This window comes from Corythoichthys intestinalis, unplaced genomic scaffold, assembly GCF_030265065.1.
Source record: "Corythoichthys intestinalis isolate RoL2023-P3 unplaced genomic scaffold, ASM3026506v1 HiC_scaffold_24, whole genome shotgun sequence".
NCBI lineage: Eukaryota > Metazoa > Chordata > Actinopteri > Syngnathiformes > Syngnathidae > Corythoichthys > Corythoichthys intestinalis.
Genome location: NW_026651593.1, coordinates 4,412,138 through 4,700,495, shown reverse-complemented (window position 1 = coordinate 4,700,495; position 288,358 = coordinate 4,412,138). Strand labels below are relative to the sequence as shown.

Sequence of the window (288,358 nt, the reverse complement as noted above, 5' to 3'; positions counted from 1 at the left end):
ATAGTGTATTGTATCACAATCTAGTAGTTACATTTGGAAATTTGGTTCTAGGACATTTGGTTTGAGCGCAATCCTCAAACTTAATTAAAAAAAGTCATTTAAGCCTTTTGACAGTGAGATCTACTCAATTCGGCCGAGAAATGTAATTTTGATGTTAACTCCCAAACCGCTGCGCAGGAGTCAACCAAACTTCACCCAATAGTGTATTGTATCACAATCTAGTAGTTACATTTGGAAATTTGGTTCTAGGACATTTGGTTTGAGCGCAATCCTCAAACTTAATTTAAAAAAAGTCATTTAAGCCTTTTGACAGTTAGATCTACGCAATTTGGCCGAGAAATGTAATTTTGATGTTAACTCCCAAACCGCTGCGCAGAAGTAAACCAAACTTCACCCAATAGTGTATTGTATCACAATCTAGTAGTTACATTTGGAAATTTGGTTCTAGGACATTTGGTTTGAGCGCAATCCTCAAACTTAGTTCAAAAAGTCATTTAAGCCTTTTGACAGTGAGATCTACGCAATTCGGCCGAAAAATGTAATTTTAATGTTAACTCCAAAACCGCTGCGCAGAAGTCAACCAAACTTCACCCAATAGTGTATTGTATCACAATCTAGTAGTTACATTTGGAAATTTGGTTCTACGACATTTAGTTTGAGCGCAATCCTCAAACTTAGTTCAAAAAAGCCATTTACGCCATTTGACAGTGATATCTACGCAATTTGGCCGAGAAAGGTAATTTTGATGTTAACTCCCAAACCGCTGCGCAGAAGTCAACCAAACTTCACCCAATAGTGTATTGTATCACAATCTAGTAGTTACATTTGGAAATTTGGTTCTAGGACATTTGGTTTGAGCGCAATCCTCAAACTTAATTAAAAAAGTCATTTAAGCCTTTTGACAGTGAGATCTACGCAATTCGGCCGAGAAATGTAATTTTGATGTTAACTCCCAAACCGCTACGCAGAAGTCAACCAAACTTCACCCAATAGTGTATTGTATCACAAACTAGTACTTACATTTGGCAATTTGGTTCTAGGACATTTGGTTTGAGCGCAATTCTCAAACTTAGTTCAAAAAAGTCATTTAAGCCTTTTGACAGTGAGATCTACGCAATTCGGCCGAGAAAAGTAATTTAGATGTTAACTCCCAAACCGCTGCGCAGGAGTGAACCAAACTTCACCCAATAGTGTAATGTATCACAATCTAGTAGTTACATTTGGAAATTTTGTTCTAGGACATTTAGTTTGAGCGCAATCCTCAAACTTAGTTCAAAAAAGCCATTCACGCCATTTGACAGTGATATCTACGCAATTCGGCCGAGAAATGTAATTTTAATGTTAACTCCCAAACCGCTGCGCAGAAGTCAACCAAACTTCACCCAATAGTGTATTGTATCACAATCTAGTAGTTACATTTGGAAATTTGGTTCTAGGACATTTGGTTTGAGCGCAATCCTCAAACTTAATTAAAAAAGTCATTTAAGCCTTTTGACAGTGAGATCTACGCAATTCGGCCGAGAAAAGTAATTTTGATGTTAACTCCCAAACCGCTACGCAGAAGTCAACCAAACTTCACCCAATAGTGTATTGTATCACAAACTAGTAGTTACATTTGGCAATTTGGTTCTAGAACATTTAGTTTGAGCGCAATCCTCAAACTTAGTTCAAAAATGCCATTCACGCCATTTGACAGTGATATCTACGCAATTTGGCCGAGAAATGTAATTTTGATGTTAACTCCGAAACCGCTGCGCAGAAGTCAACCAAACTTCACCCAATAGTGTATAGTATCACAATCTAGTAGTTACATTTGGAAATTTTGTTCTAGGACATTTGGTTTGAGCACAATCCTCAAACTTAGTTCAAAAAAGCCATTTAAGCCTTTTGACAATGAGATCTACTCAACTCGGCCGAGAAATGTAATTTTGATGTTAACTCCCAAACCGCTGCGCAGAAGTCAACCAAACTTCACCCAATACTGTATTGTATCACAAACTAGTACTTACATTTGGCAATTTGGTTCTAGGACATTTGGTTTGAGCGCAATCCTCAAACTTAGTTCAAAAAAGTCATTTAAGCCTTTTGACAGTGAGATCTACGCAATTCGGCCGAGAAATGTAATTTTGATGTTAACTCCCAAACCGCTGCGCAGGAGTGAACCAAACTTCACCCAATAGTGTATTGTATCACAATCTAGTAGTTACATTTGGAAATTTGGTTCTAGGACATTTAGTTTGAGCGCAATCCTCAAACTTAGTTAAAAAAAGCCATTCACGCCATTTGACAGTGATATCTACGCAATTTGGCCGAGAAATGTAATTTTGATGTTAACTCCGAAACCACTGCGCAGAAGTGAACCAAACTTCACCCAATAGTGTATTGTATCACAATCTAGTAGTTACATATGGAAATTTGGTTCTAGAACATTTGGTTTATTCGCAATCCTCAAACTTAGTTCAAAAAAGTCATTTAAGCCTTTTGACAGTGAGATCTACGCAATTTGGCCGAGAAATGTAATTGTGATGTTAACTCCCAAACGGCTGCGCAGAAGTGAACCAAACTTCACCCAATAGTGTATTGTATCACAATGTAGTAGTTCCATTTGGAAATTTGGTTCTAGGACATTTGGTTTGTGCGCAATCCTCAAACTTAGTTCAAAAAAGCTATTTAAGCCTTTTGACAGTGAGATCTACTCAATTCGGCCGAGAAATGTAATTTTGATGTTAACTCCCAAACCGCTGAGCAGGAGTGAACCAAACTTCACCCAATAGTGTATTGTATCACAATCTAGTAGTTACATTTGGAAATTTGGTTCTAGGACATTTGGTTTGAGCGCAATCCTCAAACTTAATTAAAAAAAAGTCATTTAAGCCTTTTGACAGTGAGATCTACTCAATTCGGCCGAGAAATGTAATTTTGATGTTAACTCCCAAACCGCTGCGCAGGAGTCAACCAAACTTCACCCAATAGTGTATTGTATCACAATCTAGTAGTTACATTTGGAAATTTGGTTCTAGGACATTTGGTTTGAGCGCGATCCTCAAACTTAGTTCAAAAAAGTCATTTAAGCCTTTTGACAATGAGATCTACGCAATTTGGCCGAGAAATGTAATTTTGATGTTAACTCTCAAACTGCTGCGCAGAAGTGTACCAAACTTCACCCAATAGTGTATTGTATCACAATGTAGTAGTTCCATTTGGAAATTTGGTTCTAGGACATTTGGTTTGAGCGCAATCCTCAAACTTAGTTCAAAAAAGCTATTTAAGCCTTTTGACAGTGAGATCTACTCAATTCGGCCGAGAAATGTAATTTTGATGTTAACTCCCAAACCGCTGCGCAGAAGTCAACCAAATTTCACCCAATAGTGTATTGTATCACAAACTAGTAGTTACATTTGGAAATTTGGTTCTAGGACATTTGGTTTGAGCGCAATCCTCAAACTTAGTTCAAAAAAGTCATTTAAGCCTTTTGACAGTGAGATCTACGCAATTTGGCCGAGAAATGTGATTTTGATGTTAACTCTCAAACTGCTGCACAGAAGTGTACCAAACTTCACCCAATAGTGTATTGTATCACAATCTAGTAGTTACATTTGGAAATTGGGTTCTAGGACATTTGGTTTGAGCGCAATCCTCAAACTAAATTAAAAAAAGTCATTTAAGCCTTTTGACAGTGAGATCTACTCAATTCGGCCGAGAAATGTAATTTTGATGTTAACTCCCAAACCGCTGAGCAGGAGTGAACCAAACTTCACCCAATAGTGTATTGTATCACAATCTAGTAGTTACATTTGGAAATTTGGTTCTAGGACATTTGGTTTGAGCGCAATCCTCAAACTTAATTTAAAAAAAGTCATTTAAGCCTTTTGACAGTTAGATCTACGCAATTTGGCCGAGAAATGTAATTTTGATGTTAACTCCCAAACCGCTGCGCAGAAGTAAACCAAACTTCACCCAATAGTGTATTGTATCACAATCTAGTAGTTACATTTGGAAATTTGGTTCTAGGACATTTGGTTTGAGCGCAATCCTCAAACTTAGTTCAAAAAGTCATTTAAGCCTTTTGACAGTGAGATCTACGCAATTCGGCCGAAAAATGTAATTTTAATGTTAACTCCCAAACCGCTGCGCAGAAGTCAACCAAACTTCACCCAATAGTGTATTGTATCACAATCTAGTAGTTACATTTGGAAATTTGGTTCTAGGACATTTAGTTTGAGCGCAATCCTCAAACTTAGTTCAAAAAAGCCATTTACGCCATTTGACAGTGATATCTACGCAATTTGGCCGAGAAAGGTAATTTTGATGTTAACTCCCAAACCGCTGCGCAGAAGTCAACCAAACTTCACCCAATAGTGTATTGTATCACAATCTAGTAGTTACATTTGGAAATTTGGTTCTAGGACATTTGGTTTGAGCGCAATCCTCAAACTTAATTAAAAAAGTCATTTAAGCCTTTTGACAGTGAGATCTACGCAATTCGGCCGAGAAATGTAATTTTGATGTTAACTCCCAAACCGCTACGCAGAAGTCAACCAAACTTCACCCAATAGTGTATTGTATCACAAACTAGTACTTACATTTGGCAATTTGGTTCTAGGACATTTGGTTTGAGCGCAATCCTCAAACTTAGTTCAAAAAAGTCATTTAAGCCTTTTGACAGTGAGATCTACGCAATTCGGCCGAGAAAAGTAATTTAGATGTTAACTCCCAAACCGCTGCGCAGGAGTGAACCAAACTTCACCCAATAGTGTAATGTATCACAATCTAGTAGTTACATTTGGAAATTTTGTTCTAGGACATTTAGTTTGAGCGCAATCCTCAAACTTAGTTCAAAAAAGCCATTCACGCCATTTGACAGTGATATCTACGCAATTTGGCCGAGAAATGTAATTTTGATGTTAACTCCGAAACCACTGAGCAGAAGTGAACCAAACTTCACTCAATAGTGTATTGTATCACAATCTAGTAGTTACATTTGGAAATTTGGTTCTAGAACATTTGGTTTGAGCGCAATCCTCAAACTTAGTTCAAATAAGCCATTTAAGCCTTTTGACAGTGAGATCTACTCAATTCGGCCGAGAAATGTAATTTTGATGTTAACTCTTAAACCGCTGCGCAGAAGTCAACCAAACTTCACCCAATAGTGTATTGTATCACAATCTAGTAGTTACATTTGGAAATTTGGTTCTAGGACATTTGGTTTGAGCGCAATCCTCAAACTTAGTTCAAAAAAGTCATTTAAGCCTTTTGACAGTGAGATCTACTCAATTCGGCCGAGAAATGTAATTTTAATGTTCACTCCCAAACCGCTGCGCAGAAGTCAACCAAATTTCACCCAATAGTGTATTGTATCACAAACTAGTAGTTACATTTGGAAATTTGGTTCTAGGACATTTGGTTTGAGCGCAATCCTCAAACTTAGTTCAAAAAAGTCATTTAAGCCTTTTGACAGTGAGATCTACGCAATTCGGCCGAGAAATGTAATTTTGATGTTAACTCTCAAACTGCTGCACAGAAGTGTACCAAACTTCACCCAATAGTGTATTGTATCACAATCTAGTAGTTACATTTGGAAATTGGGTTCTAGGACATTTGGTTTGAGCGCAATCCTCAAACTAAATTAAAAAAAGTCATTTAAGCCTTTTGACAGTGAGATCTACTCAATTCGGCCGAGAAATGTAATTTTGATGTTAACTCCCAAACCGCTGAGCAGGAGTGAACCAAACTTCACCCAATAGTGTATTGTATCACAATCTAGTAGTTACATTTGGAAATTTGGTTCTAGGACATTTGGTTTGAGCGCAATCCTCAAACTTAATTTAAAAAAAGTCATTTAAGCCTTTTGACAGTTAGATCTACGCAATTTGGCCGAGAAATGTAATTTTGATGTTAACTCCCAAACCGCTGCGCAGAAGTAAACCAAACTTCACCCAATAGTGTATTGTATCACAATCTAGTAGTTACATTTGGAAATTTGGTTCTAGGACATTTGGTTTGAGCGCAATCCTCAAACTTAGTTCAAAAAGTCATTTAAGCCTTTTGACAGTGAGATCTACGCAATTCGGCCGAAAAATGTAATTTTAATGTTAACTCCCAAACCGCTGCGCAGAAGTCAACCAAACTTCACCCAATAGTGTATTGTATCACAATCTAGTAGTTACATTTGGAAATTTGGTTCTAGGACATTTAGTTTGAGCGCAATCCTCAAACTTAGTTCAAAAAAGCCATTTACGCCATTTGACAGTGATATCTACGCAATTTGGCCGAGAAAGGTAATTTTGATGTTAACTCCCAAACCGCTGCGCAGAAGTCAACCAAACTTCACCCAATAGTGTATTGTATCACAATCTAGTAATTACATTTGGAAATTTGGTTCTAGGACATTTGGTTTGAGCGCAATCCTCAAACTTAATTAAAAAAGTCATTTAAGCCTTTTGACAGTGAGATCTACGCAATTCGGCCGAGAAATGTAATTTTGATGTTAACTCCCAAACCGCTACGCAGAAGTCAACCAAACTTCACCCAATAGTGTATTGTATCACAAACTAGTACTTACATTTGGCAATTTGGTTCTAGGACATTTGGTTTGAGCGCAATCCTCAAACTTAGTTCAAAAAAGTCATTTAAGCCTTTTGACAGTGAGATCTACGCAATTCGGCCGAGAAAAGTAATTTAGATGTTAACTCCCAAACCGCTGCGCAGGAGTGAACCAAACTTCACCCAATAGTGTAATGTATCACAATCTAGTAGTTACATTTGGAAATTTTGTTCTAGGACATTTAGTTTGAGCGCAATCCTCAAACTTAGTTCAAAAAAGCCATTCACGCCATTTGACAGTGATATCTACGCAATTTGGCCGAGAAATGTAATTTTGATGTTAACTCCGAAACCACTGAGCAGAAGTGAACCAAACTTCACTCAATAGTGTATTGTATCACAATCTAGTAGTTACATTTGGAAATTTGGTTCTAGAACATTTGGTTTGAGCGCAATCCTCAAACTTAGTTCAAATAAACCTTTTAAGCCTTTTGACAGTGAGATCTACTCAATTCGGCCGAGAAATGTAATTTTGATGTTAACTCTTAAACCGCTGCGCAGAAGTCAACCAAACTTCACCCAATAGTGTATTGTATCACAATCTAGTAGTTACATTTGGAAATTTGGTTCTAGGACATTTGGTTTGAGCGCAATCCTCAAACTTAGTTCAAAAAGTCATTTAAGCCTTTTGACAGTGAGATCTACGCAATTCGGCCGAGAAATGTAATTTTAATGTTCACTCCAAAACCGCTGCGCAGAAGTCAACCAAACTTCACCCAATAGTGTATTGTATCACAATCTAGTAGTTACATTTGGAAATTTGGTTCTAGGACATTTGGTTTGAGCGCAATCCTCAAACTTAGTTCAAAAAAGTCATTTAAGCCTTTTGACAGTGAGATCTACGCAATTCGGCCGAGAAATGTACTTTTGATGTTAACTCCCAAACCGCTGCGCAGAAGTCAACCAAACTTCACCCAATAGTGTATTGTATCACAATCTAGTAGTTACATTTGGAAATTTGGTTCTAGGACATTTGGTTTGAGCGCAATCCTCAAACTTAGTTCAAAAAGTCATTTAAGCCTTTTGACAGTGAGATCTACGCAATTCGGCCGAGAAATTTAATTTTGATGTTAACTCCCAAACCGCTGCGCAGAAGTCAACCAAACTTCACCCAATAGTGTATTGTATCACAATCTAGTAGTTACATTTGGAAATTTGGTTCTAGGACATTTAGTTTGAGCGCAATCCTCAAACTTAGTTCAAAAAAGCCATTTACGCCATTTGACAGTGATATCTACGCAATTTGGCCGAGAAATGTAATTTTGATGTTAACTCCCAAACCGCTGCGCAGAAGTCAACCAAACTTCACCCAATAGTGTATTGTATCACAATCTAGTAGTTACATTTGGAAATTTGGTTCTAGGACATTTGGTTTGAGCGCAATCCTCAAACTTAATTAAAAAAGTCATTTAAGCCTTTTGACAGTGAGATCTACGCAATTCGGCCGAAAAATGTAATTTTAATGTTAACTCCCAAACCGCTGCGCAGAAGTCAACCAAACTTCACCCAATAGTGTATTGTATCACAATCTAGTAGTTACATTTGGAAATTTGGTTCTAGGACATTTAGTTTGAGCGCAATCCTCAAACTTAGTTCAAAAAAGCCATTTACGCCATTTGACAGTGATATCTACGCAATTTGGCCGAGAAAGGTAATTTTGATGTTAACTCCCAAACCGCTGCGCAGAAGTCAACCAAACTTCACCCAATAGTGTATTGTATCACAATCTAGTAATTACATTTGGAAATTTGGTTCTAGGACATTTGGTTTGAGCGCAATCCTCAAACTTAATTAAAAAAGTCATTTAAGCCTTTTGACAGTGAGATCTACGCAATTCGGCCGAGAAATGTAATTTTGATGTTAACTCCCAAACCGCTACGCAGAAGTCAACCAAACTTCACCCAATAGTGTATTGTATCACAAACTAGTACTTACATTTGGCAATTTGGTTCTAGGACATTTGGTTTGAGCGCAATCCTCAAACTTAGTTCAAAAAAGTCATTTAAGCCTTTTGACAGTGAGATCTACGCAATTCGGCCGAGAAAAGTAATTTAGATGTTAACTCCCAAACCGCTGCGCAGGAGTGAACCAAACTTCACCCAATAGTGTAATGTATCACAATCTAGTAGTTACATTTGGAAATTTTGTTCTAGGACATTTAGTTTGAGCGCAATCCTCAAACTTAGTTCAAAAAAGCCATTCACGCCATTTGACAGTGATATCTACGCAATTTGGCCGAGAAATGTAATTTTGATGTTAACTCCGAAACCACTGAGCAGAAGTGAACCAAACTTCACTCAATAGTGTATTGTATCACAATCTAGTAGTTACATTTGGAAATTTGGTTCTAGAACATTTGGTTTGAGCGCAATCCTCAAACTTAGTTCAAATAAACCTTTTAAGCCTTTTGACAGTGAGATCTACTCAATTCGGCCGAGAAATGTAATTTTGATGTTAACTCTTAAACCGCTGCGCAGAAGTCAACCAAACTTCACCCAATAGTGTATTGTATCACAATCTAGTAGTTACATTTGGAAATTTGGTTCTAGGACATTTGGTTTGAGCGCAATCCTCAAACTTAGTTCAAAAAGTCATTTAAGCCTTTTGACAGTGAGATCTACGCAATTCGGCCGAGAAATGTAATTTTAATGTTCACTCCCAAACCGCTGCGCAGAAGTCAACCAAACTTCACCCAATAGTGTATTGTATCACAATCTAGTAGTTACATTTGGAAATTTGGTTCTAGGACATTTGGTTTGAGCGCAATCCTCAAACTTAGTTCAAAAAAGTCATTTAAGCCTTTTGACAGTGAGATCTACGCAATTCGGCCGAGAAATGTACTTTTGATGTTAACTCCCAAACCGCTGCGCAGAAGTCAACCAAACTTCACCCAATAGTGTATTGTATCACAATCTAGTAGTTACATTTGGAAATTTGGTTCTAGGACATTTGGTTTGAGCGCAATCCTCAAACTTAGTTCAAAAAGTCATTTAAGCCTTTTGACAGTGAGATCTACGCAATTCGGCCGAGAAATTTAATTTTGATGTTAACTCCCAAACCGCTGCGCAGAAGTCAACCAAACTTCACCCAATAGTGTATTGTATCACAATCTAGTAGTTACATTTGGAAATTTGGTTCTAGGACATTTAGTTTGAGCGCAATCCTCAAACTTAGTTCAAAAAAGCCATTTACGCCATTTGACAGTGATATCTACGCAATTTGGCCGAGAAATGTAATTTTGATGTTAACTCCCAAACCGCTGCGCAGAAGTCAACCAAACTTCACCCAATAGTGTATTGTATCACAATCTAGTAGTTACATTTGGAAATTTGGTTCTAGGACATTTGGTTTGAGCGCAATCCTCAAACTTAATTAAAAAAGTCATTTAAGCCTTTTGACAGTGAGATCTACGCAATTCGGCCGAGAAAAGTAATTTTGATGTTAACTCCCAAACCGCTACGCAGAAGTCAACCAAACTTCACCCAATAGTGTATTGTATCACAAACTAGTAGTTACATTTGGCAATTTGGTTCTAGAACATTTAGTTTGAGCGCAATCCTCAAACTTAGTTCAAAAATGCCATTCACGCCATTTGACAGTGATATCTACGCAATTTGGCCGAGAAATGTAATTTTGATGTTAACTCCGAAACCGCTGCGCAGAAGTGAACCAAACTTCACCCAATAGTGTATAGTATCACAATCTAGTAGTTACATTTGGAAATTTTGTTCTAGGACATTTGGTTTGAGCACAATCCTCAAACTTAGTTCAAAAAAGCCATTTAAGCCTTTTGACAATGAGATCTACTCAATTCGGCCGAGAAATGTAATTTTGATGTTAACTCCCAAACCGCTGCGCAGAAGTCAACCAAACTTCACCCAATACTGTATTGTATCACAAACTAGTACTTACATTTGGCAATTTGGTTCTAGGACATTTGGTTTGAGCGCAATCCTCAAACTTAGTTCAAAAAAGTCATTTAAGCCTTTTGACAGTGAGATCTACGCAATTCGGCCGAGAAATGTAATTTTGATGTTAACTCCCAAACCGCTGCGCAGGAGTGAACCAAACTTCACCCAATAGTGTATTGTATCACAATCTAGTAGTTACATTTGGAAATTTTGTTCTAGGACATTTAGTTTGAGCGCAATCCTCAAACTTAGTTAAAAAAAGCCATTCACGCCATTTGACAGTGATATCTACGCAATTTGGCCGAGAAATGTAATTTTGATGTTAACTCCGAAACCACTGCGCAGAAGTGAACCAAACTTCACCCAATAGTGTATTGTATCACAATCTAGTAGTTACATATGGAAATTTGGTTCTAGGACATTTAGTTTGAGCGCAATCCTCAAACTTAGTTCAAAAAAGCCATTTACGCCATTTGACAGTGATATCTACGCAATTTGGCCGAGAAATGTAATTTTGATGTTAACTCCCAAACCGCTGCGCAGAAGTCAACCAAACTTCACCCAATAGTGTATTGTATCACAATCTAGTAGTTACATTTGGAAATTTGGTTCTAGGACATTTGGTTTGAGCGCAATCCTCAAACTTAATTTAAAAAAAGTCATTTAAGCCTTTTGACAGTTAGATCTACGCAATTTGGCCGAGAAATGTAATTTTGATGTTAACTCCCAAACCGCTGCGCAGAAGTAAACCAAACTTCACCCAATAGTGTATTGTATCACAATCTATTAGTTACATTTGGAAATTTGGTTCTAGGACATTTGGTTTGAGCGCAATCCTCAAACTTAGTTCAAAAAGTCATTTAAGCCTTTTGACAGTGAGATCTACGCAATTCGGCCGAAAAATGTAATTTTAATGTTAACTCCCAAACCGCTGCGCAGAAGTCAACCAAACTTCACCCAATAGTGTATTGTATCACAATCTAGTAGTTACATTTGGAAATTTGGTTCTAGGACATTTAGTTTGAGCGCAATCCTCAAACTTAGTTCAAAAAAGCCATTTACGCCATTTGACAGTGATATCTACGCAATTTGGCCGAGAAAGGTAATTTTGATGTTAACTCCCAAACCGCTGCGCAGAAGTCAACCAAACTTCACCCAATAGTGTATTGTATCACAATCTAGTAGTTACATTTGGAAATTTGGTTCTAGGACATTTGGTTTGAGCGCAATCCTCAAACTTAATTAAAAAGTCATTTAAGCCTTTTGACAGTGAGATCTACGCAATTCGGCCGAGAAATTTAATTTTGATGTTAACTCCCAAAACGCTACGCAGAAGTCAACCAAACTTCACCCAATAGTATATTGTATCACAAACTAGTACTTACATTTGGCAATTTGGTTCTAGGACATTTGGTTTGAGCCCAATCCTCAAACTTAGTTCAAAAAAGTCATTTAAGCCTTTTGACAGTGAGATCTACTCAATTCGGCCGAGAAATGTAATTTTGATGTTAACTCCCAAACCGCTGCGCAGGAGTCAACCAAATTTCACCCAATAGTGTACTGTATCACATTCTAGTAGTTACATTTGGAAATTTTGTTCTAGGACATTTGATTTGAGCGCAATCCTCAAACTTAGTTCAAAAAAGTCATTTAAGCCTTTTGACAGTGAGATCTACTCAATTCGGCCGAGAAATGTAATTTTGATGTTAACTCCCAAACCGCTGAGCAGGAGTGAACCAAACTTCACCCAATAGTGTATTGTATCACAATCTAGTAGTTACATATGGAAATTTGGTTCTAGGACATTTGGTTTGAGCGCAATCCTCAAACTTAATTTAAAAAAAGTCATTTAAGCCTTTTGACAGTTAGATCTACGCAATTTGGCCGAGAAATGTAATTTTGATGTTAACTCCCAAAACGCTGCGCAGAAGTAAACCAAACTTCACCCAATAGTGTATTGTATCACAATCTAGTAGTTACATTTGGAAATTTGGTTCTAGGACATTTGGTTTGAGCGCAATCCTCAAACTTAGTTCCAAAAGTCATTTAAGCCTTTTGACAGTGAGATCTACGCAATTCGGCCGAAAAATGTAATTTTAATGTTAAATCCCAAACCGCTGCGCAGAAGTCAACCAAACTTCACCCAATAGTGTATTGTATCACAATCTAGTAGTTACATTTGGAAATTTGGTTCTAGGACATTTGGTTTGAGCGCAATCCTCAAACTTAGTTAAAAAAAAGTCATTTAAGCCTTTTGACAGTGAGATCTACGCAATTCGGCCGAGAAATGTAATTTTGATGTTAACTCCCAAACCGCTGCGCAGAAGTCAACCAAACTTCACCCAATAGTGTATTGTATCACAATCTAGTAGTTACATTTGGAAATTTGGTTCTAGGACATTTGGTTTGAGCGCAATCGTCAAACTTAATTAAAAAGTCATTTAAGCCTTTTGACAGTGAGATCTACGCAATTCGGCCGAGAAATTTAATTTTGATGTTAACTCCCAAAACGCTACGCAGAAGTCAACCAAACTTCACCCAATAGTATATTGTATCACAAACTAGTACTTACATTTGGCAATTTGGTTCTAGGACATTTGGTTTGAGCCCAATCCTCAAACTTAGTTCAAAAAAGTCATTTAAGCCTTTTGACAGTGAGATCTACGCAATTCGGCCGAGAAAAGTAATTTTGATGTTAACTCCCAAACCGCTACGCATAAGTCAACCAAACTTCACCCAATAGTGTATTGTATCACAATCTAGTAGTTACATTTGGAAATTTGGTTCTAGAACATTTAGTTTGAGCGCAATCCTCAAACTTAGTTCAAAAAAGCCATTCACGCCTTTTGACAGTGAGATCTACTCAATTCGGCCGAGAAATGTAATTTTGATGTTAACTCCCAAACCGCTGCGCAGAAGTCAACCAAACTTCACCCAATAGTGTATTGTATCACAATCTAGTAGTTACATTTGGAAATTTGGTTCTAGGACATTTGGTTTGAACGCAATCCTTAAACTTAGTTCAAAAAAGTCATTTAAGCCTTTTGACAGTGATATCTACGCAATTTGGCCGAGAAATGTAATTTAATGTTAACTCCCAAACCGCTGTGCAGAAGTCAACCAAACTTCACCCAATAGTGTATTGTATCACAATCTAGTAGTTACATTTGGAAATTTGGTTCTAGGACATTTGGTTTGAGCGCAATCCTCAAACTTAGTTAAAAAAAGCCATTTAAGCCTTTTGACAGAGAGATGTACGCAATTCGGCCGAGAAATGTAATTTTGATGTTAACTCCCAAACCGCTACGCAGAAGTCAACCAAACTTCACCTAATAGTGTATTGTATCACAAACTAGTACTTACATTTGGCAATTTGGTTCTATGACATTTGGTTTGAGCGCAATCCTCAAACTTAGTTCAAAAAAGTCATTTAAGCCTTTTGACAGTGAGATCTACGCAATTCGGCCGAGAAATGTAATTTTGATGTTAACTCCCAAACCGCTGCGCAGGAGTGAACCAAACTTCACCCAATAGTGTATTGTATCACAATCTAGTAGTTACATTTGGAAATTTAGTTCTAGGACATTTAGTTTGAGCGCAATCCTCAAACTTAGTTCAAAAAAGCCATTCACGCCATTTGACAGTGATATCTACGCAATTTGGCCGAGAAATGTAATTTTGATGTTAACTCCGAAACCACTGCGCAGAAGTGAACCAAACTTCACCCAATAGTGTATTGTATCACAATCTAGTAGTTACATTTGGAAATTTGGTTCTAGGACATTTGGTTTGAGCGCAATCCTCAAACTTAATTAAAAAAAGTCATTTAAGCCTTTTGACAGTGAGATCTACGCAATTCGGCCGAGAAATGTAATTTTGATGTTAACTCCCAAACCGCTACGCAGAAGTCAACCAAACTTCACCCAATAGTGTATTGTATCACAAACTAGTACTTACATTTGGCAATTTGGTTCTAGGACATTTGGTTTGAGCGCAATCCTCAAACTTAGTTCAAAAAAGTCATTTAAGCCTTTTGACAGTGAGATATACGCAATTCGGCCGAGAAAAGTAATTTTGATGTTAACTCCCAAACCGCTGCGCAGGAGTGAACCAAACTTCACCCAATAGTGTATTGTATCACAATCTAGTAGTTACATTTGGAAATTTTGTTCTAGGACATTTGGTTTGAGCGCAATCCTCAAACTTAGTTCAAAAAAGCCATTTAAGCCTTTTGACAGTGAGATCTACTCAATTCGGCCGAGAAATGTAATTTTGATGTTAACTCTCAAACTGCTGCACAGAAGTGTACCAAACTTCACCCAATAGTGTATTGTATCACAATCTAGTAGTTACATTTGGAAATTGGGTTCTAGGACATTTGGTTTGAGCGCAATCCTCAAACTAAATTAAAAAAAGTCATTTAAGCCTTTTGACAGTGAGATCTACTCAATTCGGCCGAGAAATGTAATTTTGATGTTAACTCCCAAACCGCTGAGCAGGAGTGAACCAAACTTCACCCAATAGTGTATTGTATCACAATCTAGTAGTTACATTTGGAAATTTGGTTCTAGGACATTTGGTTTGAGCGCAATCCTCAAACTTAATTTAAAAAAAGTCATTTAAGCCTTTTGACAGTTAGATCTACGCAATTTGGCCGAGAAATGTAATTTTGATGTTAACTCCCAAACCGCTGCGCAGAAGTAAACCAAACTTCACCCAATAGTGTATTGTATCACAATCTATTAGTTACATTTGGAAATTTGGTTCTAGGACATTTGGTTTGAGCGCAATCCTCAAACTTAGTTCAAAAAGTCATTTAAGCCTTTTGACAGTGAGATCTACGCAATTCGGCCGAAAAATGTAATTTTAATGTTAACTCCCAAACCGCTGCGCAGAAGTCAACCAAACTTCACCCAATAGTGTATTGTATCACAATCTAGTAGTTACATTTGGAAATTTGGTTCTAGGACATTTAGTTTGAGCGCAATCCTCAAACTTAGTTCAAAAAAGCCATTTACGCCATTTGACAGTGATATCTACGCAATTTGGCCGAGAAAGGTAATTTTGATGTTAACTCCCAAACCGCTGCGCAGAAGTCAACCAAACTTCACCCAATAGTGTATTGTATCACAATCTAGTAGTTACATTTGGAAATTTGGTTCTAGGACATTTGGTTTGAGCGCAATCCTCAAACTTAATTAAAAAGTCATTTAAGCCTTTTGACAGTGAGATCTACGCAATTCGGCCGAGAAATTTAATTTTGATGTTAACTCCCAAAACGCTACGCAGAAGTCAACCAAACTTCACCCAATAGTATATTGTATCACAAACTAGTACTTACATTTGGCAATTTGGTTCTAGGACATTTGGTTTGAGCCCAATCCTCAAACTTAGTTCAAAAAAGTCATTTAAGCCTTTTGACAGTGAGATCTACTCAATTCGGCCGAGAAATGTAATTTTGATGTTAACTCCCAAACCGCTGCGCAGGAGTCAACCAAATTTCACCCAATAGTGTACTGTATCACATTCTAGTAGTTACATTTGGAAATTTTGTTCTAGGACATTTGATTTGAGCGCAATCCTCAAACTTAGTTCAAAAAAGTCATTTAAGCCTTTTGACAGTGAGATCTACTCAATTCGGCCGAGAAATGTAATTTTGATGTTAACTCCCAAACCGCTGAGCAGGAGTGAACCAAACTTCACCCAATAGTGTATTGTATCACAATCTAGTAGTTACATATGGAAATTTGGTTCTAGGACATTTGGTTTGAGCGCAATCCTCAAACTTAATTTAAAAAAAGTCATTTAAGCCTTTTGACAGTTAGATCTACGCAATTTGGCCGAGAAATGTAATTTTGATGTTAACTCCCAAAACGCTGCGCAGAAGTAAACCAAACTTCACCCAATAGTGTATTGTATCACAATCTAGTAGTTACATTTGGAAATTTGGTTCTAGGACATTTGGTTTGAGCGCAATCCTCAAACTTAGTTCCAAAAGTCATTTAAGCCTTTTGACAGTGAGATCTACGCAATTCGGCCGAAAAATGTAATTTTAATGTTAAATCCCAAACCGCTGCGCAGAAGTCAACCAAACTTCACCCAATAGTGTATTGTATCACAATCTAGTAGTTACATTTGGAAATTTGGTTCTAGGACATTTGGTTTGAGCGCAATCCTCAAACTTAGTTAAAAAAAAGTCATTTAAGCCTTTTGACAGTGAGATCTACGCAATTCGGCCGAGAAATGTAATTTTGATGTTAACTCCCAAACCGCTGCGCAGAAGTCAACCAAACTTCACCCAATAGTGTATTGTATCACAATCTAGTAGTTACATTTGGAAATTTGGTTCTAGGACATTTGGTTTGAGCGCAATCGTCAAACTTAATTAAAAAGTCATTTAAGCCTTTTGACAGTGAGATCTACGCAATTCGGCCGAGAAATTTAATTTTGATGTTAACTCCCAAAACGCTACGCAGAAGTCAACCAAACTTCACCCAATAGTATATTGTATCACAAACTAGTACTTACATTTGGCAATTTGGTTCTAGGACATTTGGTTTGAGCCCAATCCTCAAACTTAGTTCAAAAAAGTCATTTAAGCCTTTTGACAGTGAGATCTACGCAATTCGGCCGAGAAAAGTAATTTTGATGTTAACTCCCAAACCGCTACGCATAAGTCAACCAAACTTCACCCAATAGTGTATTGTATCACAATCTAGTAGTTACATTTGGAAATTTGGTTCTAGAACATTTAGTTTGAGCGCAATCCTCAAACTTAGTTCAAAAAAGCCATTCACGCCATTTGACAGTGATATCTACGCAATTTGGCCGAGAAATGTAACTTTGATGTTAACTCCCAAACCGCTGCGCAGAAGTGAACCAAACTTCACCCAATAGTGTATTGTATCACAATCTAGTAGTTACATTTGGAAATTTTGTTCTAGGACATTTGGTTTGAGCGTTATCCTCAAACTTAGTTCAAAAAAGCCATTTAAGCCTTTTGACAGTGAGATCTACTCAATTCGGCCGAGAAATGTAATTTTGATGTTAACTCCCAAACCGCTGCGCAGAAGTCAACCAAACTTCACCCAATAGTGTATTGTATCACAATCTAGTAGTTACATTTGGAAATTTGGTTCTAGGACATTTGGTTTGAACGCAATCCTTAAACTTAGTTCAAAAAAGTCATTTAAGCCTTTTGACAGTGATATCTACGCAATTTGGCCGAGAAATGTAATTTAATGTTAACTCCCAAACCGCTGTGCAGAAGTCAACCAAACTTCACCCAATAGTGTATTGTATCACAATCTAGTAGTTACATTTGGAAATTTGGTTCTAGGACATTTGGTTTGAGCGCAATCCTCAAACTTAGTTAAAAAAAGCCATTTAAGCCTTTTGACAGAGAGATGTACGCAATTCGGCCGAGAAATGTAATTTTGATGTTAACTCCCAAACCGCTACGCAGAAGTCAACCAAACTTCACCTAATAGTGTATTGTATCACAAACTAGTACTTACATTTGGCAATTTGGTTCTATGACATTTGGTTTGAGCGCAATCCTCAAACTTAGTTCAAAAAAGTCATTTAAGCCTTTTGACAGTGAGATCTACGCAATTCGGCCGAGAAATGTAATTTTGATGTTAACTCCCAAACCGCTGCGCAGGAGTGAACCAAACTTCACCCAATAGTGTATTGTATCACAATCTAGTAGTTACATTTGGAAATTTAGTTCTAGGACATTTAGTTTGAGCGCAATCCTCAAACTTAGTTCAAAAAAGCCATTCACGCCATTTGACAGTGATATCTACGCAATTTGGCCGAGAAATGTAATTTTGATGTTAACTCCGAAACCACTGCGCAGAAGTGAACCAAACTTCACCCAATAGTGTATTGTATCACAATCTAGTAGTTACATTTGGAAATTTGGTTCTAGGACATTTGGTTTGAGCGCAATCCTCAAACTTAATTAAAAAAAGTCATTTAAGCCTTTTGACAGTGAGATCTACGCAATTCGGCCGAGAAATGTAATTTTGATGTTAACTCCCAAACCGCTACGCAGAAGTCAACCAAACTTCACCCAATAGTGTATTGTATCACAAACTAGTACTTACATTTGGCAATTTGGTTCTAGGACATTTGGTTTGAGCGCAATCCTCAAACTTAGTTCAAAAAAGTCATTTAAGCCTTTTGACAGTGAGATATACGCAATTCGGCCGAGAAAAGTAATTTTGATGTTAACTCCCAAACCGCTGCGCAGGAGTGAACCAAACTTCACCCAATAGTGTATTGTATCACAATCTAGTAGTTACATTTGGAAATTTTGTTCTAGGACATTTGGTTTGAGCGCAATCCTCAAACTTAGTTCAAAAAAGCCATTTAAGCCTTTTGACAGTGAGATCTACTCAATTCGGCCGAGAAATGTAATTTTGATGTTGACTCCCAAACCGCTGCGCAGAAGTCAACCAAACTTCACCCAATAGTGTATTGTATCACAATCTAGTAGTTACATTTGGAAATTTGGTTCTAGGACATTTGGTTTGAACGCAATCCTCAAACTTAGTTCAAAAAAGCCATTTACGCCATTTGACAGTGATATCTACGCAATTTGGCCGAGAAATGTAATTTTGATGTTAACTCCAAAACCGCTGCGCAGAAGTCAACCAAACTTCACCCAATAGTGTATTGTATCACAATCTAGTAGTTACATTTGGAAATTTGGTTCTAGGACATTTGGTTTGAGCGCAATCCTCAAACTTAGTTCAAAAAGTCATTTAAGCCTTTTGACAGTGAGATCTACGCAATTCGGCCGAGAAATGTAATTTTAATGTTAACTCCCAAACCGCTGCGCAGAAGTCAACCAAACTTCACCCAATAGTGTATTGTATCACAATCTAGTAGTTACATTTGGAAATTTGGTTCTAGGACATTTAGTTTGAGCGCAATCCTCAAACTTAGTTCAAAAAAGCCATTTACGCCATTTGACAGTGATATCTACGCAATTTGGCCGAGAAATGTAATTTTGATGTTAACTCCCAAACCGCTGAGCAGGAGTGAACCAAACTTCACCCAATAGTGTATTGTATCACAATCTAGTAGTTACATTTGGAAATTTGGTTCTAGGACATTTGGTTTGAGCGCAATCCTCAAACTTAGTTCAAAAAGTCATTTAAGCCTTTTGACAGTGAGATCTACGCAATTCGGCCGAGAAATGTAATTTTAATGTTAACTCCCAAACCGCTGCGCAGAAGTCAACCAAACTTTACCCAATAGTGTATTGTATCACAATCTAGTAGTTACATTTGGAAATTTGGTTCTAGGACATTTAGTTTGAGCGCAATCCTCAAAGTTAGTTCAAAAAAGCCATTTACGCCATTTGACAGTGATATCTACGCAATTTGGCCGAGAAATGTAATTTTGATGTTAACTCCCAAACCGCTGAGCAGGAGTGAACCAAACTTCACCCAATAGTGTATTGTATCACAAACTAGTAGTTACATTTGGAAATTTGGTTCTAGGACATTTGATTTGAGCGCAATCGTCAAACTTAATTAAAAAGTCATTTAAGCCTTTTGACAGTGAGATCCACGCAATTCGGCCGAGAAATGTAATTTTGATGTTAACTCCCAAACCGCTGCGCAGAAGTGAACCAAACTTCACCTATTGGTGAATTGTGTCATATTCTAGTAATTACATTTGGAAATTTGGTTCTAGGACATTTGATTTGTGCGCAATCCTCAAACTTAGTTCAAAAAAGTCATTTAAGCCTTTTGACAGTGAGATCTACGCAATTCGGCCGAGAAAAGTAATTTTGATGTTAACTCCCAAACCGCTACGCATAAGTCAACCAAACTTCACCCAATAGTGTATTGTATCACAATCTAGTAGTTACATTTGGAAATTTGGTTCTAGAACATTTAGTTTGAGCGCAATCCTCAAACTTAGTTCAAAAAAGCCATTCACGCCATTTGACAGTGATATCTACGCAATTTGGCCGAGAAATGTAACTTTGATGTTAACTCCCAAACCGCTGCGCAGAAGTGAACCAAACTTCACCCAATAGTGTATTGTATCACAATCTAGTAGTTACATTTGGAAATTTTGTTCTAGGACATTTGGTTTGAGCGTTATCCTCAAACTTAGTTCAAAAAAGCCATTTAAGCCTTTTGACAGTGAGATCTACTCAATTCGGCCGAGAAATGTAATTTTGATGTTAACTCCCAAACCGCTGCGCAGAAGTCAACCAAACTTCACCCAATAGTGTATTGTATCACAATCTAGTAGTTACATTTGGAAATTTGGTTCTAGGACATTTGGTTTGAACGCAATCCTTAAACTTAGTTCAAAAAAGTCATTTAAGCCTTTTGACAGTGATATCTACGCAATTTGGCCGAGAAATGTAATTTAATGTTAACTCCCAAACCGCTGTGCAGAAGTCAACCAAACTTCACCCAATAGTGTATTGTATCACAATCTAGTAGTTACATTTGGAAATTTGGTTCTAGGACATTTGGTTTGAGCGCAATCCTCAAACTTAGTTAAAAAAAGCCATTTAAGCCTTTTGACAGAGAGATGTACGCAATTCGGCCGAGAAATGTAATTTTGATGTTAACTCCCAAACCGCTACGCAGAAGTCAACCAAACTTCACCTAATAGTGTATTGTATCACAAACTAGTACTTACATTTGGCAATTTGGTTCTATGACATTTGGTTTGAGCGCAATCCTCAAACTTAGTTCAAAAAAGTCATTTAAGCCTTTTGACAGTGAGATCTACGCAATTCGGCCGAGAAATGTAATTTTGATGTTAACTCCCAAACCGCTGCGCAGGAGTGAACCAAACTTCACCCAATAGTGTATTGTATCACAATCTAGTAGTTACATTTGGAAATTTAGTTCTAGGACATTTAGTTTGAGCGCAATCCTCAAACTTAGTTCAAAAAAGCCATTCACGCCATTTGACAGTGATATCTACGCAATTTGGCCGAGAAATGTAATTTTGATGTTAACTCCGAAACCACTGCGCAGAAGTGAACCAAACTTCACCCAATAGTGTATTGTATCACAATCTAGTAGTTACATTTGGAAATTTGGTTCTAGGACATTTGGTTTGAGCGCAATCCTCAAACTTAATTAAAAAAAGTCATTTAAGCCTTTTGACAGTGAGATCTACGCAATTCGGCCGAGAAATGTAATTTTGATGTTAACTCCCAAACCGCTACGCAGAAGTCAACCAAACTTCACCCAATAGTGTATTGTATCACAAACTAGTACTTACATTTGGCAATTTGGTTCTAGGACATTTGGTTTGAGCGCAATCCTCAAACTTAGTTCAAAAAAGTCATTTAAGCCTTTTGACAGTGAGATCTACGCAATTCGGCCGAGAAAAGTAATTTTGATGTTAACTCCCAAACCGCTGCGCAGGAGTGAACCAAACTTCACCCAATAGTGTATTGTATCACAATCTAGTAGTTACATTTGGAAATTTTGTTCTAGGACATTTGGTTTGAGCGCAATCCTCAAACTTAGTTCAAAAAAGCCATTTAAGCCTTTTGACAGTGAGATCTACTCAATTCGGCCGAGAAATGTAATTTTGATGTTGACTCCCAAACCGCTGCGCAGAAGTCAACCAAACTTCACCCAATAGTGTATTGTATCACAATCTAGTAGTTACATTTGGAAATTTGGTTCTAGTACATTTGGTTTGAACGCAATCCTCAAACTTAGTTCAAAAAAGCCATTTACGCCATTTGACAGTGATATCTACGCAATTTGGCCGAGAAATGTAATTTTGATGTTAACTCCAAAACCGCTGCGCAGAAGTCAACCAAACTTCACCCAATAGTGTATTGTATCACAATCTAGTAGTTACATTTGGAAATTTGGTTCTAGGACATTTGGTTTGAGCGCAATCCTCAAACTTAGTTCAAAAAGTCATTTAAGCCTTTTGACAGTGAGATCTACGCAATTCGGCCGAGAAATGTAATTTTAATGTTAACTCCCAAACCGCTGCGCAGAAGTCAACCAAACTTCACCCAATAGTGTATTGTATCACAATCTAGTAGTTACATTTGGAAATTTGGTTCTAGGACATTTAGTTTGAGCGCAATCCTCAAACTTAGTTCAAAAAAGCCATTTACGCCATTTGACAGTGATATCTACGCAATTTGGCCGAGAAATGTAATTTTGATGTTAACTCCCAAACCGCTGAGCAGGAGTGAACCAAACTTCACCCAATAGTGTATTGTATCACAATCTAGTAGTTACATTTGGAAATTTTGTTCTAGGACATTTGGTTTGAGCGTTATCCTCAAACTTAGTTCAAAAAAGCCATTTAAGCCTTTTGACAGTGAGATCTACTCAATTCGGCCGAGAAATGTAATTTTGATGTTAACTCCCAAACCGCTGCGCAGAAGTCAACCAAACTTCACCCAATAGTGTATTGTATCACAATCTAGTAGTTACATTTGGAAATTTGGTTCTAGGACATTTGGTTTGAACGCAATCCTTAAACTTAGTTCAAAAAAGTCATTTAAGCCTTTTGACAGTGATATCTACGCAATTTGGCCGAGAAATGTAATTTAATGTTAACTCCCAAACCGCTGTGCAGAAGTCAACCAAACTTCACCCAATAGTGTATTGTATCACAATCTAGTAGTTACATTTGGAAATTTGGTTCTAGGACATTTGGTTTGAGCGCAATCCTCAAACTTAGTTAAAAAAAGCCATTTAAGCCTTTTGACAGAGAGATGTACGCAATTCGGCCGAGAAATGTAATTTTGATGTTAACTCCCAAACCGCTACGCAGAAGTCAACCAAACTTCACCTAATAGTGTATTGTATCACAAACTAGTACTTACATTTGGCAATTTGGTTCTATGACATTTGGTTTGAGCGCAATCCTCAAACTTAGTTCAAAAAAGTCATTTAAGCCTTTTGACAGTGAGATCTACGCAATTCGGCCGAGAAATGTAATTTTGATGTTAACTCCCAAACCGCTGCGCAGGAGTGAACCAAACTTCACCCAATAGTGTATTGTATCACAATCTAGTAGTTACATTTGGAAATTTAGTTCTAGGACATTTAGTTTGAGCGCAATCCTCAAACTTAGTTCAAAAAAGCCATTCACGCCATTTGACAGTGATATCTACGCAATTTGGCCGAGAAATGTAATTTTGATGTTAACTCCGAAACCACTGCGCAGAAGTGAACCAAACTTCACCCAATAGTGTATTGTATCACAATCTAGTAGTTACATTTGGAAATTTGGTTCTAGGACATTTGGTTTGAGCGCAATCCTCAAACTTAATTAAAAAAAGTCATTTAAGCCTTTTGACAGTGAGATCTACGCAATTCGGCCGAGAAATGTAATTTTGATGTTAACTCCCAAACCGCTACGCAGAAGTCAACCAAACTTCACCCAATAGTGTATTGTATCACAAACTAGTACTTACATTTGGCAATTTGGTTCTAGGACATTTGGTTTGAGCGCAATCCTCAAACTTAGTTCAAAAAAGTCATTTAAGCCTTTTGACAGTGAGATCTACGCAATTCGGCCGAGAAAAGTAATTTTGATGTTAACTCCCAAACCGCTGCGCAGGAGTGAACCAAACTTCACCCAATAGTGTATTGTATCACAATCTAGTAGTTACATTTGGAAATTTTGTTCTAGGACATTTGGTTTGAGCGCAATCCTCAAACTTAGTTCAAAAAAGCCATTTAAGCCTTTTGACAGTGAGATCTACTCAATTCGGCCGAGAAATGTAATTTTGATGTTGACTCCCAAACCGCTGCGCAGAAGTCAACCAAACTTCACCCAATAGTGTATTGTATCACAATCTAGTAGTTACATTTGGAAATTTGGTTCTAGGACATTTGGTTTGAACGCAATCCTCAAACTTAGTTCAAAAAAGCCATTTACGCCATTTGACAGTGATATCTACGCAATTTGGCCGAGAAATGTAATTTTGATGTTAACTCCAAAACCGCTGCGCAGAAGTCAACCAAACTTCACCCAATAGTGTATTGTATCACAATCTAGTAGTTACATTTGGAAATTTGGTTCTAGGACATTTGGTTTGAGCGCAATCCTCAAACTTAGTTCAAAAAGTCATTTAAGCCTTTTGACAGTGAGATCTACGCAATTCGGCCGAGAAATGTAATTTTAATGTTAACTCCCAAACCGCTGCGCAGAAGTCAACCAAACTTCACCCAATAGTGTATTGTATCACAATCTAGTAGTTACATTTGGAAATTTGGTTCTAGGACATTTAGTTTGAGCGCAATCCTCAAACTTAGTTCAAAAAAGCCATTTACGCCATTTGACAGTGATATCTACGCAATTTGGCCGAGAAATGTAATTTTGATGTTAACTCCCAAACCGCTGAGCAGGAGTGAACCAAACTTCACCCAATAGTGTATTGTATCACAATCTAGTAGTTACATTTGGAAATTTGGTTCTAGGACATTTGGTTTGAGCGCAATCCTCAAACTTAGTTCAAAAAGTCATTTAAGCCTTTTGACAGTGAGATCTACGCAATTCGGCCGAGAAATGTAATTTTAATGTTAACTCCCAAACCGCTGCGCAGAAGTCAACCAAACTTTACCCAATAGTGTATTGTATCACAATCTAGTAGTTACATTTGGAAATTTGGTTCTAGGACATTTAGTTTGAGCGCAATCCTCAAACTTAGTTCAAAAAAGCCATTTACGCCATTTGACAGTGATATCTACGCAATTTGGCCGAGAAATGTAATTTTGATGTTAACTCCCAAACCGCTGAGCAGGAGTGAACCAAACTTCACCCAATAGTGTATTGTATCACAAACTAGTAGTTACATGTGGAAATTTGGTTCTAGGACATTTGATTTGAGCGCAATCCTCAAACTTAGTTCAAAAAAGTCATTTAAGCCTTTTGACAGTGAGATCCACGCAATTCGGCCGAGAAATGTAATTTTGATGTTAACTCCCAAACCGCTGCGCAGAAGTGAACCAAACTTCACCTATTGGTGAATTGTGTCATATTCTAGTAATTACATTTGGAAATTTGGTTCTAGGACATTTGATTTGTGCGCAATCCTCAAACTGATTCAAAAATTATCACCCATTACCACCTTTTGAGCGCGAGATCTAATCACATTGGCAGAGGAATCTAATATTGATAATAACTCCCAAACCGCTGCGCAGAAGTTAACCAAACTTCACTCAATTGGTGAATTGTGTCATATTCTTGTAATTACATTTAGAAATTTAGTTGTAGTTGTAGTTTTCTCTGGTCCTCTGCCTAATTTGGTCAATGATGTACTAGATGTACTCTAGATTCTCATCATTTAACCGCTGGTTGTCTAGATGGTGCCCAGAAAACGATATAGTCTTTATTGATAACTGGCACGCGTTTTGGGGCAAGTCCGGGCTCAAGCGCCGAGACGGCATTCATCCGACTTGGGACGGTGCTGCTCTCTTAACCCGAAATTTGGCTGCCGAACTTAGCCTCCCAAAGTGATACTTCAGAGTGGGGGCCCGGGCGCAGTGTTGTAGTGTAAAACACAACTCTGTTAGTAGTGATCACTCGCCTCCTTCCGAGCTGTCACAAATCCAACATTCAGAACAGAAGATAGAGACCATGTCCGTGCCTCGTATAGTGAACAGGAGAAAACAGAGTACTATAGGAACGAGACCAAAGAATTTAATACATATAGCCCCTGATAGCAGTGAAAATAAAATAACTCTTAATAAATATATAAAATGCGGATTATTAAACATCAGGTCAATCTCGCCCAAATCTCTGTTAGTTAATAACTTAATTGGGGATTATAATATTCATATTTTGGCCCTGACTGAAACTTGGCTTCAGCAGGATGACTTTGTTAGACTTAATGAATCCACACCCCCAAGTCACGTGAATTTTCATACAGCTAGAAGCACGGGCCGTGGAGGGGGGGTGGCAGTAATGTCACACTCTTGTTTAGGTATGAGCCCAAAAAGTAAAGCTAATTACATTTATAACTCATTTGAAAGTCTAGCATTATCAATTATAGATGCTAACTGGAAGAGCCAAAAACCAGTTCTTTTCATCGTGGTTTACCGTCCCCCTGGTCCCTACTCACAGTTTTTGTTAGATTTCTCTGACTTTTTATACAGTATTTTGCTAACCTGGGATAGAATTATAATTGTAGGGGATTTTAATATACATGTTGATGATGAAGGTGACTCCCTTGGTAAGGCGTTTAATGACCTACTAGATGGGACTGGCTTCATTCAAAATGTAAATAAACCAACTCATAGTCACAAGCACACCCTGGACTTGATTTTAACCTACGGTACGGAGATTAATGATCTTAGTGTCCAACCCCATAACCCCTGTACTGTCTGATCATTTTCTAATTACCTTTCAGTTTGTGCTTCAAGATAATCCGCCACTAGTGACTAGAACTCAGATGAAAAGGACATTATGTGATCGCTCTGTTTCAGAGTATAAACAGATAATTCAGCCTATATTTGCCTCCATGTCATCTAATTATGAAGGAATAATGTCTGGCCTTGCTGTTAATGACGGGTTTGTTGATCGTGTTATGTTTACGCATCGTACTTACCCTCAATGTCGTCGCTCCCCCCAAATTAAAGTTTGTCAAGCAGAGACGAGCCTCTCCCTGGTATAATGCTGAAACACGCTCTCTTAAACAATCAACACGTAAATTAGAAAGACTTTGGCGCCGTTCCAACACAGAGCACACTCTCTCTGCCTGGAAGCACAGTTTAATGACATATAAGCAGGCCTTGCGTACGACTAAAACCAGATATTACTCATCCTTAATAGATGAAAACAAAAATAATCCTAGGTTTCTGTTCAGCACTGTAGCAAGGCTGACAAACAGTCACAGCTCAATAGAACCTTATATCCCAACCTCCCTTAGCTGTGATGACTTCCTAAAATGTTTTAACAATAAATTCGCAACTATTAGAAATAAATGAATGAATCACTTCCAGTTATTAGGTCTGATAAAGTGCAGACAAAGAATTCAGAATCTCCCATAAACCCCTCTAAAATATTAAATAACTTTACCACTGTAGACCAAATCGATGTAATTTCAATTATAATGTCCTCCAAACCATCAACGTGCCTCCTAGACCCAATCCCAACCAAACTTTTTAAAGAGACCCTGCCTCTAACTATTGACATTATCTTAAATATAATAAATACCTCATTAGTTACTGGCTACGTGCCGCAGTCCTTTAAATATGCAGTTATTAAACTGCTCTTGAAAAAACCTACTCTTGATCCTGATATTTTGGCCAATTATAGACCTATTTCTAACTTACCATTTCTCTCCAAAGTCCTTGAAAGAGTGGTAATTAAACAGCTCTGTCAGCACCTACAGGACAATAGTTTATTTGAACATTTCCAGTCTGGCTTTCGAGCTCATCATAGCACTGAAACTGCATTAGTTAAAGTAACTAACGACTTGTTACTTGCCGCTGACGTTGGATTAGTCTCGATCCTGGTTCTGTTGGACCTGAGTGCAGCCTTTGACACAATCGACCATAATATCTTATTGCAGAGACTAGAATGTGACATAGGCATTAGAGGAGCAGCCCTCTGCTGGTTTAAATCATATTTATCTAATAGGTACCAGTTTGTCAATGTAAACCAGCAATCATCATCGTACTCTAGAGTTAGTTATGGTGTGCCGCAAGGATCGGTCCTCGGGCCCATCTTGTTTACGCTGTATATGCTTCCTCTAGGTAATATCATCAGAAAACATAGCATTAACTTTCATTGTTACGCTGACGACTGTATTTATCAATTATGTTAGGTTTTGTGTTTGGTTTCTCCTTGTGTGACTTGTCCCTGTGATTACCCATTGCTCTCACCTGTGTGTGTTTTCCAAGTGTATCCTGCAATCTGCATCCACCTGTGTTACCCAGCTGTTCCTCGTCTCATTACCCCTTGTCTGCGTATTTAATGACCCAGTTTCTTGTCACTCCTTGTTGCGTCATTGTCTATGTCCGTCTTTGCCAAAGTCAAGTCCGTTCCACGCCCTCGTGTACCAGTCCCTCTGTTTAAGTAAGTTTTGGTTTGAACCTTGCCTTTTGATCCCTAGTCTTTTTGTTTGTACTTTGTGCTTTTGTTAGTTATAATTAAAACAATTTTTTGAGTTCTCTGCCACCTGCTTTGCTGCTTTTGTTTTCCTGCGTTTGGGTCCTCACACACCTGCCCACCCAGCAATCCCTGACAGAATGACGCAACCAATTGTGGACCCAGCGGGAAAAATTCATTTTCGGCAGGCACGCCGACAGCCATCAACCCGAACCCGACCACAGCACATTTTGTTAGACTCTGATTTTTCTGATTTTGAGGAGGATCATAATTTATACGATCTCCTATTTTCTGATTCTGACTCTGACCCGGATTTTGATTTCACAGCCTCTGTTTCTTCTGATCGTTTTTCTTTCTACCCCCCTACCACTGTGTCCCGTTCGGAGCTCCTGGCCAGAGACTCCTACCTGGGGTCCCGTTGGGCCATCTATCGGGGACCCCCCCGGGGTGGTCTGCGGGGTCGCCCTGGGACAAGGCGGCCTAATGAGGCTGTTCTGCCGCCCCTGCCACCTGAAGGCGCTCACCAAAGGCCTCGGCGTGGTCATCAACGCCGACGGCGTGCGGCGGTTCCTCCCGCGTCGACTCCCCGCAGTCAAGTTCTTCCCGCGCCGGCTCCCCGCAGTTAAGTTCTTCCCGCACCGGCTCCCCGCAGTCAAGTTCTTCCCGCGCCGACTCCCCGCGGTCAAGTGGCTCCCGCGCCGACTCCCCGCGGTCGTGTGCTCCCGCCAGCAGACTCCTGCGACTCCGCTGCTGTTCCGCCAGCAGACTCCTGCGACTCCGCTGCTGTTCCGCCAGCAGTCTCCTGCGACTCCGCTGCTGTTCCGCCAGCAGTCTCCTGCGACTCCGCTGCTGTTCCGCCAGCAGTCTCCTGCGACTCCGCTGCTGTCCCGCCAGCAGACTCCTGCGACTCCGCTGCTGTCCCGCCAGCAGACGACGACGACTCCGCTGCTGTCCCGCCAGCAGTCTCCTGCGACTCCGCTGCTGTCCCGCCAGCAGTCTCCTGCGACTCCGCTGCTGTCCCGCCAGCAGACTCCTGCGACTCCGCTGCTGTCCCGCCAGCAGACTCCTGCGACTCCGCTGCTGTCCCGCCAGCAGTCTCCTGCGACTCCGCTGCTGTCCCGCCAGCAGTCTCCTGCGACTCCGCGGCTGTCCCGCCAGCAGACTCCTGCGACTCCGCGGCTGTCCCGCCAGCAGACTCCTGCGACTCTGCTGCTGTCCCGCCAGCAGACTCCTGCGACTCCGCTGCTGTCCCGCCAGCAGACTCCTGCGACTCCGCTGCTGTCCCGCCAGCAGACGACGACGACTCCGCTGCTGTCACGCCAGCAGACGACGACGACTCCGTTGCTGTCACGCCAGCAGACGACGACGACTCCGCTGCTGTCACGCCAGCAGATGACGACGACCCAGACGCTGTCACGCCAGCAGATGACGACGACCCAGACGCTGTCCCTCCAGCAGACGACCCAGACGCTGTCCCGCCAGCAGACGACCCAGACGCTGTCCCGCCAGCAGACGACCCAAAAGCTGTTCCGCCAGCAGACGACCCAAAAGCTGTTCCGCCAGCAGACGACCCAAAAGCTGTTCCTGGTCCGAACGACGACTCCGACTCCGTTCCTGGTCCGCACGACGACTCAGACTCTGTTCCTGACCCTCGCCCCGACGATGCTGCTCCCCATTTCCTGCCACAACGTGGTGGTATGGACGACCGAGCACTACCTCGTCTGGGACGCCCGCCTGAACTGCCCGTGCGGTCACCCAATGTCGACCCGTGCGATCGGCCCACGTCTGGCGTCCTGGACGCCCGCCTGACTGGCCGTGACGGGCTGGTGTTGCTCCCTCCTCCGAGCAACCTTCTGACTTTTTGTTTCCTCGGGACGTCTGGGATCCGTCCCTTGGGGGGGGGTACTGTTAGGTTTTGTGTTTGGTTTCTCCTTGTGTGACTTGTCCCTGTGATTACCCATTGCTCTCACCTGTGTGTGTTTTCCCAGTGTATCCTGCAATCTGCATCCACCTGTGTTACCCAGCTGTTCCTCGTCTCGTTACCCCTTGTCTGCGTATTTAATGACCCAGTTTCTTGTCAGTCCTTGTTGCGTCATTGTCTATGTCCGTCTTTGCCAAAGTCGAGTCCGTTCCACATCCTCGTGTACCAGTCCCTCTGTTTAAGTAAGTTTTGGTTTGAACCTTGCCTTTTGATCCCTAGTCTTTTTGTTTGTACTTTGTGCTTTTGTTAGTTATAATTAAAACCATTTTTTGAGTTCTCTGCCACCTGCTTTGCTGCTTTTGTTTTCCTGCGTTTGGGTCCTCACACACCTGCCCACCCAGCAATCCCTGACAAATTAAACCTGAGCAGGTCAGGCAAGTGGAAAAACTAAGCACCTGCGTCCGAGATATAAATACCTGGAAGAGCACTAACTATCTTCTACTTAACCCTGAAAAGACAGAAGTCCTTGTAATAGGCCCGAAAAGTGTGAGAGACTCTTTAGCTGCCCAGATAGTCACTCTGGACAATGTAAGTGTAGCCTCCAGCACCACAGTTAAAAACCTAGGAGTTTTATTTGACCCTGACTTATCATTTAAAGCACACATTAAACAAACCTGTAGAACGGCTTTCTTTCACCTGCGCAACATCGCCAAAATTAGAAATATTTTATCTAAAAGCGATGCAGAAAAATTAATTCATGCGTTCGTTACATAGAGATTGGATTACTGTAACTCCCTACTTGCAGCTAGTCCAAAACGCAGCAGCAAGACTTTTAACAGGAACCAATAGAAGAGATCACATCACCCCTGTGCTCCAGGCACTTCACTGGCTTCCAGTCGAGTTTAGAATTAAATTTAAAATACTCCTTCTTACATTTAAGCAGTGTTGTTAATCTTACTGAAAAAAAGTAATTAATTATAGTTACAAATTACTTCTCCCAAAAAGTAATTGCGTTACTAACTCAATTACCTGAATGTAAGAGTAATTAGTTACTTGGCAAAGTAATTGGTGATAATTACTTTTTTTTTTTTTTCCTCAAAAAAAAAAAAAAAAAACATTGCCCATACTATGTGAAGTTTTACCCTAATTTACCCTTTACCCTGAATCAACTGTTAAAAGTTGTTAAAATTGTTCCCATTATTGCATTAGTTCCCTTCTCTCTACTTTCGACATATGAAAGTTTTAAAACTGTTTCATCATTTAAAGATAGATTCAAATCAAAATTTTGCCGATTTAGAAGTATTTTAGATAAAAAGTTATTTAGGTTCGCGAGGAAGGTTCTCTACAACAGAGCTGTCCTAAAAAGCCTACTGCTTTAAGATGGCGGCTGTCATTTTGCATCTAGTTATATCTATATACAGTACATGTGATATCTACCATGTATACCATATCTACCATAACATGCGGGCGTAGTTTGTCGGCTATCGGCTACAACATGAATTATTGGAGCTACTGTACCTAGCATCGCGTTTGCTCGGCGTCACAACTTTCTTGCCTCCTCCCCGCTCCTGCTCTGCTCTTTCGTCTCGGTGAGTCCGTCTCCCTCAGACTTTTCGACCAATATAGTAACGCATAGTAACGCATGCCTTTCCGTCCTCAGTAACGGTAACAGCGTTGCCAAGATGAGAAAAGTAATGAATTAGATTACCCACTACTGAAAAAAATAACGCCGTTAGTAACGCCGTTATATTGTAACGCCGTTATTAACAACACTGCATTTAAGACCATTAATGGGTTGGGGCCATCTTATATCACCGATGCTCTGGTTCCATACCGCCCCAACAGAACACTCCGATCTCAGAATGCAGGTCTACTGGTAGTTCCCAGGGTTTCTAAAAGTACTGTCGGAGCTAGAGCCTTTAGCCACCAAGCCCCTGTTTTATGGAATCAGCTTCCAGCTAGTATTAAAGAAGCCGAGACAGTCTGCACATTTAAGATTAGATTAAAAACGTTCCTATTCGACAAAGCTTATGGTTAGGCTAGTTGAAGTCGGAGTAGACTCACAGTTTAGTCTAAGCTGCACTAGAAGCTATAATGCTGGGGGAAGTACAGCCGCTGAGTTCTATCTCCTTTTCTTTCTCTACCTACCACTTGTCTTACTTTATTTCTATTTTCCAATATTAATATCTAGTTGTCTAGTCTCTTCATCACTAGTCACCCGGTGTCCCCTTTCCCCCCTCCCCTCTGGGGAGGGGCTATTTTTTAGCTGCAGCCTCCTGACTGTCCGGACCCCTGGCTGGATAGACGTCCTCGCTGCTTCCCCCGTCTCATCTGGCTAGATGGACCTCTTTTTGCTCCTTTATTCCACTGTATTTTTACAGACTGTAACTTCGCCTGCTAATTTCCACTAGCAGTTCTGGGGTTCCTGTCTATCCGTCCTGGGAGTGGATCTCTCCTGACTGTGGTACTCCCCGAGGTTTCTCATTTTTCTCCCAATTGACTCTGGAGTTTTTGGAGATTTTCCTTGCCGGCATGGAGGGTCTTAAGGATAGGGGATACCCAGGACTTGAACTGTATCTATTCATTTTTGTTGCTTCATTTCTGTAAAGCCCTTTGAGACATTGTAGTTGTGATTTAGGGCTATACAAATAAAATTGAATTGAATTGAATTGAATTGTAGGACATTTGTTTTTTGCGCAATCCTCAAAATGAGTTCAAAAAAGCCATTATCACCTTTTGAGCACGAGATCTAATCATTTTGGCAGAGAAATGTAATATTGATAACTCCCAAACCGCTGCGCAGAAGTGAACCAAACTTCACCCAATGGTGAATTGTGTCACGTGCTAGTCTTTACATTTGGAAATTTGGTTCTAGGACACTTGGTTTGTGCGCAATCCTCAAAATGAGTTCAAAAAAGCCATTCTCACCTTTTGAGCGCGAGATATAATCACTTTGGCAGAGAAATGTAATCATGATAACTCCCAAACCGCTGCGCAGAAGTGAACCAAACTTCACCTATTGGTGAATTGTGTCATATTCTAGTAATTACATTTGGAAATTTGTTCCTAGGACATTTGGTTTGTGCGCAATCCTCAAAATGAGTTCAAAAAAGAAATTTAATATTGATGATAATTCCCAAACTGCTGCGCAGAAATGAGCCAAACTTTACCCAATGGTGAATTGTCTCATATTCTAGTAATTACATTGCGAAATTTGGTTGTAGGACATTTGGTTTGTGCGCAATCGTTAAAATGAGTTCAAAAAAGCCATTCTCACTTTTTGAGCGCGAGATCTACGCACTTTGGCAGAGAAATCTAATATTGATGATAACTCCCAAACCGCTGCGCAGAAGTGAACCAAACTTCACCCAATGGTGAATTGTGACATATTCTAGTAATTACATTTTGAAATTTGGTTCTAGGACATTTGGTTTGTGCGCAATCCTCAAACTGAGTTCAAAAAAGCCATTATCACCTTTTGAGCGCGAGATCTAATCACTTTGGCAGAGGAATCTAATATTGATAATTACTCCCAAACCGCTGCGCAGAAGTAAACCAAACTTCACTCAATTGGTGAATTGTGTCACATGCTCGTCATTACATTTGGAAATTTGGTTCTAGGACATTTGGTTTGTGCGCAATCCTCAAAATATTTTCAAAAAAGCCATTCTCACCTTTTGAGCGTGAGATCCACGCACTTTGGCAGAGAAATCTAATATTAATGATAACACCCAAACCGCTGCGCAGAAGTGAACCAAACTTCACCCAATGGTGAATTGTGTCATATTCTAATAATTACATTTGGAAATTTGGTTCTAGGACACTTGGTTTGTGCGCAATCCTCAAAATGAGTTCAAAAAAGCCATTCTCACCTTTTGAGCGCGAGATCTACGCACTTTGGCAGAGAAATGTAATATTGATGATAACTCCCAAACCGCTGCGCAAAAGTGAACCAAACTTCACCTTATGGTGAACTCTGTCATAGTCTAGTAATTACATTTAGAAATTTGGTTCTAGGACATTTGGTTTGTGCGCAATCCTCAAAGTGAGTTCAAAATAGCCAATCTCACCTTTGGAGTGCCAGATATACGCACGTTGTCAAAGAAATGTAATATTGATGATAATTCCCAAACCGCTGCGCAGAAGTGAACCAAACTTCACCCAATGGTGAATTGTGTCATATTCTAGTAATTACATATGGAAATTTTGTTCTAGGACACTTGGTTTGAGCGCAATCCTCAAAATGAGTTCAAAAAAGCCATTCTCGCCTTTTGAGCGCGAGATCTAATCACTTTGGCCGAGAAATCTAATATTGATGATAACTCCTCAACCGCCGCGCAGAAGTGAACCAAACTTCACCTAATGACGAATTTTGTCATATTCTAGTAATTACATTTGAAAATTGCGAACCACCTCACATTAGAGGTTAGATCTTGTGCCCGAACCCGAACCCGACCCGTTGGTCGGGCCCAAAATGTTAAGCATTCACGTTTGGGTCGGGTCGGGCCACCGTGCCGGACTAATAAATTATTTTTAAAAATTTTTTTAAATTGGAGAGCAGGCTCTCTGTATTGCGCTTTTGCTTGTGCACGCACGCACATGAACGCCGTGGCGCCGCCCGCTTTTTCTTCTTGTCCTCCCGCTGTAGCACTTGCGCACGGTCGAGGCACCACCCTCTTTTTCATTTTCTCCTGTTTTGGCGCTTTGCGCATGTACACAACTCCACAACTCCTCATCCTCGTGGTACTTATTTTTCAATGTGGAGCAGCGAGAAGTTAAAAACAAACTGAAGACGGGGGAATGGAAGAGGCAAGAATGCACCAGTAGGAGTGAGGTGTGGAAAGAATTTCAATTGATCGTGGAAGATGGAACAAAAAACTGTGTCGGCTTCGTCGAATGCAACGAATATATACCCAAAACTTTCCAAGTTGGCAAGAAAAAGTGTTGTGCATCCCTGCAAGCAGCCCCAGCAGCTGCGAGAGAGTTTTCAGCGCTGCAGGCCGCACAATAGATCAGCGGAGAACATCACTGAAACTTGCCAGTGGACGCAATCTTATTCCTGCACGACGACGACCCAAAAAATATAAACACTGTAAGTAAGCCATAATATCCTGCTGTTCAAATCGCCATTTTTAGTCCGAGCCGGTCTAGTTATTTCCCTTATTTCCCAGGAATAAAGAGCAGGACATGAGGCCGCAAGTTGCAGACTGCAGTCAAGGCCAGCCCGCAGTTTAAAAGCTTTTGTCACGTATTAATGTTTCAGCCATTAATTTTTCATCTTCTTGTATGTGTAATGTTTCAGCTAGTAATTTCAGCTAGTAATGTTTCATCATATTGCTTCACACTCATGCATCACAAAGCCCTTTATTATGTCATAAAGAATAACTGAGTTCCGACCTCCCTTCTCTAACTATATAAGCCTCGAGCAGACAACATCCAGTGTCAGGTCGTCAGCGGTTCAACATATGTCTGCCTGTCAACTTGCCATTATCGCTTGACCTGATAGTTTTCCCTTGCCTGTCAACATCAATAAAATCCTGTGTCTGCGATACGCAACTGGGTCCTCCGTCTCGTACATGACAGTACGACCTGACCAGAATGGAACCAGCGTATCAACCCTCTGTTCTGGACCGTCTTCACCAAACGGAAAAGAGGGTCTCCCGGATGTCTGGTGACCTCGCATCGTTAATCCAGATCGGCCACGAACACCAGCAGCAACTCCAGCAACAGCAAGAACAACTGATCCAAACTCTCACCAAACTGGCAACTCCATCGCCATCACAATCCCATGATCTGGTTCCAGAAGCCTCGGCTCCGGTGAACCCAGCCTTGGCTATTGACGCTCCCGAGCCCAAGATTGGAGACCCCGAACGTTTTAATGGCGACCCAACTCAGGTACGAGCGTTTCTGACAAGCTGCAAAGTCCAATTTTCCCTGCAACCCCAGACCTTTTCAACCGAAGGGGCTAAGGTTGGATACGTCATCACCCACTTGACTGGTCGGGCTCGGCTTTGGGGAACAGCGGAATTTGAGAGACAAACACCAGCTTGTAACAACTTCAATGCCTTTGCCGATGAAATGCTAACACTGAGACATCCTGCGCCCTTATGACCATCCGTCAAGGCAGTCAGTCAGTGTCGGAGTATTCGATTGAATTCCGAACTCTGGTGAGGCAAAGTGATTGGAACATGGAAGCTGTGATCGACGCATTCTATCACAGCCTGGCGGACTACATCAAAGATGAGCTCGTCTCCTATGATTTACCCAGAACCCTTGATGAAGCCATTGCCCTTGTAAACCGCATTGACCGTCGGATTCAGACCCGACGGCGAGAGAAGGGAGGTCGGAACGCACCCGCTGCCTCTCAGCCTGTTCCAGTTGCTACTCCCACTCATTTAAACCAGCCTGTGCCCATGGAGATCGGCCGTGCTGCCCTAACTCCTGAAGAGCGCCAGCGACGTTTCACCTCTAACCTGTGTCTGTACTGCGGAGGTGAGGGTCATCGAATCGCAACCTGCCCCGCAAAAGCCAGAGCTCACCAGACGTCGGGGAGATTCGGGTGAGCTCAACGTGTCTTCTGTCTCCCCCCATTCGTAAACCCCTTCTCCAAATTCGCCTCCTGCTGACTGACACTACCCATCACTTGACCGCTCTCATCGACTCTGGAGCGGAGGCCAACATCATGGATGTGGATCTGGCCCAGCAGCTCGCCATTCGGCGTCACCAACTTTCCCCATCCGTTCCTGCACGAGCTCTGGATGGACATCTACTCGGCACAATGATCCACATTTCAGCCCCGGTGACCATGCTTCTGTCCGGAAACCACCACGAGTCCATTCAGTTCCATCTGCTCCCCTCACCAGGTCAGCCTCTCATCCTTGGGTATCCGTGGCTACGCCAGCACAACCCTAACATAGATTGGAAAACTGGAGTGGTACGAGAATGGGGCAGTAGATGCCACCAGACCTGCCTGAGGGAGGCGATCATACCCACCAACCCTGAATCTGTCAGTCCTGTTAACCCGGAATCCTGCCTAGTTTCTACGCTTACCTGGGACATTGAGGAGCAGGTTAAAGAAGCCATCCGGGATCAGCCTGGCCCCAGCGCCTGCCCCACTGATCGCCTCTTTGTTCCTGATAATCTGAGGTCCCAGGTGATCCAGTGGGGCCACAACTCCCACCTGGCTTGCCACCCTGGGGTCACACACACCATCCACCTGCTCTCCCAGCGATTCTGGTGGCCATCGTTGAGAACAGATGTCCAAGACTTCGTGAAGGCCTGCACCACCTGTCGCCAGAACAAGACCCCCAGCCGTCCCCCAGCCGGCTTGCTCCAACCCCTGCCAGTCCCCAAACGCCCTTGGTCCCATATATCAATGGACTTTGTAACTGGACTCCCTCCTTCAGAAGGAAACACTGTCATTCTCACGGTTGTGGACAGGTTCAGCAAGACGGCCCACTTCATCCCGCTGCCAAGATTGCCCACTGCTAAGAAGACGGCACAGGTGGTTATGCAGCAGGTGTTCCGAATTCACGGACTACCGAGGGATGTCGTATCTGACCGGGGTCCGCAGATGGCATCCTCTTTCTGGAAGGAGTTCTGCCGCCTCCTGGGAGCCACAGCGAGCCTCACGTCAGGCTATCACCCCCAGTCAAACGGCCAGTCCGAAAGGCTCAACCAAGAGCTTGAGACATCCCTCCGCTGCATGGTTTCACGAAACCCCCATTCCTGGATGCAACATCTGCTGTGGGTGGAATACGCTCACAACTCCCTTCCCAGCTCTGCCACCGGCCTGTCTCCCTTTCACACGGTCTTCGGCTATCAAACGCCCCTGTTCGCCAGCCAGGAAGGTGACGCTTCCTGTCCTTCCGCCCAAGCCTGCGTACAGAGATGTCGTTGAATCTGGTCTCAAGCTCGTACCGCTCTTTTAAAGTCTGTTTCTGGTTATGCCATCAGAGCCAACCGACGACGGATCGCAGCCCCTGCTTACCAAGTGGGCCAGAAGGTATGGCTTTCTTCCCGGGATCTGCCACTCCAAGTGGAGTCACGTAAACTGGCACCCAGGTTCGTTGGTCCGTTTCCCATCGAGAAGATCATCAGCCCATCAGCTATCCGACTCAAACTACCCAGGTCTATGAGGGTTCACCCTGTCTCTAAACTAAAGCCAGTCCATGAAAGCCCCCTGGTCCCCTGATCCCCAATGCGGCACCACCTCCCCCTCCTCGCCTGGTGGAAGGCGGTCCTGTCTACACAGTTCGCCGCCTGCTCAAGTCATATCGTCGGGGCCTCCAATATCTGGTGGACTGGGAAGGATATGGCCCTGAGGAGAGGATGTCGGTTCCAGCTGGGCGGATTGTAGATCGGACCCTCATATCAGACTTCCACCGCCTCCATCCGGACCAACCGTCCATCCGGCGGGGTCGACCTAGAGCAGCTTGCTCTCAGCCCATGCCTACATCTGACTCTGACTCTGAACCCGAGCCTGTGCCATCGGTAGTTGACTCCTCCACTGGCGAAGAGGAGATTGAGCCAATGCCCTCGGTGGATGAGGCCATGGATTCTGAGATTGAACCAATGCCCTCAGAGGATGAGGCCATGGACTCTGATTAGTAGCCCTCGGTGGGCTCAATCCTTGGGACTTCTGGAGCCGTCCGTTGAGAGGGGGGTTCTGTCACGTATTAATGTTTCAGCCATTAATGTTTCATCTTCTTCCATGTGTAATGTTTCAGCTAGTAATTTCAGCTAGTAATGTTTCATCATATTGCTTCACACTCATGAATCACAAAGCCCTTTATTATGTCATAAAGAATAACTGAGAACACTATATAAGCCTCGAGCAGACAACATCCAGTGTCAGGTCGTCAGCGATTCAACATCTGTCTGCATGTCAACTTGCCATTATCGCTTGACCTGATAGTTACTTGCCTGTCAACATCAATAAAATCCTGTGTCTGCGATACGCAACTGGGTCCTCCGTCTCGTACATGACACTTTTATTTCATTTGTATTTTTTTTTTATAATTTATTTTTGGTATCGTTGTCATTACAATAAAGAATGTTATTTCAAAGCATTTGTAGTTTTTTTTTTTTTTTTGCTGCTGTTCCCTCTCCTTGTCAGAGAGGTGCGTCCATGTGAGAGCAATATCCCACACACTCAAATATATTTAACAAACTTTCCCAGCGTTATTTCGTTGTGTAAATGCTTTTATAATTCTCATAAAAATGTGTGGACTATTTAGATATTGAGTAAACTTGCATTTTTTTCTGACAACTGTGAATTCGTTACGAAAGACACTTATTTATGCACACAAAGGCAACACAAATGTGATCCTTTTGAATCTTCTCCTCTGTGTGTCTCAAAACTGCATTTTTTTTTTTTTTATATTAAACTTTCCCAGCATTATTTCGTTGTGTAAATGTTTTATATAATGATCATAAAAATATGTAGACTATTTAAACATTAAGAAAACTTTAAAATTTAAAAAATTTAAAAAATCGGGTTTTTCGGGCTCGGGCTTGCAAATCTAGTTAATTGATTGGGTTCGGGCTGGGTCGGGCCTCAATACCAGCGGGCCGTGTCGGGTCGGACTGGATTTTTTAGGCCCGAACTAGGCTCTACCTCACATCAAGTATCAGTTGGAGATCATGAAACATCAAAAGAAGAAGTGAGTGAATTGAGGATGCTTAAAGCCCAGTGGGAACAATTGCGCTCACAGATGGCTGTCACACACACTGCACCCCCCAGTAATATCCAGTGGAATTCTTCAGGGGTGAGTGAAGTTGAAGAGTTGAAAAGACAAGTTGTTGACGTTCAAGCCCAAGTCGCCAAGACAAGAATATTTAACCCCAAAGTCCAGCAGGATAACCCGTAAATGTTGTAATGTGGTTGCACAAGTACATGACCGGCCTAAGCTGTATTATCTCTTCTGCTGTGGAGAAGACTGGCATTTAGCAAAGGGGTGTGAATGGAGACCAAACTCTCTTTTCGTTGAAGAAAAACGACAGATCTTAAGAGAAAAACAGCGATGTTGGGATCTGGCGCATGAGGTTTTGAATACTCAGTAGTTAAACTAGAAGTTCTGTTACTGGGCGGACAGAGGCTACTAAGATGATTGGGAGGGAAAATCCTCGGCAGCCCATGGATGTGGTCTATGATCAATCAAACACCACCAAGCAGGTTCCCCGATTGCTTTCTAGTCTAGTTGGAACTAAATGCACAGCCCAGGTTTGCATTGACGGCCATTATATTGATTGCCTTATGGACACTGGTTCACAGGTGACTACCATCCCCCAGTCAATGTACCAGAGCAGTTTGTCTCACCTCACCTTACATTGCCTAAACGAATTGCTTGATTTTGAGTTGTAGGTAGAAGGAGTTAATGGGCAAGCAGTACCTTATTTGGGGTATATAGATTTAACAATAGGGTTCCCTGAAGAATTTATTGGTGCTGAAGTCGAAGTTTCCACATTGGCACTAGTGGTTCCCAATATGAATAAGATCCCTCAACTCCTCATTGGTACCAACACGTTAGATGTTCTGTACTTTAAGTATATGGATGGACACAAATTTCCTCCTCAGTCTTCTCGGTCTGGCTATGGAGTTGTTTTGAAACTTCTGGAAATGAGACATAGGTGATTATGTGCTTGTGAAGAATGTTCGCCTTAGAGGCAAGCACAAGTTGGCTGACAAGTAGGAGCCTGGTGTTTATGAGATTGTTAAAAGGACCAATGACCTCCCTGTGTATACAGTCTGTCTCGAAGGAAAGAAGGGGCCTCTGAGAACTCTTCACAGAGATTTGTTATTACCTTGCGGATTTCTTCCAACAAAATCAAGTGAGGAACTGGAACCAGCTGCTTGTAGGCCTAGGACTAGAGCAATGACAAAAAAATGATTCTTTGGAAGAGGAATCTGGAGACGACTCCGATTTGGATGATTCAAGCAGTTATTACTACATGCCTGGAAAACCCAGTCATGAGTTGAGTGATGTAATAACGTTGACCCGGCCAGAACCAGTTTCCATAGAATAAAAGTCCTTTGAAAAGAATTGTAGAACTATTATGCGGCAAAGCCCTGCTCACCCAGTTTTAATGCCTGGGCACACGAGTGAATACAAAGTTGTGCCAAATCAAGAATTTCAACAACAGTCAGTAGATACTTGCCCCACTGAAGCTCTCTCAACGAACAAAGAATGTACACCTGTGTCAAGTGGAAGTCCAATTGAAATTGGAAGCCAACGGGATCAGATGCCCCCACTGATAGAAGTGCCTTTGTCACTTAGTGTTATGAATGACAGATTTGAAATGATTCCTGATCGACTGAGAAAAATGGATAGATGTCAAGATTGGAGTGCTTTGGACATAGATAGAGAAACAGTCTTAGATTTCCCTGGACAGGCACTGACTAGCAGTAATAGGCACTTGGAAGAAGAGCAACCTTGGAAGAAGAGCAACCTTTGAACGATGTCTTTCAACCTCCTGTACCAGTTCTAGGAGTCTCACCTTTCCCAAGGCGTTCTCAGAGATCTAGGGTGCCACCTGAGAGACTGCAGTATGCACAGTTAGGAAATCCCTCCCTTTGTTCTAGTCAGTCTTTTAACATGGGCCAACGAATGGTTGATAGACTGGGTGGGTGTTACGGACGTACACACCTACAAGGGGGGAGGGTGTAACCCACGTTACTATGATAGAGAACATTGAACATGATTCATATGGAAATTTTGTGAGCTAGGAATTATAATAATAAATATCAACTCAAACAAAAGTTGTTGACATAAAATTAGTGAAGGAAAAATAGGTTATTAGAAAAAAAATATCTTTTAAATTAATTACTTTTTAAAAGGCCAACAAGTCAATGGGAAATCGCGATATTACTCGCCCTTAACCAATGAGCGAGCACGTTCTAGGCCAATGGTAGGATGACAAGAGCGAACCGGTCTTGCCTCTTTTTTTTTTCCTTCTCATCGTGAGTGAGTGAAACCGCAGCTTCTTTGGGTTTTCAGACACTTACAAACATACTGTGAAAAAAAACCTGGATTCAACTGCAGTCTTGGTCTTGTGAGTCCTTGGAATTGTAAGTAAAATCGATTGTATCGCCACTAATTTAGTGGGGTCATATTACTGTTAATTTACTTTTTGCTACGTCATCGCCGCAAACGGCCGTTAGGAGGGCAGCTCGTGACAGCGCAGCTTGGCCAACCGTTAACTGCGTGCCGCTATCACCTTGTTAGTGTTGTATCAGTCGTGAACGATTTGTTCTTTTTGAACGAATTGTTTGGGTGAACGAGACCCAACTAATCACCTTCTGCACTGATTCGTTCTATGAAGTTGGGGCTTGTTAGCTGCATGGGAGGGCGTTGAGCAAGCGGCAGTGTCTTCTGACATCGCACACAACCAATCAGACGCCAGCCTCACCGCGGGCAGGGGAGGGAGCGGAAACAGAATTAGGGCGTCTGTCATTCACGTGTGGCCAATAAGCAGCCAGCGTGCATGCAGGGGGCAAGACTGAGTTATGTCACTTCCCGTTCACTTACTTGGTCCTCCGGCTCCTCACCGAGCTTGTGGCTAACTAGTTTCCAGTCATGCTGTGAACAAGTCAAAAAATGAAAGGAAATGACTTTGTCACATATTTGTTAAAATGAAGCGTATCATATGCTGCTCAGACAAAAACGCCACACAAACCCAGCGAGCATGGTTTAGTGTACTACTTTTCTCAACAGACTCGGGACTACATATGACGACATACTATCAAATTTACAGTAGTTTAACACTAGAAAACCCAGCAAAGGCCGACTCGGCCCTTCCCCAAGACAAATATTCCTAATATTCCCAAGCAATGGCCGATTTGGCCTCTCTTCCTAAAAAACCCAGAGGTGGCCCAAATGACCCAAGTGCATTTGAATTAGCAAGTCGTTGTCCGACAGACAGCAACCATTCATATGTAAATGCAACCATTAAACATACATTGTGTTAGAATGCGGCCCAACGGAGGGGAACACACCACGGTTGCACACTTCATGTGATAGTTTTTGTCAGTTCAAGTCAAGCTACATTTATTAATTTAAATTTATTTATGGAGTTTTACGCTTTTTACAAACTTTTAACTTACTTCTCCTATACTCCACACAGAAAAACAGAAAAAAATGGCCCAAATGTGTACATTGTTTTTGAAAAAAAAAAAAAAAAACACGTTTTAGAACAGCAATTTGAGTTTAAAGCAAGATCATGTATATAGTTTAGAATGACTGGATCTAATGGAGCATGAATTGTGGCCATTTTGTCTGAAGTTAGTACGAGAAAACGTGTGAAAACCTTTGAGAAAAACAGAAACAGAATTTGTGTCATGAGAACGTGGAAGGGAGCGGCCCTGAACAGTTTCTTTAAACACACTGAAATAATGACTGAATGTCCTAATAGTCCTAATTATTATGAAGGGAATATGTACTGCACAGTGTTGTCAATCTTACTTCAAAAAGTAATTAGTTACAAGTTACTAACTAAATTACGTTTTGGGAGAAGTAACTCAGTTACCTCATTGTAAGAGTAATTTGTTACTCAGCAAAGTTACTTTTCATGTTCTACACGTTATTACAAATATACAATATAAAACAATTCACATCAAAGATGTTTATGTTAACTGATTGAATAGATTTTTTCATTCCTCCCCCAAAAAACGTAGGTCATTTTTTACTTTTTTTTTTTAATTCACCTATATGAGAGTTAGCGGTATACAATCTCATTGGGCTGTCATGATAAATGGTAAAAAAAAAAATCATAGGGACCTTGATTACTTGCCATTGAAAATAAATGGGAAATTTGTTTTTATATGTATTTGTTTAAATTCCGATACAGGACATACCATCTTCATAAGTGGGACTCAAGACTCGAAAAAGGCTCAAGTCAGGCTACTTTAGCTGAGTGGGGGGTTGGGCGAAACCTTGCTGAGTGAGGCCGCTTTCTCTTTCGCCCAACCCCCTCCTCAGCCAAAGTAGCCTGACTTCTTGTCAGGCTACTTCAGACACTTATTTCTTACTTGCCTACTGTAGGTTGATAAATTTGTAGGTAGATTTGTGTATGTCTTAGTCAATCCAAAAAAAAGGTTCCTTCAATCAAAGTATATATTTTCAATCGAAAACAAAAGTCACTTGAATGAAAGCAAAATGTGCTTGAATTCAAAAGTTGCCTGAATGATAGCTTGTTTCTGAACCAAGAGTGGTATTTACTAGTTGTTGGGTCTAAACTTACTACTGTACTAAGAAAAATAATAAAAGACCTGAGGGAGGACGGAGAGAGGATCAGAACGGAGACAGGGATCAGGTTTTACGCTCTCAGGAGAAAAAGGTTGATGGGAGCTCGTGGCTCCCAGCAAGCTTCTCTGATTTTCATCCTGAGGAGCACAGCTTTTATTGACAAGTGAGAAAGTTTCAACATACATGTGTGAGTTTCACATCTTGAGAAATAGCTGTTATCTTGAGAAAAGAATGCGGGCAGTTATTTGTCTTGTCTCATTGTGTTGAAACTTTATGGTCAGCAATAGAAACCTAAAACAGGAAATCTACCTCTCTGGGTCAAGCTGGGCATCTGTCCTTCAGTTGAATGTGACCTTCCGTGACACATTCTTTCTTTTGTAAGGCCTTAAGACTTTTAAATAAGACTGTAGCTATAACTATTAGTTTTAAACACACATTATTAACCTTAGCATGCAAAAGTATTAGAGCACATCTTACATTTCCCTCCTGTTGTGGGTTTAAAACTTTTCAGCTTTCATCAAAGTTAGACATTCCCGAGAGTGGGGTTTGTGTCTGACTCATCATTTATCCATTAGCAGGAGTTATAAAATGCCACAATAGGGGCAAAGAAAAAAAACCTTAACATTAAGAACAAAATTCCCCTATTCCCTCCCCATTTACACTAGGGATGAGAGCATCTTCATGCCATGGCTCCATGAAAAACACACAATTCAACACAACATTTGGTAAATGTAGGTACAATCTGAGACTCTTTTTTCCCGATTTTGCGCAATAAACGGTCAACTAATTACGCAACGAACGGTCAGCTATTTACAAACAATTCCCTCACTTATCGACGTTCGTCTCACACGCCCAAAACTTTCTCAACCCTACTTTCTCAGCTCCTTCTTGTCACTCTGGACATCCACCAAACAACCAAACACATTCGCCACCCATCTTTACTTAGACTTACGGTTACCTCTGTCCTCAATACAACTTACTCAAACCTTCAACATCACAATTCACCAATTATCACTATGGACATGACTAGTGCACTTCCTCTTTGCTCCGCACACACTCCCTGCTCTGTGCGTGGGGCAGGACGTGTTGTTTCCTCATCTGGCTGTATTTTAATTGTAGCCAGAGTTGACTTTTCTTCATTCTTTCGCACTTCTTTTTTCTTTCTCTTCTCTTCAACTTGCTGTAGCCTTTTCTTGCTTTGTTTTTCCCACACTGAAAGGACTTTTAGCTGGTCCTCTATGCCTTCTTTGCTCTTCCCCTTCGCTTTCTCTTTTTTCACTTGCAGTTTCTCCTTCGATTTTTTTACATTCTCCCCTTTTTTGAGTGTCAGATCAAAATGGTGTTGACTGACCCATGTTTCTAAATAACAACAACTTCCTGGAAATTGTTCCTGCATGAACACTACATCAGGGTGTTCTTTTATTTGTTTGCTTTGTTCTTTTCCCATTTTTACTTTTGGTTTTTATCAGTTTTCACACGTAACGCTTTTATGTTTTATTTACGTCGCCTATTTAATCTCTTAGTTGTTTTGTGTTAAGGTTTTGGTCGCCTGTATTTTATTGCCGTGCACGGACTTTTCACTTTTGCTTTTTATCACGCTATTACGTTTGCTTTACCTTGTCCCTGACTCCGGGTTCGGACGTTTTATTAACTTTTTATGGCTCGGTACTTCGGCCCGCTTTCCGCAATATTTTGTCTTTACTTCGCAAAATATCGCCTGTGTGTTAGTCCTCAGTACTTCGAGGATTACTGTTTACGTAACGTTTATAGACCCTTTAAACGCACGCAATTCGTCACACAATAGTTCAGTACTTCGAACTAGGATGGTTTAAGTTTCAACGGTTTACTTAACGGATGTTCCGTACTTCGAACAATTATGAGTCAGTACTTCGACTTCACAATTCAATCCGCCCCGTATTTAAACCCGAAAGCGTCAACAACTTAATTAAACTTTATCCTACCTCACTCCGTCCTGCCCTGGTTCGTCTGGGACCTGTCACCGGCAATCCGGGTCGTCGCAGGAACAAAGGCGCAGCCGACCGCTCATGAGAAAAAGGTCGTAAATATCCCGGCGGCGTCCGTTGGCCCCGCGGCGGTCCGGAAGAATGCGGATTTTTAGGTCCCGGCTTTCGGCACCAAGAAATGTTGGGTCTAAACTTACTACTGTACTAAGAAAAATAATAAAAGACCTGAGGGAGGACGGAGAGAGGATCAGAACGGAGACAGGGATCAGGTTTTACGCTCTCAGGAGAAAAAGGTTGATGGGAGCTCGTGGCTCCCAGCAAGCTTCTCTGATTTTCATCCTGAGGAGCACAGCTTTTATTGACAAGTGAGAAAGTTTCAACATACATGTGTGAGTTTCACATCTTGAGAAATAGCTGTTATCTTGAGAAAAGAATGCGGGCAGTTATTTGTCTTGTCTCATTGTGTTGAAACTTTATGGTCAGCAATAGAAACCTAAAACAGGAAATCTACCTCTCTGGGTCAAGCTGGGCATCTGTCCTTCAGTTGAATGTGACCTTCCGTGACACATTCTTTCTTTTGTAAGGCCTTAAGACTTTTAAATAAGACTGTAGCTATAACTATTAGTTTTAAACACACATTATTAACCTTAGCATGCAAAAGTATTAGAGCACATCTTACACTAGTCTTGCATATTTTTTTTCCAGCCATTTCATGTGAGGTGTTTTTCTTGTTACCACTGTTGTTTGGTGTGCTTAGTTGTAGTATTTCTGAATATCTATGTATATCAATGTATATCGACAGCAAATTGTTAACTGATCTTTTCAAAAATGTTTTTTTAACATGTAGAGGGTATTCAAACAAATACATCCGAATAAATTAGAATTATTAAAATACTGTCAAAATATCCTCAAAAGTTTAGCAGTTTATTGTCAAGTAAAAAGTGTCTGAAAGTAGCCTGATGCCCAACCCCTTTCCACAGATGATGGCGGAAAAATGTCCCCCAACCTCCCTTCCACAGCTAATGGCTGGTTGCAAGTAAAGAAACAGCAGCCTGACTTGTTTACGTTTGCATTCAAACACATTTTGCTTTCATTCAAGTTACTTTTTTTTTTCTCAATTGAAAATATATATTTTGATTGAAAGAACTTTTTTGTCTTGACCAAGAAATAAACAAATCTAGCTACAAATCTATCAACCTACAGTGGGCTCTCAAAGCTGTGATTGATTCTCATAAAATTTTGTCTGTCTTTATTTGGAGGCAATTTTTGCATTCAAACACATTTTGCTTTCATTCAAGTGACTTTTGTTTTCGATTGAAAATATTACTTTGATTGAAGGAACCTTTTTTTTTTTTTTGATTGACTAAGACATATACAAATCTACCTACAAATTTGACAACCTACAGTAGGCTTTCAAAGCTGTGACTGATTCTAACAAAATATAAAAACATATCAAAAGCAAAATAAATATACCAACACAAGAATTTTTTTGTCTGTCTTTATTTTGAGGCAACTTTTGCATTCAAACACATTTTGCTTTCATTCAAGTGACTTTTGTTTTTGATTGAAAATATATACTTTGATTAAAGGAACCTTTTTTTTGGGGGGGATTGACTAAGACATACACAAATCTACCTACAAATTTATCAACCTGCAGTAGGCAAGTAAGAAAGAAGTGTCTGAAAGTAGCCTGACTAGTAGTCAGGCTACTTTAGCTAAGGAGGGGGTTGGGCAAAAAAGGCTCAAGTCAGGCTACTTTAGCTGAGGAGGGGGTCGGGCGAAAGAGAAAGCAGCCTCACTCAGCAAGGTTTCGCTCCTGCCATGTAGTTCTAGGCTGAGCCCTCACTTTTCCCATCATGAGTGATGCCCCACGAGGAGAGATTTTACATGGAGCCCCAGTCCAAGGTAGATTATCAGTCATGTTTAGCCTTTTCCATTTTCTAACAATTGCTGCAACTGTTGATTTATTCTCACCAAGCCGCTTTCCAATTGTCCCGTAGCCTTTTCCAGCTTTGTGGAGCTAATCAATTTTTTAATCTGGTGCCTTTCGAAATCTCTCTGGTATTGCCCATGGTAGCGGGTGGATTATAACTAACTGTGGGGTGCACAGGTGACAATGATGAGCTCAAACGGGTGGGGTAAAGGTGGACTTTATTTAAGGTAGAATGACAACTCTTTGAGTGTCATAATTATTGCTGATTCTCAGGTGCACAAATACTTGAACTGAACCCCAGTAGATAAAAATATATAACAAATAAATTTTAAAAATCATACAATGTGATTTCTGGATTTTTTTAGATTGTCTCTATGAGTGGAAATGCATCTATGATTTAAATTTCAGACCTCCACTTCTTTTCAAAGTGAGTGAACTTGCAAAATCACAAGGAGTGCAAATAATTGCTCCTCATTGTATACCAAGTAGTCCCAGGAAAACAAAAAAATCTTGATAACCTTTCAACAAGTCCAGTATAGAGGATAGAGGGTGTATAAGAGGTACATTTATGTGTGTTTTCTATAGTATTTCATCGTTTTGACATGATAGTTTTGATTTACTGTGATTACTCTTGTTTGAATCCTGTGCATCAATAAATACCAGGAAGAAAAGACAAAAATTAACTTCGTCAGACTCTTATTTCAGTATTACATTTGATACTGATTCAATGTTCTATTTTCTGCAGGCATCACAAATATACTGTTATAACAAATATTGCTAGCATATAAAGGCCGCACAAATACACTCTCAGAGATATTTTTTTCCGACAATAAAATCGTAAAACAATACACATTATTAAAATGTGCAAAACCCCATAAATGTAGCTTGACTTGAACTGACACATAATATGACATGAATAGTACTACTGTTGTGTGTTCCCCTCCATTTGGGACGCATACCAACACAAGTGGTTGCATTTCCATATGAACGGCTGTTGTCTGTCGGACAACGACTTGCTAATTCAAGAGCACTTGGGTCATTTAGGCCACCTCTGTGTTTTTTCGGAGGAGAGGCCAAATTGGCCATTGCTTGGAACTGTTAGTAGTAGCACAATTCTCTGGGACTTCTAGTGTTAAAACATTTTCATGGGTAGCTACGAAGCAAGCAAAAGCTGAGCTGCGGTCGCGTGACGGCAGTGCAGAGGGGAGAGAACTGTCATTGTATGGAAGCTTCATGGCAGCGATATTTACCTCATACAGTGGGGAGAACAAGTATTTGATACACTGCCAATGGGTTTTCCCATTGAAAGCGTATCAAATACTTGTTTTCCCCACTGTATGTGCACAGAAAAAGGATATTTAGTGTTGAGATAATTATCGGGGTTTGATTTATTAAATATTTGCTTGGTTGGTTGATTGAATATTTGCTTGTGCTCATATATACCATAAATAATACATATTGCCATATTTTTCTTACGTATATAACCAGTAAATGATTATTGCTTGCTATACCAGATTGTAGTATAATGCTTAAGTGTTACAAAGGGTAAAAGAGGGTCGGGGTGGCTTCATGGCCGCGTCGTTGCGTAACTAGACCTTCCAGGCATCCTCAGCACCTGGGGTTTGGACTTTCGCCTAGCCCTTCGAGGACAATTTTCCATCCGAGGACATCTTCCAGGGCCACAGCGGTGCATAACTGGAAGTGTTTGGACTATTTTGCTGATTGTTTAACGTTGCATAACTAAAAGTGTCTGCATTATTTTGACTGTTTATTTATTATTTTGACTGTTTATATGATTGTTTTGATTGTTTACATAAGCTCTTGCTCCACACACGTGTATCACTTAATTCCACCTACATGCACACACATATCCAATAAAAACCCACATGGGTGTCGCCAGCTTGCTCTCCCTTCCCTGAGGGCGGCCCCAATCTTGTTTAGGGAAAACCCCTAAATAAAATACCAAGGAGGTTTTTTGTCCTTTAGATCAATCTTGGTGGCTCACGAGTCACATGTTTGACCTCCTTGGCCAAGAAAACTGAGTGTCTTCTCTCCTTATTTTTGGGTAATTTTACAATGTCTACCTAAGGATCTATTTTTGAACTTGACATTTATTATGATCACCATACTGATTTGCAATGAAACTCTATATACGTGACCATTTTCCCGAGTGTTTTATTTTTTTTGGTGCCAGAGCGTGTCGGGTCTTGGTTGGTTTGACAAATTATGTCCATCTATCCATCATGTGCTACTCAAGCGCCCAAAAACAATGCACGCGGGCACGGGAGATGTCGCAATATGTCTACATTTTTCTTAACAGACTAATGAGAGTAGAAAGGCGACATCGTAAAGAGCAAACAATTATTTCTCGTCAGCATTTGACGATCTGAGATAAGGGGACGACAGGGGAGCTGACCGGATTATTTTATTTATTAATACCAGCGATTTGCAATGAAACCGTCTAATATCAAAATGTAGAATTTTCATTTCAGAGCAACACATTTGACAACTAGCTATTTACACTTTAGTTTTAACAGTAGTTACAAAAAATAATAGTGATGAGCATAAAAACAAAAACACAACAGAGCGTGAGGTAAGTATGATGTGTTTGTCGTTCCATATTAAGAAATTAAACTTTCGATTTATTTTTATTTTCGTGACAGCAAGCATGCCGCTTTGGCTGGTAGCAGCAGCATTGTATATGTGATCAAGATCATGCTAACGAAAGTCCGTGCTCCCCTGACCCCAAACCCCCACAAAAGGAAAATGTTTAACGGTGTCCTAAATCGAAATGCAAGCATGAGCCATGACTTTGATCCCATAGAAATACGACAGACGACGCAGAAGTTCTCCCTCGCTTTTGCAGCAGCGGGAGGGAGACGAGGCTGGGAAGGCAGAATGATATCGTCTGTCACTCATTTCTGAAACTACAACGAGCAGTCAATGAGGAGCCTGTGTGCAAGAGAGGGAGGGACCAAGCAATGTCACTTCCCGTTCAGTTATACTGCGAAGCGGTCTTTGGTGATTCGTTCGGCAACGTCACTTCCCGTTCACTAATCGAACGATTCATTTGGGCGGGAGGTGGGTGAAGGGGGCGAACCATTCGTTGAACGATTTGTTTGAACGAGTCTTTTTACTGAATGAACTGGAATCGATTCATTTCCTCAAGTGAATGACAGATCCCGTCACTACACCTTGTTCAAGTGTTTTATATGACATGCTATAAAGCAAAAGGATGAATATTAATGTTGATTTAATGTTTGCTGTGTCATCGACTTCCGGTTAGGCCAGCGCCTTGTAAAGCTTGTGGGACGAGCTCCCACTGGAATCCTTCACTTTTGACTCAAAGGATTAATCTATGATCACCAACATAAAATAGCCCCTCAATCTCGCATAAAAGAATTCTTTGAACACTTCTCACCGAATCGTGGGCATAATGGCACCGAAAAAGCCTAACACGAGAAGTGAACAAGATTCGAGAGACGGCAGCCTCGACGCTAGCTTAGCCAGCCATTCCACTGTGTACCCAACGGAAAGAATTCCAGGGGATCGACAAATCTTGGAGGCAATAAACGAACTCAAGCGAGAGTTACTGGACAAACTGGAGGAGAAAGCAGCCGAAACTCAAGCAGAGGTGCGCAGCGCTATTGCCCTAATCAATTGCCACGTTTAAATGGAGCCAAATATTCCAATTACAATCGGTTTAGATGTTCAAACCGAATAAATGTGTTCCATATAAACACCTCATTCGGAATGAACAGGCCCAAACCGAATGGAATTTCATTCCGATTCACAGGGGTGGAATATTCCTTTTCCCAAACCGATTAGAAGTAAAATTATATCATGTAAACAGGGAAGCGGAATGGTGTCTGGTTGCGTTCTTTCTGCACATGCTCCGTACTGACGTAGTGACGTCACTTGGTGACGTAAGTAACGTCACTTGCAACATGGCTTCCAAGCACACGCACAGCGCACCTAATTGGAGTCCGGCGGAAAGTTTATATCCATGAATCCCTCCACCAGTCCACACAACTTTTTAAATGGACGGCGTGTCATTCTGAAGTGTTGTTTCCACTCGAAAAGTTAAAACAGCAGCTGATCTGACAATCGATCTCCATGTTTTGCAACGTGACGCTTTGTTTTGATTAATCTGCGCATGTCGGACGGCAGTTGTCAAACGTCCTTTCGGAATAAAGGCAGACACATGTAAACGCTGGATCGGAATAGATGAAGTGACATGTAAACAGCTGATCTGAAATTTTCATTCGGAATTATTTGAATCGGTATGAATAAAAGTCAGCATGTAAACGTGGCTAATGAGAGGCTGGATACGTCCGAAACCCGTACATCAGCGCTGGAAACCGGTGTCAACGCGCATTCTGACGCGATCGCTGCGCTGGAGTCCAACGTCTCTCTCCTGAAGAAGGAGCTGGCTCTACTGAAAGAGAAATGCGATGACTTAGAGGGGCAGTTCCACCGCTGCAATGTGAGAATAACCGGAATAAAAGAAGGAAGAGAAAACGGACAACCACCCTCTCAGTATGTGGCTAACATGCTAAAGACGCGCTGGGTTTGGAGAAGCCGCCACGTTTGGACAGTGCGCATAGGACCCTTCGCTCGAAACCACAAGATGACATGCCACATCTTTAATTGCTGGGGATACGCCGATGTGAGTAAACACGATAATCCTGTTTCAAGTGTCATTTTGGGTCATTTTTGCTACAATCCTCTTAATAACTTGATTTAACTGACACTGTTGAGTTAAGTATATAGATGTTCTACAGAGATTCTGGCTGGGAGCTTACATGGTAAGCAATGAAGACTAGGAGGTATGTGCAAATCTTTTTGAGACCAGTTTTGGTTTATTTTTTCAGTTGTTTTTTTGTCTCTTTTTGTGGAGTGCATGAACAGTTTAGGTGCTTTGTTTGTCTTGTCCTATCTTGTCTGGGTACGATCTATTTAATACTACGGGCTTTACACCCGCCAATACAATCATTATCATGCTTTATATATGCCACTTTCTAACAGAGGTGTTAAACCCAACTTATTGGTGAGCTGGAACGTACGGGGGCTGAATAACCCTATTAAGCGTAATAAAATATTTTCACATTTATCTAAATTGCAATGTCATATTGCCTACTTACAAGAAACTAAATTACTCAATAAAGACCACGCAAGACTGCTTAGATGTGGTTTCACACAATGTTTCCATTCAGATTTTCACAGCAAGTGTAGAGGGGTGGCTATTCCTATACACAAATGTGCAATTTAAGGAAATGAAAACAATAGGGGACAAAAATGGTCGCTTTGTCATTACTCAAGGTAAACTATTCAATAGACTGGTGGTCCTAGCAAATGTCTACGGCCCTAATTGGGATGATGTCACATTTTTCACATCTTTCTTTTCTACGCTATTAGATCTTGACTGCTATGATCTAATATTGGCAGGCGACCTGAATTGCACTTTGAATCCTGCTCTTGACCGATCTAGCTCTAAACTCATAACACCGAGTAAATCTGCCATATGTATCAATGAATTTCTTGATGCATATGGAGTAATGAACCCTTGGAGATTCAGGCATCCCACATCTAAACAATTAAACAATCGAGTCCCGCTTTTGTTCAAGGTCTTTAAAGAGGCTGTCGATAAAAAACCACCGGCAACTATAACACAAGCAACAATTTCACTCTTATTAAAAAAGGATAGAGACCCATTGCTTTGTGAGTCATACCACGCAATTAGTCTCCTAAATTGTGACTATAAAATAATATCAAAAGTGCTAGCAAGTAGACTAGAAAAAGTACTAACAAAACTAATACACCCTGACCAGAAGGGATTTATGACTGGAAGGCAAATGTCCAATAATCTGTGTCGTGTCCTTAATGTCATTTATCAGCAAAATGATGCCTTACCGGAAGTCGTGATCTCCCTTGATGCACAAAAAGCGTTCGACAGAGTTGAATACAACTTTCTATTTGCTGCACATGAAATTTTTGGATTTGGCCCAGTATTTCAGTCATGGATTAGTATTTTATATATGCAACACCACAGGCATCAATACGAACTAATAAAACTACATCGGATTTTTTTCCACTTTCTCGTGGGACAAGCCAGGGCTGCCCCTTAAGTCCCCTGCTTTTCAATATCGCCATCGAACCCTTGGCGATTAAGCTGAGAGAAACTGTCCAGTTGACTGGAATACAAAGAGTAGGACAAATAAACAAACTATCCCTATATGCAGACGATCTCCTCCTCTTTCTTTCTGACCCACACAACACTATCCCTGTGGCCTTGGCAGTTATCCCTAAATACGGACTTGTGTCCGGCTATAAATTAAATCTGTCTAAAAGCGTACTATTTCCAATTAATGAAAAAGCTCAATAGTTGAACTTCCAAGGCTTCCCATTTACAATGGTTAAAGACCATTTCATCTACTTAGGCGTGGAGATCACTTATAACTATAATAGCTTATTCAAGAAAAATTTCACCAAAGCACTAAATAAGGCTAAACAGGAAATAAAAAGATGGTCAAAGTTGCCTCTGTCCCTTGTGGGAAGGATTAATTTAGTAAAAATGTATATACTGCCCAAATTTCTTTATTCGTTTAAAATGATCCCAGTTTTCATTTCTAAATCCTATTTCAAAGAATCGGATGAAAACCTGTCAATGTTCATCTGGAACAGAACCACTCCTCGAATTAGAAAAGAGTTTCTGGAGAGAAAAAGAGAACATGGGGGCCTTGCGCTACCAAATTTCCGCTACTACTATTGGGCTGCATATATTCATATGTTCCTATTCTGGCCTGATGTTCCGGAGCCTGATTTTCCACCTTGGGTTCTCATGGAAAAATATTCCAGCGAGCCAATCTCTCTTGGCTCCCTAATATGTAGTTCTTTGCCATTGAGTAAAAATCATTGGACAAACAATGAAGTTGTACGTGGTTCTTTAAAAATTTGGTTTCAGTTTAGAAGACATTTTCAATTCAGGTCCGCCTTACCTGCAACTCCTATCAATTCCAATGTACATTTTGCCCCATCACTTATCGATCCATCTTTCCAGCGATGACAAAGGGGGGGTTTGTCATGTGTAAAAGATATCTTTAGAAACGGGAAATTTGCCTCTTTCAACCAGCTAACAGAGGATTTTAGCCTGTTGCAATCAGATTTTTTCCAAATATGTTCAAGCTCGCAGTTTTGTGAAGGAGAAATTCTCACTTATCTTGCTACCTAAAACTTGGCTTGACAATTGCTTGGAATTGGACCCCACCATCAGAGGCATCGTTTCAACTCTGTATGACAGGATTCAAAGTGCTGCATCTTTAACCCATTTGAAACAAAAATGGGAGGAAGAGCTGGGTGAGGAGCTCACTGATCACACTTGGCAAACTATCAATCCATTCATCATCTATTTGTATAAGACATGGACTAATACAATTTAAGATTCTCCACAGATAACACAGATAACACTGGCCACCAGGTAAAATTTCGAAACTATCCAGGTGCTAGCCCAGCATGCCCAAGATGTGGTCTCACCCGGGCCAACTTAAGCCACATGTTTTAGGTGTGCCCAAGGCTGTATATATTCTGGAGAGAAAATTTCACAACACCGTCATCTCTATGTAAGAAGGACATTGCGCCAAACTGTATAACCGCACTGTTTGGGAATGTACCATCAACCATATTAGTTTCCTCACACCAGAACAGGGCAATAGCTTTTATTACCCTACTTGCGAGGCGCATTATTTTACTGAATTGGAAAAAAACTGAGCCTCCATCTTTTGAGCGCCAGATGGAAGAAGTCATGTCCAATTTAAAACTGGAGCACCTAAGACATGTTGTGAACGGCTCTCTCCAGACATACACAAAAACATGACAACCATTTTTATCCTTTTTTGAGACCCGATCTAAAACATAGCTCCCTATTATTAAGCTGCTACAGCCTAACCCACCACCTTTACCCGTCTGCAATTTAGTCTGATTTCCATATATTGTCTTGTAAACAATGCTGAACTTGTATCCCTCTCGTAAAATATGCTGTAAGGTGCTGTCCAGCTCTCCCTTTCTACATAGCCGATTTGTCCCCTTTGAGTCCTTGGGACTCTGAAATGTCAAACTAAGTAGCCATCTTGTGTATCCCAGACTATGTATTTTTGTTTCGTCTACCCTTTTTCTTTTTGAATGTGTGCACCAAATGCTGTTTCCATGTCTACTTGTGGATGTCGCTTGTATTGTTTGTGTGTATCTGTATATTGTTGCGCTACTATGATAAAACCAATAAAAAACATTTGAAAAAAAAAAAAAAAATGTTTGCTGCGTCTTCATCGCAAACTGGCTGTTAGGAAGGCAGTTTGTGACAACGCGGATTAGCTAACAACCGTTAGCTACGTGCCCTCATCACCTTATTCTGGTGAGTGTTTTATATGACATGTTAAGAAGAAAAAAGATGAATTTGAAGCATGATGTTAATATTACCTTGGCCTGTTTAGGCCGGGTCTTTTATGCGGGAGTCGCCTTTCTTTCATTGAGGACATCGTGGGAGATCGCTTGTGGAGCATATATTTTTTCCCTTTTATTTTTCCGCTCTCGACCTGTCGAGCCACAGGAGTGGTTGTCGAAGGGGAGATCGGGGGCGAGCTAACACAATTTTCGAACCTGAACTGGACACCTTATTTTGTTTCAGCTGGGAATCTGTGAGGAACGTTCCATAATATTCAACAGTGATTCACATGTGAGCTCACATAGCGTTTTAGGTCTGTAATTAGACGTTAAAGAAAAAAAAAACACTAAGTACACTTAGTAAAGTTAGGGTGGTTTAGGTAACAGTTTTTCGATTCATTGATTTGTTTTATGCATTTAAATTGCTTTCTTGCTTTTCAGTGTACGTATTGAAAATAGTTTAATATTGTTGTTTTTTATTACACACAAAAAAACCCACATTTATCTGTGTCTCAAGTTTTATTTGCTTCTGCCGGGTTGTCTCCTGTGAGTCGGGTCTAGCTTCTGATGCACTGGTCCAATACATTAACAAGTTATAATCAGACATCATAAAGTTGTACAAAGCAAACTTTGACACTTGTTAACCACCGGGTTACATTTGGTTCACTTCTGCATAGCGGTTTGGGAGTTATCCTCAATATTACATTTCTCTGCCAAAGTGCACTGATCTCGCTTTCAAAAGGTGAGTATTGCTTTTTGAAATCATTTTGGGGATTGCGCACAAACCAGTTTGGATCAATTCTGCGCAACAGTTTGGGAGATATAATCAATATTACATTTTTGAGCCTAAGTGAACTGATCTCGTGCTGAAAAGGTGAGTACTGCTTTTTGAACTCATTTTGAGGATTGCGCTCAAATCAAATGTTCCAGAGTAAAATTTCCAAATGTATTTAGTAGAATATGACACATTTCAACATTCAGTGAAGTTTGGATCACTTCTGCGCAGCGGTTTGGAAGATATAATCAATATTACTATTTGAGCTCAAGTGAGCTGATCTCGCGCTGAAAAGGTGAGTATTGCTTTTTGAACTCATTTTGAGGATTGCGCTCAAACCAAATGTTCCAGAGCCAATTTTCCAAATGTATTTAGTAGATTCTGACACAATTCAACATTCAGTGAAGTTTGGTTCACTTCTGCACAGAGGTTTAGGAGATATAATCAATAATATATGTTTGAGCCTAAGTGAGCTGATCTCGCGCTAAAAAGCTGAGTATTGCTTTTAGAACTCATTTTGAGGATTGCGCTTCAAACCAAATGTTCCAGAACGAAATTTCCAAATGTATTTAGTAAAATATGACACAATTCAACATTCGGTGAAGTTTGGATCACTTCTGCTCAGTGGTTTGGGAGATATAATCAATATTACAATTTAGAGCCTAAGTGAGCTGATCTCGCGCTAAAAAGGTGAGTATTGCTTTTAGAACTCATTTTGAGGATTGCGCTTCAAACCAAATGTTCCAGAACGAAATTTCCAAATGTATTTAGTAGATTCTGACACAATTCAACATTCAGTGAAGTTTGGTTCAATTATGCGCAGCGGTTTAGAAGATATAATCAATATTACTTTTTTGATCTTAAGTGAGCTGATCTCACGCTGAAAAGGTGAGTATTGCTTTTTGAACTCATTTTGAGGATTGCGCTCAAACCAAATGTTCCAGAGCCAATTTTCCAAATGTATTTAGTAAATTCTGACACAATTCAACATTCAGTGAAGTTTGGTTCCCTTCTGCGCAGAGGTTTAGGAGATATAATCAATATTACAATTTTGAGCCTAAGTGAGCTGATCTCGCGCTAAAAAGGTGAGTATTGCTTTTAGAACTCATTTTGAGGATTGCGCTTCAAACCAAATGTTCCAGAACTAAATTTCCAAATGTATTTAGTAGAATATGACACAATTCAACATTCAGTGAAGTTTGGGTCAATTATGCGCAGCGGTTTGGAAGATATAATCAATATTACTTTTTTGAGCCCAAGTGAGCTGATCTCACGCTGAAAAGGTGAGTATTGCTTTTTGAACTCATTTTGAGGATTGCGCTCAGATCAAATGTTCTAGAGCCAAACTTCCAAATGTATTTAGAAGAATATGACACAATTCAACATTCAATAAAGTTTGGTTCACTTCTGTGTCGCAGCTTGGGAGATATAATCAAAATTAAGTCCACTGATCTCGCGCTCAAAAGGTTAGAATGGCTTTTTTGAACTCATTTTGAGGATTGCGCACAAACCAAATGTCCTAGCACAAAATTCCCAAATGTAATTACTAAAATATGACACAATTCTACATTTAGTGAAGTTTGCTTCACTCCTGCGCAGCGGTTTGGGGGATATCATCAAAATTAATTTTTTCTTCACTCAAACACACCGGAACTAGCGTTGAAGTTGAATCTTTGTGTCAAAATGATTCAATCGAAAAAAAGTGCCTTCAAAACTTTTTCCACTTCAAAAAAAAAAAGTGTGTTCAAAACTTTTTCCACTTTGAAAAAAAAAAAGTTTAAAACTTTTTGCTTTTCAAAAAAAGTGACACTTCAATAAAAAATATATATATTTCAAATTTTAAAAAATATTTTCAAAAAATATATATTTTTGCAAATTATTTTTTTCTTTGATTAAAAATAGTTTTTTGATTAAAGCAACTTTTATTGCGATTGAATGATTTTGACACAAATGTCCTACCCCTAATATGGTTCAAACACAAAAAGGATTGCTTTAATCAAAGAAAACAGTTTGAATGAAAAATAAAGTGTTCAAATGCGAATTTCTGAGTCTCAAATATTTTTTCACATTCAAACCTTTTTTTCTACGATTGAATATTTTTAAAATTTTTGATTGAAGTGATTTTTCTTTTGAAAATATATATTTTTTGTTTGAAGCAACTTAATTTTTGATTGAATAATAAAGACACAAATGTCCTAGCCAAAATGTGGTCCCAACGCAAAATTACATGACTTCAATCAAAAATGGTGTTTCAATCAAAAAAAACTTGACTTCAATCAAAAAAAAATTTTTTTCAATCAAAGAAAAATAGTTTTCAAATATATTTTTGGGAGTTTCAAATTTATTTTTGCATTTAAACACATTTTTTTGATTGAACTGACGTTTTCTTCGATTGAAAATATATATTTTGATTGAAGCAACTTTTTATTTGATTGAAGCAACTTTTTTTTTGATTGAATAATAAAGACACAAATCTACCTCCATACGTGTAGCGGTCTGGGACATATAATCAAAATTATTTTTTATTCCAAAATACACTGATCTCACGCTAAAGCAGGGTTGGACCTGTTTAGTACTTGATTGGGAGACCGCCTGGGCACTGATCATGACCCCCCAAGTCCCTATTGCTGATCCTGGGATTCAGCAGATCCTGGGGTCTGATCTGGGATTGAGCAGATACTGGGATCTGATTTTCCTCTAGGATGCCATCTGCTGGCCAGTTTGCCTAATTGCTTTGTCATTTTTTAAATGAGCTTGCTCCTTGCTCAGTATTTCACTCTCAAGGGAAACAGAGCAGACTCTTTTACTCACATGCCTTTTAAGTGATTCCCTTTTGCTTTTGATAAATGTAAGGTGCTTAGAAATTACATCTCCTTGCAGAGAATTTATTTCATTCCCAAATCAAACACCTATGTCCCAACACTCAAAAGCTAGACCACAGGCTCAACAAAATACTGAAATCCCAAAAAGATAAATATTACACAGCAAGTCTTTGAGGCATTATTTTGGACACTAAACTATCAAAATCAGTTTTTTAGGTGTGAGCTGTGCCAAAGTTACAGATTGATGCATAATGAAAAGAGGAGAACATTTTAAAAAATACAAATATTTTTATTGAGTGTGTATTTTATTTTCAAAATATCAAGTATCCATAAAACATTTTCTGCAAATACAGTTATTTTAAGGAGGCAAATATAACAAACGTATTTTACAACATTCAAAAGCGTATTAATAGTAAAATTTAGAAGTCAGTGCTTGAGGTAATAATAAGCTCCATTAAGTAGAGAGGACAATCATCACACATTCATTAGAAAACAACAGTGCCCAGTTTGCAAGACAAATGGGTGAGGAGAAGAGGAGCATGAAGGTGCATTGGAAAAAGCTGCCTGATACCACAAAGATACCATACTATATGATACCATAAAGAAATTGTCAATTTAAAAATGACATAAGAAGTGGCAAAAGTGATACTTTCAATTAGCATCATTTCAAGTTTTGTTTACTGTAGTGAATAGTGTATTTTCCCACATTTTTCTTTTAAGTGGCAGTCAGTACAATTAGTGTGATTTTGGTTTAGAACACAAAGTAGCAAACATTCAAATGTAAAGTGCACTTTCATGTAGAGCAGCATTCAAGTACAAAATGTGGTATACAAAATTGAGAATAATGATTTAACCCCCGTATATAAGATGTTTTAGTACAAAGTTGTTGGGCAGTATGGGCTTGACCTTGGGTGCAGGTGGTGCCAGAACAGACACAAACAACTGACCGCAGGAGGGCCCAGCAAACTTCACCGATGGCGCCCGAGGCTGTGCAGTGACCACCAGCAGTAGTGGTGCTGCTGAAACGCTGGATGGCAGTGCAGATGCTGATGTGCTGGTGTCAGGCTTGGGCTGGATGGGCCTAGTGGTTGAAGATTGTGCTTGTGGCTGTATTTGCGGCTGTGGTACCGGGTTTGGATCATCAAAGTCCAACCTGCAAATACAGAACACAGACCATACGAATTCACTTCTGGGAATTCATTTATGTGGCTAGGGCCTTTAAAATATTTACATTACATTTAGTATATTTATCAGACGCTTTTATCCCAAGCGACTAAAAATTTGGAGATACAGTCAGGCTGCCTTAGTTGCCATGAGATAACAAGTGCAGGAAAAAAGTAAGTATGTGAGTCAGTGCAATTTAAAAGTGCTCGCAGAACAATTCCGTTTTTAAAAGTTTTTTTTTTTAAATCTGATGATTTGCGCCGGCAAAGGTTAACGCCGGCCTACAGTCCTTTCTGGCGACGCCCCCTCCTGCACCCTACATAAAAGACAAAAGTCTGAGCAACTCACCTCCGCTTTTCTCCACGCCTTTTCCCAGCAATGTGATGGTGCTCCTCGTACTGGACTGGGGGTCTTTCTGGCTGTGGCAGAGATGACGGCAAGGTAGGAGCGTCGGGCAACGGCTGGTCCGAAAGCATGGTGCGGTGGGGCTTGGCTCTGGCCTGCACAGTCACCTTGTAGTTGGCCACCTTCTCCTCCCTGCGGAGGAAGCTGGAGATGGACTTATTGTTTATGTTGGTGTTGAAATTCGCCCAACTGGCCAAGGCGCACGGGAACAGCGACGGTGCCTACGAGAAACTGTACCATTTTTCTCATCTCCCCCTCATTAGCCCGGATAAGGTGATTCACTTTACTGTGTCAAAGGGCATGTAGTGGAGTCTGCTTCAACAATAGTTAGATGAATGTGTTAGACTAATGCAGACAATTATATGGTGTGTGCGATGACGGTATCTTTTCCCTTCATTGGGCAGTGGGATGTTGAGGCTACAGAGAGGGGTCGTCTCTCACTCGATCCACAATCCTCTTGATGGAGGTTGACACTTTGCTGGGAGAAGTGAAGTTAGAGCTGGGTGGGTGGTTGCGAAGCATCTTAATAAGCAGGTACAGCAGATCTTCTGTCACCTGGGCAGCCTGCGCATACCTCATCCAGCCAAACTTAGTTTTTTGAGCAGTGCTGCTCTCTGGCGGGTCCGGGTCGAGGCAACGGCCGAAGAAGGTGTAGCCCCACCTGGACTCTTACTTCTTCACAAAGCTGGAGACTGTCTTATCGTGCTCGTTGAGGGAGCCTGCGGCCAAGCTGATTTTTCGCCGAAGGTCGACACTCACGTGGTAGTGGTCATCTTTGTCAGCCAGCCCCAGCAGGGCCAGGGCTTCCACCTCCTCTGTCCCCGGCACATGGAGATGGCGATGGCTCCCCAGGACATCCTGCAGAACGGGGCTTTCCTCCTCTTCCACCTTCACGGCCTGGGTGAGGGGAGCATGCTCCCCGCAGACGCCATCTACGGGGTCCACCACCTCCTCCATGGCAACACCTCTTCCTCCTCCTGCCGCAACTGCTCTTCCTCCACTGCAAACACAGCATTTATGGGATCAGTACAATTTGACCCAGTGCTAAGTAGAAGTTGATGTTAATTTTCATCTACATAATTACATATGCTTTACCTTTCTGTGCGTAGTACTGCCGTGGCGTGAACGTGCTGGACTGGCACTCCACGCCCAGTAGCTCCTCCTCCTCTGGGTGTTTGGACTGGTCGGGTTAGGGCAGAGAAGCAGCAAAGTTGGGCTCCAGCATGTGCTGCTTACCAAACAGCACCTCAGCGTGCTAGTTCATGCGCTGGAACTGCTGGCCGTCCATGCATTTTGTCTGCCGCCCCTGACCGCCAGCCACCCGAAGGGATTCCATCCTGGTGTTCCACTTCACGGGAAACGCAATCAGGTACACCTAATACACAATTTAGAGAAGAAAAATGACACATACATAGAATAGAATAGAATAGAATAGAATAGAATAGAATAGAATAGAATAGAATAGAATAGAATAGAATAATCTTTGCCACTATACAGACTACAATGAGATTTGAAGCTTTCCCATTGAGTACACACCAAAAAATAAATAAGAAACAGAAAAACATACAGAATAAAAAAGATTATTATTACAATATGAGTGCTGGATTGAGTTCAGAAGGGTGACAGCTCTTGGGAAGAAACTGATGTTTTACATGATGTTTGAAAAACATTAATTAAGTAAAATAAAATACTGAAAATGTGTGTATTTTCTTTTCATGGTTCACTTGAAATGACATGATCCCACATCTGCTGGATGGAATGGCGTTGTACAGGTGTGCGTGCAGCCCCTCAAGGGACTTGCTGTCACAACGGCACCTGTACTTGTTCAGCTGCACCCCATTCAGTACCATTGTCTTCACGGACACGTACAGCTGAATTCCAGGAGGATCCTGCAAAAAACAGAACATGGCACACAGCATGGCTCTCAGCCTGGCATACCGGTCTACACCAATGACAAGCGTCTAACATGGGCGTGAACCTACCTACCTGCATACATCCAAGATGTTTACTTGCGGTGGCCCAGTGTGCATCTACTGCCTCAGCAGACTTGAACACTGGGATGCCGTCGATGTCGAGACCCGCCGGCCCCTTGAAGTCAGCCAGAATAGACTCCACAACAGAAGCAGTCTCCTGAAACATGCAGAGGAGAGTATAGTTACTCCTAGTGACAAATATGGTACAACATAGATTTACATTCCCTGGATAAAATACAATGTTTTTGCCAATGATGCAGGGGTGGCCAAGAGTGTATTGACTTGAGTAGTACACATGTACTCATAAGTACATATCCAAAGAATAAAAAATTTGGATATATATCCAAATAAGAAAGTAACTTCAAAGCAAGTAAGCTATTTTCAACATGATGACTGCACTTGGCGTACTCTTATTTCTACTTGCCTAGATTTTTGAATGAAAGTACTTTTTACTTAAGTACTACTTAAGTACTGGAATCTAGAACTCTGTCCACCCCTGCATGAGGTTTAAATGTTGAAACTTCCTTGCAGCCTACCTCGAAGTAATCACAATCGGAAACAACAAAGAATGCGCAAGTGATTTGTTTTCATATGGCGCGCCAGCATTAAGCTTAGCCAAAAAGCTAAAATCATAAATGTTTAAAGTCCCTTGTAGCCTCTCCTCAAAGTAATAACCGAGATTGGAGGCAACAAATCAGTGAACAAGGGACATGACTTGTACAAGACGTTTGTTCATTTGAAAATGTATCTTACCTCACTCTCTGAATCAACTTCTTCTAGTAGTGCCGTGTTTTGAATGAGTGAAAAGTTGGCGTAGTAGAGAATACTTATCCCGCGTTGAGAGCTGTGACGCGATTGGTCAACTGACAACGAGCCTCGGCGAGGCCCGGGCAGCGATTGGCTGCCCAATAAGTCAGAGTCAGTCGATTATTGGTCCCCTTGATAGGCCATAGGGACTTAGGGGAGAATTTGCCTGGGAACACCAGGTGCTGTTCGCTTTTTGGTTCATTTAATTCCAAAGAATGAACAAACAGACAGATCTTGTTGGGATCAACTGAGGTCAATGTGTTGTCTTCTTAAAATTTGTGGTTCGATCTCACGTTGGGTTGAGTTTGTACCTCTTGTTTTTACCCAACACTGTGGGTCTTAAATGGTGATTATCTCGTTCGCTGCCATTGACAGCACCAGATGACCAGACCACTGAAAGTGGAAGAGTTGGTTGAGAAGTAGCAGTGAATTGAGTTAGTGCCTAGGTTACTTGTGGCACATAAACCCTCCACCAGGATCCAAAAATTTGAATTTTAATAATTAATTTTTCATTGAAAATGTTTTCTTTGAGTGAAGCAACCCTTTTTATATTTGGGCCATATAATGGGTAGAATATTTGTGTCTAAATCATTCAATCCCCCCCAAAAAGTTTCTTCAATACTGAAAAAAATTTCAAAGAAAAAAATCATTTGAAAAATAAAACTGCCCCCTCTAATTTTTTTTTTTTTTTCGAGAATAATATTTTTATTTGAAATTATTTTTTATATTGAAGTGCCCATATTTCTTTTGAAGTGCAAAGTTTTGGACTACCTTGTAACTACCTAGCTTTCAAATGCATTTTTTTTTTTGTTTCAAATTAATTTTTGCATTGAAACACATTTCTTTTCATTTTTTTTATTTTTATCATTTTTTATAGTTGCTTTTTGTTTTCTATTCAAAATATATATTTTGATTGAAGCGACTTTTTTTTGTTTTGATTGAATAATAAAGACACAAATCTACCTCCATAGTAAAGCTTGTTTTAAAACCATTGGTATATTTTAGCCAGTTAAAATAAAAAATCATGCTTAATTAAACGATTCTTGCTTCCCATCCTTTTTCAGTAACCCAAAATCAACAGGATGCGACCTGTAAATGCCAAAAAAAAAAAAAAAAAAAAAAAAAAAAAAAAAAAAAAAAAAAAAAAAAACAGGAAGTGACCCGTAAATGCGCAAAAAGGAAAAGGAACTGACCGAAAATGAACAGGTAAATATTGATTTTTGAGTCACTTCCTATTCATTTGGGTAAATCCTTAAGTCACTTCCTTTGCAATAACTCATAATCAACAGGCAGTGACCCATAAATGCTCCTAAATCAACAGGAAGTGCCCCGTAAATGCCCCAAACTCACCAGGAAGTGACCAGTAAATGCCCCCAAATGAAAAGGAAGTGACTGAAAATCAACAAGGATTTCGACGTCTGATTTTCCGCAATTCTTAAAATAAATTTCGACAATGGGAGACAAGGGGAGGCGACAAGACATAAGTAACAATGTAGAACTTCCATCAATACTGTCCATTATGTGAGGACAAGCACACTGACTTGGAATGATTCTCTAGTGAATGCAAATTAGCTTAATTAATAACCTCATTAGCATAACTTCTCATTTTCGATACTTCACGGAGACACGCGGGACATTAAGCAACTCAAGTGGCTCCTCAGTCTAATCTATATTGCGTATTTCCATCCTCCGCCGTCGGCCCGATAAGAAATCGGTAGGACATTAGCTTCCCGCACGGTTCATCTTCAAGGGCTAATGTTAGTCTTGCTAAAATTAGCGAGTAGAGGGATTCGGGTTGAGATGAATTATCACGGGGAATTCTTTAACAAGAATGATATCGGATAAACGCAGAGGTGGGTAGAGTAGCGGAAAATTGGACTCAAGTGAGAGTAACATTACTGAAGTAAACAAGAATGATATCGGATAAACGCAGAGGTGGGTAGAGTAGCGGAAAATTGGACTCAAGTGAGAGTAACATTACTGAAGTAAAAGTTGTTGTCTCAAAAATGTACTGGTAAATCGTGTTATAGTGCTTTACCAACTTTCAAGGTGCTCAAAGTGCTTTACACTACATTGCTATCTACCTACTGGTGACGCAGCACCAGGAGCAATATGGGTCCAGTATCTTGCTCAAGGATACTTAGGCAAGTTCATCAGAGCAGAGAATCGAACCCACAATCTCTGGGTTGGGGGGCAAACTACTCTACCACTGAGCCACGCCATCCCTAGCCATGCCATCCCCTACTCAGAACAATGTCAATTATGTGACCTTTTATTATTATACTGTACTATAATGAATGAATGAAATATTTGAATAAAATATTTATTGTCATCATCGACCGCTTCGCTTAACCCAGAAAAAAAACAAAACAGCTTTTAGGGGAATTTACAGGTCACTTCCTATTGAATTTGGGACATTTACGGGTCAATTCCTGTTCATTTAGGGTTACTGGAAAGGAAGTGACTCTAGAACCGGGGTCCTCAATTAGCGGACCGCGGCCCACGACCTGACCACGGCACACCTCTCTGCGGACCCAGAGCAAATGGCACTTTTCAAAACAATAAAAATAAAATAAACGAATAAAAAAAAATCCGGAAAAAAAACTTTTTTTAACATATACAGTATTATTTGTATGAATCGCCGATCTATCATCTATCGTTATGCGCTACTATTCTATCACTACATTCTGTTTCATTTTTGGTCAAATATCTTCCACGTCCCACTTCTGTTGTCATCTCTATGACAACGGTGCGCTGATTGGCTGAGAGACCCTGCATGGATGAGCTGATTGGCTGAGAAAGCCTGCATGCTGCTAACTAGAGTTGACAGACCACAGCAGTGTGAAACACGAGTCGCATCCAGCACTTTATTCTGTTTGTTTACATGCCACCATTGGAAGACCGAATCTAACAAAATGTCATGCTCAAAGTTGATCAAGAAAAGTGGACAATGAAAATTGACATTTCAATGAAGAATGGACTGACAAATATGCGTCCATTTTACCAACTGCAAGTAGCAAACCTATGTGCTTAATATGCTTTAAGACAGTTGCTCTGATAAATAGTGAAAATGTGAAACGCCATTATGTTAAAGAGCAAGGCTCTTTTGAAGATAAGTTTCCTCCGAAATCAGAATTAAGAAGGCAAGAACTTAGGAGGCTGAAGCAGTTATATCAAGAGTCAAGCAAGGTTATTTTTAAATCTATGACACAACAACAAATTGCATGGAGTGCTCACCTAGCATGTCGTGGGTGTTGGCCATACATATGAAACCGTTCTCTGATGGAGAAATAATAAAAGAGTGCAGGACTGAAGTGATGGCAGCAATGTTCGAAGGAAAAGAAAAGGAGGAAATGACAACGAAAATCAAACAAATCTCACTCCCAGATTCATCAACCACAAGACACACTGAAGTACTATGGCCTGTACTACGAACAGAGTTCAACCTCCCCAGAAGTAATCCTGCTTACCAGCGGGTAACTGGAGTTGACAAAACCTGGTTACCTAGTTTGTGGTCAATCGGTGCTACGACGCTGATTATGAGGTTGATTAGTCGAACCTGTGTCAAACCAATCAGAGTTACTGCGCGTTCACATAAAAGGGGGCAAAGACCAGAGTAAAACACTACTTGTGACGATGGCACGGGCACTTTACTTCACGGAGGAGGAATGTGCGATAATCATGCGGAGTTATGAGGAATTAAAATCCACCTTCACCGCAAAATCCAACACCGCTTCAGCGAGTAGAGCGTGACCGGTCTGTTGGCAGCGGATTTCAGATCGTGTGAATGCGTCAATATGCCAGTTTACTCATGTCCATGAAAAGAAATAAAGCCTGCTGTCAAGGACAATTAAATAAGATTTGGTACGTTAACTGTAAGAAATAATTTATCGTATGTGCATCACCACATGAAGCAGTATGATTGTGTGTTTAGTCCCACTGACTGTATGAATATGTATGTCCTTTGAACATCTTCAGAGTAGAGGTTAGATCAGGCCTAAAAAAAAATCCAGCCCAACCCAGCCTGAGCATGATCAATGAAATTGATTTGCAGGCCCAAGCCCGAAACCCCCCCACAATTTTATGTTATATTTGTGAGGACTCAAGAGAAATAGAAATGTGGGGATGCGATGCGTGGTTGCGTTTTGTGTGATCATATTTATGACGATGCCTGTGCATAATGATTACAAATTAAAGCCCGTCTTTTGGAACGAATTCTCACAGTTAAACAAGCCTGTAAGATGCATATTCAATAAACATTTATATCTTTTATATTTGTGTATCTGTTCTATCAGTGGATTTGACATTTATTTTAATCTCTTTGAGTTGGCAGAAAAAAAGTTTTCTCAATGTTTATATAGTCTACATATTTTTATGATCATTATGAATGCATTTACACAACGAAATACAACTGGAAAGGTTTGTTAAATATATTCATAGTATGAGAGCAAAGCGCCACATTCGTTTACTGTACATTCAGCGAAGCCGACACAGGTTTCTGTATAGCATCTTCAACAATCAATTTGAAGCCTTTCCATAACCCACTCCTACCACTTTCCGAATCACACGGCATACAGTGCTCTTACTCAAATATTCAGCATCACCAATGGAATACATATATATTGTCCGTTGGCGAAATAGCGCAAGGACTGGCACACATTCTGCTCGATTGTGACAGCCTGACTCAGGCGGGTTACATAAGAGAAGTCCACCTCGATCAGCTGGCACAGGTAATGAATTCTCTCAGCTGAAAATCTATATATCTCATAGAGAACATCTTTCGGGTCCACCAGCGGATTACTCGTCCCCTTACAATCCGCGCGCCAATGTCGTACAGGTCGTCCAGAGGGCACGTGCGCGGAGGACTGCTGTTTAAATAGAGCGTGGTTAATCGGAAACCTGGGTTAAGCAAGATCTAACTCTGAGACGACCAGGTTTTACGTGTGGCGTATGTTGCCATGGCAACATTCCCCAGTTTCAACATATCCACCTTTCGTACTCCCGGTTAGCCGGGAAGTTAGGCTGCACGTGATGAAGTTACTCTCGAGTTACCCCGATAAGCCCGAAAACCGGCTTCGTAGTACAGGCCACAGGCTGATGATGCTATTTTTTTTTTTTTTTTTAAACCTGTCCTGTTCAGCTGTTTGACACAGAGAATGGAAGTCTAAGTGCCCGGATTCTGAACAGTTTTAATGTTTCACATTGAGAGTCTGACATACTCCCATTGTGATCATTCAAAATACCTTTTTATTATGACAAAGCAGCGAACAGGAAGGGATTATGGGGGGACAGAAGAAAAGAAATACAAGAGAAGAAAGAAAAGAAACACATACACAAACAACAACAAGAAATACATTGAACATCTAAACTAGTTACTAATATGCTGGTGCTATCGTCAGCGCGATGTATTTCCGGTTTACACCATGTGGGGGCCTATTGGCCAGTGAAAGAGGAGAATGGGGGTGGGGGTGTCTATAAGACTATAAGCTAAGTGATTGAAAGGGGTAGAGTGTACACAAATCAGTTCTGTGATCTAGAACCCAGTAATCGTGTGAATCTCTTATGAGTGAAAGCCCGTTGGCGACCAACCCTACGCCGCCGCATCGCCAATCCCGGCACCGGAACCCCCAACCCGAGCATGCCCTACCACATCCAGCAGCACGCAAGCCCCACCGGGCGCGCGACAGCCACGCAGACGGGCGGAGAGACCGCGCGGGCACCAACCCAGGGCCACGGCCCACACCCAGCCAGCCCGGGGAGGGAGGGCGGGCGGGCGAGGTGGGGGGCCATGCGCATCCCGTCCCTCCTCCAACCGCCCAGCAAAGGAGCCACCGTCCCCCCCCCCGGGACCCAGGGTGGTCCTCCGGGCCACCCGCGCGCCCATCAACCGGCCTTCAGGGATGGCAGGGGGGGACGCATCACCAACCCCACGCCTACACCCACCCCCGCCTGCCCACCCGGGCCACGAGCCACAGCCACAGCCCCCCAACCGGCACGGCACGCCACGGGACCCCCAGCGGCCCACCAAGCCGCAGGCAAGGCAGGGTCCCCCGCCGGTGCAGGCGACACCCCGCTGATACACCGGCGCCCAGCCAGCGACCCGCGACGGAGCGCAGGGCGGACGCCCAGCCAGAGAGGAGAGGGGAAGGCGGAGGCAGGAGAACGCCCAGGGACTGCCATGGGGCGATGCAAGACCGGAGACCCGACCCCCCAACCCACTCGCGCGGCCGGCAGCCGAGGCAGAGGGGAGGCCACACCCCGGGAGCCACGCCATATAGAAAAAGTGTGGGACCCACCTACCACCCTATTACTGTGGCTGCCAGGTTCCCGACTGGCAGCTATCACCCAGCACCGTGATGGGGGTGTGAGGGGAGGGTAGTGCAATGTATGCATTAAAATAGGAGAGCTTGGCTTGGGGCTGTGGGACCGCAGCATGGAGTTTCTGTCCAGCCGCCCGTCCCACCGCCCTTTGCCAGAGCTCTCCTGTGGAGTATGATGTGTGTGGTGCATTTAAAAAAGGTGCAGGGATGGCGGGGCCTGTGGTGAGGAGGCAGCCGTGAGGCCCCCCCCCCCCCCCAGCAGGTCCCAACCATCCCACAACCTTGGTGTGTGGTGCATTAAAAACAGGGGGGAGTCGGGCTGGGACTGTAAAGCCCCGTCCCAACTCTCCCCGGAGAAATGTATGAGCATGTAAGTGCCAGGGTGAAAAATATTTACAGTGCCGAAGTGAGAAGTGCGTGAGTTAAGAGGCAGGCTCCCGCGGGCGTGGCCCCGTCCACCAGAACCACCGGCCCCAGGGCGGAAGAAGCGTCAGGGCCCCGATCAATCCCCGCCCCAGAACACCCACGGCGCCTCCGCGACCGCCCACCCCCCTCCCACCCACCAAGCACCCACCCCGCACCCCGAGCAGGCGCCACACCAAGCGCCGGCGACCAGGGGGTGTCCACCCCACCGGCAAGGGACAACAAGCCTCACCCTAGGCCCCGCGGGCCCCAAGAGGCCCCGCTAACGACCCCGCCGGCCGGGGGGCAGCCGCGGCCGCCGCGGCCCAGGGAGGCGGACAGGGCCGGAAACAGACCAAGGGGAGAGAAGCGCACCCCCCACAACCCACCCCCGGGCCAAGAGGGGCGCGCGGTATGGCACCAGAGGGCACCTCCCCGGCACCCGGTACAGGGAGACGCGGCTCCGGCCGGGCGGACCTGGGAGGGAATCATGGCTGCCGCATACACCCCCCGGCCCCCACCCCAACCCCACCCCACCCCACCCCGGCCGGCCGGGGAAGGGCCGCGGCCCCGGACCGGCACCCGCACGGCCCCCCCACCCGCCCACGACACCAGCGCGCGCCCGACGGGACCCCCCGCACAGCCAGACGCAACCGGACAAGCCCCGGCCGAAAATCCCGGGGGCCAAGACCGGCGGCGGGACGGCCCAGGGCAGGACGCCAACAAACTCCACCTGTAAAGCTGATAGAAGAAGAGGTTTATCAAACACCATTAGATGTATGCCAAGGACCAGTGAAGTGTATTATTTACGCATAGTTCCTTAATTGTTCCAAGTCTGATAAGTAATATATAGGGTGTTCCAAAAAAAGTTGCATATGATCCCCAGCAGCTGGAAACCAAATTGTCCATGAGTATCCTTGTAAAATAAGCCCATTGACCGACTAAACTGTGAAGGAAGAAAAATTATTTATTACATGCTGTTGGGAGTGTATAAAACAGTTCGGATTTAAACATGTCCAGTTTCCAGCTGCAGAAGAATGCATACAACTTCCCTGGACACCCCGCATACATCCATTTATGTATACATTTTTATTATTTTTGTGGCATTCCTTCGCAGGTGAGAGAGAATCCTTAGTCTATGTTCATCATTCTTGCGACCGTTTCCCACTGTTGTTCGTATTTGTCCATTTTATTTGTCTGTTTGGCAGATATTTTCTCTAATGTTATATATTCAATGATTAGATTTAGCCATTGGTTAATGCTAATGTTTTGTTTGTTTTTCCAATTCAACAATATTGTTTTTTTGGCTATCGTTAGACTTGCTAGTAGTGGACGGGTTTGATGGATAGAGATATTCACTGTATTCAGATCGCCAAGCAGACAAAGAGTTGGAGACAATGGAATCCTGCAGTTCAATAGGAAAGAGAGTTTCTTCGTTACCTGTGCCCAGAAATCTTGTATTGGTTTACATTGCCAAAGAGCATGAAAGTATGTATCTGAAATATCTTCGTTGCAGCTTATACATTTATCGGATTGGGAGAACCCCATTTTGTGCATTTTAGATTGAGTAATATGCCATCTGTGCAGTATTTTGAACTGTATAAGCTGAAGGTTCTTATTCTTTGTCATTATAAATGCATTTTTACAGATGTTGGACCAATAGTTATTATCTAATGATACCGAAAGTTCGTTATTCCATTTTTCGATTGGTAGGCAAGTAGAGTTGTTACATGAGAGGGCTTTATATACTTTTGAAAGTATTTTTTTTTGTTGAGGATGTATATTTATTATTTTATTTACGAAAGGTGGTGGGTCTAACGTACCCGTTAGTGATGGAAATTTGCTTCTGATGGCTGCCCTGATTTTATTGTATTGAAGGAAATTGACCCCTTTGATCTGGAAATCTTGTAATATTTTTTCATATGACATGAATGTATTATCTTTAAACAAATGCTGTAACTGGTTTATTCCCGTATCATCCCATGTGCTGAAATAAATAGGAATTTTATTAACTCCAAAGTCTGGGTTGTGCCAGATTGGTGAGAATTTACACGGGGCTTGTTGTGATTGCGTAATTTCCATACCTCTCCACCAGGCTTTCAAGGTACATGCTATCATTGGGTTTTTGAAGCAGCTATGGTGCTTAATACTAGAGCTAATAAAGGGGAGGTTTGCCAATTGTATTTGGTTGCAGTCTGTTTGCTCTAATTCTAGCCATGACTGTTGTTCAGTGTTAAGATATAACCACCTAATAAGATATTGTATTTGATTTGCTATATAATAGTGTTGGAAATTAGGGGCCTCTAGACCCCCCTCTGGTTTATTTCTTTGCAATTTGGCAAGGCTAATTCTGTTTTTCTTGTTTTTAAAGTAGAATTTTGTGACGGCCAAGTCTAGGTCTTGAAACCATTTTTGAGTGGGTTTAAAGGGGATCATTGAGAACAAATAGTTTATTTGTGGTAATACTTTCATTTTGACTGTTGCTATCCGGCCCAAAAGTGAGATGGGTAGATTATTCCAGTGTGTCAAATCTTCACATATTTTTGCTAGGAGGGGTGTATGGTTTAGTTTAATTAATTCTGTAAGTTTTGGTGAAATGTTGATTCCAAGATACTTTATATTCCCTATTGGAATATTGTGATTTTGATTTGCAGGATTCCATAAGTTTGTTGATAAGGGCATTATAATTGATTTTGACCAATTTATAGCATAATCTGATATTTGTGAAAATGTCTTTATTAGTTCAAAAGTCTCATGTAGGGAGGTGATGATGATGATGATGCTATTAAACAGCTTTGTGACCCCCAAATGCCATTTCTCTCATTGAGCAATGTTTTACTGTTAAAGTTACTGTCAATAATTGTTTTGTTTGCACCTTAATGACAGAGCTTGTCATTTATAGACCCTACCCACCGACGTCACAAAACCACGTGCTCGCTGTATGGTTCCGCCCACTTGTCCGTCATTTTGTCTCTGTATTAGCATTGGTTTCAATTGATCGAGGAATTTAAAATGCATTTCATGGAAGACCCGGTGCTTTCTGATGCCGTAAACTCACTGGATGTGTTGCATAAAAGGCGTTATGTGGAAAAGCTTCATTCTATACAGTCGCCAGATCCATATTTGATGCCCAAATCGATGTTTTTTGACCCACTGTCTTCGCCCTGTCTGCCTGACATCTGCTACGCTGATATTTACAATTATCTTGTCCACACAAAATCAGCCTATTGTCATGAAAACTTGAAAAACTTCAAGAGCTTGGAGGCTTATAAATACTTCGTTGCTGGTTGGGTGAAACAGGTCCTCGTCCACGAAAATTCGGCAGGAATCTATCTTGTGCTTGGAAAGGTGAGTTACGAAATTTTCAATTCAAAATCTTTTGTTATTGCTAACATCCACTGTCAAGTCTAATGTATTTCATGTCGTTTGTCAATGGAGTTAAGGCTTTTAATGTTTATATGGTTTAGCGATAGCACTCTCACTACATACCTACGTGTATGTTGTCGGCGATTAGCCTAGCAATGATCTTAATTGTGGTTATTTGTCAGCCCAAAACCCTCTAAGTATATCTTAAATGCATCTTACCGGATATAAAATGACTACTACATAGTCTGTGGTGATTTTTTGGTGCCCAGTTTTCACGTCGAATTGCAGCTGTCCATTTCGCTCTCCTCTTTTGATCCCTCGGAATACGGTAAAACTTCAAGTCTCTCATTCCATCTTCTCTGTTAGTGCAACCAACAGCCACACACGCCTTCACCATTTTGATTATTAATGTTAAGGAGCAGAAAAACACGCCGTAAATAGGAGGAATGTACGTAGCCGTAACAGGTTAACACTATGTTTTGACGGACAATTGGGCGGTACCATTCAGGAGAGCGGAGTTGTGACGTCACGTGGGTAGGGTCTATATCTGTACATGTGAACATGTACTGTACTACTTGCACGTTTTGTTTTTTTGTCCAGCAGTGTTTTACAGTTACAAAACGTAGTTATTATTTGCACCTTAACGACAGATCTTGTAAATTACTTAGTGTACATGTGTGAACATTGCACTTGCATGTTTTTTGTGTAATTTTACAGTGGGGCAAATAAGTATTTAGTCAACCACTAATTGTGCAAGTTCTCCCACTTGAAAATATTAGAGAGGCCTGTAATTGTCAACTTGGGTAAACCTCAACCATGAGAGACAGAATGTGGAAAAAAAAAAAACAGGAAATCACATTGTTTGATTTTTAAAGAATTTATTTGCAAATCATGGTGGAAAATAAGTATTTGGTCAATACCAAAAGTTCATCACAACGCTTTGTTATGTACCCTTTGTTGGCAATAACGGAGGCCAAACGTTTTCTGTAACTCTTCACAAGCTTTTCACACATTGTTGCTAGTATTTTGGCCCATTCATCCATGCAGATCTCCTCTAGAGCAGTGATGTTTTGGGGTTACCGTTGGGCAACACGGACTTTCAACTCCTCACCCTGTGGCGTCAAAATGATAACAAGAACGGGGAGCAAAAATCCCAGAACCACACAGGGGGACATAGTGAATGACCTACAGAGAGCTGGGACCACAGTAACAAAGGCTACCATCAGTAACACAATGCGCCGCCAGGGACTCAAATCCTGCACTGCCAGACGTGTCCCCCTGCTGAAGAAAGTACACGTCCAGGCCCGTCTGCGGTTCACTAGAGAGCATTTGGATGATCCAGAAGAGGACTAGGAGAATGTGTTACGGTCAGATGAAACCAAAATAGAACTTTTTGGTAGAAACACGGGTTCGCATGTTTGGAGGAAAAAGAATACTGAATTGCACCATACCCAATGTGAAGCATTGGGGTGGAAACATCATTCTTTGGGGCTGCTTTTCTGCAAAGGGACCGGGACGACTGATCTGTGTAAAGGAAAGAATGAATGGGGCCATGTATCAAGAGATTTTGAATGAAAATCTCCTTCCATAAGCAAGGGCATTGAAGATGAGATGTGGCTGGGTCTTTCAACATGACAACGATCCCAAACACACAGCAAGGGCAACAAAGGAGTGGCTTCGTAAGAAGCATTTTAAGGTCCTGGAGTGGCCTAGCCAGACTCCAGATCTCAATCCCATAGAAAATCTTTGGAGGGAGTTGAAAGTCCGTGTTGCCCAACAATGCCCAATTGCCCAAGGATTTGCAAATAAATTATTTAAAAATCAAACAATGTGATTTTCTGTTTTTTTTTCCTCCACATTCTGTCTCTCATGGTTGAGGTTTACCCATGTTGACAATTACAGGCCTCTCTAATATTTTCAAGTGGGAGAACTTGCACAATTAGTGGTTGACTAAATACTTATTTGCCCCACTGTAAGTCAAGATGTTTTTTTTTTTTTTTTTTTTTTTTTTTAAATCAGAATGTGCATTGTATTTTTGTTTGTTCAAAAGAAAACCACTGTTACCACCTTTGACCTGTTTTGTACTTGATCGACACAAATAAATGGACCTATGCTTGTATGAACAAAACAATTGTGGAACTTCAAGATTTGTATTTGAGGACCCCTGCTCTAGAATGTCAACAGATGAATAGGAAGTTAATCTAAAGCAACATTTCCTGTTTAAGTCACTTCCTCCAGATTTTGGGGCATTTGGGGGGCTCCACCTGTTGATTATGTACAGTACATCTATTGTAGCTGAGAGCAACAACATTAGCCTGGCTAATGAAATATTTTGAATAGATCTTTGTTATGGTTCTTCTTGGGAAAAAATGGGGGGGAAAAAAAGTCTAATCTCTCGTGATATGACGCAATTTCTCCATGGCACGACATAGTGAGGCTGTCCGACTCCGATGCAGCCCACCGCCACAGCTTAAAAAAATCCTAGGCGAAACCCTGGATTTATTGATCTTATTTATACTTCATTTGGGGACATTCTTGAGTCACTTTCTTTTGAACAGGGGAGGGTAGAGTAGACAAAAAATATTGACTCAAGTAAGAGTACTGTTACTTCAAAATAATATTACTCAAGTAAAAGTAATCATCCAAAAAAATGTACTCATGTAAAAAATATTTGGTGAAAAAAAACCCCTCATGATTAAAATTGTGACTGCTTAAATTTTTGTTTGATTTTTTAAAAATCAATAAACAATAATAATAATAATAAAATAAATAAATAAAATTGCCACGGCTTGCGCCTGAAGGATGAGGGTGTGTCAATGCACAATGACTAACAGCCAATCAGTGCATCGTTGTCATGGGAATGACAGCCCAGAATGCATCTTGTATGTGCGCGTACATACTAAGCCAGTCTACCCTCACGGCCTAGTGGCTAGATAGGCTGTCCATAAAATATATCATTTGTCTTGTTGTGTCTTGCAGGTTTCAGCAAACATTTTGGTCCTGACGCTCAACAGTTAAAGAGAGAAGTACAAGTTCCAATCAAAAAGGAGGAGGTAATGCTGCCATACGTTAAAGAGGAGGGTGATATCACCATGTCGACTGGCGAGCCCTTTTGCGAAGATGGTCCAAGTGAGGCCAGCAGAGGGACGGAGCCTCCAAGCAGCAGCTCAACAGAAGGATCGCAAGCACACATTTTCATCGCACCATCAGATAGAAATGGCGCTCGCCTTACAAAGATGATGGTCATAAGAAATCTCAACCTGGGAAAACCTATGCTAATAACTATACTTGTTGTATGCATATGAGGAGTCACACTGGTGAAAATCCTCTTGTCTGCTCAGCTTGTGGTCTAAAATTCACTCAGAAGAGCAACCTAGACAGACACACAAGAACCCTTATTGGAGATATACCTTTTTCCTGCTCAGTTTGTGGTCAAGGATTCACTCAAATTCACCAGTTAACAGTACACACAAGAACCCACACTGGCAAAAAACCTTTTTCCTGCTCAGTTTGCGGTCACAGTTTCACTGAAAAGACAAACTTACATAGACACACAAGAACCCACACTGGCGAAAAACCTTTTTGCTGCTCAGTTTGTGGTCAAGGATTCACTCAAATTCACCACTTGAAAGTACACACAAGAACCCACACTGGCGAAAAACCTTTTCGCTGCTCAGTCTGTGGTCAAGGATTCACTCAAATTCAACACTTAAAACGACACACAAGAACCCACACTGGCGAAAAACCTTTTCGCTGCTCAGTCTGTCGTCAAGGATTCACTCAAATTCAACACTTAAAACGACACACAAGAACCCACACTGGTAAAAAAACATGTTTCTTGCTCAATTTGTGGTCAAAAATTCGCTCACAAGGACGGATTAAGAGACTCGTGTGTATTGGGGTGAGAAGCAGTGGCCAATGACTGTTTTGCCTGTCATCCATGCTGCTTTCATCAGATTGTGCACACAGGTCAATTGTAGTCTGTAGAGTTTCCTCAAATCCTGTTGAGGATTGGCAGTATTTGTGCCTTACATGTGCTTTGTCCAATCCTTGTATGATGTGGATCCACAGTATTGCCAAAAGTATTGTCTCACCTGATTTAACTCTCAAGTTGAGTGGCATTATTTTTACAATTCTCTCCCTCTTTCAAACTACTTTTCAAAGCTAATATTTCAAACAGTCGACCCCAAATTACAAAAATTCTAAGTCATTCAAAATATAGCCATGAATATCAAAACCCCTGGCAACAAACGTGAGTACACCCCTTTGAAAAAAACGTACCTCCCTAAATGTCCAAATTGAGTACTGCTTGTCATTTTCCTTCCAAAATGTCATGTGACTCGTTACAGGAGTGCTGTCAGCATTGCTGCAGAGATTGAAGAGGTGGGGGATCAGCCTGTTAGTGCTCAGACCATACGCCGCACTCTACATCAAATTGGTGTGCATGGCTGTCACCCCAGGCGGAAGCCTCTTCTGGAGATGGTACACAAGAAAGCCCGTAGACAGTTTGCTGAAGACATGTCAGCAAAGCACATGGATTACTGGAACCATGTCCTATGGTCTGATGAGACGGGCGGACTTTTGTTGCCAGGGGTTTAGATATTAATGGCTATATTTTTAGTTATTTTGAGGGGAAAACAAATAAACTCTATTATACAAGCTGCGCACAGACTACTTTTCATTGTGTCAAAGTGTCATTTTGTCAGTGTTGTCCCATGAAAAGATATACTTAAATATCTGCAGAAATGTGAGGGGTGTACTCACTTTTGTGATACACTGTAATTACATAAATATGAAAAATTATGATTGGCTCACAAATTGTAGTTTTTTTTTTGGGGGGTGGGGGGTGGGTTATACCGTATTGGCCCGAATATAAGAGGCTGCTTTTTGCATTGAAATAAGACTGAAAATGTGGGGGTCGTCTTATATTCGCGGTCTAGACATTACACCCATTCACGATGCTAGATGGCGCCAGATATCATTGAAGCAATGTTCTGTCATGACAGATCTCAGTTACTCTCAAGTTTAACCAGTTTACATTATTTTATTGCAATGTTATTCAGATTTGTTTCAAGACTACAGTTAGTTAGACTTCACTTTGATGGTTAATGCAGTTATTGCAATTTTTGTTGTTTTATCACAATAGATTGGTTTCTTTACATTTCAAAAACCAGAAGCCATTCATTTACGAATGATTGCACTTTAGTTTACACATTTAAATGTTCAAATGTTAAGATTTGAATGAGTTAAAATAACATGCCTTTTCTCTCAAATATACCTGTATTGTTATAATTAGTGATGCGCGATAATACATTTTTCAACCGATACCAATAACCGATAATTGCCTCTTCATTCCAACCGATAACCGATAATGTCAAGTCGATAATTCTATTAAAAGATTTATGTAAAATTTTAACGTATACACAAGAGGAAATATTACTGTGCAAAAATATAATTCATTGCTCTATTTTTCAACATCACATATGAACAAGTAGTAAATTCCAACATCTAAATAGTGACAGATTGTCTGACATTGTGTAATGGTAAACTTTTGGCAACAGTTACTTACAGAGTAAATACCTAAGTTGCACAAAAATGCCTTTAAAAGTAAGCCATTCCTAACATATATAACATTACTACACTGCAAAAACACATTTCCTTAAAACTAGTCAGTTTTAAGTTTAAATCCTTTGGAAATAAGTGAAATTATCTGCCAGCGCTTCAAGTGTATTTCTCTCAGACTTCTTGGAAGAAAAATAGCTAGCTGAAAATAAGCTTAAGAGTCTTATTTTAAGCAATAAATTATTATACTAAATCCAAAAAATAAAAAACGGGGAAATGTGAATTTTGAAATGTTTTTTCATCCGTGTTGCCCTATAATGTTTATTACTGGTTATTGCACTTGGAAGGAAGAAGGAAAGATTATGAATAATATTTGTGGGTACAAGGGGTCGCGTTAACCGAATATTTTCCGTCGTTGACCGATTTTTTAAAACGGTGACGGAAAAAACTGAAGTCCATCCATCATTTTGACCGGTTGCAATTCACACCCCAGACCACAGGGTGGCGAGTGAGCATATTAATTAGCTGTTGTCTCTCTTGATGCATGACGTCATTGGCCTTACTCTGAAAAATGTCAAGGCAACTGAGTGTCCGAAGTTTCTTCAAAAAGCCCTAAAACGACGATGGTGTTGATAAAAGAGGTGAAAAAAACAGGGACTGCACAAACGGGCACGCAATTCAAGTCCATGTGCACCAGGAGGAAAGTGTGAGACGACACAGCAGGTGAACTGTTAATTTCATTGCTCCATATGCTACATATGGTAGGCTACCTACATACTGGGGCCACAGTCAGCTGTTTTTGTCACTGCGGAGAAAATGTTACATATTCATCTGCTTGATGTGTGATGGCACGGTGTGGATTCTTTGTTAAGTAGTGTTGTATCGGTCGCGAAAGACTCGTTCTTTTTGAACGAATTGTTTGGGTGAACGAGACCGAACTAATCACCATCTGCACTGATTCGTTCTATGAAGTTGGTGCTTGTTCACTGCGTGGGAGGGCGTTGAGCAAGCGGCAGCGTCTTCTGACATCGCACACGACCAATCAGATGCCAGCCTCATCGCGGGCAGGGGAGGGACCGTAAAACAGAATCAGGGCGTATGTCACTCACTTCCACGTGTGGCCAATGAGCAGCCAGCGTGCAGGCAGGGGGGCAAGACTGAGTTTTGTCACTTCCCGTTCAGTGACTCGGTCCTCCGGTTCCTGACCTAGCTTGCTGCTAACTTGACTTTCCAGTAATGACTATGCGGTGAACAGATCAAAAAATGAAAGGAAAGGACTTTGTCGCATATTTGTTAACGTGGAGCCTATCAAATGCAGCTCAAAAAGACAAAAACACCACACAAATCTAGCGAGCATGGTTTAGTGTAGTACTTTTCTCAACAGACTCGCGACTACCTATGACAACATACTATCAAATTTACAGTAATTTAAAACACGGGTAGCTACGAGGCAAGCAAAAGCTGAGCTGCGGTCGCGTGACGGCAATGAAGGGGGCAAAGAACTGTCACTATAAGGAGGCTTCATGGCAGCGATATTTACCTCATATGTGCACAGAAACAAATAATATCTAGTATGATCACCATAATACTGATTTGCAATGAAACGGTATATACATGTCCATTTTTTCCACGTCTTTTATTTTTTTTTTTTCGTGTCAGTGACGGGTAAAAATAGATTATGACCGGATTTTTATGACCCTGTCAGTCAAAATGACAGACAACGAAAAAGTCTAGCGCAACCTCTGGTGGGTACAGAATATTATTATTTCATTACAACAGGAATGTGCATTAATAAGCGCCAATGTTTTGATTATGTATTGTGAGTGTAATTGAGCAGACAAATAAGTTAAATAATTTGAAAAGTGATTGCTAATGTTATATGCTTTGTTGCACACTGTGAAAATGATTAACTCAAAAGAGGGAGATGTCATGTATCCATTGTACAGCGCTTTGTTAACATTTGCGGCACTCACGACACTTGCTTTACGGCAGCTAAGCTGATACATGGCAGTACTATTTGGGCGGAGTTGGAGCTCGCATCCCCGTGCGTGTTGTTTTGTGCCTCAGTTTTTTAAAGCCGAAAATAAAGGCAGCGTTACAAAGTCATCTGACAGCTTGTCATTTTACATAATGAATGCATTACTGACTGGCTGACTTCTTGTGTGGTTTTCTGCATGTGTAAATTATCATCTAATCACTGTGCCGTCATGATAGCTGATGATGAAGCTTTGGCTCTCGGGTGATTTCAGTTAAAAAAACGTCTTATTCCCTGTCTCGGCGGCGGCAGCTAAATTCTGACCGGATAATCCGCCCGCCCCGGCCGGTTTGCTGCGGCGTATTCGGGGCCTGGCTCTGCTCCGCACGGAGGCCCAAGCCTCGTGTCCCGCACGACATGGAGGAACGCTCGAGAAACTGGGGTGTTCGCCAGGCGTCCCGCCGCCAGGGAACCGGGCTCGGCCCACCTGCCCGCCCAGCCTAGGGCGAGGCGGCGGCCTGCCGGACCGGCCAGAGCGGCGGGCTCCATCGGAAGACGGCTACTTGTCGACTATCGGTCTTGTGTTTAGCCTCAGGTGAGAGTTTACCACCCGCTTTGAGCTGCATTCCCAAACAACCCGACTCCGGGAAGGCTGGAGCTTCTCTGTATCATCACAAGCCCCGTAGCTTAGCGTCTCTGGATCATCACAAGTCCCATAGCTTAGCTCCGTTTGTGTTTACAATAGCTTTAGCATTCCCGCAGCCTCGTAGTCGTTACAAAAATCTTTGTGATCCAGTGGCTGCTGGGTAAGTGGTGTTGAATGAGGACGCTTTCTTTCCGTGATGCAGTTTAAAATGGCTGCTGGGTAAGTGGTGTTGAATGAGGATGCTTTCTTTCCGCCTTGTGGAACTTCTGCAGTGCATGTTTTGCAGATGGCGAGAGCGTTTTTTTTTTTTCACACACAATAAATCCAGCCATCCTGGTAAAAGCCGCCATATTCTACAACTGCTTCATGTCACGTAAATCTGCCTCCTCAACCCCTCCTCCCTCAGGGGCTTCAGAGAGAGGGGGGTTGAGGAGGTGGCGTGCTCAATTCTTTGGTTGCGCACATTTGGAGGCTAAATCAAGTATATAATTATTGGATTGCATTATCAGTTTAATTTTTTTATTATCTGGATTATCTGTGTGACGTCATAATTGCCATTATCAGCCGATAATTATGGCTGACCAATATTATCGTCATCTTTAGTTATAATCATGTTTCAGATGTACTGTAATTATGTTCTGTATAAAAATTAATTTGGTGTTCAAAAAGTCTTTTTTGAAACTTGAGTCTTGAAAAAGGGGGTCGTTTTATAATCAGGGCCATCTTATATCGGGTCTAACACGGTATATAATTTTAATTTTTCCAGTTACTTCTCTTGATTGACAGTGACATATTACGACAGAGTATTGGGGCCAAACAATGGGGGGGGGGGGGGGGGGGCGGGGGATGACTACGAGATTAAAGTTGTACTCTTACTACAAAAAAAAAAAAAAAAAAAAAAGTATTATTACGTAGGGGTAATGTAGCTGAATAAGGGGCTATGCACTTTATGTACATGTACCTTAGCTGGGAGCTCCGACAAAGCATCAGTAAAATCCTACCATTGATTATAATTTTATGTAGATGAGCTAAAAGATAACAGATTTCCTTATTTTGGAAACTGATTCTAAAACACAGCCTCACAAGATGCTTTCATTATTGTTGACTTTAGTGGAGGCGGCAAAGCGCTACAGAAAGTACTTGGCTGCTTATTCAGTTACATTACTCCTACGTAACAGGACTTTTTTCCCCCCGTAGTAACAGTACGACTATAATCTCGTGTTCCTCTTTTCTTTATTTTGGCCTAATAATTTGTCGTACAAATCGGAAAGTGATTAATAAAATTGTTTGTGCTTGTAATTATTCCGGCCCCCGTCGATGAAAATCTCTCGACTCTGCTTCGAATTTTAAAGTACTGTACATGTACTTCACTGTGCTTGTTAATTGTATTCATTATAAACAACTTGCTTTTATTCAGTCCTAGCCTCCTCTTCTCTTTGTTCAGAACAAGCCTAATTATAATTACTCAAAACTAGGGTCGTAACCAAAACAGATACTTTGTTACCAAGTAGATTCTAAGATTCAGAAATGTGATGGGATGCATTTTCTGCAATACCCAAAGTATCACCGGTACCAACGTGGCGGATCTGGCCACTTTGTGGCATAGGAGGCTGCAGAAGTTGCCCGACAAGCGGTCAATTACACCGCTCAAATGGGGGTTGTAAATGAGCGATTATATGGCAACCCACGCTGTGCTAAAGAACGTGAAAAACGGTCAACGTATGCAACATGGCAGTGACGTGCATTTACGTTGTTTTTTTTGTTATTCTTTTTATTAGTTTAACCCTTTAACACCTAAACCTATTTTTTCCCCCAAATCTGCATACCTTTGATGTTGCCTTTATATTTCAAAGAAAAAAAAAATCAAAATTGCCAGATTGGGTCCCTTTTTAGGACACCATAACCTTCATGTCCAAACTGTTGTTTTCTTCAACCAATTATAAATCAACAATTTGGACCCAAAAAGACAAAAAAATAAAAAACATTTTTGTCAAAATTTGTAATATTGATGTCCCATTGACAACCAAACATGCTCGACGAACGTTTTAAGCGTGATATTTTCGACTTGTTAGGATAAACATTCAACAGAAAAAAATGAGACGGAATAGTTTTATATTTGATAATTCAACAAAAAAAAAAAGCAGTTATGGTCAAAGGCAAGAGTGCAAAATAGTGGCTTTATGTATAAAAATATATATTATACACAGTATGTAATACAATATATATTTATATATAAACTACAATATAAAATTTGCTAGATGCTCTCCTTTAAATGTGCAAAATAGGCCTTAAAATGAAAATTATATACATTTTTTAGTCTTTGATTCCTCAGAGGCCTTGGTCAAGTCCTCTCTGGCTGGAGACACAGGCCCACATTGCATGTCTCACACATTCCTAATACCTCGAAAAAACACTTAAATGCAGATAAAACTGCTTTGGGCAGTTATTCCTATAACACAAACACATTTTCATTCCAAATTGGTTTTTTTTTTCAATGATTTAGAAAAATAAAAGTTAACAGAACAAGCAGTAACCCCAACCCCAAATCTCCTAATTTTTCCCCACATGTCCTAAATCCAAAACCTGAATTTTAACTACTTAAGAACATTGGATGTTCATTAAAATAGCGTACCGTAAGTAACACGTCACCTTTGCTCATTAATATTCATGACGTTAGCAACTGTTACTAGGGCCGGGTCAAACATGCATTTGTCCCTCATGCTAGATATTGCATGTTGTTTTTGTTGTTATACAATATTTTACGATAGCATTGTGTCCTACATACCCTTATGAGGCCCTAGGGGCAGTGCAGATTTACAAGGCGACAGCGAATAATGCACTTTGACCCCACCAAAGGTCCTTAGCCCGGATAAAAAATATGCCCGCCCACTCGAAGCGATGGCATTTTTTTGTTCAAAAAGGCACAAAAATGGAAAAATTCAACAAATTTAATTAAAAATATTATTAAAACAGTCAATTAAAGCAGATATTCCGCCATATTTGCTGTTTTTAATGTTTAGTAGTAAAGAAAAGAGTCTATTCTTCCATGTTACAGGTTGTTTATTCTTATAACAAACAGGAGATGACGACAGAGAATTCGGGAATAAAAAAGAACAAAGAATTTACACTTAAAGACAAACAAACAGAAAAGGCATTGGTACCAGGTCACAAAGAAAAAAGTGCTACCAGTCTTCCCCTGCACAGCCCTTTTCTTCCCTCCTAACTTGGGGGCAGAGTCGACTTGCTTGGAATGTGCACCCCCAGTGTTGATCAGATTACATTCATTATTGAACAGACAAAGACCTGTGCGAATATGGAAGAAACAAATGTTACATCTTTCACATATGATTATGTGAATAAATGGAAATATAATCCAACAATTCCCTTTTGAATTCAAATAAAAAATTGAATTGACCCCCCCCCAAAAAAAAAAAAAAAAAAAAAAAAAAAACTCATATACCCAAAAACAAACCATAACATCCGAGTCCAGAAAGCAGAACACTTTCTAAATTTCCAAAGGGTGAGCCCACACGAATTCCCAAAATCCCAGAGCCTAAAGTCAATATTGCTGTAATCTTAGTGTCATAAGGGTTGAGCCCATAGCTTTTTCCTCGGGAAAAGGGTTCAGTCCATGAAAATGGGAAACTCTTATGTCGATTTTCCATGGCTCAGTTCGAAACAAATCCTTTGTCTCAATGTGTTTTGAAGAGTTCAATATTCACAATCCTTAACGCAGCGCCCAGTCGTCAAAAATTCAATTCAGAAAACAAAATAAATCAAACCTCTATCATCTATATCTAATACTATATGAAACACTGACACCACCCTCTTCTGTGCTGTAATCTGTTCAACTCAAAGAAACACAGAAAGCAATATAGAAAAAACATAAAATCATAATTCCAAGGGGTCCCAACTAATTTGGCGGTGAAGTGGCGTCTGGGACTGTGGGGATTTAAGGCTGAATGGGGCCTTAGCAAGTTCCATGGAGTTCCATCCAGGTCTTCTCCTTATTCTATCAATACGGGATCGAGTCGGCGGCCTGGTGGCGTCTTGGAGTGTGTGCAATATTGATGTAATTATGAAAATAATGACATAAGTTTCCATATATATTTCCCTACATATATTTTATTACATTATTTATTGATAAGTTTTTATAAGACCTGTGAGATGTGGAGATTCCAAAAGGTAGAGTATTCCGATTTTACACTAATTATGAGATTAGATGGAGACAACTGCTTCGTTGTGGTGATCCCTGAAGGGAAAAGCCCGTGTTGAGAATGTTTAACTACAGTCTAGGTTTCATTGCAGATTATATAAAACTAGACCTGAAGAAACCAAGTAAACAATATTGTGAAAAGATGGATCGAAGAATATGAGAAAAAAAAAATCTTTTTTTTTTTTGCCAGATCGTCCTGGCCAAGAATCATGCAACCTCATTTAATCTAAATTCATATCATTCTAAATCAGATGAGCCAGTTCTTTTGAAAATATGAAAAAACTTCACACAAGTACACAACAAAGCACATGTATGGCACCAAAAACTGCAAATCCTCAAAAGGTTTTGAGCTGATGAAGCCAGCATGGATTGTGACAAAATTTAAGTCTTTGGCCACTGCTTCTCACACCAACTTAACCTGATTCTTCTGATTGAACTGCTGACCGAACACTTAAAGGGTATGTAACGGCAAAGGGGGTGTGAGACATCAATAGAACCGTTATGTGCCAAGATAACAAATACTGATAAAGTTAACAAAAAAATCAATCACATTAATGAGCAATTATCGAAAATAGATCGGAAATGACGAACATTTCCGAAAGTGTTCCGGAAACAGCCAAATGGGGCGGCGACGTCACACCAAGTGATTGACAGTCAAGGCGGAGCCAGGTGCCATTGTTTTTTATCGACGAGAGAGTCCCGTTCGGGTTTGTTTGACCAAAACATCACTAAAATGGTTCAAAACTTCTGTGCTATGTGGTGTACAAATAGCTATTTATCGGAATATAGTATCCATGAGTTCCCGAACGCGAAAAAAAAAAGCTGGACTACGCAGACAATGGGTAAAGTTCGTCTGTGCAAAGAGGGCTAATTTTCTAGACCCAGCCTCTGGCACGGTTTTCTGTTATTTTCCACCTGAAAGCTTCTCGAACTATGGACAAGTGAAATCGGGTTTTGCTGCAAGATTGCTGCTCAAAGCAGATGCGGTGCCCACCATACACCAGCTACCTAAATGTCCCGAGATATCAAGAAAGAGGACGATGACTGGCAAAGGAGGCTAAGGCTAAGCAAAGGAGGGGAGCAGCCAAGCTCGAAATGGCCAGAGTGAGTACTCTTTTATAATAAAAAAAATATCACGCATTGGATACAGGACTGGACACATGTATAAATTATCGCTCGTAAAAAATATAGAATATTTGAAATCATATTTGTGTCTGTTGGCAGAGCGAAAAACTATGATAGCGCAATAAATGATAATTATTCTATACATTACTTTATTTTGCGGTCACGGTGTATCAGCTTCACAAAAAGAAATGCAAAAAATATCATTCGTTGTTTCCCACACGATCTGCTGCCGATGTTTCATCAGTGTCATTGCTCCCCTCAATGACAGTTTCATTACGCTGCATTGGCGTTCGTTTGGGCTCAAATTGGTAACCTAAAACACCAATTAAAGCTTCGTAACTCTCCTCGTCACCATTAGATGAACATTCGTTACGTCCTTCTACGTCGGATTCGTCGCTGAAACTAGAAACGAAATTGTCTGCCATCATCGCCGCCATTCAGTATTAAAGCACTGAGCCTTTTTTCTTGTTGAAGAAGTGGCCGGTGGCACTCTCTTCACTTGAAATGACGTCACACACACAATCTGCCAGATCTCGGGCGTCGGTCGTTTTAGCTTGACAATCGAGCCAAATTTCTCTCATTTTCTTGTGTGTAATTACACTAAGTGGCATGATATGAATACAAAAGGCATGCGTTTATGGATAAATGATGGAATATTAACATTTTCCCAGGGCATGACATACTCTTTAAAAGGAAAACATTTTTTCTCCAGCATGTGTCTTTTTACCTGTTGTCTTTGAGTGAGCCCTTGGCCACAAATGGAGCAGAAAAGGGTTTGTCAGAAGTGTGGGTTCTTGTGTGTCGTGTTAGGTTTCCCTTTAAGGAGAATCTGTGGCCACAAACGGAGCAGGAAAAAGGTTTTTCTTTTGTGTGGGTTCTTGTGTGTAATTTCAAGTTTCCCTTTTGAGTGAATCCTTGACCACAAACTGAGCAGGAAAAAGGTTTCACGCCAGTGTGTGTTATTGTGTGTGTTTTTAAGGATCTCTTGCGATTGAATCCTTGACCACAAACTGAGCAGGAAAAAAGTTTTTCTCCAGTGTGGGTTCTTTCGTGCCTTTTTAAGGTTTCTTTTTGAGTGAATCCATGACCACAAACTGAGCAAGAAAAAGGTTTTTCTCCAGTGTGGATTCTTGTGTGTTTTGCTAGGTTTCCCTTTAAAGAGAATCTCTGGCCACAAACGGAGCAGGGAAAGGGTTTTTCCCCAGTGTGGGTTCTCGTGTGTATTTTCAAGTTTTCCTTTTGAGTGAATATTTGACCACAGACTAAGCAGGTAAAATGTTTTTCACCAGTGTGTGTTCTTGTGTGTGTTTCTGAGGACCTCTTGCGATGGAATCTTTGAGCACAAACTGAACAGGAGAAAGGTTTTTCTCCTGTGTGGGTTCTTTCGTGTATTTGTAAGCTTTGCTTTTGAGCGAATACACGACCACAAACTGAGCAGGAAAAAGGTTTTTCTTCAGTGTGGATTCTTGTGTGTTTTGCTAGGTTTCCCTTTAAAGAGAATCTTTGGCCACAAATTGAGCAGGGAAAAGGTCTTTCTCCAGTGTGGGTTCTAGTGTGTCGTTTTAAGTGTTGCGTCTGAGCGAATCTTTGGCCACAAATGGAGCAGGAATAAGGTTTTTCTCCAGTGTGGGATCTTGTGTGTTTTGTTAGGTTTTCCTTGAAAGAGAATCTTTGGCCACAAACTGAACAGGAAAAAGGTTTTTCTCCAGTGTGGGTTCTTGTGTGTGCTTTTAAGTGTTTTGTTTCTTTAAACTTGTGACCACAAACTGAGCAGATAAATGGTTTCTCACCAGTATGTGTTCTTGTGTGTGTTTTTAAGGTGCTTTTGCGATTGAATCTTTGAGCACAAACTGAACAGGAGAAAGGTTTTTCTCCGGTGTGAGTTCTTTCGTGTATTTGTAAGGTTTGCTTTTGAGTGAACCACTGACCACAAACTGAGCAGGAAAAAGGGTTTTCTCCTGTGTGGCTCCTTATATGCCTATGACAAGTGTACTTGTCACGAAAGGTTTTCCCACACTGAGAGCATATATTGAGGTTGTCGTCACTCTGAGCTTTCTTATGACCTTTATCATCACTGTAAGGTGAGTGTGACATGGCGCCTTCGCCATCTGATAGTGGAGCGATGAAATTGTCCATTTTCAATCCATCTGTTGAGCTGCTGCCGCTTGGAGGCTCCACCCCTCTGCTGGTCTCACTCAGACCCTCTTGACTCTTCAAGGACTCACCAGTCAACGTGGTGAATTCATGCTCCTCTTTAACATATAGCGGCAGCTTCTCCTCCTCGTTTGTGATCGGAAGTTGCGCTTCTCTCTTTTGCTGTTGAAGGTGCTCTGGCTGTTCCTGTTTCCTTTGCAGGTGCTCAACTTCCTCTTTCATGCCAGGAGACTCTGACTCCTGCTGCTGAGGACCAAGACTTTTTCTGAAACCTGCAAGAAACAAAAAGACAAATGATAAAAACTCAAAAAAATGAACGCGTTGGATGAACATAAAAAAATGATGGAAAGTATTTCCATCTGATTAACTTGCTCCTTTCAAATTTGAAGCACTTGTGTCGGACCCAATTGACCTTTGGCAAAATTTCTGTCCCCCTTATTTCCATAGTCAAGCATTAGTCTAATGCTAACGGCGTGCGTCCTCTTAAACTCTCAGAAAACTTTTTTTTTTTTTTTTAAACCTGTCCTGTTCAGCTGTTTGACACAGAGAATGGAAGTCTAAGTGCCCAGATTCTGAACAGTTTTAATGTTTCACATTGAGAGTCTGACATACTCCCATTGTGATCATTCAAAATACCTTTTTATTATGACAAAGCAGCGAACAGGAAGGGATTATGGGGGGACAGAAGAAAAGAAATACAAGAAAAGAAGGAAAAGAAACACATACACAAACAACAACTAGAAATACATTGAACATCTAAACTAGTTACTAATATGCTGGTGCTATCGTCAGCGAGATGTATTTCCGGTTTACACCATGTGGGGGCCTATTGGCCAGTGAAAGAGGAGAATGGGGGTGGGGGTGTCTATAAGCCTATAAGCTAAGTGATTGAAAGGGGTAGAGTGTACACAAATCAGTTCTGTGATCTAGAACCCAGTAATCGTGTGAATCTCTTATGAGTAAGCCCGTTGGCGACCAACCCTACGCCGCCGCATCGCCAATCCCGGCACCGGGACCCCCGACCTGAGAATGCCCTACCACATCCAGCAGCACGCAGGCCCCACCGGGCGCGCGACAGCCACGCAGACACGCGGAGAAGCCGCGCGGGCGCCAACCCAGGGCCACAGCCCCCACCCAGCCAGCCCGGGGAGGGAGGGAGGGCGGGCGCGGGGGCGGGGGGCCATGCGCAGCCCATCCCTCCTCCCGCAGCCCAGCAAAGGAGCCATCGTCCCCCCCCCGGGACCCAGGGTGGTCCCCCGGGCCACCCGCGCACCCATCAACCGGCCTTCAGGGATGGCAGGAGGGGACGCATCACCAACCCCACGCCTACACCCACCCCCGCCCGCCCACCCGGGCCACGAGCCACAGCCGCAGCCCCCCAACCGGCACGGCACGCCACGGGACCCCCAGCGGCCCACCAAGCCCCAGGCAAGGCAGGGTCCCCCGCCGGTGCAGGCAACACCCCGCTGATACACCGGCGCCCAGTCAGCGACCCGTGAGAAGTGCGTGAGTTAAGAGGCAGGCTCCCGCGGGTTTGGCCCCATCCACCAGAACAACCGGCCGCAGGGCAGAAGAGGCGTCAGGGCCCCGATCAATCTCCGCCCCAGACCACCCACGGCGCCTCCGAGCGCCCCCCCCCCCCGAGCACCCACCCCGCACTCCGAGCAGGCGCCACACCAAGCGCCGGCGACCAGGGGACGCCTACCCCACAGGCAAGGGACAGCAAGCCTCACCCAAGGCCCCGCGGGCGCCAAGAGGCCCCGCCAACGACCCCGCCGGCCGGGGGGCAGCAGTGGCCGCCGCGGCCCAGGGAGGCGGACAGGGCCGGAAGCAGACCAAGGGGACGGAAGCGCGCCCCCCACAACCCACCCCCGGGCCAGGAGGGGCGCGCGGCATGACACCAGAGGGCACCTCCCCGGCACCCGGTACAGGGAGACGCGGCTCCGGCCGGGCGGACCTGGGAGGGAACCATGGCTGCCGCATGCACCCCCCGGCCCCCACCCCAACTCCACCCCACCCCACCCCGGCCGGCCGGGGAAGGGCCGCGGCCCCGGACCGACACCCGCGCGGCCCCCCCACCCGCCCACGACACCAGCGCGCGCCCGACGGGACCCCCGCACAGCCAGACGCAACCAGACAAGCCCCGGCCGAAAATCCCGGGGGCCAAGACCGGCGACGGGACGGCCCAGGGCAGGACGCCAACAAACTCCACCTGTAAAGCTGACAGAAGAAGAGGTTTATTAAACACCATTAGATGTATGCCAAGGACCGGTGAAGTGTATTATTTACGCATAGTTCCTTAATTGTTCCAAGTCTGATAATATATAGGGTGTTCCAAAAAAAAGTTGCATATGTTCCCCAGCAGCTGGAAACCAAATTGTCTATGAGTATCCTTGTTAAATAAGCCCATTGACCGACTAAACTGTGAAGGAAGAAAGTGTATTTATTACATGCTGTTGGGAGTGTACAAAACAGTTTGGATTTAAACATGTCCTGTTTCCAGCTGCAGAAGGATGCATACAACTTCCCTGGACACCCCGCATACATCAATTTATGTGTACATTTTTATTATTTTTGTGGCATTCCTTCGCAGGTGAGAGAGAATCCTTATTCTATGTTCACCATTCTTGCGACCGTTTCCCACTGTTGTTCGTATTTGTCCATTTTATTTGTCTGTTTGGCAGATATTTTCTCTAATGTTATATATTCAATGATTAGATTTAGCCATTGGTTAATGCTAATGTTTTGTTTGTTTTTCCAATTCAACAATATTGTTTTTTTGGCTATCGTTAGACTTGCTAGTAGTGGACGGGTTTGATGGATAGAGATATTCACTGTATTCAGATCGCCAAGCAGACAAAGAGTTGGAGACAATGGAATCCTGCAGTTCAATAGGAAAGAGAGTTTCTTCGTTACCTGTGCCCAGAAATCTTGTATTGGTTTACATTGCCAAAGAGCATGAAAGTATGTATCTGAAGTATCTTCGTTGCAGTTTGTACATTTATCGGATTGGGAGAACCCCATTTTGTGCATTTTAGATTGAGTAATATGCCATCTGTGCAGTATTTTGAACTGTATAAGCTGAAGGTTCTTATTCTTTGTCATTATAAATGTATTTTTACAGATGTTGGACCAATAGTTATTATCTAATGTTACCGAAAGTTCGTTATTCCATTTTTCGATTGGTAGGCAAGTAGAGTTGTTACATGAGAGGGCTTTATATACTTTTGAAAGTATTTTTTTTTGTTGAGGATGTATATTTATTATTTTATTTACGAAAGGTGGTGGGTCTAACGTACCCGTTAGTGATGGAAATTTGCTTCTGATGGCTGCCCTGATTTTATTGTATTGCAGGAAATTGACCCCTTTGATCTGGAAATCTTGCATTATTTTTTCATATGACATGAATGTATTATCTTTAAACAAATGCTGTAACTGGTTTATTCCCGTATCATCCCATGCACTGAAATAAATAGGAATTTTATTAACTCCAAAGTCTGGGTTGTGCCAGATTCGTGAGAATTTACACGGGGCTTGTTGTGATTGCGTAATTTCCATACCTCTCCACCAGGCTTTCAAGGTACATGCTATCATTGGGTTTTTGAAGCAGCTATGGTGCTTAATACTAGAGCTAATAAAGGGGAGGTTTGCCAATTGTATTTGGTTGCAGTCTGTTTGCTCTAATTCTAGCCATGACTGTTGTTCAGTGTTAAGATATAACCACCTAATAAGATATTGTATTTGATTTGCTATATAATACTGTTGGAAATTAGGGGCCTCTAGACCCCCCTCTGGTTTATTTCTTTGCAATTTGGCAAGGCTAATTCTGTTTTTCTTGTTTTTAAAGTAGAATTTTGTGACGGCTGAGTCTAGGTCTTGAAACCATTTTTGAGTGGGTTTAAAGGGGATCATTGAGAACAAATAGTTTATTTGTGGTAATACTTTCATTTTGACTGTTGCTATCCAGCCCAAAAGTGAGATGGGTAGATTATTCCAGTGTGTCAAATCTTCACATATTTTTGCTAAGAGAGGTGTATGGTTTAGTTTAGTTAATTCTGTAAGTTTTGGTGAAATGTTGATTCCAAGATACTTTATATTCCCTATTGGAATATTGTGATTTTGATTTGCAGGATTCCATGAGTTTGTTGATAAGGGCATTATAATTGATTTTGACCAATTTATAGCATAATCTGATATTTGTGAAAATGTCTTTATTAGTTCAAAAGTCTCATGTAGGGAGGATTCTGGTTTTTCTAGATATAATAGTATATCGTCTGCGTATAAGTTAATTTTGTGTTCTGATGTGTGCGAGCAAATCCCTTTGATATTAGCGTTTTGTCTTATTGCAATTGCTAATGGTTCAATAAATAGAGCGAATAATAGGGGTGAGAGTGGACAGCCTTGTCGAGTTCCCCTTTGAAGACAGAAACTTTGTGAAATTACCCCGTTTGTGTTTACAGTGGCTTTTGGGGCGTTGTAGAATATTTTTATCCAGCGGATAAATGGCTCACCGAAGCCAAATTTTTCCAAAACTTTGAAGAGAAAAATCCAGTTGACTTTGTCAAATGCTTTTTCTGCGTCCAAAGAGAGGATAATTGCTTTCTGTTTATAATTCTGTGCAATATTAATAAGATTTAACAAGCGTCTTATATTGTTTGTAGAGTTACGTCCTTTAATAAAGCCGGTCTGGTCTTTATGAATTATAGTGGGAAGAGTTTGTTCTAATCTAGTAGCTAAAGCCTTTGCAATAATTTTAATATCTGTATTCATTAAGGATATTGGTCTATAGTTTGCTGGTTGGGTTAGGTCTTTCCCTTCTTTTGGCAGTAGTTTGATTACTGCAGTGTTCATATTGTCTCTAATTTGACCCTTGGCACTGATTTCTTGAACCATTCTATAGAAAAGTGGTGCCAGCATATTCCAAAAGTGTTTAAAATATGATGTCAAGAACCCGTCGGGCCCCAGTGCGCGACCTGTTGGCATGTCCTTTACGGCATTCCATAATTCAGCGAGGGTAAGTGGGGTATCTAGCAATTGTTGGCTTTCTAAAGTTATTTGGGGGATGTCAAGATTATTAATGAATAGGTCAATGTCTTCATTATGATCGTTTGTCACCGAGTATAAGTTTTTGTAGTAGCTGTAGAAAGTTTCGTTAATTTTTTCTGGTGATTGTGTTATTATGCCGGCTGAATCTTGTATTGTTGTAATTAATGTTTTTTCTTTGTTACGTTCGAGTTGGTTTGCTAAATATTTCCCGGATTTGTTATTATGCTCAAAGTTGGTATATCGTAGTTGTTGTAACAGAAACTGAGTTTTTTTAGACAGAATACTATTGAGTTGTTCTTTGGCGCTGAAAAGTTCTTTTGTGGTATTGTCCGTGGGATTATTGGCGAATTCCTCTGTCAGTTGTTTGATTTTTATTTCTAACTCGTTTTCCAACTTCTGTTCTTGTTTTTTTTTTTATATGATGAATATGAGATAATCTTGCCTCGAATTACGCATTTTCCTGTTTCCCAAAGCAGCGATGGTGAGATGTTTGGGGAATCGTTAAGTTCCATGAAGTCTTTCCATTCTTTCTTAACGAATGTATCAAATGCGGGGTCATCTAATAAGGAATCATTACAGCGCCAGGTTGCAGGGGGTATCGTGCGGGAGTCAATTTTAAGGGCTAAAGAAATTGGTGCATGATCACTGATGATTATTGGATGTATTCTTGGCGAAATATTATTAATAGCGGAATTATTCGCTAGAAAAAAATCGATTCTTGAACACGAACCATGGGCTAGGGATTGAAAGGTATATTCCCTTTTTGTTAAATGTTTTGCTCTCCAGACGTCACTTAAGCCGAAATCGTCCATATATTTCCTAATGGTTCTTGCAGTTTGTGACTGTTTAGTGAGTTTAAAATTGGAGCTATCTATACTTGGATCAAGTGTTGTGTTAAAGTCCCCTCCTATAATAATTGTTGAGTTCACTGACATGTCACTCAGTTTACCAAATATATTGTGGAAGAACTGTGTGTCCTCGTTGTTTGGGGCATATATGTTCACTAATGTGAACAGTTTATTACTTATGGTGGCTTGTACTATTATGAATCTACCTTCCGGGTCTGCAATTGCACTATTTAATGTGAACGAGATTCTTTTATTTATTAATATTGATACTCCTCTTTGTCTGCTGTTATAGCTGGCTGAATACATCAAGTTAAAATTTGAGTGTTTAAAATATTTCTCTTCGGATTTGGCTAGATGTGACTCTTGCATAAAGAAGAGGTCTGCGTTTAATTTGGTGATGTATTCCATAATTTTAGTTCTCTTTGCCTGCGATCGGAAGCCATTCACATTAAATGAAACAAAATTTATATACGTCATATGCGGATATCTATAACTATCTTAAGGAAAGTAATGATCTCAGGATGTGAGTTATAATATTCGGTCCTGAATGTCAACGACCATTCACATTCATTAGAAGCCATACGAGTATGTAATAAATCAAGTTCTAATAAAACTGAATGCAATTTTTTGTAAACCTCTTGGCATAATTCACACAACATTAAGACGTTGTTAGAAGGATTAAATACATGGGTAGCATCAACACAAAACATTACAATTTTAAAGCGTGTACTTAGTGTGTGTTTGAAAACAGCAGTGTGGAAAAGGTGAGACAAATAACCCAGAAAAAGAAGAAAAGATATGAGCGCCAGTATAGAAATGTGTAGTGTGAGACATGCGTGACTCTTCTAGACTAAGTGATTATCATGCAACCCTGATCTGTACGTGTGCATTGTTGAAATCAAATCTACTTAATACGGCATTGTGTACATATTGGAAGTGTTTAGGAAATACAGACAAAGTGATTATCATGCAATCCTAATCTACACATGTGCTTGCTCAAACAAAAAACAACTTGATTCAGCATTATATATGAACTGGAAGTGTTTCGAAGGTACAGACAAAATAGTTATCATGCAGCCCTAATCTACATATGTGCCTTACTCAAACCAAAACAATTTAATTCAGCATTATATGCATACTGGAAGTGTTTAGGAATAGCAAACTAAGTATTAAGCATCCCTAATCTATACATTTGTCTTGCTTAAATCAAGACAGCTACATTCAGCGTTGTATGCATAATAGAAATATTTAGGCATTACTTATCGGTCAGAATAGCCATGGGGTGAGCACTTGGTCTCGGTATAGTTGACCATCCACGTAAAGTTTGTCGACTGCGATAACTGTACGTTTGCCCTCTGCTCTGGACCGCTTCAGAATTGGATAGAGGATTTTCCGTCTGTCGTTGATCTCGCGCGGGAAATGATCATTCATACCGAATCTTGTTCCTTGTAATTCTCTTCCTTTGGATTTCACCAGTACTTTCTGCTGGTAGAGCTCGAACTTGGCGATTATTGGACGCGGACCGATTCCTCTTGGCTTCCCAAGACGGTGTACCCTCGTAAATTTTATCGAATCCACAATTTCCTTGGGCAGCTTGAGAGATGTTGCCATAAATGACTTGACGAGGGCTTCTGGTTTGTCTACTGTGTTTTCTTCGATGCCAGAGAAAATTAAATTGTCCCTCATGCTCCTTGATTGGATGTCTAACATTGACTCCTTCATTATCTTGTTCTCTTTTTTAATAGATTCTAATGCTCCGGTCGTCGACTCGAAGGCGTCTCTCAGTATAGCGTTTTGCGATTTGAGATACGTTACCTCGTGCTGTGTAAACACGAGGCTTTCTTTTAAATCTTTAATCTCGGCTTGAAGGATTTCTAATGCAATCGATATTTTCTTATCGATTGATCCAATTCCCTCGCTAATTGACTTTGTGTATTCGGGCGGGCTTGCTAACAATAAATCATCGGTCGATGTAGCCGAATCAATAGAATCTGCCTTTTTACGCTTCGCCGGGAGATCACTGCGTTGGCTAGATGTTGCCATGGTGTTTTCTTGATGTGTGGCGGAGTCGGAGAAAAAAGGTGAATCACGATTGTGAAAAATCTGAGGTAAAAATTAGTTGGAAGTCTACTTGAGCAAAGTTACTTGCTAGCCTAGCCAGTTGATTGCGTCATGCGTCTACGGAGTCTCGCGAGAGTAACGACGTCACAGCATGGTAGCCCCCCCCCCTCTCTCAGAACTCTCTCACTCTCAGAAAACTTTTACTTACATTTCGTGGCGTCCGGTTGGGTATAATTAATTGAAAATATTGCATTGTTTTGCTGCTGAGTGTGTATTATCGCGTGATAGAGTTGTAGATGCTTGAAACCTCTATTTTTTGGAGTCAATTTTTTTAATTTTACAGACAAAATTAGTTGAGTTTTCTTCAACAAAAACTAGACATATGAAAAATACGAATTTTTTACTGCGTACAAGCAGGAACGATGGTCTCGAGTGATTTGGTCAAGGATTCAAGGTAATTATTATATAAAAGAACCCCATGCATGCACTTTCAACTTAAAAAGCTTTGTTTTATGATGACCACCACATGGGATTACACATTTTAGCTAAAAAATATTTATGTAAAATGAATGATAAACTGCCCATTTCTTTGCTTTCAACCAAGAATCTAGACTCTTCTAAGTTCATATCTATAGACCCCTATCACATGACGTCACAACTCCGCCCCCTTGACTTGAGCCGCCATAATGTCCGTCAGCTCGTCGTGTTTATACATTACCGCTACGTACATTCCTCCTATTATGGCGTGTTTTTCTGCTCGTTAACATTAATAATCAAAATGGTGAAGGCGTGTGTGGCGGTTGGTTGCAGTAACAGAGAAGACAGACGGAGAGACTTGAAGTTCTACCGTATTCCGAGAGACCAGGAGAGGAGAGCGAGATGGACTGCTGCAATTCCACGAGAAAACTGGGCACCAAACGATCACCACAGACTATGTAGTAGTCATTTTATATCTGGTAGGATGCATTTAATATATATTTAGAGGGTTTTGGGCTGACAACCACAATTAAGATCATTGCGAGGCGAATCCCCTACAACATACAGTTTCAAATTCAAGATGTTTATTTCTTCCGCCAATGTTATTTTTTGAATAATATTTAGCTGGTACCAAGTGAAAGAAGCTGGCCTCGTCTACGGATCATCAGTTAAACGGGGTGTCCAAACTTTTTGCAAATGGGGCTAGATTTGGTGTGGTAAAAATGTGGGGGGCTACCTTGGCTGATTTACGTAGAACAATATATTTAAACAAATTATAGCAAGCCCTTCTGTGTGTCACATTTGCTTTATTATTATTTTTTAAATTATTCATAATTTCAACAATCTCGCCTTTGTGGCGTTCTCTTTCGACACTCGGGCTCTTGCGAAATACTGCTGCTGTGAAATTAAACTGGCTTCAAGTTGCTATAATTTCTCGCTGCGTATCTTCCGTGTAATGTACATGTCAGCGTGTCTTGTTTGGTAATATCGCGTCACATCGAACTCTTTGAAAACAGCGACTGTCTCTGCAAATGAGGCAGACATAGTTGTTGCGTATTTTATTGAAGAAATAGTCCAATATCCACCTATCCTTGAAGCGTCGGCCATCGCAGTCAACTTTTTTTTATTTTTATTCATTGTCGCCATTTTAGAAAATTGGAAGTAAAGGGTCACACGGGGTAATGTTGCTTAGAGTGCTGCTGTTAAAGTTTTCAAAGTTTCGTGGGAATAGGCTGAGTTTCTGTGGACAAGATAGTTATAGATATCAGGGTAGCAGATGTCAGGCAGAGACGGCGCAGACAGCGGGTCAAAAAATATCGATTTAGGCATCAAATATGGATCTGGCGAATAGATAGACTGAAGCTTTTCCACATAACGCCTTTTATGCAACACATCCAATGAGTTTACAGCGTGTGAAAGCACCGGTGCTTCCATGAATTGCACTATAAATTGCACGACAAATTGAAACCATTGAGAATACGGATAAACAATGACGGACAATATGGCGGCCGGATACAGCGACACGTCATTGTGTGACGTTGGTGAGTGGGGTCTATTGATATCTGGTCATTTCCTGTTGATTTTGGGACATTGTTTTTTTTTGCCATTGAAAACAAAGTGGAAAAAATTTGGACGTCCATGGACGTCAATGGTATTGACTTACTAAGGATGGAATCCAAGTACATTGGCATCAGTAGAATGAAAAAACATGATTAAGTGCCACTGGAAATTAATGGGAAGTTTGGACGTCCATGGACGTCAATGGCATCACCCTCCATAAGCGTCAATGCAATTGGGGACATTTGGGGGCGTGGCCTATTCATATGAGGTCATTTGGGAACATTTGGGGGGCGTGGCCTTGTCATATCAGGTCATTTTGGAACATTTAGGGGGCGTTGCCTGATCATATCAGGTCATTTGTGAACATTTAGGGGGCGTGGCCTGATCATTTAGAGGTCATTTTAGTGATGGGATCTGTCGTTCACTTGAGTAAACGAATCCATTCCGGTTCGTTCAGTAAAAAGATTCGTTCAAACAAATCGTTCAACGAATCGTTCGCCCCCCTCATCTCCCACCCCGCCCAAACGAATCGTTCGGTTACTGAACGGGAGGTGACGTTGCCGAACGAATCACCAAAGACCGCTTCGCAGTATAACTGAACGGGAAGTGACATTGCTTGGTCCCTCCCTCTCTTGCACACAGGCACCACTCGTCGTAGTTTCAGAAATGAGTGACAGGCGGTATCATTCTGCTTTCACAGACAGCCTCGTCTCCCTCCTGCTGCTGCAAAAGCGAGGGAGAACTTTCGCGTCGTCTGTCCTAGTTCTATGGGCTCAAAGTCATGGCTCGTGCTTGCATTTCGATTTAGGACCCGGTTAAACATTTTCCTTTTGTGGGGGGAGTGGGGGTTTGGGGTCGGGGGCACACGGACTTTCTTTAGCATGATCTTGATCACATATGCTACCAGCCAATGCAGCATGCTTGCTGTCACGAAAATAAAAATAAATCGAAAGTTTAATTTCTAAATATGGAACGACCAACACATCATATTTACCTCCCGCTCTGTTGTATTTTTGTTTTTATGCTCATCACTATTATTTTAGGTCACTATTGTTAAAACTGAAGTGTAAATAGCTAGTTGTCAAATGTGCTGCTCTGAAATAAAAACAATACTACATTTTGATATTCGACAGTTTAATTGCAAATCAGTATTAAGATGATCGTATTGAATTTTTGCACTGGTATTAACAAATAAAATAATCCGGTCAGCTCCCCTGTCGCCCCCCCCATCTCAGATTGTCAAATGCTGACGAGAAATAATTGTTTGCTCTTTACGATGTTGCCTTTCTACTCTCATTAGTCTGTTAAGAAAAATGTAGACATATTGCGACATCTCCCGTGTCCGCGTGCGTTGTTTTTGAGTAGCACATGATGGACGGATGGACATAATTTGTCAAATCAACACCCGACACGCTGACACGAAAAAAAAAATAATAAAACAGTCGGAAAAAATTGACATGTATATACAGTTTCATTGCAAATCAGTATTATGGTGATAATACTAAATATTTTTTCTGTGCGCATATGAGGTAAATAACGCTGCCATGAAGCCTCCATATAGTGACAGTTCTCTGCCCCCTTCACTGCCGTGAGTGCCGTCACGCGACCGCAGCTCACTTTTGCTTGCCTCGTAGCTACCCGTGTTTTTTTATTTATTTTTAGCTACCCGTGTTTTAACTACTGCAAATTTGATAGTATGTTGTCAGTCATAGGTAGTCCCGAGTCTGTTGAGAAAAGTAGTACACTAAACCATGCTCGCTAGATTTGTGTGGTGTTTTGTCTGTTTGAGCAGCATTTGATAGGCTCCACGTTAACAAATATGTGACAAAGTCATTTCCTTTCATTTTATGACTCGTTCACCGCATAGTCATTACTGGAAAGTCAAGTTAGCAGCAAGCTAGGTCAGGCACCGGAGGACCGAATCACTGAACGGGAAGTGACAAAACTCAGTCTTTCCCCCCTGCCTGCACGCTGGCTGCTTATTGGCCACACGTGGAAATGAGTGACAGACGCCTTGATTCTGTTTCCGCTCCCTCCCCTGCCCGCGATGAGGCTGGCGTCTGATTGGTCATGTGCGATGTCAGAAGACGCTGCCGCTTGCTCAACGCCTTCCCACGCAGCGAACAAGCGCCACCAACTTCATAGAACGAATCAGTGCAGATGGTGATTAGTTCGGTCTCGTTCACCCAAACAATTCGTTCAAAAAGACCGAATCGTTCGCGACCGATACAACACTAGGTCATTTGGAAACACATTTAGGGGGCGTTGCCTGATCATAGCAGGTCATTTGGGAACATTTAGGGGGCGTGGCCTGATCATTTAGAGGTCATTTGGGAACATTTTGGGGGCGTGGCCTGATCATATCAGGTCATTTGGGGGCGTGTCCTATTGATATCTATTTCCTGTTGATTTGGGACATTTTTTTTTTTGCCATTGAAAATGAATGGGAAAAAATTTGGACGTTCATAGCCGCCTATGGCATCCAAGTACATTGGCATCAATAGAATGGACAAACATGCCAGTCAAAGGCATTAAACAAAGTAAATGCCATTGGAAATGAATGGGAATGGGGACGTAAGAGGATGAGGTGGAGATCTTGGCCGAGCTTGGCAGGGAGCTGGCCGACGATCAGTCGGACCCGCCGACGAACGAGTTGCTCCTCGGTGCAATGGGCAACTACGCCGGCTACCTGGGCAGGTAGGTCCAGGCAAAGCAGGAGCTTGCCCAGCAGGAGAATATGGAGATCGCACAGGGGAGAGCTGGAGATGGGCCGGGCTGTCCTCAAGCGGCCATATCTCCCCATGACCCATAGTGACATCGGAATTCAATAGACAATAGGTTGTGACTGTATATAGAATTTATAATTTATTTGAATATTATCTATAATTGATTATGCATGCTTTCCTCAAGGATTATGTTTCTGATGTGAAAATTGAGTAATTTTTTAGCTGTTGAAGCCTTGTCAAATTTTCACTGATTAAAAATTTTTTAAGATGTTAAATATTGCTATTGATCCTGAAAATATAGGTGATTATATCTGCATTTCGTGATTTTTGTGCATCTAGCGTAAAATCTGAGAATTTTATAGCCTTTCTAAGTTTTGTTATACTATTTTTGTTATAATATCGGAATTTTATTAGAAAACGACTTTGAATTTTTTTATGCTGCTGCTCATGGAGACGCATACAGTGGGGAGAACAAGTATTTGATACACTGCCGATTTTAAAGGTTTTCCCACTTGCAAGCCATGTAGAGGTCTGTAATTTGTATCGTAAGTTCTCTTCAACTTTAAGGGACGGAATCTAATACAAAAATCTAGAAAATCACATTGTATAATTTTTAAATAATAAATTTGTATTTAACTGCATGAAATAAGTATTTGATACATTACCAACTAGTAAATATTTCGGCTCTTAGTTCTTTTTTAAGAACCCCTCCTGTTCTCCACTCATTACCGGAAGTGACTGCACCTGTTTGAACGTGTTACCTGTATAAAAGACACCTGTTCACATGCTCAAACAAACAAACTCCAACCTCTCCACAATGGCCAAGACCAAAGAGCTGTGTAAGGACATCAGGGATAAAATAATAGACCTGCACAAGGCTGGGATGGGCTACAGGAAAATAAGCAAGCAGCTTGGTGAGAAGGTAACAACTGTTGGAGCGATTATTAGAAAATGGAAGAAGTTCAAGTTGACGGTCAACCTGCCTCGTTCTGGGGCTCCATGGAAGATCTCACCTCGTGGGGCATCACTGATCATGAGGAAGGTGAGGGATCAGCCCAGAACTGCACGGCAGGACCTGGTCAATGACCTGAAGAGAGCTGGAACCACAGTCTCAAAGAAAACCATCGTAAACACATTACGTCGTCATGGATTAAAATCCTACAGCGCACGCAAGGCCCCGGTGCTGAAGCCAGTGCATATCCAGACATGTCTGAAGTTTGCCACTGACCATCTGGATGATCCAGAGGAGCAATGGGAGAAGGTCATGTGGTCGGAGGAGACCAAAATTGAACTTTTTAGTCTAAACTAGGCTCGTCGTGTTTGGAGGAAAAAGAAGGATGAGTACAACCACAAGAACACCATCCCAACCGGGAAACATGGAGGAGGAAACATAATTTTTTGGGGGGCTGCTTCTCTGCCAAGGGTACAGGACGACTGCACCGTATTGAGGGGAGGATGGATGGGCCTAAGTATCGCCAGATCTTGGCTGACAACCTCCTTCCTTCAGTGAGAGCCCTGAAGATGGGTCGTGGCTGGGTCTTCCAGCATGACAACGACCCAAAGCACACAGCCAAGGCAACTAAAGAGTGGCTCCGTAAGAAGCATCTTAAGGTCCTGGAGTGGCCTAGCCAGTCACCAGATCTGAACCCGACAGAAAATCTATGGAGGGAGCTGAAAGTCCGTGTTGCCCGGCAGCAGCTCCGAAACCTGAAGGCTCTGGAGAAGATCTGCATGGATGAGTGGGCCAAAATCCCTGCTGCAGTGTGTGTAAACCTTGTCAAGGACTGCAGGAAACGTTTGGTATCTGTAATAGCAAACAAAGGTTTCTGTACCAAATATTAAGTTCGATTTTTGTGATGTATCAAATACTTATTTCATGCAATTAAATGGAAATTTATTATTTAAAAATCATACAACGTGATTTTCAGTTTTTTTGTATTAGATTCCGTCCCTCACAGTTGAAGAGAATTTATGATACAAATTACAGACCTCTACATGCTTTGCAAGTGGGAAAACCAGCAAAATCGGCAGTGTATCAAATACTTGTTCTCCCCACTGTATATGCCTGTTTTGATTTTAGGTCTGCAGCAGCTTTGGTTTTGAAAGCATTTGAACTTTAAAGGGTATTACAACGCCTGGGGAAATGCTAATATTCCATCATTTATCCATAAACACATGCCTTTTGGATTTTTATCATGCCACTGCAATTAATTACACATCGCAACACCAAGAAAATGATAGAAATTTGGATTGATTGTCAAGCTAAAACAACTGGTGCCCAAGATCCCGGAAATCTAGCATATTGTGTGCGTGACGTCACAACAAGGAAACAACCGGCTCAGTGCTTAGTACTGAATGGCGGAGATGATGGCGGACAATTTTGTTTCTAGTTGCAGCGACGAATCTGACGTAAGGAACGTTCTTCTAATGGTGACGAGGAGAGTTATGAACCTTTCTTTGGTGTTTTGGGTTGTCAATTTGAGCCCAAACAAAAGCCAATGCAGCCTAATGAAACGATCATTGAGGGGAGCAATCACACTGATGAAACACTGGCAACAGATCGTGTGGGAAACACCGAATGGTTTTGCATTTCTTTTCGTGAAGCTGATACACCGTGACCGCAAAATAATGTAGAGAATAATTATCATTTATTGTGCTATCATCGGTTTTCGCTCTGCCAACAGACACAAATATGAATGGGATTAGAGGATTTGTTGTATATATTTTACGAGCGATAATTTATACATGTGTCCAGTCCTATATCCAATGCGTGATGTTTTTTATTATAAAAGAGTACTAACTCTGGCCATTTCCCTCCTTTGCTTAGCCAGGGGTGGTGGGGTGGTCTTATCAGAGCCAGTCATCGTCCTCCTTCTTGATATCTCGGTACATTTAGGTGGCTGCGTGTGTATGATGGGCACTGCATCTGCTTTAAGCAGCAATTTCTTAGCAAAACCTGATTTGATTTGTCCATAGTTCGAATAGCTTTCAGGTGTAAAATGTGCACTACACAAAACTGTGCCGGAGGCTGGGTCTGCAAAATTAGCCCTCTTAGCACGGACGAACTTTCGTCATTGTCTGCGTAGTCCAGCTCTTTTTCTCGCGTTCGGGAACTCATGGGTACTACATTGCGACAAATGGCTATTTGTACACCACATAGCATGACAGGTTTCAACCATTTTAGCGATTTTTGGATAAAACACGAACACAACTCTCTCGTCGATAAACAACGATGGCACCTGCCTCGACCTTTTGTTTCCTTGCTGTGACGTCAAAGCCCCATTCGGTTGTTTCTGGAATACTTTCGGAAATGTTCGTAATTTTGTTCCATTTCTGATAATTGCTCATGAATGTGATTTATTTTTTTGTTAACTTTATTAATATTTGTTATCTTGCCACATAACGTTTCTATTGATATCTCAGTATTATAATACCCTTTAAGGTTTTCTTTTAAAAAAAAAAAAAAAAAAAAAAAAAGGCCCTATGAATCGGCTCTACTCCCTTTGTCCTGTCAACTAATAGTGAAGTCTATCTTTTTATATTCCGTGAATATCATCATCGGTGAAGTTGGCAAAAGAGATATAAATCAGTTTGAGTAAAATATAGAGTGAAATGCGCCTTGTGTGGATGTACAAAAAAAAAAAACTGTTAGCTCTTTAAGAAGGAAAAAAAAGACTGTTCGGCGGAAAAATACACACGAAAAAAAGCTGTTTGCAGCTGATAAACAAACATTCATTAAAACTATCAACAAACACTCCTTGATTTTGTTTGGGACGCAAGGGCCTGAGAAAAGACTAAAGTAATGGTTGCCTGGAATGCAACAAAACTGTAATTTCAATTATACCTTAGAGAATTTTTGGGGAACGGAACATAAAAAAATCGAACAAATTAACTTCCTTTGCGTCAATCACATTAGTGCTGGAATTTGCAAACTGTTAAGTACCGCCACTTTAAAAAAAAAATGCTCATCCTCCCACTATTCTTCAAGGCAAACGTCTGAAGGTTGCAAAATGAAGAGGAAAAACATGACAAAAAGAGAAAAATGAACACAGTGACCTTGTTGAATTAAAATGCAATTAAATACAGTGGTACCTCAACATACGATCGCTTCGACACACAATCTTTTCGACATACGACGTAAAATTTGACTTGCCATTTGTTTCTACATCCGATTACATGCTCGAAATACGACATGACAGCACCGCAGACGAACGCACGGCGTATTTTCTTTTGTGAGAAATAACAGGTTTTAAAAAGCAAACAAACAAAAAAAAGGGTGACCTTATCTTTTAAATGAAGATGCAAATTACAGACCAATATAAGCATGGGATGCGCATCCGTGAACTGGCTCAACAATACATCTCCACGGTCCCCCTCCGACCAACGTTTGCCAATCTTTATAAATTAAGCTGGCAATTATTATTGTGGTATAATCACCAAAGAAATCGCCAGCTTCGCCACGTTTTTATCATTTATTTCACAACATACTCAACACAAAACGCCTACTGTCTGTTGCAATTGATGGTGTTCTCAAGAAAACATTGAAAGTGAAAGTGAAACTCTCAAGCTCACCGCTCTCTGTATCTGGCACGTCAGCCCCGTGGTGCATTCAGGTACAGCAAAAAACATTAGAACCCGATTCGTTACATTATTACAGGAATTATTATTAGGGCCCGAGCACTAGGCGTGCGAAGGCCCTATTGTAATGCAAAGGATTATTCGGGCCCGAGCACTAGACGTGCGAAGGCCCTATTGTAATGCAAAGGATTATTATTATTATTATTATTATTAGGGCCCGAGCACTAGGCGTGCGAAGGCCCTATTGTAATGCAAAGGATTATTATTATTAGGGCCCGAGCACTAGGCGTGCGAAGGCCCTATTGTAATGCAAAGGATTATTATTATTAGGGCCCGAGCACTAGGCGTGCGAAGGCCCTATTGTAATGCAAAGGATTATTAGGGCCCGAGCACTCAGCGTGCGAAGGCCCTATTGTTTTGCAAAGGATTATTATTAGGGCCCGAGCACTAAGCGTGCGAAGGCCCTATTGTTTTGCAAAGGATTATTTTTTTTTTTATTTTTTTATTTTTTTTTTTTTTTCAGGGCAAATGAAAACGGCCAATTTGGAGGCCTGAACATGCACGAAAAGTCACCAAAATTTGCACATACGTCCGGAAAATTGTAAATTTCGATAATTTTGCAACGTTGCAAAAAAATATAACAAAATGGCTCAGTGGCGCCCCCTTGAAATTTTAAAATTGGCCTATAACATTAGGGTCTGTCAGCGTAGAGCAATGAAATTTGGGGGGTCTATACCTTGTCCAAAACCGCTCCAAAAAAGCATTTACACGCATATTCCAAACCCAACAGGAAATCGGTTATTTTGGATCAAATATGAAATTTTTATCGATTTACAGGGTGCACATTTGAGACCTTTTCGCCGAGGGAGTTAGTTGGATCATCTTCAAAATTGGTGAGACTGTTCAGGAGACATATGAAATCTTAAGTTTTGAAAATGGTGCGTTTTCATTCACGGGTCTGACCTGGGCGTGGTGCCAAAGTCGACCATTTTTTCGGCAAAATGACAAATTCAGTAAATGACTTATAGTTCCTTGACACAACGTTCAATCTTTTTCATATTTGGCATGTATGTGTGGTATCCCACCCTTAACACGAGTGCATTGAAATATTACCCATTAGGTCTAGCGCCCCCTAGTGAGAACAGGAAATGCCTTTTTTTACGAGACAGGTTCCTCCTCCAAGGGAAAAAAATCTGTTGACCTCAAACCTGCATCAGGGGAGCCTTAAGACCTGTGTTCAGGTGCCTGATGAAAAATATTGAGGTTTTGTTGAGGCGGAGGGGTCCAAACAGGAAAGTGAAAATGAACGTCAACAATTTGTCACGCAAAAAACTTTGAACAGTCATAACTCGGCAGATATACAACATATCTGCGCCAAACTTCCCGTGTTTGTTGAGAGTCATACCCTGAAGGTTCTTGTAGGGGTCATTTGCATCAACTTTACAGTGCCAACTAGTGGCGACAGAAAGAAGTTTTAAAAAAGGCCTTTCCTATTGGGTTTTTTCAACATAGAGCAAGGAAATTTGGGGAGTAGATACCTTATGCAAAACTGCTCCAAAAAGTCTCTTGCACCCATTTTCCAAATCCAACAGGAAATCGGGTATTTTGGATCGAATGTGAAATTTTCATGGGTTCACAGTAGGAGTTTACATTTGGAGGCTTGAATATGCACAAAAACTCGTAAAAATTTGCACATACATGCGGCTTTAGATAACGTTCGATAATCTTGCAATGTTACGAAAAAATGTAGCAAAATGCCTCAGTGGCGCCCCCTTGAATTTTTCAAAAAGGCGTTTCCTATTAGGTTTTTTTGACAGAGAGTGATGAAATTTGGGGAGTCGATACCTTGTGCAAAACTGCTCCAAAAAGTCTCTTGCACCCGTATTCCAAATCCAACAGGAAATCGGGTATTTTGGATCGAATGTGAAATTTTTATCGGTTCACAGTAGGAGTTTACATTTGGAGGCTTGAACATGCACGAAAACTCACAAAAATTTGGACATACATGTGGCTTTGCATAACGTTCAATAATCTTGCAACGTTACGAAAACATGTAACAAAATGGCTCAGTGGCGCCCCCTTGAAATTTTCAAAAAGGCCTCTCCATTTAGGTTTTTTCAACGTAGAGGGATGAAATTCGGAGAGTCGATACCTTGTACAAAACTGCTCCAAAAAGTCTCTTGCATGCATATTCCAAACCCAACAGGAAATCGGGTATTTTGGATTGAATGTGAAATTTTTATCGATTTACAGTGTGCACATTTTACACCTTGGCACCTAGGGAATTAGTTTGATCATTCTCAAAATTGGCGAGACTGTTCAGGAGGCATATGAAATCTTAAGTTATCAAAATGGTGTGTTTTCATTCACGGGCCTGACCTGGGCGGGGTGCCAAAGTCGGCCATTTTTTCGCCAAAACACCGAATTCGGAAAATGACTGATAACTCCCTCATACAACGTTCAATCTATTTTAAATCTGGCATGTGTGTGAGGTATACCAGCCTGAGCAGGACTGGATTGAAAATTTACCATTTGTGCTTGGCGCCTCCTAGTGGGAACAGGAAATGCCCTTTTTTTACGGGACACACTCCTCCTCTAAAGGGAAAAAATCAATCTACCTCAAAGCTGCATAAGGGAAGCCTTAAGACCTGTCTTCAGGTGCCTGATGAAAAATATTGAAGTTTCGTTGAAGCGGAGGGGTCCAAACAGGAAAGTGAAAATGACTGTCAACAATTTTTCTCTCCAAAAACTTTGAACAGTCATAACTCGGCAGATATACAACATATCTGCGCCAAACTTCCCGTGCTTGTTGAGAGTCATACCCTGAAGGGCCTTGTAGGGGTCATTTGCATCAAACCTACAGCGCCAACTAGTGGCGATAGAAAGTCACTCGTTTTTCCAATACATGTTCAGTTCTTTTCAGGTTGGTCATTGTAGTTTCAAGACCTATTAAAATACTTATTTACGGCCCATGTCCACGTGTCTCTGTCTGTTGCCGTGACGACCCTTTGTTCGCCATTTAAAGGAAATATTTTTTTTCAGAGACTCAGGCAGCTTATAGAGCCACAATATTTGGCACACTTGGTCGAATTGGCCCACTTAGAAGATTAGTTTTGGGTTTTGAATAAGGGCTTGGCTACACAGCTCAGTAGTGGCTCCTTTTTTGTAGTACTCTCTCCAATAGGGGTTTTTGCTACTTTCGAGCATCTTAGGTTCTAATGAGATGATTAGAGAGGAGGATCTGCCACCACCCTGACCTGCACACAGTCCGAGTTGCGTGACGTCCGAGTTGCGCTAGATTGCGAGGGCCCGTTCAGTCCTGCTTGCAGGCCTAGTTATTATTATTATTATTATTCTTTTTTCAGGGCAAATGAAAATGGCCAATTTGGAGGCCTGAACATGCACGAAAAGTCACCAAAATTTGCACATACGTGCGGCTTTGCGTAAATTTCGATAATCTTGTGTCGTTTTGAAAAAATGTCAAAAAATGGCTCAGTGGCGCCCCCTTTACCCTTAAAATTTTCAAAAAGGCCTCTCCTCTCAGGTTTTCAACGTAGAGCAATGAAATTTGGGGAGTAGATACCTTATGCCTAACTGTTCAAAAAAGCCTCTTGCACCCATATTCCAAATCCAACAGGAAATCGGATATTTTGGATCAAATGTGAAATTTTTATCGGTTCACAGTTGGAGTTTACATTTGGAGGCCTGAACATGCACGAAAACTCACCAAAATTTGCACATACATGCAACTTTACGTAAATTTTGATAATCTACAAAAAAATTTAACAAAATGGCTCAGTGGCGCCCCCTTGAAATTTTCAAAAAGGCCTTTCCTATTAGGTTTTTTCAACGTAGAACGATGAAATTTGGCGAGTCGATACATTGTGCAAAACTGCTCCAAAAAGTCTCTTGCACCCATATTCCAAACCCAACAGGAAGCCGGAAATTTTGGATCAAATGTGAAATTTTATCGATTTACATTTGAGACCTTGTCGCTGAAGAAAATAGTTGGATCGTCTTCAAAATTGGTCAGACTATTCAGGAGACATATGAGATCTTAAGTTTTGAAAATGGTGAGTTTTCACTCAAGGGTCTGACCTGGGCGTGGTCCCAAAGTCGGCCATTTTTGGGCAAAATACCAAATTCAGAAAATGATTAAAAACTCCGTGATACAACGTTCAATCTTTTTCATTTCTAGCATGTATATGAGATATCCCAGCCTGAACACGACTGCATTGAAATATTACCCATTAGGCCTGGCGCCCCCTAGTGGGAACAGGAAATGGCCTTCTTTACGAGACAGGCTCCTCCTCCAAGGGAAAAAAATCTATTGACCTCAAACCTGTTTCAGGGGAGCCTCAAGACATGTGTTCAGGTCCCTGATGAAAAATATTGAGGTTTCGTTGAAGCGGAGAGGTCCAAACTGGAAGTGAAAATGACCGTCAACAATTTGTCTCGCCAAAAACTTTGAACAGTCATAACTCGGCAGATATACAACATATCTGCGCCAAACTTCCCGTGTTTGTTGAGAGTCATACCCTGAAGGTTCTTGTAGGGGTCATTTGCATCAACTCTACAGTGCCAACTAGTGGCGACAGAAAGAAGTTTTAAAAAAGGCCTTTCCTATTGGGTTTTTTCAACATAGAGCAAGGAAATTTGGGGAGTAGATACATTATGCAAAACTGCTCCAAAAAGTCTCTTGCACCCATATTCCAAATCCAACAGGAAATCGGGTATTTTGGATCGAATGTGAAATTTTCATGGGTTCACAGTAAGAGTTTACATTTGGAGGCTTGAATATGCATAAAAACTCACCAAAATTTGCACATACATGCGGCTTTGGATAACGTTCGATAATCTTGCAACGTTACGAAACAATTTAACAAAATGGCTCAGTGGCGCCCCCTTGAAATTTTCAAAAAGGCCTCTCCATTTAGGTTTTTCTAACATAGAGTGATGAAATTTGGAGAGTCAAAACTTTGTGCAAAACTGCTCCAAAAAGTCTCTTGCACACACATTCCAAATCCTACAGGAAATCGGGTATTTTGGATTGAATGTGAACTTTTTATCGATTTACAGTGTGCACATTTTACACCTTGGCACCTAGGGAATTAGTTTGATCATTCTCAAAATTGGTGAGACTGTTCATGAGGCATATGAAATCTTAAGTTATAAAAATGGTGTGTTTTCATTCACGGGCCTGACCTGGGCGGGGCGCCAAATTCTTCCATTTTTTCGCCAAAACACCGAATTCGGAAAATGACTGATAACTCCCTCATACAACGTTCAATCTATTTTAAATCTGGCATGTGTGTGAGGTATGCCAGCCTGAGCAGGACTGGATTGAAAATTTACCATTTGTGCCTGGCGCCTCCTAGTGGGAACAGGAAATGCCCTTTTTTACGGGACACACTCCTCCTCTAAAGGGAAAAAATCAATCTACCTCAAACCTGCATAAGGGAAACCTTAAGACCTGTCTTCAGGTGCCTGATGAAAAATATTGAAGTTTCGTTGAAGCGGAGGGGTCCAAACAGGAAAGTGAAAATGACTGTCAACAATTTTTCTCTCCAAAAACTTTGAACAGTCATAACTCGGAAGATATACAAGATATCTGCGCCAAACTTCCCGTGCTTGTTGAGAGTCATACCCTGAAGGGCCTTGTAGGGGTCATTTGCATCAACCCTACAGCGCCAACTAGTGGCGATAGAAAGTCACTCGTTTTTCCAAAACATGTCCAGTTCTTTTCATGTTGGTCATTGTAGTTTCAAGACCTATTAAAATACTTTTTTACGGCCCATGTCCACGTGTCTCTGTCTGTTGCCGTGACGACCCTTTGTTCGCCATTTAAAGGAAATATATTTTTTTCAGAGACTCAGGGAGCTTATAGAGCCACAATAGTTGGCACACTTGGTCGAATTGGCCCAGTTAGAAGATTAATTTGGTTTTGAATAAGGGCTTGGCTGCACAGCTCAGTAGTGGCTCCTTTTTTGTAGTACTCTCTCCAATAGGGGTTTTTATCTCTTGGGTGTGGGAATGTAAAGAGGCGACTTTCGAGCTTGTTAGGTTCTAATGAGATGATTAGAGAGGAGGATCTGCCACCACCCTGACCTGCACACAGTCTGAGTTGCGTGACGTCCGAGTTGCGCTAGATTGCGAGGGCCCGTTCAGTCCTGCTTGCAGGCCTAGTTATTATTATTATTATTATTATTATTATTCTTTCTTCATGGCAAATGAAAATGGCCAATTTGGAGGCCTGAACATGCACGAAAAGTCACCAAAATTTGCACATACGTGCAGATTCGCGTAAAATTTGATAATCTTGCGTCGTTTTGAAAAAATTTCAAAAAATGGCTCAGTGGCGCCCCCTTGACCCTTAAAATTTTCAAAAAGGCCTCTCCTCTCAGGTTTTCAACGTAGAGCGATGAAATTTGGGGAGTAGATACCTTATGCCTAACTGTTCAAAAAAGCCTCTTGCACCCATATTCCAAATCCGACAGGAAATCGGATATTTTGGATCAAATGTGAAATTTTTTCGGTTCACAGTTGGAGTTTACGTTTGGAGGCCTGAACATGCACGAAAACTCACCAAAATTTGCACATACATGCAACTTTACGTAAATTTTGATAATCTACAAAAAAATTTAACAAAATCGCTCAGTGGCGCCCCCTTGAAATTTTCAAAAAGGCCTTTCCTATTAGGTTTTTTCAACGTAGAATGATGAAATTTGGTGAGTCGATACATTGCGTAAAACTGCTCCAAAAAGTCTCTTGCACCTATATTCCAAATCCAACAGGAAGTCGGAAATTTTGGATCAAATGCGAAATTTTATCGATTTACATTTGAGACCTTGTCGCTGAAGAAAATAGTTGGATCGTCTTCAAAATTGGTCAGACTATACAGGAGACATATGACATCTTAAGTTTTCAAAATGGTGAGTTTTCATCCAAGGGTCTGGCCTGGGCGTAGTCCCAAAGTTGGCCATTTTTGGGCAAAACACCAAATTCAGAAAATGATTAAAAACTCCGTGATACAACGTTCAATCTTTTTCATTTCTAGCAAGTATATGAGATATCCCAGCCTGAACACGACTGCATTTAAATTTTACCCATTAGGCTTGGCGCCCCCTAGTGGGAACAGGAAATGGCCTTCTTTACGAGACAGGCTCCTCCTCCAAGGGAAAAAAATCTATTGACCTCAAACCTGTTTCAGGGGAGCCTCAAGACATGTGTTCAGGTGCCTAATGAAAAATATTGAGGTTTTGTAGAAGCGGAGAGGTACAAACTGGAAGTGAAAATGACCGTCAACAATTTGTCTCGCCAAAAACTTTGAACAGTCATAACTCGGCAGATATACAACATATCTGCGCCAAACTTCCCGTGTTTGTTGAGAGTCATACCCTGAAGGTTCGTGTAGGGGTCATTTGCATCAACTCTACAGTGCCAACTAGTGGCGACAGAAAGAAGTTTTAAAAAAGGCCTTTCCTATTGGGTTTTTCCAACATAGAGTGAGGAAATTTGGGGAGTTGATACCTTGTGCAAAACTGCTCCAAAAAGTCTCTTGCACCCATTTTCCAAATCCAACAGGAAATCGGGTATTTTGGATCAAATGTGAAATTTTTATCGGTTCACAGTAGGAGTTTACATTTGGAGGCTTGAACATGCACGAAAACTCACAAAAATTTCGACATACATGCGGCTTTGCATAACGTTCAATAATCTTGCAACGTTACGAAAAAATGTAACAAAATGGCTCAGTGGCGCCCCCTTGAAATTTTCAAAAAGGCCTCTCCATTTAGGTTTTTTCAACGTAGATGGATGAAATTCGGAGAGTCAATACCTTGTACAAAACTGCTCCAAAAAGTCTCTTGCATGCGTATTCCAAACCCAACAGGAAATCGGGTATTTTGGATTGAATGTGAATTTTTTATCGATTTACAGTGTGCACATTTTACACCTTGGCACCTAGGGAATTAGTTTGATCATTCTCAAAATTGGCGAGACTGTTCATGAGGCATATGAAATCTTAAGTTATCAAAATGGTGTGTTTTCATTCACGGGCCTGACCTGGGCGGGGTGCCAAAGTCGGCCATTTTTTCGCCAAAACACCGAATTCGGAAAATGACTGATAACTCCCTCATACAACGTTCAATCTATTTTAAATCTGCCATGTGTGTGAGGTATACCAGCCTGAGCACGACTGGATTGAAAATTTACCATTTGTGCCTGGCGCCTCCTAGTGGGAACAGGAAATGCCCTTTTTTACGGTGACACACTCCTCCTCCAAGGGAAAAAATTAATCGACCTCAAACCTGCATAAGGGAAGCCTTAAGACCTGTCTTCAGGTGCCTGATGAAAAATATTGAAGTTTCGTTGAAGCGGAGGGGTCCAAACAGGAAAGTGAAAATGACTGTCAATAATTTTTCTCTCCAAAAATTTTGAACAGTCATAACTCGGCAGATATACAACATATCTGCGGCAAACTTCCCGTGCTTGTTGAGAGTCATACCCTGAAGGGCCTTGTAGGGGTCATTTGCATCAAACCTACAGCGCCAACTAGTGGCAATAGAAAGTCACTCGTTTTTCCAATACATGTTCAGTTCTTTTCAGGTTGGTCATTGTAGTTTCAAGACCTATTAAAATACTTATTTACGGCCCATGTCCACGTGTCTCTGTCTGTTGCCGTGACGACCCTTTGTTCGCCATTTAAAGGAAATATTTTTTTTCAGAGACTCAGGCAGCTTATAGAGCCACAGTATTTGGCACACTTGGTCGAATTGGCCGAGTTAGAAGATTAATTTTGGGTTTTGAATAAGGGCTTGGCTGCACAGCTCAGTAGTGGCTCCTTTTTTGTAGTACTCTCTCCAATAGGGGTTTTTATCTCTTGGGTGTGGGAATGTAAATAGGCGACTTTCGAGCATGTTAGGTTCTAATGAGATAATTAGAGATGAGGATCTGCCACCAGCCTGACCTGCACACAGTCCGAGTTGCGTGACGTCCGAGTTGCGCTAGATTGCGAGGGCCCGTTTAGTCCTGCTTGCAGGCCTAGTTATTATTAGGGCCCGAGCACTAGACGTGCGAAGGCCCTATTGTAATGCAAAGGATTATTATTATTATTATTATTATTATTATTATTCTTTCTTCATGGCAAATGAAAATGGCCAATTTGGAGGCCTGAACATGCACGAAAAGTCACCAAAATTTGCACATACGTGCAGATTCGCGTAAATTTCGATAATCTTGCGTCGTTTTGAAAAAAATGTCAAAAAATGGCTCAGTGGCGCCCCCTTGACCCTTAAAATTTTCAAAAAGGCCTCTCCTCTCAGGTTTTCAACGTAGAGCAATGAAATTTGGGGAGTAGATACCTTATGCCTAACTGTTCAAAAAAGCCTCTTGCACCCATATTCCAAATCCAACAGGAAATCGGGTATTTTGGATCGAATGTGAAATTTTTTCGGTTCACAGTTGGAGTTTACGTTTGGAGGCTTGAACATGCACGAAAACTCACCAAAATTTGCACATACATTCAACTTTGCGTAAATTTTGATAATCTACAAAAAAATTTAACAAAATGGCTCAGTGGCGCCCCCTTGAAATTTTCAAAAAGGCCTCTCCTATTAGGTTTTTTCAACGTAGAACAATGAAATTTAGTGAGTCGATACATTGTACAAAACTGCTCCAAAAAGTCTCTTGCACCCATATTCCAAACCCAACAGGAAGCTGGAAATTTTGGGTCAAATGCGAAATTTTATCGATTTACATTTGAGACCTTGTCGCTGAAGGATAAAGTTGGATCGTCTTCAAAATTGGTCAGACTATTCAGGAGACCTATGAGATCTTAAGTTTTCAAAATGGTGTGTTTTCATTCAAGGGTCTGGCCTGGGCGTGGTCCCAAAGTCGGCCATTTTTAGGCAAAATACCAAATTCAGAAAATGATTAAAAACTCCGTGATCCAACGTTCAATCTTTTTCATTTTTAGCATGTTTATGAGATATCCCAGCCTGAACACGACTGCATTGAAATATTACCCATTAGGCCTGGCGCCCCTAGTGGAAACAGGAAATGGCCTTCTTTACGAGACAGGCTCCTCCTCCAAGGGAAAAAAATCTATTGACCTCAAACCTATTTCAGGGGAGCCTCAAGACATGTGTTCAGGTGCCTGATGAAAAATATTGAGGTTTCGTTGAAGCGGAGAGGTCCAAACTGGAAGTGAAAATGACCGTCAACAATTTGTCTCGCCAAAAACTTTGAACAGTCATAACTCGGCAGATATGCAACATATCTGCGCCAAACTTTCCGTGTTTGTTGAGAGTCATACCCTGAAGGTTCTTGTAGGGGTCATTTGCATCAACTCTACAGTGCCAACTAGTGGCGACAGAAAGAAGTTTTAAAAAAGGCCTTTCCTGTTGGGTTTTTTCAACGTAGAGCAATGAAATTTGGGGAGTAGATACCTTATGCCTAACTGCTCAAAAAAGCCTCTTGCACCCATATTCCAAATCCAACAGAAAATCGGGTATTTTGGATCAAATGTGAAATTTCTGTCCATTTCTAGTACAGTTTACATTTGGAGGCCTGGACATGCACGAAAACTCACCAAATTTTGCACATACATGCGGCTTTGTGTGGATTTCGATAATCTTGCAACGTTACAAAAAAATGTAACAAAATGGCTCAGTGGCGCCCCCTTGAATTTTTCAAAAAGGCGTTTCCTATTAGGTTTTTTTAACGTAGAGCAATGAAATTTGGGGAGTCGATACCTTGTGCAAAACTGCTCCAAAAAGTCTCTTGCACCCATATTCCAAACCCAACAGGAAATCGGGTATTTTGGATCGAATGTGAAATTTTTATCAATTAACAGGGTGCACATTTGAGACCTTGTCACAGAGGGAATCAATTGGATCATCTTCAAAATTGGTTAGACAATTCAGGAGACCTATGAAATCTAAACTTTTCAAAATGGTGTGTTTTCATTCATGGGTCTGACCTGGGCGTGGTGCCAAAGTCGGCCATTTTTTCGGCAAAATGACAAATTCAGTAAAGGACTAATAGCTCCTTGAAACAACGTTCAATCTTTTTCATATCTGGCATGTATGTGCGGGATCCCACCCTGAACACGAGTGCATTGAAATATTACTCATTAGGCCTAGCGCCCCCTAGTGGGAACAGGAAATGCCTTTTTTACGAAACAGGCTCCTCCTCCAAGGAAAAAAAAATCTATTCACCTCAAACCTGCATCAGGGGAGCCTGAAGACATGTGTTCAGGTGCCTGATGAAAAATACTGAGGTTTGGTTGAAGCAGAAGGGTCCAACAGGAGAAGTAAAAATGACTGAAGCCATTTCGTCTCACCAGAAGTTTTGAACAGTCATAACTTCTACAACATATCTGCGCCAAACATATCGTGCTTGTTGAGTCATAGTCTGAAGGGTCCTGTAGGGGTCATTTGCATCAACCCTACAGCGCCAACTAGTGGCAATAGAAAGTCACTCATTTTTTTAAATATATGTCCAGTTCTTTTCAGGTTGGTCATTGTAGTTTCAAGACCTTTTAAAATACTTATTTTACGGCCCATGTCCACATGTCTCTGTCTGTTGCTGTGATGACCCTTTATTCGCTCCTTTTTTGTAGTCCTCTGTCCAATAGGGTTTTTTATCTCTTAGGTGTGTGAATGTAAAGAGGCAACTTTCGCGCATGTTAGGTTCTAATGAGATGATTAGAGAGGACGATCTGCCACCACCCTGACCTGCACACTGTCCGAGTTGCATGACGTCCGAGTTGCGCTAGATTGCGAGGGCCCGTTCAGTCCTGCTTGCAGGCCTAGTTATTATTATTCTTTCTTCATGGCAAACGAAAATGGCCAATTTGGAGGCCTGAACATGCACGAAAAGTCACCAAAATTTGCACATACGTGCAGATTCGCGTAAAATTTGATAATCTAGCGTCGTTTTGAAAAAATTTCAAAAAATGGCTCAGTGGCGCCCCCTTGACCCTTAAAATTTTCAAAAAGGCCTTTCCTCTCAGGTTTTCAACGTAGAGCGATGAAATTTGGGGAGTAGATACCTTATGCCTAACTGTTCAAAAAAGCCTCTTGCACCCATATTCCAAATCTGACAGGAAATCGGATATTTTGGATCAAATGTGAAATTTTTTCGGTTCACAGTTGGAGTTTACGTTTGGAGGCCTGAACATGCACGAAAACTCACCAAAATTTGCACATACATGCAACTTTGCGTAAATTTTGATAATCTACAAAAAAATTTAACAAAATCGCTCAGTGGCGCCCCCTTGAAATTTTCAAAAAGGCCTGTCCTATTAGGTTTTTTCAACGTAGAATGATGAAATTTGGTGAGTCGATACATTGTGTAAAACTGCTCCAAAAAGTCTCTTGCACCAATATTCCAAACCCAACAGGAAGCCGGAAATTTTGGATCAAATGTGAAATTTTATCGATTTACATTTGAGACCTTGTCGCTGAAGAAAATAGTTGGATCGTCTTCAAAATTGGTCAGACTATTCAGGAGACATATGAGATCTTAAGTTTTCAAAATGGTGAGTTTTCACTCAAGGGTCTGACCTGGGCGTGGTCCCAAAGTCGGCCATTTTTGGGCAAAATACCAAATTCAGAATATGATTAAAAACTCGGTGATACAACGTTCAATCTTTTTCATTTCTAGCATGTATATGAGATATCCCAGCCTGAACACGACTGCATTGAAATATTACCCATTAGGCCTGGCGCCCCCTAGTGGAAACAGGAAATGGCCTTCTTTACGAGACAGGCTCCTCCTCCAAGGGAAAAAAATCTATTGACCTCAAACCTGTTTCAGGGGAGCCTCAAGACATGTGTTCAGGTCCCTGATGAAAAATATTGAGGTTTCGTTGAAGCGGAGAGGTCCAAACTGGAAGTGAAAATGACCGTCAACAATTTGTCTCGCCAAAAACTTTGAACAGTCATAACTCGGCAGATATGCAACATATCTGCGCCAAACTTTCCGTGTTTGTTGAGAGTCATACCCTGAAGGTTCTTGTAGGGGTCATTTGCATCAACTCTACAGTGCCAACTAGTGGCGACAGAAAGAAGTTTTAAAAAAGGCCTTTCCTATTGGGTTTTTTCAACATAGAGCAAGGAAATTTGGGGAGTAGATACCTTATGCAAAACTGCTCCAAAAAGTCTCTTGCACCCATATTCCAAATCCAACAGGAAATCGGGTATTTTGGATCGAATGTGAAATTTTCATGGGTTCACAGTAAGAGTTTACATTTGGAGGCTTGAATATGCATAAAAACTCACCAAAATTTGCACATACATGCGGCTTTGGATAACGTTCGATAATCTTGCAAAGTTACAAAAAAATGTAACAAAATGGCTCACTGGCGCCCCCTTGAAATTTTCAAAAAGGCCTCTCCATTTAGGTTTTTTCAACGTAGAGGGATGAAATTCGGAGAGTCAATACCTTGTACAAAACTGCTCCAAAAAGTCTCTTGCATGCATATTCCAAACCCAACAGGAAATCGGGTATTTTTGATTGAATGTGAAATTTTTATCGATTTACAGTGTGCACATTTTACACCTTGGCACCTAGGGAATTAGTTTGATCATTCTCAAAATTGGCGAGCCTGTTCATGAGGCATATGAAATCTTAATTTATCAAAATGGTGTGTTTTCATTCACGGGCCTGACCTGGGCGGGGTGCCAAAGTCGGCCATTTTTTCGCCAAAACACCGAATTCGGAAAATGACTGATAACTCCCTCATACAACGTTCAATCTATTTTAAATCTGGCATGTGTGTGAGGTATACTAGCCTGAGCAGGACTGGATTGAAAATTTACCATTTGTGCCTGGCGCCTCCTAGTGGGAACAGGAAATGCCCTTTTTTACGGGACACACTCCTCCTCTAAAGGGAAAAATCAATCTACCTCAAACCTGCAAAAGGGAAGCCTTAAGACCTGTCTTCAGGTGCCTGATGAAAAATATTGAAGTTTCGTTGAAGCGGAGGGGTCCAAACAGGAAAGTGAAAATGACTGTCAACAATTTTTCTCTCCAAAAACTTTGAACAGTCATAACTCGGCAGATATACAACATATCTGCGCCAAACTTCCCGTGCTTGTTGAGAGTCATACCCTGAAGGGCGTTGTAGGGGTCATTTGCATCAACCCTACAGCGCCAACTAGTGGCAATAGAAAGTCACTCGTTTTTCCAATACATGTCCAGTTCTTTTCAGGTTGGTCATTGTAGTTTCAAGACCTATTAAAAAACTTATTTACGGCCCATGTCCACGTGTCTCTGTCTGTTGCCGTGACGACCCTTTGTTCGCCATTTAAAGGAAATATTTTTTTTCAGAGACTCAGGCAGCTTATAGAGCCACAATAGTTGGCACACTTGGTCGAATTGGCCCAGTTAGAAGATTAATTTTAGTTTTGAATAAGGGCTTGGCTGCACAGCTCAGTAGTGGCTCCTTTTTTGTAGTACTCTCTCCAATAGGGGTTTTTATCTCTTGGGTGTGGGAATGTAAATAGGCGACTTTCGAGCATGTTAGGTTCTAATGAGATGATTAGAGAGGAGGATCTGCCACCGCCCTGACCTGTACACAGTCCGAGTTGCGTGACGTCCGAGTTGCGCTAGATCGCGAGGGCCCGTTCAGTCCTGCTTGCAGGCCTAGTTATTAGGGCCCGAGCACTCAGCGTGCGAAGGCCCTATTGTTTTGCAAAGGATTATTATTATTATTATTATTATTATTATTATTATTATTCTTTTTTCAGGGCAAATGAAAATGGCCAATTTGGAGGCCTGAACATGCACGAAAAGTCACCAAAATTTGCACATACGTGCGGCTTTGCGTAAATTTCGATAATCTTGTGTCGTTTTGAAAAAATGTCAAAAAATGGCTCAGTGGCGCCCCCTTTACCCTTAAAATTTTCAAAAAGGCCTCTCCTCTCAGGTTTTCAACGTAGAGCAATGAAATTTGGGGAGTAGATACCTTATGCCTAACTGTTCAAAAAAGCCTCTTGCACCCATATTCCAAATCCAACAGGAAATCGGATATTTTGGATCAAATGTGAAATTTTTATCGGTTCACAGTTGGAGTTTACATTTGGAGGCCTGAACATGCACGAAAACTCACCAAAATTTGCACATACATGCAACTTTACGTAAATTTTGATAATCTACAAAAAAATTTAACAAAATGGCTCAGTGGCGCCCCCTTGAAATTTTCAAAAAGGCCTTTCCTATTAGGTTTTTTCAACGTAGAACGATGAAATTTGGCGAGTCGATACATTGTGCAAAACTGCTCCAAAAAGTCTCTTGCACCCATATTCCAAACCCAACAGGAAGCCGGAAATTTTGGATCAAATGTGAAATTTTATCGATTTACATTTGAGACCTTGTCGCTGAAGAAAATAGTTGGATCGTCTTCAAAATTGGTCAGACTATTCAGGAGACATATGAGATCTTAAGTTTTGAAAATGGTGAGTTTTCACTCAAGGGTCTGACCTGGGCGTGGTCCCAAAGTCGGCCATTTTTGGGCAAAATACCAAATTCAGAAAATGATTAAAAACTCCGTGATACAACGTTCAATCTTTTTCATTTCTAGCATGTATATGAGATATCCCAGCCTGAACACGACTGCATTGAAATATTACCCATTAGGCCTGGCGCCCCCTAGTGGGAACAGGAAATGGCCTTCTTTACGAGACAGGCTCCTCCTCCAAGGGAAAAAAATCTATTGACCTCAAACCTGTTTCAGGGGAGCCTCAAGACATGTGTTCAGGTCCCTGATGAAAAATATTGAGGTTTCGTTGAAGCGGAGAGGTCCAAACTGGAAGTGAAAATGACCGTCAACAATTTGTCTCGCCAAAAATTTTGAACAGTCATAACTCGGCAGATATGCAACATATCTGCGCCAAACTTTCCGTGTTTGTTGAGAGTCATACCCTGAAGGTTCTTGTAGGGGTCATTTGCATCAACTCTACAGTGCCAACTAGTGGCGACAGAAAGAAGTTTTAAAAAAGGCCTTTCCTATTGGGTTTTTTCAACATAGAGCAAGGAAATTTGGGGAGTAGATACATTATGCAAAACTGCTCCAAAAAGTCTCTTGCACCCATATTCCAAATCCAACAGGAAATCGGGTATTTTGGATCAAATGTGAAATTTTTATCGGTTAACAGTAGGCGTTTACATTTGGAGGCTTGAACATTCACGAAAACTCACAAAAATTTCGACATACATGCGGCTTTGCATAACGTGAAATTTTCATGGGTTCACAGTAAGAGTTTACATTTGGAGGCTTGAATATGCATAAAAACTCACCAAAATTTGCACATACATGCGGCTTTGGATAACGTTCGATAATCTTGCAACGTTACGAAACAATTTAACAAAATGGCTCAGTGGCGCCCCCTTGAAATTTTCAAAAAGGCCTCTCCATTTAGGTTTTTCTAACATAGAGTGATGAAATTTGGAGAGTCAAAACTTTGTGCAAAACTGCTCCAAAAAGTCTCTTGCACACACATTCCAAATCCTACAGGAAATCAGGTATTTTGGATTGAATGTGAACTTTTTATCGATTTACAGTGTGCACATTTTACACCTTGGCACCTAGGGAATTAGTTTGATCATTCTCAAAATTGGTGAGACTGTTCATGAGGCATATGAAATCTTAAGTTATAAAAATGGTGTGTTTTCATTCACGGGCCTGACCTGGGCGGGGCGCCAAATTCTTCCATTTTTTCGCCAAAACACCGAATTCGGAAAATGACTGATAACTCCCTCATACAACGTTCAATCTATTTTAAATCTGGCATGTGTGTGAGGTATACCAGCCTGAGCAGGACTGGATTGAAAATTTACCATTTGTGCCTGGCGCCTCCTAGTGGGAACAGGAAATGCCCTTTTTTACGGGACACACTCCTCCTCTAAAGGGAAAAAATCAATCTACCTCAAACCTGCATAAGGGAAACCTTAAGACCTGTCTTCAGGTGCCTGATGAAAAATATTGAAGTTTCGTTGAAGCGGAGGGGTCCAAACAGGAAAGTGAAAATGACTGTCAACAATTTTTCTCTCCAAAAACTTTGAACAGTCATAACTCGGAAGATATACAAGATATCTGCGCCAAACTTCCCGTGCTTGTTGAGAGTCATACCCTGAAGGGCCTTGTAGGGGTCATTTGCATCAACCCTACAGCGCCAACTAGTGGCGATAGAAAGTCACTCGTTTTTCCAAAACATGTCCAGTTCTTTTCATGTTGGTCATTGTAGTTTCAAGACCTATTAAAATACTTTTTTACGGCCCATGTCCACGTGTCTCTGTCTGTTGCCGTGACGACCCTTTGTTCGCCATTTAAAGGAAATATATTTTTTTCAGAGACTCAGGGAGCTTATAGAGCCACAATAGTTGGCACACTTGGTCGAATTGGCCCAGTTAGAAGATTAATTTGGTTTTGAATAAGGGCTTGGCTGCACAGCTCAGTAGTGGCTCCTTTTTTGTAGTACTCTCTCCAATAGGGGTTTTTATCTCTTGGGTGTGGGAATGTAAAGAGGCGACTTTCGAGCTTGTTAGGTTCTAATGAGATGATTAGAGAGGAGGATCTGCCACCACCCTGACCTGCACACAGTCCGAGTTGCGTGACGTCCGAGTTGCGCTAGATCGCGAGGGCCCGTTCAGTCCTGCTTGCAGGCCTAGTTATTATTAGGGCCCGAGCACTAGACGTGCGAAGGCCCTATTGTTTTGCAAAGGATTATTTTTATTTTTTTTATTTATTTTTTTTTTTTTCAGGGCAAATGAAAACGGCCAATTTGGAGGCCTGAACATGCACGAAAAGTCACCAAAATTTGCACATACGTCCGGAAAATTGTAAATTTCGATAATTTTGCAACGTTGCAAAAAAATATAACAAAATGGCTCAGTGGCGCCCCCTTGAAATTTTAAAATTGGCCTATAACATTAGGGTATGTCAGCGTAGAGCAATGAAATTTGGGGGGTCTATACCTTGTCCAAAACCGCTCCAAAAAAGCATTTACACGCATATTCCAAACCCAACAGGAAATCGGTTATTTTGGATCAAATATGAAATTTTTATCGATTCACAGGGTGCACATTTGAGACCTTTTCGCCGAGGGAGTTAGTTGGATCATCTTCAAAATTGGTGAGACTGTTCAGGAGACATATGAAATCTTAAGTTTTGAAAATGGTGTGTTTTCATTCACGGGTCTGACCTGGGCGTGGTGCCAAAGTCGACCATTTTTTCGGCAAAATGACAAATTCAGTAAATGACTAATAGTTCCTTGACACAACGTTCAATCTTTTTCATATTTGGCATGTATGTGTGGTATCCCACCCTTAACACGAGTGCATTGAAATATTACCCATTAGGTCTAGCGCCCCCTAGTGAGAACAGGAAATGCCTTTTTTTACGAGACAGGTTCCTCCTCCAAGGGAAAAAAATCTGTTGACCTCAAACCTGCATCAGGGGAGCCTTAAGACCTGTGTTCAGGTGCCTGATGAAAAATATTGAGGTTTCGTTGAGGCGGAGGGGTCCAAACAGGAAAGTGAAAATGAACGTCAACAATTTGTCACGCAAAAAACTTTGAACAGTCATAACTCGGCAGATATAAAACATATCTGCGCCAAACTTTCCGTGTTTGTTGAGAGTCATACCCTGAAGGTTCTTGTAGGGGTCATTTGCATCAACTCTACAGTGCCAACTAGTGGCGACAGAAAGAAGTTTTAAAAAAGGCCTTTCCTATTGGGTTTTTTCAACATAGAGCAAGGAAATTTGGGGAGTAGATACCTTATGCAAAACTGCTCCAAAAAGTCTCTTGCACCCGTATTCCAAATCCAACAGGAAATCGGGTATTTTGGATCGAATGTGAAATTTTCATGGGTTCACAGTAGGAGTTTACATTTGGAGGCTTGAATATGCACAAAAACTCGTAAAAATTTGCACATACATGCGGCTTTGGATAACGTTCGATAATCTTGCAATGTTACGAAAAAATGTAACAAAATGCCTCAGTGGCGCCCCCTTGAATTTTTCAAAAAGGCGTTTCCTATTAGGTTTTTTTAACATAGAGTGATGAAATTTGGGGAGTCGATACCTTGTGCAAAACTGCTCCAAAAAGTCTCTTGCACCCGTATTCCAAATCCAACAGGAAATCCGGTATTTTGGATCGAATGTGAAATTTTTATCGGTTCACAGTAGGAGTTTACATTTGGAGGCTTGAACATGCACGAAAACTCACAAAAATTTGGACATACATGTGGCTTTGCATAACGTTCAATAATCTTGCAACGTTACGAAAACATGTAACAAAATGGCTCAGTGGCGCCCCCTTGAAATTTTCAAAAAGGCCTCTCCATTTAGGTTTTTTCAACGTAAAGGGATGAAATTCGGAGAGTCGATACCTTGTACAAAACTGCTCCAAAAAGTCTCTTGCATGCATATTCCAAACCCAACAGGAAATCGGGTATTTTGGATTGAATGTGAAATTTTTATCGATTTACAGTGTGCACATTTTACACCTTGGCACCTAGGGAATTAGTTTGATCATTCTCAAAATTGGCGAGACTGTTCATGAGGCATATGAAATCTTAAGTTATCAAAATGGTGTGTTTTCATTCACGGGCCTGACCTGGGCGGGGTGCCAAAGTCGGCCATTTTTTCGGCAAAATGACAAATTCAGTAAATGACTAATAGTTCCTTCACACAACGTTCCATCTTTTTCATATCTGGCATGTATGTGCGACATCCCACCCTTAACACGAGTGCATTGAAATATTACCCATTAGGCCTAGCGCCCCCTAGTGAGAACAGGAAATGCCTTTTTTTACGAGACAGGTTCCTCCTCCAAGGAAAAAAAATCTGTTGACCTCAAACCTGCATAAGGGAAGGCTTAAGACCTGTCTTCAGGTGCCTGATGAAAAATATTGAAGTTTCGTTGAAGCGGAGGGGTCCAAACAGGAAAGTGAAAATGACTGTCAACAATTTTTCTCTCCAAAAACTTTGAACAGTCATAACTCGGCAGATATACAACATATCTGCGCCAAACTTCCCGTGCTTGTTGAGAGTCATACCCTGAAGGGCCTTGTAGAGATCATTTGCATCAACCCTACAGCGCCAACTAGTGGCAATAGAAAGTCACTCGTTTTTCCAATACATGTCCAGTTCTTTTCAGGTTGGTCATTGTAATTTGAAGACCTATTGTAATACTTATTTACGGCCCATGTCCACGTGTCTCTGTCTGTTGCCGTGACGACCCTTTATCCGCCATTTAAAGTAAATATTTTTTTTCAAAGACTCAGGCAGCTTATATAGCCACAATATTTGGCACACTTCGTCGAATTGGCCCAGTTAGAAGATTAATTTTGGTTTTGAATAAGGGCTTGGCTGCACAGCTCAGTAGTGGCTCCTTTTTTGTAGTACTCTCTCCAATAGGGGTTTTTATCTCTTGGGTGTGGGAATGTAAATAGGCGACTTTCGAGCATGTTATGTTCTAATGAGATGATTAGAGAGGAGCATCTGCCACCACCCTGACCTGCACACAGTCCGAGTTGCGTGACGTCCGAGTTGCGCTAGATTGCGAGGGCCCGTTCAGTCCTGCTTGCAGGCCTAGTTATTATTATTATTTTTTCATGGCAAATGAAAATGGCCAATTTGAAGGCCTGAACATGCTCAAAAACTCACCAAATTTTGCATATACATCCGGCTTCGCGAAAATTTCGAAAATTTAGCAACGTTTTTTAAAAAAATCAAAAAATGGCTCAGTGGCGCCCCCTTGAAATTTTAAAAATGCCCTTTGCTTTGATGTTTTTCAACGTAGAGCGATGAAATTTGGGGAGTGGATACGTTGTCCAGAGACGCTTCAAAAAGTCTGCAGCACCCATATTCCAAACCCAACAGGAAATCGGATATTTTGGATTGAATGTTGAAAAACATAGCATTTTGGGCGAAAACCAGCATGCACGTTTCAGACCATTGCGCCGAGCCAGTACGTTGGATCTTCCTCAAAATTGGTGTACGTCTTCATGAGACATATGAGATATTAAGTTGTGAAAATGGTGAGTTTTCGTCCACGGGCCTAACCTGGGCGGGGTACCAAAGTCGGGTGTTTTTTTGGCAACGCGCCAATTTCAGTAAATGATTAATAACTTCCTGATACAAGGTCCAATCTTTTTCATATTTGGCATGCGTGTAAGGTGTCTTAACCTGAACACGACTGCATTGAAATATTTTCCATTAGGCCTGGCGCCCCCTTGTGGGAAGAGGAAACACCCATTTTTACGAGAAAGGCTCCTCCTCCTGGTGAAAAACATCAATTGACCTCAAACCTGCATCAGGGGAGCCTTAAGACATGTCTTTAGGTATATGATGAAAAATATTGAGTTTTCGTTGATGTAGCAGTACCCAAACAGGAAAGTGAAAAGACCCTCGGCATTTTGTCACAAAATGGCCAATTTCCAGGTCTGAACATGCTCGAAAACTCACCTAAATTTGCACATACATGCGGCTTCATGTAAATTTCATGAATTTAGCAACATTGCCAAAAGATGTAATAAAATTGCTCAGTGGCGCCCCCTTCAATTTTTAAAAAAGGCCTGTCCTATTAGTTTTTTTCGGCGTAGAGTGATGAAATTTGGGGAGTGGATACGTTGTGCAAAACTGCTCCAAAAAGTCTCTTGCACCCATATTCCAAACCCAACAGGAAATCGGGTATTAGGGATTGAATCTTGCACAACATGGCATTTTTGTCTAAAACCAGCATGCACGTTTGACACCATTACGCCGAGGCAGTAAGTTGAATGCTCCTCAAAATTGGTCAGACTATTATTGACACATATGAGATCTTAGGTTATCAAAATGGTGACATTTCATTCACGGCCCTTCCCTGGCCAGGGGAGCAAATGTGTCTTATTTTTGACAATACAATTCAGTAAATGACTATAAGTCGCGTTTTTTTTCATATTTTGCTTTGGGGTGCGACTTATACTCAGCAGCGACTTATGTGTGAAATTATTAACACATTATGATAAAATTTCCCATGTTATTTTGGTGTTTTGGACTAATGGTTTTGTAAACTTGTTAGCATGCTATAGTTATCTGAATAACTCTTAATAGCTATGGCCACGTTCGCGTTCTGCCTTTGGCAATGTATGTTCAATTGTATAATTGACTTTTTTAAATTGAAATGGATGCATTTAGTTTGTGGCGCTTTCACGCCCACCTGGGAGCGCACTCGCACTTGTTTACGTGAAGAAGAGCGCTCGCACACCAGAAGAAGACAGACAGCTACGTAGCTCTGAGTGAGTGAGTGAGTGAGTGAGTGAGTGAGTGAGTGAGTGAGTGAGTGAGTGAGTGAGTGAGTGAGTGAGTGAGTGAGTGAGTGGGCGAGTTAGCGAGAGGGAAAGACGGCTGCGAAGCTACGTTCATTGTTTATGCTTTTAAAATATCTCTACAGAGGCAACGCCTGCGTGTATCATCTTTTCTGTTGTTGTTGTGTGTTTTCCACCCGCGAGCGGACACTTACAGCCAGTTGTGTGGTTGTTTGAATGGTGTGCTAATGCTAGCGAACGCATGCTAATCTGTTATGTTATTGCTGCAATAGTACCTAATTATCATTTATTTACGTTGATGTGAACCTGTTTGCTATCGAGGACCAAATTGATTCAACAAATTATGCGGACGTCCAGCATTGTCTTTTTGGAGTTCGCTGTATATAGCCAGGACCGAGCGGTAGCGTCCTGGTGAGGACAGTATATTCGCATTTCGTTGTTTATGCACTGTACACTGTAGATTTATTCAGCATGTTGTTCTCTATTGTATTTTTATATTAAACTGCCTTTCAAGATGACATATCTGTTCTATGTGTTGGATTTTATCAAGTAAATTTCCCCCAAAATTGCGACTTATACTCCGGTAAGACTTATATATGTTTTTTTTCTCTTTGTTGGGCATTTTCTGGCTTGTGCGACTTATACTCAGGTGCGACTTGTAGTCCGAAAAATACGGTAATAACTTCCTGATTGAAGGTGCAATCTTTTTCATATTTGGCATGAATGTGAAGTATTTCAGCCTGCACATGACTTTATTGAAATATTACTCATTACGCCTGGCGCCCCCTAGTGGGAACAGGAAACACACTTTTAATTAAATAGAAAGGCTCCTGCTTCTCAGGGTCAAAAATCAATTGACCTCAAACCTGAATCAGCGGAGCCTTAAGACATGTGTTCAGGTGCCTGATCAACAATTTTGTTTCGTTAAAGCAGAGGGGTCCAAAAGGAAAGTCATAATGACCGTGTTCAGGTGCCTAATAAACAATTTTGTTTTGTTAAAGCAGAGGGGTCCCATAGGAAAGTCATAATGACCGTCGCCATTTTCTCTCCCCACTAATTCTGAACATTCAGACATGCAATATATCTGCCTGGATATCTTTATTATTTTTTTTTCATGGCAAATGAAAATGGCCAATTTGAAGGCCTGAACATGCTCAAAAACTCACCAAAATTTGCACATACATCCGGCTTCGCGAAAATTTCGACAATTTGGCAACGTTTACAAAAAAAATTAAAAAATGGCTCAGTGGCGCCCCCTTGCAATTTTCAAAATGCCCTTTGCTTTGATGTATTTCAACGTAGGGCGATGAAATTTGGGGAGTGGATACGTTGTCCAGAACCGCTTCAAAAAGTCTAAAGCACCCATATTCCAAACCCAACAGGAAATGGGATATTCTGGATTGAATGTTGAAAAACATAGCATTTTGGGCGAAAACCAGCATGCACGTTTCAGACCGTTGCGCCGAGCCAGTACGTTGGATCTTCCTCAAAATTGGTGTAAGTGTTCATGAGACATATGAGATACTAAGTTGTGAAAATGGTGAGTTTTCGTCCACGGGCCTGACCTGGGCGGGGTACCAAAGTCGGGTGTTTTTTTGGCAACGCGCCAATTTCAGTAAATGATTAATAACTTCCTGATACAAGGTCCAATCTTTTTCATATTTGGCATGCATGTAAGGTGTCTTAACCTGAACACGACTGCATTGAAATATTTTCCATTAGGCCTGGCGCCCCCTTGTGGGAAGAGGAAACACCCTTTTTTACGAAAAAGGCTCCTCCTCCTGGTGAAAAACATCAATTGATCTCAAACCTGCATCAGGGGAGCCTTAAGACATGTCTTTAGGTATCTGATGAAAAATATTGAGTTTTCGTTGATGTTGCAGTATCCAAACAGGAAAGTGAAAAGACCCTCGGCATTTTGTCACAAAATGGCCAATTTCGAGGTCTGAACATGCTCGAAAACTCACCAAAATGTGCACATACATGTGGCTTCATGTAGATTTCATGAATTTAGCAATATTACCAAAAGATGTAATAAAATGGCTCAGTGGCGCCCCCTTCAATTTTTAAAAAAGGCCTGTCCTATTAGTTTTTTTCGACGTAGAGTGATGAAATTTGGGGAGTGGATACGTTGTGCAAAACTGCTCCAAAAAGTCTCTTGCACCCATATTCCAAACCCAACAGGAAATCGGGTATTATGGATTGAATCTTGCATTTTTGTCAAAAACCTGCATGCACGTTTGAGACCATTACGCCGAAGCAGTAAGTTGAATGCTTCTCAAAATTGGTCAGACATCCCAAAAACATGCATGGTAGGCTGATTGAGCACTCTAAATTGTCCGTAGGTATGAGTGTGCGCGTGAATGGTTGTATGTCTCCTTGTGCCCTGCAATTGGCTGGCAACCAGTTCAGGGTGTCCCCTGCCTACTGCCCCGAGTTAGCTGGGATAGGCTCCAGCACCTCCGCGACCCTCGTGAGGAAAATCGGCATGGAAAATGAATGAATGAATGAATGTTCATGACACATATGAGATGTTAGGTTATCAAAATGGTGACATTTCATTCACGGCCCTTTCCTGGGCAGGGGAGCAAATGTGTCTTATTTTTGACAATACAATTCAGTAAAAGACTACTGTATTTTTCCGACTATAAGTCGTGTTTTTTTTTCTTCATATTTTGGTTTGGGGTGCGACTTATACTCAGCAGTGACTTATGTGTGAAATTATTAACACATTATGATAACATTTCCCATGTTATTTAGGTGTTTTGGACTAATGGTTTTGTAAACTTGTTAGCATGCTATAGTTATCTGAATAACTCTTAATAGCTATGGCCATTTTCATTTGCCATGAAAAAATAATAATAACGAGTGCGCTCCCAGTTGGGCGTGAAAGCGCCACAAACTAAATGCATCCATTTCAATATAAAAAAGTCAATTATACAATTGAACATACATTGCCAAAGGCAGAACGCGAACGTGGCCATAGCTATTAACAGTTATTCAGATTACTATAGCATGCTAACAGGTTTACAAAACCATTAGGCCTGGTGCCCCCTGGTGAGTGAAATTATTAACACATTATGATATAATTTCCCGTGTTATTTTGGTGTTTTGGACTGATGGTTTTGTAAACTTGTTAGCATGCTATAGTTATCTGAATAACTGTTAATAGCTATGGCCACGTTCGCGTTCTGCCTTTGGCAATGTATGTTCAATTGTATAATTGACTTTTTTATATTGAAATGGATGCATTTAGTTTGTGGCGCTTTCACGCCCACCTGGGAGCGCACTCGCACTTGTTTACGTGAATAAGCGCTCGCACACCAGAAGAAGACAGACAGCCACGTAGCTCTGAGTGAGTGAGTGAGTGAGTGAGTGAGTGAGTGAGTGAGTGAGTGAGTGAGTGAGTGAGTGAGTGAGTGAGTGAGTGAGTGAGTGAGTGAGTGAGTGAGTGAGTGAGCGAGTGAGTGAGTGGACTAGTTAGCGAGAGAGAAAGACGGCTGCGAACCTACGTTCATTGTTTATGCCTTTAAAATATCTCTACAGAGGCAACGCCTGCGTGTATCATCTTTTCTGTTGTTGTGTGTTTTCCACCCGCGAGCGGACACTTACAGCCAGTTGTGTGGTTGTTTGAATGGTGTGCTAATGCTAGCGAACGCATGCTAATCTGTTACATTATTGCTGTAATAGTACGTAATTATCATTTATTTACGGTGATGTGAACCTGTTTGCTATCGAGGACCAAATTGATTCAACAAATTATGCGGACATCCAGAATTGTCTTTTTGGAGTTCGCTGTCTATAGCCAGGACCGAGCGGTAGCGTCCTGGTGAGGACAGTATATTCGCATTTCGTTGTTTATGCACTGTACACTGTACATTTATTCAGCATGTTGTTCTCTATTGTATTTTTATATTAAATTGCCTTTCAAGATGACATATCTGTTCTATGTGTTGGATTTTATCAAGTAAATTTCACCCACAAATGCGACTTATACTCCGGTAAGACTTTTGTTTCCTTAAAGCAGAGGGGTCCAATAGGAAAGTCATAATGACCGTGTTCAGGTGCCTAATAAACACTTTTGTTTTGTTAAAGCAGAGGGGTCCGATAAGAAAGTCATCATGACCGTCGCCATTTTCTCTCCCCACTAATTCTGAACATTCAGACATGCAATATATCTGCCTGGATATCTGTCTGTTGTCGACTGCCACCGCCCCGACCTGCCTGCCCTCCGACTTTGTTTGACGTCCGAGTTGCGCCATACGCGAGGGCCCGTCAGTCCTGCTTGCAGGGCTAGTTATTAGGGCCCGAGCACTCTCAGCGTGCGAGGCCCTATTGTTCTTCGAAGGATTATTATTATTATTATTATTATTATTATTTTTTCATGGCAAATGAAAATGGGCAATTTGAAGGCCTGAACATGCTCAAAAACTCACCAAAATTTGCACATACATCCGGCTTCGCGAAAATTTCGAAAATTTAGCAACGTTTAAAGAAAAAATCAACAAATGGCTCAGTGGCGCCCCCTTGCAATTTTAAAAATGCTCTTTGCTTTGATGTTTTTCAACGTAGAGCGATGAAATTTGGGGAGTGGATACATTGTCCAGAGACGCTTCAAAAAGTCTGCAGCACCCATATTCCAAACCCAACAGGAAATGGGATATTTTGGATTGAATGTTGAAAAACATAGCATTTTGGGCGAAAACCAGCATGCACGTTTCAGACCATTGCGCCGAGCCAGTACGTTGGATCTTCCTCAAAATTGGTGAAAGTGTTGATGAGACATATGAGATACTAAGTTGTGAAAATGGTGAGTTTTCGTCCACGGGCCTGACCTGGGCGGGGTACCAAAGTCGAGTGTTTTTTTGGCAACGCGCCAATTTCAGTAAATGATTAATAACTTCCTGATACAAGGTCCAATCTCTTTTATATTTGGCATGCATGTAAGGTGTCTTAACCTGAACACGACTGCATTAAAATATTTTCCATTAGGCCTGGCGCCCCCTTGTGGGAAGAGGAAACACCCTTTTTTACTAAAAAGGCTCCTCCTCCTGGTGAAAAACATCAATTGACCTCAAACCTGCATCAGGGGAGCATTAAGACATGTCTTTAGGTATCTGACAAAAAATATTGAGTTTTCGTTGATGTAGCAGTACCCAAACAGGAAAGTGAAAAGACCCTCGGCATTTTGTCTCAAAATGGCCAATTTCAAGGTCTGAACATGCTCGAAAACTCACCAAAATGTGCACATACATGCGGCTTCATGTAAATTTCATGAATTTAGCAACATTGCCAAAAGATGTAATAAAATGGCTCAGTGGCGCCCCCTTCAATTTTTACAAAAGGCCTTTCCTATTAGTTTTTTTCGACGTAGAGTGATGAAATTTGGGGAGTAGATACGTTGTGCAAAACTGCTCCAAAAAGTCTCTTGCACCCATATTCCAAACCCAACAGGAAATCAGGTATTATGGATTGAATCTTGCAGAACATGGCATTTTTTGTCAAAAACCTGCGTGCACGTTTGAGACCATTACGCCGAAGCAGTAAGTTGAATGCTCCTCAAAATTGGTCAGATTGTTCATGACACATATGAGATGTTAGGTTATCAAAATGGTGGCATTTCATTCACGACCCTTTCCTGGGCAGGGGAGCAAATGTGTCTTATTTTTGACAATACAATTCAGTAAATGACTACTGTATTTTTCGGACTATAAGTCGCGGTTGTTTTCATATTTTGGTTTGGGGTGCGACTTATGCTCAGCAGCGACTTATGTGTGAAATTATTAACACATTATGATAAAATTTCCCATGTTATTTTGGTGTTTTGGACTAATGCTTTTGTAAACTTGTTAGCATGCTATAGTTATCTGAATAACTCTTAATAGCTATGGCCACGTTCGCGTTCTGCCTTTGGCAATGTATGTTCAATTGTATAATTGACTTTTTTATATTGAAATGGATGCATTTAGTTTGTGGAGCTTTCACGCCCACCTGGGAGCACACTCGCACTTGTTCACGTGAAGAAGAGCGCTTGCACACCAGAAGAAGACAGACAGCTACGTAGCTCTGAGTGAGTAAGTGAGTGAGTGAGTGAGTGAGTGAGTGAGTGAGTGAGGGAGTGAGTGAGTGAGTGAGTGAGTGAGTGAGTGAGTGAGTGAGTGAGTGAGTGGGCGAGTTAGCGAGAGGGAAAGACGGCTGCGAACCTACGTTCATTACCTTGGTCTTTCCAAGGGAAAGAACAAGGTAATGCTGTTCTGCAACTTTATCGTACTTATTACCTTGGTCTTTCTGAAAGAAAGAACAAGGTATTGTTATTGTGCAACTTTATTACCTTGGTCTTTCTGAAAGAAAGAACAAGGTTATGTTATTCTACAACTTTATTATTATTACCTTGGTCTTTCTGAAGGAAAGAACAAGGTTATGTTATTCTACAACTTTATTATTATTATTATGCAATGGTTTCTCCGCGTTTTTTCGGCGCGCCGCGCAGCCCGAACCGTCCCACCGATCGGCACCGTTCAAGTATCGACACGACCGGAATTTTCGCGCGACGATGGGAATTTTTCAAACGACCCCGAAAAATTTTTCGTCCGCCCGTAAACGGCGATTTTCCGATTTTTTACAACTTTTTCAAAACGCTACTTGTCCTACAATTTTTGACCAAATCACATAATTTGGACATCAAAAATTCCGGGACGGTGGGGGGCATAAAGATTGTATACAGAATTTGGAAAAAAATTACGGTTCTCCGGATATTTGCCAAAAACTATCCCATTCATTTCCAATGGGAATAGTTCCCATTCACTTTCTATAGTATTTCCAATGGACTTTACATTGCATTGATGCCATTGACGGCCATGCATGTCGAATCTATTGATGCCAATGTACTTGGATTCATTTGACTATATGGATGTCGATGCCATTGACGGCCATGGACGTCCAAAATTTTTCCCATTCATTTTCAATGGGGAAAAAACTAAATTTCCCCAAATCAACAGAAAATGACCAGATATTAATAGGACGTATACCCCAAACGTCCCCAACTCCATTGACGCTTATAGGGGGTGCTGCCATTGACATCCATGGACGTCCAAAATTTTTCCCATTCATTTTCAATGGGGAAAAATCTAAATTTCCCCAAATCATCAGAAAATGACCAGTTATCAATAGTACGTCTCCCCCAAACGTTCCGAACTCCATTGACGCTTATAGGGGGTGCTGCCATTGACGTCCATGGACGTCCAAAAATTTTCCCATTCATTTTCAATGGGGAAAAAACTAAATTTCCCCAAATCAACAGAAAATGACCAGATATTAATAGGACGTATACCCCAAACGTCCCCAATTCCATTTACGCTTATGGAGGGTGATGCCATTGACGTTCATGGACGTCCAAAATTTTTCCCATTCATTTTCAATGGGGAAAAAACTAAATTTCCCCAAATCATCAGAAAATGACCAGTTATCAATAGGACGTCTCCCCCAAACGTCCCCAACTCCATTGACGCTTATGGGGGGTGCTGCCATTGACGTCCATGGACGTCCAAAAATTTTCCCATTCATTTTCAATGGGAAATTTTTTTTTTTCCCCAAATCAACAGAAAATGACTAGATATCAATAGGACGTGTCCCCCAAATTTCCCCGATTGCATTGCCTCTTATGGAGGGTGATGCCATTGACGTCCACGGACGTCCAAACTTCCCATTCATTCCCAATGGCATTTCTTCATGTTTGTTCATTCTATTGATGCCAATGTACTTGGTATCCATTGACGCTTATGTAAGTTGATACCATTGACGTCCATGGACGTCCAAAATTTTTCCCATTCATTTTCAATGGGAATTTTTTTTTTTCCCCAAATCAACAAAAAATGACCAGATATCAATAGGACGTGTCCCCCAAACTTTTCCAATTCCATTGACGCTTATGAAGGGTGCCGCCATTGACGGCCATGGACGTCCAATTCTCCCAATCTTTTCTAATGGCTTTTACTTTGTTTAGTGCCATTGACTGGCATTATGGTCCATTCTATTGATAGACCTGAGTGGGGCTAAGATCTGTATCTCCACAGAGGAAAGACCAAGGTGTGTAATTTCTCCCGAAATTGCAGTTTCTAGTTATTATTATTATTATGCAATGGTTTCTCCGCGTTTTTTCGGCGCGCCGCGCAGCCCGAACCATACCACCGATCGGCACCGTTCAAGTATCGACACGACCGGAATTTTCGCGCGACGATGGGAATTTTTCAAACGACCCCGAAAAATTTTTCGTTCGCCCGTAAACGGCAATTTTCCGATTTTTTACAACTTTTTCAAAACGCTACTTGTCCTACAATTTTTGACCAAATCACATAATTTGGACATCAAAAATTCCGGGACGGTGGGGGGCATAAAGATTGTATACAGAATTTGGAAAAAATTTACGGTTCTCCGGATATTTGCCAAAAACTATCCCATTCATTTCCAATGGGAAAAGTTCCCATTCACTTTCAATAGTATTTCCAATGGACTTTACATTGCATTGATGCCATTGACGGCCATGCATGTCGAATCTATTGATGCCAATGTACTTGGATTCATTTGACTATATGGATGTCGATGCCATTGACGGCCATGGACGTCCAAAATTTTTCCCATTCATTTTCAATGGGGAAAAAACTAAATTTCCCCAAATCAACAGAAAATGACCAGATATTAATAGGACGTATACCCCAAACGTCCCCAACTCCATTGACGCTTATGGGGGGTGCTGCCATTGACGTCCATGGACGTCCAAAATTTTTCCCATTCATTTTCAATGGGGAAAAAACTAAATTTCCCCAAATCATCAGAAAATGACCAGTTATCAATAGTACGTCTCCCCCAAACGTTCCGAACTCCATTGACGCTTATAGGGGGTGCTGCCATTGACGTCCATGGACGTCCAAAAATTTTCCCATTCATTTTCAATGGAGAAAAAACTAAATTTCCCCAAATCAACAGAAAATGACCAGATATTAATAGGACGTATACCCCAAACGTCCCCAATTCCATTTACGCTTATGGAGGGTGATGCCATTGACGTTCATGGACGTCCAAACTTCCCATTCATTTCCAATGGCATTTCTTCATGTTTGTTCATTCTATTGATGCCAATGTACTTGGATTCCATTGACGCCTATGTAAGTTGATACCATTGACGTCCATGGACGTCCAAAATTTTTCCCATTCATTTTCAATGGGAATTTTTTTTTTTTCCCCAAATCAACAAAAAATGACTAGATATCATTAGGACGTGTCCCCCAAATGTCCCCGATTGCATTGCCGCTTATGGAGGGTGATGCCATTGACGTCCATGGACGTCCAAAATTTCCATTCATTTCCAATGGCATTTCTTCATGTTTGTTCATTCTATTGATGCCAATGTACTTGGATTCCATTGACGCTTATGTAAGTTGATACCATTGACGTCCATGGACGTCCAAAATTTTTCCCATTCATTTTCAATGGGAATTTTTTTTTTTTTCCCCAAATCAACAGAAAATGACTGGATATCATTAGGACGTGTCCCCCAAATGTCCCCGATTGCATTGCCGCTTACGGAGGGTGATGCCATTGACGTTCATGGACGTCCAAACTTCCCATTTATTTCCAATGGCATTTCTTCATGTTTGTTCATTCTATTGATGCCAATGTACTTGGATTCCATTGACGCTTATGTAAGTTGATACCATTGACGTCCATGGACGTCCAAAATTTTTCCCATTCATTTTCAAAGGGAAATTTTTTTTTTTCCCCAAATCAACAGAAAATGACTAGATATCATTAGGACGTGTCCCCCAAATGTCCCCGATTGCATTGCTGCTTATGGAGGGTGATGCCATTGACGTCCAGGGACATCCAAACGTCCCATTCATTTCCAATGGCATTTCTTCATGTTTGTTCATTCTATTGATGCCAATGTACTTGGATTCCATTGACGCTTATGTAAGTTGATACCATTGACGTCCATGGACGTCCAAAAATTTTCCCATTCATTTTCAATGGGATTTTTTTTTTTTTTCCCCAAATCAACAGAAAATGACTAGATATCAATAGGACGTGTCCCCCAAATGTCCACGATTGCATTGCTGCTTATGGAGGGTGATGCCATTGACGTCCAGGGACGTCCAAACTTCCCATTCATTTCCAATGGCATTTCTTCATGTTTGTTCATTCTATTGATGCCAATGTACTTGGATTCCATTGACGCTTATGTAAGTTGATACCATTGACGTCCATGGACGTCCAAAATTTTTCCCATTCATTTTCAATGGGAATTTTTTTTTTCCCACAAATCAACAGAAAATGACTAGATATCATTAGGACGTGTCCCCCAAATGTCCCCGATTGCATTGCCGCTTATGGAGGGTGATGCCATTGACGTTCATGGACGTCCAAACTTCCCATTAAATCCCAATTGCATTTCTTCATGTTTGTTCATTCTATTGATGCCAATGTACTTGGTATCCATTGACGCTTATGTAAGTTGATACCATTGACGTCCATGGACGTCCAAAATTTTTCCCATTCATTTTCAATGGGAATTTTTTTTTACCCCCAAATCAACAAAAAATGACCAGATATCAATAGGACGTGTCCCCCAAACTTCTCCAATTCCATTGACGCTTATGAAGGGTGCCGCCATTGACGGCCATGGACGTCCAATTCTCCCAATCTTTTCGAATGGCTTTTACTTTGTTTAGTGCCATTGACTGGCATTATGGTCCATTCTATTGATAGACCTGAGTGGGGCTAAGATTTGTATCTCCACAGAGGAAAGACCAAGGTGTAATTTCTCCCGAAATTGCAGTTTCTAGTTATTATTACCTTGGTCTTTCTGAAAGAAAGAACAAGGTATTGTTATTGTGCAACTTTATTGTACTTATTATTTATTCATCTTATTCTCCGCGTTTTTTTGAGCCAACGCACAGCCCAAACCGTAGCACCGATCGGCACAGTTCAAGTATCGGCACGACCGGAATTTTCGCGTGACGATGGGAATTTTTCAAACCGCCACGAAAAATTTTCCGTTCGCCCGTAAACGGCAATTTTCCGAAAAATAAAAAAAGTTTCAAAATGTATCTAGTCCTACAATTTTTGACCAAATCACATAATTTGGGCATCAAAAATTCCGGGACGGTGAGGGGCATAAAAGTTGTATACAGAATTTGGCAAAAATTTACGGTTCCCCGGAAATTTGCCAAAAACTTTCCTATTCATTTTGAATGGAAAAAAAACGCGCGCTTCACAGCCCGAACCGTTAGACCGATCGGCACCGTTCAAGTATCGGCACGACCGGAATTTTCGCGTGACACAGGAAACTTTACAAATGGCCCCGAAAATTTTTCCGTTCGTCCGTAAACGGCAATTTTCCGTGAAAAAAAAAAAAGTTTCAAAATGTATCTAGTCCTACAATTTTTGACCAAATCACATAATTTGGGCATCAAAAATTCCGGGACGGTGAGGGGCATAAAAGTTGTATACAGAATTTGGAAAAAAATTACGCTTCCTCGGAAATTTGCCAAAAACTATCCCATTCATTTCGAATGGGAAAAGTCCCATTCACTTCCAATGGGATTTCCAATGGAATTTACATTGCATTGATGCCATTGACGGCCATGCATGTCAAATCTACTGATGCCAATGTACTTGGATTCAATTGATTATATGGATGTCGATGCCATTGACTGCCATGGACGTCCAAAATTTTTCCCATTCATTTTCAATGGGGAAAAAACAAAATTACCCCAAATCAACAGAAAATGACCAGATATCAATAGGACGTGTCCCCCAAACTTCCCCAATTCCATTGACGCTTATGAAGAGTGCCGCCATTGACTTACATGGACGTCCAAAATTTTTCCCATTCATTTTCAATGGGGAAAAAACTACATTTCTCCAAATCAACAGAAAATGACCAGATATCAATAGGACGTATACCCCAAACGTCCCCAACTCCATTGACGCTTATGGGGGGTGCTGCCATTGACGTCCATGGACGTCCAAAATTTTACCCATTCATTTTCAATGGGAAATTTTTTTTTTTCCCCAAATCAACAGAAAATGACTAGATATCAATAGGACGTGTCCCCCAAATGTCCCCAATTGCATTGCTGCTTATGGAGGGTGATGCCATTGACATCCAGGGACGTCCAAACTTCCCATTAAATCCCAATGGCATTTCTTCATGTTTGTTCATTCTATTGATGCCAATGTACTTGGATTCCATTGACGCTTATGTAAGTTGATACCATTGACGTCCATGGACGTCCAAAATTTTTCCCATTCATTTTCAATGGGAATTTTTTTTTTTTCCCCAAATCAACAGAAAATGACTAGATATCAATAGGACATGTCCCCCAAATGTCCCCGATTGCATTGCCGCTTATGGAGGGTGATGCCATTGACGTCCATGGACGTCCAAACTTCCCATTAATTTCCAATGGCATTTCTTCATGTTTGTTCATTCTATTGATGCCAATGTACTTGGATTCCATTGACGCTTATGTAAGTTGATACCATTGACGTCCATGGACGTCCAAAATTTTTCCCATTCATTTTCAATGGGAATTTTTTTTTTTTTCCCCAAATCAACAGAAAATGACTAGATATCAATAGGACATGTCACCCAAATGTCCCCGATTGCATTGTCGCTTATGGAGGGTGATGCCATTGACGTCCATGGACGTCCAAACTTCCCATTAATTTCCAATGGCATTTCTTCATGTTTGTTCATTCTATTGATGCCAGTGTACTTGGATTCCATTGACGCTTATGTAAGTTGATACCATTGACGTCCATGGACGTCCAAAATTTTTCCCATTCATTTTCAATGGGAATTTTTTTTTTTTCCACAAATCAACAGAAAATGACTAGATATCAATAGGACGTGTCCCCCAAATGTCTCCGATTGCATTAACAATTATGAAGGGTGCCGCCATTGACGTCCATGGACGTCCAATTCTCCAGTTCATTTCTAATGGCTTTTTGTTTTGTGCCAATGACTGGCATTATCATCCATTCTATTGATAGACCTGAGTGGGGCTAAGATCTGTATCTCCACAGAGGAAAGACCAAGGTGTGTAATTTCTCCCGAAATTGCAGTTTCTAGTTATTATTATTATTATTCAATAATTCTCCGCGTTTTTTTGAGCCAACGCACAGCCCAAACCGTAGCACCGATCGGCACCGTTGAAGTATCGGCACGACCGGATTTTTCGCGTGACGATGGGAATTTTTCAAACCGCCACGAAAAATTTTCCGTTCGCCCGTAAACGGCAATTTTCCGAAAAATAAAAAAAGTTTCAAAATGTATCTAGTCCTACAATTTTTGACCAAATCACATAATTTGGGCATCAAAAATTCCGGGACGGTGAGGGGCATAAAAGTTGTATACAGAATTTGGCAAAAATCTACGGTTCCCCGGAAATTTGCCAAAAACTTTCCTATTCATTTTGAATGGAAAAAAAACGCGCGCTTCACAGCCCGAACCGTTAGACCGATCGGCACCGTTCAAGTATCGGCACGACCGGAATTTTTGCGTGACACAGGAAACTTTACAAATGGCCCCGAAAATTTTTCAATTCGTCCGTAAACGGCAATTTTCCGTGAAAAAAAAAAAAGTTTCAAAATGTATCTAGTCCTACAATTTTTGACCAAATCACATAATTTGGGCATCAAAAATTCCGGGACGGTGAGGGGCATAAAAGTTGTATACAGAATTTGGAAAAAAATTACGCTTCCTCGGAAATTTGCCAAAAACTATCCCATTCATTTCGAATGGGAAAAGTCCCATTCACTTCCAATGGGATTTCCAATGGAATTTACATTGCATTGATGCCATTGACGGCCATGCATGTCAAATCTACTGATGCCAATGTACTTGGATTCAATTGATTATATGGATGTCGATGCCATTGACTGCCATGGACGTCCAAAATTTTTCCCATTCATTTTCAATGGGGAAAACACAAAATTACCCCAAATCAACAGAAAATGACCAGATATCAATAGGACGTGTCCCCCAAACTTCCCCAATTCCATTGACGCTTATGAAGGGTGCCGCCATTGACTTACATGGACGTCCAAAATTTTTCCCATTCATTTTCAATGGGGAAAAAAGTAAATTTCTCCAAATCAACAGAAAATGACCAGATATCAATAGGACGTATATCCCAAACGTCCCCAATTCCATTGACGCTTATGGGGGGTGCTGCCATTGACGTCCATGGACGTCCAAAATTTTACCCATTCATTTTCAATGGGAAATTTTTTTTTTTCCCCAAATCAACAGAAAATGACTAGATATCAATAGGACCTGTCCCCCAAATGTCCCCGATTGCATTGCTGCTTATGGAGGGTGATGCCATCGACGTCCAGGGACGTCCAAACTTCCCATTCATTTCCAATGGCATTTCTTCATGTTTGTTCATTCTTTTGATGCCAATGTACTTGGATTCCATTGACGGTTATGTAAGTTGATACCATTGACGTCCATGGACGTCCAAAATTTTTCCCATTCATTTTCAATGGGAAATTTTTTTTTTCCCCAAATCAACAGAAAATGACTAGATATCATTAGGACGTGTCCCCCAAATGTCCCCGATTGCATTGCCGCTTATGGGGGGTGATGCCATTGACGTCCATGGACGTCCAAACTTCCCATTCATTTCCAAAGGCATTTCTTCATGTTTGTTCATTCTATTGATGCCAATGTACTTGGATTCCATTGACGGTTATGTAAGTTGATACCATTGACGTCCATGGACGTCCAAAATTTTTCCCATTCATTTTCAATGGGAAATTTTTATTTTCCCCAAATCAACAGAAAATGACTAGATATCATTAGGACGTGTCCCCCAAATGTCCCCGATTGCATTGCCGCTTATGGGGGGTGATGCCATTGACGTCCATGGACGTCCAAACTTCCCATTCATTTCCAAAGGCATTTCTTCATGTTTGTTCATTCTATTGATGCCAATGTACTTGGATTCCATTGACGCTTATGTAAGTTGATACCATTGACGTCCATGGACGTCCAAAATTTTTCCCATTCATTTTCAATGGGAATTTTTTTTTTTTTCCCCAAATCAACAGAAAATGACTAGATATCAATAGGACGTGTCCCCCAAATGTCCCCGATTGCATTGCTGCTTATGAAGGGTGATGCCATTGACGTCCAGGGACGTCCAAACTTCCCATTCATTTCCAATTGCATTTCTTCATGTTTGTTCATTCTATTGATGCCAATGTACTTGGATTCCATTGACGCTTATGTAAGTTGATACCATTGACGTCCATGGACGTCCAAAATTTTTCCCATTCATTTTCAATGGGAATTTTTTTTTCCCCCCAAATCAACAGGAAATGACCAGATATCAATAGGACGTGTCCCCCAAACTTCCCCGATTGCATTGCCGCTTATGGAGGGTGATGCCATTGACGTTCATGGACGTCCAAACTTCCCATTCATTTCCAATGGCATTTCTTCATGTTTGTTCATTTTATTGATGCCAATGTACTTGGATTCCATTGACGCTTATGTAAGTTGATACCATTGACGTCCATGGACGTCCAAAATTTTTCCCATTCATTTTCAATGGGATTTTTTTTTTTTTTCCCAAATCAACAGAAAATGACTAGATATCATTAGGACGTTTCCCCCAAATGTCCCCGATTGCATTGCCGCTTATGGAGGGTGATGCCATTGACGTTCATGGACGTCCAAACTTCCCATTCATTTCCAATGGCATTTCTTCATGTTTGTTCATTTTATTGATGCCAATGTACTTGGATTCCATTGACGCTTATGTAAGTTGATACCATTGACGTCCATGGACGTCCAAAATTTTTCCCATTCATTTTCAATGGAATTTTTTTTTTTTTTCCCAAATCAACAGAAAATGACTAGATATCATTAGGACGTGTCCCCCAAACTTCCCCGATTCCATTAACAATTATGAAAGGTGCCGCCATTGACGTCCATGGACGTACAATTCTCCCATTCATTTCTAACGGCTTTTACTTTGTTTTTTGCCAATGACTGGCATTATGATCCATTCTATTGATAGACCTGAGTGGGGCTAAGATCTGTATCTCCACAGAGGAAAGACCAAGGTGTGTAATTTCTCCCGAAATTGCAGTTTCTAGTTATTATTATTATTATTCAATAATTGTCGACGTTTTTTTCGGCGCGCCGCGCAGCCCGAACCGTACCTCCGATCGGTACCGTTCAAGTATCGGCACGACCGGAATTTTCGCGCGACGATGGGAATTTTTCAAACGGCCCCGAAAAATTTTCCGTTCGCCCGTAAACGGCAATTTTCCGGAAAAAAAAAAAAGTTTAAAAATGTATCTAGTCCTACAATTTTTGACCAAATCACATAATTTGGGTATCAAAAATTCCGGGACGGTGAGGGGCATAAAAGTTGTATACAGAATTTGGCAAAAATTTACGGTTCCCCGGAAATTTGCCAAAAACTTTCCTATTCATTTTGAATGGAAAAAAAACGCGCGCTTCACAGCCCGAACCGTTAGACCGATCGGCACCGTTCAAGTATCGGCACGACCGGAATTTTAGCGTGACACAGGAAACTTTAAAAATGGCCCGGAAAATTTTTCCGTTCGTCCGTAAACGGCAATTTTCCGTGAAAAAAAAAAAACTTTCAAAATGTATCTAGTCCTACAATTTTTGACCAAATCACATAATTTGGGCATCAAAAATTCCGGGACGGTGAGGGGCATAAAAGTTGTATACAGAATTTGGAAAAAAATTACGCTTCCTCGGAAATTTGCCAAAAACTATCCCATTCATTTCGAATGGGAAAAGTTCCCATTCACTTCCAATGGGATTTCCAATGGAATTTACATTGCATTGATGCCATTGACGGCCATGCATGTCGAATCTACTGATGCCAATGTACTTGGATTCAATTGACTATATGAATGTCGATTCCATTGACGGCCATGGACGTCCAAAATTTTTCCCACTCATTTTCAATGGGGAAAAAACAAAATTTCCCCAAATCAACAGAAAATGACCAGATATCAATAGGACGTGTCCCCCAAACTTCCCCAATTCCATTGATGCTTATGAAGGGTGCCGCCATTGACTTCCATGGACGTCCAAAATTTTTCCCATTCATTTTCAATGGGGAAAAAAGTAAATTTCTCCAAATCAACAGAAAATGACCAGATATCAATAGGACGTATATCCCAAACGTCCCCAATTCCATTGACGCTTATGGGGGGTGCTGCCATTGACGTCCATGGACGTCCAAAATTTTACCCATTCATTTTCAATGGGAAATTTTTTTTTTTCCCCAAATCAACAGAAAATGACTAGATATCAATAGGACCTGTCCCCCAAATGTCCCCGATTGCATTGCTGCTTATGGAGGGTGATGCCATTGACGTCCACGGACGTCCAAACTTCCCATTAATTTCCAATGGCATTTCTTCATGTTTGTTCATTCTTTTGATGCCAATGTACTTGGATTCCATTGACGCTTATGTAAGTTGATACCATTGACGTCCATGGACGTCCAAAATTTTTCCCATTCATTTTCAATGGGAATTTTTTTTTTTCCCCAAATCAACAGAAAATGACTAGATATCAATAGGACGTTTCCCCCAAATGTGCCCGATTGCATTGCTGCTTATGGAGGGTGATGCCATTGACGTCCACGGACGTCCAAACTTCCCATTAATTTCCAAATGCATTTCTTCATGTTTGTTCATTCTATTGATGCCAATGTACTTGGATTCCATTGACGCTTGAGTAGGGTGATACCATTGACGTCCATGGACGTCCAAAATTTTTCCCATTCATTTTCAATGGGAATTTTTTTTTTTTTCCCAAATCAACAGAAAATGACTAGATATCATTAGGACGTGTCCCCCAAATGTCCCCGATTGCATTGCCCCTTATGGAGGGTGATGCCATTGACGTCCATGGACGTCCAAACTTCCCATTCATTTCCAATGGCATTTCTTCATGTTTGTTCATTTTATTGATGCCAATGTACTTGGATTCCATTGACGCTTATGTAAGTTGATACAATTGACGTCCATGGACGTCCAAAATTTTTCCCATTCATTTTCAATGGGAATTTTTTTTTTTTTCCCAAATCAACAGAAAATGACTAGATATCATTAGGACGTGTCCCCCAAATGTCCCCGATTGCATTGCCCCTTATGGAGAGTGATGCCATTGACGTCCATGGACGTCCAAACTTCCCATTCATTTCCAATGGCATTTCTTCATGTTTGTTCATTTTATTGATGCCAATGTACTTGGATTCCATTGACGCTTATGTAAGTTGATACCATTGACGTCCATGGACGTCCAAAATTTTTCCCATTCATTTTCAATGGGAATTTTTTTTTTTTCCCCAAATCAACAGAAAATGACTAGATATCATTAGGACGTGTCCCCCAAACTTCCCCGATTCCATTAACAATTATGAAAGGTGCCGCCATTGACGTCCATGGACGTCCAATTCTCCCATTCATTTCTAATGGCTTTTACTTTGTTTTTTGCCAATGACTGGCATTATGATCCATTCTATTGATAGACCTGAGTGGGGCTAAGATCTGTATCTCCACAGAGGAAAGACCAAGGTGTGTAATTTCTCCCGAAATTGCAGTTTCTAGTTATTATTATTATTATTATTCAATAATTCTCCGCGTTTTTTTGAGCCAACGCACAGCCCAAACCGTAGCACCGATCGGCACCGTTGAAGTATCGGCACGACCGGATTTTTCGCGTGACGATGGGAATTATTCAAACCGCCACGAAAAATTTTCCGTTCGCCCGTAAACGGCAATTTTCCGAAAAATAAAAAAAGTTTCAAAATGTATCTAGTCCTACAATTTTTGACCAAATCACATAATTTGGGCATCAAAAATTCCGGGACGTTGAGGGGCATAAAAGTTGTATACAGAATTTGGCAAAAATTTACGGTTCCCCGGAAATTTGCCAAAAACTTTCCTATTCATTTTGAATGGAAAAAAAACGCGCGCTTCACAGCCCGAACCGTTAGACCGATCGGCACCGTTCAAGTATCGGCACGACCGGAATTTTCGCGTGACACAGGAAACTTTACAAATGGCCCCGAAAATTTTTCCGTTCGTCCGTAAACGGCAATTTTCCATGAAAAAAAAAAAAGTTTCAAAATGTATCTAGTCCTACAATTTTTGACCAAATCACATAATTTGGGCATCAAAAATTCCGGGACGGTGAGGGGCATAAAAGTTGTATACAGAATTTGGAAAAAAATTACGCTTCCTCGGAAATTTGCCAAAAACTATCCCATTCATTTCGAATGGGAAAAGTCCCATTCACTTCCAATGGGATTTCCATAGAATTTACATTGCATTGATGCCATTGACGGCCATGCATGTCGAATCTACTGATGCCAATGTACTTGGATTCAATTGACTATATGGATGTCGATGCCATTGACTGCCACGGACGTCCAAAATTTTTCCCATTCATTTTCAATGGGGAAAAAACAAAATTTCCCCAAATAAACAGAAAATGGCCAGATATCAATAGGACGTGTCCCCCAAACTTCCCCAATTCCATTGACGCTTATGGGGGGTGCTGCCATTGACTTCCATGGACGTCCAAAATTTTCCCCATTCATTTTCAATGGGGAAAAAACTAAATTTCTCCAAATCGACAGAAAATGACCAGATATCAATAGGACGTATACCCCAAACGTCCCCAACTCCATTGACGCTTATGGGGGGTGCTGCCATTGACATCCATGGACGTCCAAAATTTTTCCCATTCATTTTCAATGGGGAAAAAACTAAATTTCTCCAAATCGACAGAAAATGACCAGATATCAATAGGACGTATACCCCAAACGTCCCCAACTCCATTGACGCTTATGGGGGGTGCTGCCATTGACATCCATGGACGTCCAAAAATTTTCCCATTCATTTTCAATGGGAAATTTTTTTTTTTCCCCCAAATCAACAGAAAATGACTAGATATCAATAGGACGTGTCCCCCAAATGTCCCCGATTGCATTGCTGCTTATGGAGGGTGATGCCATTGACGTCCAGGGACGTCCAAACTTCCCATACATTTCCAATGGCATTTCTTCATGTTTGTTCATTCTATTGATGCCAATGTACTTGGATTCCATTGACGCTTATGTAAGTTGACACCATTGACGTCCATGGACGTCCAAAATTTTTCCCATTCATTTTCAATGGGAAATTTTTTTTCTTCTCCCAAATCAAAAGAAAATGACTAAATATCAATAGGACGTGTCCCCCAAATGTCCCCGATTGTATTGCTGCTTATGGAGGGTGATGCCATTGACGTCCATGGACGTCCAAACTTCCCATTAATTTCTAATGGCATTTCTTCATGTTTGTTCATTCTATTGATGCCAATGTACTTGGTATCCATTGACGCTTATGTAAGTTGATACCATTGACGTCCATGGACGTCCAAAATTTTTCCCATTCATTTTCAATGGGAATTTTTTTTTTTTCCCCAAATCAACAGAAAATGACTAGATATCAATAGGACGTGTCCCCCAAATGTCCCCGATTGTATTGCTGCTTATGGAGGGTGATGCCATTGACGTCCATGGACGTCCAAACTTCCCATTAATTTCTAATGGCATTTCTTCATGTTTGTTCATTCTATTGATGCCAATGTACTTGGTATCCATTGACGCTTATGTAAGTTGATACCATTGACGTCCATGGACGTCCAAAATTTTTCCCATTCATTTTCAATGGGAATTTTTTTTTTTTCCCCAAATCAACAAAAAATGACCAGATATCAATAGGACGTGTACCCCAAATGTCCCCGATTGTATTGCTGCTTATGGAGGGTGATGCCATTGACGTCCATGGACGTCCAAACTTCCCATTAATTTCTAATGGCATTTCTTCATGTTTGTTCATTCTATTGATGCCAATGTACTTGGTATCCATTGACGCTTATGTAAGTTGATACCATTGACGTCCATGGACGTCCAAAATTTTTCCCATTCATTTTCAATGGGAATTTTTTTTTTTTGCCCAAATCAACAAAAAATGACCATATATCAATAGGACGTGTACCCCAAATGTCCCCGATTGTATTGCTGCTTATGGAGGGTGATGCCATTGAGGTCTATGGACGTCCAAACTTCCCATTAATTTCTAATGGCATTTCTTCATGTTTGTTCATTCTATTGATGCCAATGTACTTGGTATCCATTGACGCTTATGTAAGTTGATACAATTGACGTCCATGGACGTCCAAAATTTTTCCCATTCATTTTCAATGGGAATTTTTTTTTTTCCCCAAATCAACAAAAAATGACCAGATATCAATAGGACGTGTCCCCCAAATGTCCCCGATTGTATTGCTGCTTATGGAGGGTGATGCCATTGACGTCCATGGACGTCCAAACTTCCCATTAATTTCTAATGGCATTTCTTCATGTTTGTTCATTCTATTGATGCCAATGTACTTGGTATCCATTGACGCTTATGTAAGTTGATACCATTGACGTCCATGGACGTCCAAAATTTTTCCCATTCATTTTCAATGGGAATTTTTTTTTTTTGCCCAAATCAACAAAAAATGACCAGATATCAATAGGACATGTACCCCAAATGTCCCCAATTACAATGATGCTTATGGAGGGTGCTGCCATTGACGGCCATGGACGTCCAACTCTCCCAATCTTTTCTAATGGCATTTCTTCATGTTTGTTCATTCTATTGATGCCAATGTACTTGGTATCCATTGACGCTTATGTAAGTTGATACCATTGACGTCCATGGACGTCCAAAATTTTTCCCATTCATTTTCAATGGGAATTTTTTTTTTTTGCCCAAATCAACAAAAAATGACCATATATCAATAGGACGTGTACCCCAAATGTCCCCGATTGTATTGCTGCTTATGGAGGGTGATGCCATTGACGTCTATGGACGTCCAAACTTCCCATTAATTTCTAATGGCATTTCTTCATGTTTGTTCATTCTATTGATGCCAATGTACTTGGTATCCATTGACGCTTATGTAAGTTGATACAATTGACGTCCATGGACGTCCAAAATTTTTCCCATTCATTTTCAATGGGAATTTTTTTTTTTTCCCCAAATCAACAAAAAATGACCAGATATCAATAGGACGTGTCCCCCAAATGTCCCCGATTGTATTGCTGCTTATGGAGGGTGATGCCATTGACGTCCATGGACGTCCAAACTTCCCATTAATTTCTAATGGCATTTCTTCATGTTTGTTCATTCTATTGATGCCAATGTACTTGGTATCCATTGACGCTTATGTAAGTTGATACCATTGACGTCCATGGACGTCCAAAATTTTTCCCATTCATTTTCAATGGGAATTTTTTTTTTTTGCCCAAATCAACAAAAAATGACCAGATATCAATAGGACGTGTACCCCAAATGTCCCCAATTACAATGATGCTTATGGAGGGTGCTGCCATTGACGGCCATGGACGTCCAACTCTCCCAATCTTTTCTAATAGCTTTTACTTTGTTTAGTGCCATTGACTGGCATTATGGTCCATTCTATTGATAGACCTGAGTGGGGCTAAGATTTGTATCTCCACAGAGGAAAGACCAAGGTGTAATTTCTCCCGAAATTGCAGTTTCTAGTTATTATTATTATTCATCTTATTCTCCGCGTTTTTTTGAGCCAACGCACAGCCCAAACCGTAGCACCGATCGGCACCGTTCAAGTATCGGCACGACCGGATTTTTCGTGTGACGATGGGAATTTTTCAAACCGCCACGAAAAATTTTCCGTTCGCCCGTAAACGGCAATTTTCCGAAAAATAAAAAAAGTTTAAAAATGTATCTAGTCCTACAATTTTTGACCAAATCACATAATTTGGGCATCAAAAATTCCGGGACGGTGAGGGGCATAAAAGTTGTATACAGAATTTGGCAAAAATTTACGGTTCCCCGGAAATTTGCCAAAAACTTTCCTATTCATTTTGAATGGAAAAAAAACGCGCGCTTCACAGCCCGAACCGTTAGACCGATCGGCACCGTTCAAGTATCGGCACGACCGGAATTTTCGCGTGACACAGGAAACTTTACAAATGGCCCCGAAAATTTTTCCGTTCGTCCGTAAACGGCAATTTTCCGTGAAAAAAAAAAAAGTTTCAAAATGTATCTAGTCCTACAATTTTTGACCAAATCACATAATTTGGGCATCAAAAATTCCGGGACGGTGAGGGGCATAAAAGTTGTATACAGAATTTGGAAAAAAATTACGCTTCCTCGGAAATTTGCCAAAAACTATCCCATTCATTTCGAATGGGAAAAGTCCCATTCACTTCCAATGGGATTTCCAATGGAATTTACATTGCATTGATGCCATTGACGGCCATGCATGTCGAATCTACTGATGCCAATGTACTTGGATTCAACTGACTATATAGATGTCGATGCCATTGACTGCCATGGACGTCCAAAATTTTTCCCATTCATTTTCAATGGGGAAAAAACAAAATTACCCCAAATCAACAGAAAATGACCAGATATCAATAGGACGTGTCCCCCAAACTTCCCCAATTCCATTGACGCTTATGAAGGGTGCCGCCATTGACTTACATTGACGTCCAAAATTTTTCCCATTCATTTTCAATGGGGAAAAAACTAAATTTCTCCAAATCAACAGAAAATGACCAGATATCAATAGGACGTATATCCCAAACGTCCCCAATTCCATTGACGCTTATGGGGGGTGCTGCCATTGACGTCCATGGACGTCCAAAATTTTACCCATTCATTTTCAATGGGAAATTTTTTTTTTTCCCCAAATCAACAGAAAATGACTAGATATCAATAGGACCTGTCCCCCAAATGTCCCCGATTGCATTGCTACTTATGGAGGGTGATGCCATTGACGTCCAGGGACGTCCAAACTTCCCATTCATTTCCAATGGCATTTCTTCATGTTTGTTCATTCTTTTGATGCCAATGTACTTGGATTCCATTGACGGTTATGTAAGTTGATACCATTGACGTCCATGGACGTCCAAAATTTTTCCCATTCATTTTCAATGGGAATTTTTTTTTTTTCCCCAAATCAACAGAAAATGACTAGATATCATTAGGACGTGTCCCCCAAATGTCCCCGATTGCATTACCGCTTATGGGGGGTGATGCCATTGACGTCCATGGACGTCCAAACTTCCCAATCATTTCCAAAGCCATTTCTTCATGTTTGTTCATTTTATTGATGCCAATGTACTTGGATTCCATTGACGCTTATGTAAGTTGATACCATTGACGTCCATGGACGTCCAAAATTTTTCCCATTCATTTTCAATGGGATTTTTTTTTTTTTTTCCCAAATCAACAGAAAATGACTAGATATCATTAGGACGTTTCCCCCAAATGTCCCCGATTGCATTGCCGCTTATGGAGGGTGATGCCATTGACGTTCATGGACGTCTAAACTTCCCATTCATTTCCAATGGCATTTCTTCATGTTTGTTCATTTTATTCATGCCAATGTACTTGGATTCCATTGACGCTTATGTAAGTTGATACCATTGACGTCCATGGACGTCCAAAATTTTTCCCATTCATTTTCAATGGGAAATTTTTTTTTTTCCCCAAATCAACAGAAAATGACTAGATATCAATAGGACCTGTCCCCCAAATGTCCCCGATTGCATTGCTACTTATGGAGGGTGATGCCATTGACGTCCAGGGACGTCCAAACTTCCCATTCATTTCCAATGGCATTTCTTCATGTTTGTTCATTCTTTTGATGCCAATGTACTTGGATTCCATTGACGGTTATGTAAGTTGATACCATTGACGTCCATGGACGTCCAAAATTTTTCCCATTCATTTTCAATGGGAATTTTTTTTTTTTCCCCAAATCAACAGAAAATGACTAGATATCATTAGGACGTGTCCCCCAAATGTCCCCGATTGCATTACCGCTTATGGGGGGTGATGCCATTGACGTCCATGGACGTCCAAACTTCCCAATCATTTCCAAAGCCATTTCTTCATGTTTGTTCATTTTATTGATGCCAATGTACTTGGATTCCATTGACGCTTATGTAAGTTGATACCATTGACGTCCATGGACGTCCAAAATTTTTCCCATTCATTTTCAATGGGATTTTTTTTTTTTTTTCCCAAATCAACAGAAAATGACTAGATATCATTAGGACGTTTCCCCCAAATGTCCCCGATTGCATTGCCGCTTATGGAGGGTGATGCCATTGACGTTCATGGACGTCTAAACTTCCCATTCATTTCCAATGGCATTTCTTCATGTTTGTTCATTTTATTCATGCCAATGTACTTGGATTCCATTGACGCTTATGTAAGTTGATACCATTGACGTCCATGGACGTCCAAAATTTTTCCCATTCATTTTCAATGGGAAATTTTTTTTTTTCCCCAAATCAACAGAAAATGACTAGATATCAATAGGACCTGTCCCCCAAATGTCCCCGATTGCATTGCTACTTATGGAGGGTGATGCCATTGACGTCCAGGGACGTCCAAACTTCCCATTCATTTCCAATGGCATTTCTTCATGTTTGTTCATTCTTTTGATGCCAATGTACTTGGATTCCATTGACGGTTATGTAAGTTGATACCATTGACGTCCATGGACGTCCAAAATTTTTCCCATTCATTTTCAATGGGAATTTTTTTTTTTTCCCCAAATCAACAGAAAATGACTAGATATCATTAGGACGTGTCCCCCAAATGTCCCCGATTGCATTACCGCTTATGGGGGGTGATGCCATTGACGTCCATGGACGTCCAAACTTCCCAATCATTTCCAAAGCCATTTCTTCATGTTTGTTCATTTTATTGATGCCAATGTACTTGGATTCCATTGACGCTTATGTAAGTTGATACCATTGACGTCCATGGACGTCCAAAATTTTTCCCATTCATTTTCAATGGGATTTTTTTTTTTTTTCCCAAATCAACAGAAAATGACTAGATATCATTAGGACGTGTCCCCCAAATGTCCCCGATTGCATTACCGCTTATGGGGGGTGATGCCATTGACGTCCATGGACGTCCAAACTTCCCAATCATTTCCAAAGCCATTTCTTCATGTTTGTTCATTTTATTGATGCCAATGTACTTGGATTCCATTGACGCTTATGTAAGTTGATACCATTGACGTCCATGGACGTCCAAAATTTTTCCCATTCATTTTCAATGGGATTTTTTTTTTTTTTTCCCAAATCAACAGAAAATGACTAGATATCATTAGGACGTTTCCCCCAAATGTCCCCGATTGCATTGCCGCTTATGGAGGGTGATGCCATTGACGTTCATGGACGTCTAAACTTCCCATTCATTTCCAATGGCATTTCTTCATGTTTGTTCATTTTATTGATGCCAATGTACTTGGATTCCATTGACGCTTATGTAAGTTGATACCATTGACTTCCATGGACGTCCAAAATTTTTCCCATTCATTTTCAATGGGAATTTTTTTTTTTCCCCCAAATCAACAGAAAATGACTAGATATCATTAGGACGTGTCCCCCAAACTTCCCCGATTCCATTAACAATTATGAAAGGTGCCGCCATTGACGTCCATGGACGTCCAATTCTCCCATTCATTTCTAACGGCTTTTACTTTGTTTTTTGCCAATGACTGGCATTATGATCCATTCTATTGATAGACCTGAGTGGGGCTAAGATCTGTGTCTCCACAGAGGAAAGACCAAGGTGTGTAATTTCTCCCGAAATTGCAGTTTCTAGTTTTTATTATTATTATTATTCATCTTATTCTCCGCGTTTTTTCGGCGCGCCGCACAGCCCGAACCGCTGCACCGATCGGCACCGTTCGGATATCGAAACGTCCGGAATTTTTGCGCGACGATGGCTTTTTTAAAAAGGGCCCCGAAAAATTTTCCGTTTTCCCGCAAACGGCAATTTTCCAGATTTTTTTTTTTTTTTCAAAATGTATCTAGTCCTACAATTTTTGACCAAATCACATAATTTGGGTATCAAAAATTCCGGGACGGTGAGGGGCATAAAAGTTGTATACAGAATTTGGTAAAAATTTACGGTTCCCCGGTAATTTGCCAAAAACTATCCCATTCATTTCTAATGGGAAAATTTCCCATTCATTTCAATGGGATTTCTATGGAAGTTACATTGCATTGATGCCATTGACGGCCATGCATGTCGAATCTACTGATGCCAATGTACTTGGATTCTATTGACTATATGGATGTCGATGCCATTGACGGCCATGGACGTCCAAAATTTTTCCCATTCATTTTCAATGGGGAAAAAACTACATTTCCCCAAATCAACAGAAAATGACCAGATATCAATAGGGCGTGTCCCCCAAACGTCCCCAACTCCATTGACGCTTATAGGGGATGCTGCCATTGACGTCCATGGACGTCCAAAAATTTTCCCATTCATTTTCAATGGGGAAAAAACTAAATTTCCCCAAATCAACAGAAAATGACCAGATATCAATAGGACGTATACCCCAAACGTCCCCAACTCCCTTGACGCTTATGGGGGGTGCTGCCATTGACGTCCCTGGAAGTCCAAAATTTTTCCCATTCATTTTCAATGGGGAAAAAACTAAATTTCCCCAAATCATCAGAAAATGACCAGTTATCAATAGTACGTCTCCCCCAAACGTTCCGAACTCCATTGATGCTTATAGGGGGTGCTGCCATTGACGTCCATGGACGTCCAAAAATTTTCCCATTCATTTTCAATGGGGAAAAAACTAAATTTCCCCAAATCAACAGAAAATGACAGATATTAATAGGACGTATACCCCAAACGTCCCCAATTCCATTTACGCTTATGGAGGGTGATGCCATTGACGTTCATGGACGTCCAATTCTCCCAATCTTTTCTAATGGCTTTTACTTTGTTTAGTGCCATTGACTGGCATTATGGTCCATTCTATTGATAGACCTGAGTGGGGCTAAGATCTGTATCTCCACAGAGGAAAGACCAAGGTGTGTAATTTCTCCCGAAATTGCAGTTTCTAGTTATTATTATTATTATGCAATGGTTTCTCCGCGTTTTTTCGGCGCGCCGCGCAGCCCGAACCGTCCCACCGATCGGCACCGTTCAAGTATCGACACGACCGGAATTTTCGCGCGACGATGGGAATTTTTCAAACGACCCCGAAAAATTTTTCGTTCGCCCGTAAACGGCAATTTTCCGATTTTTTACAACTTTTTCAAAACGCTACTTGTCCTACAATTTTTAACCAAATCACATAATTTGGACATCAAAAATTCCGGGACGGTGGGGGGCATAAAGATTGTATACAGAATTTGGAAAAAATTTACGGTTCTCCGGATATTTGCCAAAAACTATCCCATTCATTTCCAATGGGAAAAGTTCCCATTCACTTTCAATAGTATTTCCAATGGACTTTACATTGCATTGATGCCATTGACGGCCATGCATGTCGAATCTATTGATGCCAATGTACTTGGATTCATTTGATTGTATGGATGTCGATGCCATTGACGGCCATGGACGTCCAAAATTTTTCCCATTCATTTTCAATGGGGAAAAAACTAAATTTCCCCAAATCAACAGAAAATGACCAGATATTAATAGGACGTATACCCCAAACGTCCCCAACTCGATTGACGCTTATGGGGGGTGCTGCCATTGACATCCATGGACGTCCAAAATTTTTTCCATTCATTTTCAATGGGGAAAAAACTAAATTTCCCCAAATCATCAGAAAATGACCAGTTATCAATAGTACGTCTCCCCCAAACGTTCCGAACTCCATTGACGCTTATAGGGGGTGCTGCCATTGACGTCCATGGACGTCCAAAAATTTCCCCATTCATTTTCAATGGGGAAAAAACTAAATTTCCCCAAATCAACAGAAAATGACCAGATATTAATAGGACGTATACCCCAAACGTCCCCAATTCCATTTACGCTTATGGAGGGTGATGCCATTGACGTTCATGGACGTCCAAAATTTTTCCCATTCATTTTCAATGGGGAAAAAACTAAATTTCCCCAAATCATCAGAAAATGACCAGTTATCAATAGGACGTCTCCCCCAAATGTCCCCAACTCCATTGACGCTTATGGGGGGTGCTGCCATTGACGTCCATGGACGTCCAAAAATTTTCCCATTCATTTTCAATGGGAAATTTTTTTTTTTCCCCAAATCAACAGAAAATGGCTAGATATCATGAGGACGTGTCCCCCAAATGTCCCCGATTGCATTGCCGCTTATGGAGGGTGATTCCATTGACGTCCATGGACGTCCAAACTTCCCATTCATTCCCAATGGCATTTCTTCATGTTTGTTCATTCTATTGATGCCAATGTACTTGGATTCCATTGACGCTTACGTAAGTTGATACCATTGACGTCCATGGACGTCCAAAATTTTTCCCATTCATTTTCAATGGGAATTTTTTTTTTCTCCCCCAAATCAACAGAAAATGACTAGATATCAATAGGACGTGTCGCCCAAATGTCCCCGATTGCATTGCCTCTTATGGAGGGTGATGCCATTGACGTTCATGGACGTCCAAACTTCCCATTCATTTCCAATGGCATTTCTTCATGTTTGTTCATTCTATTGATGCCAATGTACTTGGATTCCATTGACGCTTATGTAAGTTGATACCATTGACGTCCATGGACGTCCAAAATTTCCATTCATTTCCAATGGCATTTCTTCATGTTTGTTCATTCTATTGATGCCAATGTACTTGGATTCCATTGACGCTTATGTAAGTTGATACCATTGACGTCCATGGACGTCCAAAATTTTTCCCATTCATTTTCAATGGGAATTTTTTTTTTTTCCCCAAATCAACAGAAAATGACTAGATATCAATAGGACGTGTCCCCCAAATGTCCCCGATTGCATTGCCTCTTATGGAGGGTGATGCCATTGACGTCCACGGACGTCCAAACTTCCCATTAATTTCCAATGGCATTTCTTCATGTTTGTTCATTCTATTGATGCCAATGTACTTGGATTCCATTGACGCTTATGTAAGTTGATACCATTGATGTCCATGGACGTCCAAAATTTTTCCCATTCATTTTCAATGGGGAAAAAACAAAATTACCCCAAATCAACAGAAAATGACCAGATATCAATAGGACGTGTCCCCCAAACTTCCCCAATTCCATTGACGCTTATGAAGGGTGCCGCCATTGACTTACATGGACGTCCAAAATTTTTCCCATTCATTTTCAATGGGGAAAAAACTACATTTCTCCAAATCAACAGAAAATGACCAGATATCAATAGGACGCATACCCCAAACGTCCCCAACTCCATTGACGCTTATGGGGGGTGCTGCCATTGACGTCCATGGACGTCCAAAATTTTACCCATTCATTTTCAATGGGAAATTTTTTTTTTTTCCCCAAATCAACAGAAAATGACTAGATATCATTAGGACGTGTCCCCCAAATGTCCCCGATTGCATTGCCGCTTATGGAGGGTGATGCCATTGACGTTCATGGACGTCCAAACTTCCCATTAAATCCCAATGGCATTTCTTCATGTTTGTTCATTCTATTGATGCCAATGTACTTGGATTCCATTGACGCTTATGTAAGTTGATACCATTGACGTCCATGGACGTCCAAAATTTTTCCCATTCATTTTCAATGGGAATTTTTTTTTTTTCCCCAAATCAACAGAAAATGACTAGATATCAATAGGACGTGTCCCCCAAATGTCCCCGATTGCATTGCCTCTTATGGAGGGTGATGCCATTGACGTCCACGGACGTCCAAACTTCCCATTAATTTCCAATGGCATTTCTTCATGTTTGTTCATTCTATTGATGCCAATGTACTTGGATTCCATTGACGCTTATGTAAGTTGATACCATTGATGTCCATGGACGTTCAAAATTTTTCCCATTCATTTTCAATGGGAATTTTTTTTTTCCCCAAATCAGCAGAAAATGACTAGATATCAATAGGACGTGTCCCCCAAATGTCGCCGATTGCATTGCTGCTTATGGAGGGTGATGCCATTGACGTCCACGGACGTCCAAAGTTCCCATTAATTTCCAATGGCATTTCTTCATGTTTGTTCATTCTATTGATGCCAATGTACTTGGATTCCATTGACGCTTATGTAAGTTGAAACCATTGACGTCCATGGACGTCCAAAATTTTTCCCATTCATTTTCAATGGGAAATTTTTTTTCTTCTCCCAAATCAACAGAAAATGACTAACTATCAATAGGACGTGTCCCCCAAATGTCCCCGATTGTATTGCTGCTTATGGAGGGTGATGCCATTGACGTCCATTGACGTCCAATTCTCCCAATCATTTCTAATGGCTTTTACTTTGTTTAGTGCCATTGACTGGCATTATGGTCCATTCTATTGATAGACCTGAGTGGGGCTAAGATCTGTATCTCCACAGAGGAAAGACCAAGGTGTAATTTCTCCCGAAATTGCAGTTTCTAGTTATTATTCATCTTATTCTCCGCGTTTTTTCGGCGCGCCGCACAGCCCGAACCGCTGCACCGATCGGCACCGTTCGGATATCGAAACGTCCGGAATTTTTGCGCGACGATGGCTTTTTTAAAAAGGGCCCCGAAAAATTTTCCGTTTTCCCGCAAACGGCAATTTTCCAGATTTTTTTTTTTTTTTCAAAATGTATCTAGTCCTACAATTTTTGACCAAATCACATAATTTGGGTATCAAAAATTCCGGGACGGTGAGGGGCATAAAAGTTGTATACAGAATTTGGTAAAAATTTACGGTTCCCCGGTAATTTGCCAAAAACTATCCCATTCATTTCTAATGGGAAAATTTCCCATTCATTTCAATGGGATTTCTATGGAATTTACATTGCATTGATGCCATTGACGGCCATGCATGTCGAATCTACTGATGCCAATGTACTTGGATTCTATTGACTATATGGATGTCAATGCCATTGACGGCCATGGACGTCCAAAATTTTTCCCATTCATTTTCAATGGGGAAAAAACAAAATTTCCCCAAATCAACAGAAAATGACCAGATATCAATAGGACGTGTCCCCCAAACTTCCCCAATTCCATTGACGCTTATGAAGGGTGCCGCCATTGACTTCCATGGACGTCCAAAATTTTCCCCATTCATTTTCAATGGGGAAAAAACTAAATTTCTCCAAATCAACAGAAAATGACCAGATATCAATAGGACGTATACCCCAAACGTCCCCAACTCCATTGACGCTTATGGAGGGTGCTGCCATTGACGTCCATGGACGTCCAAAATTTTTCCCATTCATTTTCAATGGGATTTTTTTTTTTTTCCCCAAATCAACAGAAAATGACTAGATATCAATAGGACGTGTCCCCCAAATGTCCCCGATTGCATTGCTGCTTATGGAGGGTCATGCCATTGACGTCCAGGGACGTCCAAACTTCCCATTAATTTCCAATGGCATTTCTTCATGTTTGTTCATTCTATTGATGCCAATGTACTTGGATTCCATTGACGCTTATGTAAGTTGATACCATTGACGTCCATGGACGTCCAAAATTTTTCCCATTCATTTTCAATGGGAATTTTTTTTTTTTCCCCAAATCAACAGAAAATGACTAGATATCAATAGGACGTGTCCCCCAAATGTCCCCGATTGCATTGCTGCTTATGGAGGGTGATGCCATTGACGTCCACGGACGTCCAAACTTCCCATTAATTCCAATGGCATTTCTTCATGTTTGTTCATTCTATTGATGCCAATGTACTTGGATTCCATTGACGCTTATGTAAGTTGAAACCATTGACGTCTATGGACGTCGAAAATTTTTCCCATTCATTTTCAATGGGAAATTTTTTTTCTTCTCCCAAATCAACAGAAAATGACTAAATATCAATAGGACGTGTCCCACAAATGTCCCCGATTGTATTGCTGCTCATGGAGGGTGATGCCATTGACGTCCATGGACGTCCAATTCTCCCAATCATTTCTAATGGCTTTTACTTTGTTTAGTGCCATTGACAGGCATTATGGTCCATTCTATTAATAGACCTGAGTGGGGCTAAGATTTGTATCTCCACAGAGGAAAGACCAAGGTGTAATTTCTCCCGAAATTGCAGTTTCTAGTTGTTTATGCTTTTAAAATATCTCTACAGAGGCAACGCCTGCGTGTATCATCTTTTCTGTTGTTGTTGTGTGTTTTCCACCCGCGAGCGGACACTTACAGCCAGTTGTGTGGTTGTTTGAATGGTGTGCTAATGCGAGCGAACGCATGCTAATCTGTTACGTTATTGCTGTAATAGTACCTAATTATCATTTATTTACGTTGATGTGAACCTGTTTGCTAATTGTTTGTAAATTTCCCCCAAAAATGCGACTTATACTCCGGTGCGACCTATATGTTTTTTTTCTCTTTGTTGGGTATTTTATGGCTTGTGCGACTTGTACTCAGGTGCGACTTGTAGTCCCAGAAATACGGTAATAACTTCCTGATTGAAGGTGCAATCTTTTTCATATTTGGCATGAATGTGAAGTATTTCAGCCTGCACATGACTTTATTGAAATATTACCCATTACGCATGGCACCCCCTAGTGGGAACAGGAAACACCCTTTTAATTAAATAGAAAGGCTCCTGCTTCTCAGGGCCAAAAATCAATTGACCTCAAACCTGAATCAGCGGAGCCTTAAGACATGTGTTCAGGTGCCTGATCAACAATTTTGTTTCGTTAAAGCAGAGGAGAGGGGTCCAATAGGAAAGTCATAATGACCGCGTTCAGGTGCCTAATAAATAATTTTGTTTTGTTAAAGCAGAGGGGTCCGATACGAAAGTCATAATGACCGTCGCCATTTTCTCTTTATTATTATTTTTTTTTCATGGCAAATGAAAATGGCCAATTTGAAGGCCTGAACATGCTCAAAAACTCACCAAAATTTGCACATACATCCGGCTTCGCGAAAATTTCGACAATTTGGCAACGTTTACAAAAAAAATAAAAAAATGGCTCAGTGGCGCCCCCTTGCAATTTTCAAAATGCCCTTTGCTTTGATGTATTTCAACGTAGGGCGATGAAATTTGGGGAGTGGATACGTTGTCCAGAACCGCTTCAAAAAGTCTAAAGCACCCATATTCCAAACCCAACAGGAAATGGGATATTCTGGATTGAATGTTGAAAAACATAGCATTTTGGGCGAAAACCAGCATGCACGTTTCAGACCGTTGCGCCGAGCCAGTACGTTGGATCTTCCTCAAAATTGGTGTAAGTGTTCATGAGACATATGAGATACTAAGTTGTGAAAATGGTGAGTTTTCGTCCACGGGCCTGACCTGGGCGGGGTACCAAAGTCGGGTGTTTTTTTGGCAACGCGCCAATTTCAGTAAATGATTAATAACTTCCTGATACAAGGTCCAATCTTTTTCATATTTGGCATGCATGTAAGGTGTCTTAACCTGAACACGACTGCATTGAAATATTTTCCATTAGGCCTGGCGCCCCCTTGTGGGAAGAGGAAACACCCTTTTTTACGAAAAAGGCTCCTCCTCCTGGTGAAAAACATCAATTGATCTCAAACCTGCATCAGGAGAGCCTTAAGACATGTCTTTAGGTATCTGATGAAAAATATTGAGTTTTCGTTGATGTTGCAGTATCCAAACAGGAAAGTGAAAAGACCCTCGGCATTTTCTCTCAAAATGGCAAATTTCAAGGTCTGAACATGCTCGAAAACTCACCAAAATGTGCACATACATGTGGCTTCATGTAGATTTCATGAATTTAGCAACATTGCCAAAAGATGTAATAAAATGGCTCAGTGGCGCCCCCTTCAATTTTTAAAAAAGGCCTGTCCTATTAGTTTTTTTCGACGTAGAGTGATGAAATTTGGGGAGTGGATACGTTGTGCAAAACTGCTCCAAAAAGTCTCTTGCACCCATATTCCAAACCCAACAGGAAATCGGGTATTATGGATTGAATCTTGCATTTTTGTCAAAAACCTGCATGCACGTTTGAGACCATTACGCCGAAGCAGTAAGTTGAATGCTTCTCAAAATTGGTCAGACATCCCAAAAACATGCATGGTAGGCTGATTGAGCACTCTAAATTGTCCGTAGGTATGAGTGTGCGCGTGAATGGTTGTATGTCTCCTTGTGCCCTGCAATTGGCTGGCAACCAGTTCAGGGTGTCCCCTGCCTACTGCCCCGAGTTAGCTGGGATAGGCTCCAGCACCTCCGCGACCCTCGTGAGGAAAAGCGGCATGGAAAATGAATGAATGAATGAATGTTCATGACACATATGAGATGTTAGGTTATCAAAATGGTGACATTTCATTCACGGCCCTTTCCTGGGCAGGGGAGCAAATGTGTCTTATTTTTGACAATACAATTCAGTAAAAGACTACTGTATTTTTCCGACTATAAGTCGTGTTTTTTTTTCTTCATATTTTGGTTTGGGGTGCGACTTATACTCAGCAGTGACTTATGTGTGAAATTATTAACACATTATGATAACATTTCCCATGTTATTTAGGTGTTTTGGACTAATGGTTTTGTAAACTTGTTAGCATGCTATAGTTATCTGAATAACTCTTAATAGCTATGGCCATTTTCATTTGCCATGAAAAAATAATAATAACGAGTGCGCTCCCAGTTGGGCGTGAAAGCGCCACAAACTAAATGCATCCATTTCAATATAAAAAAGTCAATTATACAATTGAACATACATTGCCAAAGGCAGAACGCGAACGTGGCCATAGCTATTAACAGTTATTCAGATTACTATAGCATGCTAACAGGTTTACAAAACCATTAGGCCTGGTGCCCCCTGGTGAGTGAAATTATTAACACATTATGATATAATTTCCCGTGTTATTTTGGTGTTTTGGACTGATGGTTTTGTAAACTTGTTAGCATGCTATAGTTATCTGAATAACTGTTAATAGCTATGGCCACGTTCGCGTTCTGCCTTTGGCAATGTATGTTCAATTGTATAATTGACTTTTTTATATTGAAATGGATGCATTTAGTTTGTGGCGCTTTCACGCCCACCTGGGAGCGCACTCGCACTTGTTTACGTGAATAAGCGCTCGCACACCAGAAGAAGACAGACAGCCACGTAGCTCTGAGTGAGTGAGTGAGTGAGTGAGTGAGTGAGTGAGTGAGTGAGTGAGTGAGTGAGTGAGTGAGTGAGTGAGTGAGCGAGTGAGTGAGTGGACTAGTTAGCGAGAGAGAAAGACGGCTGCGAACCTACGTTCATTGTTTATGCCTTTAAAATATCTCTACAGAGGCAACGCCTGCGTGTATCATCTTTTCTGTTGTTGTGTGTTTTCCACCCGCGAGCGGACACTTACAGCCAGTTGTGTGGTTGTTTGAATGGTGTGCTAATGCTAGCGAACGCATGCTAATCTGTTACATTATTGCTGTAATAGTACGTAATTATCATTTATTTACGGTGATGTGAACCTGTTTGCTATCGAGGACCAAATTGATTCAACAAATTATGCGGACATCCAGAATTGTCTTTTTGGAGTTCGCTGTCTATAGCCAGGACCGAGCGGTAGCGTCCTGGTGAGGACAGTATATTCGCATTTCGTTGTTTATGCACTGTACACTGTACATTTATTCAGCATGTTGTTCTCTATTGTATTTTTATATTAAATTGCCTTTCAAGATGACATATCTGTTCTATGTGTTGGATTTTATCAAGTAAATTTCACCCACAAATGCGACTTATACTCCGGTAAGACTTTTGTTTCCTTAAAGCAGAGGGGTCCAATAGGAAAGTCATAATGACCGTGTTCAGGTGCCTAATAAACACTTTTGTTTTGTTAAAGCAGAGGGGTCCGATAAGAAAGTCATCATGACCGTCGCCATTTTCTCTCCCCACTAATTCTGAACATTCAGACATGCAATATATCTGCCTGGATATCTGTCTGTTGTCGACTGCCACCGCCCCGACCTGCCTGCCCTCCGACTTTGTTTGACGTCCGAGTTGCGCCATACGCGAGGGCCCGTCAGTCCTGCTTGCAGGGCTAGTTAGGGCCCGAGCACTCTCAGCGTGCGAGGCCCTATTGTTCTTCGAAGGATTATTATTATTATTATTTTTTTTTCATGGCAAATGAAAATGGCCAATTTGAAGGCCTGAACATGCTCAAAAACTCACCAAAATTTGCACATACATCCGGCTTCGCGAAAATTTCGACAATTTGGCAACGTTTACAAAAAAAATAAAAAAATGGCTCAGTGGCGCCCCCTTGCAATTTTCAAAATGCCCTTTGCTTTGATGTATTTCAACGTAGGGCGATGAAATTTGGGGAGTGGATACGTTGTCCAGAACCGCTTCAAAAAGTCTAAAGCACCCATATTCCAAACCCAACAGGAAATGGGATATTCTGGATTGAATGTTGAAAAACATAGCATTTTGGGCGAAAACCAGCATGCACGTTTCAGACCGTTGCGCCGAGCCAGTACGTTGGATCTTCCTCAAAATTGGTGTAAGTGTTCATGAGACATATGAGATACTAAGTTGTGAAAATGGTGAGTTTTCGTCCACGGGCCTGACCTGGGCGGGGTACCAAAGTCGGGTGTTTTTTTGGCTACGCGCCAATTTCAGTAAATGATTAATAACTTCCTGATACAAGGTCCAATCTTTTTCATATTTGGCATGCATGTAAGGTGTCTTAACCTGAACACGACTGCATTGAAATATTTTCCATTAGGCCTGGCGCCCCCTTGTGGGAAGAGGAAACACCCTTTTTTACTAAAAAGGCTCCTCCTCCTGGTGAAAAACATCAATTGATCTCAAACCTGCATCAGGGGAGCCTTAAGACATGTCTTTAGGTATCTGATGAAAAATAATGAGTTTTAGTTGATGTTGCAGTATCCAAACAGGAAAGTGAAAAGACCCTCGGCATTTTCTCTCAAAATGGCAAATTTCAAGGTCTGAACATGCTCGAAAACTCACCAAAATGTGCACATACATGTGCCTTCATGTAGATTTCATGAATTTAGCAACATTGCCAAAAGATGTAATAAAATGGCTCAGTGGCGCCCCCTTCAATTTTTAAAAAAGGCCTGTCCTATTAGTTTTTTTCGACGTAGAGTGATGAAATTTGGGGAGTGGATACGTTGTGCAAAACTGCTCCAAAAAGTCTCTTGCACCCATATTCCAAACCCAACAGGAAATCGGGTATTATGGATTGAATCTTGCATTTTTGTCAAAAACCTGCATGCACGTTTGAGACCATTACGCCGAAGCAGTAAGTTGAATGCTTCTCAAAATTGGTCAGACATCCCAAAAACATGCATGGTAGGCTGATTGAGCACTCTAAATTGTCCGTAGGTATGAGTGTGCGCGTGAATGGTTGTATGTCTCCTTGTGCCCTGCAATTGGCTGGCAACCAGTGCAGGGTGTCCCCTGCCTACTGCCCCGAGTTAGCTGGGATAGGCTCCAGCACCTCCGCGACCCTCGTGAGGAAAAGCGGCATGGAAAATGAATGAATGAATGAATGTTCATGACACATATGAGATGTTAGGTTATCAAAATGGTGACATTTCATTCACGGCCCTTTCCTGGGCAGGGGAGCAAATGTGTCTTATTTTTGACAATACAATTCAGTAAAAGACTACTGTATTTTTCCGACTATAAGTCGTGTTTTTTTTTCTTCATATTTTGGTTTGGGGTGCGACTTATACTCAGCAGTGACTTATGTGTGAAATTATTAACACATTATGATAACATTTCCCATGTTATTTAGGTGTTTTGGACTAATGGTTTTGTAAACTTGTTAGCATGCTATAGTTATCTGAATAACTCTTAATAGCTATGGCCATTTTCATTTGCCATGAAAAAATAATAATAACGAGTGCGCTCCCAGTTGGGCGTGAAAGCGCCACAAACTAAATGCATCCATTTCAATATAAAAAAGTCAATTATACAATTGAACATACATTGCCAAAGGCAGAACGCGAACGTGGCCATAGCTATTAACAGTTATTCAGATTACTATAGCATGCTAACAGGTTTACAAAACCATTAGGCCTGGTGCCCCCTGGTGAGTGAAATTATTAACACATTATGATATAATTTCCCGTGTTATTTTGGTGTTTTGGACTGATGGTTTTGTAAACTTGTTAGCATGCTATAGTTATCTGAATAACTGTTAATAGCTATGGCCACGTTCGCGTTCTGCCTTTGGCAATGTATGTTCAATTGTATAATTGACTTTTTTATATTGAAATGGATGCATTTAGTTTGTGGCGCTTTCACGCCCACCTGGGAGCGCACTCGCACTTGTTTACGTGAATAAGCGCTCGCACACCAGAAGAAGACTGACAGCCACATAGCTCTGAGTGAGTGAGTGAGTGAGTGAGTGAGTGAGTGAGTGAGTGAGTGAGTGAGTGAGTGAGTGAGTGAGTGAGTGAGTGAGTGAGTGAGTGAGTGAGTGAGTGGGCGAGTTAGCAAGAGAGAAAGACGGCTGCGAACCTACGTTCATTGTTTATGCCTTTAAAATATCTCTACAGAGGCAACGCCTGCGTGTATCATCTTTTCTGTTGTTGTGTGTTTTCCACCCGCGAGCGGACACTTACAGCCAGTTGTGTGGTTGTTTGAATGGTGTGCTAATGCTAGCGAACGCATGCTAATCTGTTACATTATTGCTGTAATAGTACGTAATTATCATTTATTTACGGTGATGTGAACCTGTTTGCTATCGAGGACCAAATTGATTCAACAAATTATGCGGACATCCAGAATTGTCTTTTTGGAGTTCGCTGTCTATAGCCAGGACCGAGCGGTAGCGTCCTGGTGAGGACAGTATATTCGCATTTCGTTGTTTATGCACTGTACACTGTACATTTATTCAGCATGTTGTTCTCTATTGTATCTTTATATTAAATTGCCTTTCAAGATGACATATCTGTTCTATGTGTTGGATTTTATCAAGTAAATTTCACCCACAAATGCGACTTATACTCCGGTAAGACTTTTTTTTCCTTAAAGCAGAGGGGTCCAATAGGAAAGTCATAATGACCGTGTTCAGGTGCCTAATAAACACTTTTGTTTTGTTAAAGCAGAGGGGTCCGATAAGAAAGTCATCATGACCGTCGCCATTTTCTCTCCCCACTAATTCTGAACATTCAGACATGCAATATATCTGCCTGGATATCTGTCTGTTGTCGACTGCCACCGCCCCGACCTGCCTGCCCTCCGACTTTGTTTGACGTCCGAGTTGCGCCATACGCGAGGGCCCGTCAGTCCTGCTTGCAGGGCTAGTTATTATTATTATTTTTTTTTTTTCATGGCAAATGAAAATGGCCAATTTGAAGGCCTGAACATGCTCAAAAACTCACCAAAATTTGCACATACATCCGGCTTCGCGAAAATTTCGACAATTTGGCAACATTTACAAAAAAAAATAAAAAATGGCTCAGTGGCGCCCCCTTGCAATTTTCAAAATGCCCTTTGCTTTGATGTATTTCAACGTAGGGCGATGAAATTTGGGGAGTGGATACGTTGTCCAGAACCGCTTCAAAAAGTCTAAAGCACCCATATTCCAAACCCAACAGGAAATGGGATATTCTGGATTGAATGTTGAAAAACATAGCATTTTGGGCGAAAACCAGCATGCACGTTTCAGACCGTTGCGCCGAGCCAGTACGTTGGATCTTCCTCAAAATTGGTGTAAGTGTTCATGAGACATATGAGATACTAAGTTGTGAAAATGGTGAGTTTTCGTCCACGGGCCTGACCTGGGCGGGGTACCAAAGTCGGGTGTTTTTTTGGCAACGCGCCAATTTCAGTAAATGATTAATAACTTCCTGATACAAGGTCCAATCTTTTTCATATTTGGCATGCATGTAAGGTGTCTTAACCTGAACACGACTGCATTGAAATATTTTCCATTAGGCCTGGCGCCCCCTTGTGGGAAGAGGAAACACCCTTTTTTACGAAAAAGGCTCCTCCTCCTGGTGAAAAACATCAATTGATCTCAAACCTGCATCAGGGGAGCCTTAAGACATGTCTTTAGGTATCTGATGAAAAATATTGAGTTTTCGTTGATGTTGCAGTATCCAAACAGGAAAGTGAAAAGACCCTCGGCATTTTCTCTCAAAATGGCAAATTTCAAGGTCTGAACATGCTCGAAAACTCACCAAAATGTGCACATACATGTGGCTTCATGTAGATTTCATGAATTTAGCAACATTGCCAAAAGATGTAATAAAATGGCTCAGTGGCGCCCCCTTCAATTTTTAAAAAAGGCCTGTCCTATTAGTTTTTTTCGACGTAGAGTGATGAAATTTGGGGAGTGGATACGTTGTGCAAAACTGCTCCAAAAAGTCTCTTGCACCCATATTCCAAACCCAACAGGAAATCGGGTATTATGGATTGAATCTTGCATTTTTGTCAAAAACCTGCATGCACGTTTGAGACCATTACGCCGAAGCAGTAAGTTGAATGCTTCTCAAAATTGGTCAGACATCCCAAAAACATGCATGGTAGGCTGATTGAGCACTCTAAATTGTCCGTAGGTATGAGTGTGCGCGTGAATGGTTGTATGTCTCCTTGTGCCCTGCAATTGGCTGGCAACCAGTGCAGGGTGTCCCCTGCCTACTGCCCCGAGTTAGCTGGGATAGGCTCCAGCACCTCCGCGACCCTCGTGAGGAAAAGCGGCATGGAAAATGAATGAATGAATGAATGTTCATGACACATATGAGATGTTAGGTTATCAAAATGGTGACATTTCATTCACGGCCCTTTCCTGGGCAGGGGAGCAAATGTGTCTTATTTTTGACAATACAATTCAGTAAAAGACTACTGTATTTTTCCGACTATAAGTTGTGTTTTTTTTTCTTCATATTTTGGTTTGGGGTGCGACTTATACTCAGCAGTGACTTATGTGTGAAATTATTAACACATTATGATAACATTTCCCATGTTATTTAGGTGTTTTGGACTAATGGTTTTGTAAACTTGTTAGCATGCTATAGTTATCTGAATAACTCTTAATAGCTATGGCCATTTTCATTTGCCATGAAAAAATAATAATGAGTGCGCTCCCAGTTGGGCGTGAAAGCGCCACAAACTAAATGCATCCATTTCAATATAAAAAAGTCAATTATACAATTGAACATACATTGCCAAAGGCAGAACGCGAACGTGGCCATAGCTATTAACAGTTATTCAGATTACTATAGCATGCTAACAGGTTTACAAAACCATTAGGCCTGGTGCCCCCTGGTGAGTGAAATTATTAACACATTATGATATAATTTCCCGTGTTATTTTGGTGTTTTGGACTGATGGTTTTGTAAACTTGTTAGCATGCGATAGTTATCTGAATAACTGTTAATAGCTATGGCCACATTCGCGTTCTGCCTTTGGCAATGTATGTTCAATTGTATAATTGACTTTTTTATATTGAAATGGATGCATTTAGTTTGTGGCGCTTTCACGCCCACCTGGGAGCGCACTCGCACTTGTTTACGTGAATAAGCGCTCGCACACCAGAAGAAGACAGACAGCCACGTAGCTCTGAGTGAGTGAGTGAGTGAGTGAGTGAGTGAGTGAGTGAGTGAGTGAGTGAGTGAGTGAGTGAGTGAGTGAGTGAGTGAGTGAGTGAGTGAGTGAGTGAGTGAGTGAGTGAGTGAGTGAGAGTGAGTGAGTGAGTGGACTAGTTAGCGAGAGAGAAAGACGGCTGCGAACCTACGTTCATTGTTTATGCCTTTAAAATATCTCTACAGAGGCAACGCCTGCGTGTATCATCTTTTCTGTTGTTGTGTGTTTTCCACCCGCGAGCGGACACTTACAGCCAGTTGTGTGGTTGTTTGAATGGTGTGCTAATGCTAGCGAACGCATGCTAATCTGTTACATTATTGCTGTAATAGTACGTAATTATCATTTATTTACGGTGATGTGAACCTGTTTGCTATCGAGGACCAAATTGATTCAACAAATTATGCGGACATCCAGAATTGTCTTTTTGGAGTTCGCTGTCTATAGCCAGGACCGAGCGGTAGCGTCCTGGTGAGGACAGTATATTCGCATTTCGTTGTTTATGCACTGTACACTGTACATTTATTCAGCATGTTGTTCTCTATTGTATTTTTATATTAAATTGCCTTTCAAGATGACATATCTGTTCTATGTGTTGGATTTTATCAAGTAAATTTCACCCACAAATGCGACTTATACTCCGGTAAGACTTTTGTTTCCTTAAAGCAGAGGGGTCCAATAGGAAAGTCATAATGACCGTGTTCAGGTGCCTAATAAACACTTTTGTTTTGTTAAAGCAGAGGGGTCCGATAAGAAAGTCATCATGACCGTCGCCATTTTCTCTCCCCACTAATTCTGAACATTCAGACATGCAATATATCTGCCTGGATATCTGTCTGTTGTCGACTGCCACCGCCCCGACCTGCCTGCCCTCCGACTTTGTTTGACGTCCGAGTTGCGCCATACGCGAGGGCCCGTCAGTCCTGCTTGCAGGGCTAGTTAGGGCCCGAGCACTGAGCGTGCGAAGGCCCTATTGTTTTGCAAAGGATTATTATTATTATTATTATTATTATTATTATTATTATTCTTTTTTCAGGGCAAATGAAAATGGCCAATTTGGAGGCCTGAACATGCACGAAAAGTCACCAAAATTTGCACATACGTGCGGCTTTGCGTAAAATTCGATAATCTTGTGTCGTTTTGAAAAAATGTCAAAAAATGGCTCAGTGGCGCCCCCTTGACCCTTAAAATTTTCAAAAAGGCCTCTCCTCTCAGGTTTTCAACGTAGAGCAATGAAATTTGGGGAGTAGATACCTTATGCCTAACTGTTCAAAAAAGCCTCTTGCACCCATATTCCAAATCCAACAGGAAATCGGATATTTTGGATCAAATGTGAAATTTTTATCGGTTCACAGTTGGAGTTTACATTTGGAGGCCTGAACATGCACGAAAACTCACCAAAATTTGCACATACATGCAACTTTGCGTAAATTTTGATAATCTACAAAAAAATTTAACAAAATGGCTCAGTGGCGCCCCCTTGAAATTTTCAAAAAGGCCTTTCCTATTAGGTTTTTTCAACGTAGAACAATGAAATTTGGTGAGTCGATACATTGTGCAAAACTGCTCCAAAAAGTCTCTTGCACCCATATTCCAAACCCAACAGGAAGCCGGAAATTTTGGATCAAATGTGAAATTTTATCGATTTACATTTGAGACCTTGTCGCTGAAGAAAATAGTTGGATCGTCTTCAAAATTGGTCAGACTATTCAGGAGACATATGAGATCTTAAGTTTTCAAAATGGTGAGTTTTTATCCAAGGGTCTGACCTGGGCGTGGTCCCAAAGTCGGCCATTTTTGGGCAAAACACCAAATTCAGAAAATGATTAAAAAATCCGTGATACAACGTTCAATCTTTTTCATTTCTAGCAAGTATATGAGATATCCCAGCCTGAACACGACTGCATTGAAATATTACCCATTAGGCTTGGCGCCCCCTAGTGGGAACAGGAAATGGCCTTCTTTACGAGACAGGCTCCTCCTCCAAGGGAAAAAAATCTATTGACCTCAAACCTGTTTCAGGGGAGCCTCAAGACATGTGTTCAGGTCCCTGATGAAAAATATTGAGGTTTCGTTGAAGCGGAGAGGTCCAAACTGGAAGTGAAAATGACCGTCAACAATTTGTCTCGCCAAAAATTTTGAACAGTCATAACTCGGCAGATATGCAACATATGTGCGCCAAACTTTCCGTGTTTGTTGAGAGTCATACCCTGAAGGTTCTTGTAGGGGTCATTTGCATCAACTCTACAGTGCCAACTAGTGGCGACAGAAAGAAGTTTTAAAAAAGGCCTTTCCTATTGGGTTTTTTCAACATAGAGCAAGGAAATTTGGGGAGTAGATACCTTATGCAAAACTGCTCCAAAAAGTCTCTTGCACCCATATTCCAAATCCAACAGGAAATCGGGTATTTTGGATCGAATGTGAAATTTTCATGGGTTCACAGTAAGAGTTTACATTTGGAGGCTTGAATATGCATAAAAACTCACCAAAATTTGCACATACATGCGGCTTTGGATAACGTTCGATAATCTTGCAACGTTACGAAACAATTTAACAAAATGGCTCAGTGGCGCCCCCTTGAAATTTTCAAAAAGGCCTCTCCATTTAGGTTTTTCTAACATAGAGTGATGAAATTTGGAGAGTCAAAACTTTGTGCAAAACTGCTCCAAAAAGTCTCTTGCACACACATTCCAAATCCTACAGGAAATCAGGTATTTTGGATTGAATGTGAACTTTTTATCGATTTACAGTGTGCACATTTTACACCTTGGCACCTAGGGAATTAGTTTGATCATTCTCAAAATTGGTGAGACTGTTCATGAGGCATATGAAATCTTAAGTTATAAAAATGGTGTGTTTTCATTCACGGGCCTGACCTGGGCGGGGCGCCAAATTCTTCCATTTTTTCGCCAAAACACCGAATTCGGAAAATGACTGATAACTCCCTCATACAACGTTCAATCTATTTTAAATCTGGCATGTGTGTGAGGTATACCAGCCTGAGCAGGACTGGATTGAAAATTTACCATTTGTGCCTGGCGCCTCCTAGTGGGAACAGGAAATGCCCTTTTTTACGGGACACACTCCTCCTCTAAAGGGAAAAAATCAATCTACCTCAAACTTGCATAAGGGAAACCTTAAGACCTGTCTTCAGGTGCCTGATGAAAAATATTGAAGTTTCGTTGAAGCGGAGGGGTCCAAACAGGAAAGTGAAAATGACTGTCAACAATTTTTCTCTCCAAAAACTTTGAACAGTCATAACTCGGCAGATATACAAGATATCTGCGCCAAACTTCCCGTGCTTGTTGAGAGTCATACCCTGAAGGGCCTTGTAGCGGTCATTTGCATCAACCCTACAGCGCCAACTAGTGGCGATAGAAAGTCACTCGTTTTTCCAAAACATGTCCAGTTCTTTTCATGTTGGTCATTGTAGTTTCAAGACCTATTAAAATACTTTTTTACGGCCCATGTCCACGTGTCTCTGTCTGTTGCCGTGACGACCCTTTGTTCGCCATTTAAAGGAAATATTTTTTTTCAGAGACTCAGGGAGCTTATAGAGCCACAATAGTTGGCACACTTGGTCGAAATGGCCAAGTTAGAAGATTAATTTTGGTTTTGAATAAGGGCTTGGCTGCACAGCTCAGTAGTGGCTCCTTTTTTGTAGTACTCTCTCCAATAGGGGTTTTTATCTCTTGGGTGTGGGAATGTAAATAGGCGACTTTCGAGCATGTTAGGTTCTAATGAGATGATTAGAGAGGAGGATCTGCCACCACCCTGACCTGCACACAGTCCGAGTTGCGTGACGTCCGAGTTGCGCTAGATTGCGAGGGCCCGTTCAGTCCTGCTTGCAGGCCTAGTTAGGGCCCGAGCACTCTCAGCGTGCGAGGCCCTATTGTTCTTCGAAGGATTATTATTAGGGCCCGAGCACTCTCAGCGTGCGAGGCCCTATTGTTCTTCGAAGGATTATTATTATTATTATTATTATTATTATTATTTTTTCATGGCAAATGAAAATGGCCAATTTGAAGGCCTGAACATGCTCAAAAACTCACCAAAATTTGCACATACATCCGGCTTCGCGAAAATTTCGAAAATTTAGCAACGTTTTTAAAAAAAATCAAAAAATGGCTCAGTGGCGCCCCCTTGAAATTTTAAAAATGCCCTTTGCTTTGATGTTTTTCAACGTAGAGCTATGAAATTTGGGGAGTGGATACGTTGTCCAGAGACGCTTCAAAAAGTCTGCAGCACCCATATTCCAAACCCAACAGGAAATCGGATATTTTGGATTGAATGTTGAAAAACATAGCATTTTGGGCGAAAACCAGCATGCACGTTTCAGACCATTGCGCCGAGCCAGTACGTTGGATCTTCCTCAAAATTGGTGTACGTCTTCATGAGACATATGAGATATTAAGTTGTGAAAATGGTGAGTTTTCGTCCACGGGCCTAACCTGGGCGGGGTACCAAAGTCGGGTGTTTTTTTGGCAACGCGCCAATTTCAGTAAATGATTAATAACTTCCTGATACAAGGTCCAATCTTTTTCATATTTGGCATGCGTGTAAGGTGTCTTAACCTGAACACGACTGCATTGAAATATTTTCCATTAGGCCTGGCGCCCCCTTGTGGGAAGAGGAAACACCCTTTTTTACGAGAAAGGCTCCTCCTCCTGGTGAAAAACATCAATTGACCTCAAACCTGCATCAGGGGAGCCTTAAGACATGTCTTTAGGTATCTGATGAAAAATATTGAGTTTTCGTTGATGTAGCAGTACCCAAACAGGAAAGTGAAAAGACCCTCGGCATTTTGTCACAAAATGGCCAATTTCGAGGTCTGAACATGCTCGAAAACTCACCTAAATTTGCACATACATGCGGCTTCATGTAAATTTCATGAATTTAGCAACATTGCCAAAAGATGTAATAAAATGGCTCAGTGGCGCCCCCTTCAATTTTTAAAAAAGGCCTGTCCTATTAGTTTTTTTCGACGTAGAGTGATGAAATTTGGGGAGTGGATACGTTGTGCAAAACTGCTCCAAAAAGTCTCTTGTACCCATATTCCAAACCCAACAGGAAATCGGGTATTAGGGATTGAATCTTGCACAACATGGCATTTTTGTCTAAAAGCAGCATGCACGTTTGACACCATTACGCCGAGGCAGTAAGTTGAATGCTCCTCAAAATTGGTCAGACTATTCATGACACATATGAGATGTTAGGTTATCAAAATGGTGACATTTCATTCACGGCCCTTTCCTGGCCAGGGGAGCAAATGTGTCTTATTTTTGACAATACAATTCAGTAAATGACTACTGTATTTTTCAGACTATAAGTTGCGTTTTTTTCATATTTTGGTTTGGGGTGCGACTTATACTCAGCAGCGACTTATTTGTGAAATTATTAACACATTATGATAAAATTTCCCATGTTATTTTGGTGTTTTGGACTAATGGTTTTGTAAACTTGTTAGCATGCTATAGTTATCTGAATAGCTCTTAATAGCTATGGCCACGTTCGCGTTCTGCCTTTGGCAATGTATGTTCAATTGTATAATTTACTTTTTTATATTGAAATGGATGCATTTAGTTTGTGGCGCTTTTACGCCCACCTGGGAGCGCACTCTCACTTGTTTACGTGAAGAAGAGCGCTCGCACACCAGAAGAAGACAGACAGCTACGTAGCTCTGAGTGAGTGAGTGAGTGAGTGAGTGAGTGAGTGAGTGAGTGAGTGAGTGAGTGAGTGAGTGAGTGAGTGAGTGAGTGAGTGAGTGAGTGAGTGGGCGAGTTAGCGAGAGGGAAAGACGGCTGCGAACCTGCGTTCATTGTTTATGCTTATAAAATATCTCTACAGAGGCAACGCCTGCGTGTATCATCTTTTCTGTTGTTGTTGTGTCTTTTCCACCCGCGAGCGGACACCTACAGCCAGTTGTGTGGTTGTTTGAATGGTGTGCTAATGCTAGCGAACGCATGCGAATCTGTTACGTTATTGCTGTAATAGTACCTAATTATCATTTATTTACGTTGATGTGAACCTGTTTGCTATCGAGGACCAAATCGGTTAAACAAATTTTGCGGACGTCCAGCATTGTCTTTTTGGAGTTCGCTGTATATAGCCAGGACCGAGCAGTAGCGTCCTGGTGAGGACAGTATATTCGCATTTCGTTGTTTATGCACTGTACACTGTACATTTATTCAGCATGTTGTTCTCTGTTGTATTTTTATATTAAATTGCCTTTCAAGATGACATATGTGTTCTATGTGTTGGATTTTATCAAGTAAATTTCCCCCAAAAATGCGACTTATACTCCGGTGCGACCTATATATGTTTTTTTTCTCTTTGTTGGGCAGTGGTCTCAAACCGGTCCTCAAAGGGCCGCAGGGGGTACTGGATTTCATTCCAACCAAACGAGACAAATATCTTTTCACCAATCTGGTTTCTTACAAGTGTAATCAGTTGATTGCAATCAGGTGCTGCTTATGTTAGTAGAAACCTCATTGGTTGAACTGTTTGTGCTGGATCTGTTGGAACAAAAACCAGGACCCACTGCGGCCCTTTGTGGAGTCGGTTTGAGACCGCTGTTGTTGGGCATTTTATGGCTCGTGCGACTTATACTCAGGTGCGACTTGTAGTCCCAAAAATACGGTCATAACTTCCTGATTGAAGGTGCAATCTTTTTCACATTTGGCATGAATGTGAAGTATTTCAGCCTGCACATGACTTTATTGAAATATTACCCATTACGCCTGGCCCCCCCTAGTGGGAACAGGAAACACCCTTTTCATTAAATAAAAAGGCTCCTGCTTCTCAGGGACAAAAATCAATTGACCTCAAACCTGAATCAGCGGAGCCTTAAGACATGTGTTCAGGTGCCTGATAAACAATTTTGTTTTGTTAAAGCAGAGGGGTCCGATAGGAAAGTCATAATGACCGTCGCCATTTTCTCTCCCCACTAATTCTGAACATTCAGACATGCAATAAATCTGCCTGGATATCTGTCTGTTGTCCACTGCCAACGCCCCGACCTGCCAGCCCTCCGACTTTCTTTGACGTCCGAGTTGCGCCATACGCGAGGGCCCGTTCAGTCCTGCTTGCAGGGCTAGTTATTATTATTTTTTCATGGCAAATGAAAATGGCCAATTTGAAGGCCTGAACATGCTCAAAAACTCACCAAAATTTGCACATACATCCGGCTTCGCGAAAATTTCGACAATTTGGCAACATTTACAAAAAAAATTTAAAAATGGCTCAGTGGCGCCCCCTTGCAATTTTCAAAATGCCCTTTGCTTTGATGTATTTCAACGTAGGGCGATGAAATTTGGGGAGTGGATACGTTGTCCAGAACCGCTTCAAAAAGTCTAAAGCACCCATATTCCAAACCCAACAGGAAATGGGATATTCTGGATTGAATGTTGAAAAATATAGCATTTTGGGCGAAAACCAGCATGCACGTTTCAGACCGTTGCGCCGAGCCAGTACGTTGGATCTTCCTCAAAATTGGTGTAAGTGTTCATGAGACATATGAGATACTAAGTTGTGAAAATGGTGAGTTTTCGTCCATGGGCCTGACCTGGGCGGGGTACCAAAGTCGGGTGTTTTTTTGGCAACGCGCCAATTTCAGTAAATGATTAATAACTTCCTGATACAAGGTCCAATCTTTTTCATATTTGGCATGCATGTAAGGTGTCTTAACCTGAACACGACTGCATTGAAATATTTTCCATTAGGCCTGGCGCCCCCTTGTGGGAAGAGGAAACACCCTTTTTTACGAAAAAGGCTCCTCCTCCTGGTGAAAAACATCAATTGATCTCAAACCTGCATCAGGGGAGCCTTAAGACATGTCTTTAGGTATCTGATGAAAAATATTGAGTTTTCGTTGATGTTGCAGTATCCAAACAGGAAAGTGAAAAGACCCTCGGCATTTTCTCTCAAAATGGCAAATTTCAAGGTCTGAACATGCTCGAAAACTCACCAAAATGTGCACATACATGTGGCTTCATGTAGATTTCATGAATTTAGCAACATTGCCAAAAGATGTAATAAAATGGCTCAGTGGCGCCCCCTTCAATTTTTAAAAAAGGCCTGTCCTATTAGTTTTTTTCGACGTAGAGTGATGAAATTTGGGGAGTGGATACGTTGTGCAAAACTGCTCCAAAAAGTCTCTTGCACCCATATTCCAAACCCAACAGGAAATCGGGTATTATGGATTGAATCTTGCATTTTTGTCAAAAACCTGCATGCACGTTTGAGACCATTACGCCGAAGCAGTAAGTTGAATGCTTCTCAAAATTGGTCAGACATCCCAAAAACATGCATGGTAGGCTGATTGAGCACTCTAAATTGTCCATAGGTATGAGTGTGGGCGTGAATGGTTGTATGTCTCCTTGTGCCCTGCAATTGGCTGGCAACCAGTTCAGGGTGTCCCCTGCCTACTGCCCCGAGTTAGCTGGGATAGGCTCCAGCACCTCCGCGACCCTCGTGAGGAAAAGCGGCATGGAAAATGAATGAATGAATGAATGTTCATGACACATATGAGATGTTAGGTTATCAAAATGGTGACATTTCATTCACGGCCCTTTCCTGGGCAGGGGAGCAAATGTGTCTTATTTTTGACAATACAATTCAGTAAAAGACTACTGTATTTTTCCGACTATAAGTCGTGTTTTTTTTTTCTTCATATTTTGGTTTGGGGTGCGACTTATACTCAGCAGTGACTTATGTGTGAAATTATTAACACATTATGATAACATTTCCCATGTTATTTAGGTGTTTTGGACTAATGGTTTTGTAAACTTGTTAGCATGCTATAGTTATCTGAATAACTCTTAATAGCTATGGCCATTTTCATTTGCCATGAAAAAATAATAATAACGACTGCGCTCCCAGTTGGGCGTGAAAGCGCCACAAACTAAATGCATCCATTTCAATATAAAAAAGTCAATTATACAATTGAACATACATTGCCAAAGGCAGAACGCGAACGTGGCCATAGCTATTAACAGTTATTCAGATTACTATAGCATGCTAACAGGTTTACAAAACCATTAGGCCTGGTGCCCCCTGGTGAGTGAAATTATTAACACATTATGATATAATTTCCCGTGTTATTTTGGTGTTTTGGACTGATGGTTTTGTAAACTTGTTAGCATGCTATAGTTATCTGAATAACTGTTAATAGCTATGGCCACGTTCGCGTTCTGCCTTTGGCAATGTATGTTCAATTGTATAATTGACTTTTTTATATTGAAATGGATGCATTTAGTTTGTGGCGCTTTCACGCCCACCTGGGAGCGCACTCGCACTTGTTTACGTGAATAAGCGCTCGCACACCAGAAGAAGACAGACAGCCACGTAGCTCTGAGTGAGTGAGTGAGTGAGTGAGTGAGTGAGTGAGTGAGTGAGTGAGTGAGTGAGTGAGTGAGTGAGTGGACTAGTTAGCGAGAGAGAAAGACGGCTGCGAACCTACGTTCATTGTTTATGCCTTTAAAATATCTCTACAGAGGCAACGCCTGCGTGTATCATCTTTTCTGTTGTTGTGTGTTTTCCACCCGCGAGCGGACACTTACAGCCAGTTGTGTGGTTGTTTGAATGGTGTGCTAATGCTAGCGAACGCATGCTAATCTGTTACATTATTGCTGTAATAGTACGTAATTATCATTTATTTACGGTGATGTGAACCTGTTTGCTATCGAGGACCAAATTGATTCAACAAATTATGCGGACATCCAGAATTGTCTTTTTGGAGTTCGCTGTCTATAGCCAGGACCAAGCGGTAGCGTCCTGGTGAGGACAGTATATTCGCATTTCGTTGTTTATGCACTGTACACTGTACATTTATTCAGCATGTTGTTCTCTATTGTATCTTTATATTAAATTGCCTTTCAAGATGACATATCTGTTCTATGTGTTGGATTTTATCAAGTACATTTCACCCACAAATGCGACTTATACTCCGGTAAGACTTTTGTTTCCTTAAAGCAGAGGGGTCCAATAGGAAAGTCATAATGACCGTGTTCAGGTGCCTAATAAACACTTTTGTTTTGTTAAAGCAGAGGGGTCCGATAAGAAAGTCATCATGACCGTCGCCATTTTCTCTCCCCACTAATTCTGAACATTCAGACATGCAATATATCTTCCTGGATATCTGTCTGTTGTCGACTGCCACCGCCCCGACCTGCCTGCCCTCCGACTTTGTTTGACGTCCGAGTTGCGCCATACGCGAGGGCCCGTCAGTCCTGCTTGCAGGGCTAGTTATTATTATTCTTTTTTCATGGCAAATGAAAATGGCCAATTTGGAGGCCTGAACATGCACGAAAAGTCACCAAAATTTGCACATACGTGCAGATTCGCGTAAAATTTGATAATCTTGTGTCGTTTTGAAAAAATTTCAAAAAATGGCTCAGTGGCGCCCCCTTGAGCCTTAAAATTTTCAAAAAGGCCTCTCCTCTCAGGTTTTCAACGTAGAGCGATGAAATTTGGGGAGTAGATACCTTATGCCTAACTGTTCAAAAAAGCCTCTTGCACCCATATTCCAAATCCGACAGGAAATCGGATATTTTGGATCAAATGTGAAAATTTTTCGGTTCACAGTTGGAGTTTACGTTTGGAGGCCTGAACATGCACGAAAACTCACCAAAATTTGCACATACATGCAACTTTGCGTAAATTTTGATAATCTACAAAAAATTTTAACAAGATCGCTCAGTGGCGCCCCCTTGAAATTTTCAAAAAGGCCTCTCCTATTAGGTTTTTTCAACGTAGAACGATGAAATTTGGTGAGTCGATACATTGCGTAAAACTGCTCCAAAAAGTCTCTTGCACCTATATTCCAAATCCAACAGGAAGTCGGAAATTTTGGATCAAATGTGAAATTTTATCGATTTACATTTGAGACCTTGTCGCTGAAGAAAATAGTTGGATCGTCTTCAAAATTGGTCAGACTATACAGGAGACATATGAGATCTTAAGTTTTCAAAATGGTGAGTTTTCATCCAAGGGTCTGGCCTGGGAGTAGTCCCAAATTTGGCCATTTTTGGGCAAAACACCAAATTCAGAAAATGATTAAAAACTCCGTGATACAACGTTCAATCTTTTTCATTTCTAGCAAGTATATGAGATATCCCAGCCTGAACACGACTGCATTGAAATATTACCCATTAGGCTTGGCGCCCCCTAGTGGGAACAGGAAATGGCCTTCTTTACGAGACAGGCTCCTCCTCCAAGGGAAAAAAATCTATTGACCTCAAACCTGTTTCAGGGGAGCCTCAAGACATGTGTTCAGGTGCCTAATGAAAAATATTGAGGTTTTGTAGAAGCGGAGAGGTCCAAACTGGAAGTGAAAATGACCGTCAACAATTTGTCTCGCAAAATACTTTGAACAGTCATAACTCGGCAGATATACAACATATCTGCGCCAAACTTCCCGTGTTTGTTGAGAGTCATACCCTGAAGGTTCGTGTAGGGGTCATTTGCATCAACTCTACAGTGCCAACTAGTGGCGACAGAAAGAAGTTTTAAAAAAGGCCTTTCCTATTGGGTTTTTCCAACATAGAGTGAGGAAATTTGGGGAGTTGATACCTTATGCAAAACTGCTCCAAAAAGTCTCTTGCACCCATTTTCCAAATCCAACAGGAAATCGGGTATTTTGGATCAAATGTGAAATTTTTATCGGTTAACAGTAGGAGTTTACATTTGGAGGCTTGAACATGCACGAAAACTCACAAAAATTTCGACATACATGCAGCTTTGCATAACGATCAATAATCTTGCAACGTTACGAAAAAATGTAACAAAATGGCTCAGTGGCGCCCCCTTGAAATTTTCAAAAAGGCCTCTCCATTTAGGTTTTTTCAACGTAGATGGATGAAATTCGGAGAGTCAATATCTTGTACAAAACTGCTCCAAAAAGTCTCTTGCATGCGTATTCCAAACCCAACAGGAAATCGGGTATTTTGGATTGAATGTGAATTTTTTATCGATTTACAGTGTGCACATTTTACACCTTGGCACCTAGGGAATTAGTTTGATCATTCTCAAAATTGGCGAGACTGTTCATGAGGCATATGAAATCTTAAGTTATCAAAATGGTGTGTTTTCATTCACGGGCCTGACCTGGGCGGGGTGCCAAAGTCGGCCATTTTTTCGCCAAAACACCGAATTCGGAAAATGACTGATAACTCCCTCATACAACGTTCAATCTATTTTAAATCTGCCGTGTGTGTGAGGTATACCAGCCTGAGCACGACTGGATTGAAAATTTACCATTTGTGCCTGGCGCCTCCTAGTGGGAACAGGAAATGCCCTTTTTTACGGGACACACTCCTCCTCCAAGGGAAAAAATCAATCGACCTTAAACCTGCATAAGGGAAGCCTTAAGACCTGTCTTCAGGTGCCTGATGAAAAATATTGAAGTTTCGTGTAAGCGGAGGGGTCCAAACAGGAAAGTGAAAATGACTGTCAATAATTTTTCTCTCCAAAAATTTTGAACAGTCATAACTCGGCAGATATACAACATATCTGCGGCAAACTTCCCGTGCTTGTTGAGAGTCATACCCTGAAGGGCCTTGTAGGGGTCATTTGCATCAAACCTACAGCGCCAACTAGTGGCAATAGAAAGTCACTCGTTTTTCCAATACATGTTCAGTTCTTTTCAGGTTGGTCATTGTAGTTTCAAGACCTATTAAAATACTTATTTACGGCCCATGTCCACGTGTCTCTGTCTGTTGCCATGACGACCCTTTGTTCGCCATTTAAAGGAAATATTTTTTTTCAGAGACTCAGGCAGCTTATAGAGCCACAGTATTTGGCACACTTGGTCGAATTGGCCGAGTTAGAAGATTAATTTTGGGTTTTGAATAAGGGCTTGGCTGCACAGCTCAGTAGTGGCTCCTTTTTTGTAGTACTCTCTCCAATAGGGGTTTTTATCTCTTGGGTGTGGGAATGTAAATAGGCGACTTTCGAGCATGTTAGGTTCTAATGAGATGATTAGAGAGGAGGATCTGCCACCAGCCTGACCTGCACACAGTCCGAGTTGCGTGACGTCCGAGTTGCGCTAGATTGCGAGGGCCCGTTCAGTCCTGCTTGCAGGCCTAGTTATTATTATTATTATTATTTTGATTTTTATTTATATTGTATTCGTTTTGCTATGTGTAATTGCCATTTGTAATAGTACCAGCAGTATTTATTAAGGATTTAGTGTAGGTTTTTGGGCTGTGGAACGAATTAATACAATTATAATGAATTCCTATGGGAAAATTCTGCTCGAAATACGACCATTTCGACTTGCAAACAAGGTCCTGAAACGAATTAATTTCGGATGTATAGGTAACACTGTACTTTTAATTTGGGGAAAAGCAGCGGGGCTTTGCTAGCTGTCAAGTTTTACAACCAAAAAAATAATAAATATAAGAGCAAGCACACAAACAAATGACCCACTGGAAATAAATAGCTCTGTCTCAAACAAAGCGCTCGTTGTCAGCCGACGATGGCTTGACATCTTTTTTTAAGCCTTTCAAGAAGAAAAATGCACGTTGCGTGTTTTGGATGCCATCGTTTGGGCAAATCAACAGGCTTTCCAATGGATATAATGTCGATCGCCGTCAGTGGCAGCGAAGGGAGTTAAAATGGCAAGTCAACCGTAAAGCAAGGGCGTAAGTTTGCATTGGGACTTAATGAAACTAATAGTGAATCGTGCCACGTTAAGGAATTATAATAGAAAATTTCAGTTGTCCATTACTGCTTACTTCTGTACACTTCCTTTGTACACTAGCAACTTTTGAGGATGTTGAAATTGTTCCCACCAACTTTCAAGTAATTTTATTTGCATTACATCATGTTCAGTTACACTACTTACTAGGGCTGCAGCTATCGATTATTTTAGTAGTCGATTAATCGATGAACTAGCTAGTTCAAATAATCGAGTAATCGGATAAGGAACATAAATATTAAAATACCTGAGCTGAGCTTCAAATGGTATAAAAAAATAAGGATCTATGTACAACACAAGAACAATTAACTAACTTACATAGCAAAAGTCCGCTAGCTTAAATGCTATAAAATGCTTACGTTTTTTTTTCTTTCCACAATGCTCTTAACAAAAAGTTCAAACACATTCCCACAAAAAACGGCTAAGTATATATTTAAACGAAATTACAAATGCATTAAAAACATTAGCTCAAACAAAAACTTGGATTCAGCCATGTGAAATGAGGCAGACCAGAGGGCAGTGTATCCACCCTAATCAATAAAACTGCACGCAAACACTTTCAAAATAAATCATTACAACGGCATTTTAATTAAATGAATACTCCAACCAATAAAATTTAATTCGAATATTTTTTTCTAATCGAATACTCGAGTTAATCGATTAATCGTTGCAGCACTACTACTTACCGCATTTTACGGACTACAAGTCGCACCTGAGTATAAGTCGCACCAGCCATAAAATGCCCAACGAAGAGAAAAAAAAAACATATAGTAAGTCTCACCAGAGTATAAGTCGCATTTTTGGGGGAAATTTACTTGATAAAACCCAACATATAGAACAGACATGTCATCTTCAAAGGCAATTTAATATAAAAATACAATTGAGAAGAACATGCTGAATAAGTGTACAGTAAGCCTGAACGATATATCGTTTAAACATCGCCATCGCGATGTGCGCATGCGCGATAGTCCCATCGCAAGGACGTGCGATAGTTTTTTTTTTTTTTTTTTTTCAATCCACAAGCTTTTGTTCTGCTTCATTCGCTCGCACAGCCTCACTCATCCCCTCTCCCAGCTCTCAGTCACTGCAGCACTTGCTTATTAAAGTTAACGATGTCTATGATCTTGCCAAAGAAACGGACTTCACACGGGCAGGCATTTGTCAATCATCGTTTAACTAGTTAAACAGTTTCTGCAAGGAAGCGCAGGCTGGAATGAATGTGTGTGTGTGTGTGTGTGCGTGTGTGTGTGTGTGCGTGCGTGCGTTGGCTTCGCTACATTAGCGGGACATTTTATCGGTTTACGTACCAGCATTACCAGGACCAAACGGTTTATCGGGACCCGGTAATTCAAGCACTGTAAATGCATTCAGAACAATGGAAATGACATCCTCCCGCTTTTTCTCGTCATGTCCTCATAAGTACGGAAACCCGACATATTTGTGTCTCACACACGAAGTCATACACGCAAAAAAAATTTCCCGCCATTGGGCTTTCAGACACAAACGCGGGAAAAGAACACACAAATTTAGCGGACTTCATTGGCGGAGTACTTTAGTGACGTATTGGTCAGCGATTGGCTGTTCTCAACGTCAGTCAAACGTCAATCAAAGAGGTTCTCCGCAGTGATTGGAGGAGTGCCGTTGGCGTCAACCCGGAAGCTCCAGAGGGAAGCGCTGTCAGTGATTGGCTGGTGAGTGGATTTGATCCGACGCTTTTCGAGCACATGTAATGTCCCTTTAATGGAGGAGGTAGGGCAAATGTTTGATAAAAGCTATTTAAAGTACAGTCTAACTGTATTAATGTGTTCGTGCTATAGTCATTTACTCTCCCTACTAACTCTATTTCACCAAGTTATCTGGCTGTTTTAACGGAGTTCAGATACTTTTTCGTCAACTCTGCAACTAGGCAAACGAGTCAGCAGGTTAAAGGGACGTCAATGTTCGTCTATAGGACATTAAACACTACAGTCTAAGTATAATAATGTGTTTGTGCCATAGTCGTTTACTCTCCCGTTTAATTCTGTTGCACGGCGTCATCCAGGTGTCTAAAAGGTCACCTATCCGGTTTGTTTACCATGTCTTCCTTCTCTAACACACCTGAATCAAATAATCGGGACGATTGATGATGTGATCATTTGATCCAGATGTGTCTGAGGAGGAAAACATGGAAAACAGGCTGGATATGTATCTTTGAGGAACGGACTTGGACACCCCTGCTGCAGAACCTCTGGATGGTGGACGCTCAAACCTCATCCTCATTACTTTCCCAGTGTGACCTAAGCCACCCCCCTACTCATCATTAACACACTAAAATTATTTCCTCACAGTATTGATTTTAAGCAACCAGTTGTGGCTTCAAAGAAGCTTGTGCAAGTTCATGCAAGACTATTGAAGCCAACAAATGCTTGATAAAAATTCTTTCTTTTGTAGGTTTAAATGCTTCCGTGGTCAAACATTCCAGTTAAATTTAAAAGCACAGTGTCCATGATTAATTGATATATGGTGGCTTCAGGAGACCTTTGGGGCCGTTTTATTACTAAATACAACTTGTTGCCATGCAACTCTGCTGTTTGGAAACTTTTTCCTTTGGTAGTCCACAAAGTTCATTTTCTCAGCAGGCGAGTTAATAATTATTCCACTGGTATCCCCTTGAAAAGACGACCACAAATAAGGTTGGTTAGAAAAGGTTGTTGTTGTTGTTTTTTTTTTCAGGGAGCGGTATTTGCAAGACAGTACATTGAACCCAAAAGATGACAAAAGCAACAAATATGCATTTGATTTCATATGGAATGGAAAGCAATATTGGTAAGTATCTTGCCCAGTTATTTCCTTGTTACTTGTCCATAAAAATTAATATATATATTTATGAGATAAAATGCAGTAGCATATTCGAAAATGCGAAAGTAATCTTGTTCTGTTAAAATAAGGGTTCTGGTCTAACAAGTCTGCACCATGAATAACTGCAGGGTTCCCGCAGATCCTTAAAAAGTCTTAAAATGTCTTACATTTAAAATCCGTATCATTAAGGTCTTAAATTGCCTTCAATTTAATGGAAAATTGCAGTAGGTATTACATTTCCAGACGATGCATGTAATGCCAGGGAAATGACCGTCTTCCGTAAAACCTCTAATGGTGTGCATTTGTTTTATCAATGGCCGTGCACGATATACAAGAGTTTTGGATTAATATGTTATGCGGTACGTTGTCCACTACCTCAGCATACGTCAGCGACTTGACATGACGCCATTTCCTGGTTGTTCGCGGTTGTAGAGGTGAGTGGGACTATGCAGAGATGGGGAAGTTGGAATTTAATAAAAAAAATGGACCGAATATCTTTTATGTAAGCGGTGGTTGGCCCCTGGTCAAAATAACAAAAGTGCCCGGTACAAAGTAGGGATGTGACAATATATTGAAAAGGTGGAATATCATGGTAGTTTGTGGGCCAAAGGTTATCAATATGCTTCCACCAAGAATCAATATATCATTTTTAAAAGGTGTCACTGTTTGGGGGGGGGGGGGGGAAGGAACCAACAGGTTGCGACCAAAATCTTCCATTAGTGTCGTGTCTGCCTTAGCTCTCTGGCTACCATTGACGGCACTCGACGTACAATCCAGTTACTGAAACTAGAGCATCCACAGCCAGTCTTTTGTGGGCATCGACAAGTCACTTCATGTTCATTTTAGGGCATTTACAGGCTACTTCCTGTTGGTTTTGAGTCACTTCCTTTTCAGTAACCCAAAATAGACTACAAGGGACTTTTAAATGCCCCCAAATCAACAGGAAGTGACCCATAAATGCCTCAACAGGAAAAGGAATTGACCGAAAATCAGCAGAAAATGACGTCAAATGCCACAAAATGAATTGGTTCCCTGCTATTAGCTACAACTGATGGCCATGGATGTCCAATCCATTTGAAGTGGGAGTGTTGCAGCGAATGAACATTATTGATAAACTCATTCCTGTTCACAGCAGAAAGATATAAAGACCTTTTTTCTTTGCTTATTGCTTGTTTCATACAATGATTTCCTGACCCACATATCAATAATTGTTTTATCGCCATATCCTGAGATCATTGTTATGATTATGATTATCGTGAGGTATTCAGATTTCCACCCCAAATGCAAACTCAGCAACTTTTTCGTTAGGACAAAAGGGGTTAAAGCCATCGATTCCCACATGATAGTTGGAAAAATACCATTTGTGGCAACAATTGCGTTTACAGTAAAAATGTTTTTTCCTTCTTCAAAAATTGAGATGTTTTAGTCTTAAATTCTATTTTTAAAGTCTTAAAAATGTCTTTAAAAGCATTAAGTTCTACAAAATGGTGCAAGAACCCTGAACTCATTTCATCAGCTGATCTCGGATTTAATACAGCTGTTTGGGGCACCCATTGTGGTTTGGAAGAAGACTTGGAGTTGCATAACCCTTTGAGTTATTTAACCCTTTATTTGGTGTCGTCATTGGTAATTCAAAGTTGCTCTCCTGATTGAATTAAATATGCAGTGGAAGGAAAATCTAGGCATATAAATTTGACTATAAAGAAGTATCTAAAGTAGCATATAGTCCCAAAAATGTATTTTAATGTTCATATTAGAAGGCTAAAACTTGTGTATTAAATAGTTTCAGATTAATTTATTTCAAGTACAAATAGAATCTCTCATGAATGAACTTTGGGTCCTGACCCTGTCTTAGGGAATTATTGTACTAGAACAGTTTTCATATAGTCATCTACAGTCCCCTTTCTAGTTTTAATTAATTTACCAGTATTGTAACTTCTTTATATTATGAGGTATCAGGACTTTAGTTTAACAATATATGAGTAAGGGATACATTATGCACCATTTATTGAAAAACAAAATAGCTTGTTTTTAAATTAACTGTGGCGGCACGGTGGCTGAGTGGTTAGCACGTCCGCCTCACAGTTCTGAGATCAAGGGTTCAATCCCGGGCTTCGGCCTTCCTGTGTGGAGTTTGCATGTTCTCCCCGTGCCTGCGTGGGTTTCCTCCGGGAACTCCGGTTTCCTCCCACGTCCCAAAAACATGCATGTTAGGCTGATTGAACACTCTAAATTGTCCGTAGGTATGAGTGTGTGCGTGAATGGTTGTTCGTCTCCTTGTGCCCTGCGATTGGCTGGCAACCAGTTCAGGGTGTCCCCTGCCTACTGCCCATAGTTGGCTGGGATAGGCTCCAGCACCTCCGCGACCCTCGTGAGGAAAAAGCGGCATGGAAAATGAATAAATTAACTGTTTTTATTTAATTGTGGTTTTCCGGAATACCCTTCAAATAATGGAACCACAAGCCAAGTTTAAAGTCATTGCTTTTTCCCCACAGTATAAATGCTTCAAAAGAAGACCAAACACTGGGACGACTAGTGAATGATGATCATGTTCATCCAAACTGCAAAGTCAAAAGAATCATGGTTCGAGGGAGACCACACCTGTGTCTGTTCGCTATCAAAGAAATCTTTCCAGGAGAAGAAATAACTTATAACTATGGTGATTCCTCTTGGCCATGGCGCTCAATGGTGAGTAAATGTTTTCATGTTATTTATTGTATGATGCAAAATTTGATTGTCAAGTTGCAAAAAATCTTTTCAATGTGACTGAATCCTCCTGTTATAGTCCCAATTTAAATGAAGTGAGAGTATTTTGAGACTGTGCATTTCCTCTGCGTAATTTCAGGCACCTTGTGAAGAGCAAAGTGACCTGAAGGTCCACGAAAGTGAGCCAGCATCAGAAAAGGCAAGTGGTGACTTGTACTTAGACAGTGACTTGGCTACGTAAATATATTCATCATATTTTGTTTATTGAATGTATCATATTTTTTCTGTTTCAATGAATCGAATTTGGCTATGTTATTAACTCATCCACAGGAAGCCTTGGGTAGGAGTGAGGCTGAGAGGACAGGAGTCAGTCTTGGTCTTGTGTCATCCCATGATGAACCAGTAAGTGGACTCTATTTTTGTTATGGATGTACCGAAAGCAAAATTCTTGGCAGAAATCGAAAACCGTATATTGGCAACACTTGGCTGAAAACGAAAGGCCAAAAATGCAAATGTATATAATTCATGTTTTATATAATTTGATAAATTATTTACTTTCCAATTAATGCCCTTTGCTTTGGCATTTGTTCTACAACTCAGGAGGCACGAGACATTTTGTTTGAAAGGTGCCAATTCTGAAACCCCATGGGAAGGTGCGTTACCAGCGGCAGTGAGCGTTTTGTGTCAAACTCTAAATGGTTCTGGCGTCATCATAGCAACACACGTCATGGCCGATGAAACTTTGATGAATGCTGATGAATGAAAGTTTGGGACACTCTAAAGATGGGTCTCACCCCTCCAGTTGCAAAGCTAAATGAGATCTCGTTGTATGTATATAGTTCACAACAACAACAAAAAACTATTACATTCTCGACGAAACTAGTAAAGTTCTTTACAAGGCTATTACAATCTCTCCTTAAAATGAGACTTGGTGTGTTTATGTACAAGAAGCGGAATTGATCATGAGTCGGATGATTTTGTAGTGGCGACCAAGCAGACCGAAACCGATCCCGGGCGAATTAAACGGCGACTGGCAGAGGGGTGTGGAAGTCTCGGGGAAAAAAATGTGACAAAAAGAGGAAGTGGTCGTACGATAAACCTATTGTTCTAAACCACAGCAAATGCACATACAGTGGGGAGAACAAGTATTTGATACACTGCCAATGGGTTTTCCCATTGGCAGTGTATCAAATACTTGTTCTCCCCACTGTATTTGCATTTAAATCGTACTTTATTTCAGTACTGTTCGCTTGATTAATTTCTAAACTACTCACGCATTGGCTCAAATGCACTGTACTTGATGGGACGTGGGACATCATTGGAAAGGAAACGTCAGAACGCGCATGTAGCCGCGGTAAAGCAAATTTATTTTCCTTCATTTAATAATTTATATATTTCTTTGATTCACTAAAATACTTTTAAACCGCAGACATGTTGGCTGTGAGCCACTAGTGTTGCTTCTTGCCGTGTTTTGATTACGTCAGCAAAAGAGACTATGGTTCTTCACGCTATTCAGTGGTAAAGTTTCTTTTAACCGAAAACCAAAAATGCAAGTTTAGTTATTTTCGGCCGAAAGTTTTTGGCGCCTATTTTTTGTGACTTTAAAAAAAATATATAGAGTGTATAAATATTCTCTTTTACTGTGGGTTCCATATTTCAATTGTCAGGCTGCAAAAAATATCTTTTTGACTCAAGCTTCCTGTTATGTTCCCAAATTAAGTTAAGTGAGAGTATTTTGAGACGGTGCATTTTCTCTGTAATTTCAGGCACCTTGTGAAGAGCAAAGTGATCTGAAGGTTCACAAAAGTGAGCCAGCATCAGAAAAGGTAAGTGATGACTTGTACTAGCACAGTGACTTGGCTGGCTTAATATATTCATCATATATTACGACTACAACCCCTAGCAAAAAGTATGGAATCACCAGTCTCGGACGAGCACTCAGACATTTTATTATGTAGAACAAACTGTGCTAAAAAGCTTGAAAAAATAATGAATTACTTCAAAAGTGCAACTCTTTACCATTCTAAAACACTAGAAAAATGAATAAAAACATTGTGGTGGTCAGTAAATGTTACATTTATAGAGCAAGTGCAAGGAAATAAATATGGAATTACTCCATTCTGAGGAAAAATATATGGAATCATACTTTTCTTTGGTGCCGTTAGTGAGATTTACAAAGATGACTGCCTGAAGAAACCATCAAAATTCCCTAAGTCCTTGATGATAGGGGCAGCATTTCAGGCAAAGGCACTGGGGAGATGGCTGTGGTTAAATCTTCAATAAATGCACAAGTTTACATTGAAATTTTAGACAGCTTTCTTATCCCTTGAATTGAAAATGTTTGGGGACAATGAAATCATTTTCCAAGATGACAATGCATCATGCGACAGAGCTAAAACTGTTAAAGCATTCCTTGGAGAAAGACTCATCCAGTCAATGTCATGGCCTGCAAATAGCCCAGATCTCAACCCTATTGAAAACCTGTGGTGGAAATTGGGAAAAAAAATGGTCGACAGCAAGGCTCCAACCTGCAAGTATGATCTGGCAACTGCAATCAAAGAAAGTTGGCACCAAATTGATAAAGAATACTCATCAAGTCCATGCCTCAGAGACTGCAAGCTGTCATAAAAGCCAGAGGTGGTACAACTAAATACGAGAGACGTGTTATTTCTTTGTTTCTCATTATTCCGTACATTTTTCCTCAGAATGAGGATGATTGAAGTAATAATAAATAAATAATACATTTTATTTATAGAGCGCTTTTACCGGTGCTCAAAGGCGCTTTACAGTTGAGGGAAAAAAATAAATAAAACTCACACAACGTGAGCAGTACAAAACAATAGAGGAAAGAATTACACATTAAAAGCTAGTTTAAAAAGGTGAGTTTTTAACAATTTTTTGAATGTGGGAAGATCAGAACAGGTGCGGATGGTTTTAGGGAGTGCGTTCCAAAGTGAGGGGGCAGCAATGGAGAAGGCTCTGTCCCCCCAAGTACGGTGTGTTATTTGCGGGGGCAGTGCGAGAATGTTTCCATTAGATGAACGGAGGTGACGGGAGGGGGTGTGGGGACAGAGAAGGTCCGTGAGGTAAGGAGGAGCCAAGTTATTGAGTGCTTTGTATGTGAGAAGGATGATTTTGAAATTTATCCTGTGTGAGATGGGAAGCCAGTGCAGTTTGTGAAGGACGGGGGTAATGTGATTCCTGTAGGGGGTACGGGTGAGAAGGCGTGCAGCGGAGTTCTGGATATATTGTAGTTTATTGAGGAGTTTGGCTGGAGATCCGAAAAGAATGCTGTTACAATAATCGAGTCTGGAGGTGACGAATGCATGTATGAGGGTTTCTGCAGCAGAGTAGGTGAGGGAGGGGCGGAGGCGGGCTATGTTCTTAAGGTGGAAGAAGGCGGTTCTGGTGATGTGGTTGATGTGCTGATCGAATCTTAGTTTATTGTCGAAGATGATACCTAAGTTGCGGGAGTGTGTTGAGATAGGGAGGGTGCAGTTGTCGATGGTAAGGGAGAATTGACTGTTTTTGATGTGAGCTGTAGGGTCTATGATGATTATGTCAGATTTGTTGCTGTTGAGTTGAAGGTAGTTAAGTTGCATCCAGGATTTGATTTCGCTGAAGCAGTTGTGGAGTGTAGTTTTAGTGCTGTGTGAGATGGTTTTAGTGGAGATGTATATTTGGATGTCATCGGCGTAGCAGTGAAATTGCAGTCCAAATTTGCGGATGATCTGACCAAGGGGGAGGATGTAAAGAATGAAGAGGAGGGGGCCAAGAACGGAACCTTGGGGGACACCTTGTGGTAGGGAAGCAGCAGGGGACGTGCAGTTGTTAATGCTGATGAATTGTTGTCGGCCAGTGAGGTAGGAGTGGAACCAGGAAAGTGCAGTGCCAGTGATATGTAGTGATTCTATTCGGGAGAGCAGGATGGTGTGGTTGATTGTGTCAAAAGCAGCAGTGAGGTCCAGGAGGATGAGGATGGTGAGTTGTCCGGAGTCCGAGGAGAGGAGGATGTCGTTGGTTACTTTGAGAAGTGCTGTTTCGGTGCTATGTTGTGAGCGGAAGCCAGATTGGAAAAGTTCAAATAGCTTATTGTCGGTAAGGTGGGTTCGGAGTTGTGACGCAACTGCCCTTTCCGGTATTTTTGATAGAAAAGGCAGATTTGAAATGGGCCGGTAGTTGGTCGGGATGTCGGGGTCTAAACCTGTTTTCTTTATGATCGGCGTGATGGCAGCCAGTTTGAGAAGTTTGGGGACAGAGCCAGAGCGTAGGGAGGTGTTAATGATATCAGTAATAAGTGAGGAGATGACGGGAAGACAGTCTTTTATTAGAACAGAGGGAATGGGATCTAGGGTGCAGGTGGCAGTTTTCATTCCAGACATAATGGTTGTAAGTTGAGTGGATGTTATTGGAGAAAGCTCAGTGAGTTCCTGGATAGTTGTGGGCGTAGAGGCAGATGGTAAAAAAGATGGAGGGGAAGGTGGAGCAGTAGACTGGATCCTGGAGGTGTTTAGGTTACTGTAAATGTTGTCTATTTTTGTTTGGAAAGATGAGAGAAATAATAAACACTTTTCAGGAGTGAATGAAGTAGAGGTGTTGTCATGCGGTTTGAGCATTGAGTTGATGGTGGAAAAGAGAGCCTTAGAATTGTTGGAGGCAGAACGAATAATGTTGGCATAGTGGGTGGTTCGGGCAGTGTTGATTGCTTCTTTGTATTGCAGTAAGTGGTCTTTGTATGCTAGTAGATGAACTGTTAAGCCGGTTTTCTTATGGAGTCTTTCGAGTTGTCTTTTCCTGGTCTTCATCAGGCGGAGAGTGGGTGTATACCAAGGGGCAGAGTGAGTAAAGGAGACTGTTTTTGTTTTAAGGGGGGCAAGCTGATTTAAGCAGGAAGAGAGTATGGTGTCATAATATTTTACCAGGATAGTGGGGTCATTAGTTGACGGGGGGGGCGAGGTGGATAGATAGTTGGTGAGTGAGGCTGTTAAAGCTGTGGGAGAGATGGATTTAAGATTCCTGAAAATTATCGTGCGGTTTTGTTTGGTAATGGGAATAGGAGTGTCTATGTCCATAGTGATAGCTAGGTGATCAGAGATGTGAAGGTTATAGCTGTTTAAGTGCTGGATATTAAGATTAGTGGAGCAGACTAAATCGAGTATGTGACCATGACTGTGTGTGGTTAAATTAATATGCTGAGTGAAATTCAGGCATTGTAGTAGATCAAGAAATTCAGTGGCCAGTTTATTGTTAGTGCTGCCAATGTGCAGATTAAAATCACCAAGGAGAAGAATTGAGGGAGAGATGGCAAACAACTGGGTTAGTAGATCAGTAAGGTCAGAGATAAAGGAGGGGTGTGGTTTGGGGGGACGGTAAATGGTGGCAGCAACCAGGGGACTAGGGCCGGAGAGTTTGAAGATCAGGTGTTCAAATGAGGGGACGGATGGAATAGAGATGGCAGTTGTCTTGATAGTCTTCCGGTATATGACAGCAATGCCTCCACCTCGGCCAACAGAGCGGGGTTTGTCCAAGTATGTGAATCCAGTGGGAGTGATTTGATTCAGAGAAAGATATTCTAACGGTTTTTGCCATGTTTCAGTAAGGCAGAGGAAGTCTAGGTTCCTATCTGTTATGAATTCATTGAGAATCATTGTTTTGTTATTGAATGATCGGGAGTTCAATAACGCCAATTTCAGGATGTTTTGTTTTATAAGGGGTAGTGGTGATATGGGAATTGGACAGAGGTTGGCTGAATTGATCTGTCTTGATTTGACTACATGGCGCCGCCTGTGGGTGATGACGGTTTTAATTTGATTTACAGGTAGAGATTGTAGCGACAGAGGGGGCCAAACAGGGGCGCTGATGGACGGAAACCGGTACTGTGATGTCGTCGGATTTATGTGATGGGAGGGGTCGCAGGAGTTTAACAGTCATGCTGTGAGAACACGTGTGGATGTTTGGATAGCGTAATGGAGATTTCCTGTGAGCATTTCCGATCCCATCCTATTTGGGTGGATACGATCCCGATTGAAGAGGGAAGTGCGGTTCCAGAAGAGATTGAAGTTATCTATGAAGTTAATATTGCGGCTGATACAGGTTGACTGGAGCCAGGTGTGAAGACTGAGAATTCTGCTGAAGCGCTCTACACCACGTGACATGGTAGGAATCGGGCCAGAGATAAAAACGAGTTTCCCACAGTTAGTTAAATAGTCAAAAAGGGCTAAAAAGTGTTGTTTTGTCATTTCTGAATTTTTGTGGGAAGTATCATTTGAGCCAATGTGAACAACAATCCTGTTGACAGTGGATGGGAGAGAGCATAACAGTGGCGGGAGTTTATTTAGTAGTTCAGGGACTGTGGCGCCAGGATAACATTTTGTGATTGAATTGTAAAACCGTACATTTCGGATTATTGAATCTCCCACTATTAAGGTGTTCGGGGTGAAAAGGGGACGAGGGGGAGATTGCACGTGGGTCATTTTGGAGGCGGCTGAGTTGGCGTTGTGAGGAGAAGACGTGATGGTGGTGGGGGGGGGGTTCCGTGACGTGGATAGGCTTCCCTGCCGTCGACTGTAGGCAGGGGGTTGTTGTAGAGAGGCGAAGCGGAGGTGTTCTCAGGTGTTTCTGGGAGGGAGGATGAGTGGGTAGCTTCGGCTTTGACGTAGGGGGCGGGCAGCCATTTTGAAACGCAGCGCCGTTATCCTCGTCGAGAATCGAGAATCTATTATATAGTGTGATTGCGGTGGGTAGCGGAGTACTTTTATGACGAGGTGGAGGTGTATTTTTATGGTGAGTATGTTCCGATTCGTTTCGCCTGTATCCGGAAGCAGGAGTGAAGCTGGCCAGTGTTTTTGGCTTTGCGCCAAGGTGGGACCAGTGAGCAGCTGCTGCAGTGGACGGACTTTTCGGTGAGGTGATTGGAACAGTTGAGTCGAGTTCTGCAGTGGGCGATGAATTTTTTGCGGGGCCTAGAGCGACGACCATCGAATCAAGAAGTTGCTCGTCTTCCCTCAGAAGGTGGAGCAAGGAGATTCTTCCCTCCAACTCTGTAATCTTTTGGCTGAGTCGATGGCAACTATCACAGCCAGGCGAGGTCAGTGGAGCCATTTTTACGTTGTTTAAGAGCTCAAGTGAAGGATGAAGTGATTCCATACTTGTTTCCCTGCACTTGTGCTATAAAAGTACCATTTACTGACCACCACAATGTTTTTTTATTCATTTCTTTCAGTGTTTCTGAATGCTAAATGCACTTTTGAACTAATTATTTTTTTCAAGCTCTTTATCTGAGTTTGTTCTACATAACATGTCTGAGAGTGCTCGTCCGAAACGGGTGGTTCCATACTTTTTGCTAGGGGTTGTACATACGTCTTGCTGCCTAGTGTACATTGGAGTCTAACCTGGTAGACAAGAGGGTAGCCTCCCTCTGCCTAGGTGGGGGATCCTAACTGTTGTTTGTGCTAATGTACCAAACAGTAGCAGCTCAGAGTATCCACCCTTTTTGGAGTCCTTTGAGCTGGTGCCAGGGAGTATGTTTCTAGGGACTCCCTTGTTCTGATGGGGGACTTTAATGCTCACATGGGCAATGACAGTGGGACCTGGAGGGGCGTGATAGAGCCCGGCAGACCCAAGCGTTTTGTGAGGGTTTGCTGGAAACGCCTGGCGGAAACCCCTGTCTGGAGGAGTTTCAATTCCTATCTCTGGTAGAGCTTCACCCATGTCCAGGGAGAAGCAGGGGACATTGAGCCCCAGTGGACCATGTTCCGCGCTTCCATCGCAGAAGAGGTTGACCGTAGCTGCGCCCGCAAGGTGGTCTGGGCCCGTCGTGTCAGCAATCCCAGAACCCGCTGGTGGACAGCAGTGGTGAGGGATGCCGTCAAGCTGAAGGAGTCCTATTGCGCCTTTTTGGCCTGCGGGACTCCAGAGGCAGTTGATGGGTATCGACTGGCCAAGCAACATGCTTCTCTGGTGGTCACTGAGGCAAAAAACGCAGGCATACGAGGAGTTTGCTAAAGCCTTCGAGAACGACATCAGGACTTCTTCAAAGAAAATTTGGTCCATCGCTCAGCATCTCAGGAAGTGAAAGCATTGCACCACCATCACTGTGCATAGTGTGTTTGGGGCGCTGCAGACTTCAATCTGGGATGTTGTGAGTTGGTGGGCCAAATACTTTATACTTTATACTCGGTTATACTTTATACTCCTCGACATTAGCAACACACCTTCCCATGAGGAAGCAGAGCCTTGGGACTCCGAGGTGGGTCCTACCACCTACGGGGTTGAAGTCACTGAGGTGATTAAAAAGCTCCTCAGCAGCAAAGTGGGATGAAGACTCTCGATGTTAAGGGGTTGTCTTTGTTGACACACCTCTGCAACATCGCGTGGACAACGGGGACAGTGCCTCTGGATTTTTTTTCTCTTTCATGGAATCGCTAAGTTGGCTCTTTTATTAACATATTCACAGGAAGCATTGGGTGGGAGTGGGGCCAAGAGGAGAGGAGTCAGTCGCGGTCTTGTTGAATCAAATGATGATAAGGTAAGTGGACTATTTTTGTTATAGATGTACCGAAAGCAAAATTCTTGGCCAGAACCGAAAACCGTATATTGGAAATACTTGGCCGTTCCAATGATGACACACTTTGTGGACAGTATTTTTGTGATTCTAATTTGCATTACCACACTGATTGGTGTTAAGAACAACATTTGAAAAGTGTATATATATTTTTAAAATTTAACTTAATCTTATGACAATTTTTTCACGACTTTAAAATGGCTACAATCTTTTTGTGATTTTTTTTTCTTTTAAAATATTTTGTTTAATTTTTCAATCCTGGCAAGTTTTTATTTTTACTGTGCCAGAATAGTTTGATAGGCAGCAAGCTATGCTGTATGTGTCAGGTGTTCACCTGACTTACCTCAATTATGAGGACACCCGTTTTTTAGTCTCCCCTCCCCCACCTCCATATTTAACGTTGATCAGGCAGTACGCTAATATGTGTGTCAGGTGTTCACCTGACTTACCTCCATTATGAGGACACCTATTTTTTTAGTCTTCCCTCGCCCACATACATATTTAACGTTGATCAGGCAGTACGCTAATATGTGTGTCAGGTGTTCACCTGACTTACCTCCATTATGAGGAAACCTATTTTTTTAGTCTCCCCTCCCCCACCTACATATTTAACGTTGATCAGGCAGTAGGCGAAGATGTGTGTGTCAGGTGTTCACCACCTACATATTTAACGTTGATCAGGCAGTACGCGAAGATGTGTGTGTCAGGTGTTCACCTGACTTACCTCCATTATGAGGACACCATTTTTTTTTTGTCTCCCCTCCCCCACCTTCATATTTAATGTTGATCAGGCAGTACGCTAAGATGTGTGTATGTGTGTATGTGTCTGCAGTTTACCCGACACGCCTGCATTATGAGGAGACCTTTAATTATAAAACACCTATTGGTTTTCCCTCATTAGATTTAACATGTTGGTTTGGTGAAAATAAAACCTTTATTGGCTCCATGATCCCATAAATCTTTCAGAAGCTCTGGAATAATACATACTTTAGCCTTACAATGAATTATTTTTATATTATATTGTTTATTGAATAAAAAATATTTTTTTCTATTTCAAGTACTCTCTAATTTTTGTTTATTAACTCATCCACAGGAATCTGTGGCCGGCATTGAGGCCGAGATGACAGGAGTCAGTCCTGGTGTTGGATCATTCAAGGATGATACAGTGAGTTGACTGTATTATTGTGGTGTCATGCTTTTGAATTCAATAATAATTTAGCTTTGTTTGGCCATATGAAGATGCTCAAGAACGACGTAACTACTTGATACAGATTAGGACAGCCGGGAAGCAGTCCTGTGAGGACAGGGACATACAGTGGGGCAAATAAGTATTTATTCAACCACTAATTGTGCAAGTTCCCCCACTTGAAAATATTAGAGAGGCCTGTAATTGTCAACATGGTTAAACCTCAACCATGAGAGACAGAAATTGGAAATAAAACAAACTCACATTGTTTGATTTTTAAAGAATTTATTTGCAAATCATGGTGGAAAATAAGTATTTGGTCAATACCAAAAGTTCATCTCAATACTTTGTTATGTACCCTTTGTTGACAATAACGGAGGTCAAACGTTTTCTGTAACTCTTCACAAGTTTTTCACACACTGTTGCTGGTATTTTGGCCCATTTCTCCATCCAGATCTCCTCTAGAGCAGTGATGTTTTGGGGCTGTTGTTGGCAACACAGACTTTCAGCTCCCTCCGCAGATTTTCTATGGGGTTGAGACCTGGAGACTGGCTAGGCCACTCCAGGACCTTGAAATGCTTCTTACGAAGCCACTCCTTTGTTGCCCTGGCTTTGTGTTTGGGATCATTGTCATGCTGAAAGACCCAGCCACGTCTCATCTTCAATGCCCTTGCTGATGGAAGGAGATTTTCACTCAAAATCTCTCAATACATGACCCCATTCATTCTTTCCTTTACACAGATCAGTCGTCCTGGTCCCTTTGCAGAAAAACAGCCCCAAAGCATGATGTTTCCACCCCCATGCTTCACAGTGGGTATGGTGCAATTCAATATTCTTTTTCCTCCAAATACGAGAACCTGTGTTTCTACCAAAAAGTTCTATTTTGGTTTCATCTGACCATGACAAATTCTCCCAGTCCTCTTCTGGATCATCCAAATGCTCTCTAGCGAACCTCAGACGGACCTGGACGTGTACTTTCTTCAGCAGGGCGACACGTCTGGCAGTGCAGGATTTGAGTCCCTGGCGGCGCATTGTGTTACTGATGGTAGCCTTTGTTACTGTGGCCCCAGGTCTCTGTAGGTCATTCACTATGTCCCCCCGTGTGGTTCTGGGATTTTTGCTCCCCGTTCTTGTTTTCATTTTGACGCCACGGGGTGAGGAGGGAGTTGAAAGTCCGTGTTGCCCAACGACAGCCCCAAAACATCACTGCTCTAGAGAAGATCTGCATGGAGGAATGGGCCAAAATACCAGCAACAGTGTGTGAAAAGCTTGTGAAGAGTTACAGAAAACGTTTGGCCTCCGTTATTGCCAACAAAAGGTACAAAACAAAGTATTGTGATGAACTTTTGGTATACACCAAATACTTAGGCCAAACGTTTTCTGTAACTCTTCACAAGCTTTTGATACTTATTTTCTATATTTTACTTATTTTCCACCACGATTTGCAAATAAATTCTTTAAAAATCAAACAATGTGATTTTCTGTTTTTTTTCCCCACATTCTGTCTCTCATGGTTGAGGTTTACCCATGTTGACAATTACAGGCCTCTCTAATATTTTCAAGTGGGAGAACTTGCACAATTAGTGGTTGACTATATACTTATTTGCCCCACTGTACTTAATCGATCGGACAACAAGATAGTGTGTCAGGTGTTCATGTGATGTACTTGATTTTTGCAGGCACTTCTCTTTCCTGTGTTTAAATGTTTCAATACAGTTGTACCTCTAGATATGAATTTAATTTGTTGCAGGACTTTAAGATGAAATGGTCATATGTCGAGCGGGATTTCCCAAAAGAATACTTAATACTATAATTGGGTTAATTCGTTTCAAAGCCCAAAAACGATGAGAAAAGTGATTAATTAGATTACTCACAACTGACAAAAATGACGCTGTTATTAACAACACTGGTTATGTGGACTTCTGATCTGCCAGCTTGTTGTCTTCTGTCACCTTCTAAAATTACAACTGGCTGACGACTCTTCAGGTGTTCATTCGTGGCCGACAAGCTTGGCATTGCAGACTGCACACGATAGTATAGACCCTACCCACCTACGTCACAAAACCACGTGCTCGCTGTATGGTTCCGCCCACTTGTCCGTCATTTTGACTCTGTATTAGCATTGTTTGCAATTGATGGCGGAATTTAAAATGCATTTCATGGAAGACCCGGTGCTTTCTGATGCCGCAAACTCACTGGATCTGTTGCATAAAAGGCGTTATGAGGAAAAGCTTCGTTCTATACAGTCGCCAGATCCATATTTGATGCCCAAATCGATGTTTTTCGACCCACTGTCTTCGCCCTGTCTGCCTGACATCTGCTACGCAGATATTTACAATTATCTTGTCCACATTAAATCAGCCTATTCTCACGAAAATATGAAAAACTTCAAGAGCTTGGAGGCTTATAAATACTTCGTTGCTGGTTGGGTGAAACAGGTCCTCGTCCACGAAAATTCGGCAGGAATCTATCTTGTGCTTGGAAAGGTGAGTTACGAAATTTTCAATTCAAAATCTTTTGTTATTGCTAACATCCACTGTCAAGTCTAATGTATTTCATGTCGTTTGTCAATGGAGTTAAGGCTTTTAATGTTTATATGGTTTAGCGATAGCACTCTCACTACATACATACGTGTATGTTGTCGGCGATTAGCCTAGCAATGATCTTAATTGTGGTTATTTGTCAGCCCCGTAGACGAGGCCAGTTTCTTTCACTTGGTACCAGCTAAATATTATTCAAAAAATAACGATGGTGGAAGAAAGGGAAGTCACAAACATCTTGAATTTGAAACTATGTCGTACTACGTCGTATGTTGTCGGCGATTAGCCTCGCAATGATGTTAATTGTGGTTATTTGTCAGCCCCATAGACGAGGCCAGTTTCTTTCACTTGGTACCAGCTAAATATTATTCAAAAAATAACGATGGTGGAAGAAAGGGAAGTCACAAACATCTTGAATTTGAAACTATGTCGTACTACGTCGTATGTTGTCGGCGATTAGCCTCGCAATTATCTTAATTGTGGTTATTTGTCAGCCCAAAACCCTCTAAGTATATCTTAAATGCATCTTACCGGATATAAAATGACTACTGCATAGTCTGTGGTGATTTTTGTTGCCCAGTTTTCACGTCGAATTGCAGCCGTCCATTTCGCTCTCTTTGGATCCCTCGGAATACGGTAAAACTTCAAGTCTCTCCTTCCATCTTCTCTGTTAGTGCAACCAACAGCCACACACGCCTTCACCATTTTGATTATTAATGTTAAGGAGCAGAAAAACACGCCGTAAATAGGAGAAATGTACGTAGCCGTAACAGGTTAGCACTATGTTTTGACGGACAAGTGGGCGGTACCATTCAGGAGAGCGGAGTTGTGACGTCACGTGGGTAGGGTCTATACCCTCCTTTGTTTCGTTGAAATAAGTCCATGCTTTGGCTACAATGGTGTGCTTTTTTGGCTTTGTGTCACTTTACCCGCTTGCGCTCCGCCATCCGAAACTTTCTACATATATACTGTATATATTTTTTTTTAACCCTTTATTAACCGTCGACGGAATGGTGTGCTCGTCGACACATTTGTCATTGACGACGTCGACTAGTCGGGACAGCTCTAATCTCTTTATCCTTAATCCATATCAGCAAAAGGTGTTTAATTTCCTCCGACATTTAGAGAGAATAGTTGCCCCCTTGGATGCGTTGACCATTTAGATGGCTTCCATCTGCTTGAGGACCTTCCAGATCATAGACATACAGTAGGGCAAATAGGTATTTAGTCAACCACTAATTGTGCGAGTTCTCCCACTTGAAAATATTAGAGAGGCCTGTAATTGTCAACATGGGTAAACCTCAACCATGAGAGACAGAATGTGGAAAAAAAAAAAAAAAGAAAATCAGTTTTTTTTTTTAAGAATTCATTTGCAAATCATGGTGGAAAATAAGTATTTGGTCAATATCAAAAGTTCATCTCAATACTTTGTTATGTACCCTTTGTTGGCAATAACGGAGGCCAAACGTTTTCTGTAACTCTTCACAAGCTTTTGACCAAATAATTATTTTCCACCACGATTTGCAATTAATTCTTTAAAAATCAAACAATGTGATTTTCTGTTTTTTTTATCCTTTCCACATTCTGTCTCTCTTGGTTGAGGTTTACCCATGTTGACAATTACAGGCCTCTCTAATATTTTCAAGTGGGAGAAGTTGCCCAATTAGTGGTTGACTAAATACTTATTTGCCCCACTGTATTCCTGTCGTGTTGAACCCTCTTTTTTTATTGTCATACTTCTTTTTTTTTTTTTTTAGTGCTACCATAGAATGTTTGGTGCAGTTCTCAGTGCTTTGGAAAATTGTGAAGACTGCACTGGGCCTGTCTCCAGTTTAAAATGGATTGGGGTAACATGCAAATGTTTGTATTTTTCATTACTTAAACAGATCTTTTATTAATAGTTACTGAAAATATTTGTTAAACTAAAGCAAAAATGTTCACATAACTTTAATGGTTCTTTTAAATGTGCTTTTAGTATGTTCAAGATCATGGCATAAATCCTGTTTTTTGAAGAATTCATCACTGGTATGTTTGTCTTCATAAGCATTTGAACATTTGCTCCAAACTGTTTGATATTTGAATTCTGACAAATATGACTTAAGTCAAACTTTTTGTTTGTTTGTTTGTTTGCTGTATATGATGCTACTAAGTCTTGGGATCATGTTTCTGACTCTGAAATCAGTGATTCAGCTTCAGATGATGTCTATCTTCCATCAAGAAGCTCTGATGGATCCAGCTCTGATTTTCCTACTGACACTGAAAAAGAGAAAAACATTACTGGAGAAGTTGCAGAATGTGTAAAAGAAAGTATGAGCATAATCAGGAGGTAATAAATAGGCATAGTAGATCACTGAAAGTCAGAAGAAGAGCTGGACCATCAAAAGTCTCTGAGGATTCCAAAAAGTATGTCCATTGTACATATTGCAAAGTTTCACACATAAGTCGCACCCCCAGCCAAATTATGAAAAAAACTGACTTATAGTCCGAAAAATACGGTACTATATTTATTCATACCTTTGTATACTACTTTTATTCAATACTTTGTACAGTAATTACTACATTTATTCATACCATTGTACACTACTTTTATACACTACTTTGTACACTACCTTTGTTAACTACTTTTGTACACTACATTTGTACACTAGCAAGTTTTAAGCATGCTGAAATTGTCCCCACCAACTTTGAAGTAAACTTATTTGCTTTATATCATGAGTTCATTTACACTTATAACTACATTTATTCAATACCTTCGTGCAATACTTATATACACTATTTTGTACACTACATTTGTTCACTACTTTTGTACACTTTTAAATTTGGGTCATTTTAATATAGAAGTGGTCAATTTAAAATTTAAAAAAAATATTACAAGAATAGAGTCAATTGAAACTAATATAACAAAAAAAGTTCTGAGACAAGTTGAAGACAGTTGGGTCTTTTTCTTCAATGTTATGACTTACATTGGGCATTTACTGTTTTTTACACATTGTACAAATGATGCAGTTTTGATCAATAACAATGGTTTACAACAGAAATGACACAAAATTGGAAGTCAAACAACTCAGAACAGGACACACTATCGCTTAAAGACAAACAGATTGAACGAACACCACCAAATAACTTGTTTACAGCGCGTCAGACAGAGACCCTCACTCCCCTCATTGTAACTTGATACTCACAGAACAGCGAGTGCGATGTGGCGTCGTCGCTATCCGATGGTTGAGCAAAGAGGATGTCTGCCTCGGATCTTTCTGTTGAACTGCTGCTGCTGCCACTAGGAGGCTCAGCCTCTCTGTTGGCCTCACTCGGACCACAACACTTTAAGGGCTCACCAGACCACTTGGGGATGTCAACCACCTCCACTTTAACATATGGAGGGTCCTCCTCCATTTTGAGGACATTAGGTTGTTGCTGCTCCTCAATGTAGGGGTTCTCAACTCTTATGAAATACTCATCCCACTCATCTTTAATGTGGACGAATTCTTCCTCCTCCTTCTTGATGAATTGCGACTCTTCCTCCTCCTCTTCTCCAATGCGAGCAGACTCCTGGCGTTCAGGACAATGCGCTTGACTGGCATCTGCAAGACCATAAACACACATGGGCCAGATCTTATTTATTCATTTGACATATTCTGTCCCCAAAATATTTATTGCCTCAGAAATATTCTTCCTACTTTGTATTTATCCGTATTTTGTGATAATCTACCACGACACTGCTTGATATCACATTTAAAAATTATGTATATATTTTTTACCAATCCTGTTCAGCTGCTTTGACACAGATAATGAGAATTTGATTGTCCGTAAGGTCTGAACAGTTTTAATGTGTAGCATGGGGGTTTTACATACTCCCATTGAGGTTGGTCATTATATTTTATGTATCAGGAGAAAACAGTGGACATGCTGAATGTGCCGGTGCATTTTTTTCCCCCTCAAATGCACGTTTGATTGGCTTATGACTTGACCATTCCAACTCCGCACGGCCACACACGCACTTCCAAACAGCCCCGACAGATTCATGGCGACATGCCGCCGCTTCCTCCATCCCCTTTAAAGAGGGATATTAGTTTGTTTTTTGTTTTTTTTCGGCCAGCAGTAACAGCAGCAGCCACTGTAGTAATGTAAAAAGACGCCAATGTTGTGCAAGTGGGAAACACACCACCAATTTTGCTACTGAAAGTCCTACTTGCATCAGAGTTAGCATATCATTAAACTGTGTGAACTTGCTAACCTGCAAAACTACTGCAGTCAGGGCAGCCTCCACAAGGAAAAATGAAGTCAAGCTAGCCATCCCTCATTTGGATCATTGTTTGCATTTGCAAAAATCTGTGAATTAGAGGCGGACCCTATTTACAGTATTTTGTGTGTGTATGTGTTCAATGTATTCATACAGATTTAACAGCACTGGGAATAGATACATATAAGACAGGTTTTCCCTCAGTTTTCCCCCAAAGTAGAATACTAATAAAAAATAAAGAAACAAAGAAACCCTTTCCTCAGTTACTCCCAAAAACGTATAAATAAGTTCTATTTTTAATTGTTTCAGTGTCCCAAAGCTGTATTTATACGTCTTTTACGTTTTTTTTTTGTTTTTGTTTTTTTCAAAAAAGACATCTCTGGGTTCTGATTCAATTTAGCTCCAAAGCACAAAGCTGAAAATCCATTTTAAAGCAATTAAAGATACACGATAATATCGGTCACCGATAATTATCGGCCGATAATGACAATTATAACGTCACACAGATAATCCAGATAATAAAAAAATTCAACCGATAATGCAATCCGATAATTATGTACTTGATTTAGCCTCCAAATGTGCGCAACCTAAGAATTCAGCACGCCGCCTCCTCAACCCCTCCCCTCTCTGAAGCCCCTGAGGGAGGAGGCGTTGAGGAGGCGGAGTTACACAAGAAGAAGTAGTTGAATATTATGGCGGCTGTTACTATAAAAAAACGATGCTCTCGCCATCTGCGAAACATGTACCGCAGAAGTTCCACGAGGCGGAAAGAAAGCGTCCTCATTCAAAACCACTAACCCAGTATCCATTTAAAACTTAATCACAAAGATTTTTGGAACGAATACGAGGCTGCTGCTAGCAGGAATGCTGAAGCATTTTGCAGCTCTCTTCATTGCGTTTTCCTCGTTGTGAATAGACCTTACCCACGTGACGTCACAACTCCACTCTCCTGAATGGTACCGCCCAATTGTCCGTCAAAACATAGTGTTAACCTGTTACGGCTACGTACATTCCTCCTATTTACGGCGTGTTTTTCTGCTCCTTAACATTAATAATCAAAATGGTGAAGGCGTGTGTGGCTGTTGGTTGCACTAACAGAGAAGATGGAATGAGAGACTTGAAGTTGTACCGTATTCCGAGGGATCCAAAGAGGAGAGCGAAATGGACGGCTGCAATTCGACGTGAAAACTGGGCACCAAAAAAATCACCACAGACTATGTAGTAGTCATTTTATATCCAGTAAGATGCATTTAAGATATACTTAGAGGGTTTTGGGCTGACAAATAACCACAATTAAGATCATTGCTAGGCTAATCGCCGACAACATACACGTATGTATGTAGTGAGAGTGCTATCGCTAAACCATATAAACATAAAAAGCCCTAAGTGCATTGACAAATGACATGAAATAAATTAGACTTGACAGTGGATGTTAGCGAGAATAAAAGATTTTGAATTGAAAATTTCGTAACTCACCGTTCCAAGCACAAGATAGATTCCTGCCGAATTTTCGTGGACGAGGACCTGTTTCACCCAACCAGCAACGAAGTATTTATAAGCCTCCAAGCTCTTGAAGTTTTTCAAATTTTCGTGAGAATAGGCTGATTTTGTGTGGACAAGATAGTTGTAAATATCAGCGTAGCAGATGTCAGGCAGACAGGGCGAAGACAGTGGGTCGAAAAACATCGATTTGGGCATCAAATATGGATCTGGCGACTGTATAGAACGAAGCTTTTCCACATAATGCCTTTTATGCAACACATCCAGTGAGTTTACGGCATCCGAAAGCACCGGGTCTTCCATGAAATGCATTTTAAATTCCTCGATCAATTGAAACCAATGCTAATACAGAGACAAAATGACGGACAAGGGGGCGGAACCATACAGCGAGCACGTGGTTTTGTGACGTCGGTGGGTAGGGTCTATAGTTCCCCCCTCGACGGGCTGACTGGTCCTTCTCAAGCCATTTATTTAGCTATTGGGGAAAAATACTTGGATAAAAAGAATATCCTGTAAAAATATTGGAGTAGAGAGACTAAAACAATGACATTTTGCGGCTCTCTTCGTCGCATTTTCCTCGTTCTGAATATTTCCCCCTCAATGGGCTGAATAGTAAAACCGATGAGCCCATTCTCCTGCTGACGTCATCCACCTGTTGGGGACGCTAGAGCCTTATAATGGTAGGCGTGGCTAACCGGCAGATTAAAAGACTAATTTCTTGTCATCTGCGCTTTGCTAAATTGTTGTATATAGTCGAATCGTCTCAAAATATGATTCTAATTCACATAACAATGCTATTTAAGACTTTTTTTCTCCTGTCGTATGCTCTTTAAACGATAAGTCAGGGTCGAATAAAACTCCTAGGTTTTTAACTGTGGTGCCGGAGGCTACACTTACATTGTCCAGAGTGACTATCTGGGCAGCTAAAGAGTCTCTCACACTTTTCGGGCCTATTATAAGGACTACTGTCTTTTCAGGGTTAAGTAGAAGATAGTTAGTGCTCATCCAGGTATTTATATCTCGGATGCAGGTGCTTAGTTTGTCCACTTGCCTGATCTGCTCAGGTTTAATTGATAAATACAGTTGTGTGTCGTCAGCGTAACAATGAAAGTTAATGCTCTGTTTTCTGATGATATTACGTAGAGGAAGCATATACAGCGTAAACAAGATGGGCCCGAGGACCGATCCTTGAGGCACACCATAACTAACTCTAGAGTACGGTGATGATTGCTGGTTTACATTGACAAACTGGTACCTATTAGACAAATATGATTTAAACCAGCAGAGGGCTGCTCCTCTAACGCCTATGTCACATTCTAGTCTCTGCAATAAGATATTATGGTCGATTGTGTCAAAGGTTGCACTCAGGTCCAACAGAACCAGGATCGAGACTAATCCAACGTCAGCGGCTAGTAACAAGTCATTAGTTACTTTGACTAATGCAGTTTCAGTGCTATGATGAGCTCGAAAGCCAGACTGGAAATGTTCAAATAAACTATTGTCCTGTAGGTGCTGACAGAGCTGTTTAATTACCACTCTTTCAAGGACTTTGGAGAGAAATGTTAGATTAGAGATAGGTCTATAATTGGGCAAGATATCAGGATCAAGAGTAGGTTTTTTCAAAAGCGGTTTAATAACTGCTTACTTAAAGGACTGCGGCATGTGGCCAGTAACTAATGAGGTATTTATTATATTTAAGATAATATCAATAGTTAGAGGCAGGGTCTCTTTAAAAAGTTTGGTTGGGATCGGGTCTTGGAGGCACGTTGATGGTTTGGAGGACATTGCACAAAATATACGTCGACTCACGTTAATAAGCCAAAGACGTAATCCGCGCTTGATGGCAATACGTCAGTACTTGGGAATTATCAGAATTATTAGCTTTGTATAAAATTTCATTTGGGCAATTCATTATTTATTTATTTGTCTGTACCTAATAATCTGTAAACAGATTTGTTTTTAAAATACATTTAACACTAGAAAACCCAGTAGAGGCCGAATCGTCCTTTCCCCAAGACGATTCTTCTAATATTCCCAAGCAATGGCCGATTTGGCCTCTCTTTCGGAAAAACCCAGAGCTGGCCAAAATGACCCAAGTGCTTTTGAATTGGCAAGTCGTTGTATGACATAGAGCTGCCATTCATATGTAAATACAACCACTAAACATAAATTATGTTGGTGTGCAGCCCAAACGGAGGGGAACACACCAGGGTTAAACAATTCATGTCATAGTTTGTGTCAGTTCAAGTAAAGCTACATTTATTTATTTACATTTATTTATGGAGTTTACACTGTTTACATTTTTTAACTCACTTCTCCTATACTCCACACACAACAACAGATAAAAATGGCCCAAATGTGTACATTGTTTTGAAAAACCGTTTTAGAACTGTAATTTGAGTGTAACAGAATGAATTTGTTTCGTGAGAAGGGACCTGTTCGGTGTCCTGAGGAGGGGGAAGGGACCTGTTGTGGAGGTGAAGCTCACCAGTTTAGTGTCATAATGCCTTCAACTACATTTTAGAAATAGAACCAAATGTTTTTTTAAATGCAAGTTAATCCAACAAAATGTGTGAAAACTATTGAGAAAAATAGTAACAGACTGAATTTATGAGGTGAGAAGGGGGAAGGGACCGGCCCCGAAAAGTTGCTTTGAACACACTGAAACAATGACTGAATGTCCTAATAGTCCTAATTATTATGAAGGTGGTATGTACTGCACAGTGTTGTTAATCTTACTTCAAAAAGTAGTAACAAACTCGATTACTTTTTGGGAGAAGTAACTCAGTTACCTCATTGTAAGAGTAATTAGTTGTTCAGCAAAGGAACTGATGTTACTTTTCATGTCGTATACATATTACATTATATCTTCTAGAACATCTTTCACATCAACGATGTTAATGTTAACTGATTGAACTGATTTTTTTCAACCTCCCCCCCCCCAAAAAAAAACCTTGGTCAGACTTCTTACAATTTTTAAAAATCCACCTATATAAGAGTTAACGGTATACAACTTTAACTTTCAAATGCTGTGAGAAAAAAAGCTTTGTTTTTTAGGTTGTACTGAAACCGCACCGAACCATGACCTGTATGTGTTTATATAGATAATTTTTCAATATGCAGGTGAGGCTCTGAATCTCCTACCTCTCCTGTCTTTGCTCTAGTTGTTTTGATTAAAAAATATATCATACATGGTTCAATGATACATCATTCAAGAAAATTTTACGGCAATTTTGGTAAATAGAAACTGCCGTTTCTGGAGAAATTACTATGGGGCTTTGCTGTGCTCGATACAGTTCTATCAGTGACCTGTTGATTTGGGCACATTCTCTGGACACTTCCTGTTGATATCCAGTCACTTCCTGTTGATTTGGGGACATTTCTGGGACATGTCCTGTTAATATTAAGTCACTTCCTGGACATACCATCTTCATAATAAGTAGGACTGATAATTCAACATTCAGTCATTGTTTCAGTGTGTTCAAAGCAACTGCTCAGGGCCGGTCCGGTCCCTTCCTCCTCCTCAATTATTATATTTTGAGTCCCGGACTGGCTAATCAGTAAGTCTCACTAAGAAAGTAAGAAAAATATGGTGATCCTTTCCTAAGGTGATAAAGTGACCAAGTGCTTATTTTGTCGTAACGCAAATTCAGTCTGTTACTGTTTTTCTAAAAAGTTTTCACACATTTTCTGGACTAACTAGCATTTTTTTTTTTTTTTTTAATTCTATTTCTAAAATGTAGTTGAATGTAGTATGACACCAACCTGATGAGCTTCACTTGCCTGGTACACCGCTGTTCCACCGCTGTTCCAGCTATTGAGTCTGGCCACCATTCAGCGGATACAATTTCCAGGGCGGAGCAAGCCACAGCAAACAGACAGCGGAGTGGACCAATCAGCGACCGGCAGACGTGACGTTAGTAAAACGATGAGGGCAGGACGAGGGACTTGCGCGTGAAAGGAAACGTACGAGGAGAGCGGAGTTTATTCAACATGGCTAGCGCGACACAGACTGTTGTCAATGACTCGTGTCGATGTGTTTTTGGTCATTTAAAACTGATTTTACCATGGATTGGAACATATTCTCGGCTCTCCTGTTCACCATCTGTGTTGTCGTGGAGACGACTTCCGACGCGCAAGAGTGACGTTGCTCGTTAACAACACGTCACGCAAATAAACGAATCTGATTTGTCGATTGATTTTGTACCTGCTCGAGAGGCCGTTAATGGGCTGGGTCCCAGACTTTTCTCTCAGTGTTTGAAAAATACAGGGAGAACAGTCTGGCCGTGCCAGGCAAGAGCTTCACCTCCACGACAGATCCCTTCCCCCTCCTCAGGACACCGAACAGTTAGTTCCCTTCCCCCTCCTCAGGACACAAATTGGGTCTGTTACTGTTTTTCTCAAAAGTTTGCACACATTTTCTGGTTATTCAGACACAATGGCCGCAATTTATGCTCCATTCCGCTGATTCAGTACGTCTAGACTACAGACACAATTCCTGCCCTACACTCAAATTGCAGTTCTAAAACACATTTTTTTTCCAAAACAATGTACAAATTTGAGCTATTTTTCCCTGTGGTTGTGTGGACAATAAGAGAAATTTGAACAAAGGAGCTAGGCACATTATAGCCAGCCGTCGTCAGCGAATCCCTCAGGTCGAGCAGTTTATTCAATCGTCAGTCGTCATCTTGGAATGTGATCGCAAAAAGGCTCTGGTCAATCATTAAGCGCGTATATATCAAATAGTCACAGGAAAAAAAAAAAAAAAAAGACTTTAGATCCTTTCAACGAGTGCAGTATAGAGAACAGAGGGTGTATTAGAGGTACATTTGTGTGTGTTTTGTATACCATTCATAGCTTTGATTTGATAGTTTTGATTTGCTGTGATAACTCTTGTTTGAACCCTGTGCATCAATAAATACCAGGAAGAAAAGACAAACAAACTGTATCAGACTCTTACTTCAGTTTTACATTTGATACTGATTTAGTGTTCTATTTTCTGCAGGCATCACAAACTTACTGCTATAACAAATATGGTAGCATGTACACGCCCCACAGATACACTGTCAGAAATATTTTTTCCAACAGTAAAATTGTAAAACAACACACACAAATAAATATGTGCAAAACCCCATTAATGTAGCTTGACTTGAACTGACACAAACTCACATGAATACTTCAACCGTGGTGTGTTCCCCTCCGTTTGGGCTGCGTACCAACACATTTCCATATGAACGGCTCTTGTCTGTCGGAGAACGACTTGCCAATTCAAAAGCACTTGGGTCATTTTGGCCACCTCTGGGTTTTTCCGGGGTAGAGGCCAAATCGGCCATTGCTTAGGACAATTGGGTGTACAAGAATTCTCTGGGACTAGTGTTAACCTATTTGAAGTTTAGTTTCAGTCCTTCCCAACGCTATTTGATTGACAGACCATTCCTTTCGTTAAAAGCAAAATAGAAAAGATAAGCGAAATAGAAACATCAATGGAAAAAATTCATTTTTTATGGCAAAGTGAAAGTCAATAAAAAAGTTACTTTATTATTCATTAATTTCTCTCTATATTTATATATTTATACATGTGTTTTTGTTTTTTTATTTTGGCACTATTGTGGTTCCACACGTTCTGCCATAACTGTCACATACAGTCTAATAAAAAATGTTTTAAAAAATTAACAACAACGATGAATTTTACAATTCGAAAGGCAGTTTGGAATAACATTCAAACACCGTGCTGGCAGCTTAAGTCATATTGTTCGTCTTTGGTGGTAAACAGACAGCAGCCAACAGTGCTTGAGCTTCATTATCACCAACGCTTGGACATATTTTCCGTGCACCACTGCAATGCATTGTGGGATATAGGGAGCTCTGGAGTGACCATCGTTGTTGACTCGATCACTAAGCCCTCTAAGCATCGATCTCTCCAAGTTCACTTTGCTGTTTCGGGAAATGGAACAGCTCTTAAAGTGCGTACTACAGGATAAAAAAAAAAAAAAGTCTTAAATAGCATTATTATGTGAATATTTTGAGACAATTCGACTATATACAACAAATTGGCAAAGCTTAGATGAAGAGAAATTAGTCTTCTAATTTGCGGTTTAGCCACGCCTACTATTATAGGGCTCTAGCGTCCCCAACAGGAGGATGACGTCTGCAGGAGAATGGTTTCATCTGATTTAGACTTCAGCCCATTGAGAGGGGATTATTCATAACGAGGAAAACGCGACGAAGAGAGCAGCAAAATGTCATTCTTTCAATTTTTCTACTCCAATATTTTTACATGATATTCTTTAGATCGAAGAATGCACGCCGAAAATAGCCCATTCTCGGCCGACATCGGCGCACGGGACTGCTCGTGGCCAAGCCGAGGAAAGCGCATTCTCGGTGGGCATGGGGGCACGTGGGCAAAGAGGACCGGGAGAGGGGGGAGGCGACAAGCCACCGATCGCCGGCCACAAAATGCAAGCAACTTCCTTATTAAAACATATGCCATGATCCCTGTGTTTGACATATTACAAAATTGTCAGAATTGTTTATGCCAATCTCGGGGTGAACGGGAACTTTTTGAAACCCTAAAAGGCTCATACACCTCTTCCTGGTGCAGCAAAATGTTTCTCTAGCACATTTAGCTGGCGTGATGTGAAAAATAAACGAATTAATCCGCAAAATCAACTGAATCCGCAGTCGTTCTTCATACTGTAGTATTGGATGTATACTGAAAATGACTATCCCGCTGACGTCACACTCGGAAACCTCATCAATCCAGGAAGTCGCTCATTTTTTTTCACGGCGAGAGATTCAAAAAACTGAATAAATACATCGAACTCTTCCACACACATCCAAGCTATCCATTTCATTCAGGAGCATAAAATGCAGTGGAAAATAAGAAATAAACATGCTTTTTGCTGTCATACGCAGTTTAAGATGGCGGCGGGGATTCCCCCAAGGGGGTGTGCCAAGGGAAAGTGAACGAGGGCACATTTAAACCACGATTGAAACGCAGCCAACATGTTCATGAAGGCAGATGTGGAACCAAGCCTGTGCCACCAAAAAAACCTGGAGTTTGTGTCGCCATGTTGGGATCTCAGTAATGGAACGCTTTGGCTTCAGAGTGCAAGTCCTTTTATTTAAAATACAAAATAAAACGAGGAGCTATTGAATAATGGGTCCACTTTAGGGGGACACTGACTTGTACATGAACTGACATGAAAAAAAAAATCTGTGAAATGTAATCACACATTAGATTTTCAAGAGAGTAGTTCGAGTCTTGGGGTAGTCTAGTGTGCCTCAGACGTACAGTAGATTGGTCCTTGGATGTCTGTTTTTTTTTTTTTTTTTTTTTTTCCATAAATTTTTTCCCAAATCACTTTTCAATTACAATACTTTAGTTTGAGTGTAGGGGGGCTTCAGTTTCCCCCTGAAGTAGACACAATCTTAGATAGCTCCCCGTTTTTTTTTTTGTTTGTTTTAATAAAGGGACTTGCACTCTGAAGCCACCAGGTTGCATCACATATTGCACACAATGATCCAAATGAGGGACGGCTAGCTTGACTTTTTTCCTTGTGGAGGCTGGCCTGACCGCAGTACAAAACTGCAGTAGGAAGCTGCTGAGAGAGATGTGTCCTCCTGTATGTGTTTTCTCCTGTTAACGTAATTAAACTCAACGCAATTAAACTGTGAGAAATGTCGTGAACTCTGCTGGAAACTATAGAACCAGCAAAAGGTGAGCCAGTCAATTATATTTAATGTATTTATTTAGACAATGTTGAGTGGTCTCAAGACAAATGTTTATTATTATTATTTTTTTTTTTTCATTCCTGGATAGTTAAGAGACTATAAACAAGTTTGTGTTGTAGATATATATTTCCATGTATTCACACAAACACTATATGTCTGTTTATTTCACATCGTTATTCATAATAATTTATTATCCCATAGTACTGTGTTTAATCTATTTTGTGAAGTCCCGGCAAGGAGTACCTTCTGTTATAGATAAGGCGAGCGAGATACTGCTCCCAGCCCTGTTCTTGATATGCCTGTTTTTTTTCCCCCCACTGTTTGTGTAGATGGCATATATAAACTGTTTGAAGTCTAAGGTCGAGAGACTTTTTCTCTGTGGAGCACCTCGTTGTGTTGTGGGAGAATTGTCTCACAGCCGGTGTTGTGCCGAAAAATAGCTGCCTCGCGTGAAATGTCCCCCCAGACGGGAGCGCCCACACGTCACTCATTCAAACAGCTTTTTCTTACCAATCGATGGACACCAGTGATTCCCACAATTTGGGCCCGCCACAGTCTCGTTTGCCCCCCCGCCGAAAAAAAAAAAAAAAAAAAAAAGAGATAATAATCAGATGCGTCAGTCAGCCGATTACACAGCTGTAGCCCCATCCACTCTACTACCCGCGCGAGCGAGAGCGCGCGTGCATGCACACACACAGACACACGCACCAACAGGTCGCGCTCATAGACGGGACTACTAGCCTGGTACACCAGACTAATAGCTGTGCTATGCAGGTATGAAAATCTCTCACCTTTTGGCGAAATTCGCCGTTTTGAAGTCAAAAAGGGCGACCTACGTGAATTGCGTAGATCCGAGGAGAAATTCCTTTTGGGAGGAGGGGGGGTCGGGAGGTTTTATTTAATTATTATTATTATTATCATCATGTGATTAACTTAGTACGTAAACTGAGCACTTAAGAAATCGGTTCTTTAAAAAAGTGACACTTGGACAGTCTGCAAATCCTTCTAGATGCTTCGCTGACGAGAACCAATCATCGGCCTAAGCTGCGTTCCATTATTCCAAACGCGCGCACTCCTTACATGTACATGGAGTGCTCGGAGAGCCTTTGGTTGCATTGCAAAGCTGCGAAAACAAAAAGCAGGCCTTATCCACACCGAGGCAGACCAGAGCGCAGCATACACACTTGCCTGTATTTGCCAGCAGATTGAATTTGGTGAGTAATGGTTTCAATCGTTTTCACATTTTGCGATATAAAAAAGTTACTGCCATTCGTTGCAGCTTGCGTTGAACACTGCCAGAACTAGCCAAATCTCCTATGAATAAAAATAGCTCCCGTTAAATTGGCGTCAAGCTTGTGTATTTAGCGGTAATATACTGTTGAGTCAAATTAAGCGGCATGCTCTCGGATGGAGGGGGCGCCTCGCATCGCTCCCGTCGTCCGCCTGAGACGCGTTATTTTCGGCTGGGACTTGAGCTGACGGCCGGTGTCGACACAACACCGGCCCGACGAGTGGTGGGAATGAGTCCTGCTTCTTAAAGCTTTTCAGAAATACAGGGATCCCTCGTTTTTCGTGGTTAACGGGGACCAGAACCCGCCGCAATAAGTGAAAACCGTGAAGTAGCGCCCCCCCCAATTTCTTGTGCGTGTTCAATGCATTTGTTCAGATTTTACATTGGAAAAAGGATATACAGTGGGGAGAGCAAGTATTTGATACACTGCCAGTGGGTTTTCCCATTGACTGTGTATCAAATACTTGTTCTCCCCACTGTATATAAGACATGTTTTTTCATTTTTTTCACCAAAGTATCATTTATAAATGGTTTTCAAGTACTTCAAAATGTAAGAATTATGATAAGTTTTAAAAATGTTACTGCCCCACCGAATTATTTTTAAACAAGAATAAAGTAGTAAGAAAATGCTTGGCTTTATTAAATGCTTCATAGTGAGTCTACTCAAACCCTCTCAGGCTTTGGTAAACGGTGATTAACACACGTGCAAAGTTTTTCTTTTTATATATATATTTTTGTTTGAAGCAACTTATTTGATTGAATAATAAAGACACAAATGTCCTAGCCATAATGTGGCCCAAACGCAAAACAACATTACTTCAATGGAAAAAAATATTTGTTTCAATCAAGAAAAATAGTTTTCAAATGCTTTTTTTGTCTCAAATTTATTTTTGCAATCAAAAACAATTTTTTTTATTGAAGTGACTTTTTGGGGATTAAAAGTATATACTGTATTTAGATTGAAGCAACTTTATTTTTGATAGAAGTAACTTTGTTTTTTGATTGAATAATAAAAACACAAATCTATCTCCATCGTTATTGAGAAAGAAATTAAGAAAGCTTTAAAACTAAAAGCCTGTCTGTTTTTTTTTGTTTTTTGTTTTTTTAAATATTTATATTTCATTACATAGACATGCCTCGTAGGGAAGGGAGATTGAAGGATAAAAAAAGGAGTTAGATGAGGCTGCTAAAGGCAGTGGATACCTCATCAGCTGGGTGAATAGCAGACCTGGTGAGAACAAGTTTGCAAGGATAGTCGGGTATTAAATACAATTATAAACACAATTACAATGTTATTTTTCTATAAGATTTTATGTCATTGCTTTATTAATCATTAGGTGCTAGAATTGTTAAGTATGGATAATAATGAAATAATAGTTTTAAGAAAACTGTGCTGTTGGTGGCTCAGTGAACATCTGATGTGGTCACAGCCAGAAAGTGTTGATGACAGTTTTGATTTCTATTCACTGTTCCCCCCTCCCAATTAAAGTATGTCACAGTCGCAGCCAATTATTATCTAAAGCTGGTTAAAATTGAAGTTATGTTGTTTTAAGGTGTATTAAATACTTGTTCATGTGCCCCTTTTGATCTACGAGCACCCGCCCCTCCACCGGTCTCAGCACGGCCCTGCTGAAACACAGAGTGGGTCGACAGAGCTCAATCTTTTGTTGGGGTGTACAGTGTACTGGAACATATTTCCTCCGCACCCTTCTCACCTTTTTAACCCCTGACCCATTTTCATGCCTGGCTATGAGAGTATGAGTCTGGCCACCATTCAGCAGAAAAAAATTTCCAGGGCGGAGCCAGCCACAGCAAATAGACAGCGGAGCGGACCAATCAGCGACGGGCTGACAAGCGGCGATAAGCGACAAGAAACTAGCGAGAGACATTTCAACATATTCAACATGGCTAGCGCGAGACAGACTGTTGGTTTTAGCGAATCGATGTGTTTTTGGTCATGTAAAACTGAATTTACCGCGGATTGGAACATATTGCCGCTGAGTCTGGTGTACCAGGCTACGGGACTACTGTCTGCTGCATTCTGCTGCATTTGGCGCGATCCGGCGACACCGCATACAGCAATTTATATTACATTCAGTGGTCTCAAAATGCCCTAAAGAGATACACCAGGCTTGAAAATGTACACACACACCCTACCCCGAGGGTCAGAGACTCTCCCACCAGTCTCCTAAAATCCTGGACACTGGACACGGAAATGACTTTCTTGTAATGTGAATATGTATTGCTTTACTCTGCTTGAACTAATAAATCTTACCTGTTTCACGGTTTACTGTGGTGTGAAAACGTTGCGGTTTCAAAACCACTAAAATTTTCCGTCAGACCGTAGTACGGTATTCGCTATTTTTTATGTGTCAAAAATGCAGCCAGAAGTGGCTTGGCGCGGCAGCGCTCACCCCCTCCCGTTTGTTGCTGTGTGTGAAAGTGACGCTATCGGCTAGACAGCCAGTGAACCCAAAAACAAATACTCCAAACTAGAGCTGTCCCAACTAGTCGACGTTGTCGACATCATCGATGACGTAAATGCGTCGACGGGCAAAACATACAATCGACGGGTAATGACGGGTTTAAAAAAAATTACACGCGGATAAAGTTACAATAAAGTAATGTAAAGTAGAATGGCGGGCGGGCGCTCGCGAAGCAAGCGGTTGTTACTGGCACCCCCGCTGTTATTTCAATGTGACCGGCATTGTCAGATTGAGCAAAGAGGAAGAAAGTGGGTGAGCGAGAGAGAAGGAGCGAGATCGGTGAGTTGGGAAAGTGTACGGGTAGCGCGGAGTTCAGTGGGCTGCATGCCCCACATTTTTGTTTTGGTCAATAAAAGTATTCATAAAGAGCCATCCGAAGCCTCTCGGTGTTTTTATGCACGCCGCCGCCTTCCTGAGGAGGAAATTGGACAAACCGACGACAACAAGCCAAGTGAATCACCGGTTTACTCCTCACTACGGCGAGGAGTTGAAAACACCGCCAATTACCAAAAAGGGCAGAATTGGTGACACGTGAAAGTGGTATAAAGCCAAAAAAGCGATGGAATTGTTTCAAGGAAAATATGGAGGGTGCCACTGTGTGTACTCTTTGCTAAGCTGAGCTCGCATACCACGGTAGCACGTCGGCTATGAACGAACACTTGAAGCGCCGTCACCCAAGTATAATTTTCGAGGACAACAAAAAACAAGCTAGCGGATTGTAAGTCCATACAACTTTCTAACGATTTTTTAAAATGGAAGTTACCTTTATGTGCGTCGTATCAATGTGCATTTTTATTTAATAAAATAACTAATATATATAATATAATTATATATTTTTTTAAATTATTATTAAATTTATTAGGATCATGGAAGCTCCCACTTGGGGAAAATATATACATATATCCCGTATAAATATATAATATAATAAATATATGGAAACAGCACTGGCCTGCTTACTCTAATCCATGACTGCACTAATGTTAGTTACTTTACATTATAAAGTATCATTGTGTATACACATATAGTAGTGTACTATAAAATTAATACTATATATTTAATTTTTGTTACTGTGAGTATGTGTGCCTCTCATTCAAAATAATTGTGGTAATATTTCAGTTAGGGATGTCCCGATCCAGGTTTTTGCACTTCCGATCCAATACCGATATTGTTTTGCACTTCCGATCCGATACCGGCCGATACCGGCCTATCTGAGCATGTATTAAAATTTAAAGTTATTTAGCCTCCTTACTTAGTTGTCAGACTCATGTTGAAAAGGGTTTTAGTACTCTTGATAACAACTAGCCAGCTGAATTAGGTGAGTTTGAATAACACACAATGGTTGGTAACAAGAAACTGACCTGTTTATTCAGTGACAAACACAAAACATTATAAATAACAAACAGAAATGGCATAGTCAGTCAGTAAAACGTGCAAATAATATTGTAAACTGTCAGTGGAAAATCCCACAAACCCCCCCAAGCTATTAGATGCTTTTAATGTTTCGTGCATTAGTTACAAAAATTGTATAAAAAGCCTCTCAGGTTTAAATAAACGACTATTTCAGTATCAAATTAACATTTTAAAACAGTAAATAAAATACTCAAGTCCCCATTCTGTATCAACAGCTTTAAACTACAGTCAATTCATTTAATTTTGCGAATCAACCGTTAAAGTTGTTAAAATTGCTCCCGTTATTCCATAATTTCCCTTCTGTCTACTTTTGACATGTGAAAGTTTTAAAACTGTTTTGAAGATAGATTCAAGTCAAGATTTTGCCGATTTAGGAGTATTTTAGATAAAAAGTTAATTACGTTCGCTTGGAAGATTCACTACAACAGCCTACAAGGGAAGTCTCCTGCTTTAAGATGGCGGCTGTTTACTAACGCACGTAGTTTTTAATGCACGTGTTGCTAACGGTGTCGAGTCTTGTCATTTTGCATCTACTTCTATATACATGTGATATCTATTAGACAAGCATGATGGACGGCATTGCGTCCCGAAGGCCGCGCTGTGTATTAGTTATGCTTTACTTGACATATTTCAATAATTAGGGCCCGAGCACTAAGCGTGCGAAGGCCCTATTGTTTTGCAAAGGATTTTTATTTCATTTATTTTTTATTTTTTTCAGGGCAAATGAAAACGGCCAATTTGGAATGCACGAAAAGTCACCAAAATTTGCACATATGTGCGGAAAATTGTAAATTTCGATAATTTTGCAACATTGCAAAAAAATGTAACAAAATGACTCAGTGGCGCCCCCTTGAAATTTTAAAATTGGCCTATAACATTATGGTCTGTCAGCGTAGAGCGATGAAATTTGGGGGGTCTATACCTTGTCCAAACCACTCCAAAAAAGCATTTACACCCATATTCCAAACCCAACAGGAAATCGGTTATTTTGGATCGAATATGAAATTTTTATCGATTTACAGGGTGCACATTTGAGACCTTTTCGCCGAGGGAGTTAGTTGCATCATCTTCAAAATTGGTGAGACTGTTCAGGAGATATATGAGATCTTAAGTTTTTAAAATGGTGCGTTTTCATTCACGGGTCTGACCTGGGCGTGGTGCCAAAGTCGGCCATTTTTTCGGCAAAATGACAAATTCAGTAAATGACTAATAGTTTCTTGACACAATGTTCAATCTTTTTCATATCTGGCATGTATGTGCGGTATCCCACCCTTAACACGAGTGCATTGAAATATTACCCATTAGGCCTAGTTGGAATTTGGATGCTTGTGAATTGTTCTCAAATCTTCCACGGCCGGCCGAATCGCTGAAGGATGTAATGACGTCTGGGCATGTTGTACTGTGGTTGCCAACCTCCTAATAGGAAAATATCATTGGAACGCGAAGTCGGAGAAAGAATAACTACCCCGACTTCCAAGTTGTTTCAATCTGACGTCACTGGACAAAATTGTGCTCAAGAAAACGTATTGAATGATAACACAATAATGAAGTAAATCAAGTTTATTCGAGACGCCATGTATTTTTTCTCATACAGCGAATTATCTTTGTTGTGCTATGTTTTTATATTGACGATCAGCAAAGGATGTAACTAAAAAAAGGCTGTTTACAGTGTGGGCAATAACGCAGCCGTCGTTTTTCCTCTAATATTTGATCGCTTATAGGAAGGCAGGTTCGCTGGAGGTCAAAATGTCTTTGGATGGATGGCCAAAATAAAACACACCTCGTCGCGATCAGCCATCTTTGTTGTTTACATTTGCTTGGAACGCTTTGAGGTCGGAACTGGTACCATCCGAGTGGGATAAATCCGTCTTTACTCACAAGAGATAATGGCTGGTCATCCAGAATGAATTCTTCGGCAATGACTCTTAGAGCTGGGAATCTTTGGGCACCTAACGATTCGATTACGATTACGATTCAGAGGCTCCGATTCGATTATAAAACGATTATTGATGCACCCCCCTCTTTTTCTTTTTTTTTTTCTTTTTTTTTTTTTTTTTTAATAAAGTTTTGTACATTAGTTCCAAAATTGTTCAAAAATACTCTCAGGCTAAACCAAACTACTATTTCAGTATCAAGTTAACATATAGCAGTAAACAAATATACAAAAATAACATTAAATAAAAAAACTCCAGTCCCCATTCCGTATCAGCAGCTTTAAACTACATTCAATTAATTTAATGTTGTGAATCAACCGTTAAAAGTTGTTAAAATTGCTCCTGTTATTCCATAATTTCCCTTTTGTCTACTTTTGACATGTGAAAGCTTTAAAACTATTTTAAAGATAGATTCAAGTCAATATTTTACCGATTTAGGAGTATTTTAGATAAAAAGTTAATTAGGTTTGCTTGGAAGGTTCGCTACAACAGCATTGTAGGGAAGTTTACTGCTTTAAGATGGCGGCCGTTTACTAACGCCCGCATCTAGCTTTTTGCAGATGTGCTGCTACCGCTACCGAGTCTATAATCCATCTAGTCCTATATAAATGATATCTACCGTAACATTATGTAGCTTAGCTGTACTTGTAGCAGCTTTTCGGCAGCAGTCAGGTATGTTGTTGTGTTTTTTTTTATCTCGTGGCATGAGTTGAGCTAGAGCCCTGAGTTGAGCGTTGGCATTACCCGAGGGTCCGGTTAATGAGAAGCATAATGTTTAGCTACTCCCGCTCAGTTCCGTCCCGAAGACCGCGCGGCGCGTTGAGTGTGTTGTACTTCCGCTTTACTTGGCATATTTCAATAATCGGAATTTGGATGTTTGTGGATCGTTCTCGAATCTTCCACGGCCGAATCGCGAATAATCTAAGAATCGGAAATTTTGCACACCTCTAATGACTCTTGTTATTCCCTGGGCTTTGGGACTGTCGAGTGCCAGTTTGTCATGCATAGCAAAAGTTTCTGCCAGTGTTAGTTGCGTAGGACCTTTCTTTTTGTCTTCCGTTTTCTTAACATACTCCTCATATTTTTTGTAGTGCTTTTCGCTAAATTCTTGATTAGGTTGGTTGTAATAAAACTTCTTACAGCTTTACCACTACGCTTGACTTTATTGTGACATATGTTGCACTCTGCCTCTTCGTCTTTGTCGTCCTTTAAGGTGAAATGATCCCACACAGCTGACATTTTTACCGATAAAGTCTCTCGGTGAATTGGGAGACGGTAATGTAAATGTAATGTGTTGAAGGTGTGCCATAAATGCGGACCGGATTTTAGGGAAACCGAAGCAAAAACTGGAATGGATTATGTAAATCGGTGCGCTGGAATACCCGGACCGGATTTTCAAAAAAACTGGATCGGACGTCTGGATCGGAATTTTTCCGTGTCAGCCGATCCGATACTGATGCACATTTTTTTGCCCATATCGACGTCCGATCCGATCCAAATATCGGATCGGGAAATCTCTAATTTCAGTGTTCCCTCTACTTTATCTATTTTCAGGTTAAAACAAACAAAAGTTGAACAGTTTTTCTCCTCCCCAAAAATGCGGAATCCACACCAGAAAAAGCATCTGAACTCACACAAACTATTCTGAAAATGGTTGTCCGGGACATTGCAATTCATTTTAACATTTAGAACAATATCGACAATGATATACCACAAAAAGAGTAAGAATTGTTTTGATTCCTGCTAAAGAGATGGAAGTCTCAGTGTTTCCGATTACATTTTTTTTTGCACGAGTTCATGCTAGCAGCATTTGACCTCATTTTTTGTGATTATTGATATTTTTTATTTATTTATACGTTAATAAAGAATTTAGGTGTTCCAAAATGTTTTTTGTGAACTAATAAGGTTCAACAAAAATTTCATTATTAAAGTAAAAAAAAAAAAAAAAAAGAAAAATATTAGATTAGTCGACTAATCGTAAAAATAGTCGGCAGACTATTCGGGAGGAAATTTGTCGTTTGGGACAGTCCTACTCAAAACATAAGGCGTACTTTTCTTCAATTTATCAAGCTCTCAAATCGTGGTAAGTGGAATATACAAAATGGATACATTTAAAATGTTGTACAATTGTATTTTTTCATGTGTGAGTAGCTTCAACAGATTAATACCATGAAAAGTTCGCCAAAAACAAAACACACATTTTCCTTTCAAATTCAATATACAAACTAACTAAAAGCTTACAAAGACGAATGTCAGCCTAGGCTTAGCTGGGAGAGCAACTTCGTCGAGTGTTACAGCCGCAGAGTGAGAAAACAAGCTCGATCCGCTTGAATGAAGGGGAAAAGGGGATAGCATCAAAGATCGCTAATTGCGAAAGATGCTCTTGCTCTAAGCACAAATCCACGTTTGCTGGATCAAGGAGAGGTCTCACTCCCAATGTTTTTTTTTGTTTGTTAGATGAAACCTTTCCACAACAATATTTACACTTTAAACTAACTTATACATTTTTAACTAACTTATTAACTTATGAATTCTTTATGTTTTTTAACACATAGGCATGACATCATGTAGACTAGAGCTGACACAGTGGCTGAAAATGGCGAAACTTGAGCTTTTTCACCCTCAAAAAAAAAGTCATGCAGTAGAATTTATTTTAAATTTTATTCAGAAGTGTTTTTACTTTTTTATGGAAATGATTTTGTTCTTGCTTTAATCTTGAGCAACTTGAGCTGTGGCTGTGGGTATAGTCTATAAGTTATATTTATTTTAATTTTATTTAAAATATATATATATTTTTTATGGATAATTTATTTTAACAATATATTCATGTTCCAATTTCCAACTATGTTCTGGAAAAAAAAAATCCTGTTCAATGAATTTTTATTTTATTTTTTTTTAACCCATACATCTCAAAATAACACATTTTGGAGCTATAATTGCAATACAGTGATACCGTGATACCGCGGTATTTTTGCCCACGGTTATCGTACCATCAAAATCTCATACCGGCACATGCCTAACTGTGAATATGTATTACAGTATTTCACTCTGCTTGAACTAAGAAATCTTGAACTGTGCATATGTATAATTTTTAGGGCTGCAGCAATCGAATATTTTCGTAATCGATTAATCGACTGAAAATTCTATCGATTAATCGAGTAATCGGATAAAACATTTTTTTTAAAGGTAAAGACCAATTATAAATATACATGCGAAAAAAAGACATTTAATCCAATATTGAACCATTTTCATTCAATCAATGTCTTTATTTTCGATGTACATTTTTGAAAACAGCCAACAATTGCATCTCAGATGTGACCAGAAAAAAAATTCACTGCTTTCACTCAAAAAACTTCTAGATTATATACAGTATATAAACATATTTCTTACCTAAAAATGTAATTACGCTTGATAACACACATCACTTAAAAGCTAGGTGTTTTTCCCACGTGTTTCAATTGAATTTCCATTTGTGTCAAGCTATTTTTAAGTCCTAGTTAAGTTTTAAGTTAGTCTAAACTGTAAGTACTGATAGGATTTTGAATTTTTGCAGTGTTCAAAATAAATGTATGATACCTGCTGTACAGTATTGTCAGTAACGCGTTACTAATCAGATTACTTTTTTCAGTAACGAGTAATCTAACGCGTTCACTTTTCTACACCAGTAAGCTGATTAAAGTTAGTTTCCTTAGTGTCTCTGCGTTACTATTTTTTCATTGCCTCATAACGTATGTAGAATGAAGAATATTGTAGTCATGTACGAAGAGCATTTTGAACGGAAAATGCTCAAATAAAAGGTATGTGTTTCCATGACAACCTCTTAGCTATTTCCTGTTTTGGTCTCACGTCACGTGTTGTGGGACTGAGGCGGGTGGACATTCGCGCCAAATGTTGAGACGTTGCGAAGGAATGTTGATCTGTGGATATCCATGAATGAAGGTGAGTATTTTTCCTTCATTCTGGAGAGTATCAGCAAAAGGTTGGACCCCCTACATGCACGGCCGTTTCGTAGCTTCGCCGTAGCAACGGCGGCAGTCATCGCTCCAAGTTGGCAAGCTTTGTTTACATCATATGCGTGTTGCACATTTATGCCGTGAGGTGATGTGTTCGTTTAGCATCTGTGGGATGTGTTGAAAGTCCGATTGAGTGTAAAGTGCTTAGCTGCCGACACGTTTTGTGGCCAAATTGACCGCGTGTGTGTTGAGAGTAGTACTTCCGGGTTGTTAATGTGCACGGCTGCACTGCGCATCCGCGCCCGTCACCACCTTTGTGTTTATTGCACTGTACAATCCACTTGTGTGTTGTTGATTATTGTGCCGTCAGTTTGCATTGTTTTACATTGGCACTGATACGCTGTTAACCATAACCCGAAATTCAGAAGTTTTGACATTAGGCCTAATCTTAGCGTTAGCGGGGTTTAATTGGTCGGTGGAATTGATTTCAACAAATTCCAAGTAGTTTGTCAGATATTTATTAGTCTGAGTGGCTAAGCTAGCGCGAAATTCTGATATTCCCCTTTAAATTCTATCATCGGAAAGTCAATTACATGTGATGACATTTTGCTGTTGTCATTCTTATGTTGAGGCGGCAAAGGAAGAAAAATGGGTAAAAAGTAACTGATAGATTACTTTTAAAGTAACTTAATTACTTTGATAATGAAGTAATCAATAAAGTAACTAGATTTCTTTTTTGAGGCGTAATCAGTAATCAGTAATTAAATTACTTTTTCAAGTAATCTGTGACAACACTGCTGTTGTATTGGAGCACATTAGGGACCAGTACTACTTGGTGTTTTATTCAGCAATGACTACTGAGCTTAAAGTGACAGTTTTAATTTTACACCCTCATCACTCTTCAGCGCTGTGTTTTTACAGATTAAATAAAGCCTGTATGTAAGACACGTTAGCCACGCATCGACAGAGGTCATAATCAATAGAAACTAGGGGTGTAACGGTACACAAAAATCTCAGTTCGGTACGTACCTCGGTTTTGAGGTCACGGTTCGGTTCATTTTTGGTACAGTAAGAAAACAAAAAGCCAAATATAAATGTGCTTGTTGTTTATTACACACTTTTGTGCTTTCAACAATAGGAACATTAGCCTATACAAAGCTAGAATTCTGCTCAAAAAAAAAATACATTATTTTGAAATTTAGATATTTTGAAAAACAAAATAAAAATAAATAACTGGCTAAGAATTTAAAAAAATATTTTATGTGCAAAATTGAACAGTTGCAACACTGAACAGTTTCAGGTTTTATGACCACAGCCTCGAAAAGTAAGGGTTTTTAGGGCTGTCAAACGATTAAAAATTTTAATTGAGTTTATCACAGATTAAAAATTAATTAATCGTAATTAATCGAAATTCAAACCATCTCTAAAATATGCCATATTTTTCTGTAAATTATTTTTGGAATGGAAAGATAAGACACAAGACGGATATATACATTCAACATACTGTATATAAGTACTGCATTTGTTGATTATAACAATAAATCCACAAGATGGCATTAACATTAACGTTCTTTCTGTTGAAGACATTTTCTTTTTCTCTGCGAAAACAAACACACAACAGAGCCTTAGAACAGTAACAAAAACAGTATTACTTATAATGTTTGCAAAGTGGGTGCAGTGTACACATAAATGTGGGCCACCAGAGGAAGGGTGCCAACTTCAAAAACTAGCCGCTGTCTGTCATGTATCCATTGTGCAGCGCTTTGTTTACATTTGCGGCAATAACGACACTTGCTTTACGGCAGCTAAGCCAATACAAGGTAGTTTGTTGTATTGTACCTGAGTCTTGTTAACCAAATAAAGGCAGCGTTAACAAAAGTCATCTGACCGCTCGTCATTTTACAGTCAACACTCTGAGAGTTCGCAACTTCGCACTTGACAGCATACGTGCCGCGTACCTACTCACCAGCTGTTTGCTCGCCATTCATTCACCTGTGCATTCGATCGCTATTTTGTTACACTCCCGCTTTTTCGGTGAGGTATTTTGTGTTCATTCGTTATTGAATCGTTTTTGTTCACCACCGTAAATAAGAGCACCGCAGCAGTAGAGGTAAACTGCCGTTTTCGTTCAACCCGTTTTGTTTAGTGTAGAAGCCCGGGTAGTGGCTGTCTTGTTATTTCCTTTTGATAAGATCAGGGTTTACTTAGCGGGTGGGGTTTGAGTGTAGTTTCATTTTGTTTGTTGTTTTGGCCTGGGCTTACGCTGAAGCCAACTTCTTCCGCATTTTGTATATTTTGTTCATTGTGAGTTTGACTTGTGTGAATAAATTTGTGTCCACTTGCAACTTGTGTGCGTGGCTCCTTTTATGTTACGCCCTTAGCGAGCCGTCCGTGGGACGTAACAGTGGGATTATGGAATGCAAGACCGGGCATTCCGCGCTTGCATTAAATGCATCAAATATTTTAACGTGATTAATTCCAAAAAATTAATTACCGCCCGTTAACGCGCTAAATTTGACAGCACTTTACATTACGTCAGAAACTCGTTCCGAACCGTGGACCACGTACCAAAACTGTTCAATACAAATACATGTACCGTTACACCCTTAATAGAAACCTGGCCCTCCGAAGGGTTAATGTTACGTGAGCGAGTGACAGTACCGTTATATTTATTAGCGCTTAGAAGTCTACTGCTTAAAGATGGCGGCTGTTTACTAACGCCGCCCAGACGCGGCAGAGTCTGTCATTTCGCATCTAGTTCTAAATGCATGCGATATCTATGAGACACATCGGACACTACCTGCTACCGCACTAGCATCATGCGGGCGTAGTTTTTAGCAACGTCGGCGTAGTTTGTAGCGGCTGTCGGCTGCAGTAAGTTTTTTTGGGGTTTTTTTTGTTTTACTGCTTCTTCCTCTACTCACGTGACGTCAGCGCGTTGTCCCGCATTAAAAGTAGTCCGGGCAAAACGTGATGCTTAGAGCTGGCAAAATTAAACGATTCCTCGAGGTGAATAAAATTACTCAGATCAGTTTTTAAACTCAAGTTACTAGAGTTGCTCGAGTATTCGTTTCAGCCCTAATTATTTTACACTGTTTGAACTAATAAACGTCATACCTGCGTGATTTTCATTGGGATATGGTTGTGAAAACCTGTAGACTAATACATTTCTGTTCAAAGATGGTTATGTGATCCAGACCACGATTTGTTACTAAAATACTGTACTACTATTTTGTGTAATTTATTTATTTAAAACTGATTTTACAGTCATAAACCCATTACTGTGATGCGTCCATGAAAACATTTGATGTTTTCACCTCAATAAAGCGTCATAAATAAGCGCTCCCGTCAGGGGGAACCTTTGACGTGGGGCGGCTATTCTTCGGCACAACACCGGTGTTGTGCCGAAGAATAGCCGCCCCGTGTGAAATGTCCCCCCTGACGGGAACGCTTATTTATAACGCTTTATTGAGCGTTTATTTGATTTATTTGTGTATTTATTTTATCATTGAGCGCCCACACGGCACTCACTCGTACAGCTTTTTCTTACCAATCGATGGACATGGAAACGATTTTTTGTCCCATGAATATATGTATTTTTTTACTCTGCTTGAACTAATAAATGTCATACCTGTGTGATTGTCATTGAGATATGGTCGTGAAAACCTGTAGACTAATACATTTCTGTTCAAAGATGGTTATGTGGCCCAGTCCACGATTTGTTACAAAAATAAAGTACTAGTATTTTGTCTAATTTATTTATTTAAAACTGATTTTACAGTCGTAAATCCATTACTGTAACGCGTCCATGAAAACATTTGATGTTTTCACCTCAATAAAGCGTTATAAATAAGCGTTCCCGTCAGGGGGGACATTTCACGCGGGGCGGCTATTTTTCGGCATAACACCGGCTGGCTTTAAAGTACTTTTTCCTTAATAAATGTACACATCTTTGGTGATTTAGCTCCTGTTCGTTAAAAGAATAAAAGAACCTGAGAAATAATAGTCGTCTTTGGCAGTTCTTCATACGACTACTTTTCTTCAGTGTTTATTGCGATTTATTTTGCATTGATCATTAAACCAATTAGTTAAGCTCATATTGATGAGAAATTTTCCCCGTTCACCCAATTTGGTGTTATTTATGTCCCGTCGACAACAAAAAGTGTACATGCATTTTATGCCGTTATATCGTCCCTACCAATGAGACAAAACCTACGCACTTGATGAATAGCATTGCACGCCACACTTTTCAACCTTTGTTAAATTAAATAAAATCATGCGTTAAATTTTGGGGGTGATTTGCTTTAAACGTTCTAATCATTTGCAAGCCTCTAGATGCGCCATGAAAAATTGAACTGTAAAAGACAACTAACCTTCTCGTCTGTGAAAAACAACTTCGAAGCCATAAAGTTCTTCAGGGAACTTTTCTGCCGCCGGTGTCGTTTTCGCGTCCATTTTCCACACTCGACGTCGAGGGTTCGGCTCTGTGAAGCGAGGGAAATAATGGAGAAAAAAAGACGGGATAAAAAGAAAACAGTGACCGTGTAGAGACCAGAACGGTTTGGGTGGCTGTTCATGTCCGTTCGGAGGGCCTTCGTGACGTGACACACTCTTCACGCCATGTGATTGGCTGAGGAGTAGTAATGTTCCCTCACAAATGTGCCTGCTCAAAGCTGCAAGGTGCAAGCGCTCCTGCCTGATTAAAAAACTATGCACTATGTACAATATGTAAACTTGTTTGTCGAAATGAATCTCCAAAGAATAATTAATTTTGCTTTGATAAAATTCATTCTATAACTTCGTTGGGGTCTGTGCGTATCCACATTAAATGTTTGCTATTTTGTATTAAGGTCTTAAAAAAATAAAAATAAAAAAGAAATATCCACCCAATACACTGCAATGCACATACACTGGGAATGTGCACTTTTTATATGTATAAAATCGGAAATATGCAACAAATATATAACAAATTGTTTATTATGTTATAAATGTTTCAAGAAAAAAATATCATTTAATTAATCAAAAGGAATATTTGACTGACTTTATTTGTTCAATTATTTGCTTTAAACAATAAATTTCACACTGCCGTTCAAAGGTTTGGGGTCACCCAGACAATTTTGTGTTTTCTTTCAAAAGTCAAAAGAAAATATTGTCAGTACATTGACAAGGTAAGAAATGAGGATTTTTACTTGAAGTAATCATTTTCGCCTTCAAACTTTGCTTTTATCAAAGAATGCTTCCTTTGCAACAATTACAGCTTTGCAGACCAATGACATACAAGCTTTTAATTTGTTGAGGTAATCCGGAGAAACTTCACTCGACGCTTCCAGAAGCACCTCCCACAAGTTGAATTGGCTTGATGAGTGTTCTTGCGTACCATATGGTCCAGCTGCTCCCACAACAGCTCAGTGGGTTTGAGATCTGTTGATTGTGTTGGTCACTCCATTACAGATAGAATACTAGCTGCCTGCTTCTTTCCTAAATAGTTCATGCATAATTTGGAGGTGTGCTTTGGGTCATTGTCATGTTGTAGGATGAAATTGACGGCAATCGAGCATTGTCCACAGGGTATGGTATGGCGTTGCAAAATGGAGTGATCGCCTTCCTTTTTTAAAATCTTGTTGACCTTGAACAAATCTCCCACTTTACCAGCACCAAAGCAACCCCAGACCATCACATTACCTTCCCCATGGTTGACAGTAGTGTTGTATCGGTTGCGAAAGATTGGTTCTTTTTGAACGAATTGTTTGGGTGAACGAGACCGAACTAATCACCATCTGCACTGATTGGTTCTATGATGTTGGTGCTTGTTCGCTGCGTGGGAGGGCGTTGAGCAAGCGGCAGTGTCTTCTGACATCGCACACGACCAATCAGACGCCAGCCTCATCGCGGGCAGGGGAGGGAGCGGAAACAGAATCAGGGCGTCTGTCACTCACTTCCACGTGTGGCCAATAAGCAGCCAGCGTGCAGGCAGGGAGGCAAGACTGAGTTTTGTCACTTCCCGTTCAGTGACTCGGTCCTCCGGTTCCTGACCTAGCTTGCTGCTAACTTGACTTTCCAGTAATGACTATGCGGTGAACGAATCAAAAAATGAAAGGAAATGACTTTGTCGCATATTTGTTAACGTGGAGCCTATCAAATGCTGCTCAAACAGACAAAAACACCACACAAATCTAGCGAGCATGGTTTACTGTACTACTTTTCTCAACAGACTCGGGACTACCTATGACAACATACTATCAAATTTACAGTAATTTAAAACACGGGTAGCTACGAGGCAAGCAAAAGCTGAGCTGCGGTCGCGTGACGGCAGTGAAGGGGGCAGAGAACTGTCACTATATGGAGGCTTCATGGCAGCAATATTTACCTCATATGTGCACAGAAAAAAAAATATTTAGTATGATCACCATAATACTGATTTGCAATGAAACTGTATATACATGTCCATTTTTTCCGAGTGTTTTTTTTTCTTTTGTGTGTCAGAGCGTGTCGGGTGTTGGTTGGTTTGACAAATTATGTCAATCCGTCCATCATGTGCTACTCAAGCGCCCAAAAACAACGCACGCGGACACGGGAGATGTCGCAATATGTCTACATTTTTCTTAACAGACTAATGAGAGTAGAAAGGCGACATCGTAAAGAGCAAACAATTATTTCTTGTCAGCATTTGACGATCTGAGATGCGGGGACGACAGGGGAGCTGACCGGATTATTTTATTTATAAATACCAGTGCAAAAATTCAATACGATCATCTTAATACTGATTTGCAATTAAACTGTCAAATATCAAAATGTAGTATTGTTTTCATTTCAGAGCAGCATATTTTACAACTAGCTATTTACACTTTAGTTTTAACAATAGTGACCAAAAATAATAGTGATGAGCATAAAAACAAAAATACAACAGAGAGAGAGGTAAATATGATGTGTTGGTCGTTCCATATTTAGAAATTAAACTTTCAGTTTATTTTTATTTTCGTGACAGCAAGCATGCTGCGTTGGCTGGTAGCAGCAGCATTGTATATGTGATCAAGAACATGCTAAAGAAAGTCCGTGCGCCCCCGACCCCAAACCCCCACTCCCCCCACAAAAGGAAAATGTTTAACCGTGTCCTAAATCGAAATGCAAGCACGAGCCATGACTTTAAGCCCATAGAACTAGGACAGACAACGCGGAAGTTCTCCCTCGCTTTTGCAGCAGCAGGAGGGGGACGAGGCTGTCTGTGAAAGCAGAATGATATCGCCTGTCACTCATTTCTGAAACTACGAAGAGCGGTCAATGAGGAGCCTGTGTGCAAGAGAGGGAGGGACCAAGCAATGTCACTTCCTGTTCAGTTATACAGCGAAGCGGTCTTTGGCGATTCGTTCGGCAACGTCACTTCCCGTTCACTAACCGAACGATTCGTTTGGGCGGGGAGGGAGATGAGGAGGGCGAACGATTCGTTGAACGATTTGTTTGAACGAATCTTTTTACTGAACGAACCGGAATGGATTCGTTTACTCAAGTGAACGACAGATCCCGTCACTAGTTGACAGATGACATCAGGCACTCTTCCAGCATCTTTTCAGTTGTTCTGCATCTCACAAATGTTCTTCTCTTTGATCCAAAGTCCAAAAACCTCAAACTATGATTCGTCTGTCCATAACACTTTTTTCCAATCTTCTTCGGCCCAATGTCTGTGTTCTTTTGCCCATATTAATTGTTTCCTTTTAGTGGCCTGTGTCAGATATGGCTTTTTTTTTTTTTTTTTTGCGAAGCTGCCCTGAAAACCAGCATCACGGAGTCGTCTCTTCACTGTCGAGATTGACACTGGTGTTTTACAGGTACTATGTAAGGAAATTGCTAGATGAGGAGGCGAGGCATCTATTTTTCAAACTCGTTTCTCGAACTTATATACTTATCTTCTTGCTCGGTTGTCCAGCGGGGCCTCCTGATTCTCTTTCTACTCTGGTTAGATCTTGTTTGTGCTGCTATTTGAAGGTGAGTGGTACACAGCGTTATAGGAAATCTTCAGTTTCTTGGCAATTTCTCTTATGGGATAGCCTTCATTTCTAAGAACAGATTGTCAAGTTTCACGTGAAAGTTGTCTTTTTCTGGCCATTTTGAGAGTTTAATCAAAGAGTGTTTTTCTGATTAGTTTGACCCTTTAACATCTAAGCCTATTTTGGCCGAATTTGCATGCATTTGATGTTGCCTTTATATTTCAAAGAAAAAAATTGTTTAGAATGGCCAAGTTGGGTCCTTTTTTTTCAGGACACCTTAAACTTCATGTCCAAACTCTTGGTTTCTTCACTGACCAATTTTAATCCACATTTTGGACCCAAAAAGACAAAAAAATCCCAAAATCTTTTTTCAAAATTTGTAATGTTGACGTCCCACTGACAACCAAACATGCTCGACCAACCGTTTTGAAGCTTGATCATATTTATTCAACTTGTTAGGATAAACATTCAATAGGAAAAAAATAAGATTGAAAAGTTTTATGTTTGACAATTCAACACAAACAGCAGGTATGGTCATAGGCGTTTTTGGCCTTTTCAATTCAATTCAATTCAATTTTATTTGTGTAGCCCTCAATCACAACAGAAGTCTCAAAGGGCTTTACAGAGGCAATATGATACACAATTAGAAATGAAGCAACAAAGATGAATAGATGCAGTTCAAGTCCTGGGTATCCCCTATCCTTAAGACCCTCCATGCCGGCAAGGAAAAACTCCAAAAACTCCAGAGTCAATTGGGAGAAAAATGAGAAACCTTGGGGAGTACCACAGTCAGGAGAGATCCACTCCCAGGACGGATAGACAGGAACCCCAGAACGGCTAATGGGAATTAGCAAGTGAAATTATAGTCCGTAAAAATACAGTGGAGTGAAGGTGCAAGAAGAAGTCCCTCTAGTCAGATGAGATAGGGGTAGCTGCAAGGACGTCTATCCAGCCAGGGGTCCGGACAGTCAGGAGGCTGCAGCTGAAAAATAGCCCCTCCCCAGAGGGGAGGGGGGAAAGGGGACACCGGGTGACTAGTGATGAAGAGACTAGACAACTAGATATTAACATTGGAAAATAGAAATAAAGTAAGACAAGTGGTAGGTAGAGTCAGAAAAGGAGATAGAACTCAGCGGCTGTACTGCCCCCAGCATTATAGCTTCTAGTGCAGCTTAGACTAAACTGTGAGTCTACTCCGACTTCAACTAGCCTAACCATAAGCTTTGTCGAATAGGAACGTTTTTAATCTAATCTTAAATGTGCAGACTGTCTCGGCTTCTTTAATACTAGCTGGAAGCTGATTCCATAAAACAGGGGCTTGGTGGCTAAAGGCTCTAGCTCCGACAGTACTTTTATGAACCCTGGGAACTACCAGTAGACCTGCATTCTGAGATCGGAGTGTTCTGTTGGGGCGGTATGGAACCAGAGCATCGGTGAGAAAAGGTGGCCCCAACCCATTAATGGTCTTAAATGTAAGAAGAAGTCTTTTAAATTTAATTCTAAACTCGACTGGAAGCCAGTGAATTTTAGAGAGCTTTTAGGACAAGCTGCAAGTAGGGAGTTACAGTAATCCAATCTCGATGTAACGAACGCGTGAATTAATTTTTCTGCATCGCTTTTAGATAAAATATTTCTAATTTTGGCGATGTTGCGCAGGTGAAAGAAAGCCGTTCTACAGGTTTGTTTAATGTGTGCTTTAAACGATAAGTCAGGGTCAAATAAAACTCCTAGTTTTTAACTGTGGTGCTGGAGTCTACACTTACATTGTCCAGAGTGACTATCTGGGCAGCTAAAGAGTCTCTAACACTTTTCGGGCCTATTATAAGGACTTCTGTCTTTTCAGGGTTAAGCAGAAGATAGTTAGTGCTCATCCAGGTATTTATATCTCGGACGCAGGCGCTTAGTTTTTCTACTTGCCTGACCTGCTCAGGTTTAATTGATAAATACAGTTGTGTGTCGTCAGCGTAACAATGAAAGTTAATGCTATGTTTTCTGATGATATTACCTAGAGGAAGCATATACAGCGTAAACAAGATGGGCCCGAGGACAGATCCTTGCGGCACACCATAACTAACTCTAGAGTACGATGATGATTGTTGGTTTACATTGACAAACTGGTACCTATTAGATAAATATGATTTAAACCAGCAGAGGGCTGCTCCTCTAATGCCTATGTCACATTCTAATCTCTGCAATAAGATATTATGGTCGATTGTGTCAAAGGCTGCGCTCAGGTCCAACAGAACCAGGATCGAGACTAATCCAACGTCAGCGGCAAGTAACAAGTCATTAGTTACTTTAACTAATGCGGTTTCAGTGCTATGATGAGCTCGAAAGTCAGACTGGAACTGTTCAAATAAACTATTGTCCTGTAGGTGCTGACAGAGCTGTTTAATTACCACTCTTTCAAGGACTTTGGAGAGAAATGGTAAGTTAGAAATAGGTCTATAATTGGGCAAGATATCAGGATCAAGAGTAGGTTTTTTCAAGAGCGGTTTAATAACTGCATATTTAAAGGACTGCGGCACGTAGCCAGTAACTAATGAGGTATTTATTATATTTAAGATAGTGTCAATAGTTAGAGGCAGGGTCTCTTTAAAAAGTTTGGTTGGGATTGGGTCGAGGAGGCACGTTGATGGTTTGGAGGACATTATAATTGAAATTACATCAATTTGGTCAACAGTGGTGAAGTTATTTAATATTTTAGAGGGGTTTATAGGAGATTCCGAATTCTTTGTCTGCACTTTATCAGATCTAATAACTGGAAGTGATTCATTTATTTTATTTCTAATAGTTGCGATTTTATTGTTAAAAAATTTTAGGAAGTCATCACAGCTAAGGGTGGTTGGGATATAAGGTTCTATTGAGCTGTGACTGTTTGTCAGCCTTGCTACAGTGCTGAACAGAAACCTAGTATTTTTTTTGTTTTCCTCTATTAAGGACGAGTAATATCTGGTTTTAACCGTACGCAAGGCCTGCTTATATGTCACTAAGCTGTGTTTCCAGGCAGAGAGGGTGTGCTCTGTGTTGGAACGGCGCCAAAGTCTTTCTAATTTACGTGTCGATTGTTTAAGAGAGCGTGTTTCAGCATTATACCAGGGAGAGGCTCGTCTCGGCTTGACAAACTTTAATTTGGAGGGAGCGACGACATCGAGGGTAGTTCGAAGCGTAAACATAACACGATCAACAAACTCGTCATTAACAGCAAGGCCGGACATTATTCCTTCATAATTAGATGACATGGAGGCAAATATAGGCTGAATTATCTGTTTACACTCTGAAACAGAGCGATCACCTAATGTCCTTTTCATCTGAGTTCTAGTCACTAGTGGCGGATTATCTTGAAGCACAAACTGAAAGGTAATTAGAAAATGATCAGACAGTACGGGGTTATGGGGATGGACACTAAATTCACTAATCTCCGTACCGTAGGTTAAAATCAAGTCCAGGGTGTGCTTGTGACTATGAGTTTGTTTATTTACATTTTGAATGAAGCCAGTCCCATCTAGTAGGTCATTAAAGGCCTTACCAAGGGAGTCACCTTCATCGTCAACATGTATATTAAAATCCCCTACAATTATAATTCTATCCCAGCTTAGCAAAATACTAGATAAAAAGTCAGAGAAATCTAAAAAAACTGTGAGTAGGGACCAGGGGGACGGTAAACCACTATGAAAAGAACTGGTTTTTGGTTCTTCCAGTTAGCGTCTATAATTGATAGTGCTAGGCTTTCAAAGGAGTTATAAATGTAATTAGATTTACTTTTTGGGCTCATACCTAAACAAGAGTGTGATATTACTGCCACCCCCCCTCCACGGCCCGTGCTTCTAGCTGTGTGAAAGTTCACGTGACTTGGGGGTGTGGATTCATTAAGTCTAACAAAGTCATCCTGCTGAAGCCAAGTTTCAGTCAGGGCCAAAATATGAATATTATAATCCCCAATTAAGTCATTAACTAACAGAGATTTGGGCGAGATTGACCTGATGTTTAATAATCCGCATTTTATATATTTATTAAGAGCTATTTTATTTTCACTGCTATCAGGGGCTATATGTATTCAATTCTTTGGTCTCGTTCCTACAGTACTCTGTTTTCCCCTGTTCACTATACGAGGCACGGACACAGTCTCTATCTTCTGTCCTGAATTTTGGATTTGTGACAGCTCGGAAAGAGGCGAGTGGTCACTACTAACAGAGTTGTGTTTTACACTACAACACTGCGCCCGGGCCCCCACTCTGAAGTGTCACTTTGGGAGACTTAGTTTGGCGGCCAAATTTCGCGTTAAGAGAGCAGCACCGTCCCAAGTCGGATGAATGCCGTCTCGGCGCATGAGCCCGGACTTGCCCCAAAACGCGTGCCAGTTATCAACAAAGACTATATCGTTTTCTGGGCACCATCTAGACAACCAGCGGTTAAATGATGAGAATCTAGAGTACATCTCATCATTGACCAAATTAGGCAGAGGACCAGAGAAAACTACGGTGTCCGCCATCGACTTAGCAAGTTTACACACCGAGGCTACGTTTAATTTAAGCACCTCAGACTGTCTCCGCCGGGCGTCGTTACCGCCTGCGTGAATCACGATACGGCGGAACCTCTTCCTACTCTGCTTTAAGAGCCTGAGGTTTCCTTCGATGTCACCGACTCTGGCCCCTGGGTAACACCTGACAGACACCGCCGTGCTTCACGTCTCTAACTATGGAGCTTCCAATTACGAGAGTGTCTGGTTCAGCCGGTGTGTCGCTGAGGGGGGCAAACCTATTGTGAAGCTGCTGGTGCACTAAGGTTGTGCGTTTACCACTGCGCTTCCCCCGTACAGTCACAAATCCGTCCTTAATTTCCCCCGGCTGCACGGGGCTCGCTGGGGGGCTAACTGCGCTAGCAATCCTACTACTGGAAGCACGACCTGCGGGCCCTGCCACTACCTGGCTATAGCTAGGACTAGCTTTTGTCTCTAGAGTGCAGAGCCGTGCTTCTAGCTCAGAAACCCTGGTCTCCAACCCTGAGACTAAGCTACACTTCCTACAGCTACTACTGTCCTCGACGGAGGAGCCAGGGTGCTCGCTACACATACAGCACACTGAGCAGAAAAGACGGGAGGAAGAAGGCAGAGGGCTAGCCATAGCTCGGATAAGCTAGGCTAGCAAGATAGAGCTAAAGAGGAGAGTAGAGTAGTTTTAACCCACGACCTGTTAAATCGTGGGATAAAACAAATTAAGGAGCACTAGGAGAGCCGAACCAGCCTAGGATCGATTCTCCGATGTGTCCGTGGGATAAAACAAATTGAGGAGCACTAGGAGATTAGCGACTAGTAGCAGCGCTAACAAACAAACGATACACTCACCGGATGTGACGTCACGGAATCACTGGCACAGTAACAACCCCCCCTTTACACATACTATGGTCAAAACAGGTTATATACAGTGCAAAATAGTGAGAGAAAAAAATTATGTATATCATCTAACACAGACATGTCCAAAGTCCGGCCCGGGGGCCAAATGCGGCCCGTGGTCAAATTTCATCCGGCCCCCAGCCTCTGTTATAAAATCAATAACATCTGGCCTGCACACAGACTTAATAAATTGGTCAGCAGTACTGCAACCAGCATATGAAGTAGCTTACACACGAAATGCTACTCCTCATTTACCCACTAAAAGGCAGCAGCACTTTAAACCCTTATTGCCAAATGTATCACATTTGATACACCTAAAATTTCATGATTTTCAGACTAATGTAGAATTTTGACATTTCTTTTTGGAAAAAAAAATGATGGATGCAAGTCATCACATGCATCTGCAGGTTCCATAAGAAAAACATGATTTAGCATGGGTCATAGATATTAGAGCGCTTATTATACATATTCATTTTGACTTTTCTTATCAGAAATTTGAAAAAAAGGTTTCATTAGGACCTTATTTTTCAAATTTTGGGATTCTCTGATAATTGCTTCATGTTGCAGGTATTTAAGGGCTAAGCAACATTACTCTGTGTGACCCTCTACTTCCAATTTTCTAAAATGGCGACAATCAACAAAAAAAGTTGACTGTGACGGCCGACGCTTCAAGGATAGGTGGAAATTGGACTATTTCTTCACTAAAATGCGCAACAACTGTGTCTTGCCTCATTTGCAAAGAGGCAGTCGCTGTTTTTAAAGGTTTCAATGTGAGGCGATATTACCAAACAAGACACGCTGACATGTACGACAAGATTACAGGGAAGATACGCAGCGAGAAATTGAAACAACCTGAAGCTAGTTTAATTTCACAGCAGTAGTATTTCGCAAGAGCCCGAGAGTCGAAAGAGAACGCCGCAAAGGCTAGTTGCGAGATTATTGAAATTATTCATTAAAAAAAATAATAAAGCAAATGTGACACACTGAATGGCTTGCTAAATTTTGCTTAAATAAATTGTTCTACGTAAAGGACGTCAGCCAAGGTCGGCCCCCCACATTTTTACCACGCCAAATCTGGCCCCCTTTGCAAAAAGTTTGGACACCCCTGATCTAACACAAAAAGGGTTTGGAGGATATCTCTTTGTGAAGTTAGGTGTTGTACCCATCACCTTATCAAAAGTATATACCTACATGCAATCAAGCTTCTTGAACACACATCTACATAAATATTGAAATGATTATAGACCCTACTCACCTACGTCACAAAATGACGTGTCGCTGTATCCGACCGCCATATTGTCCGTATTTTTTAGACTTATTCTCATTGCTTTCAATTAGTCGTGCAAGTTATAGAGCAATTTATGGAAGCCCCGGTGTTATCTGACGCTGTAAACTCATTGGATGCGTTGCATAAAAGGCGTTATGTGGAAAAGCTTCAGTTTATCCATTCACCAGATCCATATTTGATGCCTAAATCGATGTTTTTCGACCCGCTGTCTTCGCCGTCTTTGCCTGACATCTGCTAGCTACCCTGATATTTACAACTATCTTGTCCACACAAAATCAGCCTATTCTCACGGAAGTTTGAAAAACTTTAAGAGCTTGGAGGCTTATAAATACTTCGTTGCTGGTTGGGTGAAACAGGTCCTCGTCCACGAAAATTCGGCAGGAATCTATCGTGTGCTCGGAAGGTGAGTTACGAAATTTTCAATTCAAAATCTTTTGTTCTTGCTAACATCCACTGTCAAGTCTAATGTATTTCATGTCATTTGTCAATGGAGCTAGGGCTTTTAATGTTTATATGGTTTAGCGATAGCACTCTCACTACATACATATATAATATGTAATAAATATGAAGTGCGATAGCACTACTCCAGATTGTCCCTAGTTGAATTTATTTTTTGGCTTTTGACCTCAATAGTGAAATTGTAAATTAATTGTATGACAACTGTCTGATTATCCCCTTATAATTATATATTTTCAGGTAGTTCATTCACAACGTCTGAGTGTATGTTGTCGGCGATTAGCCTAGCAATGATCTTAATTGTGGTTGTCAGCCCAAAACCCTCTAAATATATATTAAATGCATCTTACCAGATATAAAATGACTACTACATAATCCATGGTAGTCGTTTGGAGCCCAGTTTTCTCGTCGAATTGCAGCAGTCAATCTCGGTCTCCTCTCCGGGTCTCTCGGAATACGGTAAAACTTCAAGTCTCTCTGTCTATCTTCTCTGTTTCTGCAACCGACCGCCAAACACGACTTCACCATTTTGATTAATAATGTTAACGAGCAGAAAAACACGCCATAATAGGAGGAATTTACGAAGCGCTAATGCATTAACATGACGAGTATACGGACAACATGGCGCGGGGGCGTGGCTGTGACGTCACGTGAGTAGGGTCTATAGTAAAGAAAAAAAAAATATATCATTGAAAAAAAGTATTTTTAAAAATATTGACAAGTAGTTCAGTTCAATTCAAAATTTGCAGGCCTGCGACCCAATAAAGTTTTTTTTTTTTTTGCGCACTCAATAAAGCTTGAACAGGTCACGGAGCTGCGTCACACACAACGTCACACAGCCTACTCTTTCGCCGTTTGGGCGCTGCCATCACTTCTATTCGCCGAGACGCTGACTCATGCAAAGAAAAAGACGACAAATACGGCTCATCTTCCTCCTTGAGTTAACGAAATAAAGCATTGGCTTGCGCTAAATGTAGTTTTATATTCATTCTGCACGTTTCAAAGTCGCTCGCTCAAACCAACCGGCCGTTGCTTGCGTCGCATGCCACCCTTTCATTAGTTGGCGCCTCGTTCGGAAATTTATTTAAAATGATCACATTCAGTTCGTTCTTCTTGACATCAGAACGGCTCTTGGGATGTGTAGTCTTTTGTGCTGCTTTCGGTTTTTAAAAAGGACAAGAAATGATGGAAATATGGAGATAGATACATGGTCCATACAGCGTTTGAATGCATATTTATGAGTGCTATAAAACTCAAATGACATGATCTCCAGTTTTTCTTGGTCGATTGACTTCAAATAAAAATTGGTGTGGACATCAACTTCCGTACTTTCAAATGAGACCAACCAGCGGCACGTGGGTGACGTAATTACAGCGGGACGAAGCTTCAAGGACGATATGCGTAAACGCATCGCTGCCGACACATTCGGTGTTAAAGGGTTAATGTTATTTCCATTGAAAAAAACTGCTTTTCTTTCAAAAAGGAGGAAATTTCTAAGTGACCCCAAACTTTTGAAGGGTAGTGTATATGCTTTTACAACATTACTACAACGTTCACATGAAAATGTTGTCTATCATACCTGTCAACCTGTACGTTTTTGCCGTACAAAGTACGGCTTTTATGCAATTTATGATGTGTACGGCGTACAAGAAAATCTGGACGGAAATTCGTAAATTTGCCAATTATGGGTACCAGCCGGTATGCACCGAATATCAAGTAACAGTAAATCAAAAGAGTTCGCCGCAGTAGCCTCCATTCCGTATTAGGCTCGAGCGTTTATGTCACAGCAATGGGGGACCTCGAGAGATTTTGTGAGATTTGACAACAACGAAGCCATATTGGAAGCAGGTCTGGATCGTGGGACATTTAAACGGCAAATACAATTCAACTACGAGTGCCACAAGATTGAAAAAAGTGAGGAAAACTTGAGTTAGGAAAACTTAACAGTTCAATACAGAGACAAACTCGTTACTACGGCAAAGGACAGATATCTGTAACTTAAAGGGCATACGACAGGAGAAAAAAAGTCTTAAATAGCATTATTATGTGAATTAGAATCATATTTTGAGACAATTCGACTATATACAACAATTTAGCAAAGCACAGATGACGAGAAATTAGTCTTTTAATCTGCCGGTTAGCCACGCCTACCGTTGTAGGGCTCTAGCGTCCCCAACAGTTGGATGACGTCAGCGGGAGAATGGGCTCATCGGTTTTACTATTCAGCCCATTGAGGTAAAATTATGCAGAATGAGGAAAACGCGAAGAAGAGAGCCACAAAATGTTATTGTTTCAGTCTCTCTTCTCCAATATTTTTACAGGATATTCTTTTTATCAAAGTATTTTTCCCCAATAGCTAAATAAATGACTTGAGAAGGACCAGTCAGCCCATTGAGGGGGAACTATTCACAACGAGGAAAACGTGACGAAGAGAGCTGCAAAATGTCATTGTTTCTATCTCTTTACTTCAATATTTTTACAGGATATTCTTTTTATCCAAGTATTTTCCTCAATTGCTAAATAAATGGCATGGTCATGACAAATAACAGTCTTGTGCTAAATGGAATATGAAATGATAAAAATGCACCTATTCAGGACGACATGGCAAAATTACTCCATAATGGTCAAAACTGTCGACTGCACCTTTACTGTCGCACCTCCCGGACGATATTTTATGACACCTAAATTGGGCTTTTGTCATTTTCCTTCCCCGGCTTGGGAGAATGTAAACAAGCCAACAGGCGTGACAGCTAGCCGACATGCTAACCCAAACCGAGTGATGTTTCAAAGTCTTTGAACCGGAAAATCACACATAACTAGCCCGGATTATTTGACATGACGACTGGGTTGTCGATTGTGTTTGCGGATCGGCAAAACGCCCAGCGGAGAGCAATTTACTGCTCGTTCCCCGAGGAGGGCGGCTGCAGTTGTTGTGCAGCTAACATGCAGCTAATGTGCATGATAAGAGCTTTTTACATGTCTATCAATGATCAAACATAAGTAGTCCTGTATTTAAAGAAAGTTTGGAGTGTTTACTTTGTAATCGCTGTATTCGTATTTGACATAATACAAAACAAGATGTTTACTCACTTCCTCGTAAGTCCAATGGTTCCCCAGCAGTAGAGCTTGTTTTGGCCAATATCCACGGTGAATGGGAACCTTTTGAAACTCCAAAAAGGCGCACACGCCTCTCCCTTTGTTTGGTCTAAACTTAATACTTGAACTAAGAAAACAACAAAGACCTAGGAGAGGGACCGGAGTAGGATCAGACTAGGAACGAGATACGTTTTTACGCTAACGGCCGTCAGGAGGAAGGTTGATGCGGAGCGAGTGGCTCCCAACAAGCTTCTCTGCCTTTCCCCTGAGGAGCGCAGCCTTTTATTGACAAAGTGAGTAAGTTTCAACATACATGTGTGAGTTTCACATCTTGAGAAATAGCTGTTATCTTGAGAAAAGAATGCGGGCAGTTATTTGTCTTGTCTCATTGTGTTGAAACTTTATGGTCAGCAATAGAAACCTAAAACAGGAAATCTGCCCCTCTGGGTCATGCTGGCATCTGTCCTTCAGTTGAATGTGACCTTCTGCGACACATTCTTTCTTTTGTAAGGCCTTAAGACTGTTAAATAAGACTGTAGTTATAACTATTAGTTTTAAACACACATTATTAACCTTAGCGTGCAAAAGCATTAAAGCACATCTTTCACCCTTATACAGCAAGATTTTTCTGCAGCCGCTTGGCTGGCGTGATGCGAAAAATAAACGTATTAATCCGCAAAATCAGCTGAATCCTTCGTCCTCATACACAACAGTACACTGTAGCGTGAAGAGGACGTCTTCTACCGTACACGTCACAGCGCCCTCCTCCTCAATGCAAGACCGAAGCCGGAAGTCACTCATTTTCATGGCGCAGGATTAAAAAAACTAAATAAATTTAGCGATCGCTTCCACACACATCCAAGCGGTCCATATCATTCAGGAGCATAAAATACCGCGTGTATTATGGAATAAACATGCTTTTCCGTGTCACATGCACTTTAGGGATGTGAACAATGTTGACCCTTACGAGCAAGCCGAAGACAAATGGAGTAAAGATGTCGACAAGCTTCCACCATTACGCAAAATGGACATTCTGCTGTATTTAGAGTTTGGTCTAAGTTACTAGACTATTCAGCAATTCCGAAATTACAAATCGCCACAAAGCTACGAACAGTTTTGCTGCGGATGTGTGCAGGACCTGCACATTATGACCGTATTAAACGGCAATACCATCGTTCTTGCAAAGGTAGGCTATGTGTGTTTACTATTTTCATTGCCATGAACATCTGAATTTGTGCTGTGCTGAGCTGTGATCGTTAAGTGACAAATCAATGCTGTGTTTTAGAAAACAGATTTACCTTGCTCAATGTCTCTCAGTTGGCCTACTGCAAGCAAACTCACTTCAGAAATTTGCGGAGACAAATGAAATTAACTTACCGGAGTCGAAGTTGTTGGCGTTGGCTCTCGACCTCGTTCCTTTAACGCCGTGCATTATTTTTCTGTTCTGGAGGCTTTAATAAAAACTGAATCAACACACAAATACTGAGAGTCTCAGGGTGCGGTCAAACAACAGAGACATGTTTTAATGAATGAGGCACACACAATACAGTATCTGACTCCAATATGTACCTCACATTTTACAATCTAGTGGGCGTTTACTGTACTCATTCAAACCATTGGTTCTTGTGGCTTCCCATGATTGGATGAACAAAGACTTGAGTAGACTGACGGGGGGGGGGGGGGGGGGGGCTTCATGTTACACCTTTGTGGTCTTCAAAGAACTAAGATAACTGAGCTTACTCTTTTAACACCAAATACTATATGTTAAAACCAGAATGTTATGCATGATTGCTTTGACTAATAATAAAAGACTACATAATGCATACAAATGAACATGTAAATGTAAGTACATAACAATCCCCATGTTTACAGTGAAGCTGTGTAACCAACAGATAAATCAGATCAATAAAAATAACACACACACACACACAAAAAAAGAAGATACAATAACACATTAGAAACACATAAAAATCCATTGGTGATCCAAATCCTCAACCAAATTTTGCACAGGAAAAAACAACACAGCTAAAATATAAATTAGCATGGTGACAAAAAACTAGAAAAAAAAAAATATAAAGAAAATCCTCTTCAACAAATTTTATGCAAATCAAATCATGTATCAGTGACTTTATTGTTGTCAGCAAAACCCACAAATGTGTACGACCTATCATCTAAACCTGACTAAAAAATATCTAACTTTGACCGTCTAAATCCAGTCTACATTTTTATTGAAAACCTCTTGGAAAAAACTACTTCGTATCTAAATTTAGATGATGTTAGCAAAATTAATATAAATTTAATACCACTGTACTTCATCTTAAAACTAAAAAATCCCACAAATATATGACTCTTTGAACCGGAATAAAACTAAAAACAAACAAACTCTGAGGCGGCACGAGGTAGGGATGTCACGAGGATGATGATGATGGACCCTCATCGCAAAAAGGCCTATAGACACAACCACTCCTTGCTGTATGGTTGTCGATTCATGCAGTTCTTGTCCATCCACGAACGACATGGTCCGTGTATCTGGGCTGCAGAAGATTTTGGCTTCCGGGTTGATGAGTCAATTGCAGTCCACCCAGTTCACTGGGGCTTTCCACAGACAGACTGCTGCTGCTGTCCTACAACGACCTGGATCTCGACTGAGTAGGACTCCGGTGTCCACCAGCATGCGAATGTCCACCTTTATGGAGCTAAGGATGACGGTGTTACCTGCTCACCAAGTCTCTGGACATCTCCACTGGCGTGACTGCCAGCTTTCCATCACAGCAACGTAGGTTGGTTGGCGGCTGTTGTTGTGGTCCTCGCTTTACTGCTGCCATGGTGCCAGTCACATTCTCCAAGGCATGGAAGACAGCATTTGGGATGGAGCCTTTCAAGTCCCTCTGGTGGCTGTTGCAGTGTCTGTGGGGGAACGGAGCAGCATAGAGGCGTTGAGTGTCCATACTGACCAGTCTGAAGCTCGCTTGGTCCTCTGGGGAAGGGTGTATGTCTCTTTTGCATCCAAGAAAATATGAACTCTCCCCCCACCTCGTGCAAGCCTCAGGCCCTACACTCCCTATAACAGCTGACTAAAAATTAAATTTCAATCACATTTGCATGTTTTGCTGAGAACGTTTTACTGCTTGAAAACACACAAAAAATTATTTCATCATAATTGAAAAATTCTTTAAAAAGCCCACTTGCAAATATCAAAATCTTATGAAATGCGTTCTTGCACAGATTAAAATCAAACCAAAACAAAAATGTATGTGGTAAAGTTATCATTAACTATACAGCTAACTCCCCCTGTTTAGCTATGTGAATTTGCAAAACAAAACACAGGGCTAAAAATAATCTACATTTTCTAACACCAATTAATCTTTATTCTCTTAACTCGCCCCACACGTGTCCTTGTGCATCCATATTGATTATCAAATCCAAAGTAACACTCTTCTTTTTACCCTATTTGCCTACTAAACAAACCATTTCTATTGAAGTCAATGTAGCAGCTTGAGCTGAACAATTTAGTTTTACATATTCCCTATCAAAAGCGATAGCAGTTAACTAGTTAACCCAATATCCATTTAAAAACCATGCCAAAAATTCAAACCCCTAAAGCTGAGACTTCGTTAGTGTTGGGTCTCTATTCGCCAACACAGTCATCTGGAACATAAAATGGATTTGTTAGTCAATATCACGTACGTAAAACAATCAATTTCATATTCCTTTCAAGAATCTAACAAATACATAAAAATGTCATTTAGAATCATGTGTGACTATAAATATAAATAGATGTATAGATCAATCAGTGCCTCATATCAGTAACTTAATTTTAACTTAAAACATTTACAACAATATACAAGTGACAGATCAATTCTGCATCTGCAAAACAACTTTTACAAAATCAAACTAAAACAAACCCACAAACGAACAAAATCCATTCATTCATTTTCCATGCCGCTTTTCCTCACGAGGGTCGCGGAGGTGCTGGAGCCTATCTCACCTAACTATGGGCAGTAGGTAGGGGACACCCTGAACTGGTTGCCAGCCAATCGCAGGGCATAAGGAGACATACAACCATTCACATACACACTCATACCTACGGACAATTTAGAGTGTTCAATCAGCCTAACATGCATGTTTATGGGATGAAACCGGAGGCACGGGAAGAACATGCAAACTCCTCACAGGAAGGCCGAAGCCAAGGATTGAACCCTTGATCTCAGAACTGCAAGGCAGACGTGCTGACCACTCAGCCACTGTGCCGCCACGAACTTAATACAATTCTGTAAATGTGAAAATAGTATGAAACGGAAGTGACTTATCTAATTCCCCCCAAAATGAATCAAAAAGTGATTAAATAAAAAGTACAAAAGTAAAAATTTGAATTATACTCAGAAAATTATAATTGGGTACTATTAATTTGGAACTTGTGACAAACATTATTAAAGAAAAACAACCTATTTCTCTAAATTCCATACAATTAGTTAGGATTTCTGTAAAACTATAAAATATTTCATTAAACATTTGTAATACCCATAGTAACAGCTCTACACAAGAACAATTCAATAAATTTATACTATCAAGGAGCATTACAAATGAAACTTAATCCCAGGCTTTTCACATTACAATTTTCGCATTATAATTCTACTTGGCCCAATGCCAATAATTGCTTATGCACAATTTTGTCAGTTCCCATTTTAATCAGTAAGTTGAATTTTGCAGTGGCATTCATATATATCGTGCAATATTCCACTCAAGATAACAAAATTAGAATTTGTCTTTGTTTTGAAAATTCTTTAGAGCGGACAAAATGTATTTTTACCTTTTTTGGGTCACATATGAAGATTCATCAACATGTAATCCAAAAATTATGACTCCACGACACAATTATAATTTACTTAATTGATTGATTAAGCCAAATACAGTATTTCTAGGCCTACGATATCTTTTGGATAAATTTTGTAATCAATTTAAATTTCTATTTCGAATTTGAATTTTCCATGTCACAGTGCATAGTCCACATAAGTCAAAATCTGACTTTTTGAAGTTTTTCATTTGCATGGGAGAGTATTGTGGGACGACAACACTCTTTTAAGGAATCTTACCTTTTCTTATTTAAAACCCATTCAAGTCTAAATTTTTTGAAGTTACCCTTACATCTTGCAGACACGCCAATTGTCAAGTTTTACAATTATTTAGCTTCCTTACAGATAAACTTTGGTCATAAACTTCTATTGTTGTTACCTTCCTTTCAACTCAATTTTGCTCCCCCATACCGTTTGTAGATAACACCTTGTTTTCCTTCCACACATTGTTAGGGACAGATCCTATGATCAAATGAACTGATCAGGTTACATTTGACACTTCCACTTACTCACAAAGTGTGGATGAAATAAGCATTTTAACATTTGATGTGCTTGCTACAGTACTTTATTTTAGTAAGAATCTGATTCTTTAGGATCAATTTGCTTCACAAAATTTTCTTACCTTTCTCTTTTATTCCACTATGGCTTCTCTGCTATTCTTTAACACTTAAAACACTACCTCTTACTATCAATCAATTCAAATTTTGATTCTAATCATGATTTCATCTAGCGCTGTCAATATAAATACACTTTTCCAATTGACATCCATATAATTTATAATGGAGGATAATTCAGCAGTCCAGAGGAGAACAAAGAATGCTTTTTCGTGCACTAAAAAACATCCATTTGTATCTCAGGTTGGTAGAATTATCTGCTTTACGTGTGAATTTTAGAACGTTTTTTAATTCCAACTTTTGATTTTTTTTTTTTTATACACTCCCTGTAACAACTCGTTTCCCTATATCAGACTAACCCCTTGTAAGCAACATAAACACACAACATTCACAATCAAAATGTTACGTTTTAAACCGTGCTTTACCAAATATATCTATGTACTTATTCTTTTTAAGATGTTTGACATTTCACAATGGCGATGTTTAAACGATATATAATTCAGGCTTAATTTACACATATTCTACAGTGGGGAGGACAAGTATTTGACATTTATGTGCAATACTTATTTACGCGCTATATTAATGTGCAACATTCAATGCCTTCATTGTCAACTGATGCTACTCACTTCAATTATTTGCGTTGCCTGAACATTGGACTACTTCACACACATTTTATATTTATTTAGATTTTATACTTTTATTTCTTGCAAGTCACTTTGAGGTTTTTACTTGTTCTACACTCTAAAGGGAGATGCTCCACAATTTCATTGTAGAACTGTATAATAACAATAACGGGCTTTCTATTCTATTCTTCTGGTCCCTCTAAATCATCAAGTTATCAAGTTCCCCAACACGAAGTCTCGTTAATTTTTGATATTCTCATATAACTTTATCATTGGTGTTACACTTAAATACTGTACGTCTTTTTTTTTTTTTTTTTTGATGAAAATTCAACTTGTGGTATTTGTGTTAATTTTGCAATTAAACATCTGCAGGCACACCCTGTTTATCTATATAAAGGAATTTACAAGGCTAATTACAAGTGTGACCAGCTATATTCCTCGAAGGGGGTTGATTAGATCACAGAAACGCTCATAAAACAGAGTTCAATGAGGGGGTCAGGTCATCCTAAGAATTTTTGTTATCTTTTTCAATTCAGTATTATCTGCAGTGACTTAAGCCACATGTCCTTCATAAAATGTAACACCAACGATTTCCTTTGCTCCCAATAAGTAGTACAACTGCCGGGCTGATCTTCTATTTTTCTTTATCTGTTTAGGGGACTTGGATGGAGGAAATACATCCATTCAATATTCTATTGCAAACAATTCCTGTGAATGGCTGTGAAAAATCTACATCTCTCACACTTAGATATGCAGCATTCTCAATTTCTGTCAGTCTTAAATGTGGCAAGTTTAAAATTGCTCTAACGTCTACTAAAGCTAATTCTGCACAGGCTGTTAATTTTTATATATACCTGTACTGTATATGATATACAGTACTGTATATTATAGTCACATATACTAAACCCCTGCTTCTTCCTCATCATTCCTGATCGTTTTCTGATCAACAGTTGGACCTCTCCTTATCTATAAGACTTGTATTGGTATCTGTTATCATTCCCAAGAATTAATGGGAAGTTTTTTGACTGTGCTTATTTGGCCATGTTCTTCAAAATCTAATTTAGTCAATCTATCTACTATGTCATCATGTGTGATTTCTTTTCTCTTTAAATCTGCCAATATTGAGCACATGTTTCTATTTCTGAATCACCTTCTTCATTGTAAATTTTGTAACGTCTCATTAAGATCATTTTTCTTAAATCTAGCCGAATAATTTTCTTAATCTTGTTTTGAATGTTAAAGACTAGTTAACAGATTAATCCATCATATTACTCTACTTACTTGTAGTAAGTATTACTATTTGTTCTTATTAGCCGTATACATCTAAAAGTTGGTCATTTTTCACCTGAATCAAGACGAATTTACTTTCAAATAATGTTATAAACAATATCTCTTCTTGAATAAAGAACATTTCTAACAATCTAATTTTCTTTTTATTAAATATACTAACTCTTTGCTTTAAATAAATATGTTAAGTTTATTTTCAAGTAGCTATTTTTCAATAGTTGATATTTTCCTTTTATCCCAGACTTTTTTTTTTTTTTTTTAGGTTGTTTATTTACATATTTTCGGCGAACACTTACGCCTTCATCAGAGTCTAAAAGCTATTTTTCATATTTCAAAAAAATCTGAGTAAAATTTACTTAAAACACTGGCATATAGTTTCACTTATTTGAATTTAGCTAGTTTCAAGGTGTATTTTTGCAGTGTTCTTCTCATTCAATTGTGTTTTCAACTTAATTTTATAATCCTCTACATTATTATTATTTATTTATTTTTAATGTTTCTCCTTTTTAAAGCATTATTTTCTTTCTCTTTAAGCCAGTCTCTTATTTTCTGACTGATCTTATCTCCTTCTTTGACCCCCACTACTCTCTGTCTCGCGTAATTGATAAGGAGAGTCTTGTACTCTTGCCTGGTACACCAGACTCACCGCTGTTCCAGCTATTGAGTCTGGCCACCATTCAGCGGATACAATTTCCAGGGCGGAGCAAGCCACAGCAAACAGACAGCGGAGTGGAACAATCAGCGACGGGCAGACGTGACGTTAGTAAAACGACGAGGGCAGGACGAGGGACTTGCGCGCTGAAGTAAACATACGATTCAACATGGCTAGCGCGAGACAGACTGTTGTCAATGACTCGTGTCGATGTGTTTTTGGTAATGTAAAACTGATTTTACCGTGGATTGGAACATATTCTCGGCTCTCCTGTTCACCATCTGTGTTGTGTGGAGACGACTTCCGACGCGCAAGAGTGACGTTGCTCGTTAAGAACACGTCACGCAAATAAACGAATCTGATTTGTCGATTGATTTTGTCCTGCTCGAGAGGCCGTTAGTCCGCCATACGCCACCCATTATAATTCATTTTATTTCATTTATTCACTTACTTTGCTTTCTTTCAGCATTACTTATTCATGAACTACTTTATTTATTCATATATTTATTCGTTTATTCACGTATTTGTTATTCACAATGCTGTGGTGTTAATAACAGTTTATGAAAGGATGACTCTTTCATAGAAAAGTGAATGCCATGTGGCGAATGAAAAGTGCAGAAAAGATAGCTTCTACAGTATAAATACTGCGCCCTTTCTCATGGGGTTATCCCACACTTTACATTCTTCTAATTCATTTCGGAAAAAGTCACAACATTCTTCCTGGTTATGTCAAATCCTGGGAAGTTCTCACTCACACAGACAAACAAACACAAACGTTAGTTTATGCGGATCCTTTATTTATTTACAGTAAGTCCCTAACCTATTTTATTTAAGATGTCCCAAATTTATCGCATTAACATTAATTCCCTGACTCATTTTAAGATAGTCCCCGACTTATCTTATTTACGATAGTCCCAGACTTATCGCATCAATTCCCTAACTCATTTTATTTAAGATAGTTCCCGACCTATCTTATTTATGATAGTCCCAGACTTATCGCATCAATTCCCTAACTTGTTTTATTTAAGATAGTCCCCGACTGATCTTATTTACGATAGTCCCAGACTTACCGCATTAATATGCTAACTTATTTTCTTTAAGATAGTCCCTGACTTATCTTATTTACGATAGTCCCAGACTTATCGCATTAATTCCCTAACTTATTTTATTTAAGATAGTCCCCGATTTATCTTATTCACAATAGTCCCAGAATTATCGCAGTAACACAAATTTTTCCTTCGAAGGTAAAAAACAATGACACTAACATACAAACTCCGTGTATAACAAGTTTTATCTTACCAGGACTTCTTCCTCAGATCACTCCTCACAGACTCTATTAAAATTTGGATGTTTGCGTAAATGGTGCAGAAGTAAAATCTGCTTACCTATTTAAGTATGTAGCCACTAGTCTGTGAAGAAGATCGTCAGTTCGTCCTGGACCCCCAGAACATCAACTCGGCAGTCACCATTTTGTTGGCGTTGGCTCTCGACCTCGTACCTTCAACGCCGCGCATTCTTTTTCTGTTCTGGAGGCTTTAATAAAAACGACACACAAATACTGAGAGTCTCAGGGTGCAGTCAAACAACAGACACATGTTTTAATGAATGAGGCACACACATTACAGTATCTGACTCCAATATATACCTCACATTTTACAATCTAGTGGGCGTTTACTTTAGTCATTTAAACCATTGGTCAACAAGGAACAGTTCTGGGGGATGTCTTGTGACCTCCCCTCCTTAGATTAACAAAGACTTGAATAGACTGTGGGGTTCATGTTACACCTTTATAATCTTCAAAGGACTAAGATAACTGAGGTTACTCTTATAACACCAAATGCTATAAGTTAAAACTAACCAGAATGTGAATGCATGATTGCTTTGACTAATAAGACTACATAATGTATACAGGTGAACATATAAATGTAAGTACATAACAAAGTGCATAGAGCAAACTCTGTGTGTAACTGTAGAATTAAACGTTATGTCCTTTCTTTTGATCGAGGCAACCCATGCCATTCTTCGACGTTTGGTAAGTTCTAGTGATGGGATTTTCGGCTCTTTTCGGTGATCCGGTTCATTTGGATCGGCTCAGTGAAAAGAGCCGGCTCTTTTTGGCTCTCAAACGGCTCTTTTAACTTTAGCTTTTCTTTCAAATATTTATGACGAATTTAGCATACATTTTGATAAATGACTTGGTGAGCTAAATATTGCATTCTACTGACTGCAAATAGCAACAATTATTAGGCAAAGAAAAGGGTTTTTACTTATTTTATTGAACATTAAAAAGGCTCCAAACAATAAACAAGCAACAAAATTAAACTTTAACCAACCACAATCAAACATGCTGCATCATCACAAAAATAGTGAGTAGTAACTGCAACAGCAGCGATCAAAACAAACATGAGCTACTCCTTGCTTTATTTTAACAAACATAAGCTACTCCGTGCTTTATTTTAAATTTGCATTTAAAAAAAAAAAGAACTTCAACTTGGACGGGCTGATCCGGCTCCTTCTCTCAGTAATTATTTGTCCAGTCTTTGAGAATACCCTCTCTGACGGTTTGTAGTACAAACTGCGTCCGTGTGTCGTCCTTTCCTCCTCCTGTGTCTGTCTGTGGCTGTGCAGACGTGACGGAGCATGTACTCAGCATGCACTCCGTGCAGTACCTTGTACCAAGCTCCTCGCCCCTCCCCTTTCTCTTCCTGTGTCCCTCTCTGAGTGAGCACGGCAGCTGAGCCACTGCCAAACCTCGCTTCAGACACGTGAAAAAGAGAAGCTCAATGGGGTTCCGTCGATCTGTACATTCTCCTTTCTATTCGATCGGTTGTTGCAATTCTTTACCGCACAATAATTGCCAAACATTTGTAAAGAGCGACCTGTGTCGAAATGCCTCACTGTTTATGTTTCCCGGGGTTCTGATACTGAACTTCCTGCTTCCAAAATGGTGAGAGGGGCGGAAATCTCGAAATTTTCGTTGCAAACGAAGCGAGTGGTTTCATGCTACTGTGTGCATGCGTGTGCAGCCTGGGTTTTTCCCATGGGATGATCTGCACTTTATGACAAAACCAAATTCCATGCAAACTGACAGCTACTAAAGCAGACCTGCACTGGGAGTGCAGAGATTTCCTGAGTCATGGAAACTCCATTTTGCTGTGCCTCCCACATAGCAATAGCAACATAGCAACGCAGATAGTGAGAGGGTGTTCTCACTCAGAGAAAAATCAACACAGAATACAGAAAGAAAGTGAAAATGAACTATGATGGCAAATGTTGTGACTTTGCCCCATCAAAAGATCAGATTTCAGCAAAGGAAACAGTAACATATAACTATATATATATATATATATATATATATATATATATATATATATATATATATATATATACAAACTGGTGACAAACTGATGATGGCCAACCAGCCTGACATAGTGGTGGTGGATAAACATCAGAAGACAGCAGTAGTGATAGATCTAGCAATCCCGAGCAATAGCAACATCAGGAAAAAAGAACATGAAAAGCTGGAGAAATATCAAGGGTTGAAGGAAGAGTTGGAGAAAATGTTGGGAGTAAAGGCAAGAGTGGTGCCAGTAGTGATCGGGACACTAGGGGCAGTAACCCCCAAGCTGGGTGCATGGCTCCAACAGATACCAGGAACAACATCCGACGTCTCCATTCAGAAGAGCGCAGTCCTAGGGACAGCTAAGATCCTGCGCAGGACCCTCAAGCTCCCAGGCCTCTGGTAGAGGACCCGAGCTTGAAAGGAGAGACCATTCCGCGACGATACGACGATTTAAAAAAAAAAAAAAATATATATATATATATATATATTTATATATATATATATGTTAGAAAGGTTCCTGTTTATTAGTTCGTTCCTATGGTAACCGTCGCTTCCTGTTTTGTACTACGTCACGCGTGCCGTGCATTGTGGGATTGAGAATAGCGTAGTGGCGCGAGTAGCACAAGGTGAAGAGTGCAGCCGCCAGTTAAGACGAGTGCAGCCACCTGTAAAGACGTGTGCGAGGGAATGTCATTCCGTGTGCGTCATTGAATAAACGTGAGTATTTTCCCTCCATGTTATTAAGTTTTGTGATAAGTTAGAGCCGCTATCAGCGCGACGTTTGTGTTATACAGTTACGTCGGCGGGTAGTTATTGCGCCCGCTCGTCCTCGCGTCTCCTGCTCGTCCTCGCTGCGCCGAGGAGAGCGTTGTTTGCGTTATATATTTGCCGCACATTTGTGCTAAGAGAGGATGTGCTTGTTTAGCATCTCTTTGACATTATATACATTCAAATGAGTGTAAAATGGCTTAGTTTCGCCACTTTGTGGATAAGTTGGCCGCACGTGCACGAAGCGTGCTTCCGGGTGTGCGTGCGCATTTCGCCCCCACCTTTGTGTTTAGTTTACTCTGCGAGTCAGATATGCGTGTATTAGGGACTATTTGCACTCAATGTGTATTGTTATTGCATTGGCACTAATATACTGTATTTCTTCTCTCCTTTAGAACCACACACACCTATCCACACATACAGACATACAAGTTTGTTCCACACACACATACAAGCTCCTCGCACGCAGCTAATTTAACACACTCACACTCAGCTAGTCTTCCTCCTCAAACAAGTGCCATTTATGTAACTAGTTCTGCCTGTTGCCACCCTGCTGCCTGTATATAGTCACCAATCTGTTGTCAAGTTGGATTAAAGATGAAAGGACCAACTCCACTCTCAGCTCTTGTGTTCTGACCGACACCCCGGGGCGAACAGACCATAACCCACATTTAATCAGAAACCTATACAGTCCACAATCTGCCTCTCCAACAATATATATATATATTTTATATATATTATATTATTATCATTATAGCGCAAAGGATCGGGCCCAATCTTGGCGCTCCCCGGCACACGCCAAAGCAGCGGAAAACCCGCGAGAGGGATCGATTTTTTATCAAATTGTAAACGGAGAACGCCCGGAGGACATTTTAGCGCATTGTATTGTTTAGATAAGTAAAAAATGTATATGCCACGGGCTGTGTCGAACCCGGGACCCTTGACTTCACACGGCCGTCTGCGCGCGCCGTTCTTTCGTCATCCTTCCGCAATGTATATCCGTCACGTAGTACCTCATCGGAGAGCAGATTCTTTCATTTTTCATTCTTTTCATTTTAGAACATTCAGATAATGTCATATGTTTAGATTCCTTGATTGTTTCAATTTATTGCTGGATAGCAATAAATCGATAAATTAGATAAATTAAGTATTTTTCCATTTGATTTGCTTTTCATTCATTGGAATAGAATAGCCCTTTTATGTCATTATACGGTTGTACAATGAAATTGTGGCGCATCTCCCTTTACAGTGCAGGACAAGTAGCAGTACAAAATGCAGTCTAAATTTTCCTCTTTAAATGACATATAGTCATAGAAAAAAATATTAGACCACCCTTGATTTCTACAATTTCATGTTTACTTTAATGCCCAGTAGTACTTTATATTACTTGACAAATATGTTGTTGAGCAGTAAGAATCAGTGAGTCAGTATTTATTTACAAAACAATATGCAAGACATAACACACTTACCTTAATGAACACACTAGTAAATGTGGGTAGATAAAAACAAGCAAATAACAACGTACAAATATAATGCAGTATTTAGTCATATAAAATTAAACATGACATAATATATACAGGGGAAAAGGGTAATAGTATATTTTAGTGGTATAAACGGGTTCACATAGAGTTTATTCTACATTATTTACGAGTGTGTCAACATCCAGATTATTTTTATGGGGGCAGGTTTCCCAGTTGTTTCTACTTCATTCCTTAACCTCTTTTTATTTGTCACTATGTATAGTTTATAAATGGTCAAATATTTACTAGGCTGAGTGGAGTAGCAGTACAAAATGCAGGCTAAATTTTCCTCTTTAAATGACATATAGTCACAGAAAAAAAATATTAGACCACCCTTGATTTCTACAATTTCATGTTTACTTTAATGCCCAGTACTACTGTTTAGCACATAGAATGTGGGGATGGCGTGGCTCAGTGGTAGAGTACCAGAGATTGTGGGTTTGATTCTCTGCCCTGATGAACTCGCCTAGGTGTCCTTGTGCAAGATACTGAACTAGTGATAGGTCCAGTGACACTAATGTGCATGGAGCAACACCTGCGTCGGTGCGCGTATCGCTACAAGAAAATCATGTGACCAATGCAACTCATTGAACTGTGGCGACACAATCATGATGTGGCAAACTGGTTCAAAAGGAAGCGCGTCCGTCAACGCGATGGAGCTGCTGAAACAATCCACATCTCACTGGTTACTTCCTCGTTGTCTACATGCTGTGGAAATGGACGTAACACAGGGAAAACGCACTCGTCATCTTCCATTCAAAATACAATTAATTTCAAGGTAACTCTTAGTTTATTAGTGTGACGGTTATACACGGGTCTGTCGGTTGCGATGGGTGGAAATATTCCATTTGATGCCTTTAAGGGGATTTGTTGGCATTTAACCTGCTATCTTAGTGGTCAGAGAACTCGCCTTTCGTTCTCGATGCGTCGGGCGCGTGGGTATGAGTCCTGGTCTGAACTTGTTGAACGGATTGCCTCGCACGGCGCGGCTCGAAAGTCACCGGTTATATTATTAACGTGATTTTTTTTGCAGGTGAAATGTCGCATTTGCACTTTCAACCTGTCATATACAAACTGTAGCCACCTCCTCAATGCTGAAGCATTATTGGGCCAAGCATGAGAATGAAGTTTCTGATAATCCCTAGATAACACAGGTGTAGAGCCATTCCTTTACTTTCCCACAGTAGCTTTTTTGGTAATTTATTATAAATCAGTAATTAAGCTATAATTTATTTGTTGTCCACTTCAATTTTTTTCTGATGGGCTATGGTACCACTTAGATGACGAAGTGGGGAGTCAAGGAGGCAATGCAACTGGAGATGAAATTGCAAAAGTGCAACGATGCATGGCTGAGGCAAACATGGCACGCAATGCAGATTTTCTTCAATAATGGAGGAGCCAATGGACATCTTATCCAAACCGCTTTCAACTGGCTAAGAAATTCTTGTGCATGCTGGCATCGTTGGTTCCATGCGAGTGTGTGTTGTCCTCAGCAGGTGAAATTGCTTGTTTAAAAAACAAATAAAATGGAACCAACTACATTTTAAACATAAAAAAAAAACTGTTTTTGAATAAAATTTTATCAGAACAAAAAGTCCACAAGCATCCTCATTCACCCATCCGTTATTACTTACATTTTCACATTATATGCTCACATAATTTAAAGATATGGAATTACGCAATATGAATGCAAAGACTTAAATTATTTGATTTTACATGCTATGTCATCAATTCAGTGTCAGTCTGTCAAGTGGAATGCCTGTAGGGATTTTTTATGTCCAACAGGTGTCAGTATTCAATGACACAGTATCCACACTGTGTCAATACAGTGTGTCACTGTGTCGACACGCTTCATGAGGTCTCACGGACCCATCACTATACTGAACCCCCCATTGCTCCTGGTGCTGCGTCACCAGTAGGTAGATGGCGATGTAGTGTGAAGCGCTTTGATCGCCTGAAAGGTGAAAAAGCACTTTACAAGTACACCATTTACCAATCAGTGAGTCAGTATTTTTTTTTTTTTTTACAAAACAATATGCAAGACAAAACACACTTACCTTAATGAACACACAAGTAAATTTGGGTAAATAAAAACATGCAAATAACGTACAAATATAATGCAGTATCTAGTATTATACTGTAAAATTTAACAAGACATAGTATATACAGAGAAAAAGGGTAATAGAATTTACATTTTAGTGAGAAAAATGGGTTCACATATTTACAGTTTATTCTACAATACTGTATTTACAAGTGTGTCCACATCCATATTATTTTTATGGGGGTGGGTTTCCCAGTTGTTTCTGCTGGCGCTGCTCATTCAGCCACTCTTCTAAAGTTTTGCCTCCAGATGAACTGGGGCAAAAAGTGGTCCCTCCAAAGCGGCTGTGTCCAAACTCTTTAGTTTTATCCTGCCACTGGGGCAACATGAGTTAGAGTCCAGACAGGGGTAGCTGAGGGCCAACCTGCACCAGGGTATAGAACAATGACCTGGGGGAGCGATGCAGGAGCTGGGGGAGCAGGAGGAGCTGCTGGAGTGATGGGCCGCACGGCAGTGGCACTAGCAGGTTGTCTACCCGGCCGCAACTTAGGAGCCTGTCCCGTCCTGTTTGGAGAAAGGACAAACTCGTGCTGGGGCCCTGATGTGGAGGGAGGCTTATCCAGCCTTTCCCGTGGAGCAGGAACCTGTGAGCTGGCCACAGCGATGCGGTCCTCAGAAGCAAGGCCTTGGGAAAGGACACTTTGCGCCTCCCGTCGAGTAAAACTGCAGCCATAAAATTATACATCTAAACATTTTACTTAAATTTCAATATAAAAAACAAACATTGTGCTTACCACTGATTAGATGAAGAGTTGACCCTGATGAGTTTGGCGCAAAACCGGGTATGCATACATATTCTGAAAGGAAACAACCATAAACATTTATATTCTTTGAAATCATAAATCAAAACAATTTATATTTCTCCTTTTATACTCAGCAGTCAAAGAATTTACAAATAGGCAACATTTTACGTAGGCCCTAACAAAGGAGGAATGGGACTTTTATATATATATATAGTGGGGCAAATAAGTATTTAGTCAACCACTAATTGTGCAAGTTCTCCCACTTGAAAATATTAGAGAGGCCTGTAATTGTCAACATGGGTAAACCTCAACCATGAGAGACAGAATGTGGGAAAAAAACAGAAAATCTCATTGTTTGATTTTTTAAAGAATTTATTTGCAAATCATGGTGGAAAATAAGCATTTGGTCAAAACCAAAAGTTCATGTCAATACTTTGTTATTTACCCTATTTTGGCAATAACTGAGGCCAAACATTTTCTGTAACTCTTCACAAGCTTTTCACACACTGTTGCTGATATTTTGGCCCATTCCTCCATGCAGTTCTCCTCTAGAGCAGTGATGTTTTGGGGCTGTCGTTGGGCAACACGGACTTCCAACTCCCTCCACAGATTTTCTATGGGGTTGAGATCTGGAGACTGCCTAGGCCACTCCAGGACCTTGAAATGCTTCTTACAAAGTCACTCCTTTGTTGCCCTGGCGGTGTGTTTGGGATCATTGTCATGCTGAAAGACCCAGCCACGTCTCATCTTCAATGCCCTTGCTGATGGAAGGAGATTTTCCATCAAAGTCTCTCGATGCATGGCTCTATTCGTTCTTTCCTTTACACAGATCAGTTGTCCTGGTCCCTTTGCAGAAAAACAGCCCCAAAGCATGATGTTTCCACCCCCATGCTTCACAGTGTGTATGGTGTTCTTCGGATGCAATTCAGTATTCTTTCTTCTCCAAACACGAGAACCTGTGTATATCTAAAAAAGTTCTATTTTGGTTTAATCTGACCATAACATTCTCCCAGTCCTCTTCTGGATCATCCAAATGTTCTCTAGCGAACTGCAGTCGGGCCTGGACATGTACTGGCTTCAGCAGGGGGACATGTCTGGCAGTGCAGGATTTCAGTCCCTTGCGGCGCATTGTGTTACTGATAGTAGCATTTGTTTCTGTGGTCCCAGCTCTCTGTAGGTCATTCACTAGGTCCCCCCGTGTGGTTCTGGGATTTTTGCTCACCGTTCTTGTTATCATTTTGACGCCACGGGGTGAGATCTTGCATGGAGCCCCAGATCGAGGGAGATTATCAGTGGTCTTGTATGTCTTCCATTTTCTAATAATTGCTCCCACAGTTGATTTCTTTACACCAAGTGTTGAGGTAATTATCGAGGGTTGATTGAATATTTGCTTTGACTGAATATTTGCTTAACTGATTGAATATTTGCTTGTGCTCATATATACCATACATAATACATATTGCCATATTTTTTCTTATTTGATATAACTAGTAAATGATTATTGCTTGCTATACTAGGTATAATGTTTAAGTGTTAAAAAGGGTCGGGATGACAACTGCCTTGCTTCATGGCCGCATCATTGCGTAACTATACCTTCCGGGACGTCTTCAGCACCTGACGTCTAGACTTTCGTCTAGACTTCAGAGGACAATTTTCCATTCGAGGACATCTTCCATGGCCGCAGCGTTGCATAACTGAAGTGTCTGGTTCATTTTGACCTTTTTACCTGTGCCCTTGCTTACACACGTGTATTTAGTTAGTTCCACCTACATGCTCACACATAGCCAACCAAAATCACATGGGTGTCTCCAGCTTGCTTCCCCCTCCCTTCAGGGCGGCATCCTTTCTGTGTTAGGACAAACCCCTAAATAAAAAGAGCAAGGAGACTTTTTCCTTAGATCAATTTTGGTGACTATACAGCGTAATCTAGCATTCCTCTGTCTTAGTCCCTCTTTGCTCTCCTTGGCCAAGAAAACTGAGTGTCTTCTCTCCTTATTTTTGGGTAATTTTACAAATGTCTACCTAAGGGTCTATTTTTGAACTTGACACCAAGCGAGGAGTGAAGAGTTACAGAAAACGTTTGGCCTCTGTTATTGCCAACAAAAAATTGTTTTTTATTGTTTTCCAGTCGCATGTTACATTGAGCATTCATTTCTAAGCAGTGGAATCAAACTAGCAAACTATGTGACAATGTATAAAAAACAATACCCCCCAGAAAAACAGAAAATACAAATCAAACCATACATGCAAACACAAAAAATCATACTTAAACACACAAACAGTACCTCGTCGGTCCTAAGATATACTGTATATTAGCATTCTGTCTCCGCAGTTCAGCAGCAGTAATTAGTCCCACACAGTGCTCCCCAAAAATCAGAATCCAATGCTGTATACATGGAAATATATGAACCTTTGGGTCCAGCGGAAGGAGCAGTCTCATACCGTACGTTACTAACCGAAAGTTTTTTTGTAATGCACACAACAGCAAAAATAAACTAAACATTATTCTGGAATCTGAGGGAAATTCATGGCTCCCACATACACCAGAAAAGGGTTCCACCTTGCATAAAATTTGTTTTCATAGCCGCCGAGCGTACACCGGATTTTTTCTAGATGGACACAATTTAAGATTGATTTTATCCAGAGTGTGTGAGAGGGTGACCTGGGAGATTTCCACGCGAGTAAAATCAGTCGTCTTGCCAGAAGGGTGACAAAGGCAATTCTATCCTGGTCCATCTTGGATAATTTTAAAACAGACGAGGACATTCCAAACAGCGCTATGCTGGGGTCAGGACTTATTTGTGCGTTGCATATTGCTGAAATTGTGTTAAAAACCTCCAGCCAAAACTTATATAAAGACGGGCAAGACCAGAACATGTGGGTATGATTAGCTGGTGAACAGGTAGGGGCAATCTCTTTATAAATCAATTCAATTTCAATTCAATTTATTTGTATAGCCCACAATCACAACAGAGGTCTCAAAGGGCTTTACAGAGGCAATATGATACACAATTAGAAATGAAGCAACAAAGATGAATAGATACAGTTCAAGTCCTGGGTATCCCCTATCCTAAGACCCTCCATGCCGGCAAGGAAAAACTCCAAAAACTCCAGAGTCAATTGGGAGAAAAATGAGAAACCTTGGGGAGTACCACAGTCAGGAGAGATCCACTCCCAGGACGGATAGACAGGAACCCCAGAACGGCTAATGGGAATTAGCAAGCGAAATTGTAGTCCGTAAAAATACAGTGGAGTAAAGGAGCAATAAGAGGTCCCTCTGGTCAGATGAGACGGGGGTAAAAGCGAGGACGTCAATCCAGCCAGGGGTCCGGATAGTCAGGAGGCTGCAGCTGAAAAATAGCCCCTCCCCAGAGGGGAGGGGGGAAAGGGGACACCGGGTGACTAGTGATGAAGAGACTAGACAACTAGATATTAACAATGGAAAATAGAAATAAAGTAAGACAAGTAGTAAGTAGAGTAAGAAAAGGAGATAGAACTCAGCGGCTGTACTGCCCCCAGCATTATAGCTTCTAGTGCAGCTTAAACTAAACTGTGAGTCTACTCCGACTTCAACTAGCCTAACCATAAGCTTTGTCGAATAGGAACGTTTTTAATCTAATCTTAAATGTGCAGACTGTCTCGGCTTCTTTAATACTAGCTGGAAGCTGATTCCATAAAACAGGGGCTTGGTAGCTAAAGGCTCTAGCTCCGACAGTACTTTTATAAACCGTGGGAACTACCAGTAGACCTGCATTCTGAGATCGGAGTGTTCTGTTGGGGCGGTATGGGACGAGAGCATCGGTGAGATAAGATGGCCCCAACCCATTAATGGTCTTAAATGTAAGAAGGAGTATTTTAAATTTAATTCTAAACTCGACTGGAAGCCAGTGAAGTGTCTGGAGCACAGGGGTGATGTGCTCTCTTCTATTGGTTCCTGTTAAAAGTCTTGCTGCTGCGTTTTGGACTAGCTGAAGACCTTTTAGAGAGTTTTTAGGACAAGCTGCAAGTAGGGAGTTACAGTAATCCAATCTCGATGTAACGAACGCATGAATTAATTTTTCTGCATCACTTTTAGATAAAATATTTCTAATTTTGGCAATGTTGCGCAGGTGAAAGAAAGCCGTTCTACAGGTTTGTTTAATGTGTGCTTTAAACGATAAGTCAGGGTCAAATAAAACTCCTAGGTTTTTAACTGTGGCGCTGGAGGCTACACTTACATTGTCCAGAGTGACTATCTGGGCAGATAAAGAGTCTCTAACACTTTTCGGGCCTATTATAAGGACTTCTGTCTTTTCAGGGTTAAGTAGAAGATAGTTAGTGCTCATCCAGGTATTTATATCTCGTACGCAGGCGCTTAGTTTTTCTACTTGCCTGACCTGCTCAGGTTTAATTGATAAATACAGTTGTGTGTCGTCAGCGTAACAGTGAAAATTAATGCTATGTTTTCTGATGATCTGGAATGTTCTGAAATCCTGGACAACTTGTCCTTAGTCCAGTGTGCTCTGTGAATAATTTTGCACTGAATAAGACCATGCCGTGCACAAATTGATGAAGAATGAACTCTTTTCAGTGCAGCCTCCCATACTTCCTCCGAAATCATAACACCCATTTCTTGCTCCCACAGTACTTTAATTGGTGCCAATGAGACATTTTGTAGACTACAAATTTGGCCGTAAACATTCGATAAACTGCCTTTAAGTGAAGGTAAAGGCGTTAGAAAGGCATCCAAAGCATTCTCCTCTGGTAAAGCAGGGAAACAGGCATTCAAACTGCTAATAAAACTGCGCACTTGCGAAAATCTAAAGAAATTATTCCGAGGAATACCAAATTTTGTCACCAGTTGTTCGAATGTCGCAAATGTATTATCGATGTAAAGGTCCCTAAGCCTGCAAATACCTCTAGTAGCCCAGGAAATGAAAGCATCATCGTATATGGATGTTTGAAAAGCCGGATTAGCTATTGGGGCAGAGAATGAAACAGCCTGAAGCCCAAAGTGTTGTCTGAACTGGTTCCAAATCCTTAACGTCGCTTGAACACATGTATTTCGTGTAAATGATGAAAAAGGGTTTGCAATAGAGGAGTGAGCCAAGGAAGACAGTGTCGCAGGTTTGGATGACCTCGCCTCCATTTCCAACCATACTGGACCCGAAGTCTGTTCTGAACCTTTAAGCCAATATTTAATGGTTTTAAGATTTGCTGCCCAGTAGTAAAACCTAAAATTTGGAAGTGCAAGGCCGCCATTTATCCTGGCTCGTTGTAGTAACTGCCTCCGTATTCTGGGGGGTTTCCCATCCCAAATGAAAGAAAACAGTTGACTATCTACTTTCTTAAAAAAATTCTGGGAGAGGAAGACAGGAAGACATTGGAAAAGGTATAAAAATTTGGGAAGTGTGTTCATTTTGATTGCATTGACCCTTGCAATTAGTGAAATTCGAAGTAAGGCCCAGCGTTCCAAATCCTCTTTAGTGCGAGTTAGAGGGGCATAAAGTTTGCTTGGTATAGAGCTTTAAATGTGTTTGTAACGTGTATTCCAAGATAAGTAAATTGTTCATCGGCTATTTTAAAAGGTAGAGTATTCAAGGAAAAAGCCTTGGCAGCAACATTAAGAGGCATCAGCTCGCTTTTGTTCAAATTGAGCTTATAGCCTGATAACCTACGGAATGTTGAGAGTGTTGTTAAAATGGCAGGCATAGATCTTGGGAGCTCAAAAACATACAGCAGCAGGTCATCAGCATACAACGACACTTTGTGCTCAATTCCATATCTGACTATTCCCTTTATAACGACTTGTGAGCGTAATGATATCGCCAGGGGTTCTACTGCTAAGGTGAACAGCAAGGGACTAAGAGGGCAACCCTGTCGTGTTGACCGTTGTAGAGAAAAGTAGTCTGAATATGAAGCGTTTGTCCTAACGGACGCTTTTGGCGATGAATATAACAGTTTGACCCATGAAACAAATCTTGGGCCAAACCCAAATTAATTCAATGTATAAAAGAGATAACGCCATTCCACTCGATCAAATGCTTTCTCTGCGTCGAGCGAGATTAGTGCCTCAGAGATATTTAAAGATGGTGGATTATACAAAACATTGAACAGTCGTCGCAGATTAAAAAAAGAATGCCTGTTTTGAATAAAACCCGTTTGGTCGGGCGAAATAATAGAGGGGAGAACCGGATCCAGACGAATTGCCAGAATTTTAGCTAAGATTTTATAATCCACATTCAACAAGCTAATTGGTCGATACGACGCACAGTCAAGAGGGTCTTTGTTTTTCTTAAGGATAAGACATATTGTTGCATAATTCAAAGTTTGCGGAAGAGACCCTTTTTCTACAGAGTCGTTTTACATATTAATCAACAAGTGAGAAATTCTGGGAGCAAGTTTCTTATAAAATTCAACTGGATAACCGTCCGGACCCGACGTCTTGCCTGAGCTGAGTGATTTGATAGCCCTAAGGAGTTCCTCAGTTGTAATTGGCTGCTCCAATACATCAGCTATATCTGCTCCAATCATTGGTACATTTAGGGATTGAAAAAAGCCATCCAGTTCTGGGGCGCCTACCGCTGTTTCTGAGGTGTACAGAGCCTGATAGAAATTCTTGAATTCGTTATTAATTATTAAGGGATCTATTGAAGTCCCAGTGGATGTTTTAATTTCTGATATCTGGTTCGACACTGTGAAACGACGGAGTTTGTGAGCCAACAATTTACCTGCCTTATCCCCTTGCTCGAAGTAATTGCTCTTAGTTTTAATGAGGAGATCTGTGACCTGGTTAGTAAGTAGTGTATTCAGTTCAGCTTGCAAAATTAAGCGTTCTTTATAAACATTGGGAGAGGATGTAGTGGCATACAAACTGTCCAATCGTCCGATATTACACATCAGGGTTTGCAAGCGCTCCCTTCTCAACGTGTTCTTCCATGCAACATATGAGATGATCCCTCCCCTAATAAAGACCTTGAAGGCCTCCCATAAGGTCGATGCAGATATGTGTGGAGCCGTGTTGGTGTTCACAAAGAGGTTAACTTGATCTCCAAGAAAATGTATTAATTCTTCATCACTAAGTAGCTGGGTGTGAAGCCTCCAAGGTGGTCTTTGGATATCAACATGTCGGAACGCTACTTCCATGATGAGAGGAGAGTGATCGGATATAATGATGGGGTGATAGGAGCTGGAAGTGATTGTATGTAGAAGCCTGTCGTCCACTAGGAAGTAATCAATGCGCGTGTATGTGTGATGAACTGGTGACAAGTAGGAGTAAGCATGCCCAGAAGGATTGAAAAACCTCCAAGAGTCCGATAGTCCCAGATCTGACATGAAGGTTTTCAAGATTTGTGTTGCTGACGATGCTGTAGAGGGCTTCGTAGAGGATCTATCCAACACTGGGTCAAGCCAACAATTAAAATACCCCCCCAGAATCAGCGAGTGTGAGTCGAGGTCAGGCAATGCAGAAAAAATAGATTTAAAAAACTCCCCACTACCCCAATTTGGAGCATAAATATTCACAAGTAGCATTTTAGTGTCTAACAGTCTGCCACTAACTATAATATACCTGCCATTAGGATCTGCCATTACCTCTGGCCTTGCCCGGAAATGAGGAATGAAAGACATGACTTACCCATCTGGTTTTAAGCACTGTGTGTTGGTGAGGTTTAAGATGGGTTTCTTGCAGGAACACTACATGGGCATTTAATTGGTGAATTTGATGTAATACCTTACTACGCTTGACCGAGTTATTGATACCTCTACAGTTCCAGGTAAGAAAATTGAGGCTGCTCCCTCCATCTGGACGAGCATCACCCTGGGCACTCATGGTATGTCAGGGGAAAAAAAAGAGACATCAAAAAGTTAATCAACATGAGTGCACCATGTAAGGGATAGTCCACAACTGAACCTAAGGAGACCACTGCAGAATACGCACACAAATGACGAGGTACTGAAAACAAACAACTAAAATCTAGGTAAGGGAGGTTTAACACTCCCCACCAAACCCCCTTTGCCGAAGCGTCTTCAAAATTGAAGCACAAGCTACCCCTTAAACCCAACCACAACAACAAACTTGAGCAAAACATGCTTACTTACTCTCTCCCTACTCTAACCCCACCCCAAGCTAGTGACCATATTACTAGATATTTCAATTGCCAGTGTCTCAAAAACCCAACGGACTTAATCATTAAGAGAGAAGAAAAAGAAAAGAAGAAAGAAGAAAAAAGTGGAATTATTTATAAATATATTATTACATTATTATTATGAATAGATATATATGTATATACATGCACACACATACATATTATATATCTCCCTTCCCTCCTAGTATATTTCCCGAGTCTCAGAGTTTAGTCAAGACCGTGACAAAGAACAGATGGGAAAAAAATAGCTGCTTAATTAAGTATACAAGCGATAATGCAATACCATTAGTAAATGCGCGAGCAAGCTAACAGCACAAACAAACACATACTAAACATAGTCTATGGTATTACAAAAAAAACCCAACCAAAAACAAAAAAATGATGGGGGAAAAGGAGAACATATATATATATACAAAATACATATACATACATACACCCATATACAAAATACATATACATACATACACCCATATACACACACACATATATATATATATATATATATATATGTGTGTGTGTGTGTGACATATTTATGTCACACTGCTGTTGCCATAGTGTGCACTTCCTGTGGGTGTGGTATTACAGTATAAAAAGGAATCTCTGTTATGTCTCTGGGAAATATATGATGAGAAGCACACTGAACAAAGAAGTGTTGTTCCAATATATATATATATATATACACATATACATACATACACATACATATACCGCCAACAATTTAGTAAAACACCAGAACAAGATATACAGGCCTTCAGTCACATTCCAAAAACAAACTTCTCAATTGTGGAAGCTGTCTGCCCATCACATTGTAAAACATAATTACTCTATACATAGAGAGAGAAGAAAAAGGAAAAAAAGCTTTTAATCGCAAACTGGGCTTTCTGATGAAAAGTCAGTTCAATAGTTCTTGTAATGAACATTGAGAAATTAATACTTCAGTTGCCAAGCCGCAGCATCAACAATAATGAAAGTGAGAAAAAAGTAATAATAATAAAATAAGACAAAAAGGGATCACTTTATAGTCAAATTGCTTCCCCCTACGAAAAATAATTTCACCGCTCTTGTATATCAATGAGATCGTAGCTTACCCCGAAACTCCAGTCCATCAGTGCGGGTTCACGATTGAGCCTCTTCCATTCACAGCCTCAGCTCCACTAAAATGTTTGTTTACAAACTCTGCTGCAAGTCCCGGTTCATCGAATTTATAGGTTGTGTGATCCGGAAGAGTCAGCCTGAGAACTGCTGGATAAAGGAGGCCGAATTTCACTGCAGGGCAAGCTCGTAGTCGCTGTTTGACAGCTCCAAAGCCAGCCCGCTTCTTTGCGACCGTCGAGGTGTAGTCCGGGAAAATGAAGATCCTCTTCCCCTTATAGGTAATGGGTGACACCTCCGACGACTTCCTCAGTATCTCATCGCGGACCCGGATAACGAAGGGACGCAGTGGCCCCCCATCCCGGGGCTTGTCTCGAAGGGTACGGTGGACCCGGTCTAGAAGCGGTCTCTCGGCGAGACCGAGCAGCTCCTGCAGCAGCTTCGCCATGTACTCCGTCAGTCGCGGACCCTCCGATCCCTCTGGTATTCCAATGAGACGGATGTTGTTTCGCCGCATTCTGCCCTCCATATCCTCGCACTTCTCCTCGATGTGGGTAATCTTGTCCAGCATGGAGCTAACGCTGGCCTCCAGCTCTGTGATGCGAGCGTCACTGTCGTTAGCATGTAGCTCTAGCTTAGCCAAAGTAACTCCTCGTGCCTCTAGCCTCCGGTGCATGCCCTCGACCGCTGTCTTGAATTCCCCTTTGATTAGGGACATCTCTGATCTTAAATTGGTAGACAAAGAGTCAATTTTGTCGAACAGGTCTGTTTTTAGGGCGCCGATCGTAGACTGCAGAAGCTCTGCGTATGTGGAGTCCACAGGCCCCAAATCGGTAGCGTTGTTCGGGAGTCCGGGCTTACTGCGGCTTGATTTGTTTGAATCCGTTTTAGCCCGGGTGGAAGTCATCGCCAAGCGATTTTTTTTTTTTTAATCCGTCCATCCATCCATTATCTTCCGCTTAGTCCGGGGTCGGGTCGCGGGGGCAGCAGCTTTAGCAGGGAAGCCCAGACTTCCCTCTCCCCAGCCACTTCAGCCAGCTCCTCCGGCGGGATTCCAAGGCGTTCCCAGGCCAGCCAAGTGACATAGTGTCTCCAGCGTGTCCTGGGTTGACCCCGGGGCCTCCTGCCGGTAGGACATGCCCGGAACACCTCTCCAGGGAGGCGTCCAGGAGGCATCCGAACCAGATGCCCGAGCCACCTCAACTGGCTACTGTCAATGCGGAGGAGTAGCGACTCGACACCAAGCCCCTCCCAGATGACCGGGCTTTATCACCCGATCTCTAAGGGAGAGCCCGGACACCCTGCGGAGGAAACTCATTTCGGCCGCTTGTATCCGGGATCTTGTTCTTTCGGTCACGACCCACAGCTCGTGACCATAGGTGAGGGTAGGAACGTAGATCGACTGGTAAATCAAGAGCTTCGCCTTTTGGCTCAGCTCCTTCTTCACCACAACGGACCGGTGCAGAGTCCGCATCACTGCAGACGCTGCACCGATCCGCCTGTCAGTCTCCCGCTCCCTCCTACCCTCACTCGTGAACAAGACCCCAAGATACTTGAACTCCTCCACTTGGGGCAGGATCTCATCTCCGACCCGGAGAGGGCATTCCACCTTTTTTCGGCTGAGGACCATGGTCTCGGATTTGGAGGTGCTGATCTTCATCCTAACCGCTTCACACTCGGCTGCGAACCGCCCCAGTGAGAGTTGGAGGTCATGGCTTGATGAAGCCAACAGCACCACATCATCTGCAAAAAACAGAGCTGCAATGCTGAGGCCACCAAACCGGAAACCCTCAACGCTTCGGCTGCGCCTAGAAATTCTGTCCATAAAAATTATGAACAGAATCGGTGACAAAGGGCAGCCTTGGCGGAGTCCAATCCTCACTGGGAACGAATTTGACTTACTGCTGGCAATGCGGACCAGACTCTGACACCGGTCGTACAGGGATTGAACAGCCTTTACCAAGGGGCTCGGTACCCCGTACTCCCGGAGCACCCTCCACAGGATTCCCCTAGGCACACGGTCGAACGCCTTCTCCAAATCCACAAAACACATGTAGACTGGTTGGGCGAACTCCCATGCACCCTCGAGGACCCTGCCGAGGGTGTAGAGCTGGTCCACTGTTCCACGGCCGGGACGAAAACCACACTGCTCCTCCTGAATCCGAGATTCGACTTCCCGACGGACCCTCCTCTCCAGCACCCCTGAATAGACTTTACCGGGGAGGCTGAGGAGTGTGATTCCCCTATAATTGGAACACACCCTCCGGTCCCCCTTTTTAAAAAGGGGGACCACCACCCCGGTCTGCCAATCCAGAGGCACTGTCCCCGATGTCCACGCGATGTTGTAGAGGCGTGTCAGCCATGACAGCCCTACCACATCCAGAGCCTTTAGGAACTCCGGGCGGATCTCATCTACCCCCGGGGCCTTACCACCGAGGAGCTTACCAACCGCCTCAGTGACTTCAACCCCAGAGATCGAAGAGCCCACCTCAGAGTCCCCAGACTCTGCTTCCTCAAAGGAAGGCGTGTCGGTGGAATTGAGGAGGGCTTCGAAGTATTCTCTCCACCGACTCACGACGTCCCGAGTCGAGGTCAGCAGTACACCATCTTCACTATACACAGTGTTAATAGTGCACTGCTTTCCTCTCCTCAGACGCCGGATGGTGGACCAGAATTTCCTCGAAGCCGTCCGGAGGCCATGGAAAACGACTTCCACTTCCGACCATAATTTTTTAAAATTATCGCTCTAAAGGACGTAACAGAGGTTTCAGGCAACAATCTGGCCCAATAAGACGAGGTTTGGCAAGTTTAAATATATAAATTGGTCATCAGCTCAGGAGCGGTGCCGAGACGCGTCCTACTCCACGCCCGTCGTTATTGCCAACAAAGGGTACATAACAAAGTATTGAGATGAACTTTTGGTATTGACCAAATACTTATTTTCCACCATGATTTGCAAATAAATTCTTTAAAAATCAAACAATGTGATTTTCTGTTTTTTTCCCACATTCTGTCTCTCATGATTGAGGTTTACCCATGTTGACAATTACAGGCCTCTCTAATCTTTTCAAGTAGGAGAACTTGCACAATTAGTGGTTGACTAAATACTTATTTGCCCCACTGTATACATTATATATATACAGTATATATACTGTATATATACTGTATATGTGTTTGTGTGTGTGTGTGAGAGGGTGTGTGTGTGTGTGTGTGCGTGTGTGTGTATATATACAAAACACACATATTGTAATATTTAGAATGAATTCATAAAGTAATAAGGTGAAGTTATCAATAAAAATGGCACTTGCTTGTATGATATCAGGTAGATTTTTCTTTATTTTGGGTGGGATATACAATTATGGGACGCACACAATATAGCGTTGATGATAATAAAATGACGGTACTGCTATCAATATACTGTATTCAGCAGGACAATCTCCGTAAAGCAAGGAGGGTTTGAATAAACGGAGATGTACGTTATAGATATGATGAGACTCAATATTTCTAATGAACGAGTTCGTTAGAAATATTATTATTATATTATATATATATATATATATATATATATTACATTATATCTGTTAACAGAAAGATATTTTCAAACTTACCGTTCATTTAAGCAGACAGTCGTCCTGATAACTTGAAATGAATAATGAAGCAACCACATGACGGCAGACAAATATACCCACCGGCTCAGGCCGCGATTTGCGCGTGCGCATGAGGTTTGCGCTGATTGGTTTACTTTTTGGCCTTACTGGGGCTTACTTGCTGTGAGCTATGCGCTGATTGGCTTATTTTTGGCATTACTTAGGCTTACTTTCCATGAGCTCAGCGCTGATTGGCTTATTTCTGGCATTACTTGTGCTTACTTTGCTCTAACAGCAGAGTGCAGCAGGTGATATCCAGGTGGGTCCTTAGGTAAGGCCCTTCCTGCTATATACCTATACCTCAGAATGAGCAGAACAATTAATGATAGAGTCAAACCGGCTGGAACGTCGCCCGGGTTAATAAGTTTCACGTCAGGTGTTGGGAGACCAGGACAACCTGATGTCAAGTGGGCTACGGGAACAAGACACAGATGGAGCAGGACGGAGAATAAGTTGTTAATGGAGTGCTACTACAGCAGCAACCCCTGCGAAAGGGGGTACATGCAGAGAATGTGGGAAGAATGGTTACTTCGAAATCCCACATCCACACTGACCAAGAAACAACTACTAGCTCAGTGTTCTAATATCCGCAAGAAGAACTTGCTATCACAGTTAGAGATTGATGAGGCACAATGTGTCTCATCCAAGGTACAAAGATGCTATGGCAAGGGGGAGGCCAGGAACGCCAGGTCAAGTGGGGGGTTTCATTATCACCCCCTAACATCGAGATTGGGTACTGTTGGCGTTGGATCCCGACCTTGTACTTACAACGCCGCGCATTCGTTTTCTGTTCTGGAGGCTTTACTACAAACAGAGTCGACACAAAAAGGCTGAGAGTCTCAGGGTGCAGTCAAACAACAAACACAAGTTTTAATGAAAGAGGCACACACATTACAGCATCTGACTCCAACATATACCTCACATTTTACAATCTAGTGGGCGTTTACTTTACTCATTCAAACCAGTGATCAACAAGGAACAGTTCTGGGGGATGTCTTGTAACCTCCCCTCCTTATAATCTAAGGAGGGGAGGTTACAAGACAAAGACTTGAATAGACTGTGGGGTTCATGTTACACCTTTATAATCTTCAAAGGGCTAAAATAGAATTAGCTTACTCTTGTGATAACAAATGGTATATGGTAAAACTAACAAGAACGTGAATGCATGATTGCTTTGACTAAGAAAAAAAGACTAAATAATGCATACAAGTACATAACAGTACCAAGCCCCAAGAGCAGCGGGAGAGAATGAGAGAGCAGCGTACCTGAGGGAGAAGATCATGAAGTCCTGGGGAATTTAACTACCTCCTGCCTGCCAAGGCTAACGAACAAACTACCATCAGAATCTCTACTGGAGGATGTAAATACAGTACTGCTGAACATCCCCACCGTAAACTTCCTAGACATACTAGAGACACTTGGCTACAAGATTAACAGCACCATTTGCCGGAAGGAGCCTCCATGGAAACGAAGGCTAGAGGCAAAAATAATGGCAACACAGAGAGAAGTTAACCTCCTGGCAGACCTGAACAAAGGCATGAAACCTAAGAAAGAACTGCCCAAGAAATAAAGCAAGCTGTCCACAGCTGAGGCACTGGAGACTGCTAAGCAAAGGCTTACAGCCCTAGCTAGTCGCCTAAAGAGGTACACAGGAGAAGTAGAGGCCAGGTGAATAAACGCTATGTTCTCCATTAATCCAGCTAAGGTCTACTCTCAGTGGCAGGGTGGCAAGACCACAGCAGATCCACCCAGGGCTGAGACTGAACGATACTGGAAGAGTATCTTGGAAAAAGAGGCGTCTCACAACACTAACGCCCAATGGCTGGCAGACCTGCAGTCAGAACATCATAACATCCCAGAACAAGACCCAGTAGCCATCACAACAGCAGACATCCAGACAAGACTGTCCAAAAAGAACTGGACAGCTCCGGCGCCCGACGAGATTCATGCCTACTGGCTTAAGAAGCTAACTGCACTCCATGAACGCCTAGCAGGACAAATAAACCATCTGCTGAAGTCGGGGACCCACCCAGAGTGGCTAACCCAAGGTCGGAAAGTCCTCATCATGGGTATCCTGGTTTACGGGGCCACTATTGAGGAACATGATGCTCGTTTGGACAATGTTGAGATAATTATCGGGGTTTGATTGATTAAATATTTGCTTGGTCGGTTGATTGAATATTTGCTTGTGCTCATATATACCATAAATAATACATATTGCCATATTTTTCTTACGTATATAACCAGTAAATGATTATTGCTTGCTATACCAGGTTGTAGTATAATGCTTAAGTGTTACAAAGAGTAAAAGAGGGTCGGGGTGACAACTGTTTTGCTTCATGGCCGCATCATTGCGTAACTAGACCTTCCGAGGCATCCTCAGTACCTGGCGTCTGGACTTTCGTCTAGACCTCCAAGGACAATTTTCCATCCGAGGACATCTTCCATGGCCGCAGCGTTGCATAACTGAAGTGTCTGGATTATTTTGACTGTTTATATGATTATTTTGACTGTTTACATGTTTGTTTACATAAGCTCTTGCTTCCACACGTTGTATTCACTTAGTTCCACCTACATGCACACACATATCCAATCGAAAACCACATGGGTGTCGCCAGCTTGCTTTCCCCTCCCTCAGGACGGCATCCGTCTTTGTTTAGGGAAAACCCCTAAATAAAATACCAAGGAGGATTTTTTTCCTTTAGATCAATTTTGGTGACTCACGAGTCACATTTTGTTCTCCTTGGCCAAGAAAACTGAGTGTCTTCTCTCCTTACTTTTGGGTAATTTTACAATGTCTACCTAAGGATCTATTTTTGAACTTGACATTTATTTGGTCAATCGAGCCGGATTGCGATATACCTGGTGTTTCCGGAAGCGGAGAGGATTTCCATTCAAAGCGTGCACGTCCTCGGTTTTCGAGGGGACTGGCCTCACCTCCGCTTCTGGAGGCGAAGGGTTGAAGCAAAACCGAAAGGATTGAAGACATCTCACGGTAGGATCAGCCAAATTGTATGATTGTATGAGTGAATCAATTGGGGCGGCTGATTACATTTTAAGGGCGACGGTGTTCCGTCTCATTGAATTGGCTGGCCTCAAACTCAATAAAGATAAGTGCACCCTGAGACGAGCCAGCAGCGGTTCCTGGGTCACTTGATTGACCAGTCAGGGGTAAGGCCAGACCCCGAGAAGGTAAAAGCTATTAGCCAATTGCCCCCACTGCACAATGTACATGACCTGAAAAGAGTGCTTGGCATGGTCAATTATCTTGGCAAGTACATTCCAGCACTTGCAACAATTGGTCAACCCTTGTATGAGCTGCTGAAGATAAAAATTGCATGGACTTGGGGTCCTTCACAGCAGAGAACCTCAAGAACATGCTGACGACAGCACCGATTCTCGCCTTCCAACTATAGTGTCAGCCAACGCAAACAGCTACGGCTTAGGAGCGGTGCTTCTGCAGTTTCACGGAGAAGTGTGGAAACTAGTCACTTATTGCTTCCGACGTCTTTCTGGGGCCGAAACACGCTATGCACAGATTGAGAAGGACTGTTAGGCCAGTGTGTGGGCCTGTGATAAGTTTGACAAGTATCTGTGCGGCACGGATCAGTTTAGGCTAGAAACTGATCATAGACCGTTAGTACCTCTTGTGAACAATAGAAGCTTGGACAATGTTCCTCTGAGATGCCAACGTCTTCTCATGAGGCTTATGAGGTACAAACCTGAGGCTGTCTACGTGCCAGGGAAAAAACGTGTTGTCGCAGACGCCCTGTCACGTAGCCCACAGTCACACACCAGTGAGCAGACGGACACACACAGTGATGTCAAGTGTTACATTGCCACAGTGGTTACAAGGCATTCCGGCATCTATAAGTCGACTGGACAGTATTAGAGCTGCAACTGCTCAGGATGATGACCTGCAAGCAGTGATTAAACTCATCAAACATGGCTCGTCCGAGGACAAAGACAAAGTTCCTCAAAATGCTCACCCATACATGAAAGTGAAAAATGAACTGTCAGAGACTCATGTTCATGTCATACGAGGATGCCTAATAGTGATCCCCAAATCACAAAGAGGAGACATTCTCCAGAAAATACAGTAGGGCAAATAAGTATTTAGTCAACCACCAATTGTACAAGTTTTCCTACTTGAAAAGATTAGAGAGGCCTGTAATTGTCAACATGGATAAACCTCAACCAAGAGAGACAGAATTTGAAAAAAAAACAGAAAATCACATTGTTTGATTTTAATGGAATGTATTTCATTTAGGTCATCAGTAAATCCAAACCATCCATTTGCTCGCTACACCCCTTCCCTTCCCCGCTGTTTAAAGCACACTGTCACCCCATCAGTCACTTAATAACAACAAATATCAATCTTTCTCTTCAAACCGGGCCTGTTCTGGCAACCCTCAAAACAGCTATCATCAAGCCCCTCCTCAAAAAACCCACTCTTGATCCTGATCCTCTGTCAAATTATAGACCTATCTCCAAACTCCCCTTCATTTCCAAAATTCTTGAAAAAATTGTATCCATCCAACTTTACAACCACATGAAATCAAACCATTTATATGAAAAATTCCAATCTGGTTTTCGTCCATCCCACAGCACTGAGACAGCGCTCATCAGAGTCACCAATGACCTTCTGATGACCTCTGACTCCGGTTCCACTTCCCTCCTTATCCTTCTCGACCTCTCTGCTGCATTTGATACTGTTGATCATCACATCCTCCTTCACCGCCTCCAACACGATATAGGTATCTCTGGCACTCCCCTTCAGTGGTTTAACTCATACCTCACGGGAAGGACCGAGTTTGTAGCCCTGGGGGGGGGATGCTAATTCCCGCCCTAACACTGTTATCTGCGGAGTCCCCCAGGGCAATGTGCTCGGTCCAACCCTCTTCACTATTTACATGCTACCCCTCGGTCGTGTCGTCAGCAGTCATGGAATACAATTCCATTGCTATGCTGACAACACACAACTATATTTCAAGGTCACTCCGTCCTCCACCCCCTCCTCTTCTGTTTCTCAACTTGACTCCTGCCTGGAGGAGATAAAGGCTTGGATGAGTGAAAACTTCTTGCAGCTGAACAGCTCCAAAACAGAAGCTATTCACATTGGTACTCCTCACCAACGCCGTTCCGGCCCCATTTCCTCAGTCTCCTTTTTCGGCCACAAATTTTCCCTCTCCCCTTCTGTGACTAATTTGGGAGTCAGGTTTGACCCCCATCTTAGCTTTGACAATCACACCAATTACATTTGTAAAACCTCATTCTTTCACCTCCGCAATATTGCCAAACTCCAGCCATCTCTCTTCCGTCCTGCTGCAGACAGACTCGTTCATGCCTTTATCTCCTCCAGGTTGGACTATTGTAACGCACTCCTCATCAGGATCCCTGGCAAGAGCCTACAAAGGCTTCAGTGTGTCCAAAACAGCGCTGCCAGGGTCCTGATGAGGGTGCGTAAACATGAACACATCACCCCCATCCTTCACACCCTACACTGGCTCCCTGTTCACCTCCGTATTGAATTCAAACTCCTCCTTCACACCCATCACTGTCTACACGGTGTAGCCCCCACCTACCTCACCAAACTCCTCACATCACATACTTCAGCCAGAACCCGGTCAGGCCAACAGCACCGTCTACTCCTGCCCAGGACTCGGCTCAAGACTATGGGCAACAGGGCCTTTGCAACTGCTGCTCCCCGTCTGTGGAACGCCCTCCCAGACCACCTTAGAACCCCGCAGATGGTGGATGAATTTAAAAAAGGACTAAAAACTCACCTTTTTAAAAAAGCTTTTTCTAATTTTATTTGATTCTTATTTTTATCTGATTGGCATCTGATTTTATCTGTGCTTCTGTTTGTTTTTGCTTTTACTCTTTATTCTTAGTTTTTTTTTGTTTGTTTTTTTTGTTAATGTGCACTTTGAGATTTGTTTTTCGAATGTAAAGTGCATTATAAATAAAATGTATTATTATTTTTATTCTTATTATTTTCAAATTAGAGTGGAAAATAAGTATTTGGTCAGCTACAAAACAAGCAAGATTTCTGGCTGTCAAAGAGGTCTAACTTCTTCTAATCAGGTCTAACGAGGCTCCACTCGTTACCTGTATTAATGGCACCTGTTTTAACTCATTATCGGTATGAAAGACACGTGTCTACAACTTCAGTCAGTCACACTCCAAACTCCACTATGGCCAAGACCAAAGAGCTGTCGAAGGACACCAGAGACAAAATTGTAGACCTGCACCAGGCTGGGAAGACTGAATCTGCAATAGGTAAAACGCTTGGTGTAAACAAATCAACTCTGGGAGCAATTATTAGAAAATGGAAGAAGTACAAGACCACTGATAATCTCCCTCGATCTGGGGATCCATCCAAGATCTCACCCCGTGGCGTCAAAACGATAACAAGAACAGTGATCAAAAATCCCAGAACCACAAGGGGGGACCTAGTGAATGACCTACAGAGAGCATGGACCACAGTAACAAAGGCTACTATCAGTAACACAATGCACCGCCAGGGACTCAAGTCCTGCACTGCCAGACGTGTCCCCCTGCTGAAGAAAGCACACGTCCGGGCACGTCTGCGGTTCACCAGAGAGCATTTGGATGATCCAGAAGAGGAGTGGGAGAATGATTTATGGTCAGATGAAACCAAAATAGAACTTTTTGGTAGAAACACAGGTTCTCGTGTTTGGAGGAGAAAGAATACTGAATTGCATTCGAGGAACACCATACCCACTGTGAAGCATGGGGGTGGAAACATCATGCTTTGGGGCTGTTTTTCTGCAAAGGGACCAGGATGACTGATCTGTGTAAAGGAAAGAATGAATGGGGCTATGTATCGAGAGATTTTGAGTGAAAATCTCCTTCTATCAGCAAGGACATTGAAGATGACACGTATCTTGGTCTTACAGCATGACAATGATCCCAAACACACAGCCAGGGCAACAAAGGAGTGGCTTTGTAAGAAGCATTTCAAGGTCCTGGAGTGACCTAGCCAGTCTCCAGATCTCAACCCCATAGAACATCTGTGGAGGGAGTTGAAAGTTCGTGTTGCCCAATGACAGCCCCAAAACAGCACTGCTCTGGAGGAGATCTGCATTGAGGAATGGGCCAAAATACCAGCAACAGTGTGTGAAAAGCTTGTGAAGAGTTACAGAAAACGTTTGGCCCCTGTTATTGCCAACTAAGGGTGAATAACAAAGTATTGACATGAACTTTTGGTTTTGACCAAATACTTATTTTCCACCATGATTTGCAAATAAATTCTTTAAAAATCAAACAATGAGATTTTCAGTTTTTTTTCCCAGTTGAGGTTTACCCCTGTTGAGAATTACAGACCTCTCTAATATTTTCAAGTGGGAGAACTTGCACAATTAGTGGTTGACTAAATACTTATATGCCCCACTGTACATGCCTGTCACCAGGGACTTACAAAATGTAGAGAGAGAGCAAACTCATCGGTTTGGTGGCCAGGTCTTGCTGCTGAGCTTAAAGGGCGGATGACAAGAAAAAGCATGTTTATTTCATATTTTCCGCGGTATTTTATGCTCCTGAATGAAATAGACCGCTCTGATGTGTGTGGAAGCGATCATTATATTTATTCAGTTTTTTTTAAATCCCGCGCTACGAAAATGACAGACTTCCGGCTGCGGTCTCGGATTGAGGAAGAACAGGCATGCAAACTGGTTAGGGGTGAAAAAGGTGACAAACAAACATGGACACACGGCATGCGCGGAAAAGTGCATTTCATAGTGCAACCAGAGACATCTCGAATTAAACACAGTACATAATAATTTAACATATACAAGTCTAAATCTCTCATCCTGAAATCAGAACATATAAGACCATCACTCAAACTGTTAGCTTTAAGAAGTTAACAATTTTTGACATTAATCCCTTACCTTGCCGCAATTTTCAATGGGTCCGGGCGATAAGCTGGGATGAGAGGGGTTCGGCCTCCTCATTGCTGATTGGTGATAACTGTGCTCGCCACGCTTGTCAGTTATTTGTTGTCACGAGAAGAGAGTGGCGCTGATAGGTCTAAGTCATAGGACTAGAGTGTAGTTTTGAGCATGGACTACGGTTTTGAAGTTAACGGTTTCACCCGCTTGTTGACATGCCCCCAGTCCCCCCCCCCCCCCCCCATTTTTTGTTTCCTTTTCCTTTCAGTCAATGATACAAGAATACCAGGCCAATTCAAAGACACAGTGCGTAGGTGTTAATCCAGACGCGGATAATCCTGAGTTGGAGGAATTTGCCGCTAGGCCAGCTCCTAAATCGGTACGTGTAATATGTTTTACAAAATGTTGTAAAACATTTCCACTCAAAATATGACTTTTGACCCCTGGTGTATGTGTCATAATAACATTCCCGAAACCTTTCTGTCTTTGTTTTAGGGGAGAATTCTTATTTTGCCATCTAGTTATCAAAAGATGATTACATAGTCAATACATTTGAGGCTAATGAATAACTATAAACTTGATGTTGTCTGTGTACCTGTGACAGGTACACGCAGGTCCGCGTGTGTGAAGCGGTTCGTGAAAAACCTTCCCCCCGATGCCTTCAAGTAGGGATGCTGATGGTTGCGCCGTTGGCTCGAGTTTTATTGGCGCAGCGGTTAGCGTCCCTGCACTGTCGATGTGAAGCGTCCCAGCATAGGTCGACGAGTCCTGTCAGGTTTGTCTTTTGCCACCAAGTCGGACTGTTGCTGTTAGTGCTGCTTTGTAACCTCCAAGACGACTTAAAGGTAATTCGAAGTACATTTTCAGTTGCTTCTAATTTAAGAAATTTCCTATCGTTGCTATTAACAAACTTTCTAAACATCCATTTGACTGTTGTGCTTGTTGAATTATTAGAATACAGATTAAAGAAACTTTTTTTTATTTTTTATAAAACACTAAGTAAGTGAAAAGTGTTTTCTATCATTATAATGTTTAAATTATTAACCTATAATAAGTTGGAATTTATCATGTGTAAGTTTTTCATTGTCATAGCTGCCTTCCAAAATTCAATTCAATTCAATTTTATTTGTATAGCCCTGGATCACAACAACGTTGTCTCAAAGGGCTTTGCAGAGGCAATATGATACACAATCAGAAACAGCAAATGAAGCAACAAAGATGAATAAATAAATTCAAGTCCTGAGTTACCCCCATCCTTAGACCCTCCATGTCGGCAAGGAAAAACTCCAAAAACTCCAGTCTTCGGGAGAAAAATGAGAAACCTTGGGGAGTACCACAGTCAGGAGAGATCCACTCCCAGGACAGATAGACAGGAAGCCCCAGGACCGCTAATGGGAATTAGCAGGCGAAGTTACAGTCCTTAAAGATGCAGTGGAGTAAAGGAACAAGAAGCGGTCCATCTAGCCAGATGAGACTGGGGTAGCAACGAGGGCGTCCATCCAGCTTGGGGTCCGGACAGTCAGGAGGCTGCAGCTGAAAAATAGCCCCTCCCCAGAGGGGAGGGGGGAAAGGGGACACCGGGTGACTAGTGATGAAGAGACTAGACAACTAGATATTAACATTGGAAAATAGAAATAAAGTAAGATAAGTGGTAGGTAGAGTGAGAAAATTGAGATAGAACTCAGTAGCTGTACTTCCCCCCCTTCTAGTGCAGCTTAGACTAAACTTTGAGTCTTCTCCGACTTCAACTAGCCTGACCATAAGCTTTGTTGAATAGGAACATTTTTAATCTAATCTTAAATGTGCAGACTGTCTCGGCTTCTTTAATATTAGCTGGAAACTGATTCCATAAAACAGGGGCTTGGTGGCTAAAGGCTCTAGCTCCGACAGTACTTTTAGAAACTCTGGGAACTACCAGTAGACCTGCATTCTGAGAGCGGAGTGTTCTGTTGGGGCGGTATGGAACAAGAGCATCGGTGAGATAAGATGGCCCCAACCCATTAATGGTCTTAAATGTAAGAAGGAGGATTTTAAATTTAATTCTAAACTCGAGTGGAAGCCAGTGACGGGCCTGGAGCACAGGGGTGATGTGCTCTCTTCTATTGGTTCCTGTTAAAAGTTTTGCTGCTGCGTTTTGGACAAGCTGAAGACCTTGTTGGGAATAATTCATACCTTAAAATATTACGCAATAATTACCTGACTCCGTTTTAGTGTTATATAAGTTTTACCTTATCACCAAACACTCTTCCAACAATTACGCGTATTCGTTCTGAAAAGAAAGGCGTCAGGAAGCCGGCATTTTCACACACGAGTGGATTTATTCCTAACAAGCAAATCTAATACAGCATTCGGGTCTCAGGTCCCTCTCAGTACAGCCTCGTACTCTCCTGTGTCTATCAGGAGAAGCACACACCCCAAGTTGCTCAAGAATGATTCATACTACACAATATGCAAATACATGTTCCTATCGACTATTGATTGGCTATGTGATACCTGCAGTTACTCTTAGCTTGCTCTGATTGGTTTAAATTCCCCTGCAGGATGGCGGGGTCTTCTCTCTTTATCTCCGGGGGCTCCCTCTCAGTATGTGGGACAGCCGGGTTGTTTTCCCGCCTTTTGAGACAAAAGGGAGCGTCTGCTCCCCCCTTCCTGTGATTGACTGTGGGCTTGTTCTGCAAGTCCTGTAATTGTGCCTTCGCACACATCTGTTATTTCCTGACACTTATATGAATGCCTCTGCCATTACATTTGACTGTTGATTAAAGTTATACATGTTAAAACACTGTTTTCTCTTGTTATGAAATTACTTTACCTTCATTCCCTCTCATGACCTCAGACCACTGAGGTCATCATCACATTTTCCACATTGATTAATGAGTGCATGAATATTTGATCGTAAATCACCACAACAAAAGGATATATTGATTGAAAAGATCCATATTGCCTTCTTCAGACACCCATGTCCCGAAGGGGCACATCCACGTTGTCATCCTCCTTTTCCAAGTCCTTCTCAGTCACATGTGTTTTTTCCCCTTTGAGCGGTTGAGTGGTTCAAGGAACACCATTTGTTTGAAGCAACATCTGTTCTGTAAACTTTATCCCCAGGGGAGGTCATGAGTGGCCAGCTCATCACCCCCCCCTTCCACTTTTGTATGTGACTTGTGACCTTTTTCCCCAGGCAAAAGTGTAGAGCAGGACAACTTACTCATGTAAATCAATATAAAACATCAAACTTCATGGGTTACAATTTAATAAAACCCCTAGCTAAAATAAATGCAATTCCCTTTTCCTTCCTAATATTTCCCTAACATTTCCCCCCTGTTTATTAAATTTAAAACACAGTCAAAGGAAAAAATGGAAACCAAACTCTCATTATACGCTGTTTTTCCCTTTTTTTTTTTTTTTTTTTTTTTTTTTTCTTTCTTCATTTTCCTATAAATGTATGTACATAGCACTATCTAGAACTCTTGACAATGCGTTTCGGTTAATCCTTCATAAACCATTAGTTTATCTGTTAGCATTTACACACAAGTAGTTACATCATCGCTAATAGAACCTTTAGTGTATGTTGGGTGTGTGTAGGTGCACCAGTCTGTCTTTTCTTCGGGTGCAGTGTTATCCTCAACGACGTCTAGGAGGTCTAGTAGGGTGCCGGGCGCTGGGCCGTAAGAACACCTTGTTGTCTAACGTAGCGGGGTTGTGGTCAGGTGCCCGTTGCTCTGATGCGTAAAAACACTGAGCCGTGAACACCTATTCTTTAACCACAACACCCGTTGTCGTCACTGCTATGCAAGAGAAGA

General features: G+C 41.0%; 1 protein-coding gene across 10 annotated transcripts; it reads right to left on the bottom strand.

Moving 5' to 3' along the window:
* Positions 1-61,042: 61,042 nt before the first annotated feature.
* LOC130911282 (zinc finger protein 260-like) lies at positions 61,043-233,655 on the bottom strand. 10 transcript variants are annotated; one of them, XM_057829134.1, is made up of 8 exons: positions 233,436-233,655; positions 207,697-208,095; positions 90,891-91,091; positions 64,260-64,403; positions 63,369-64,162; positions 62,848-63,273; positions 62,217-62,751; positions 61,043-61,857 (listed from the first exon to the last, which is right to left on the bottom strand). In XM_057829134.1, exons 1-4 carry the CDS (start codon positions 233,515-233,517, stop codon positions 64,369-64,371), a joined length of 717 nt encoding a protein of 238 aa, XP_057685117.1. In that variant the 5' UTR covers positions 233,518-233,655; the 3' UTR covers positions 61,043-61,857; positions 62,217-62,751; positions 62,848-63,273; positions 63,369-64,162; positions 64,260-64,368. The 10 variants fall into 10 exon arrangements, with proteins under 10 accessions (XP_057685117.1, XP_057685113.1, XP_057685114.1 ...); XM_057829131.1 differs by having other exon boundaries at positions 61,044-61,857; positions 62,217-62,417; positions 62,511-63,273; XM_057829133.1 differs by having other exon boundaries at positions 61,044-61,857; positions 62,217-62,837; positions 62,935-63,273.
* Positions 233,656-288,358: the final 54,703 nt, after the last annotated feature.

Coding starts and splice junctions, on each gene's coding strand:
- LOC130911282 (XM_057829126.1), bottom strand. CDS start 233,517: ATGGACGCGAAAACGACACCGGCGGCAGAAAAGTTCCCTGAAGAACTT. Junction 208,096..233,435: donor TGTTTTTCACAGACGAGAAG/GTTAGTTGTCTT, acceptor ATGGTCTTGCAG/ATGCCAGTCAAGCGCATTGT. Junction 91,092..207,696: donor CACATCGCACTCGCTGTTCT/GTGAGTATCAAG, acceptor TGTTTCTTGCAG/GTTTCAGAAAAAGTCTTGGT.